General features: G+C 35.9%; 10 protein-coding genes, 1 long non-coding RNA gene and 4 pseudogenes across 15 annotated transcripts; 9 read left to right on the top strand and 6 right to left on the bottom strand.

Moving 5' to 3' along the window:
• The first annotated feature begins 8,123 nt into the window (after positions 1–8,123).
• Positions 8,124–55,842, top strand: LOC146164270 (molybdenum cofactor sulfurase-like). 2 transcript variants are annotated; one of them, XM_083381593.1, is made up of 16 exons: positions 8,124–8,647; positions 13,862–14,007; positions 25,342–25,459; positions 25,911–26,013; positions 29,268–29,375; positions 29,529–29,635; positions 32,293–32,430; positions 32,645–32,777; positions 32,846–32,968; positions 35,017–35,154; positions 40,036–40,171; positions 40,783–40,920; positions 40,991–41,164; positions 47,447–47,601; positions 54,578–54,682; positions 54,781–55,842. In XM_083381593.1, exons 1-16 carry the CDS (start codon positions 8,545–8,547, stop codon positions 55,403–55,405), a joined length of 2,550 nt encoding a protein of 849 aa, XP_083237719.1. In that variant the 5' UTR covers positions 8,124–8,544; the 3' UTR covers positions 55,406–55,842. The 2 variants fall into 2 exon arrangements, with proteins under 2 accessions (XP_083237719.1, XP_083237718.1); XM_083381592.1 differs by lacking the exon at positions 8,124–8,647 and adding an exon at positions 9,944–13,226.
• Positions 55,843–62,148: 6,306 nt separating this feature from the next.
• On the top strand, positions 62,149–63,680 carry LOC146164269 (uncharacterized; annotated as a pseudogene).
• Positions 63,681–74,837: 11,157 nt separating this feature from the next.
• Positions 74,838–91,256, top strand: LOC146164267 (serine/arginine-rich splicing factor 1B-like). The gene is made up of 4 exons (XM_083382434.1): positions 74,838–75,060; positions 78,352–78,548; positions 83,239–83,411; positions 90,401–91,256. Exons 1-4 carry the CDS (start codon positions 74,897–74,899, stop codon positions 90,560–90,562), a joined length of 696 nt encoding a protein of 231 aa, XP_083238560.1. The 5' UTR covers positions 74,838–74,896; the 3' UTR covers positions 90,563–91,256.
• LOC146164268 (uncharacterized) lies at positions 79,563–81,511 on the bottom strand (annotated as a pseudogene).
• Positions 91,257–91,795: 539 nt separating the features above from the next.
• Positions 91,796–104,302, top strand: LOC146164266 (uncharacterized). The gene is made up of 3 exons (XM_083380698.1): positions 91,796–92,529; positions 100,673–101,764; positions 101,930–104,302. The coding sequence occupies exons 1-3, from the start codon at positions 92,353–92,355 to the stop codon at positions 104,300–104,302; spliced, it is 3,642 nt and encodes a 1,213-aa protein (XP_083236824.1). The 5' UTR covers positions 91,796–92,352.
• A 656-nt stretch (positions 104,303–104,958) lies between these two features.
• LOC146164265 (uncharacterized) lies at positions 104,959–105,468 on the top strand. The gene has a single exon (XM_083380697.1). It carries the CDS (start codon positions 104,959–104,961, stop codon positions 105,466–105,468), a length of 510 nt encoding a protein of 169 aa, XP_083236823.1.
• Positions 105,469–107,277: 1,809 nt separating this feature from the next.
• Positions 107,278–108,703, bottom strand: LOC146164264 (uncharacterized; annotated as a pseudogene).
• Positions 108,704–114,466: 5,763 nt separating this feature from the next.
• LOC146164262 (mannosyl-oligosaccharide glucosidase-like) lies at positions 114,467–149,655 on the top strand. 3 transcript variants are annotated; one of them, XM_083380413.1, is made up of 14 exons: positions 114,467–114,610; positions 116,949–117,095; positions 121,287–121,414; positions 123,849–123,963; positions 134,102–134,262; positions 134,499–134,616; positions 139,557–139,804; positions 145,226–145,371; positions 145,495–145,706; positions 145,863–145,996; positions 147,481–147,630; positions 147,714–147,948; positions 148,664–148,977; positions 149,123–149,655. In XM_083380413.1, the coding sequence occupies exons 2-14, from the start codon at positions 116,957–116,959 to the stop codon at positions 149,492–149,494; spliced, it is 2,472 nt and encodes an 823-aa protein (XP_083236539.1). In that variant the 5' UTR covers positions 114,467–114,610; positions 116,949–116,956; the 3' UTR covers positions 149,495–149,655. The 3 variants fall into 3 exon arrangements, with proteins under 3 accessions (XP_083236539.1, XP_083236541.1, XP_083236540.1); XM_083380415.1 differs by lacking the exon at positions 114,467–114,610 and having other exon boundaries at positions 116,955–117,147; XM_083380414.1 differs by lacking the exon at positions 114,467–114,610 and having other exon boundaries at positions 116,955–117,147; positions 121,079–121,414.
• LOC146164263 (uncharacterized) lies at positions 135,432–136,290 on the bottom strand (annotated as a pseudogene).
• Positions 149,656–152,908: 3,253 nt separating the features above from the next.
• Positions 152,909–163,363, top strand: LOC146164261 (protein SLC31A2-like). The gene is made up of 5 exons (XM_083380696.1): positions 152,909–153,026; positions 154,618–154,727; positions 160,849–160,959; positions 161,097–161,270; positions 163,253–163,363. Exons 1-5 carry the CDS (start codon positions 152,930–152,932, stop codon positions 163,361–163,363), a joined length of 603 nt encoding a protein of 200 aa, XP_083236822.1. The 5' UTR covers positions 152,909–152,929.
• A 153-nt stretch (positions 163,364–163,516) lies between these two features.
• On the bottom strand, positions 163,517–177,467 carry LOC146164260 (cilia- and flagella-associated protein 58-like). Its single transcript, XM_083381758.1, has 17 exons — positions 177,306–177,467; positions 174,896–175,049; positions 173,969–174,141; positions 172,844–173,000; positions 170,798–170,992; positions 170,398–170,535; positions 170,074–170,233; positions 169,755–169,849; positions 169,340–169,519; positions 167,024–167,185; positions 166,692–166,838; positions 166,464–166,604; positions 165,802–166,025; positions 165,356–165,509; positions 164,979–165,161; positions 164,763–164,896; positions 163,517–163,749 (listed from the first exon to the last, which is right to left on the bottom strand). The coding sequence occupies exons 1-17, from the start codon at positions 177,404–177,406 to the stop codon at positions 163,629–163,631; spliced, it is 2,619 nt and encodes an 872-aa protein (XP_083237884.1). The 5' UTR covers positions 177,407–177,467; the 3' UTR covers positions 163,517–163,628.
• A 5,054-nt stretch (positions 177,468–182,521) lies between these two features.
• On the top strand, positions 182,522–195,976 carry LOC146164259 (suppressor of fused homolog). Of its 2 annotated transcripts, none has more exons than XM_083381191.1 (12): positions 182,522–183,224; positions 183,558–183,797; positions 184,066–184,200; positions 184,298–184,434; positions 184,696–184,838; positions 186,526–186,611; positions 186,785–186,857; positions 187,161–187,302; positions 188,404–188,494; positions 190,374–190,567; positions 192,754–192,884; positions 195,227–195,976. In XM_083381191.1, the coding sequence occupies exons 2-12, from the start codon at positions 183,628–183,630 to the stop codon at positions 195,329–195,331; spliced, it is 1,407 nt and encodes a 468-aa protein (XP_083237317.1). In that variant the 5' UTR covers positions 182,522–183,224; positions 183,558–183,627; the 3' UTR covers positions 195,332–195,976. The 2 variants fall into 2 exon arrangements, with proteins under 2 accessions (XP_083237317.1, XP_083237318.1); XM_083381192.1 differs by lacking the exon at positions 182,522–183,224 and adding an exon at positions 183,291–183,380.
• A 7,365-nt stretch (positions 195,977–203,341) lies between these two features.
• LOC146164258 (uncharacterized) lies at positions 203,342–214,170 on the top strand. Its single transcript, XR_014494574.1, has 4 exons — positions 203,342–203,494; positions 208,093–208,308; positions 209,291–209,351; positions 213,622–214,170. It is a non-coding gene; the product is annotated as an uncharacterized LOC146164258 (long non-coding RNA).
• Positions 214,171–226,648: 12,478 nt separating this feature from the next.
• LOC146164257 (chondroitin sulfate synthase 1-like) lies at positions 226,649–235,331 on the bottom strand. Its single transcript, XM_083382022.1, has 8 exons — positions 235,168–235,331; positions 232,469–232,617; positions 231,395–231,653; positions 230,495–230,657; positions 229,533–229,767; positions 229,212–229,363; positions 227,211–228,239; positions 226,649–226,969 (listed from the first exon to the last, which is right to left on the bottom strand). The coding sequence occupies exons 1-8, from the start codon at positions 235,245–235,247 to the stop codon at positions 226,766–226,768; spliced, it is 2,271 nt and encodes a 756-aa protein (XP_083238148.1). The 5' UTR covers positions 235,248–235,331; the 3' UTR covers positions 226,649–226,765.
• A 15,847-nt stretch (positions 235,332–251,178) lies between these two features.
• LOC146164256 (TAR DNA-binding protein 43-like) lies at positions 251,179–277,914 on the bottom strand. The gene is made up of 6 exons (XM_083381339.1): positions 277,788–277,914; positions 274,132–274,278; positions 260,102–260,262; positions 252,322–252,459; positions 252,011–252,170; positions 251,179–251,899 (listed from the first exon to the last, which is right to left on the bottom strand). The coding sequence occupies exons 1-6, from the start codon at positions 277,882–277,884 to the stop codon at positions 251,406–251,408; spliced, it is 1,197 nt and encodes a 398-aa protein (XP_083237465.1). The 5' UTR covers positions 277,885–277,914; the 3' UTR covers positions 251,179–251,405.
• Positions 277,915–279,000: the final 1,086 nt, after the last annotated feature.

The following is a 279,000-nucleotide window of genomic DNA, read 5'->3' as shown; positions in this document are numbered from 1 at the left end:
GAGTTCAATAGCAATATAAGGGGGAGCCAAACGTTTTAGCTGTTGAAGGCCACTTGACCGTCTTTATTGATCTCACGGCAGCCAGTAATTTTTTTAGAGATGACGTCAGAAAGTTAAGTCATAACGTGACGTCATAGAACAATTATTGTTAAAGATATGCTTGTTGTTCTCTATTCATCTCGTGCAAAAATATAGAATTGAAATATAGTTTAATCGCGCGAAGAAAAAAATGCGTTTATTGGGTTTTTCAATGGGACACGTGACGCAGCTGAGCGTCTGATCGTCAAATGCAGTTCCAGGGTGGTACCAAGTTCGTTGACCGTGGTGTGGTTTATGATTTAATCTTTTCAGGGGTTTGGCCTATTAACTAAATATAGGTTGTTTTGTATTTGGACATTTAATCCTCAATGTATTTTCTCTCCATTTGTTCAATAACAGTCTAAGAAACACTCGCACAATTTCATTCGTTTAAACAAAGCTTTCACAGCTTTAGTATAAGTCCACGCACAACTCGCATAAAACATGCCTGCTCAGCCGTTAACTATGTATCATCAATTCTTATTTTATATTTATGTGACATCACCATTCAGATTGTAACACATCTTCTACACCAGTGCTTCTTAACCATTTTTCTATGCCTTACGCCCCCTCACCGCCTACAAATAGCAATTCGGCATTTTTCAATAAAATATTATAGCAGCCACTTCGTTAATTGTTGTTTTGCTACAGAGAATTTTTGTTTTAATCGCTGTGTCGTAACGGAAAGTTTTCGGTAAAATTCCGTTGCCTAGATTTATTGCACCCGCATTACAATGTTTCCGTTATTTTTGCAGCCAATGTGCAAATGAAACATTGTTGACACCAATTTTATGCGTCAGATCAGTTTTGAAGTAACGTTACATCCGTTTCGTAGAAATAACATGTGTTTTTAAAGCGCCGTCGTGCAAGTAAAGTTTATGTTTCCACAGCTCGTGAGTTATATATTGTTGTTGTTTGTGCGAATCGAGAAATGATTTTGCAATCTATTTTGACGTAAAAATTGTACGTTTCGCGTCAAAAATAAGTGTAAAAAAGGTTTTGAGGGAACCGCCCTTGTCACGTGACCTTTTGTTAGATATTGTAAGAATTAATGACGTAAATCCTTTTTTTGTTCACAGAAATTTTGTTAACTGATTCTCGTCTATAAATCGCTTGTTCAACTGAAAGATTGCGCTTACGGCGGCATTTGGCGTACAAAGGGCTATATGCTACACGCCCCCTAATGGACAAAATCGGTAAGCTAGCAACCGACAAACCCCATCAGACGGTGTTCCAGTACCCAACTGCGAATTACGCCTCTACTTCGATCGACCACTTAGAAACGTACAAACCTAATCGAATTTTACGTTTCAAGATAAAAGGAACATTTTATCTTTACCTAAACTATACATCGAACGATGTGACGCAACTTTCACCAACACTAATGCCAATCAATGTATCCCATATAGCCAATGATTTTGCCATAACTTCCATGGAATTAGGCTATGACTCAAATCAAGCAAATGACGCAACTCTCCGCACTTCAAGCCTTCAGGCAGAACGCCTGAAATATTTTATAGAGGGCCAGGAAACCAATGATTCATCCTACGCCGCCTAGAACCCTTTACATGGCAGCCCAGAGAAACTACTGAGAAATAGTTTCTTAATGTCAATATCCACGGTAACGAACCCTATCGCTAATGCACTGATCTCGACCTTAACAATAATAACTATATTGTGGGGGCTAATCCTAACAATTTCAACGATAAGAAACTGTCTTATCCGCTTACGGCCTATAGTGAACCCACAGTTACAAAATGTTAGGAGATATATTCAACAACGTTTCCCCTTTTTAAATGCGAATCCGCAAGTCATAGAAATGCCAAACGAAAATTAAATTCCATTTGAACCTGAGGAGGACGAAGAATAAAAATTAATAATTAAAAAAAAAAACCTGAATGTTGCGTGAACACTGAATAACAGACGTTGACTCAACAAAATGATGTGAATATGTATTGTATTAATTTGAATAACAAATGTAACCTAATGAATCGTATTTATAATCTCTGCTGTATGTAAGTAATTGTATCGCCAATGTAATAGAGTGAAATCTTGTAGAAACTGTACGAATCAAACATCGTAAAAATTGAATGATTGTTTATTGCAATAGATTGATCGATGATTTCTTTATACTGTAGCGTCATAAGTAATAATTAGTGGATAATTTGGAATTTATTGTATTGTGTATTTATCAAATATGTTACGATTTATGATTTGTCACTTTTTCACGCCTTTTACCAAACACTCGCTGTCATTCTGAGAACAAAGCATTCGGCTGTTTCACACACGATAAATGTTATATCGTGACACATACTTCCTTAACAGATAAAAGTATTTCACTTGTGTGAACGCGTTATTGTTAAAGTTCCCGGCTGCCAAAAAGGCTCCGGGTTATAAATCATTTCCGCTTTTTGGTGTTGCCTTTCCTCTTTTATGCAAACTTTCAACTTATATATGCGAAAGCTTATATCAATATAACCAGTCTTGTCTAGTTAATACAGTAAGCGGTTGTGTTGCTTGCCGGCTTCTGGCTGGCCAGCTCAACACCAGCCAACAAAAACTGTGTGGATTTGTAATCAGACTACAGCAAATACCTTGAAGTAATAGTGTGGTTGATTGGTCGAGGCAAATTAGTTTAATGAGACTTGCAATTAAACTACGCTGCTTCACATTGTTGCCACGCGAGTGAGGAAGAAAGAACTCTATTTCTTATGGCCAAGAAAAGTCGTCGAACGAAGCTCAAAGAAAAGATGTGCCTTAATCTGTACGGACCACCTACAAACGACTGCCTAAAAACTATTATGCTTGAAACCTGCAAGAAGCTAGCTGTTGGAAAAATTGATTTCGTCGAAAGATACGTGAAGAGACGCTCCGTAGCGTCAGCCAAGCATTTGCTTGCAATTCGAAATACTAAATACAAACAAGCGTTGCCGATAAAGACATCACCACCGTTTGGAATCATGGAAAACGCAATTGCACATGGATTTCACTATAACTGGGATTCTGCCTAGTTTATCAGGTGAAAAATCTATTATACTTTTAAAACAAAAACAAAATTATTATATTATATTATATATATATATGGAGCACTTCCGACAATTTAACGGGGAGTGCTAGAACACCTGCACGACTTCCTTTCTTCGCGTATTTCAACGAGTTTGACCGAGCGAACGGTTGATATGAATGACGCAACAGAAATAGAAATAAATACTCCAGCAATTCATACAAATTTGAACACCTAAAAATGTGCAATGTGTACTATACTTAAGCAAGTAATATATATTGTGTGATAACCATCTCTTTTATACAACTTTTTCTTTGCCAGATGTTGACAGGTGAGTCAGTGCCTCACAAAACAAAGCTTGGCAAAAAAGCTTGGGAAACACCGGGGGACCCTTAAAGATGTTGCATTGAACTTATGTATGACTACGCTTTGTTTAGAGGTAGTCCGAGGTTAAAAGCGATATGTAAATCAATGTGAAAAGTTGTTGCATGTTCAAACCCAACCATTACCTTTCCTAGTTGACGACTAATCCCCTGTTTTAATGCCCATAGTGACCAATCGGGATTTGGATAGTTAAAATGTCTTTACCTGTGAGCTGTAACGTCAACTTCGTGCTATGACGCATTTGTTATTTCACGGTGTTTCGTTCTATGGCATTTTTTTGTCTTTTCACTTTTGGTTCTAATTCGCACTATTAACATCACCCTTGTTCAACATTTTAACACCTTTTATTTTGACTTTTAATTACTGGTCGGGCTTGAATTTCGATAGAGTACCCATTGGACTCACAAGAGTTACCAATTGGACTCAAAGAGTCTTTGAAAGAGATTCACAAATCAGTCTCTTAATGGGGCTCACAATAAACCTTCTTTATAATCGACTCACGTACGGCTAAACTGCGCTGATATATTTTTTGAGTAGCATCGTCTATATCAGGGGTCGTCAACCTTCTCCTGTCGCTGGTCAAAACCAAACCCAGAAAGGTCTTTGCGGGCCGCACAAAATTTTAACTAACAATTGTGTTATTGAAATGTTAGAACAACTGTGAATCAGGCGGGCCTCGGATTACATTTAAGGAGGCAGTAAAGTGTTAGCGCAAAGCGCGAAAAAGAGCGTTTGTTTGGTTGAAAATTCAAGTCCACACGTCGTCATCCATACAACTATAGGCCTACTATAATGTAATAAAACTACTTTGAAGAAATGCGATCAATTCAATAGTTAATCTAGTTCAGTGTTTGTTAACCTTTTTAAGTCAGGGCACACCTGGCGAGCGAAGCGAGTGCGATTTTTTCGCTATATACCGGCATTTCTTTTAAGTGACTTGCAAGTTTTTATTACATTGCCGAAAATAAAAAAATGTGAAAAAATATAGGTATGTCCAATAATTTTGAATACGTTTTCCGATTGTCCGCGACGCGCTTGGCAACCTTCCATGAGGGCAACGGTTAAGAAGCGCTGATCTAGTTCAAAAAAACAGCATCAAAACGTAAAGAAACCGAACGTAGAAAGATCTTTCGCGCAAAGCACGAAAAGTTTTTGCGGGCCGTTTCTATAGTTTTGTAACTGATCGTTCTTTTTCAATTAATACAATCCCGAACCGGAGCTGAACCGGAACTTTTAAATTGCTCGAAACCGGAACTGAACCGGATTCTGAAAAAATCGTTGAACCCGAAGTCCGAACCAAACCTGAACCGGAAGAGTCAAACGGTTCGACTCCCCCTGTATAATATACTATCATCTAGCAGTAGAGTAGCAGCTGTATATTTCAACAGGTGAGACATGACCACCGTGCTATCTGACTCCACTAAATCGAAACTAAAACAAACTGCCATTGTAATTTAAGGAGCATACTGTCAGGTCGCTTATAGATTTATTGTACATTCACATAATTCAGCATAGTTCGCAAACACGTCTCACAAGTAAGGCATGCATCTGTTGACTGTCTTGTTTAATCCAACAGCAGCGTGACACTATATAGCGCAAGAGCGACTGCGATGGAGATTAGCTGATTCGAATGTCGGCTAGATTTGCCAGAACGGCCACAAAGGAAATGAGTATCTAGGTGAAATATTTAACACTTTACCAGGCGAACACGCTATAATTGCAAGCACAAACAGACATGCGTCGTTTCTCTACATCATTTCCTTCCTCCCTGGAAAACGAAAAAGGTCTCGAGCAGTTCGTTGGGTCGCGCTTCTTTAAAATCCTCCCAGAATCCGATTACGAATCGACCAGCAACCGCAGAACATCGGACATTTGTGCAATATCGATCCAGCACGTATTGGGAATCGCGGTGTTCAATAGAGCGAAAAATGTTCATGAATTCCTTGTCTTGGCGGCAAACGGACAATTCCAGGGGTAGCTGATCGTACGACACGATGCAAGTCTGAAATGGTACTTAAAAGGCACAATAAACAACAATGTAAAACACATTTGAATAGCCTATAATGCAGAAAATTATCGTCTTAAAACGCAGTTCGAATTTCAAATTGCAAAACTGAAGTTAGTTGCTTAGAGTCTTTTGCTCTAGAATACCAATTAAAAGGGGGTAAGGTGCTAATCTCAAAAACGCGAAAACAAATTACATCGCCTAGTCCACATTAGATGGGTTCCCTAAAGCAGACATAATAACCTTGGCGCAAAAGGTTATTCTAGAAAGTTACTCTCTGCATGCTAGTAACTTCATGTGGGCTATATGACGGTTATCTCACACCGTCTGAAAGGTAAATGAGTCATCAAAGGCCTTAAAAATCATGGGCTTATAATACCCAGAGCATGCTCGCTTGCAGTCACAAATGAGATAAAACTTGCGTTATGTTGGGAATTGGCAACAAGGTTTGGCCTTCTGCTCTGTTTTCCTTCTTATAAATCATAACGGTTAAGTGACGCAGGAATTTCAGACAAAGTGATCAGGTTATTTTGGGTGAGATATAAAACATCAATCACCATAACACGTGACCAGAGACAATAGCCGCAGTGGCTTTGACACTTTAGAAGTAACGACTTCTGTAAGTGCTGGTTGAGATAGAATCTATCCGTTTATTGGTTTTGAGATTAGATATCACGAGAGGTGTTCGCAGTCAACCTCGATCGTAATGTTTTCACCTTGAAGACTTTACCAAAACGGGCCATAATTTTGCAACAATAACTATAACAGTTTTGCGTAACTAATAATTTAAAAGCGTCAATCGATTTTTCTCTGCATTACATCTAATCAAACATCAAATTACAAGCAATAACGCTGGCATAATCTTGGTAACAAACGTTTCAACAAATCATAACTGATAGGCGTAGCTTAAAAGTACTTACAAACGAGAAAAGCGCTAACAAACCAAAATAATTCATACTTTCTATGCAACCTGACAGTATGCATAAAATTTCATTCAGAAGGATTTATTTGCATGTTCATATCTCAGTCGGTGTCTCCAATGTATATTTCTACAGGTGAGACATGACCACCGTGCTATCTGACTCCACTAAATCGAAACTAAACAAACTGTCATAGCATTTCAAAGTGCATACTGTCAGGTCGCTTATAGATTTATTGTACATTCACATAATTTAGCAGAGCTCGCTTTCAATAAAAGAGCTTACAGCGCAGTAAAAACGGGTCTCGCAAGTAAGGCATGCATCAGTTGACTGAAGTGTTTAATCCAACAGCAGCGTGACACTATATAGCGCAAGAGCGACTGCGATGGAGATTAGCTGATTCGAATGTCGGCTAGATTTGCCAGAACGGCCACAAAGGAAATAAGTATCTAGGTGAAATATTTAACACTTTACCAGGCGAACACGCTATAATTGCAAGCACAAACAGACATGCGTCGTTTCTCTACACAGCTATCCACCATAAAGGGGAGCTTTAAATCCGGCTGGATTATCCACCGTAAAAGGTATCTTTAATTCGGCTGGCCATTCGAAATAGTCGGTACATGTGAAATTTTGACCATTCTAAAGAAATATTTTCAAATAGCCCAAAGTAATTTTTATTGAAGGGGAATTCCCTAAATTTGTTCAAGAGTTTTGCTGTAAAAAGTTAAAGATAACACTGGTCACTGGCCAACAGCAAAAAAAACGGATATGTGATAGATTGATTCATTTTTTAATGTGTTTTCGGCGCTGATTCTGAAAATTCCCTTCTTTTTTTCTAGCACATTAGGTTTTTGAAATCTTCGCATTTTATTTTTTTCGATGTTTTGCTGTATTATTAATATAGGCACATTCCGCACTGTGACCTTATCCAACTATAATTTGACTCACGCACCATTCTATCTGCTTTTTACTAATATTTCTAATAAACAGTATAGGAAAGATCTTTTATTAACGTTTTTTGTAGTTAAGTAGTTAATTTCCAGTTGTAAAATCACTTCCTGAGCTGACGATAAATGTGGTTTAAACAACTTCTCGTAGCACTGCAGCAGAACAAAAACAAAACGAATAAACGTTCGGTAATAACAGATTTTAACCAGTAATGTTGTTGCTTATCCTTATTAAGTTTGTGTGACCAAAGAAGAGCAATAATTCACTTTTGATATAAGTTGGACAATTGTATTTAAGCTGTTAGATTTAGCAAAAAGACCTGTACCACCAGTGGCGTATCCAGGGGGGGTTGGGGTTCGGACCCCCCCTTTTTCATAAGTGACATTATCGTTTTTTGTTCGTTTTTGTCGGAGTTTTACTCACCGTCCGAAGCTGCGCGTTTTTAAATGTAATTGGGTCACGCGTCTTGAGCTAATGCGAAACCAAAATCAAAAGCAAAACTCCGTTTTTCGTCTTTTGTTTGGTTGACCGTAAACGATAGATAGTTTTTCTCTTTCGCCGTTCCTTATTCGTTCGGGTTGGCTAATCAGCATGTGTGTGTTCGACAATTAATAATATAAATCAAGCGGTTTTTCCGCTTTTTTCTCTCTGAAAAATTCGTAACCTCCCCCATTTTTGAATTTCTGGATACGCCCCTGTGTAAGCACAAGCAATAACACTTCAGATATAAGTTGGACAATTGTACTTAAGCTGTTAGATTTAGCAATAAGACCTGTACCACACAATGCCCCAATGCAAATTTCACTTTCTCCACATGGAAGTCTTGAACTGTCCCTGATAAAGTTTAAGATGTTGGTGAATGGAACTAATAAGAACAAAACATAAGTTCAAACCCAATTATGTTTTCCAGACAGATTTAAACAGCCTTACTATAGATGAATGTTTTAAAAATAAAAGTCATAACTGCTTGTATTAGGATTAAAACACAACTTGCTTGAAATTGATGTAGTAATGAGACAACTGAAATGAAACTTAGACAACCTACAGTAGATGGCCCTTTTTTGTTTAACAGCCGTGCTACCAATGGCATCACTAAGAGACTATAAGCCTATAAGGAACTGTAAGTGGCTTATATAACAAGCGTTACACCCCTAAAAAAATATATATATATTTTTGCTATAGGAATAGAAAAGTGGGTTTCTATGTTTAGCATTTCTCAACAAAAAGTTTTCACTACTAAGCTAAGCAAAACGATTGGAATCTTAATGGAACAAAATATCAGAAAAGTTCCAAAGGATGCACAATGTAAAAAGGTGGAATTACGCACTTGGCTGCTATTTAGTGACTGTGTGCTAACTTTTTAGAAACTGCAAATTGCATTATTTTCCGTTCGGTGTTGATGATCTGCTTAGCTTAGCATTTATATGGTTTATGCATGCCACCCAAAATGTGTTTTTCGTACACTTAGTTGAACTTATTTCCAGAAAAGCTGGGTTCAATTAGTGACGAACAAAAATGAAATTTTAAGCTATAAAACCCCGTCACCAAGGATTTTATCAAAAGGAATAGTTAAAAATGCCATCGTAGAAGTACTTACTATTGTGGTGAATCAAGTTATGTGTATAAAAAAATTATATGTCAGACGTTTTTAAGGCCATGTATCAAAGCTGTGCATTGTTTTTAAAGCGCTTCTTATTGGCGATATCTTAAAAATGTGATGTGCTAGATATAAACTAAAGGTATATTCGGAATCAGCATGAAAAATACATCTAAAATGAAATACTCACATTCTCGGTTAGAAAAAAAGTAAAAATTTGTTGACCATTGTAATAATTAAGATCGATTGAGCACCAAAAGCTAATGTTTCTCAAACTTCAGTTTGGTACACCTTTCGCAATGATTATTGGACTACTGCTGACGCACAAAGCTATAAAACTTTACTAATTTCACTAAAATTTTACACCACCAGCAATTTATACATTTGTTTCTTTCAAAAAATTTGGTGCATTTTAATCACCTGCTGTAGTAGTAGGCCAACTGTGTAAAACAGTCGTGCACCCTTATTTATCCCATCGGCATAGGTTTACAGTGCAATGTATGCAATACAGAGTGCATCAGAAAATCATAAACTGCACCTGGAAATTTTAAAGTGCACTAGAGTTGCACTTTTTGACATTTTTAACACCAGGTCACCCCCAGTTTTTCACCCCCGGCTGTTTACCCGTGAGAACTTGTCAAGATCTGCCTTACTTTTTAGACTGGTCAGTAGGAAGACGCTATTTGACAGGCTTCCTGGTATCGAACTTCAAACCATTCAAACCAAACCATCCATTTTCCAAATCTGTTAGAAGGAGATGGAACAGTTCGATACATTAAAGCAGTGTTTCTCAGCCTTTTATGGCTAACGGCACCCCTCAGAAATATTTAATAGATTGCAGCACCCTTACACGATTTTTCTGTAGGTAATTCACTAAAATAACAAACCATAAATGGAACTGAAACAACACACATCAACTCTACACAACGTACAAAGTTATAATTGGATTTATTTCACTCTAATCTTACACAAAAAGTTATAAGAGTTAAGCATAAATCAGATTCTCAAATATCTCTCGGCACCCTTGAGCATCAGACAAGGCACCTCAGGGTGCCGCGGCACCCCGGTTGACAACCACTGCATAATTATAGTTGGCAATTTAGTATTACTATTTCACTTTTCTCCTGAGTTAACAAAAATTGGCGCTGGTCTAGAATCCTACCAAGCGTTTAAATATTAACGCATATTATTCGGGTTAGGGTGTAGGTTGAAGTTTGGGTCTTGTGGGTCAAGTATTGTTATATTTAATCTCCCAGTTTGCAGTTTTAATTTTGAAACTGGTTTCGTTACTATTCCTAAAGATAAAAAGTGCATTCTAGACCAGCGCCAAAAAAATGTATCATTCTATAAGTAAAACTAGAGACGAATGTTCTAGAACAGAGGTGTCCAACTCAAACATGCCGGTGTGCCAATTTTTATCTTATAACTTCTTCCCGTGCCAAAGTTTCGTTACCGAACCAATTCTTTTTAATCATAAAAGCGCTTTTTTACCAAAAATAAGAACGTTTATTTAAACTTGATAAAAAACTGTCTAGTACAGCGGTTCTTAACTGGGGGGGCGCCAAGCAATTCTAAGGGGGGCGCGAGCTCGACTTCAATATTTTAACTTTTTGCAGTGATTTTAATGGTTTCGTTTGGGTTAGGCATAATTCCTTCATACAAACTCTGTTTTTTGCCAACTTTAACATTAAAACTGCAAAAAATTTTCAGGCTGCGCGCGAATCTTCTAATTCCCTTTTAGAAAATCCACGGTATCACCGCCCTATATTAAATTAACTTATAGATAAACGATAAAAGCAATCGCCCTTTCGGACTATTTTTCATCCATATTTTATATATGATAACAGGCTATAGCAACAGGGGGAGTCAAACTTTTTTTGCGCGAAACTATATTGTTTTTGCAATATTGCAGTTGTATTGTGTGTCATTACATCTTTTGAAACACGATAACGCAATGTTTAATATTTGCGCTGGACATTTTTTGCGCTCGACATCATACAACTCTTACAACTGTGGAGTCAAGCTGAAAAAAGGTTAAGAACCACTGGTCTAGTAGAAATGCGCATCACTACATCAAAGTGTCTCTTGGGAGCTGACTTTTGTTTCTTCACACCAAGCTATATAATATTATGTGAATGCTAGCCTCCACATAGTATAATGTTACCATATCAAAAGTAATTGATGGATGTTGTGATTGCCGCGATTGTTTTATATTGTGAACAAACAATTGCAATTGGCTGTATAACAAACTTAGTATTTTCTGACAATTGGCTGAATAACAAATTGAGCTTTTTTGGCAATTTGTTAAATAACAATTTTAGTATTTTTTGGGGAGGGCTTGCGTGCCATTTTTTATTAGGTCTCGTGCCACATTTGGCATGCGTGCCGCTTGTTGGACACCCCTGTTCTAGAACGTAAATCAAAGTTACGGATTAGTTCCAGTCGTGCTCTGATCTTATATATAGGCAGGGAGTCGATACTATCACAAATCTGAGTTTTATAAACTGTGTTTTGTCTAGTTTTATTTGAACCACATGCTAATCTGAACTGGTTTCAAAACAAATTATTGAGTCTATCCGAAAATTTGTTTTGCCACCAGTACATCCTTTAAGTAATAATGGTTTACTTGGTTTTTGAAAGGGTAAAAAACATGACATGGTAAGATGAACATAGAAGAAAACTTACTGTATTATGCTACACAAACTTTAAATCCACCAATATCTCCAAAACTTGCAAATCATGATAAATGCCGCATCATAACAGTGGTCTTCAACTTTTTTAACAATGGACCCCAATTTGAATAAAATGAAAATTTTAGTCAACATATAAATTTGAATTTAACAAACGAACAAACACAAAAATTTCAATTTGTTTTAACTGTTAATTGCATTAGGTGCGATGGTTGTGCCTCACAGTATCCACTAGTTTTTTTTCAAACGCGGCTCCACTTCGCATAAGCATAACTGCATGTCATGCTTTACTTCCAAGCGTTTACCATGTTTCGTATATGCTCATTGCGCTGATCCCCCTTCACAAGGCCATATGGTTGAACATGGAATGAGTATTTCATTAACATAATTAAACAGAGTGGGGTACGTTGATTGCATCACAGTGGTTTGACAGATCTTAGAAGCTAGCAAGCAATTTATGTAGAAGAAACGAAAGCTTGTCTCACCTATGCACCCAGTCATGTTTATTAGTGTGACGTCATCGTAAAAAAATAAAATACGTAATTCAAACTAAATTAGTTAGGAATATGATGAATTATGGCGACCCCACAACATTTTTAGGCGACCCCACTAGGGGTCGCGACCCACCGGTTGGAGAGAGAATAAAACAAAAAATATATTGATTAAAAAAACATATATATTGATTTAAAATTTTTAATGTTTCACATTTTGCAAAGTAACTGCTTCTTTTTGATTTTCTATACTTTTTGGTTTGCTTTATATTAAACATGGGTTTACAATAATTCATGAATAGAGTTTATGGTAAAGGCTATCAGTTTTTAGTTTAATGTAAGATATTTACATTGAACCTGAAGTGAAACTTATATACCTGTTTTGAAAATTACTTAAATGGTCTAACAGGAACTGAATTAGACTTTTCATTTTCTTCAAACCGGAACTGAACTTTAAAAACTCTTAAACCTGAACGGAATAAGTCAAGCTGTTTAACTCCCTGTTTATAACTTTAGCCAATTCCCAAACAGAGATAAAATAGTTGTCCTATATGCATTCTTTACATGAATTAAAAGTGACTTTTACTGCTGTTATTTTTTTGGAAATTAAAATCAATCTTAAGCTAAAAGTTTTCCGTCAAACTGTTTACATGTTGTCCATGAAAAAAAAAATTTTTCACAAAATATTTAACTTAACTTGTTTTTTTAATTTTAATGTTTTACATAGTATTTCTTATATGGTGTAGTACCTTAAAAACATTCTAAAACAACTTTATTAAAATACAAAATACTGCAGTTATACCAAAATCATCTGAGACAGCAGTCATGCTAAACCTATTAAAATAGGTTCATGAATGTGTAAACTAGAATCTTATCATTTAGAGGACATAAGATAAGTTATTGAATAAACTAATTGTGTTATAGTAACAGTTATGACGAGACAGCAGCAGAATGCATTTTCTAAATCCAACAAATTATGATCTTTTTTACATATTTAATTTATTTAACTAGGAAAATACTCAGAAATGCAATGCAAGAAGGCAATTTTAATAAATATCCTTCTAGTTTGGAAACGGTAAAGGCTCAAGAATTTCAGCGAATAAAAGGTTTTAAATTAGATAATTTGTATACTTCTCAAAAAACTAAAGTGGCTTGACTGCAGTTGGTTTGTTATCAAGCACTACCCCAGGCATAAAAACTGTTTGACCCTAGTATTTTCTGTGTATGCAAGCAATATGAATTCTTATCTGCTGTTTATATTGGGTAAATGCAACTGATATTAAATGTATTTGTGAACGATATGTGGCTGTTTTACTAGTCTGAAGCTTCGATTTGCAATACAATTTGTCTTTGCAACTTAGTCATTTAATTTACTGTTTTTTTTATCAAAATGACTAACCGATTGAAGTAGTATTTATGCCTAAGGTGGTTGGTACTTATATATATAAAATAGGTTAATAGTGCAATTACTTATTTGTGTAATAGTTACATTTTTTAACCTAATAAATAAGTAAATGGTGGCAGTTTGCAAATAAACTCCCATTATATTAGTTTGAATGATATGCAAGCTTTTTACTGGTAGTTTTTTGGGAGAAAAATATCTTTGTCATTGAATGGCTTTTTTGTCTTTAACAATTTTTTTATGTTTTGATTTAATTGTTTGCAATCCAATTAAGTTATGCAATCAAAACAGTTAGTTTTTGTTATTTGTATGTAGTAATAATCATTTTTTGTTCTTTAGATGCTATATACTTGGATCATGGTGGCAGCACACTATATAGTTCAATACAAGTTCAAAATGCTTGCAAAAATTTGCAAGATACCTTGTATGGAAATCCACACAGTGCCAACCCAAGTAGTGATTTGACAACCGATATTATACATCAGGTGTGATTAATTGCTATAGGTAGCTGATATATTGGTGATTAAACTGATAATACCGCCTTTTTTAGTTTTATTTATATAACAAAATCTGTATGCAGTACAGTAGTTTGCCAATACTTCACTTTATGATGAGTTACTTTAGAAACAATTTTTTTAATTTTTGAACTAAATAGTTTGTCATCTACTGTTATTTTTAATTTCAATTACTTTATGTTAAGTCGGTATAGGTATTATAGGTAAAGATAAAAACAATACAAAGAATGTTATAAGATTTATTTTAAAAACATAAGCGATTTATGGCTTATTGGGTATTTGGCATAATATAAAGTTGATATACAAAACAGAATAACTCTTGCAAAAAAAAAAGAAAAAAGGTAAGTACTACAGTAAAGGTCCCCACAGATCAAGCAGAACCACTGCTCATTTTAGGAAATTCTTTTAAATTACCATTTGGATATCTTATATGTATTTTAAAAGGCATTTGTTCTATGGCAAGAGAGCGAGAGACGGAGCAATGTTACGCACGTTGATCTATCTCAAGCGAAAGTCATTGTGATACTCTTAAATAGAAAGACTGACTTTTTTAAGAAATTTTCTTTTCCATCCATAACATACATTAACTAGACGGGGGTGCGGTTGTTGTATATTTTGTCAGGGGGTATATTTTCAGGGCTTGGTGTTTTTTTTTCAATTTTTTTTAGTTTTTATTATTTGATAGTTTGTAATTTGTATTGTATATTTTATATCATATATTTTATATTTTTTTTCCTTAACTTGTTTCTGCAAGCAAAAACAGATATGGGCCGAAAACTTCCCCACTTAACTTCTGGCTTTGATAGGAAAGTGGTTCTAATATGACGTCTAGTATTTGGGAAATGATTGAAACATATTTGATAAATAGAATTTACGTAGATAATGCGTACAAGCATCTTATTACACTTTGGCCAGCTAACATGTTTAAAAAGCAAATTATCATTCTCTTAAAATGGTTTAACGTCTATGGTTTGCTATACTTTTGCCAACTTTTACTGGGTAAATTTTTACCATTGCTTTGTCCGAGCAAACATAGTTATAACTGACTTTAAATCTGTAGTTTTGAGCAATATATAAAACAAGTTTATGTGCCTAATAAACCACCTTTTAGATTGAAAGTTTTGCCAATTGAAATCCAATAAACGCTGTGTTCTTAATATTTATTTCAGTATGACGCCATGTTATAATGTAGCTTTGTAACGTCCTCCCTAATAATGCATTTAACTTTATGTTTTGCTTGCTGCGCCCTTGTACATTAATTTGTTTAGGCCTGGTGTTGATATGTTTGATTGGAGTAACATGCGCAATAGGTGCAAATAGAGAGGCGTACACTGCCACCAGATTTTTTGCATTTATATTTGCGACGCTAAATATGTTGTTTCGTAGGAGCGATAAGTTATTTTACTAAGCGAAGCCTCTTTTCAAAAGGCTAGTCACATGCGTCTACTTTTACTAGACAAGCAACTTCGCACAATAAGTCTCACTCCTGGTGTTGATATGTTTGGATGTCAGAGCAACAATTACAACAGGTGCTAACAGAGATGTGTACACTGCCTCCAGGATTCGCATTTGAATTTGCGGTGGTAAAATATTTTGTGTTGTAAGAGCAATAGGTTTTTTTACTTAGAGAGGCCTCTTGATAAAAGGCAAGTCACATGCGCCTAGTTTTACTAGGCAAGCCACTTTGAACAAAAATGTTGCACGCGCAGGACAATAAGGCACAGCAGGGATGCCAGCAGCCGCTTCATCGTGATGCGAGCTGAATAAAGCAACTGATATGAAAGCATTCTGTATTGAAGTTTTTCTGCCGCTAGATAGGAGTAGATAGCTGTTATGAACTATAACGATGACGTAACGGTTTTGTTTTTTGTCCCCCAATTGGAGGTGCCTAGGGGTGCAGCCTCATAAACCTCTACATAGTACCTTCATACCACTCTACACCATGTCTGAAAATTTGAAAGTTCTCTGATGTACACTTTTTCTATAATGCTCTGGACCAAAATCGGTCTGAAACATACCAAGCAAACCATAAAAACCAAAAGAGAAACTAGACGGGGGTGCGGTTGTTGTATATTTTGTCAGGGGGTATATTTTCTGGGCTTAGTGTTTATTTTGTTTTAATTTTTTTTTAAATTGATTTTATTTATTTATTTTTTTTTTTTCAATTTTTTTTTCATATTCATTTTTTAATTTTTATTTTTTATTTTTTATTTTATACTTTTCATTTTTTAATATTTTGTATCTTGTATTGTGTATTTTATATTATATATTTCATATTTTGTTTTTCATTTTCCTTAACTTGTTTCTGCAAGCAAAAACAGATATGGGCCGAAAACTTCCCCACTTAGATGCGAAAGGGGTTCAAATATGGCGTAGAATTTGGGAAATGATCGAAACATATATTTGATAAATAGAATTTACGTAGATAATGCTTACGGCCATTTTATTACATTTTGGCCAGTGTTTGAAAAGCAAATATTATCATTCTCTTAAAGACTAAAAATGGTTTAACGCCTATGGTTTGCTATACTTTTGCAAACTTTCACTAGGTAATTTTAAACCATAGCTTGGTCCGAGCAATCACTGTTAAAACAGGCTTTAAATCTGTCGTTTCAAACAATATGAAAAACACTATTACGTGCCTAATACGCAAACTATTAAATCGAAAGTTTTGCTAGATAAGTTTAGGCCTGATGTTGGTATGCTGGTTGGAGCAAGATGCACAACAGGTGCTAACAGAGAGGCGTAGACTGCCTTAAGATTTCGCATTTAAACTTGCGGCGGTAAATACACCCTATTGACTTGATTATTAGGCGAAGCTTATCGCGAAGTAATTGGTCGCCCCAAAAAATGCTGATGCCGCATTGAAAGCAAGCATTATAAATGTGTCGCCGATATTCTGCCTTGAACATCCCTACTCGAAATGCTTCCCTCCGTTAATTGTACGGTGGGTGAAACTTTATTCACGGCCTTACCTCTTTGTGTATTACCGCGACAATACGATGAAATACGATTTGAAGAATATTGGAAATATCGTATTTGGAGAATATTTGCTATTTGCACCTGTTCTGTATGTTACTCCAATCCAACATATCTACACACAATTATAAGTTGTGTATAATAATATAATAACTTATGGCTTTGAAGCGAAGGGGGTTCAAATATGGCGTAGATTTTGGCAAATGATCGAAACATACATTTGATCAATAAAAATTTACGTAGATAATGCTTACGGCCATGTTATTACATTTTGGTCAGCTAGCATGTTTAAAAAGTCAATATTTTCATTCTCTCTAAATGATTTAACGTCTATGGTTTGCTATACTTTTTCCAACTTTTACTGTGTAAATTTTTACCATGCCTTGGTCTGAGCAATCACTGTTGAAACAGAGTTTAAATCTGTAGTTTTGAGCAATATGCAAACACGTTTATGTGCCTAATAAGCCACGTTTTATATTGAAAGTTTTGCCAATTTAAATCCAATAAACGCAAGATTTATTTATTTATGACGCCATGTTATGACGTAGCTTTGTAACGTCGTCGTTAAGAATGCGTTAAACTTAAGCTTTTTGTTGTTGCGGCCCTTGTATAATTATATTTGCTTAGACCTGGTGTTGATATGTTTGAATGGTGCAACAATTACAACATGTGCTAACAGAGATGTGTACACTGCCTGTAGGATTCGCATTTCAATTTGCGGTGGTAAAATATTTTGTGTTGTAAGAGCAATAGGTTTTTTTACTTAGAGAGGCCTCTTTATGAAAGGCAAGTCGCATGTGCATAGTTTTACTAGGCAAGCCACTTCCAACACAAATGTTGCACGCGCGGGACAATAGGGCGCAGCAGGGATGCCAGCAGCCGCCTCGTCGCGACGCGAGCTGGACAAAGCAAGCGAATATGAACGAATTCTGTATGAAAGTTTTTCTGCTGCTAGATGGCTGTCGTTAGCTACAAAGTGCTAAAACGCAATATTTCAGGTTTTTACCCCCCAAGCAAAGGCCCCTGGGAGTGCAGCCTCATAAACTTTTACAAAGCACCTACATACCACTCTACGCCATGTCTGAAAATTTGAAGATTCTACGATGTCTACTTTTTCTATAAAGCTTCGGACAAAACTCGGTCTGAAACATACCATAGGAAACCATAGGAAACCAAAAAAGAACTAGACGGGGGTGCGGTTGTTGTATATTTTGTCAGGGGGTGTATTGTCAGGGCTTAGTGTTTATTTTTATTTAGTTTTAATTTTTTTTTGAAATTGATTTTATTTATTTATTTATTTTTTTTCAATTTTATTTTTCATATTCATTTTTTAATTTTTATTTTTCATTTTTTTTGTGTGTTTTTTATTTTTATTTTTTTTTTTATTTAATATTTTTTTTATTTTACACTTTTTATTTTTTAATATTTTGTATTTTGTATTGTGTATTTTATATTATATATTTCATATTTTGTTTTTCATTTTCCTTAACTTGTTTCTGCAAGCAAAAACAGATATGGGCCGAAAACTTTCCCACTTTGATGCGAAAGGGGTTCAAATATGGCGTAGTATTTGGGGAATGATCGAAACATATATTTGATAAATAGAATTTGCGTAGATAATGTATATGGCCATTTTATTACATTTTGGCCAGAGCTTACGTGTTTGAAAACCAAATATTATCATTCTCCTCAAGACTTAAAATGGTTTAACGCCTATGGTTTGCAATACTTTTGCAAACTTTTACTCGGTAAATTTTTACCATGGCTTGGTCCGAGCAATCACTGTTAAAACAGACTTTAAATCTGTAGTTTTAAACAATATGAAACACACTATTATGTGCCTAATACGCAAACTATTAAATCGAAAGTTTTGCTAGTTGTTTAGGCCTGATATTGGTATGTTGGTTGGAGCAACATGCACAACAGGTGCTAACAGAGAGGCGTACACTGCCTTAAGATTTCGCATTTAAATTTGCGGCGGTAAATACACCCTATTGACACTTGATTATTAGGCGAAGCTTATCGCAAAGTAATTGGTTGCCCCAAAAAATGCTGACGCCGCATTTAAAGCAAGCATTATAAATGAGTCGCCGATATTCTGCTTTGAACATCTCTACTCGCAATGCTTCCCTCCGTTAATTGTACGGTGAGTGAAACTTTATTCACGGCCTTACCTCTTTGTGTATTACCGCAACAATACGATGAAATACGATTTGGAGAATATTGGAAAAATCGTATTTGGAGAATATTTGCTATTTGCACCTGTATAGTATGTTACTCCAATCCAACATATCAACACACAATTTTAAGTTGTGTAGGCCTGGTGTTGATATGTTGGATTAGAGTTGCCACCAGATTTCGCATTTAAATTTGCGGCGCCTTTGATGCGAAAGGGGTTCAAATATGGCGTAGAATTTGGGGAATGATCGAAACATATATTTGATAAATAGAATTTACTTAGATAATGCATATGGCTATTTTATTAAATTTTGACCAGCTTACGTGTTTTAAAATCAAATATTATCATTCTCTTAAAGACTAAAAATGGTTTAACGCCTATGGTTTGCTATACTTTTGCAAACTTTCACTAGGTAATTTTTTACCATAGCTTGGTCCGAGCAATCACTGTTAAAACAGGCTTTAAATCTGTCGTTTCAAACAATATGAAAAACACTATTACGTGCCTAATACGCAAACTATTAAATCGAAAGTTTTGCTAGATAAGTTTAGGCCTGATGTTGGTATGCTGGTTGGAGCAAGATGCACAACAGGTGCTAACAGAGAGGCGTAGACTGCCTTAAGATTTCGCATTTAAACTTGCGGCGGTAAATACACCCTATTGACACTTAATTATTAGGCGAAGCTTATCGCGAAGTAATTGGTCGCCCCAAAAAATGCTGACGCCGCATTTAAAGCAAGCATTATAAATGTGTCGCCGATATTCTGCCTTGAACATCCCTACTCGAAATGCTTCCCTCCGTTAATTGTACGTGGGTGAAACTTTATTCACGGCCTTACCTCTTTGTGTATTACCGCGACAATACGATGAAATACGATTTGGAGTATATTGGAAACATCGTATTTGGAGAATATTTGCTATTTGCACCTGTTCTGTATGTTACTCCAATCCAACATATCTACACACAATTATAAGTTGTGTATAATAATATAATAACTTATGGCTTTGAAGCGAAGGGGGTTCAAATATGGCGTAGATTTTGGCAAATGATCGAAACATACATTTGATCAATAAAAATTTACGTAGATAATGCTTACGGCCATGTTATCACATTTTGGTCAGCTAGCATGTTTAAAAAGTCAATATTTTCATTCTCTCTAAATGATTTAACGTCTATGGTTTGCTATACTTTTTCCAACTTTTACTGTGTAAATTTTTACCATGCCTTGGTCTGAGCAATCACTGTTGAAACAGAGTTTAAATCTGTAGTTTTGAGCAATATGCAAACACGTTTATGTGCCTAATAAGCCACGTTTTATATTGAAAGTTTTGCCAATTTAAATCCAATAAACGCAAGATTTATTTATTTATGATGCCATGTTATGACGTAGCTTTGTAACGTCGTCGTTAAGAATGCGTTAAACTTAAGCTTTTTGTTGTTGCGGCCCTTGTATAATTATATTTGCTTAGACCTGGTGTTGATATGTTTGAATGGTGCAACAATTACAACATGTGCTAACAGAGATGTGTACACTGCCTGTAGGATTCGCATTTAAATTTGCGGTGGTAAAATATTTTGTGTTGTAAGAGCAATAGGTTTTTTTACTTAGAGAGGCCTCTTTATGAAAGGCAAGTCGCATGTGCATAGTTTTACTAGGCAAGCCACTTCCAACACAAATGTTGCACGCGCGGGACAATAGGGCGCAGCAGGAATGCCAGCAGCCGCCTCGTCGCGACGCGAGCTGGACAAAGCAAGCGAATATGAACGAATTCTGTATGAAAGTTTTTCTGCTGCTAGATGGCTGTCGTTAGCTACAAAGTGCTAAAACGCAATATTTCAGGTTTTTACCCCCCAAGCAAAGGCCCCTGGGAGTGCAGCCTCATAAACTTTTACAAAGCACCTACATACCACTCTACGCCATGTCTGAAAATTTGAAGGTTCTACGATGTCTACTTTTTCTATAAAGCTTCGGACAAAAGTCGGTCTGAAACAAACCATAGGAAACCATAGGAAACCAAAAAAGAACTAGACGGGGGTGCGGTTGTTGTATATTTTGTCAGGGGATATATTTTCAGGGCTTAGTGTTTATTTTCAATTTTTACTTTATTTTTAATTTTTTTTTTTTTTAATTTTTTTTTTTATATTTTGTATTGTGTACTTTATATTATATATTTTGTTTTTCATTTTCCTTAACTTGTTTCTGCAAGCAAAAACAGATATGGGCCGAAAACTTCCCCACTTAAAATATGCCTTTGATGCGAAAGGGGTTCAAATATGGCGTAGAATTTGGGGAATGATCGAAACATATATTTGATAAATAGAATTTACTTAGATAATGCATATGGCTATTTTATTCAATTTTGACCAGCTTACGTGTTTGAAAATCAAATATTATCATTCTCTTAAAGACTAAAAATGGTTTAACGCCTATGGTTTGCTATACTTTTGCAAACTTTCACTAGGTAATTTTTTACCATAGCTTGGTCCGAGCAATCACTGTTAAAACAGGCTTTAAATCTGTCGTTTCAAACAATATGAAAAACACTATTACGTGCCTAATAAGCAAACTATTAAATCGAAAGTTTTGCTAGATAAGTTTAGGCCTGATGTTGGTATGCTGGTTGGAGCAAGATGCACAACAGGTGCTAACAGAGAGGCGTAGACTGCCTTAAGATTTCGCATTTAAACTTGCGGCGGTAAATACACCCTATTGACACTTAATTATTAGGCGAAGCTTATCGCGAAGTAATTGGTCGCCCCAAAAAATGCTGACGCCGCATTTAAAGCAAGCATTATAAATGTGTCGCCGATATTCTGCCTTGAACATCCCTACTCGAAATGCTTCCCTCCGTTAATTGTACGGTGGGTGAAACTTTATTCACGGCCTTACCTCTTTGTGTATTACCGCGACAATACGATGAAATACGATTTGGAGAATATTGAAAACATCGTATTTGGAGAATATTTGCTATTTGCACCTGTTCTGTATGTTACTCCAATCCAACATATCTACACACAATTATAAGTTGTGTATAATAATATAATAACTTATGGCTTTGAAGCGAAGGGGGTTCAAATATGGCGTAGATTTTGGCAAATGATCGAAACATACATTTGATCAATAAAAATTTACGTAGATAATGCTTACGGCCATGTTATTACATTTTGGTCAGCTAGCATGTTTAAAAAGTCAATATTTTCATTCTCTCTAAATGATTTAACGTCTATGGTTTGCTATACTCTTTCCAACTTTTACTGTGTAAATTTTTACCATGCCTTGGTCTGAGCAATCACTGTTGAAACAGAGTTTAAATCTGTAGTTTTGAGCAATATGCAAACACGTTTATGTGCCTAATAAGCCACGTTTTATATTGAAAGTTTTGCCAATTTAAATCCAATAAACGCAAGATTTATTTATTTATGATGCCATGTTATGACGTAGCTTTGTAACGTCGTCGTTAAGAATGCGTTAAACTTAAGCTTTTTGTTGTTGCGGCCCTTGTATAATTATATTTGCTTAGACCTGGTGTTGATATGTTTGAATGGTGCAACAATTACAACATGTGCTAACAGAGATGTGTACACTGCCTGTAGAATTCGCATTTAAATTTGCGGTGGTAAAATATTTTGTGTTGTAAGAGCAATAGGTTTTTTTACTTAGAGAGGCCTCTTTATGAAAGGCAAGTCGCGTGTGCATAGTTTTACTAGGCAAGGCACTTCCAACACAAATGTTGCACGCGCGGGACAATAGGGCGCAGCAGGGATGCCAGCAGCCGCCTCGTCGCGACGCGAGCTGGACAAAGCAAGCGAATATGAACGAATTCTGTATGAAAGTTTTTCTGCTGCTAGATGGCTGTCGTTAGCTAAAAAGTGCTAAAACGCAATATTTCAGGTTTTTACCCCCCAAGCAAAGGCCCCTGGGAGTGCAGCCTCATAAACTTTTACAAAGCACCTACATACCACTGTACGCCATGTCTGAAAATTTGAAGGTTCTACGATGTCTACTTTTTCTATAAAGCTTCGGACAAAACTCGGTCTGAAACAAACCATAGGAAACCATAGGAAACCATAGGAAACCATAGGAAACCATAGGAAACCAAAAAAGAATAACGGCAAAAACAAGATATGTCCCGAAAATAAATTTTCGGCCCATATAATAACGGCAAAAACAAGATATGTCCCGAAAATAAATTTTCGGCCCATATAATAACGGCAAAAACAAGATATGTCCCGAAAATAAATTTTCGGCCCATATGATAATGGCAAAAGCAAGATATGTCCATATAATTAGGCATTAGAAAACTTACACTGGTATAGTATAACAAACCTACCTGAGAATAATTTATAACTGATTTTAGGAATATTGCACAACGTGAATGTTTGCCAGTAAGCAATATTCACCTTCAAACGCGTTGTGAAATTTTCTTATGTTGGACACCATTTTTACCAGAATAACGTGTTTGCTTGAATATCACATAAGTCGAACAAATACTGTTACCACACAGGGGTATCCTCAACATACTTCGAGAAGGCATCAGAAAACTTATACAGTATCTTACAACAAACCTTTCCGAGAATGATTTGAATATTATTTGGGCCTAAATTTTATGGCTTCTTATGGTGTGTTCAATTGGCGCAAAATTTAAACAGAGTTCACAAAATATTGTGTTTATTGCGGGAGTTTAAAGGTTTGTGTGTCAGTCAGTCAGACAGACGGTTCGATTCTGGCTATATATGCTGGAGGCTGTTTGAAGTGCCTTTTTTATTAAAACTACCCAATGATGGCACCAGAATACATATCAAGCAAGTCAAACAATTACTGCTACCCAATGGGCTGTATCCTTTTAAATAAAATTTTTGAATAAATTTTGTTTAAAACAGGTTTTGTCTCACAGTGGAACAGTATGGTACCGGGGATACACATTTACTTGGATTGTTTGTTAATGATTCCTGATTAATATATGTCATAGGTTTTCGTAAAGTAAAAGATGTGTGACATGCTTAGCTAAAGGTTGTATATTTAGTTGTTCTATTTCAAAACAACATACCACATAGCAATTTGGTTTCATGATAAATGCCAAATTTTTTTTTTAATCATTAGCTATAACAGGGTGGTCCAATGTTGACAGCGTCGCAGGCTACAATATTTCTAGCGTATTCTGCGCAGGCCACATAAAGCAGGCTACATGCTTGCCAGGAGTGGATCAGCGATTTTTGTGGTTGGACCATGAAATGTTTAAAGATGACGCTACAAATCATCATTAAAACAAAACGTCGAAAACATATATGCTACAGAAAATTGCTGTTATTGTCGAACTTGTATGCATATAGAATTGATTGATGATGACATTGGTATAATGGTGCACTTGATGCGTGAAAAAATTGTGTATTTGATAAACCTTTTAATTTACAAAAAGATTCCATTTTGTAAGCGTAGAATGTTTTTTAACTAGATCAACTTGGCTGAAATTGCATCATGGAAAGGGTCAGGGCTTTAGCCTGTAGTCGCAGTGTAAACCTGCAAAACCTTGTTGTTTGCAAAACTGCCTTTTTAGGATGTTCTAGATGGGAAGCACTGCGACTGTAAAGAATCGTTAATTTAACAGCAATAGTATCAACCAGTGCCTTTGTGCACACGTTTAGGCATAATTAAAAATGTGATGCAATTTAAAAAAGGGTATTTTTGCATTATTTAGCCTTCTGACAAATATCTTACACTCTCCGTAACATTAGTTTTTGGTTACATGTCAGTTGCCATATTCATTTTTTTTTAATCATGGGCTATAACACAAAGCTAGCAAATTTACCCAGACATGTAACAACAGAATATGCACTAGTGATGAAGAGCCCACAGCATGATCGATTCTTTCATATTGTTTACCCACGCAAAATTCAGATAGACTTCCTAAATGATTGTGCGTATTACAGGTGTAATTAATTTACATAGCAGAATTGAAATCATAGATAATAGGCGATTTAACCTGGGAAATGCCAGGTATTTTATCTAGTATTAAATATAACAATTTTTTCTTTTGGCGTTATGTAAATTTTCCGAGTTTACCTAACTGGCTAGTTTTATAAAAGTACAGCTTAAAAATTATTAAATTTCTAAAATCTACATGGCTTGTTTTTACTTTTTGTGTAGGTCAGATGCACAATTTTGGCACACTTCAATGTTTCCATTAATGACTATGATGTTGTCTTCTGCTCTGGGGCAACAGAAGCCCTAAAAATTGTTGGAAATTGTTTTGTTTGGAAAAGAGGTAATTTTTCATACCAATATGTAAGAAAACACAATAAAAAAGTATTCATTGTTAAATCTTGGGGTACGAACAAGGGGGTAATACAACAGTTGTCTAACAGTCTCTATAATTACCACATGTATAGGTTATTCACCAATTTTTTTACCTTGGTGGACATGTACCTGTTAATCCATTAACATTTCGTTAATACCTATATTGATTAGGTCTAAGAGCCTTTCTGAAGGCACCCGGTATTTAGAACTAGGGTATCATAACTTGCAAGTGTAATCAACCGGAAAATGCAATTGTTTTCTGTATCTATAACACATTCCAGCATTATATATTTCTCTGAATTACTACATGCAATTTGGCCAAGCTTGTCACCTGCAAATATGCACTGTTGGTGACAACTACAGTTATATTTATATTTAACCACAGTTAAACTCAAAATTTAATAGGATATGTTTTGCAGGAAGTGTATATGTATATCTGAATGACAACCATACTTCAGTAGTTGGAATTCGTGAATTAGCAGAAGAGAAACTGGCTACTTCTTTTTGCCTTTCACCACCAAAGTAAGGTGTATTCTTTGTTTGTAAAGGACCCTAAGTAGCCTTTTATGTACATTTGTCTCTAGCACACCAGCAAGTTACCGTAAACAGAACCTTGTTAATATATTTAAATAAGTTTCATGGCCATTTACACTACAGCTGTGCTGAGCTGAGCTGGGCGTAAAAATCGCTCAAAAATCGTAACGTTTTTCTATAGCTCCACTGGGCTTGAGTTTAGCAAAGCGTGAAAATAGCTCCAAATCGTATTATTTTTCCAGCTGCAGAAAGCTTAAGTTTAGCAAAGCGTGAAAAGCACAAAACAATAGAATTCCAATGCAAATTACACTTTGTTCAGCTTAGTGCAGCTTTAGTGTAAACGGGCCTTGAAAGTGAGAAGTGACTGAGAGGGTTTCTTGACAACATGATTACATTTTTTGAGGGACCTACTAGTTCTAATTTTGTCCTCACCAAAACAGGAAACTCATTTTGCAAGAATTGTATTGCATAATTAAACATATGTATATACAAAAGTAGAATATTTGGTTACAAGGATTTAAATCCTGGGGGATTGAAATGCAATTATACTGTTTATTTTGTGTAACTTTAACCGCTATAACTTATTTCAAACTGCATAATTTTCCTGCATAAGGTTGTACATATAATACAGTACATAGGCGAGTTCAGGATTTGCATTGAGACAAAATTTGCATTAGGGTCTAAAAAAAAAATGTCTGCAAAGTTTTAGTTCCTGTTTTTCTACAAAATTAGGTCATTTTTTTACCAATGAATGTCTGTTTATTTCAGGGCATAAACACAGTTGTTAAGCAGCAAAGCATTCTTAAATGAAAAACTAAAATCACTTAAAAGCAATTAGCTCAAAAAAACAAGAATTGGCCCATATAACTGCAATCAGCACGCTTATCATACCCTGCCATGCTAATCTAATTATGGAAATAAAAAGGGGTAACTGATTGTGGGGAACACACAATATGACATGATTTAAAACACATCACATGATTTGAAATTTCTGTATAGTCATGCGCAGTGCAAACGTTTATGCATAAGTAAAATGTTATGCCATTTCAAAACATATGTTTGCATTATTTATACCTCTTAGGAAGATCATTACGCTATCAGTAACATTGCTTTTTGGGTATGCTGATTACCACAATAATCTTCCATAATCATGGGCTATAACATGAGGCTAGGAGTTTAACATGTTACAACATAATATGCAATAGTGATAAAGATCCCCCAGTATGATGGATTGTTTCATTTTGTTTAACCAGACAGAATTCAGGTATAGACTTTGTACATTATCAGGGTTATTTTAGGTGTAATTAATTTTAACCAGTTAGAATAACTGGTAAATATTCTATTTAACCTGGGCAACACCAGGTATTTCGTCTAGTTATAAATAATTCTCTCGCCAACTAAAAGTTAAATAAATAAAAACATGCTAATTTACAAAATCCTGGATTTGTTATTCTAGATTTGACACCTACTATTTGAAATCACCTTGGTATTGTACATTGGACATCCCTATTCACAACTAAATAATTAATGTTTTAAATACCTACTTCTCCAGACCTTGTTGACAGATAAGAAACCAACACTAAAACAGGCTGTGTTGACTAGGTTGTCAGGAAGTTACTAAAACATACCTAAATCGGCTAATATCAAGGAAATTGTTGATTATATCAAATATTTAGTATTTTATTGGATTTACCAAGAAAACCTGTTTATTGTGTTCAAAAGCTTGTCTTTTATTTTTCTGCATTATTTTTCTGCACCTTCTTTTGAAAAGAATCAGGCTCCATTAAGTTGATGCCTGTGGCTAAGGATGTTCAAAGTAGAATATCGAATCCTTGGAATCCAATCTGGATTCAAATCCAATTCTGCCGTTTATTTCGGGTAATTGGAACCGATATAATTTAATGTTTTACCGCCGATTGTTGCGCCTAATTGTACAAAAGCGTGTGGTATATTGGCCTGTCGCTGCGGCGACACATTTATAGTGCTTGCTTTAAATGTAACCTCGTAGTGCAGTGTCAGCGTTTTTTTCGGCGACCAATTACTTCGCGTCTCGCGATAACGTGCGTCTAATAATTAAGTGTCAATTAAGCGTTATTGGGTGAGCGACTAACGTGCAATTCAAGGTGCAGAGTTTGCAATCTCCCTAAATGCGTGAAGTTACTAAAGTAACATTACATTGTAAAGCGTGCTGGCCGTCCACAAAATGCGCTATAGGGTTACTTAAGGTCAACTTTAGACCAATATTCAGAGAGGTTATGCAGTTATGCACAGTGTAATTGTCAAGTATTCGTTATGTCAATAGTAACTTTATATTCTTTGCAGTACATTATTTGACTGCATAACAGATCATGTTAGTCAAAAAAGAAGCACTAAGACCCAACAATGCTTTAAAAACAGGACCGAATTGCTTAAGACTTTTGTGTGCAGTGTTCCATTGTACTCACTATAGGCAAAAATATTAGTTTTGGCAACAACCTGGACAGTTGAGTTTTTACAGTTTACATAACTGCTTCAAATGACAGTTGTTAGATTTTTTTTTATTATAATGTACACATGTTAGCAAATTGTTTGGGCGATTTATTGCTGTGATTGTGGGCCCTGTAGGGTAGTTTAAGATTAATCCCTTCCCCAAACAAAATTGAGGTTAAATAATTTAATAAAAATATACTAGGATTCGCTATTCTGGATTCGTTATTCTAGATTCGAAACCTATTATTCTAGAATACCTTGGTATTCTACTTTGAACATTCCTACCTGTGGCTCACTTCTGAGAACGTTCCTAGCTTATTTTAGAAAACACGAACCTGACTAAATTTATTCCCTGCGACATAAGTGATGATGATATGATAATAAGAACAATGTCCATATTTTCATTTATTGATTTTGTGCAAGTATTTAGTGGATATAATATTCTGCTTTGGCTTTACATGTTGAAAGACATTGTATACTTTGGACCCACTAATTACTTTAAATGTATCATGACTATTCAATCTATTACTTATTTTTTAAAAGCGCAAATTAAAAATCAGTGTATATTTGTGGAACTGATCTAGGGTCATGACTGTTATTATGAAGAAACAATATTCAGTTAAAAACTTAACAGTTTACTTTTTTAAAATGCTTTATCAGTACAGTTAAAAGAAAACACATGCCTAATATAGAAAAGGCTCTATTGTCAATTCAATACCAGCTAAAAACAAAAGCTATAACAACAAACAACAAGTTATTTATTTTTTGTTAAGAATTTCTACTACGCAAGGGCAGATGACAGCAGACTTGCTTTCAAACTACAAGATTCATCATGTTAAAAGTAATTTACCCAATGGAACTAACAATATGCATGAAAATGGGTTAGATTATGTTTTCATTCTTGCTATTTTTTACGATATTACAAATACATAATAAGTATTATTACGTAGTAAATTAAGAATTTTATTTTCCAAGCTAAATCAAATATATATAAAGGATATACTTTTCCAGGAAACATAAAGTTATTTTTATAGGACAGCATGTTTGTTTGCTTATCCTTTGCAAAGTAACTTTTCTGGGTACAGATACCCCATGTCATGGATTGAAGATGTTAAAAAAAATGGTATTATGCAACTTAAAGGTATTACAATAATACTATTTATTTGGTTTCCTTAATTTATTGTTTCAAGTATCACGGTTTAGATTTTGCAGTCACTCGCTTGGCAATGCAAGTGTAGTTTTACACCGGGTGAGTGCTGATTAACGCCATGAGTGCCCTATATTTGTAGTTATCGCACTAAAGTGATAGTCTTAAGTTCAGACTTTTTTTCTGTATCTATAACACCCCCCATTTTGTAAGTAATACTATTGTTTTTTGTTCGTTTTGGTCACAGTTTAACTCACTGTCCGAATCAGCATGTTTTCAATGTAATTGGGTCATGCGTCTTTAGCTAATGTGAAACCAAAATCAATTGCCATACCCTGTTTTTCGTCTCTTGTTTGGTCGACCGTAAAAGCAAGATAATTTTTCTCTTTTGCCTTTCGTTATTCGTTCAGGTTGACTGATTGGCAAGACTGTATTCAACAAATGACAACGCTAGGTCAATACTTTTCCGTTTTTAATTATCGCTATAACGTCAGGTAAGGCTAATGTTTCTCACTGTTTTAAGTTTTAACAGAAATTTGCAACTAACGCAGATTCTTTTAAAAGTCGTCTTTTTATGTAATGATAGTTACCGCAAAATTATTCTTAGTAAACATATCCTAAGGGCATGTGTTTAGTGTGTAATTGACACAACTTATTTTCTCTCAACAGCATCTTGCATTTTAGCTGACTTGGCATACAGCTCGGCAAATATGTTGCACTAATCATGGCATAATAACACCCAGGAAATTAATTATTAAAATAAGAAAAAAAATATCTTTGTTAGGAAAAACATAGGAAAAACGCTCTTTTAGTATAGCAGATGGCGAAAAGCAAGCTTGTAATTTAGCGTAGTCCTGAACATGGAGCTTAGGAAACTGTGCTGCTGGTAGTCTAAACATGATTCTACCAAAATCAATCACACATGTTCTACAGTCTTGATTTTCGCCTAATAAAGGTTTCGATACACGTGTTCACTTTGCAGTCTAAAGGTTTGCTTTTGCTGAACATTAACTGGCTGGCTGCCAGATTGGAAACTTTGGATATTGCGCGGGGGAGATGTTTTGCAGCTGAAAAAATGCGCGGAAATAAACCATCAGGCTACCGAAAGTTGTAAATTGCGAATTTATAATAAACTTACAGCGTTCATAGAATACTTGAATCACTGCGCAATTTTTGGTTGGTGTGCGGGCGCAGTGCGCAGGTAAATATTTAAAAAGTTGGATAGTATAGCATTTAATATGCAATATTACTCAAAATTGCCTAATTTGACGTCACTAAACACGTGACCGTTGTCCACTGATGCGTGACCAAATCGCCGAACTGTGCGTTTTTAGCGTTTCGCAAGTGATTCTTATATGATGCATTATATTATATACGTCTTATAAACTAGCGTTAAAAAATGTTATGCAACTTCAGTATGCGGCTGGCCAATTTTTTTTGTGCTTGTTAAGTTTCATACAGAAGTTTGCGCGGCTGAAGTTTTGCTCGTTTGCTCGAGTCAGATTTGCGCGGCTGAACAAATTTTCTACAAAATGCGCGGCTGTGACCGCGGCTGAAAGTGCTACTGCGTCGGGGCCGCGCAGGCCAAACTTTCCAACCTGGGCTGGCTGTGTCTTATTATTTTTTACGACGTCATTACAATCACTAATTGATTTTTTGGATATACCCTGATCGGATTACCAAAAATACCGGGTGATATTTTGCTTCAACCAATATATCGGTATCAGTAAATTTTGACCCATATCTTAGTCAATATTTTACTACAAAGTATGTTATGATTGTTCCGCAAAACTACCAAATTTTCAATTTTTTTGGCAAATACATGTTTGTTTACTGAAAAATTATTTGGATTTTGTTTTCAATTTATTTAAATATTGACCTGATTTAAGGTACATAAAAAATCTGTATCTCTATCAGATATCGATTGGCAAAAACAAAAAATAAATCAGTATAGGCCAGAAAAAGTAATCACCGTCAATCTCTGGTTTAGATGTGTAGGTGACATAACATAACATCATTTGATTATAAGTGCTTAATAGGGCTGACTAAAGTGGGTAAAAATAAAAAACCTCTGCCTTAAAACACATTTCTATGTCGAATCAGCAAACATGTTGTATGGCAAGATGCCGGTCTATAATTGTTCTTTATATTTGTTCATTTTAATTTTCTTTTTGACATATTAATCTGTGATTTGCTTGCAGTGTGGGGGCACCATCCCACAGGAATGACTGAAAATTTGCAATTTTTAGTGTATAGAATTATCACGGCTGCTCTTCAACTTAAACTATCACAAAAAAGTTAACCTAATTATACTTTAACCAGGTTGTTTGTACTTATCATCTATCGATAGCAAGGATTTATAAATTCTTCGAATTATTCTTGCTTAAATGATTTTTGGATTGAAATGTTAGTTAGGATTCACCTGATTTTATTTGTCTATTTAACTGTCAGATATAAGCATTTAAAACAAGGTAAGAACCAAAATAAAAAAGATTAAAATGACTAAGTAGGACTGAAACTTGCAAACTGGTTGCTATGTGAGTTTCAATTTCTAATATGTGTAGATGACATAAAAAAATATAGATTAATATAATAAAAAAAAATTCTTTAAATAGCAAACATTTTTTAGCTTTTTTGAATATTAATTACAGGAAAAAAACAGAGTTTTCATAAATGGCTTGTGCTTGTGGATGCTGCTGCATTTGTTTCTACATGTCCTCTTGATTTAAAACAACATAACGCTGACTTTGTATGTATATCATTTTACAAGATGTTTGGATTCCCAACAGGTAACATGATGACAAATGAGTTTTTTTTATCAAATAAAAATTTAGGTTTTTTAGTTAGAAATATAGGTTTTTTAGTAGAATGCAATATACAATACCTTCGCACAATACTATTTCTCAAACAAATAAAAAATCCACCTCACAGTATAGACTGTGTAGTAGCATCTGACTTAAATTATCCCAATGTGCATTAAACATGCAACAAGACTGTTTTAAGGTATCGGCGCCCTACTAGTTAAAAAATGTGCTGAACCATACTTGAATGGCAAAAAATACTTTGGTGGTGGAACAGCAAGTGGATATTTAGCAACAGATAATTACTACAAAAAAAGACCTATTCTTCATGAAAGGTTTTTCTTCATAAAAAGTGTTTTATTTTGTTTTGTGGGAAAAATAAAAGTGTCTGTTTTCATTTAAGGTTAGAAGATGGGACAGTTTCATTCTTAGATATAATCAATCTTAAATATGGATTTGACACCTTAAATCGCATTTGTGGCTCTGTTGCCAACATATGTGACCACACTTTTTCTTTAACACAAAGGTATGATAATTAGGTAAATAAACCATGTGTTTTTCGTTTATGAATTTATATTTTCCTTACAAACATAATAGTGTTAAATCTTATAACTTTCTATTATATTTTTGAAATTTTGTATTGTTATTATATAGTAAAAGTATTTCAAACTGGTGCAGAAATGCAGTGTTAGCATTTTAGTGTAATGTTATTTTATGATCAAATTGTTTTGTGCTAGTGTTTTTGTCCACGGAAACAATTATGTTGTGCACTTTTGTATGTGTGTTGCAACAATTTCTGTGTGTACGTATGATTGTATAATTTTTGCTTTGTTCTGAGTTTTGTGAGTTACTCTTTCTGCATCAATTTTATTTAAACCTAGCTTTATTAAAGCTTATGCACACCTCAAATTGATAAGCTATAAACGCCCTTAAGTTATATGAAAACTACATATTCACCATTCAGACTTGATAGTGAATTTAAAATAAATTTAGAACTCATCCAGACAAAGTAACACTTGCAAAGTATATTGGTCAATATTTGCAGATTTTCATCCTATCTAAATGTTTTCACCATGATTTAACCGCCTCTGTTTTATGGTGCATCTACATATTTCTTGTATGGCTCAGTTGTTTACCAGACTATCTATATGGACTTTTTACCATATGCAATACACTTGTTTCATTTGTTGCGGTACATGTATAACCATTTACACAATAATTAACATTCAATTTTTGGTGTTTAATATATAATTTGTCTCAGATAACAGCCAAATATTGCCTGAAAAGCCATTTGGGTAAGTGGATGCCAATCAGTACCTTGAGTGAATTGCACTAGCATTGGCTATAGTATTTTAAATAAATTAATTCATATGCTTATAAATTGTGTAGCTCCTATTAACTTTGTTTTGTCAAATTCTATTAATTTCCATTTGTAGTAACTAGCTTTTACATGGAATTGCAAAAATTAAGTAGTTTTCTTTGAATCATGCAAGGCTCTGGAAGGCTATTTCACTACCACACCCTAATGTTCCTGCTTGATCATTCTTTACTGTATTGCTTAACATTGGCCTTATTTTTTTAACCTATGTATTTTGTGCTCGACGGCACATTATGGGGTCTAATTATTTTATTCTTGTTTGTTTTATTAGAAATTTATCTTTTAGCTGCAAACTTTTTACTACATTGACAAATGTTGAATAAGAAATTTTGACAAATTTGTTCAGCAATTAGAAACTTCTATAACGATATCACCAACCACATAAATAAGGTTACAAGCTAGGTGTCTTGCAGGTAGTCAGTTATTATCTTATTAGGTAACCTTTATGTTTCACAACAGGTGATATAAAATTGACCATTTTTTTAATGTATATTTCTTTAAGGGTAATTCGTATTTAATAAACATTGACATAAATGACAACATGGTAATGCGAAAAAAGAACACATTGTATACCATTACAATGAAAAAAAAACATCAATGAACATATGCAAAGAACTTACTACCTTTGTAGCTCAAAACACTGGTTATTTGAAACTACACCTATCAGTTTGCTTTTTTAATACAAGGACCACCAGCATGTGTTATGTTGCTCAGGTGTTATATATATACACAGTGCAATGTTCAGGTGGATCAACATGTATTGGTCAAAGCAAGCATAATGTACAACTCTGTATGGATAATCACAACCCTTTGTTACATTCCACACAGGACACAAACATAGCCAGGCAGTTACACCTAAATCCTAGTCACATATAGTAGACTTCAAAAACCCCAAGATCCTTATGACAAGTGTATGTTGACGTTGACTATTAATAAAGGAAGCTATTAAAATACTACTAACAATCCATAAATCAATGCAGACCAAGTCTCTTTTTTTTAAAACCTTTTAAAAGTCACAAGGATGGGCCTTATGTGTAATCGGTGACCTACATTTTTTGCATGTAAATGGGCTTACTGGTTGAGAAATACTACATTATGCAATAATTTAACTGTGTATCACATTGTTTAATTGTTTACCAGTTTCACTTGATCATAGGTAATTTTATTTATTTTTTAAAGCATAAGTTGTATCTTAGACTCTACCACAGCTTGAGAAATCTTTCTCATTCGAATGGCAAACCTATGGTTGAACTATACATGCATGACCGGGAATGTGACTCTCCAATCACACAAGGACCTGCTATTGCATTTAACGTAAAGCGTAATGATGAAAGGTAATGTTTTTTTACAGAAAGCGCTAGAGGTAAATATTGTATTATACTGAATGTGTTAGTGTTATTCATACAAAAAGTATATTTGTGACTGTAGTTTTTCTTAGTACAGTGGTTTACAACCTGCAAAATTAAACATGTGATTTGCATTTTTATTGTGTCCAATGGAATCTAAAATTGTTTTTCTACCTAGCAGCCTAATCATAGTTTATTTAGTTTGGGAGTTCTAACAATCAATATTAAAAAAAATAAACTTTTGACAAACAGGTGGCATACAGTTAGTGCAACAAAACACTAGATCAGGGTTACTCAACTGTGACTATCTAACCCCTGGGGGGCTACAAGCATATGATAGTTTAAATACAATCCAGTAGGGATGTTCAGATTTAACTTTTTTTAAATGTATGTTTCCTGCTTGATTTCCTATTATGTGTCATATAAAAATCAGTTTCATAAGTTTTCCACGCAATCGGACCACATTTAGGGGATCTGTAGAGTGCAGACACTCGAAAGTTACCAGCTAAAATTTAATAAAATCTTTATATTAAACAATAGCAATAAAGCATCACTAATCTATTTTCCAGTTTTATTTAACCTAAAATGCATTCTTAAAGCCCCTAAAGCCCTACTCTACGCCATTTTTAGAGCTGTCATTTAATTTATCACATATATACAATAAAATATATTTTAACAAATTGTTTATTATGAAAAGCAAAGTATTTTAATCAACATTAGATAAAGAAGGAATATAACAAAAGTATAACAATGTCACAGTTGAATAAATGTTTTAAGGAAACGTCAATGAATAGCTTTTTCAATTTTAGCCAAGGTTTTTTTAAGAAAATCCGAGTATGATCGCCTGTGATCTTCAATGGTCTGCAGCAAGCTTGCACGTTTCTGAAGATTGTCAGTTAATATAGCAGCATAATCAGTGTTTAATTTTACTCTTTCTGTGGCATCATTCACAATTATATATCCTTGACAACTTCCAGAACTCTTTCTTTTACCCAGTCAATGAAAAAATTGTGTAAGGTTTTAAATTGCTTTGTTTGTTTTTTCTAGGTTTTTTATTGGTATTGAAATTTGTAAACACTATTTTCTGGGCCAGCCGTTTCTTTCCCGGAGATAATTTTCCAAACTGCACTAACCACCAGTTCATCAATGTGATAGCGGCATGCATTATAAACAATTTTTCTTCCATGCATTATAAACAAGTTTTCTTCCTACTTCTAATAATTTTGCAGCACCATTTTTCCATCCACTATTGCTTGCTGCAGTGTCAAACACCAATGATCGCACATGTTTAGTAAGTTTCCTTAGGATTATTATTTCAAAGGTGGCTTCTGCTTGACATCGGCGTATTGCACTTTGCAATTGTTGAACACTTAATAACTTTTCATTGGTGTAACCAGGTTGCCCAGAAGCAATTATTGCAAGAGCCTTGAACTTGTTTTCAAGGCAATCTTGAGTTAACTTCCCATCCCAATGAATTGCGACATGCTTTTGTGGATTTGCAGAAACTTTGTCCAAAATTATTTGTTATATTTTGAATTTGTTCGCAAACCTGAGCCTATGTGTTGTTGATCTAGATCTAGATAAAACAAAGTCATGTTGGTCGCCATAAAAGGCAATATCGTCGTTTTTTTTCTCAGCTAACAAAAACGACCAGATTGTATTAAAGCAATTGCATTTGGTGCAGCAATATCCCACAATATTATCAAAGATGGTTTTATATTTACTTCTCTTTTCACCTGGGTCATTTCTTGGCTAGCTTTCAGTGAAAACCAAAAATGCTAAGATTTTTTTATAATTGCATTGGTCTTTGTTATTGTTTTGATGCCTGCCATCTTCCAAAACACAATAACTACTTGATTTACATCTTGCGATATTTGTACTTTGTTTGATATTGAAGTAAAGCTTATTTTATTTATAGAAGGTAATGCATAACTTGTTGGAAGCGTTGGCAACTTACTTCAACTAGTAGATGGGTTGGAACAACCAACTGGAAAATAGCTAGCACCAGATCGAAGCCTTTTTTTAATAAGAACTTATTGTTTATTAATTGATAATTTCTAGAAAAATACACATAATTACATGTTACTAAAAATTGTAGACCAAACTTCGAATGCATAAAATGTTAAAATTCTAAACTGTTCTAGAAGCTAAGAACAGTCGACGTTGTAAAAAAATCTGAATTTAAACATTTTAAGATAACTCCACAGTACATATCGGAATTCTATAGTGACTTAACAATTATTTTTTTGTTATGACATCGCACAGTCACTACAACAGCCAGCAACAGTTTTGCCATCTAACAGCCTTTGTGTTTGTTCGTCAGAAGTGTGACCAAGTAGTTTAGTTATAATCGTATGGCCAACAACTGTTAGAGTAAAAGTTAATAGTAAAAAACATTGAACTAAGCGATAAAAGAATTACCAACGATGTTAAAAAATTATAACCACAAGGAAACTCTTTTCCATCTAAACAGATTATACCGGCTACCGAAAACTTGGTCATAAAGCATCTCTTGTTGACAATCGCAGAAAAAAAGAGTGATTAGGCCTGCCTAAAATGTTAACAAATTCTTCTACAAGATGTCAATGATATATTATTCTTGAAAATTCGTACTAAGAATGTCATCTTGCAAAATGATTAATTCATTAAAGAATGTTAAAAATGTCATGCCAACCCCTTGAAACTTTCATACAGACCCCAGCTTGGGTGCTGCAGTTATAGACGTTTTGTTAATTTAAATAAGATACCCCGTATTGACAACTGGGTAAATTATTTGCTGTTCTTGTGCTCATAGTATACTGTTTGTAAAGTTTTAGGACCCCTGTCAGTTTAAATAAAAGTGTACTGTCTATAGCAGCGGTCTGCAAATACTTTTAAGCGCGTCCCAAAATTACTAGTACCGAGGTCTCGCGACCCTAATTCTTCTCGAGATGTTTTTAATGCAATAGCTGTGCTGAAAAAACAAAGTAACTTATTTTGTTTTTATTTGTTAAGACAAAATCTGTGTTATGCGTTTTATTCATTTTTAAAGAGAAAGGGTTCTGTAACACAATTGAAAAGAAGCCTTGACTTTACTACTTGTGATGTCTCATTTGGATGACAAATATGATTTAGCAACCAATATGGGTTCCAGGGGTTGCAGCCTCACTATCTCCCCGCCATAACCCCTTAAACCAACTTTACTTAGTGCAATAGTTACTGGCAAGGTGTGTAATGATTTTTTGGCGCGACTCACTAAAAATGTCCGACGTCTCGCAATCGTTTTAGGAAACTCAACATTATAAGGCTTGACTCTAAGGATTTTTCAGGGGACAATATAAATTTTAAGACAGAGGTCGGCAACCTTTACCAAGTCACAGGCCAAACCAAACTCAGCAAGTTCTCGGCGGACCGTATTATATTTCTAAGTGTTTCTTTGGTTTAAATTGGCAAACCTTTAAATTTACCAGGAGGCATGAAGCATTTGCCACACACAAAATAAAATATAAACATATTTCTTATACTCTTTTTGCTCATGTTTATTATAAAAAAATAACATCAGCGAATTAATTTGGAAAAAATGAATTTTAGAGGGTTTCATGCTACGAAAAATTCCTACTTAGAGTTGTCATGCGCACGGCACCTTTGGTCTTAGAAGACTCCATCAAAACGCAAATATAATTCAAAGTCAAATTAGATACAAAAAATGGATTTTAGAGGGTTTCATGCTATGAAAAATTCCTACTTATAGTTGCAAAACGCAAATATAATTCAAGTCAAATTGGATATGCGCGAGGCGCGAAAATTTTGTGCATTTTTGTATAGCTAAAACAGTTAAAAATATTGCGCATGGCCTTGTGTACAGTTTGATAAGAGTTTTGATTAAGGAGGATGGCTGACGTTTGACCACACACAAAATATATTTTCCGCAAACATAAAGATTTTGCGTAAGTCGTCTTTTAACAGCTTGTTTATATTGTTAAAGTTCGTGAAAAAAATGCACAACCTGGTTAAGGTATGAAAAAATGCATAACCTGGTTAAGTTCCTGGTTTTGGATTTAAATTTGTGTATTTAAATTTTAAAAGAACAACATGCTCACGACGCTTTGGTTACAGAAACCAGATAAAAAGTTGTGAAAGAATGTTTTTAAAACACATACTAGAAAGCAAACCCAGATTGCGGTAGGCAGGTCAGTTTGGTGTGGTAATGGCCAAAATAGTGTTGGATTGCAAGCGCTCTTTCCCATCACCTGGATCGAACGAATGTCTCAAAACATTTTACTGGGCTTAATGTATATGTTTTGCGTGACATTTCTAGTCGCGCTCAAAGTAAGACGACTTTCTTGTATATAATTTAGTGTACTAATGGAAATATTTAAAAAACTTACCAAATAAAGGCAGCTATCAATAAGGCTTACGCTACCCAAACTGAATGGTCCCGTAACCCAAATTGGGGTCGCGACCCCCTATTTGCGGACCCCTGGTCTATAGGATAAAAACAAAAAAAGATGGGTTGTTTTAATGTATTTTTTTGGGTGGTCAACTTAAAAGAATCACACAAAATGCATGAAATTCTACACATTCGTTTGGGTACCCCGGTATGCAACATGTTGAGTTATATGTAAGTTATACTGTGTTACTTTGACTCAGATGCTACTCTGGAAAAACGATTTCCATATATTGCCTCCATTATGGACAACACAAAACTATGCCATATGATTTTTTCTACTGCAAGCACATAAACCTAAAATACTTTATACTAATTATAAATGAATTTGTGTATACAAGTTAAATTTTCATGCAATAAATAGTTTTGCTGTAAAATATTACTTATTTTAGTTGTTTAGTTTTAACACTTTCTCACATGTGAGTCTAATGTTCAAATTTTAGTTATGTTGGATTCAACCATGTAGTTCACCTTGCTGCATCTCGCAACATTCATTTACGATCTGGTTGCTTTTGTAATGTTGGAGCTTGCAGCTGGCATCTGAACCTTGAATCAGAACACCTCAAACAAGTATATGAGGTACACCAAAAATATCAAACCAAATATCTACAAATTTGTTGTATGTATCGCTTATGAACCTACTGAATCTAACCCTGAAGTATTTGTTATTTATTGCAATATACTGATTTGTGTTAAATGAGATATAATTTTTCAAAAAACTTATTGGTATTGGTAGTAGGATTTTTTCTTTTGTCCAGTGTTGCCAAGTTATTCTTAAAATATGCTATTGCCACATGTTTTCTGTCCAAAAAAGAATACAGGTTTAATAAGCATTGTGAAAAACTTTATATGGCAATCAAGAGCTGTGTTGTCAGATTGGAAAATAATATAAAGGGGAGATTATAAGTTCCACCCTTAAGTGTAAAGGTTTTCTTTGTCAAAATGCCAGTGTGCCACTATCTTCTGTGGGATGAGTTATGTTTTAGAGGTGGCAAACATAATTATTATAAATTAGTTTTGACCAATATATACAACCGCACCCTTATCAGGTTGTCTACATGTTGTTTTCCCCTTAATCACATGGACAGAACAGCAAAGCAATTAAATAATATACATATATATATATATATATATATATATATATATTCAAACAGGGACATTCAATTAAATTGTTTTTTTACATTTTGTAGAGTGGTCACTCATGTGGTGATTCACTTGATTTGCTTAATGGAAGGCCTGTTGGTGCACTGCGTGTTTCTCTTGGTTACATGTCAACAGTTCACGATGTCGATGCCTTTATAGGATTTTTGCAGAATTGCTTTTTTCAGGTTGGCATTTATAATAACTCGCGTTTTTTTTTATGGTCCTAAGTGTTTACATCTTCAAAACGTTTGGTAGAATGAAGACAAGAGTTCTTCTGTGGCCTCAACATGTATGTTAAACACTGAAAATGATGTCTATTATGATGCTATGTCAAATTTACAACCTGCACCTTCTGGAAACCATGATACAGTGGACATAAAGTTGGATAAGATCATACTTTATCCTGTCAAGTCATGTAGAGGGGTTGAGGTATGAATTTAAAAAAATCCTGTTTGTTTGTGCTTTATTTCTAAAAATACTAGAGTGATTTCATATCAAATCACCCAATTTTAATCACATTTCTGACCTCACCCTTGTTAAATTTAATGAAATTCACACTGCAGCTTAGAAATGACAAAATAATCATAAGTTTCAAATTTTATAAAAATTGGTCAAGTACTTTCTGAGATATCGCACTTTAAAATTGGCGTGATTTTGTCACTAGATGGCTATATTTTGTATATTTGTATTTTTGATATTTTGTATTTTTGCCAATATCTCAGTCATTTCTGGATAGATTTTTGCAATGTTGGGCTAATTTTTAAGATTGTAACAAGGCCTAATTGATTATTGCTGTAACTTGGGGAGTTAATTTAAAAATCTGTAATTACAACTAAATAAACAAATTTTTTGTTGTTATATTTTAAGGGTCCATAAGGCAAAACACCAACCTTAAAAAAAAATATTTTCGCACAAAATGTGGACTATATTTTAATGATGCATAAAACACAAAAACTGAAGAGGAGAAATTATGGAGTAAAATTTAAGAGCTTTTTTATTTTTGTAATATTATTTGGTTTGATAGCAATACACTACTATGTTGCTCCAATGTACTATATGATGCGATGACAAATTCTTATTTATTTCTGCCACAATATGTACAAATACAATAAAAAAAGGCAAATATGGCACTTGTATTTACAATAAGATAAACAAAATTATATCCTTAACTTTTGAGGGTTCATACCGTATAAAACACATCTTAAAAAATTGGCAAAATGTTGACTAAATCCTTATATTGCATGGCACGCAAAAATTTGAGTGGGGTAATAAAAGCTTAATAAAATAGAAGCAAATTTATAAATGCTATTTTTTCATATATTGTTCATACATTTAAGTTTCCTATTATACACATGTTATGTAAATGTGCATTGTGAGTAGTAAATGGGCTGTTCTAAAAAGTAAAATACAGCATTGTTTGTGCAGATTTCTGATAATAAGAGCAGTTATACCAGTTAGGTTTCTCATATTGAAAATGAGTTCTGACCGGTTGTGGAAGGGCACAGCATGAGACTGATGAGTGTTAACTGATTTAAAAGAAAAGAAGAGCCAGTTCACAGCATGATATCTGTGATAGCAAGTCAGACCATTGTAGCTCAATATAATCTTGCAGCACTAGCTTCATTCAGAATGAACAATTGGTATGAAGGACATCTATAATATAGAGTCATTTTAAATCCAGTTAAGTGAGTCTAATAGGTTGAAATATATGTGCAGCTCCACTTCAATAATTCATATTTCAACTGCTGAAGAAGTTGAGTTACTTCAGTACCGGATACCAACTTGCACTCTAATCAATTCGGTTTGTCCTGGACACAAAGAACAGTTTTTACAAAACTATACCTTTTATCAAAAGAAATGTTGTGATCCATTGAGTACACACAATAAAGGCAAGCCTGCAAAAATGGGTATTCGTACTATCTCCTTAGAATTTGCAAAAAAACATAAAAATCATAGACTAATTCCAGAAAAGAAAATTTGTTCAACGTGCCATGCGTTACTTTACCAGCAGGATCTTTCATCTACTAGCAGCAGCAGCGTTGAAACAGAGGAGTTTGAGTCACCAAGTGCAGTACTTGAAACACTAAATGAATCCATGGAAGTTCTGGGCGAGTCACCATACCGGTAAAAGATTCAGAAGTGCATGTCATGGTAAAGGAATATACCTTCTCTAGTAAATATCTGCAAAAACGAGTGTCGTCCCTACCTTGCTCAGAGAACATTTCTTGGAAAGATGTAGTGGGATATATTACAGTAGAGTATGATAACCAATGGTGGCTGGCAATTGTATTAAATTCCAACATTCAAACAGAAAACGTCAACGTCAAGTTTTTACATCCCGCTAGTCCATCAACTTCATTTGCATATCCATTAAAAGAAGATTCTTTAATTATTACAAAAGCAACCATTTTAACAAGTGTCAATCCAAAAACTGCAACTGGAAGAGTATACACCTTGACCGAGAAAGAACAACAAGGAGCAACAGAAACCCTTCAACTGAAGTTAAAAAAAAAATTATTATAGTTAGTTTTCTACTATTTCAAATTTTCAACGTGTTTTAAAGTGCCATATTTGCCATTTTTTTATTTGTGAACTGTATTTGTACATACTGTGGCAGAAATAAATAAGAATTTGTCATGGCATTATTACATTGGAGCAACATAGTAGTGTATAGCAATCATACCAAATAATATTACAAAAATAAAAAAGCTCTTAAATTTTACTCCATAATTTCTCCTCTTCAATTTTTGTGTTTTATGCATCATTAAAATATAGTTCATATTTTGTGCGAAATAATTTTTTTTAAGGTCGGTGTTTCGCGTTATGGACCCTTAAAATCTAACAAAAAAATTTGTTTATTTGGTTGTAATTCCCGATTTTAAAAATTAACTCCTTAAGTTACAGCAATAATTGATTGGGCCTTGTTCCAATCTTAAAAATAAGCCCAACATTGCAAAAATCCATCCAGAAACGACTGAGATATTGGCAAAAATACAAAATATCTATCGCCATCTAGTGGCAATTATGCGTTATCTTCAAAGTGTGTTATCTCGAAAAGTACTCGGACAATTTCAACAAAATTTAAAACAAAGAGCAAGTATTTAGTGCTTAGTAGGTGTACCACTTTTTGGCAAAATCTAAGAAGGTCATGCTTTGTGGGTTGGGTGATTTGATATGAAATCACTCACTAGCATAACCATCAGTAACCTTATCATTTAGCCTTTGATGATGTAAACCAGACCTAGGCAACATCCGGCCCGCGGGCCGCTAAGCGATTTAATCCGGCCCGCGGCTTATTTTCCTTAAAATACATAGGCTAAGCGAAAACAAGGAGGAGTTTTTACATGTTTGGTTGTATCGTAAACACCTACCCGGGAGGGATCTAGTCATGACCCCGCCAAACTATATGTTTAGACTGTTTTAAACACTATAACGAAAATTTGTTTTTCTGGTATGTTTCACGCAATTTTTTTTGGCATCTTTAAAGACAAATATCGTCCTATGCATTGTGGCACTCTCTCTAACGAAAGTTTAAAAACTTGATCTAAATTTTTTGCGCTTCGGTCGAAAGTATTCCGTCTTTAAAATAAGAACGAAATACCGACTGTGTCCTCTAAAATATACCGATTGACATTTTATCAACCTTATTTTATCGTCTTTGCAATATGGCCGTTGTACCGCTAGTAACACATCGGTAACTTAAAGCCTTAAAAAGCAAAAAAAAACATTTCACTTTTTTTATGCGAAATTTTTACATAATTTAATATTACCCTTTGGTTCAACGCTCCCCATAACGTATTGATAAACGCCAATTTATCAAGCAATGTATATTTTTATCTTTGCTCAAATCCTCATGCCCACTCTAAATCGAAATTAAAGTTGCATACTTTACAACCAATATAGTCGCAATTTTTTTTTGACTTTGATTGCACATTTTCGCACAACTACAAACGCAATAACGAGGTCGTGAGCTTATTTGTTTTATGCCGTGACGGTATTACCGTCAGAGTATTACTTTATATTGCGTGTATTTGAGGTCCTATTTTTGACCCGCCCGCCACAACATTTTAAGTTTCTCATGCGGCCCGCGGTTAAAAATAATTGCCCACCCTGGTGTAAACAGTAGTTTGCCTCTAACATTAAGGTCAGTGTTAGTTGCAAAAGTTAAAATATATTCAACTAGATGAAATATCCGGCGCTTTTCAGGTTAAATAGAATATTTACCAGTTATTTTAACATATTGGTTCTTAAACGTTTTGTGACACGCCCACTTTTACAATCTTAACAAAACTCGCGCCCACCTTGTTTTAAAAGCATAAATCAGAATAGCAATTTATTTCCAGGTAAGTTGCATTAGTGTGAAGGATGTAACTGTTTTTTAATACCAAATGTTTAATTCGAGGATTAGTAGCGGGGAAATCACTTCGCCTTTATGTTTAGTCATTCTGTTCATACAGAGTTTGTCAATTTCTCGCGCCCCCCAGTTTAAGAACCACTGTTCTAACTGGTAAAAAATAATGCTACCTACAATAACCAGGATAATGAACAAAGTCTACCTGAATTTTATCTGCTTAAACAAAATGAAACAATCCATCATACTCTGGGCTCTTAATACTATTGCACATTACGTTGTTACATGTTAAACTGCTAGACTCATGTTATAGCCCATGATTATGGAATGTAAATGTAGTTATCAACATTTACCCAAAAAGTAATGTTACGCAAAGCGTGTAATCTTTATTATAAAAGATGAATGTGGCAATCCACATGTAACTATTTGATGTGTGTGTTTCATTTCGCTATCTATTATTATAAATGGGAGAGTATGACCCTCGTTCGGCGGATGGCGGATGGCGGACGATGCCATATGTGCGCCCGGTGAGTCGCTACCATGTGATCTTAAACGAGCCAGACAGAGCAACGACATAGCGCCTAACAAAGTGACCGGCGACGTCACACTGCGCCCGAGTTAAGCGGTGACGTTACAGTGCGCTCGCTTCTCCACGGGCGCGCACAAACCTCTTAACATAACCGCGCAAAACTTTTTTTAAGCGCAATAAACTTTGAAGCGCAATAAAAAGCAAAATATCGCATTTATTAAGGCGGTTTTATTGGTAACCAATTTTCAGTTTCAGACGAGATTTTACTTACGTTGAACGCAGTAAGGTACCGGGATTACGTATTTGCTTAAATATCACGCAATGCGAACAATGGCTGGTACAACTATGGTTTTACATTTGTGAGTGCTTTCCCATCGATATATGTCACGGGTTTTCGTTGCGTAAAATATGTTTGACGTGCTTAGCCGTTGGGTATTTAGTCGGGTCAAAATAATATGTAATGGTGATTAACAGAAAACAGCTTGATGGCCATCCGAGAGCAATTTGGCATCAGGATTACATACAGTATTTGTTTTATATATGACGCTAATCGATTAATTGCCGCTTTCACACAGGGCGTTTCCATATAAGGTTTTACTGGTATTGTGGGAAAATATTTTTCATTTCACACACAATCAGCGGCTAAAAGCATAGGGACGACCAGCTGCCAGTTCCATTGCTGTTTTACTATAATAACCTATCCGATCATTGCGAAATATCAAAAAGTACATCATATGAAAATTTATTTTTCGGAACCTGTAGCTCCACGTAGTGCAACGATTAGGGAAATTAAAATGTTTTACCACTATCCGCACTATTTAGCACTCTAGCCAGGATATTGCGCTATCCGTAACATTACTCTTTAGTAACATGGTAAATTGTCTTTTTTAAATCATCGGCGATAACACGCGAAAAATCAGGTTGGTCTAATTTAGTAATTCTCAACCAGGGCTCCACAAATACACTTAAAATTAACATATTTTTTAAAAACAATTCCAAAATGTAAACTTTTGTTATCAACATTACATTATAGGTTTGCCATGACTTATAATGTAAGTCTAGTTTTGATTGCAAAAGGGGGCAAACAGCTTTAAACTTCGCCGTGTGATATCCCCGAAAGTAAAGAAAATATTTCGAATAAAAAGTTTTGACGTTGATGAATTTCCGAACGAATATTAATACCTCACTCCCGCATAAATGCCAATCGAGTCATTGGTCTTTTTTAATAGTAGATTCGTAGGTATCTTACCCTATGTGATCTTTGCACCCTTGGTTTTAAGGCCGAATATGGCCGACTGAAATATGAAATACAAAATGTGTATAATCTGTGATCGAGCTCTTCCGGAGTTGTACTGACCAACGATAATGACACACAAAGTACACCGGTCAAGCCTGGCCTTGCCCGGTATAGATCGATTGTTAAAGCCTTTCCAGGGGATCGATGTGCGAATATGATCGAATAATAATATTTAAAACGGTAATATTTACATAATACTTTTGAATAAAAGTCTGTTTGCAAATCATGCTGCTTGCTTTCCTTTGATATTTTAATGGGATCCATAAGTTAATAATTTTTTAAAAAAGATCCAAAACTAAAAAAGGTTTGAAACCAGTGGTCTGTTCATTAGACTCTAATCTAATGAATAATCCATAATTATACTTTAATAAATGTTAAATTATTGTTATAGTTAATCGAAAAAATAGTATTAACCTAATTATTGCTTAATTGTAAAGATTACACATCAAATTAGCTAAATCAATGAAACAAGTTACGCTAAAAATAATTATTAATTAATATAAAATTAAACAACACTAGCATTAACATTTAAAGGTTTCTAATTGGGAAATCAGCGAAACTGGGTTGAAGTATGACAGAAATTGGATGATAGTAAATGAACATGGATTGTGTTTAACGCTAAAGCGCTGCACTAAACTTGCTCTCATCGAACCCCATATCGACTTAGCAAAATCGTCTTTAACGCTAAGGTAAGCTTTTTTTTTAATTATTTATCGTATTATTGCACTCAGATGTCAATATGGTGCCGCTTTGGGTGAGCGTTATACTAGATGTTTTTATTTGAAATAAAGTATAAACAAGTTGAAATAACGTAAAAACAAACGAAATACTTGGCGTTGCCTAGGTTTAAAAAGGTATTTACCAGTTGAATACTATGTCGCCTTAAACTTGAAATAATAAAATAAAATGCCTGGATTACTGGCGTTGTCCCGGTGGTTAAACGAGATATTTGCTAAAAAGGGGTTTAGTTTAGTTTAGCCTATAGCAACGGTGTTCAACCTGCGGCCGTCGATGAATAATTATGCGGCCGTTAACACGCATTTTAATAAGCATGTTGGCGGCCGTGCCCGTGCTGGCATGGGTTGATGTTGATATGCTAAATGCAGATTGGAATTTTTTACGACTTTAGGGAGTGCAGTTAATTAGATCAATTTGCGCTAAAACAAGTTGATATCATTGATTGATTGATGCAAAAACAAATCAATATAGAAGATGTGTAACAATCTGAATTGTGATGTCACATAAAAATTATAAATTGTGATGTCACATAAAATAGGAATTGATGATACATAATCAACGGCTGAGCAGACATGCGCTTGTGCGAACATGCGTTATTCTTAAACTGTTATTGAGCAAATGGAGAGAGAATTAATTGAGGATTAAATAGCCAGACACAAAAAAATTCCGCATTTCGTTAATAACAAAAACCCGGGAGTCCCAGGGTTAACGAACTTGGTACCACCCTGGAACTGCATGCGCGCCGTTTGGACGACTAGCCGGTCAGCTGTGTGACGTGTCACAAATAAACCCAATAAACGAATTTTTTTCGCACTTCGCGCGTTTAGACTATATTTCAGTTTTATATTTTGGCACAAGATCATTAGAGAACAACAAGTATATGTCTAACAATAATTGTTCTATTACGTCACGTCATGACTTAACTTTCTGACGTCATCTCTAAAAAATTACTGGAAGCTGTGAGATCAACAAAGACGGTCAATGCGGCCGTCAACATTCAGGCAATTTGATAAAAAGATATATAAGAAAATATTTGAGAATAACCTTGTTACATCGGAAGCGTTCGGACGAAGTCCACACTTTCTGCGAACCTTTTACCAGTAAACGATAAATAAACCTGTGACAATGCGTGGCGGTGAATTTTGGTTTGCTGGCACTGTCAAACATACACACAGTCCAACATTTTGGAGTTCCAAATGAAACAAGTTCAGACCAATTTACGTGAAGCACGAATACCTGAAAGCGAAAAGTTTGATAATGCGCCTATATGGTAGAGCACTAGAGGTCTATAACCTTTGGACAAGTGGCATAAAATGGTATCACTAGATCCATAAAGGGACATTCCAAGTCTGGGGCTCGTGGAGTGCGGAGCAAAAAATGGCAAGCAGAGCAAGTTACGCTCAGGCAGTGAATAAAAATGCGGCCAGCTTTAAGAGGCCGAATTGCTTAAGTATGACAGTTAATTTATTGAAAAGAGACGAAATTCTGAATCTTATAAAAAGTATCGATTATCCGCTGAAGAAATTAGTTGGGATTGCAGAAATGCGAGGCCAAAACGTCGACATAACTTGCACCAATAGACAAAATGTTTTGGAACTTCACACAAAGCTATGCGCAGCAGAATCAGTAAAATTTGTTAAACTATACGAAAATGACAAGATTAACATCGCAGTTGGCTGGGTGCCTATCCCTTTCCCCAGTGAACTCATAGCAGAGGAAATATCGGCAAAATATGGAAAAATTGAAAAGGTGACACACAGGAAGGACAAGGTTGGGTTGCTAACCGGAATGAGAATCTTGACAATGAATTCAACGGACGTGGAAGAAAACCCTTTACCAAGTTATATTAGGATGGCGGACTGTGAATTTTACGTAACATATCATGGGCAAGTGTTTACTTGCAAGTATTGTGACGAGAAAGGTCACAAACAAGCAAACTGTCCCAAACGTCAAAAAGATTTTCCTCGGCTAGTAAAAAGACAAGAAGAGCACAAGCAAGCCAAAGCACACGGAGACACAAACGATAACGCAGATGCCCCCCAATCTAGCGCTGGCGTCAACAACGCTGATAACAATCCACACTCTACAACAGCCGTAAGCAGCATTCTAAACGATGCTGATAAGAACTCCCCGGACTTCAACTCTCAAAACAAAAAACAAACAACGCCAACATCAAGTCAAGCACACCGAAGCTTACCAACAACTGGTCAAGGAAAAGGCTGCAACGAAGCCCAGACGAGCTTCCTAACAGCAAATCTATTAGCCTATGTGCGACCAGAATTTCGCTGACATGCCCTGGCTGCCAAGCTGAAGCTGTGGTTTCGGCTCAGTCGAAAACTTTCGTTTGCTGGAGTTGTTCCAACAAGTATTCCGTAGTAAGTGCTGCACGGACGAGTTATTTCTGGTCGAAGAGGGTAACGAAACATGTCAATGTCCTTCATGCGAAGGGACATTGAGACGTATGCCGTGCTGCGATGAGCTCCAGCCAGAATACAAGACGAAGGAAGATGTGCTTGAGTGCATACAGTGCGAAAGATACTCTGTTGTCTGTAATTGTTTTACTGTTAACTCGCTACCTAAGGTTACCATGTGTAAAGCGTGTAGTAATACCCATTGCAAGTATAAGATAGTCAACTGTAGCTGCGGGAAAAAGCATTCCTGTCTTATGGGTCCCAATAAAGCGTTTATATGTGATTGTGGCATGGAGTACGAGTGGGACATTGATATTGGTGTCGAACGCGTTTAAATACTATTTTTATGTCTTTAAATATTATTTCACACAACGTTCGACGTTTAAACATTGCTATGAAAAGAAAATCGATTTTTAATTTTTTACGTCGTAAAAAGTGTCACGTTGCCCTTTTGCAGGAAACCCATGGTAGTGCTAAGCACGAAAAGTTATGGGGTATGGAATGGGGAGGGGAAGCGTTTTGGGCGCACGGCACCTCAAGCAATAGAGGGGTTGCAATACTAATCGACAAAAACTTATCCTATTCCGTCTCAGGCACAAGGGTAGACCAAGAAGGTCGATACTTAATGGTTGAAATTACAAATGCAACCCCAATAGTAATTGTAATGTTTACGCGCCGAATAAGGACGATCCAGAATTTTTCATCAATTTATTCGCCGTACTTTGACAGCTTTTCCGATGCCCCAATAATCATGGGAGGGGACTTTAATCTAGTTCTGGACAATGTCCTAGATCAAAATGGAAGTAAAAAACATCGTAACCGAAAAGCAAGAGAAAGTCTTTTGCAAGATATGACACATTACAAACTAACAGATATTTTTCGCCACAAATTTCCAACCGTACTACCAGCGGCATCATCGCGTTTAGATTTCTTTTTAATTGGCGGATTTCTCGTCGAAAACGTTAAAAATGTAGACATAGTCCCCGGTATAATGTCCGACCATAATATAGCAACTCTAGAGGCTGACATTAACCCAGCACCACGCGGTAGAGGCTACTGGAAATTTAATACATCACTATTAAATGACCAGCGTTACAAGGATAAAATAAGAAAGGTAATCACTTATTATAAATCAGAAAACCATATAGGCGAAACCGACCCACATGTAAGATGGGACGCCTTGAAAGCAGTTGTTTGGGGAGAAACTATTAGATATGCGGCCGAACTAAAACGAAGGCTAAATATTAAGCAAATCGATTTGGAAAAACTGATTGGCGAGACGCAAGACACTATTTTAAAGAACTCTGAAACAGAATTAGGCCCCTTGCACGAAAAATTGTCCAAACTTAAATCGGAACTCGACCAACTAATGCTGCGCCAAACTAAAAGCGCCAAACTAAAAGCGCCATAACGCGAAGTAGGGCTCGCTGGGCAAAGGAGGGCGAGAAAAATACAAAATACTTTATAAATTTGGAAAAAAGACATTGCGAAAAAAAGGGTATTAACAGACTTTTTGTATATGATAAAATAATAACTGACCAAAACAACATTTTGGACGGTCTAGTTAACTATTACAAGCAACTCTACAAACAAAACGGAGATCTATTGAACAAAACCTTAATCGCCTCAAAATTAAAAACGCTAAATCTCCCAAAAATTAAGGCAGAACAATCAAAACTATTAGAAGCGGAAACAACAGAAGCGGAATTCTTCACTGCTCTCTGCAACATGGATAAAAATAAATCCCCTGGGCTAGACGGTTTTCCAGCAGAGTTTTATATCACCTTTTGGGACAATATCAAATGCGTTTATATGGCAGCTTGGCGACATACAGTAAATACAGGTAGGCTATCAGCTTCTCAGTCAGAAGCAGTGGTAACTCTACTTCCAAAAGCTTATAAAGATCATCTTCAACCGGGAAATTTTAGACCGATAACGCTTTTGAATGTAGACTACAAAATTGCTTCAAAAGTAGTTAACACCAGGATCCGAGGGGTACTAAACGACATTATCTCGCCTGCGCAAAATGGTTTTATTCCAAAACGATACATAGGCACTAATATTCGTCTTTTGTTCGATATCATTGACTGCGCCGACTATTACGATATACCTGGCGCGATACTGCCTTTAGACATGTTCAAGGCCTTTGACACGGTAAACTGGGACTTCATATATACAGCCTTAGCTGCTTTCGGGTTCGGGGACAAGATTATTAAATTGATCGAATGTTTTTACCAAAATCCTTCGTGCGTAATTGTTAACAACAACTTTTTATCAAAATCGTTTAACGTTGAACGTGGCGTACGCCAGGGAGACCCTCTCTCCCCAACTTTATTTGTCCTGTGCATTGAATGCCTTGCCGCTTCGTTAAAACAGGGCCGCCAAAACGGCATCACAATAAATGGCAAAGAATTGAAAGTGTCCCTATTTGCTGACGACACTACAATATTTCTATCGGGTAGCGATCAGAATTTTACAGAAGTCTTTCGGATTATCGACGACTTCGGCGAAATGTCAGGCTGCAAGGTCAACATGTCCAAATCAAACGCCTTTTTTATCGGAACAATCGTGAAAACTGTCACAAACCCATGGAACAAAGTGGTCTTCTATGGCCATCAGGCACTATTAAATACTTAGGCGTTGAAATTCCCACTAGCTCGAGTAACGACGCCGATCTAATTGAAAAAATTGGAATGATCAATATAGATAATTACTTGTTAGCCTTACATACAAAATGGATCTCTAAACTACTTGACGAAAACGCGGAAGCTGACTGGAAACAAATCGAAGGCCCCTTTATCCAAGGTCACAGATTAGAAGCGCTTCTTAATGGGAACATAGGAACATCGTTCTCGGGTGGCCTTCAAGCTGTTCCCTGTTAAACTTCATCACTGTTGACCCATAACGTGCCAGTTTGCTCAAATCTCGCTTTATAACCGATAATTTTGTGGCAATTTCGCATGTTACCGGAAGCTGATGTTCTGTATTGTGTCTAAAATGGACATTTAATCCTTAATCTAATTTTAGAAACACTCCTACAATCTTATTCGTTCAAACAAGACTTTCTATACTTACCGCTCAACCTGCCTAACAGTTTTGCTATAATTCCACTCACAACTGCTCAGCCGATAATCATGTATCATCAATTCTTATTTTATCTTTATGTGATATCACCATTCACCTTGTTACACATCCTCTACATCAGTGGTTCAGCCGCGCCCCCCTTTGGTAATTTTCCTATTAGCTTTGCTGGCGTTGTTGGGTTTGCCGATAACGGGAGTTTATCTAATTTTCCTATGCCTTAATTGCGCCCCCCTACGAAAAGCAATCCCGCATTTTTTAATTAAATATCAGTAAGACAACATCATTCGCGCCGAGCGCGAATATTTTTTGCAGTTGCAATGTTAAAGGTGGCAAAAAAAACAGAGTTTGTATCTGTAGGGTGGTGCCCAACCAAAAATCAGAATATTGAGGTAAAGCTGATTTCTTTTTGCATCAGTCGTAAAAAATTCTAACCTACATTTAGCATATCAACCATTAACACATGTCAGCACGGACACGGCCGCCAACACATGCCTATTAAAATATGTGTTAACGACCGCATAACTATTTATCGACGGACGCATTTTGAACACCGTTGGACTAGACTAGAGGCTAAACATTATCGCTAATTGCTTTTTTATTTTGTTGTTGCTCGAGTTTTTTCTTGCATTTTTTCCTTTTGTGTGTTTTCGATATATTGTACAAGCGTTCGGTATAATTCACCCTGACGAAGGCGACTTGCGTAGGTTGCCGCAACGTCGGTAAAGGATTACAATTACCAGAAGAGCTGTTTTCTTTGATAATAATTAATTTTGAGTAACTTTTTAGACGAAACAAAATACGAAGCCGCTTACATTTTATAATTATATATGTGCTGTTATTTATTTGCAAAATGAGGCAAGCGAAGCTGGAAATTATTTAGTTATGTTTCAATGTGGGATTCATCAAAAAACTATACAAAAATCCGTGAAGATGAAATATTGAACTTCTGTTGTAACAAAAACTTTGGGGTGGGGGCATCAGGCCACGGGCACCTAAAAGCTATGTTTTTGCGAACTTTCGCGACAGTGTTTTTAATAGTTTTTTTCTGTTTTGGTTACATCGATCATCTCTTGCCTATTTTAAGCATATTTGTAACCAATGATATACTTTATTTTGATGACTTATTTTATAAATTCGCCCCCCCATTTTCGGCCTTTACTCAACAAACTTGAACGCCTTTGCTATATGTTTTCGACAAAGGACAAATTAAGAGCGTGGTTAAAGCACGGGCACCTGACAGGATATAGACTACAGAGCCCCTCGATTCATTTAAGCGGCGGTGCCTATCAACTCAACCATAAGTGAGCATCAGTCGATTGCAAGTCCAACGTATTTGGATAAATTCTAGTGCAGTACCTGAATATAATTTACACCGAGTTGTCCTAGGGTTTTTCCTTTTATCCTTTTATATATCATGCATTGTTTCTGGCAGTGCTGATGGATTCGGAAGCGTCACAGTCAAATTGCTTGAAAGCGACTCTGGAGACGAAAAAGGAATGCAGGGAAATTTGTGTCGTAGCAAAGTTTGCGGAGATAGGTAAGTCATCATATGTTAATATAATCACATTGCTTTAATCAATAGTAGTAACATGTTATTTTATATGTTTCTATACTTAAAAATGTTTCATCTTGTAGCGTTGGTGGTTTGTTTTGCGGAAATCAGTCAGCCATTTGGTTATCCAAAGTTTTAGGTGAAAGTGTTTCACTTCTTCGTTTGTATCCTGGTGACAAACGACATAGGAAAACCCATGGAACCAATCGATCTAACGAGGCTAGCTGTATAGGTAATGAACAATTGTCTTTGACAAACGTTGCTCAGTACCTCCTGTTGTCGCGCAGTAGCTTGGCTCACTTACATAGCTCGATGCTCCAGAGATGTGAATGTCCCGATTCCTTTGATGTTGATGCAATGACTCAGCGTTTTCGCGGTAATTTCATTGTATCCGGCGCAACTGCATTTGAAGAGGAATCTTGGTGTAGCATACACGTAGCGACTCGGGATGGATTTGCTGTTTTTGATTGTGCTGGTTTGTGCAGCCGATGTAGTATGGTGTGTATTGACCATATTACTGGTGAGAGAAGTGTCGAGCCCCTGCGGACCCTTGGAACCTTACCCCCATCACGTTTCCTCTCAAATGAAAATCATAAGTTATCATCTAAACGCCGAAACAATTTTGGTGTCTACCTATCTACTGTATTAACTAACACAACCATTGAAGCTGGTGCTGATGTTGTAGTTGAATTCAACCATGGTCCTTGATGATACTGTTCACAAGTGTAGGATCATACTTGACACTTTACGCAACGCAAAATATTATGAATTTTTTACCAATCAGATGGGTGATTAATTAATTTGCCTTGATTGATCGTGATGATGAGAGTAGTTTAAGCTGAATTCCTTACATCACTATATGCCTAATTCCATCTTTCCCTAGCAGAAAAGAATGCATATCATCGAAAACCCTTCCGCCGGTAACAATGTCATTTCCAGTCTTGTGCATGTGAAACATTCAGCCTGCTATGTTTTATTTTTAGTCGAGTTAATTGCTTATAATTGGAACACTTTACCAACTGACAAGGGTTTGTAGTTGACTTGTTCTAATTGTGACTTGAATTTGTTTGTCAGTTCAAAACTAAAATGCTCATATTGTAATTCTAATTTAATTAAAAAATAAATAAATAAATTTAGTCGTAGGCCCGAAACTGCGGGCGAGGTGAAAAAGGGTTGAGTGCCAAATGTACCTAGCTATCAATAAAATTGTGTCAACGGAACACATTAGAAGATTAGGAATAAAACAGGTGAAAGATGAGGTGCAGCTGACAAATTAAAGTTGGGTGAGTAGGAAAACAAACAACTTAAAGGATAACTACATGGAAAACTGGACAAACTTGACGAATATGGACGTAGAGAAAATATGAGAATATATGGGATCCCAGAAACTAAGAACAAAGAAGACGACGGAGAAATAAGGCTCTTTGCAGTTGCCAAATATTTGAAATATAACTCGAAAATAATATTGCAAAGATCTCCAACGTGAATATTAGATGCCCTTTGAAGACTTGGAAATCGAAATGTCGAACTTCGGGTATAATTTTTTAATCGAATAACAAAAGCATAGCCCGATTAATATTGACTACAGGCGATAGCTCTTCATGAGTATGCTTGTAGTTTATACCGTAATTTTTTGCTAAAAGTGTGTTTTGCTGGATTGCTGAAGCTGGATTTGCTACCTGAACTATTTCAAAACTACATGGCTCCCCTAGAAAATGTCCATTTATATGAAACAAAACTAAAAGAGAATCATTTTTTTCACAAATTGCGGACAAAAAACCTTGCATATTTGGAATCAAAACAATTGCAAAACCTAAAATTAGAACAATTCAAATGATTTGTAAAAAAGGTCAAAGAAATTTGCTTTCTAACATGTCACGTGGGTTAAATTATAAATGTAAACAAACACAATCGAAATAAACCCTGAGCAAATCAGCTTTCCAGCGAAAATAAGAGATACGTTTGTGTGACTGTAAATAAATAGCCTACCAAATATCAAAAGAGTGTCGCGGTATACATCAATTTGACACTATGGAAGGTGTTTAATACTAATACGTGTTTAAAAAGTTGTATATTTTTTCGACTTGTTCTATGTTGTCGTCTCATATAGAGTAAATATTTCGTGAATGATTTTCGCTTTAATCTAGTTAAACTTTTTGTATAAGCAATGGTAATATTAACTAGACGGGGGTGCGGTTGTTGTATATTTTGCCAGGGGGTATTTTTTCAGGGCTTAGTGTTTATTTTTATTTTGTTTTAATTTTTTTTTTAAATTGATTTTATTTATTTATTTTATTTTTTTCTATTTTTTTTTTCATATTCATTTTTTATTTTTTATTTTACTTAACTTGTTTCTGCAAGCAAAAACAGATATGGGACGAAAACTTCCCCACTTTTGATGCGAAAGGGGTTCAAATATGGCGTAGTATTTGGGGAATGATCGAAACATATATGTGATAAATATAATTTACGTAGATAATGTGTATGGCCCTTTTATTACATTTTGGCCAGCTTACGTGTTTGAAAAGCAAATATTATCATTCTCCTAAAGACTTAAAATGGTTTAACACCTATGGTTTGCAATACTTTTGCAAACTTTTACTCGGTAAATTTTTACCATGGCTTGGTCCGAGCAATCACTGTTAAAACAGACTTTAAATCTGTAGTTTCAAACAATATGAAACACACTATTATGTGCCTAATACGCAAACTATTAAATCGAAAGTTTTGCTAGTTGTTCAGGCCTGATATTGGTATGTTGGTTGCAGCAACAGGTGCTTACAGAGAGGCGTACACTGCCTTAAGATTTCGCATTTAAATTTGCGGCGGTAAATACACCCTATTGACACTTCATTATTAGGCGAAGCTTATCGCGAAGTAATTGGTCGCCCCCAAAAATGCTGACGCCGCATTTAAAGCAAGCATTATAAATGTGTCGCCGATATTCTGCCTTGAACATCCCTACTCGAAATGCTTCCCTGCGTTAATTGTACTGTGGGTGAAACTTTATTCACGGCCTTACCTCTTTTTGTATTACCGCGACAATACGATGAAATACGTTTTGAAGAATATTTGAAAAAATCGTATTTGGAGAATATTTGCTATTTGCACCTGTATAGTATGTTACTCCAATCCAACATATCAACACACAATTTTAAGTTGTGTAGGCCTGGTGTTGATATGTTGGATTGGAGTTGTCACCAGATTTCGCATTTAAATTTGCGGCGGTAAAATAAGTTGTTTCTTAAGACCATTGAGTAATTTTACTAAAGAGAAGCCTCTTTTTAAAATGCAAGTCGCACGAGCCCAGTTTTGGACGTGCCACTTCGTACAATGAAAGTCTCACGCGCGGGACAATAAAGCGCAGCAGGCGGTGAGTCGCTTCGTCACTTCACAAGATGGACAAAGCAAGCGAATATGAACGAATTCTGTATGAAAGTTTTTCTGCTGCTAGATGGCAGTCGTTAGCTACAAAGAGCTAAAACGCAATATTTCAGGTTTTTGCCCCCCAAGCAAAGGCCCCTGCGGGTGCAGCCTCATAAACTTCTACAAAGCACCTACATACCACTCTACGCCATGTCTGAAAGTTTGAAGGTTCTACGATGTATACTTTTTCTATAAAGCTTCTGACAAAAATCGGTCTGAAACATGCCATAGGAAACCAAAAAAGAACTAGACGGGGGTGCGGTTGTTGTATATTTTGTCAGGGGGTATATTTTCAGGGCTTAGTGTTTCTTTTTATTTTGTTTTAAATTGATTTTATTTTTTTTTCATATTCATTTTTTACTTTTTATTTTATACTTTTTAATGTTTAATATTTTGTATTTTGTATTGTGTATTTTATATTATATATTTAATATTTTGTTTTTCATTTTCCTTAACTTGTTTCTGCAAGCAAAAACAGATATGGGCCGAAAACTTCCCCACTTTGATGCGAAAGGGGTTCAAATATGGCGTAGTATTTGGGGAATGATCGAAACATATATTTGATAAATAGAATTTATGTAGATAATGTGGATGGCCATTTTATTACATTTTGGCCAGCTTACGTGTTTGAAAAGCAAATATCATCATTCTCCTAAAGACTTAAAATGGTTTAACGCCTATGGTTTGCAATACTGTTGCAAACTTTTACTCGGTAAATTTTTACCATGGCTTAGTCCGAGCAATCACTGTTAAAACAGACTTTAAATCTGTAGTTTCAAACAATATGAAACACACTATTATGTGCCTAATACGCAAACTATTAAATCGAAAGTTTTGCTAGTTGTTCAGGCCTGATATTGGTATGTTGGTTGGAGCAACATGCACGACAGGTGCTAACAGAGAGGCGTACACTGCCTTAAGATTTCGCATTTAAATTTGCGGTGGTAAATACACCCTATTGACACTTCATTATTAGGCGAAGCTTATCGCAAAATAATTGGTCGCCCCAAAAAATGCTGACGCCGCATTTAAAGCAAGCATTATAAATGTGTCGCCGATATTCTGCCTTGAACATCCCTACTCGAAATGCTCCCCTGCGTTAATTGTACTGTGGGTGAAGCTTTATTCACGGCCTTACCTCTTTGTGTATTACCGCGACAATACGATGAAATACGATTTGAAGAATATTTGAAAAAATCGTATTTGGAGAATATTTGCTATTTGCACCTGTATAGTATGTTACTCCAATCCAACATATCAACACACAATTTTAAGTTGTGTAGGCCTGCTGGTGTTGATATGTTGGATTGGAGTTGCCACCAGATTTCGCATTTAAATTTGCGGCGGTAAAATAAGTTGTTTCTTAAGACCATTAAGTAATTTTACTAAAGAGAAGCCTCTTTTTAAAATGCAAGTCGCACGAGCCCAGTTTTGGACGTGCCACTTCGCACAATGAAAGTCGCACGCGCGGGACAATAAAGCACAGCAGGCGGTGAGTCGCTTCGTCACTTCACAAGCTGGACAAAGCAAGCGAATATGAACGAATTCTGTATGAAAGTTTTTCTGCTGCTAGATGGCAGTCGTTAGCTACAAAGAGCTAAAACGCAATATTTCAGGTTTTTGCCCCCCAAGCAAAGGCTCCTGAGGGTGCAGCCTCATAAACTTCTACAAAGCACCTACATACCACTCTATGCCATGTCTGAAAATTTGAAGGTTCTACGAGGTATACTTTTTCTATAAAGCTTCGGACAAAAATCGGTCTGAAACATGCCATAGGAAACCAAAAAAGAACTAGACGGGGGTGCGGTTGTTGTATATTTTGTCAGGGGGTATATTTTCAGGGCTTAGTGTCTATTTTCAATTTTTACTTTATTTTTTTTATTATTTTTTTTTTAATATTTTGTATTGTGTACTTTATATTATATATTTTGTTTTTATTTTCCTTAACTTGTTTCTGCAAGCAAAAACAGATATGGGCCGAAAACATCCCCACTTAAAATATGCCTTTGATGCGAAAGGGGTTCAAATATGGCGTAGAATTTGGGGAATGATCGAAACATATATTTGAAATAGAATTTACGTAGATAATGCGTATGGCCATTTTATTACATTTTGGCCAGCTTACGTGTTTGAAAATCAAATATTATCATTCTCTTAAAGACTAAAAATGGTTTAACGTCTATGGTTTGCTATACTTTTGTAAACTTTTACTCGGTAAATTTTTACCATGACTTGGTCCGAGCAATCACTGTTAAAACAGGCTTTAAATCTGTAGTTTCAAACAATATGAAAATCACGATTATGTGCCTAATACGCAAACTATTAAATCGAAAGTTCTGCTAGTTGTTTAGGTCTGATGTTGGTATGTTGGTTGAAGCAACTTTCACAACAGGTGCTAACAGAGAGGCGTACACTGCCTTAAGATTTCGCATTTAAATTTGCGGTGGTAAATACACCCTATTGACACTTCATTATTAGGCGAAGCTTACCGCGAAGTAATTACTCCAATCCAGCATATCGACGCACTATTTTAAGTTGTGTAGGCCTGGTGTTGATATGTTGGATTGGAGTTGCCACCAGATTTCGCATTTAAATTTGCGGCGCTAAAATATGTTGTTTCTTAAGACCATTTAGTAATTTTACTAAAGAGAAGCCTCTTTTCAAAATGCAAGTCGCAGGAGCCCAGTTTTGGACGTGCCAATTCGCACAATGAAAGTCTCACGCGCGGGATAACAAAGCGCAGCAGGCGGTGAGTCGCTTCGTCACTTTACAAGCTGGACAAAGCAAGCGAATATGAACGAATTCTGTATGAAAGTTTTTCTGCTGCTAGATGGCAGTCGTTAGCTACAAAGAGCTAAAACGCAATATTTGAGGTTTTTGCCCCCCAAGCACAAAGCACCTACATACCACTCTACGCCATGTCTGAAAATTTGAAGGTTCTACGATGTATACTTTTTCTATAAAGCTTCGGACAAAAATCGGTCTGAAACATGCCATAGGAAACTAAAAAAGAATAGCGGCAAAAACAAGATATGTCCCGAAAATAAATTTTCGGCCCATATAATAACGGCAAAAACAAGATATGTCCCGAAAATAAATTTTCGGCCCATATAATGATAAGTTGCAAATGTATCACTGCATGGGCTCACGTTATTTCTTTGGCAATAAACGTGCGTTGTCGTTCATAATTTTTCGTTTCAGGGTGCAGTTGACTCGATGTACGTGATCTATCTACAATAGTATTCTCAAGTAAAGTTTTAATACTTTTTTTCTGACTTTTAAAATAAACATAAAATCAGCTCGGCTATTTGGTCACACGGCGGTCGAGCCAATACTCAATTCTTCTGATTTAAGACGAGATGCGATGTTTAATAGGATTTGTTTTAATTTAACCAAGCAAAATACTGCTTAATGCAACGGTAACCTCCTTACATTCCTTTGCAGCAGGGGTGGGCAACATACGACCTGCGAAGGGATTTTGAGCGGCCCGCAGACAGTTTCCGGTCTTACATGATCTGATAATGTGGCCCGCGTTCCCAGTCTGCCCCAACCCCCCGCACTACTTGCTTACTACGTCAAATAATAGTGACTGTTAGGTATTCTTTAGTTCTTTGTGTTTTTAGATTATTTGTCTTAAGTTAAAATTAGATTTAGAACTTACAAAAAATATTTTGCCTTAAAAAGTTGACAAGGAGTGTCCAAATTTATACTTTTCCAACCAATTAGGCAAACAATCAGTGTGTTTGCTGTGCAATGAAAGTGTAGCCGTGTTTAAAGAGTACCGTACAACAAAATACGATTTATTACTCGTATTGTTGGATAAATCCACGAGTAATGTATCGATTTAAGAATACGGCCCGCCAACTGGAGAAGTCGCACGCCCCTGCTTAACAGTAATTCTAGACAAAGAATACTGAAAATAACCCATCTATGGGTGGCGCCAGTAGGCTATCAGCCCAATTTTCGGCGATATATTTACATACACGCGGGATTCCACAACAGACACTCGAGGAGTGCACATCTAAATGGTAAAGGCGAGCACGAGCTATGAGCAAGCGGCAGTAAAAAGCGCAGGGAGTGCGCTGAAAAGGCCAAACTGTCTAAGTTTTAAATCTGAAAGAATGCTTGAACGAGACGAGTTATGGCAGTTATTGAAAGAGGCTGATTTTCCTACCAATAAAGTTCTTGGAATTGCAGAAATGAAAGGAATGCAGGTGGATGTGACCTGCACAAGTCGACAAAACGTCTTGGAATTACATAGTAAGCTGCCTGAAATATCCTACATTAAAATGTTCGACTTTATGAGAGTGACCTTATCAACGTAGGAATTGGCTGGGTTCCAATACCGTTTAAAAATGACGTAATAGCAAAAGCATTGAGTCAACGTTATGGAGAAGTTAAAAAAATGATACACAAAAAAGACAAGGTTGGATTGCTATCGGGAATGTGTAAAGCCACTATGAACAAGACAGATTAGTCGGAAAACCAAATTCCAAGCTACATACGAGTTAATAGCTTCGAATTTTACGTAACTTATTATGGACAACAATTTACATGCAAGTATTGTGGTAACGCTGGACACAAGCAAGCAGTTGCCAAGCAATGAAAGAGAAACGGGGAGAGATAAAACAAACAAGCAGGATACACCAAGCAACATTGAAATTACAGAAAACAACTCCGACAACGAAAATGCACTGTCCATATGGTTTTCACCGGGCCCTCCTAGCATTGAGAATACGAATAAACCAATCATATATAGTTCGAATCCTAAAAAGAGAGTGCGAGGAAGTCCCGAATGGGTACCAAACAGCAAATCACAAAGCATGTGTGAAACGCCGATCTCACTCGTATGCCCAGAATGCCACACCGAAAGTTTCCTGGCACCAGAAGCAACCCAATTCTATTGCTACAAGTGCAAACACGAGTTCAACATATCAAAAGCCTGCTGCGACGAAGAAACTACAATTTTGATTCCTACCCAGGAAAAGGCTATAGGTATAGGTACAATACTCGATGTACGGTCGTCACGAGGGCTCACCCTTCTAGGACGAATTTGTATTCTTAAAAGCTTGGTTATCCAATCACTAATTTATTAGGTCAGCGTCATCCCCATCAACCTTCTAGAAAACTTCCTGAGCAACTTAAAACAAAACTGTTTCAATTTATTTGGGGCTCTAAATGGGAGAGGATAAAACAAACAAAATTATGCGCTAGCGTTGGTCAAGGTGGCGCAAACATGATCGATGTGGATGCCTACATCCTCGCGCTGGGCATGAAATGGGTAGCAAAACTATTCGATGACAGTTATAAGGCGCCTTGGAAAAAACTGGAAATAAGCAGTAGGCTATAAGCAACAATGAAATAGAATGTTGGCTTTGCCTGTTTCCCCTCTCTCAAAAAGCCCGAAAACTGATTCCTCTACAAACTATCAGAAAAACAATTGCGGACTGCAAACATTTGATTAACATAATGTTTACAAATCTAAGGAACGGCAGACCGTTGTGGATTAACGACCAGGTTTGATACCGTAAACAAACCTTTTGAAGACTATGATTAATGCTGGCATTTTGGATTACGCGCATCTTATCAACAATACAGGTCATTATATGTCCTACGATAACCTCGCCTAATATTACAGTTTTTCCACCAACAATAAGGATTATTTAGATTTTAGAACATCTAAAACTAATTTCGGCTTTCCCTGCAGACTTGTACCAAATTTCTCTTAAAACTTGATACAGTCAAATAAATTTATTCACATATTAAAGATGCTGGCCTCGCCCTAACCCTGTTTATATGTTGTTTGGTATTGTGGCAGATCAATCTGAAACCCTAATTTACCGCTGTAAGTACGCCGAATTTCAATATGTTCCTAAGTATGGTTAAATCGGTTCAGAAATCGGAACATCTTATCGCCATTCCGAATTGTGAAATTAATGACTTTCTCTGCAAGTGGCAAGGGATATTTTAAAGCTCACTACAAGTTATCCCGAATCCCAACTGTATTTTAATGGGTATTACTAATTTACGGAATGATGAATGGTCGGAACGCTCACTAATTTAAGTGTTACCCCGTTAAAACAATTATTAAACCAACGCACAATATTTGAGTTATAACTCAAAACGCTATAGGGTGGTGGTTAGCGTTTGGGTGAAGGTGGGTCAAGTGTTATTATATTTATTAATAATACTGTGAGCGTTCCGACCATTCATTATTCCGTAAATTAGTGTTACCCATCTTAATGCCTCCCTGCTAATTCGTCGCTTTCTGACATGTGTTTTATCTCGCCTCTTTTCTTTTCCTTCGCACCTGCTTTGTTGTGTCGTTAATAAAATCGATAATTAAAAAAAGCGAAATAATTTTTGTTACATTTTAGAACTATTTTCAAGCCGTTTACCACAAAATTAAAAACAAAATTGATAGCGAGTTTATAAACGTTTATCAGAAAAACTATACACCACTATTTTATAACATAAGTATTCGACAGGGCGATTCGCTTATATTTTATTGTAGTTTGTATTGCTGATAAACAAAACAAAACTAAAACAAAAAAGTGTTACCTGCAGACAGACTTGGACAACTAGATTTATTTTAGCTTTTTAAAATTAGATTAGAATTAAAATTAGAGCATTTTAGTTTTTCTAAATTAGATTAGAATTAAAATTAGATTGTTTTGAGTTTTTTCAAATTAGATTAGAATTAGAATAACCGAATTGCTAAAAAAAGAAATTTCAACTAGGATTTGAAATAGAATCACATACAACCAATTTAATTTAATCGCAAAGTATTTAATTTAATCGCAAAGTATTCTTATGAATGTGAAATGGTAAATATGTGTGTGCTAATTTTGATGCCTTTTTATGCTTTTTAGACTATAAAAATTATATACAACTCGTTCCAACCAAAGAGATTATAACCATGAGGACAAACTGTGACGTAGCCCATTCTTCTACTTTCGACAGCGTTCCACTCTAGTGCATAATAGTAAAACGTAAACAACTGGGCTTCACTTGTATGTTGGTGAGCTAAAATTTTGGAGCAACCGGCTTATATATATTAAGGTTCGACATTTCTGACAGGTTAAAAGTTATGTTTGAATTAGGTGTCAAGCTTTCATTGCCGAGTTTCGTGTAAACACACTTAAAAATGTCTGTAGGGCATACAATATCAGTTAACCATAAGTACTATATAATATGGTTAACACACTCGTCGGCGCGCCAACGTCGTCCAGTTAATGACTGCGGAAGCGTACAACGCGTTTCTGTAGAGTAGACCAGTAGTTCCAAACCGGGGTGCCGGAGAGGAATTTACATTTTTTATTATTACTAGTAAGCCTTTTGGTACAACTTTTTGTGTTTGCTTTTATAGTACAATAAACAAAATATTACAATATTGCTTAAAGTTATTTTTATTGCCCCAGTTTCGTTTATTTTAGCATTACAGTAAAAAACTTAAAGAAAATTAGAGTAGGGATCTTGTAATATATTCAATTATTCTTTATTTTTGGTGTTAAGGAATATTAACATTACACATTTTGGTACTCGATAGGGTTCGGTGAACACAAACTTAGTGTGTAATATTGTTCATTGAAAAAGAAAAGCACCAGATTATGCAGCTTTGTAATCTGTTGAAATTAAATGTAATAATAACCTTTATTCTTTTACTACCAGTTATCCAATCTGACTCCAGCAAAACAAACCGACTCCTCGAGGCAGACTCCACAGTCTTGATTTCAAACCTGTACAATATGCTACCTAGTTCTGTGTGGAATTATTTATTTACTCTAAATTAAGCCACTATACTTTTACAGTCTATAATTTATTTCCTGAAATTTATTTAGAATAAGTAATAACTCAACAACTCTTTTGACGACAAAGTAAAAATTTATAAATATTTTATTCATATAAAACAAAACGTTTACTATGTAATACACACTTGGAAATATAAATATAATAAATCAGTGCAAAGAGAGATAATTTAATAAAATTAAAAAAAAAAAAACATTTGTAATATATTGGTCGATAAATTGTGTTCTTACAGACGCTGTTGACCAGGTACTACACAAAAGAGTACAATACTGAAATGGCCTCTGGATTCTAGTGTCAATCTAGAACTTTATTCATTCCTTAAATTGATTGATTCCTGCCATGTTTAACCAAATAAATTTTAAATAAACATTATTTTGTTTTGCTTGCCTGAGTTTGCATATTACCAAAGAAGTAGGAAAATAATGACACTTTTAACAAAAATTGATTACTTAAGACAGGGTGGTCCAAAACCCAGGCCCGACATCATTGTTTGTGGCCCGCGAAGCACTGTTGAATTATTGTAATGCGTACAGGGTTTATTTTAAAGAAATATAAGTGACCAACAATCAGTAAGCATACTGCAATGGTTTGGTTAGGGTTACATTTTTGCGATTACACTATTAAATAAACCAGTTTACTATAACTGGGCAAAAAAAGCCTAATTTTTTGTATGTGTCAGACAGGTTTGAAAGTCGCAGTGCGTCCTATATGGAACTTTCTAAAATGGCTGTTTTGCAATGCAAGTTATATTTGTGTTCACTTATAAATGCAGTCTTTTTCGAAATTAAGTGTTGTCAAATATGCAATTTTGCGTGTTTGGAGCGCACCATTCTGCCAGTCTGATTAGTATCGCTCGATTTTATTTGTGCACAATTTGGTGATAGCAGAAAGTTTGTGCAGTTTATATATCTTTTTGACAATCCTTTGTGCCGTCATCTGTAAACCCCTTCATGCTCCGACCTAACGAAAATCGTTTATCCGCTCCTGGCCTGCATGTAGCCTGCTTTGTGGCCCGTAAAGAATATGTAAGAAATATTGTGCAACCTTGGACCACCCTGACTTAAGAAATCCAAATCAAAAGCCCTAAACAATTGCCAGTAGGAATTTGTGTAAAGCAGTGTCATATGTTATCCACAAGAGAATAAAGTTTCACATTAATTAATAGGCTTCTTGCAGCACAACAAATGGTAAAAGGGTGGAAAATTTGAAGGAATTTATTGTGTTTCACTCTTTAATCTGCTCATTCTGTGACCAGAACTTTTTAAGTGGAGGTTCCCGATCAGTTTTCCAACCTGTATAATAGAAAAATAGTGTAATATACTAAAATAAAAAAAGATTTTAAATAAATAAATACCTAAAATATGCCAGTAAGTCACAAACAAAACATTGGTAAAAGTACTCGGAAGTTTTGAATAACTAGACCAGGGCTTTCCAAACTGGGGGTTGCTCATGGAGTTAAATTTTATACAAAGTGCTAAATTTATAAAATTGTTATTTTTTTTGTTTGGTATGTTAATGGCAAATTATGTAATGCACATTACTTCAATAAATACATGCCAAAGCAGACATCGAGAAATGTTATGTTTTAAAATGTTAAACCTAGTGGGTCAAAAAGTTTAATACAATAAAAGCAGTCACAGACTGAAAAGTTTGGGTAGCCCTAAACTAGATAGGCCTAAACTTTACCCATGGACAGATGGCAGTTTAAAGTTTTGTTTATAAGTAAAATAAATACTCTATAATGGTTTGCATTACACTATGATCTCATTGTCACAATAATCTTACCAGAGATTTGTTGTATCTTTGAGGAATAGACTGACTATTTTTTTATTTTCCCAGTGTACTGTTGATATGTCTTTAAGCAATGTCCAACATAATCCCAGAATGGCTGAATCACAGTTATAGACGAATATGTGTTCTTATTATAGTTTAACTAGTAAATACGAGCTAGTTCTATAAAAATGAACCAAGTGGAGAAGTTTAACACTAATATAACATACTCCAATACTGAGCAATCAAATATAATATAATTTGCAAAATTATTAACTGAATTCAGTGACATTTGGTAACTACTGATTTCGAATGTAACTACCTTTTTTAAATGTAACTACAAATGCTAATTGCTTGCTTCACTCGCACAAACAGCACACCACCAATAATATTTGCTAGTTAAATATTACACACAGCAAACTGAGGTGCAAAAACTTTTTGTTTGAACGATGTTTTCAAAGAATTTGGTATTAATTTTCAGTTTATGGTATCAATTTCAATGGGTCTTAATTTGTAACACTGGAAGTAGTATATAGAAGACTATTTACCAAGCAGAGCAATTTTTTTATTTAAATTAAATTGGTATACAACCAAATATTACTCCAACTTACTTTATGTAAGAAAAGCTGGAATTACCACCAAGGGGCAGACAAAATTTGCACTTCAAAAAATTGTTCGCAAGCTGCATAGCACTACTGCGCCCCACCGCTAAATTTGGGATCTTAAACAGTAGTATAGAAATAGATACATTTGTATTCCAATAGTAATGTAAGGCAGTGGTTCGCAAACTTTTTTTGCGACGCCCTCAAAAAAGAATTTTGATTTGCGGCACACTTATCAAATTTGGAATTCTACAATTTTTACTAAAATTTATACACTAAAGCCAATTCATTTATGGGTTTGGTTTACCAAAAGTTTCTTTTTCTGTAATAGGCTCTGTAGTGTACAGTGTACAATGCAAAATACCTATATCATTTACATTAAACATTAACGCCAACTCCTCACATAAATCTTAACGTAGAAAGTAACGCAAAAAACGGTCACTGATGTGCGTTGCGTTATGCGGCATTTGTAGACCGTTTTTTGCGTTACTTTCTACGCACCAAATGGAAAGAGCCCCGAAATCAACCTTGCCTGTCCTACCAAGTCAATTTTGTAAACAGAAAACGGTTTAAATTAGGACTAGGGGTCATTAAACAACAAATTACGCCAAAAGCGTTCATTTTTATAACAGGCTTAAATGGAAAAGATGATGTTTTTCTTATTGTGAATCAGACCGTGACGGCTGTCGAAAGTAGAATGCATTGCTTAAAGGCAAAAGAAAAAAGGCAAAAGTGAGAGTTTGTCCTCATGGTTATAATCTCTTTGTTCCAACCAAAGAGTTTTAATTGAAATTCTGTGTTTTGTAGCGTCATAAGTAATAATTAGAGGATAATTTGGAATTTATTGTATTGTATATTTATCAAATATGTTACGATTTATGATTTGTCACTTTTTCACGCCTTTTGCCAAACACTCGCTGTCATTCTGAGACAGAGCATTCGGCTGTTTCACACATGAATAATGTTATATCGTGACACATATTTCCGTTATAGATAAAATTATTTCACCTGTGTGAACGCGTTATTGTTGCAGTTCCCGACTGCCAAAAAGGCTTCGGGTTATGAATCATTTCCGCTTTCTCGTGTCGCCTTCTCTCTTTCATGCAAACTTTCAATTTGTATATGCGAAACTTATATCAATATATAACCCAGTCTTGTCTAGTTAATACAGTAAGCGGTTGTGTTGTTTGCCGGCTTCTGGCTGGCCAGCTTAACACCAGCCAACAAAAACTGTGTGGATTTGTAATCAGACTACAACAATACCTTGAAGTAATAGCGAGGTTGATTGGTTGAGGCAAATTAGTTTAATGAGACTTGTAATCAACCCGCCTGCTTCAGTTTCAACTGGGTAACTAAAAATGCCGTTGGACAAAGTAGCAGTTTTGGGAAAATCCGAATTAGATTAGAACTACAATTAGAGCAAACAAGCAATTCACAAATTAGATTAGAATTAGAATTAGTCGCATTTTGCTCTAATTCAATGAATTAGAAAACTAGAATTATCTAGTTGTCCAAGTCTGCCTGCAGAGAGCTGTATCTCACTTTCTGGACAATTATTGAAACAACTTAAATGTACTGTGGCCTTATATTTTATTTTTTCATGAAAGTTTGACATAGGGAATTAGCTTAGGGCTTTTAAAGACGTAACAATAGCAACAATGAATAAAGGAAACGAACAACGAGGCAGTGGTTTAAGAAGGTACATTCACACAAAGAAAAGGTTTTCAAACAAATGTTGTACAGAAACTGAAACAATGCCTGGTGAATTTTCTTGAAAATTTACTATGTGAAATTGAACATTTTACAATTTAATTATCATGCGATAGTCGACGCTTGACAGGCTATAACTTTATTCCCTTCCCACGATTTTCCTAAAAATTGCTGTAAAACTGTCTGCAACCACACTTAATCACAAAACGTTACATTTATGTTGTATCAATAAATGTTCAGAAAGTGAGATACAGTTCTCTGCTATCAGTACTTTTTTATTTTAGTTTGTTGTGTTTATTAGCAGTACAAACTGCAAAAAAATATAAGCGATTCGTCCTAAGTCGAATACTTATAAAATATTGGTGTATAGGTTATCGGATAAGCATTTATAAAACTCGCTATTAAATTTTCTTGAATTTATTTGTTTTAGTTCTTAGATTGGCGAAAAAGTATTTTGTGGTAAACAGGTTAAAAATGTTCTAAACCAAGGGTCTCAAACTCAAAATGCTCTGAGGGCCAAATGGGCACTTGTAAAATACCCAAGGGCCGCAATTCACGATGAAATGTCACAATAAAACGATAACACAAATATAAACACAATAAAAGATAAACACAAGTAGGTTGATGAATTAGGCTACTTGTTTTTTGTTCTGGCTACTTAACTGGCAGCGTTTTTCATGAACAAGGAACTCGATATTGGGCTTCAACTTGTCAGCAGAAACCAATCGCAGAGTTGCTTGCAGCTGCTCATCAGTGATACGTGACCTTAGCACAGTCTTGTTGATCTTCATCGATGAAAAAAATTGCTCACATACGTATGTGCTTCCAAACATTGCAATAATTCTTGCTGCAGCAGACACTAACTTCGGAAACCTTTCTCGTGAAAGAAATCTATAAAATTCGTAAATTTCTACCTCTGCATACTTTTGCTTCAGGATAGTATCACATTGAAGTTCCACCAACTCCATTTGCAACTCCTCGGCTACATTGTCAATTTCTATAGCAAATGGCGTTGAAAAAAGTCGAAACTGCGGCTCTAATACTTCAAATTCTGCAAAGCGCACGTCAAATTGCTGAATTAAATTAGACAAAAAATCTGTATATTCTCTCATGCATTCAGCCTCAACTTTTCCTAAAGACTTCAGAGTTGAGAAATGAGCCAAATTCTCCTCACCCAACTGCTTCAACCATAAACGTAGTTTGACTTTGAACGATTTCACATGGTCATACATCTGTGTAATAATTTGTTTTTTACCTTGAAGCTTCAAGTTTAATTCATTCAAATGATGTGTAATATCTGTTAGGAAAGCAAGATTGCATTGAAAAGTAGCATCAGCCAACATAGGAACTGCCATGTTTTTCATTTTCATAAATGAAGCGATTTCATTTCTGAGTGCAAAGAAACGCTTCAAAACATTTCCACGACTCAGCCACCTGACCTCAGTATAATAAAGTAGTTCACCGTACTCAGAGTCCATATCTGCAAGAAATGATTTAAACTGCCTGTGGTTCAACCCCCGAGATCGTATAAAGTTGACTGTTTTAACAACAACATCCATGACCTCCTTCATTTGTAGGCTTTTACTACAAAGGGCTTCTTGGTGTAAAATGCAGTGTACACTAGCGAAGCTGATTCTTTCGGTTTCAAGACTGTTTAGTTTGTTTTTCACAAATCCAACTACACCCACATTGCTAGAACGCATTGCCGGTGCACCGTCTGTGGCCAAACATACAAGCCTATCCCATGGCAAGCCATGTTTCTCGAAGCACTTTTCCAAGGCTTGAAATATATCTCGTCCAGTTGTAGTACCCTTCAATGGTATTAATTCCAGAAACTCTTCCGTCAGATTTAGAATGCAGTCTACACCCCTGATAAACACAGCACATTGTGCGGTGTCTGACACATCTGTGCTCTAATCAACGGCAATCGAAAATGCTTCGAAGTCCTTTGCGGTCGCAACTAATTGTTTCTCCACATTTGCAGCTAAATCTGTGACCCTACTTGCAACTGTATTTGGGGATAAGCTTATACCTTCAAACAGTTTTTTTTTACCTGGACATAAAATGTCACTTGCTTTCACAAAGCATTCTTTTATGAACAAACCCTCCGTAAAGGGCCGTGATGACTTTGCTATCATTTCACTGATAACAAAACTCGCTTTTACAGAATCTTCTTTGGACTGATTAATATTTGCAAAGAAACTTCTTTGTTTGCAAAATGCTGACTTCAGATGTTTAACTTTTTCTTCTCTTACTTTTCCCTCGTAAGCATCATATTTATCGCGGTGCATTGTATCGAAGTGCCGGCGCATATTATACTCCTTCATAACAGCTATCTTTTGCTGGCAAATAAGGCAATGACAAATATCTCTGACCGCGGTGACAAAATATAACTCCTCCCACTTATCTTGAAAAACTCTTCTTTCGTCTGTGATTTTTCTCTTTTTCGAAGCAGAAGACATGTCTAATTTGGCTTTTGAAACTATAGCAATTTATTCTGACAAGGCTAGCCTACACCTCGACAATCAAATTGAACGATGACCAATTCCACTAACACCTGACTGGTGCAATTTACAATGGTATTGTGACAACTGTTCAGATGTGAATAGGCAATGTGACGTAATAGTAGATATTTTACCGCATAAATGGTAGCGTTTAAAGGAGATGTGATAGTGAAGTTTAATGAGTTGTTTCAGGTTTTTAGAGCAATTTTAGAGTGAATTCTAACTTCTCAAATTTGAAAAAAAAGATATGTGACACTTAAATATTGTGAAGAACTTGGAAATCCAAAATTTCAACGCGGGCCGCACAAAATGTTCTCGCGGGCCGCATGCGGCCCGCGGGCCGCGTGTTTGAGACCCTTGTTCTAAACAGTACTAAAAATTTCGCAATGGTCTGGAAAGAATGATTTTTTTGCAGAGCGTGCGCGGGCGCGGTAGACCATATAAGAGGCTGTTGTTTGCCTCTGCCCCACAAGTGCCGGTATGGGGATTTGCTACGTAAATAAGCCAAAAATATACATAAAAAGGTACCGTCTACAAATTAAGCTTTGCGCGCAATATTTGGGTTAGGGTGCGGGTTATAGCGTTTGAGTGGCGCTGGTCTAGAATCCTACCACAACGTTGAAATGATTATTAAGCAATGCATAATATGTGGGTTAGGGTGTCGGTTAGTGTTTGGGTGTGGGTAGGTCAAGTAATATTGTTTAACACTATTACTGGACTCACCCAAACCCAAACGCTAACCGGCACCCTAACCCAAATAATGTTCGTTGTGGTAGGATTCTAGACGAGCGCCGTTTGAGTTTGGGTGGGTCAAGTATTATTTATATTTAATAATAAGAATGCTTGACCCACTCATACTCAAACGCTAACCCACACCCTAATTTTAACCGAAATAATGTGCATTGCGGTATTTGTAGATATTTTATTTATTTTTCTTTCTCTGTACCAAATTGATGGATCCCCTTTAATGTTTAATGGTCTTTAATGTTACTATTCAAATAGTAAATTTTGTAAAAAATAAGCGCTTTTCATACTTGTATTTTTAAAAACTTTGCGAAGACATGCAAGGGAGATTTATGAGCACACTTCAATTAGTAATTTCTTAGCCTAAATTCAAGAAAAAGGTTAAGCGGCGCTGGTCTAAAATCCTACCACAATTATTAAATCAATGCACAGTATTTGAGTTAGGATGCGAGTTAGCATTTGTGTGGGTAATAATAATACTTGACCCACCCTAACCCAAATAATGTGTGTTGTGGTAGGATTCTTGACCAGCGCCGGTTAAGCTTTGCAAGATTTTCAAGCTGCCTGTGTTCATGAAAGCTTAATTGCACACCTCAAAATTACTAGCACTAGATTTAGTAATTTACACACCTAAATTCCAGATAAGGGTTAGTTGTGCTAGATTCCATCTTAGGCGTGTTTAAAACTTGATTGCACAACTGACCTGCACACTTCAAAATTTGGGAAGAGGCTATTTGGTTGGCTAGCCTGTTTACCGAACCTTAAATTTGCACTACTGTAACCGGATCTGAAAAACTACAATACGTTTTATTGCTAAACCTGTCTGCACTAGGGGAAATTTTCGGCGCTCGTTTAGTTATGCACATGAAAAAAAGAAAATGGTTTGGTCTCCAAATTATGCTCACTTTAAGCAGATTTTGCAGATTTTGGTGCGTAAGACGCATGACCAATTACATTAGAAAACATTGCCACTTTTGACGTTGAGTTAAACCCTAACAAAAACGATAATATTACTACTTAAAAGAGGGAGTCCCAACCCCCTTTGATATGCCACTCGCTATAGTGCATCAGTGAGCAATGTTATCTCTTTATTACTCGCTTAGATGCATTTCATTGAAATACGATCGGGTTAAGAGCATATGCTTAACTGTCCCAATAAAACTGCTTTGCAGACCCCAGGCTGTGAAACCACTGTTCTAAAGCATTGATTGTCAAACTGTGTGCCGCATACCTTTTTGTTTTACCACAAATAGTTGTGCAATTCAACTGGGTTTGCGATAACAAAATGGTTGGAAACCACTGGTTTAGAGATTTGGTGAGCAAGCAGTGTGTAGTTTTTCATTTTAGAGTCTAAACTGGCAAAATCAACATAAATCGAATATTTGTACTAATAAAAGGGTTTTAATTTTTTGAAAAAGGATTATAAAAACCAACAATTTATAATTGAATGTAATATTTTTAGTTCGTAAATTAGCCAAAATCATTTTTTGCGATAAACGGGTTTAAAAAAAAGTTTGGAAGTAAAGTCAAACAGTTTTTTGCCAAAATGACAATGGTGTTTTACTTACAGTGATATTGTGTTGAGTTTTTGTCAACTTACAAAAGTTTAAAATTTATCAAAGGATAAACTAAAAATGGGTGATGGAGCAGATTGTCGTATTTATATTGGAAACTTGCCACCAGATGTACGTGAAAAAGAAATAGAAGATCTTTTTGATAAGTATGGAAAAATCAGAGGAATTACTCTAAAGAACCGAAATGGACCACCATTTGCTTTTGTAGAGTTTGATGATTCAAGGTTTGTTTCAAAAGATTAAGTTTACGTTGTTCAGCATTAATAGTTTTATTTATTTCTATACACCACTAACCAGTATGGCAGAATGCTGGAAACTTAGAAAACCATGGGTGCAAGCAACATTCTGCTGAGAATTCTGTAATGTATGTTACTATAGAAAGGGGTTTTCAATGAACAGTAGCAATTGTTTGCCGAGAAAAAACTCATCAAATCGCATTGCTAGGTAAACTCTTAGACAGATAAGGTCCGGATTCAACACTAAAAAGGTCCGCATTTGGACTGCAGTATGCCAGTTGAGTAGCCCTGTCATAGCCACTTTGTTATTTGTGGCTCTTAACAGTTAAGTATGTTAAAGAGGAAGCAACGCACTATGTTCCTTTCTAGTTGGCTACCCAGATATATAAGCTTAAAAGTACGTTTTTCATTATCTATTTATAGGCTAACAGGAGTGTTGTAAACTGATTTTTAGCATGATTTACAAAGTATAATTTGTTATACGCTCCCCAAATCAAGATTTTACAAAGTATAATTTGTTATACGCTCCCCAAATCCACCCACAGGGGGAAACACTGGTTTAAAGCTTCTCTGCATAATTATTACCACTTAGTGGCTAATCTATAGACATAATTCAGATTTTGTCTGACATTGATCCTGTTTTACTTTTGGTCATTTTGCTGGAGTTTCATAAGAGACTAGATATATCTAAAAATTTAGTGGCACTGTTTGAGGATGAATCGAATTATAACATGCTAAAATCACCAACTAAAGGCGGAAATAGTAAACATGTACCCAGCCTTAAATTTCTGTAGTGTCACCTACAGGGACTTTTTATGTAAAAAATTATGCAAATATTGCCGAGTTGTGATTTGAGTTTGTGGTACAAAATTTTATAGCATGGAACCATACACTTAGCTTACCGTTATGGTCTACTTAATGTGTGCAAGCCATGTGCAGCTGGATACATTTGATCACCTTTATTACATGCTTTTAATTTCCCTTACTTTGGTCTAATGAAATACAGCAATATTTGTTGTCAAAACAATGTCACTTGATTTTAAGATATTTCGAGCCTCTGGTTAACCTCACAAAAACACCGAAAATAAGGTAATATTAATTAGTCGTTTACATGCACCTATGCAGGCAGATTGGATTAAGGTGCAAGCAAGATTGAAATTTAATCCGTAACAGTATTGTAATTACATGGTGCTAAAACTAAACCGGATTACCTTCTTTACAACTGCACTGGCATTAAGGAAAAAAACAGTAGTTTAACAATCGGAGGAAACTAGACTTTTTACCTGTAAAACTAATTTTGCCTAAAAACCTGGCAAGTAGGCTTTTTAACTAAAAATCTGCCAATAGATATCCTTCTTTTCAACTGATACCTATAACCTATTTTTTATGGGTTTGGCAACCGATACCACATACTGATAAGCATTTTTTTATATAACAAGATAATAGTAATAACTTAATCGAATATAATGCAAATTTACATTCCATTTTTCTTCCTATTATATTATTCTTATTTTGAATATATTGTGCTGTACACAGCGGAGTGCCGACTGTGCTCTTGTGCACTTGCCCGTTGTTTCCAAACCTAATAAAAGTCTTAATTTATTTATCGTTTTGATCACTTTTGATACACTTTTGTACAACTACCAAATACATTGCGCAATGTAAAAAGCCCAATGCATTCAATAGTTTTGACAAACAAAAGATGAAAAACAGCGTTTTGTGTTTAATTTTGGTTTCGCATTGGCTTAAGACACGTGACCTAATTACTTTAAAAACATTGCCGCTGTGGTCAGTTTGTTAAACCCTGACAAAACCGAACAAAAAATAATAATATCACTTACGAAAAGTTTACGACCACCCCCCTGGATATGCCACTGCTTTAATTGTCTGTTTTCATCCATGTTTTTTTGAAATAATTTGCATGCAGTTATAGGGAGCAATTCTTATATTTTAGAGAAAATTATAAAACGACCCATAAAAAAAACATTTAAAAATCACCTTTTTAAACTTTTATGGTATTACAGTTAGCACTGTGACTTGAAACGCCATAGAAAAAACGAAACAGCATTCAGTCGTTCCTCAATTTGAATGAAAATCTAAAATTCGGTCGTAAGGATTTATAAATCTTTCAATTTATCGTTTATTTAGTCAACGTGTTTGCTTGTTGGCATGAGGATTTCTGCAGTGTTGTTTAAAAACTGTGTATCGTACCGAATAGTAAGGCAGGTTAAATAATAGAAAAACAATTTGGTAGGCGGAAATTTGCAGATGGAGTGGCAACATTTTTGGCTAGTGTTATTTTTTCCTGGGCGAGTACTGATTGGTAAGCACAACTGTTAAGTGAACATATTAATTCAAGATCAACCCTGTACAGTAAAGCAAACTCTATGTTAAATCAGTCTGCCATGAAAATGAAAGACAATGACTAATTCCAAAGTTTGAAAATGAGAGAATTGGTTAGTATTTAACGAAACGCTACATAATAAATTCATTGTCAAACATTGGTAGATATCAGCCATACCGATATATCTGTGGGAGTTAAATATGGGTAAACCAATTTTGGTCTTTCTCTCATTTTAACATTTTGATTTCACCTATTTTTCTTGTATGAGCATAATAATGATGTCATTTGGTATCAGATTTAATTGAGATAGTTTTTGTTTGAAATATATTAAGTATAAGTCAACCCTAGTCGGGCGTGAATATTTTATAATATTTTCCTTAATGGTAATTTTATTGCAAATCTTTTTGTGGGTTCAACTCAATGCAGTTTGTCTCCTTGAAACAGTTTATCTACTTTAATACACAAGTTATTTTTTGCCTGAATACTCAAGCACAACAGGCTTTCATATTTACTTGTTTTATGTTGCCAAACTATTACATAACTTTGGAGCATAATGGTTGGAGGTTGTAGTAAGATGTAATAAGAATATCAAAGCCCATACAGAAGTAGGTATCATTTTAAATGTTTCGAATAAGTCTATGTTGAAAATGAATAAAGACTTATTCGAAACGTTCAAAATGAAACCTACTTCTGTATGGGCTTTGATATTCTTATCACGTATTACAATAACTAATTACCTTATCTCTAAAAATTTTCATACTCCCTCCTAACAAAAATCATAGACTCTTGAAGATTTGTTATGCTGTTGTAGATTTGGCCATTATGGCTGTTCATGTTTTTCACTTTTTTCAGTTACAGTTTTAATTTTTTCAGATGTTTATTTGCACTGAAAAATCAAGTAGTATTTTTATAAGGTATGTTTTTATTAATTACAGAGATGCAGATGATGCTGTGAGTGGTAGAAATGGTTATAATTTTGATGGATACAGGCTCAGGGTTGAGCATCCCAAGGGTAATAGCAGTTTTTCATCAAGATCTTCTGATTCTTATTCTACTTCTCGACCTCGTACGTTTGGAAGAAGTGGAGGCAGTGGACCCTCCCAGAGATCAAAATACAGAGTATTTGTTACAGGTTTGTTTATGTTGGATTTGTAACATGGCTCACTGATGCACTATACCAGTGGTCGACAAACTTTTTTGTCACAGTCCAAAGTATTCTTTCAGAGCTATTGAAGGCCCACTATACCAAAACCATTACAAAAATAGTGGCGGATTCAGCATAATTGATTTTAAGGTGAAATATTACCTGGTGGGTTGATGCCCAAAAGATTGTAATGCCATAATGTAAAGCATACTATAAAACGAAGAATATATGCGCGGAACGCGAAAACAATTTTTGTTTACATAATTATAGTTAAAGTTGGCGAAAAATGTAGTTCGACAGGCTCTCAGGACCACATCTGGCATATGGGCCTTTCCAAGCTGGGCCAATTTGAAATTTCTAAGCCACACCAACTTTAAAAAAAGTGCAATGAATGTACGGCTATCATGCGGGTGCGTTGTTGTATATTTTGTCGTATGGTATATTTTCAGGGTTGGTGTTTTTTTATTTTAAGATTATAAATAGCGATGCTTACCAGGGTCACTTTCAAATATTATTAATTTCATTTTGGTTTGTGGTGTAATATATTCGTTGCATGTTCTCTGGTTTCCTTAGCCTTTGTTTTCTGCAAACTTTAGTATTTTGCTTGCTGCACCTTGTACAGTTAAAGTTGTGTAGTCCTGGTGTTGCTATGTTGGTTGTGCAACATGCACAACAGGTGCTAATCAGAGAGGTGTACACTGCATCCAGATTTCCCATTTAAATTTGCCGCGTTAAATATGTTGAGTTTTAAGAGCAATAAGTTTTTATACTAAGAGAAGCTTCTTTCTAAAAGGCAAGTCGCATGCGCGGCTTATTTCCCCAGTGACAATAAAGCATGCAGCATGGTGCCATAACGACAAAAACAAGATATTTTACGAAAATAAAGTTTCGGCCCATATAACAAGAATGTTTTGTATAAATCATTTTGAAATCTCCACAGAGCTGAAATTTGTACCTGGCACAGTTAATACTTTTAAGGAGAAACTTCACATTTTTGTGATATTATTTCAGTTGGTCAGAATTGCCCAGGGTATAGATGGATATTTGTTCCATTATTGATGAGGACACATCAAACTGCGAAGAACTGTCTATAAATAGACGCCACTTGTTTGGATTATATAAGCAGTTCCTATTTCTTATCAACATTGCTTCAGAAGCAAAGCAAGCTTGCCATTAGGGATGTTCAAAGTAGAATACCAAGGTATTCTAGAATAATAGGTTTCGAATCTAGAATAACGAATCCAGAATAGCGAATCCTAGTATATTTTTATTAAATTATTTAACCTTGATTTTGTTTGGGGAAGGGATTAATCTTAATCTACCCTACAGGGCCCACAATCACAGCAATAAATCGCCCAAACAATTTTCTAACATGTGTACATCATAATAAAAAAACTCTCTCATATGTTTAACATTCTTAACAACTGTCATCTGAAGCCGTTCTGTAAACTGTAATATGTCAATTGTCCAGTTTGTGTTCAAAACTTATATTTTTGCCAATAGTGAGAAAATGCAACACTGCACACTGAAGTCTTAAGCAATTCGGTCCTGATCGCGGCGACAGGCCAACTTACCACACGCGTTTGTACAATTAGGCGCAACAATCAGCGGTAAAACATTAAATTATATCGGTTCCAATTACCCGAAATAAACGGCAGAATTGGATTCGAATCCCATCTGGATTCGAATCCAAGGATTCGATATTCTACTTTGAGCATCCCTACTTGCCATACAAAAATACCTTGAAAATGTTTTGCATCCTTTTCTTGACAAAGAAGATTGACATGATGAATCTAATAAGGTACATTGTTTCAACCTTGAAGTCAAAAGTTCTGCACTTGAGTTGGCCGTATCTCTGAGTAAAGCATTCAGTTTCTTTCATGAAAAGTGTTTTTCTGAATTTATGTCTGTGTGACATATGTTGAAATAGTCATCAGTGTATTTTTCTATATCTTTAGTCCCTGCTAAATCATTTTGACCTTTTTTGCTTAGTGGTGGTATAGAAGGATATGCCATGTCACAATGGATTTTAGTTCTCAACTTGAAATATCAACCATACAGAAATAACAGTTATCTATATCAGTGCTCCGCAACCGGTGTGTGCCCTGCCACGAGAGACCATCTTAGGTCTGAAGCAACGTTCCTGGAAGATTTAATTGCGTTTTTTTAATTAAATCAAGGCAGGCATTTTACTTTATGCAATAAATTAATGTGTAACTTATAAATTTTCCTTAATGTTTAAAACTAAAACCTATGTTACGGTCAATCGCCAAAAGTTGATTTTAAAACAGCTTTTTAACTAAGTTAATAACAGGAGTATAAATATACAGCAAATGTTTTCTATTGATAGGAAATAAGGCCTTAATGGACAAAAACGGGACAGGTTAAGGCGTGATCGGGAGTCATTGGTCTGACATTGGATGTTTTGGTGTCAACGTTTTGGCGTTCTAGTTTAAAGGGCGATTGTGGTGCCGTTACTTTAACCTATCATTGGGCTGTTTACCCTGTTTGGGGTAGTGGTGGGTTTAAAGATTAAGTTGGCGTTGATGTTGTTCTAATCTTATGGCTGGAGTCCCTTTGGTCTTCTTAAAAAAATTTAGGAAGACTGTAAACAACAAAATCAGGAGATAAAAGATTATAAAACGTTAAATTTTTTTTATTGTAAATCGCACATTTATCTTTGGCCAGCCTGGGATATTGCTTTTGTTGCCTATTGTTAAACGCCATATATTTCGTAGGTGTGCCGCCCACTTTTTTAGCTTTTTTGGTTTGCCACAAGTAAAAAAAGTTTGCGGAGCACTGATCTAATGGTTCCTGGGTTTTCTCCTGATTCTTGGAAAAGCAAATGTCAATAAACTCTTGTCTCCCCTAAGCCAGCCATCTAAATTTGATCAGCATGTTCCGCAGATCACATGAGGCTCCCAGTTTTTATCTTGTTCTCTGTTTTTCATGCCAAAATATGTTCATAGGCAGGGTTACCATCTGTTCAGACCATGAAATAAGCACGCTACTAAAAAAAATAAGCACGCTACTGATGACCAGGGCAAGATCGAGGATTCCGGGGGTGGAATCCAAGCTTTTAGGAATAACGTCATAAAACAAAATAGAAACTAAAAAACACCTATTTTTGTTTGCGCAAAACGTTGAGTTTATTTGTTCGAAATTGGTAAAACCTTTTATTTAGGAGACCTGGCACCTTGGGTCCGGGGCAGTTTGCTTGTAATAAAAATTAGGCCAGGGTTATTTTGCTAAACAAAGTTTTGCTTGTAATAAAATTATCCCTCGAACGATTTGCTGTAATGCTTCCAGCCCAAACTTTTGTGTCTTTTCGTAACATTGTGGGCACTAATTGCTGTTTGTTCCATAGCCTCTATAGGTCAGTGTTCACAACGTGGGCGGTACTGCCCTCCTTTGGGCGTTAAAGAGTTTCTGGGGCGTTTTTTTATTTTATTGAGGCGTTGTCAAACCCACATTAAGGGCGTTTATGAAATTTTATCGTATCACTAATTATACTATGTAAACCACGCTATTTCTCCAGCGGTTTCCCAAATTTTGGACAACTTTTTGGTATTTAAATGAAACACTTACGGTCTCTTAAAACTACTTAGCGGTCACCCAAACCAAACCTTAAAAAAACTCTGGCTACAGCTACAGCTTTTTAGCTCACAAAACTCGATGTCTATAAATATGAATGTAAAATAAATTGTTTAAGCTTGTATATTGTGGTAGCCTACTAGAAAGACACTAAATGCGTGGTCTCCTCCTTAAAGTACTTTGTTAACTGTTAAGAGCCACACATAACAAATTGACAACGGCTTGGGCAAGTTGCACTGTGCGGTGACCACTATGGGCCTACATAAAAGGCAGCATGTGACTCGTGGCCTATGGTTATCTAAGCCTGTAGCTCTGCACATTATCGCTTTATGAGAGCGTAAAATTGCTTACTGCAGCTTACTACTTTCACAATACATTCATCATTATGCAATAATAATGCATTGTATCTGGGTCAAAGAACTTGGTAAATATAAATAAATGAAGTTTCTCACTACTCCGTCAAAAGTAAAATAATTAATAAAGAACACTTTTAGTAACTAAAATAAGACAAACTAAGCACACAACTGTAAAATAAGCACGTTTCTTTCTAAGACACTGTACCCAAAAATAAGCACAAATCTTAGAAATAATCACGGTATGGCAACCCTGTTCATAGGCATAACAAAACCTTGCTGTTACCTTTAATTTATATTTTACTTGCTTTGAACTGATATATAGAGCTATGATGGAAAAGCTCACATTTACGTGTTGACATTCTTTAATTTAGCATCAATCAGATTATATCTGTTAACAGAATACAGCAAAAAACTAATGATATTGGTTTTCTGTATGATTAACTTACTTAGGGTTGACAAGACAAAGGTCATTTTTACTATACAACTGACAATTATGAATTTAAAATGTATTCCACTGTTACATCACAGTTTATCAATGTTATAATGAATTTAGAATATGAGTTTAAATACCTTTACGTATAATCTGTTTTAGAAAACATTGAAAAATCTGTACAACTAATTTTTTTGTTACATGATGTAATCCTATACAAAAAAAAATAAGTTTGTGTTCACAAGTAGGAGATTTTCTTTAAATTCATGCACAATTTACATTTGTAATTTTTGGCTAGGTCTCCCACGCACTGGAAGTTGGCAAGACCTAAAAGACCACATGAGAGAGGCAGGTGATGTCAGCTATGCAGATGTCTATAAAGATGGAAGCGGAATTGTTGACTATGCTAATAAGGATGATATGAAGTTTGCAGTCCGACATTTGGATGATACAAAATTTAAATCTCACGAGGTAAATGTCCCCTATTTTATGTGATCATTAAAGTCTTTTTAATCCACCCCACCTGCACTTTCCCTACCACTAGGGATGCTCAAAGTACAATATCGAATCCTTGGATTCGAATCCAGATGGGATTCGAATCCAATTCTGCCATTTATTTCGGGTAATTGGAACCGATATAATTTAATGTTTTACCGCGGATTGTTGCGCCTAATTGTACAAACGCGTGTGGTAAGTTGGCCTGTCGCCGCGGCGACCAATTTACAGTGCTTGCTTTAAATGTAACCTTGTAGTGCACTGTCAGCGTTTTTTCGGGCGACCAATTACCGCGTCTCGCGATAACGTTCGTCTAATAATTAAGTGTCAATCAAGCGTTATTGGGCGAGCGGCTAACGTGTAATGTCTGGTGTGGAGTTTGCAATTTCCCTAAATGCGTTAAGTTGCAAAAGTAACATAGCGTTGCAAAACGTGCTGGCCGTCCACAAAATGCGCTATGGGGTTACTTAAGGTCAACTTTAGGCCAATATTCAGGGAAGTTATGCAGTTATGCACCACGTAATTGTCAAGAATTCGTTATGTCAATAATAACTTTGTATTCTTTGCAGTACATCATATGACTGCATAGCAGATCATGTTAGTCAAAAAAGAAGCAATAATACTTAATAATGCTTTCAAAATCAGGACCGAATTGCTTAAGACTTTTATGTGCAGTGTTGCATTTGCTCACTTTTGGCAAAAATATAAGTTTTGGACACAACCTGGGCAGTTAACATGTTACAGTTTACAGAACGGCTTAAGATGACAGAACTTTGTTAAGAATGTTAAACATATGAGAGAGTTTTTTTATTATAATGTTCACATGTTAGAAAATTGTTTGGGCTATTTTTTGCTGTGATTGTGGGCCCTGTAGGGTAGATTAAGATTAATCCTTTCCCCAAAATCGAGGATAAATAATTTAATAAAAATATACTAGGATTCGCTATTCTGGATTCGTTATTCTAGATTCAAAACCTATTATTCTAGAATACCTTGGGATTCTACTTTGAACATCCCTACCTACCACCTCTAAATTTGATGTGAATGTTCAGTTATTTTCATCATTAACTTCTACTGGCAATGTAAGCACAACAGTGATACCCTATTAAAACATAACTATACTACTAATGCTTAACTGGAAATGTTTTTGGGCCATTCCGTGTCAATTCACATAGTCAAGAAATTCAACCTCTCCGATTTTCCTTAAATTTTACACACCTTTTCACTATCCCATATAATGAACACCTGCAAAATTTGAGCGTAAATTGTCGACAAACGCCAGAGTTGCTTTTAGTTTGGGGAGGTTATATATATGTGGACAAAATTTCAGTGCAAATTTTCACTGGGGTCATGGGTAACCGGGATATTAAAAGGACCCCACTTTTTGCTTTTTTTTAACCCATGTTTCACAATAAATATCTCCCAACCCCTTTAATATTTTGTACTGAAATTTTTGCAGTTCTGAGAGAATCCTATAAACAACATTTCAACCCATTTTTAGCCAATTCCAATAAAAAATGGGGTCTTGGCGAGTTTTTAAATTAGGGAAAATTTTAGCAGAGTGCTCGAAAAGGCCAACTTTGGATGTTTATGACCTTTGACCTTTTAGAGCAGTGTTTCTTAACCTTTTTTACTTGGGGGCTTTTTTAGGTGTACCTCTATTTCTCTTAAATTGCTTGCAATTTTTTATTCTGTAGGTTTTATAGTTGCATATCTTAAAAGAGACTCTAGCCTTGAGACCAAAATAAGAACAACATCAACTTTGGAATAAATGACAGTTAGGAATAAGGCGTACACAAGACTAAAACCTAATAGTCGTAATAATGAAGAAATCGAAATCAGACCTAAATGGCCAAAATAAGGACTAATATAACCTTTTATCTAACCCCAAACACCATCCATAATTATCCCTAACTACCCGAATATTTTCAACCCTAACCCAATTCCTAGCACCACCAACATACCCGCCCATAACCCCAAACAGGGCAACAAATCCGGGGCCAAAATAGCGGTGCCCAAATGCCGACAGCAAACAGCCAATGCCAAACAGGTGTCCCCCAATCATTCCATACCCTTTCCCTACAGTCTTGGGCGTAGTTTTGTCTATTTAAGTCTTACTCCGATTAATTTTGGGCTTAATTTGACATTTTTTTTATTTTTATTGTTTAGCTCTTATCTAGACTATTTTAGATCTTATTCTGTCGTGGTAATTACTGCGAATTTGGCGTTATTATGTCGGTGGTCTTAGTACTATGGTATTAGGCTATAGATTATCTGATTTAGATGTTGTTGCTTTGTAGGTCTTATTGTGTTTTCTACTTGAAAGTACTGCGGAATCAATGAGCTAAGCTTGAAAGAAAAGTAAAAACACATGTTTTATATATCAAATTAGTTTTTCCATTTGCTTGCGGCGCACTGGTTGAGAAGCGCTGTTTTAGAGTGACAATGTAAACTATGTTGTTTTTTAATATTTGGTAGAAGTTCTATCACCTGTAAAAAAATTGGGTTGTTACCTTATTTAGTTTAGCAGTAATAGGGCGTCAAACATGGTTCAAAATAGAAAAATTGCGCCCCCTCGACAGACCCCCCAAACTAAAAGCTTCATAATTCTCGCATTTCTCAACAAATTACGCTCAAATTTTGCAGGTGTTCATTATATAGAATAGTGAAAATGTGTGTAAAATTTAAGGAAAATCGGAGAGGTTGAATTTCTTGACTGTGTGAATTGACACGGAATGGTCCTTTTTGAATATGAATTAATACTTTGTTTCAAATAATTTGTGTCATAGGTTTAGGTCAGTGTTTCTTAACCGTTTTATCGCAGGGTGTACTTGTAAACTTTAGAACTGCGGCGGTACACCTGCCAAGCAAAAACTATGTTTGGGTAGTAGCTTGTTATATTTGTTGATTGATTTTTGTTACATATGACTCCTAATTTTATTATCTAGAGAGTTTTGTATGCTCTATCTATGGGATAAACCTAAGGACCAGTTAAAGTTAGGTAAATTTTAATACTGGATCGCCGAGGCTTAGGTTTGGCTTTGACGCACTTCTAGAAAAAGGTTGCCAAACCCTGATGTAAGTCAAGTTTATAGGATGATAGAAATTATGTTGGAGTAAAATCTCTCTTGGTAAAACTGCATTAACCTATAAAGTAAAACTGAGCCTGAAATGGACAGAACTTTTAAAGTGTTTTCTCTAACTTTGATACACATTTTTACATACACTGCTTCATGTGACGTACCAATCCCTAAATTTTAAAACACGCTCTGACGCTCTGTCGCTCAATATTACAAGAAAACGTCCATTCAAAGCATAAGCTTCCAATGCAGATAAATATAAAACGTTGAGATCCACCCGATCTGTTCGAAATTAGTGCGTTTCTAAGCAAAAAGATTTGTGACAATTAGGGCATCCAAATGCAGAAAAAGTCTTACTTTTAAACCTTGAGGTCGTGGCAATGCACTAATTTTGACCTTTAGGAAAACTCCCAGCGTAGATAGATTGAAAATATTTGCTGAAAATTCACAAAAGATAACACAAAATGTCAGATAGAATAAATAACACTTGACCCACCTGAACCCAAATAATGTGCGTTAATTTAATAATTATTTGAACGCTGGGAAAAAGCCAAAACTCGGTTGGCATGGAATAGTTTCTCGTCCATGGTATATAATATTGTTAGGTCACATTGAGGTACTGGGACCTGAAGCGTTTATGTAATTATTAAATCAATGCACATTATTTGAGTTAAGGTGCTGGTTAGCGTTTGGGTGGGTCAAAGATTATTAAACTTAATCTTCTTATTAAGCACATTTGTTAAATCAAATTAGTGCATTGTCTAAGACCCCGAAGTCTAAAAGTCAGACTTTTTGATCCTTTGGATGCACTAATTGTTGTATACCTTTTTGCTCAGAACTGCACTAATTTCTGATGGTGTGCTAAGACGTTGGTGATTCAAATCAATAAATAACTAGACGGGGGTGCGGTTGTTGTATATTTTGTCAGGGGGTATATTTTCAGGGCTTAGTGTTTATTTTCACTTTTTATTTTTTATTATTTTTTTTATATTTTATTGATTTTTTTTTTAATTGATTTTATTTTATTTTTTTTTTTTATTTTTTTTTTTTATATTTTATTGATTTTTTTCATTTTTTTTTACTTTTTACTTTATATATATTTTTTTGTATTGTGTATTTTATATTTTGTTTTTCATTTTCCTTAATTTGTTTCTGCAAGCAAAAACAGATATGGGCCGAAAACTTCCCCACTTAATTTATGCCTTTGATGCGAAAGGGGTTCAAATATGGCGTAGATTTTGGGGAATGATCGAAACATATATTTGATAAATAGAATTTACGTAGAAAATGCGTACAAGCATGTTATTACATTTTGACCAGCTTACGTGTTTGAAAAGCAAATATTATCATTCTCTTAAAGACTTAAAATGGTTTAACGCCTATGGTTTGCTATACTTTTGCAAACTTTTACTCGGTAAATTTTTACCATGGCTTGGTCCGAGCAATAAAACAGGCTTTAAATCTGTAGTTTCAAACAATATGAAAAACACTATTATGTGCCTAATACGCTAACTATAAAATCGTAAGTTTTGCTAGTTGTTTAGGCCAGATGTTGGTATGTTATTTGGAGCAACATGCACAACATGTGCTAACAGAGAGGCGTGTACTGCCTCAAGATTTCGCATTTAAATTTGCGGCGGTAAATACACACTATTGACACTTGATTATTAGGCGAAGCTTATCGCAAATTAATTGGTCGCCCCCAAAAATGCTGACGCCGCATTTAAAGCAAGCATTATAAATGCGTCGCCGATATTCTGCCTTGAACACCCCTACTCGAAATGCTTCCCTGCGTTAATTGTACGGTAGGTGAAAGTTTATTCACGGCCTTACCTCTTTTTGTGTATTACCGCGACAATACGATAAAATACGATTTGAAGAATATTTGAAAAAATCGTATTTGGAGAATATTTGCTATTTGCACCTCTATAGTATGTTACTCCAATCCAACATATCAACACACAATTTTAAGTTGTGTAGGCCTGGTGTTGATATGTTGGATTGGAGTTGCCAACAGATTTGGCATTTAAATTTGCGGCGGTAAAATAAGTTGTTTCTTAAGACCATTAAGTAATATTACTAAAGAGAAGCCTCTTTTTTAAAATGCAAGTCGCACGAGCCCAGTTTTGGACGTGCCACTTCACACAATGAAAGTCTCACGAGCGGGACAATAAAGCGCAGCAGGCGGTGAGTCGCTTCGTCACTTTACAAGCTGGACAAAGCAAGTGAATATGAACGAATTGTGTATGAAAGTTTTTCTGCTGCTAGATGGCAGTCGTTAGCTACAAAGAGCTAAAACGCAATATTTCAGGTTTTTGCCCCCCAAGCAAAGGCCCCTGGGAATGCAGCCTCATAAACTTCTGCTAAGACGTTGGTGATTCAAATCAATAAATAATTATGTAATATTCCTAACCTAAGCACAAGCTTTCAAATGCCAACCACATATAAAAATACTTGTTTAGTACCGCCGAATCTCTCGCACTTGTTATCCGACTAAAATTGACTCCAAATTTTTTATCCTTAAAGCCCCCCAAAATTGCTTATATTTATTCAAAATATAATTACGTAAATATGCTTTTTTGTGAAAAAGCAACCAAAATTAACAACAGCACATATTTTTCTTGATGAGAATAGTAGAATTATTGTTATTTGTGTGGGTGCACCGTGTTGTTCCTCTGCAACTATTTGTGACACCACAAGTTGCATAATTACTGTACAGCAGTGGTTCTCAACCGGGGGTCCACGTTTTTAGGGGGGCCGCAAAAACTTCTAAATATACCTGAATTAAATTAATTACTGCTGGGAAAACATGCTTATCGCTTAATCACAACCTTGGTAATTGATAAAATCACATTGTAACATGTTGTAAATCGCATTGCGTGTGACGTGACACTTCCATTGTGATGTAACAAATATATTGTAAAATGGAAGGCAGCATTACAATAGTTCACATGTACTGCATTTTGGTTTATGCTATCTTAGAGCAAAAATTACGTGCGCTAGATATAATTGAGTATTACCAGTCTAGCATTGTTAAAAACAAACACGCATTTCAAGACTTGCTTCGGAGATAAAGCAACAGAAATCACATTAAAATAAACCGGTCAAAAGGTAAATTGGTGTTTTCTGTTACTTCACTCAACACAAGGGTGCACTAGGAGGATACACTGAATTATTAAAAAGAACTAACTGCAGATATTACGCCAGAAATATGTAAGGGGTCCGCGACTATCTCAAAGCATCAAAAAGGGGCCACGGGTACAAAAAGGTTGAGAACCACTGCAGTACAGTGACTTTATTAGATGCTTCACAACGCAGTTTTTTATTGATATATCATAAAAGATTTGGGTAACTTTGAACAAAGATTAGGAACCGCAGGTCTAGGCAAAACATCAAGGCAGCCTTGCAAATTTTATTATGCAATCAATACAACTATAAAAACAAATGTTACTAATGAATACTCTGTTGAACTTGGGAAACGCTACTTCTTAGCCTGGTAATCATGTATTTTGTGTAGTATCTGATGTTTCTATTTGGAATGGTAACAAATTAACGCTTTGTATCTGAATTTTTTATGGCCTCAGAAAAAAGGGTACTATTCAATTATTTTTTTCATTGTGACCATTATACAGCAGGTAACGGTGCCATGTTTGATTCCTAAATTCCCCCCACCCTAAATTACCCCCATATCTGAGTTAGCTATCGAAGACGCTAGGATGTTTAAGATTTTGAGTTTAAAAATAGCTACAGGCCAGTTTTTTTAAACACTTTAAATTCCTCCCTTTACTTAATTTCTTGAAGTTTAGCATTACAGGCCTGTACAACATTTAAAGAAGGACATTTATGGACATATTTTTGACTGAAATTTTGTTTACTCTTACATAGGGAGAAACTGCATATATAAGAGTGAAACTCGATGGAGGTTCACCTATCCGCCAAAGATCATACAGCCCAAGAAGATCCCCCTCATACTCACCACACAGGTCAAGGTCGCCAAAATACTCACCCGAACGGCGCGGCAGATCTCGTAGTAAATCACCTTACTGATTTCAGCAGACTGTTATAGAACATGGACTTGGGACTTGATATTGATTTATGGTTGGTCTGAAAAATGTTATCAACTTTGTATACATACAACATGTATGAAAATGGTGGTATAGATGTTACAATGGTTACCATTTTCTAATTAATTTTTTTAAACTATAGTTAGTCTTGGCTGTGGAGGGTTTTGCTCTACTACATTGGACTTCATTCAAAGGAGATCCGTGGTTCTTTGGGATCTATGGTTAGCATTAATAAACATTTAAATTAACTGAATTTTTGAGTTATGAAATCGCGCCTTGAAGAAGTATGAAAGTGAAATACCGCTATGAAATTTAAAAGTATCAAATTGTAAATCAACTGAATGAAAAATGGGGTGTGCTCTTTGCAAGTTTAATCGTGCATTTTGAATCACTAGTTATCCTATATTCAATGACTTGTATAATTTTATGCAATAGATAACTATGGATTGGGATCTGTACTAAGGATCTTCGCTTTACTTAACTAAGGATTGGATAGAGGATTGTTTTACATAGCATTTGATAGGTTGGACAATTGGATTAAACTTGCCTGGATCCGGATTAAACTTGATTGGATTAGGTAACAATATAACTGCAGTTTGTTATGCTTTCAATAATATTTTTTCGTAATACTAGCGAATAAAAGTTTGGTTGAATCCTATTAAGACTGTTTTATCTGGAAGATTTTTTAGTTAGGAGTTGAAAAATAACGCACACAAAATAAGTCATGTAAGGAGTTTAACTAAAACCAAAACGCCTTTGTGAAGCATGGTTTAAAGCAGTGGTCCCCAACCGGCGACCCAAAGTGATGTCCCCTGACATTTTCAATACAACGGCAATATTGCCAAGCAATTCTTAGGGGGGAAACAATTATACAATGATTCTATGGTTTCATTTTGGTTGTACACAACTCCTACAGCGCTGTACAATCTATTTTTTTTCCAACTTTAATATTGAAACTGCAAAAAATTTTCGTGCTCCGCGCAAATCTTCTGTTTTATACACGTTTGTTAACTTTTTTAGCACAAAGTCTCTTTGAGTGCCATTGCATGTTTTCATATCATCGAAGGTATAACGGCCATATTTAATTACAATTTTGCTAACATATAGATAAACGATAAAACTCATCCACCGTTTGAACTATTTTTTAACTATATTTTATATATGATAACAGACTAGCAACAGGGGGACTTAAACTTTTTTGGGATAATCGATAATGTTTTTGCAATATTGCCGTTGTATTGTGTGTCGTCACTCGCCACATATTTTGAAACACGATAACGCAATGTTTGTTTATTTTTGCGGTTGACATTTTTATTTGCACTCGACATCACATCCTTACAACTGTGGAGTAAATACCCTCACAACACGTTTGTCAAAATCAGCTCGTGCACGAGCAATTTGTTGTGTGCCCAATGCGAAAAGCCTCCTGAATTTACAGTTTAGCGCCAATTCAACCAATTAAACTTATTTTTTTTCGCGCTTTGCGCCACCGACATGTAACTTCACTATTTTCAAGTTTTCTCAGTAATGTTTACTTGAAAATGCCAAATTGCTTTTCATAGGGCGCGGTTGAAAAAGGTTAAGAACCACTGGTCTATAGAATACAGGTGGTTTTCAGCAGATGTTTTCATTTTCTTCATTATTCTTTAAATAGACAACCATAAAGAAAAAAAAGTTGTAAATTATAATACCGAAGAGAAAAACTCTGTTTACTGATGAACTACGCCAGAAGTATCCTTGTTTCAAAATGGGGCGTATTAATTTCGTAGCTGAATGCATTACTTGTGGATATGGCACGATTTCCTCAATCGTTGCAGGCAAAAAAATGTCCTCTTTTTGGGTGTTGAAAATATGGTAGCCCTAAACTACTATAAATCAATTAAATCGTTAATCATGGAGACTGGTCGCATAAATATAAGTTGGTGGCAATGTGCCGTAAAACCAGGGGAAGTACAATACTTTTATGTTGCGTCATAAGACAGGAAACCTGCCGTTGTCGGTCGAACCGAACAAAAAACAATTCGGTATTTATCGATTAGCCTACATAAAGTGGAATCTAGAACAACATCAACGTTGGAATATGGTCAAAATAGGACTAATCCTAATAGTTGTAATAAACGACTTATTCAAAATAGAACTTAAATAACCAGTACAAGGCCTAACCCCCTGCCAAATAACCCAATTCTAAACTACCCAATATCCTCTTCTAACCCCAAACAGGAGCAATCATCCGATGTCAAAACAACTGGTTTTAAAGCGTTCTTTTGTCCATTTCGACGATTTTTGATTTAACTCTGTCGTGGTTATTACTGCGAATTTGGGCTTTTTGTTGTTGGTCTTAATCGTGTGATATTATGATAGATTGTTCTGATTTAGATATTATTGCTTTGTAGGTTTTTTGTGTGTTTCCATAACAGTAAGACAATTAAACGAAAAAAACCTACGTGTATTTGGCTTAAATTTTCGTTAACTTTAATTTAGGAGACTTGACGCATTGGGCTTTTAAATTGCTCGTGCTCGATAAGGCTGGGCAGGGCTAAGCATAGAAACCACGTAGGCTAATATATTCGCCCAAGCACAAAAAATGTCCTAAGGGTTATCACATTACAATGGCCATATTCTTCGGCGCTAGCCTGTTGTCTCTTTGAAAAGATGTAAAAGAAATTCTTAGGGTAACTTCGATAATAGCCTATTAAAATTTGGCCTACTGTTTTTTCGTAAATCGTTTAAAGTTAATTTGGCAGAGGCGAAGCTGAAAAAGCGCAAACAAAACTTGCGTTAAAAAAAATCAAATTTGCTAAATATCAAATGTTATTTAACTTGCTGTTAACCACATAATGTAAGAGTGGTATAATTCATTTCACTTTGGGAGGTTTTGCGATGTAAGGCGAATATATTTAAAAGTTGTAAAATGCCTAAATTCCCGCGTATGTAAATGTATTTTTTAATTATTATTATTATTACGCTGAAACAACAAAATAGAAAGACGGACGATAATAAAAATAACACCTATCAAGAAGCGACAGGTTGGGCTAAAGGCCTGCATTAACTTTATGAATCGCAAAATTTTCAGAATTTAGGAGTGTTTTACAGACTTTATCATAAAAACAAACATAGAAATCGTCGGTAATGTCTTTGCATACTTACAGCGGTATATAACGAAGCGCGCACATAACAGTAAGCAATTCAACAAATCATTGTCAACACCAGTTCCAAACAGGAGAGTTACAGGGTCGTTTTGCAAGGAAATTAAACGTTTTGAAGAAATCCAAGATGTTATTGCTTCCCAATAGCTTTCAATATGAAGACAATTATAAAATATGTGCGAAATAGTTTCAGGGGCATTTCGACAGAAAACACATTGGTCGGAGTCAGTTTTCCCAAAGGAGTGTAATGTTTCGTTAGTTACAATGGCACGTAGGTTAAGTTTGGTTTGAAACGAGCGTAGCTTGGTTTCAATTGTTGAATTATTGGCATTACAATACAGTTTTTGCCAAGGAGTTGTGTTTGGAGAAAGGCATAAGTCCCTCCCAATTGTTTTGTAGTATTTCCGGGGTTACCGATGCATACTGCTTAATTTTATTGTAAAGTGCCTTTGTAGTGTGACATATTTGAATTAGCTCCGTACATTTGTTAACTGCCCCTACTTTAGTTTTCAAAAAGTCGTCAGTATGATCCTATTCGGGCGGTAATTAAGGCAGCAATCATTTTAATAAAGAATTTAAAGTCTTCGTTATTCGGTTTAAAGTCCTATTTTATTGCCAATTGGTCTTACTTAAGGTATTCTCCTTTATTGCCAATTGGTCATACTTAAGGGTATTCTCCCTCAAAATCGAGTAAGTCGGAGTGTTCGAGTATTCTCGCATCGATGAGAGGCTTCAAGTAAAATGTTTTGCTTTTAAAAATGACGCTCTTTGAAACCCATAGTGACCTGCTGTGCGTTTTACCAGGATGGACAATTTGGATTATGGCTCCGAGGTCTGCTATTATTTTTCGTATTGTTTGCAGGGGGACGATTTTTTCGCTTTTTTTAAGTTTATTCTCAGGTTGCCTCGAACCCAGCACTCTGTTGCATTATAGATAACTCATTTTTTTCAAAAAGTTTCCAAGGGGCTGTGTAGTTAACATCCAAAATTTTTGCTACCCATTTAAAGTTTAAATCTAAAATATAGGAATCGACATCTCAAATATTTGCACCTCCTATAGTTCAATGTTTGCAGTCAGTTTGTTTCTTTTAACTCTTTCCCAACTGGAGCCCCAGATAAATTAAAATAATTTGGTTTTTAATTGACGAACAAAGTATTCGGCAAGGTATAATTGGTAATACACTACATTTGTAAATTAACGTTGGTATTACAAGGCTTTTTAAAATATACAGATTAATAACACTAAATACCCGATCAAAATCAATTTGGTCCCCTCTTGAGAAATATTAACGTGTCATCAGCGAGGAGGGACACTTTAAATTCAGTGTGGTTAATAAGTTTTATTCCTTGAAAGGCATCATCGCGCAGTGCCTTTGCCAGACATTCAATGAATAGTAAAAACAATGTTGGTGATAGGGGATCACCCTGTCTGACGCCTCGTTCTGTTATAATCTCTTTCGATAAAAATTATATGGGCCGAAAATTTATTTTCGGGACATATCTTGTTTTTGCCGTTATTATATGGTCCGAAAATTTATTTTCGGGACATATCTTGTTTTTGCCCGAAAATGTTTCAGACCGATTATTGTCCGGAGCTTTATAGAAAAAATATACATCGTAGAACCTTCAAATTTTCAGACATGGCGTAGAGTGGTATGTAGGTGCTTTGTAGAAGTTTATGAGGCTGCACCCACAGGAGCCTTTGCTTGGGGGGCAAAAACCTTAAATATTGCGTTTTAGTTCCCGGTAGCTAACGACTGTCATCTAGCAGCAGAAAAACTTCCATACAGAATTCGTTCATATTCGCTTGCTTGCTGCGCTTTATTGTCCCGCGCGTGAGACTTTCATTGTGCAAAGTGGCACGTCCAAAACTGGGCTCGTGCGACTTGCATTTTAAAAAGAGGCATCTCTTTAGTAAAATTACTTAATGCTCTTAAGAAACAACTTATTTTACCGCTGCAAATTTAAATGCGAAATCTGGTGGCAACTCTAATCCAACATATCAACACCAGGCCTACACAACTTAAAATTGTGTGTTAATATGTTGGATTGGAGTAACATACTATACAGGTGCAAATAGCAAATATTCTCCAAATACGATTTTTTCAAATATTCTCCAAATCGTATTTCATCGTATTGTCGCGGTAATACAAAAAGAGGTAAGGCCGTGAATAAAGTTTCACCCACCGTACAATAAAAGCAGGGAAGCATTTCGAGTAGGGATGTTCAAGGCAGAATATCGGCGACACATTTATAATGCTTGCTTGAAATGCGGCGTCAGCATTTTTGGGGGCGACCAATTACTTTGCGATAAGCTTCGCCTAATAATGAAGTGTCAATAGGGTGTATTTACCGCCGCAAATTTAAATGCGAAATCTTAAGGCAGTGTACGCCTCTCTGTTAGCACCTGTTGTGCATGTTGCTCCAACCAACATACCAATATCAGGCCTAAACAACTAGCAAAACTTTCGATTTAATAGTTTGCGTATTAGGCACATAATAGTGTGTTTCATATTGTTTGAAACTACAGATTTAAAGTCAGTTTTAACAGTGATTGCTCGGACCAAGCCATGGTAAAAATTTACCGACTAAAAGTTTGCAAAAGTATTGCAAACCATAGGCGTTAAACCATTTTAAGTCTTTAGGAGAATGATAATATTTGCTTTTCAAACACGTAAGCTGGCCAAAATGTAATAAAATGGCCATACACATTATCTACGTAAATTCTATTTATCAAACATATGTTTCGATCATTCCCCAAGTACTACGCCATATTTGAACCCCTTTCGCATCAAAGTGGGGAAGTTTTCGGCCCATATCTGTTTTTGCTTGCAGAAACAAGTTAAGGAAAATGAAAAACAAAATATGAAATATATAATATAAAATACACAATACAAAATACAAAATATTAAAAAATAAAAAGTATAAAATAAAATATAAAAAATAAAAATTTAAAAATGAATATGAAAAAAAAATTGAAAAAAAAAAAATCACTTTAAAAAAAAAATAAAAAAAAATAAAAATAAACACTAAGCCCTGAAAATATACCCCCTGACAAAATCTACAACAACCGCACCCCCGTCTAGTTCTTTTTTGGTTTCCTATGGTATGTTTCAGACCGATTTTTGTCCGAAGCTTTATAGAAAAAGTAGACATCGTAGAACCTTCAAATTTTCAGACATGGCGTAGAGTGGTATGTAGGTGCTTTGTAAAAGTTTATGAGGCTGCACCCCTAGGGGCCTTTGCTTGGGGGGTAAAAACCTGAAATATTGCGTTTTAGCACATTGTAGCTAACGACTGCCATCTAGCAGCAGAAAAACTTTCATACAGAATTCGTTCATATTCGCTTGCTTTGTCCAGCTTGTGAAGTGACGAAGCGACTCACTGCCTGCTGCGCTTTATTGTCCCGCGCGTGAGACTTTCATTGTGCGAAGTGGCACGTCCTAAACTGGGTTCGTGCGACTTGCATTTTAAAACGAGGCTTGTCTTTAGTAAAATTACTTAATGCTGTTAAGAAACAACTTATTTTACCGCCGCAAATTTAAATGCGAAATCTGGTGGCAACTCTAATCCAACATATCAACACCAGGCCTACACAACTTAAAATTGAGTGTTGATATGTTGGATTGGAGTAACATACTCTATAGGTGCAAATAGCAAATATTCTCCAAATACGATTTTTCCAATATTCTCCAAATCGTACTTCATCGTATTGTTGCGGTAATACACAAAGAGGTAAGGCCGTGAATAAAGTTTCACCCACCGTACAATTAACGGAGGGAAGCATTGTGAGTAGAGATGTTCAAAGCAGAATATCGGCGACACATTTATAATGCTTGCTTTCAATGCGGCGTTAGTTTTTTTTTCGGGCAACCAATTACTTCGCGATAATCTTCGCCTAATAATTAAGTGTCAATAGGGTGTATTTACCGCCGCAAGTTTAAATGCGAAATCTTAAGGCAGTCTACGCCTCTCTGTTAGCACCTGTCGTGCATCTTGCTCCAACCAGCATACCAACATCAGGCCTAAACATCTAGCAAAACTTTCGATTTAAAAGTTTGCGTATTGAGAACATAATAGTGTTTTTCATATTGTTTGAAACTACAGATTTAAAGCTTGTTTTAACAGTGATTGCTCGGACCAAGCCATGGTAAAAATTTACCGAGTAAAAGTTTGCAAAAGTATAGCAAACCATAGGCGTTAAACCATTTTAAGTCTTTAGAAGAATGATAATATTTGCTTTTCAAACACGTAAGCTGGCCAAAATGTAATAAAATGGCCATACACATTATCTAAGTAAATTCTATTTATCAAATATATGTTTCGATCATTCCCCAAATACTACGCCATATTTGAACCCTTTTCGCATCAAAGTGGGGAAGTTTTCGGCCCATATCTGTTTTTGCTTGCAGAAACAAGTTAAGGAAAATGAAAAACAAAATATGAAATATATAATATAAAATACACAATACGAACTGCCATCTAGCAGCAGAAAAACTTTCATACAGAATTCGTTCATATTCGCTTGCTTTGTCCAGCTTGTGAAGTGACGAAGCGACTCACCGCCTGCTGCGCTTTATTGTCCCGCGCGTGAGACTTTCATTGTGCGAAGTGGCACGTCTAAAACTGGGCTCGTGCGACTTGCATTTTAAAAAGAGGCTTCTCTTTAGTAAAATTACTTAATGGTCTTAAGAAAAAACTTATTTTACCGCCGCAAATTTAAATGCGAAATCTGGTGGCAACTCCAATCCAACATATCAACACCAGGCCTACACAACTTAAAATTGTGTGTTGATATGTTGGATTGGAGTAACATACTATTAAGGTGCAAATAGCAAATATTCTCCAAATACGATTTTTTCAAATATTCTTCAAATCGTATTTCATCGTATTTTCGCGGTATTAAGGTCACGACCCCTTGTGACTGACTCTGGCTAAATTGACTGATATTTCTCAGTGTAGTCCCAAGCTTCGCAAAACAGAGATTGTATATATGGCCAAAATGTTTGGAAAAATTCAACAGGCAATCAGTCTAGGTGGCTTATTTCTAGGCATTGTGTTAATTGCAGACTTAATTTCGGCCGTTGAGATAGGCTCTTCGGTCCTTTCTAGTTGGGAAGCGTTTAGTTTCGGAAGGTTCAGGTTTGACAGGTTGAGGTCGATTTGTGATTGGACGCATTTCGTATTGCGTCTTTTGTATAGGTCTCCAAAAACTCGTGATAATTCTGTCAGTATATTGTTTGTTATTCAACAAGCACGTGTTGAACTTCCAGTATCCCTTACCGTGTTCATTTGGAGATAGCTTTAAAGTAAACGTTATGATTTTATGGTCAGACATAATACCTGTGACAATGTTGGCGTCTATAATGTTGGTCAATAATGATTTTGAGGTTAGAAAGAAGTCTATACGAGTCGCTGCCAATGGTTTGGTTTGAATTCTTGAGTACTTTCTTATTACCTTGTGCACATGGCGGAAAGCATCATGCAATTCAAGGGAATTCATGTGAGCCTGCACAATGTCCCGCGATCTTTTGTTTGCATGCGAGGGGCCCATAACTTTTGTCCAAACTCGCATTTAGGATGATATTAAAATCACCTCCTACAACCATGTCGCCGTCAGTGATTGTGGTAAGGTCTGCAAAACAGTTTGTTTCATCGCAAATCTACATTTTTGTAAACTGTTCCCCTTTCCGTGTAATTTAAATGGTTAAAAAACACCGCCTCATGCGGTCACGATGTCGCCTCGTTTTTTGTTGGAAACGTAGCCGTTTGGTTTGCTGAGTTTTGAAGCTGCTAATGTTTTATTGTTAATGCCTTTGCAGAAGTAATTTAAAACCTAAATTTGACCTAACTGTGTGAAGTTACATTTTCTGTGTATTTGAACGCAAGCTGATATTTTGGTAAGTGTTGTGTTGACTGTTGTAAGTGTACATGTAAACATAACTCAGTGTGTAGTAATTGTAAGAATTGTCATTATTGTTCATTGTTACGGCAATTGTTTTCATTGTGCCAACAATAACTAACCTAAATATCATGTTATTATTACAGTTTGGCTTCGTACCGACACATATTTAATTGAAGACCCAGGCACAAACGTTTCGGTGAGATTTGTTGTTTTGTGTTGAAATATGTATATATAATTTGCCTATTCGTTGATTTTTGAAAACAGCACACTCGCCTACATAATTGCTCGTCCTGCCATTTCAAGCCTTTAAAGCGTGTCAATAATAAAGTTTTGGTTAGATGCTTTTGTGGAGTCTTTGGGGGAGAGAACTGTGTAGGAGGTCGCGTTTTTGAATCGTCAAACCTGAAGTACCCGTTTGGGCGTCTGCGTAGGCCTGGACGCAGAAGTAGACGCTACATTCGAAGTTTTCGAAACGTTTTTTGTAAACGTTTTGCACCGAAGATTTTGAAACGTTTTTTGTGAACGTTTTGAACTGAAGAACAGGCCATATTGCCCACAATGCCCGGAAGTGAGAGTGGACATTCCTATAGATCTTCTCCTATGCATAGGAGAACAGTACAGCAAACTAAACATGCTGTACCTTCAATGCAGGAACTTAAGCATGATAAAGATCTGTAAAATGACTGGTGCAGAACGGCCGAAAAGGCAATGATGTATAAGAATCAGTTAGTAAACGTATTGAAGAAGTTTCAGTGCGTCTAATGAATAATTATTCAAAGTTATTGGACTGGTTACCACCTGGCGAAAAACGTGATGATTTCCAGCAGCAATTAGATGGAGTCATTCATGGCAAGATGGAAATGGAAAATAGAATTACGCAGTTTGAACAAAAGCTGATAGATAACATTGGACATGACCTTACTTCGAGTTCCTTGACATGTCTAACATCTCCTGTTGCTCAACGAACAATTTCAGCTGTGAAGCATTTACCTGTTGCAAGTGAAAGCTCACACTCTTTAAAGTCTACGCGTCGTTCTGGAAGTGTCGCAAAGACTCAAGTACCTCATTCAGTACAAAGAGACTGGAAGCTAAAGTTAGACTTGAGAAGGCACGCGTAAGATCATCACATGTTGCAAAGGAGCAGAAACTTGAAAACGAAAAGCTGAAACTTGAAGCTGAAAGTCGGAAACTAGCAGCGCAAAAGGAAGTTGAAGAAGCAGAAGCTGAAGTTAAAGTGTGGGAGACAGCGTCAAGGCTGTCTGTAGAAAATCATGTTGTAACACATGTTAATACTTGTGATCTTCCTGTTTTAGAACCACCTAATAAAATCGTTTCTGAAGAGGAAGTCCGTTCGCCATTTAAACTGGTTCTGCCTCAGTCTACCGTTACACAGGAGCACAAACATGATTATGATCCCCCAGCTAAGGAGGAAGTGACACAAAGGGAAAGTAATGCTGTAGTTCGTGGAATTATGACTGCAGTTGGAGAAGCAATGTACACCCCCAAAACGGATGCTGTAAAGTTTAATGGAGAACCAATGGAATATTGGCCATTCATCAGAAGTTTAGAAACAATGATAGAGAAGAAGGCACCATCTGCCCAGGTGAAATTAAATTATCTGTTGGGCCATTGTAAAGGAAAAGCATATTCTCTTATAGAGCATTGTACAGTTTTACCCCCAAGTGATGGATACAATGAGGCTCGATCCATATTATATGATAATTTTGGTAAACCTTATATTGTTTTGAGGGCGTTTGTTCGCCAACTTACCAGCGGACCTAACCTTAAACCTGATGATTCAGATGGCTTGCAGCATTTTGCTACTTCATTGCGAAAATGCCTTTTAATTTTGAAAGGTTTAGGAAATTTCAGTGACCTAAGTACTACTGATCGCCTAGTAGAGTTAGTACTCAAACTACCCTACAGTTCACAGAATCTGTGGAAGCGACGTGTGGCTACCATTCTCAGGGAGTCTGGTAAAGAAGCAAATTTCCAGCATCTGGTGGAATTTGTGGAAGAAGAATCCGAGGTTGCCAATACTGTTTTTGGAAAGCTGTTGGTTCCTCGCAAAGAGAAGAAAAGAAGCAGACAGAAAGACAAACGAAAAAGAGCTCTTCACACCGTTGTGACAAAGGTGAACAGAGCGCCAACCCAGCCCGTTTTTGTTAGGCCAGTACCAAGATGCTTGTTTTGCAGTCAAGGACATTTATTTGTGAATTGTCCATGTTTAAAGGCAAAGACAGTTGCGGAAAGAGCCGGCTGGCTACGTGAAAATAATTTGTGCTTTAATTGTTTACAGAGTGGGCACATTGCAAGACTCTGTAGAGAAGCTGTTACATGTACTGTTCAAGGCTGTGGAAGAAGGCATCATGCACTGCTGCATTTGCCTCCGAAAAGCATTCCTGTCTCAAGAAGTCCTGAAGCAAGAGAAAGGCACCCACCTGAAAATGATGTGCCTTCGACATCCAAAGTGAGTTGTAACAGAGTAAAGGACGGACACAGCGCCTATATGAGTGTTGTCCCTGTCAGGTTTCTCGCCAATGGCAAGGAAGTGGAGTCCTATGCTTTCCTTGATATTGGTTCAGATTCAACGTTTTGCCATACCAAACTGATAGAGACGCTTGGCTTATCTGGAAAACAAAAACGAGTACAAATGGATACACTTGGCAGAAGACCAAAAATACTAAAAGGAATTGGAGTTGATTTACAAGTTGTGTCCATGGACGGAAAGGAAGTCATTGATATAGAAGACGCAATGTCAGTGGACCATATTCCAGTTTGTCCATACACCTATCCTACTGAAGAGCAATTACAGCATTTACCTCATTTAAAGGGACTAGATATGCCAAGAGTTGATAGCCAGGAAATAATGTTGTTAATTGGCACCGATACGCCATATGCTCACCGAACCTTAGAAATTAGAACTGGAAGAAAGAAGGAGCCATTTGCAGCTCGAACACCTCTAGGTTGGTCTCTGATCGGTCCTTCTCCAGACAAGGGATGCATTAAAGCAAACCGAATTCAGACAGTGGAGCTTGATCACCAAATACAAAGATCGTGGTATCAAGATTTTCAAAAGGAACCTGGAGAACTAGAAATCCCAACTTCCAAGGAGGACAAAGAAGTTTTAAAGTTGATGAAGGAAGAAGTCCAGCATGTCAATAGACACTACTACCTTCCTCTACCATGGAGGCCAGGCATGAAGGAACTAGAGAGCAATTTTATTATGGCAGAAAGAAGACTGCAGTATTTAAAGAAGCGCCTGCAAAGAGACGAAGCGCTTCGCAATAACTATGTGGATAAAATCCAAGAGTACATTGAAAAGGGCTATGCCCGCGAAGTGCCGTCCCACGAGCCTGTCACAGGACAGGAGTGGTATCTTCCTCACCATCCAGTTTACCATCCACAGAAGCCGGGCAAAGTCAGAATTGTATTTGACTGCGCGGCGAAGTACAAGGGCCTGTCTTTAAACGATGCCCTCATGCAAGGCCCTGATCTCGTTAATAGTTTGATCAGTGTTTTGACCCGATTCCGCCAAAATCCGATTGCGATTGTCGGTGATGTGGAAGCGATGTTCCACCAAGTTCGAGTCAAAGAGAGCGATGCCAATTCGCTTAGGTTTTTATGGTGGCCAGAAGGCAACATGGAAAGAAGACCCACTGTTCACCAAATGTTAGTTCATATTTTCGGAGCCACATCGTCTCCATGCTGTGCCACATTTTGCATGAAGCACACAGCCGACATGTTCGGACACGAGTTCGACAAGCATGTGTCTGACATAGCGAAAAACAATTTCTACGTAGATGATTGTTTAGCATCTGCTTCCACAGAAAAGGAAGCCATAAGCACTATATCCCAACTGAGTCAGTTGTTACAAAAAGGTGAGTTCCATCTAACAAAGTGGATTTCAAACAGTCAAGCAGTTTTGGATGCTATACCTGAAACAGAAAGGGCAAAGTCAATGAAGGAAATATTTCCACAGGAGGGAATTCAAGAGCGTGTGCTTGGTGTGTTCTGGGATGTTTTTCGAGACACATTTGGATTTCGTACAAAGGAAACTAAAGAGGAAACTACGCTTACCAGAAGAAAAATGCTATCAGTCATCAATTCGCTGTATGACCCACTTGGTTTTGCAGTACCTGTTATTCTTGTCGCCAAGAAAATCCAGCAAGAGGTCATTCAGATGAAACTAGGCTGGGATGATGCAATCCCAACGCCTCTCTTAGTAAAGTGGAAGGAATGGTGTTGTCAACTTCCAGAGCTAAAACACCTGACATTGCCAAGGTGCTTTACTCCACCCAATTTCGGCAAAGTGATAAACCGTCAAATACATTACTTCTGCGACGCATCTGTTAACGGCTATGGTTTTGTTACTTATCTTCGTCAAGAAAATGATGCTCATGATGTTTATTGTTCATTTCTGTGTGGAAAAGCCAAGGTCACGCCACCAAAGAGTGAAAGCATTCCAAGGTTGGAACTTGTTGCAGCTGTTCTTGCAATCAAGGCTGACAAGTGGTTAAGAAACAATTTGGATGTCTCTGAGTGTGAATCTGTTTTCTGGACAGACTCAAACGCTGTTTTATTCAGCATTCGCAATGAGCGAAAGCGATTTTCAACTTTTGTGGCAAATCGGTTGTCAAAAATTCACCAGCAAACTACTCCATTTCAGTGAAGGCACGTGAGGACTAAGCTAAACCCTGCTGATGAAGCATCACGTGGGGTCACCGTGAAGTGGTTGCTAGGATCCAGTACATGGCTAAAAGGTCCAGCATATTTATGGAAAACCAAAGAGTTTTGGCCATGCACTTCTAGCTCAGAAGAAAAGATACCGGACGAATTCAAGCCCATAGAAGCAAAAACGTCAATGGCAACCTGCTGCGGTTCTATAACGCCATTGGAAACCTTTGTTCAAAGATATTCATCTCTGAATCGCCTAAAAAAAGAGTTGGAAATTGTGAAGTTTGTTCAACGCTCCGCTTTTCCCGCTGCATTCAAGGCACTATCAGAGTCAAATTCAAACGCTGATAGGCAGACTCGTCGTTGTCTTAAGAAGTGCGACCAAACGAAGTGTTTAAATAAACTGAATCCCCTACTAATGAATGGTGTCATAAGACTTGGAGGAAGATTGGACAATGCACCTATATCATTTGAGTCCAAGCATCCGATTATTCTGCCCAGCTACCATCACCTTACGAAGCTGATAATAACCTATTATCACAAAGAAGCAGGTCATTCCGGAACTGCGCACACCTGGACGTTAATTCGCCAAAAGTATTGGATTATTAAAGGCGGTGCCGCAGTTCGGAGCACTCTGGCCCATTGCATACTATGTCGCAAGAGCAATGCGCCGCGCGGCCAGCAACTGATGGCAGATCTACCCGTGGCTCGTTTGAAGAACAGCGAACCACCGTTCACACTGGAATTGATTATTTGGGCCCGTTTATTGTAAAACGTGGCCGCAGCGATGTGAAAAGATACGGCTGCATTTTCACTTGTATGACTATGCGCGCAGTGCACATTGAAATCGCTGAGGATTTATCAACTGACGCATTTATTAATGCCTTACGAAGATTCATTGCAATACGAGGAAAGCCAATTGAGATATACAGCGACAATGGAACCAATTTCGTTGGCGCTGAACGTGTTTTGCGCGAACTACTGGAACGAATAGATGAAAAGGGGCTGGAAACGCACCTTCAGCAACAAGGAATCAAGTGGTCGTTCAATCCGCCTGCAGCCAGCCATATGGGCGGAATATGGGAAAGGATGATCCGTTCAATTAAAAAGATTTTGAGCGAAAAGCACCTAGCATCAGCAAGGACACTCTTCATACGCTGATGATAGAAGTTGAGAATATCCTCAACTCGCGACCACTGACACCTGTCACGTTTACCCCCAGCAACGTAGAACCGCTGACACCAAATCACATTCTACTGCAAAGGCCCAGTCCTGTAATGTCACCTGGGCAGTTTGATGAAAAGGATAACTACAATCGACGTCGCTGGCGACAAGTTCAGTTTCTAGCAGACGAATTTTGGAGGAGGTGGACGAAAGAGTACCTGTCCACCATCGCTCTCCGACAGAAGTGGCCTGACAAAAGAAGAAACCTCGAAGAAGGAGATATCGGGTCGTGTGATCAAAACCTATCCGGACAAACATGGAGTTGTCCGACATGTGGATCTAAAAACACAATCGAGTGTCGTAAAGCGACCGATTGCAAAATTATGCCTCATCGTAGAGGCGCGCACCGGCGTGCATCCGACACGCTCCGACAACTAGTCGTCGATTACTAGATCGGAGTGTGGTGCACAAAAGAAGGATGATATGGAAACGAACGCTCTGCTGGTTCACGCTTGCTCAAATACAGGCGTGACTATCGCGATTGCGAATGTACATGCAGAGGCTTCGGTCTTTCGACCTTACGTTGATTTGCGCCGTTTTTTCGATGTCAATTGAAATGTACTGTCCTGTGTCGTACATTTAGGGGGGAAAATGTTACATCGCAAATCTACATTTTTGTAAACTGTTCCCCTTTCCGTGTAATTTAAATGGTTAAAAACACCGCCTCATGCGGTCACGATGTCGCCTCGTTTTTTGTTGGAAACGTAGCCGTTTGGTTTGCTGAGTTTTGAAGCTGCTAATGTTTTATTGTTAATGCCTTTGCAGAAGTAATTTAAAACCTAAATTTGACCTAACTGTGTGAAGTTACATTTTCTGTGTATTTGAACGCAAGCTGATATTTTGGTAAGTGTTGTGTTGACTGTTGTAAGTGTACATGTAAACATAACTCAGTGTGTAGCAATTGTAAGAATTGTCATTATTGTTCATTGTTACGGCAATTGTTTTCATTGTGCCAACAATAACTAACCTAAATATCATGTTATTATTACAGTTTGGCTTCGTACCGACACATATTTAATTGAAGACCCAAGCACAAACGTTTCGGTGAGATTTGTGCTATTTGTTGTTTTGTGTTGAAATATGTATATATAATTTGCCTATTCGTTGATTTTAGAAAACCGCTCACTCGCCTACATAATTGCTCGTCCTGCCATTTCAAGCCTTTAAAGCGTGTCAATAATAAAGTTTTGGTTAGATGCTTTTGTGGAGTCTTTGGGGGAGAGAACTGTGTAGGAGGGCGCGTTTTTGAATCGTCAAACCTTTTTGAATCGTCAAAAGTACCCGTTTGGGCGTCTGCGTAGGCCTGGACGCAGAAGTAGACGCTACACAGTTGTCAAAAAAGGCTAGTTTATTATTGTTTGGCCCGTAAATATTTGTTAATGTTATTTGCGTATCACCAAGTTTAATGGTTAATATGAGATACCTCCCGCTTGTGTCAGCTGTCGATTGATTAATAAAATACGTTAAGTTTTTGAAAAATAAAATGGTTACCCCCTTGCTGCGATTTGTACTATGTGACAATTTCTCCTCCCCATTCAATCTGCCAAAGTTTCTCATCCCCAAGGGTACAATATGTTTCCTGTATTAAGGTTATGTGGTATTTTTTTCTCTAATATACTTAAAGATAGATTTCCGTTTTGACGGATCACGGATTCCCGCAACGTTTACAATAGTAATAGACATTAGGCAAAAAAAGACAAAAAACAAAAGGAGATTCACAAAAATAATACAAATACAATCGGGCTTTCATTTCTGTTCCGCCCTAAGTTCTATGTCATCGTCATATTCGATTCCACATGGGCATCGAAACGGTTTACTTTGTTCGATACATTCGTTGGATTTTTTCCCGCAACTACAGTTGATTAATTTATAGTTACATGAGCTATTGGAGCACTCTTTGCTCATTGCGAGATTCGGAACTGAATTAAATGTATTACACACTCATGCAATTGAGTACCTGTTACATTGTACGCATTCAAATATGTTGTCCTTCATCACAAACTCCGGTTGAAATTGTTTGCAGCAGGGCATCCAACGCATCACCGCTGTGCATTTCGGGCAGCTGATAACCTTTTCCTGGGTAGGCACCAAAATTGTAGTTTCTTCGTCGCAGCATGCTTTGGATATGTTGAACTCATGTTTGCACTTGTAGCAATAGAATTGGGTTGCTTCTGGTGCCAGGCAACTTTCGGTGTGGCATTCTGGGCATACAAGCGAGATCGGCGTTTCACACATGCTTTGTGATTTGCTGTTAGTAGCAATTCGGGACTTCCTCGAACTCTGTTTTTAGGTTTCGGGCTATTTATGATTGGTTTACCAGAATGCTCAATGCTAGAACGGCCCGGTGAAAACCATGTGGACAGTGCATTTTCGTTGTCGGAGTTGTTTTCTGGGATTTCAATGTTGCTTGGGGTATCCTGGTTGTTTGTCTTATCTCTCCCCACTTCTCTTCTATTGCTTTGCAACTTCTTATCAGTAGTTGGTTGCTTAGTCTGGCGCGCCGCAGGTGATCTGGTTCTGATAAGCTTTGACCTGTTTTCATTTTCCACTCTTCCGCCATTGTTTCTTTGTAGTTCTGGAAAATCTTTTTTTCTTTTTGGGCAATTCGCTTGCTTATGTCCAGCGTCACCACAATACTTGCAAGTAAATTGTTGTCCATGATAAGTTACGAAAACTCAAAGCTATTAACTCTTATGTAGCTTGGAATCGGGTTTTCCGACAAGTCTGTCTTGTTCATAGTGGCTATACGCATTCCCGATAGCAATCCAACCTTGTCTTTTTTGTGTATCATTTTTACAACTTCTCCATAATGTTGACTCAATGTTTCTGCGATTATGTCATTTTGAAACGGTATTGGAACCCAGCCAATTCCCACGTTGATAAGGTCACTCTCATAAAGTCGAACATTTTTAATGTAGGATATTCCAGCCAGCTTACTTTGTAATTCAAAGACGTTTTGTCGACTTGTGCAGGTCACATCCACCTGCGTTCCTTTCATTTCTGCAATTCCAAGTACTTTACTGATAGGAAAATCAGTCTCTTTCAATAACTGCCATAACTCGTCTCATTTAAGCATTCTTTCAGATTTAAAACTTAGACAGTTTGGCCTTTTCAGCGCACTCCCTGAGTTTTTTGCTGCCGCTTGTGCATAGCTCGTACTCGCCTTCTCCATTTAGATGTGCACTCCTCGAGTGTCTATAGTGGAGCCCAGGACTGCTGATTTTGGCATAAATGAAAATCACTTAAATAACATGTTCCAGCTGGCGGTAACTAAATTTCGTGACAACACGATACAAAAATACAGGAAATTCTAAACAATTCACGAACACGAGAAGTATAGCAATATGTTGACAGTTTGAAGAATACACAAAGCAGGCTTGCGTGATGACGACACAATCAACCAGACTGTTTTAATTGAATGACCGGGGTTTCAACCCGGTAACAATATGGAGCAAGATGCTACAAAGTTGTGAATAATGCCGCCGAAAGAGGGGGAAAATTAAACACTGATTATGCTGCTGTATTAACCGAAAATGCTCAGCAACGTGCAACTTGCTGCAGGCGGTTGAGGTGTTAAGCTCATTTAGAATAAAATAGACTCGGATTACAAGGGGGTAAAATCAGATTTATTTCATGCAATATAATAGCGTTATAATATACAGTACTCACTTTGATTAACAGAGCTTCGCTCCAACAAGATCTCAGATATATCAGATAAAACGTAACACGTCTAACTTAAGACTCAGAAAATGGTAAAGTGTAGATAGATCATACTGAAAACACATCTTATAAAGACCAAACAAGAAAAATAGCAAGAGAAAGGCAGACCGGTTAACATAAAGAGAAAGGGAGTGGGAGGGGCGGAGCGAGTAGGAAAAACGCGGGGAAAGAGTCGATGAAAACATGCGGTCACAAAACGCGTGTTGAGTTGGTCCGGAAAATGGCTTAGGAAGCAATCATGGACGTGCAGTCAGGGGAGGCAGGTGAGGCAGCAACATCTGGCAAAGCAAAAGTTATATCAGTTATATCTCTACCGCAAATTTTAAGCGTCCTTTATTTTTTCTACTATTTCTGTTGCGTTGTTCATATCAAGCGTTCACGCGGTCAAAATCGTTGAAATACGCAAAGTGAGGCAGCGCCAAGCCGTGCCTCTCTTCAGATCACAAAAGTTCCATACACTGCATTATGCGTGCTTTTTTTTTCTAATTTTCTCGGAAAACATAATGAAGCCTCAATTGTGACGTTCCAGTTCTTGTAGTGTAAAGCTCTATAGTTGAAGTCATAAATAAAGGCAGACCTGTTGCAAATTTAAAAGTTTTGCATCAGACGACTGGACAAAAAAAATAACACACAACTTTCAAAGAGATTGATAAAAAAAAATAGTGACTGTGTAGATGTTGTAGATGTAGTTGATAATGAGTACTCATTTAATTGCCTTTTGTGCCTCGATGTATCAATCTTACGACTACAATGTAGATACTGCATTCATATAGAATTGTTCATTGTCTCTGCTTCTAACATACGAGCACTTCAATTGGTTCCTTGAGTAACAGACAACACTTTATTCGATACGGACCTTCATAATAATCATAATGTTAAAATGATTGTCAAATCATATAACGCTCAACCTTTAAGAAGTTTAAAAAGAGATGTGCATAAAGAAGGCAAGATGTACATACGCAATAAAATGGTTATTTGTTACATTATAATACGTAGGCGTCACGTGATTATTGGGCGGTTCCAGCTAAGCTTTTTCTCTCGACTCTCTTGTACACGGAAATAACATTTTTGTCCCAATATGGCTAAAAAAAAGCCCTTCGATCGACAAAGCCACGTAACAGGCCAAACGCATATTCGATTCTAAAAATACCGAATTGTTGACAATATTGCGAATTTCAAAACATGCGTTAACATTAAACGGATGTTGTATGAGCCGGCGAGCCCTGACTCAGTGAAAAATGGTGTTTAGAAAGCTTAGTTTGCAAAATCTTGCTAGATCGGCAATTGATGTTTTTTTTACAGTATTTTTCCATGATCAAACATTTTACAGTGAAACAGCGATACAAGTGAGGCATGCGTGTTTTAATTGCAAGTCTCATTAAACTAATTTGCCTCGGCAATCAACCTCGCTATTGCTTCAATAAGTTTTGCTGTTGTCTGATTACAAATCCACAAAGTTTGTGTTGGCTGGTGTTGAGCTGGCCAGCCAGAAGCCGGCAAGCAACACAACCACTCACTGTATTGTCTAAACAAGACTGGATTGGTTCAACAGCAGAACAACTTGTAAATTGATCCTGATTACTGGACATTTTTATTTTGTAAGCAATCCTTTTTATACACAAAACTTAGAAGAGAAATTTTCTGTGCGAGAAAAAGATTATGACGCAGCAATGACACCGCAAATTGTTACATTATCTAATAGTAATTTCGTCACACGGGTGTTGGCTTATCGCCTTTCTTTCTCATCATATCTCCTACAAGGAAGTTAGAATCTGTCCATATTAGTACACGAAAAACGGCTTCTCTAACTGTAAACACAGTTTCGAATCATTGTTTTGAGATGCGGCTAATGTGCCAATTCTCAAAGCGGCGATTTTAAGGTCGCACATTCTAGGACAATTTGAGGAAGGATATGTGTCAATTTTGCTATTCGTCATCTGTGAACAAGTGGCCGAACTGTTTCGCAAGGCACTGGCAATTTACCGGAAGTTTTCACTAAAAACGCACACAGTAGCAATTCGTAAACATTACATTTTCGAGTTTAGACACATAAAGCTCTTTGATAAATAGATATATTATTACAATTTTGATAAATATACAACAGGATGTTTTTGGTAAGGATGCGTTATGACAATTTTGATAAATAGACAAAAATAATAAAGGGGCGCATGTTTTTGTTATTCGTTAATTACTTAAAACGATTAATTAAACATGTAAAAAAGGCCACTGCCACCACACAAGAAATTCTCTGTGATAAATAACAATGTGATGACGTGTCGCTACAATGTCATGGTTGTAGCCAGGGGGGCCATGGGCCCCCAAATAATTTATAAATATTGTACACTTAATAATAATTTGGTTTGTAGCATTTATGAGCAGCAGCCTACCACGAACCTCCCAAATAAAAGCGGTTAACTCCAGCATGACGTCACAACTCTATTTTACAGAGTTAATCTATGCCATGGTCGAAATTTTAGGGAAAAAAATGAATACTGATTAAACAAAACCTTGTTTTTTATTATTTTCCAGATATTTTAATAACGAGCTGCTTGTTTACGTTACGTAACTCTACATTTATTGACCCACATTTTAATCTCATAGTGCATCCGAACCGGAACGTTATAAACCGGTTTGAAAATAAATTTAGGCGAACCGGAGCTGAACCGGATTCCGAAAAAAATCTTGAACCCGAACCGAACCTGAACCGGAAAAGTCAAAACGGTCATTTTCTTTTTGCTCTCTGAATGAGTATTGCGCTAAAACTCAGTCGGTTGCTTCTCGAAACGGTTTGCTAGCATATTTATTTGTGTTCGATACGCAGTTCATACAATGGCAAAATTTATTTTTATTTTTATTAGTACTACTACTATACCGTGTTTGTGTTGTGGTTGTTAAAGAAAAAAAAGAAAAAAATCTACATTTTATTGTAGCCTACATATGTTATAAATTAAATTACAGTTCCAAAAATGGGGTAGAGTAAAGCTTTAGGCGTTTTAAGAATGCATTTTAAGTTCAATAAAACTAGAAATTAGATTACTTACGCTTTATTGCCATTGTTTAGAATAAAAATTACAAGGTTTCTGTGTTTTTAAAGAAAACCCTACAGTATGGTATTAGGGGAAGTCCCAGATTTTAGCTGTGGTAATTTTGGGGTGTCTGCGGACCCCTAAATGTGGTCCGATTGGTTTGAAACCTTATGAAACCGATTTTTATGTAACACATAATCGAAAATCAAGCAGGAAACATAAACTTTCCAAAACAAGTTTCCCGCTCAGCCGCGGTCATAGCCGCAACAGGACTCAAAACCAAAACGTGCACATTGTGCGCACAATGTGCACTTGCGATATGTGCACGGTTCGGTGCACATTGTGCATTTGTGATATGTACGCAAACCGAAATGTGCACATTGTGCGCACAATATGCACTTGCGATATGTGACAATTAAGTGCACATTGTGCACTATCGCTCAATGTGCAACTTACAATGTATCAGTGAACGTTATACAGAAAAATAAATAACTTCATATTAAACGATTTTTCCGATGATGTTTTTGTATGGAAAAGATCAAGTAATACATGTTATCTTTCGTGCCATTCTTTTTATTATGATATATTTTTTATTTGAGTTCCACTTTTATGGATTTCCGATTATATGGAGTGGATTTATTATGCATGTTATTTTTCGATCTATTCTTTTTATAATTCTTTTTTTTTAATTGAGTCCCAATTGTATGGATTTTCGATTAGATGGGTTAAATTTACCAAACAAATAAGTTAACAACTGGAGGTAACTAAACCTGCAAATTTAGCCTTAAAACCCGTAAAAGTATTTTTAAACGTTCATAATTTTTAACTACTCTGCTTATGTGGGCATGGTTATGACGTCATTGGGTATCGGATTGTGATACTTTTTGTTCACGATATTGGTTATCGGAAAAAATGTCACGTTTTGGGCACCCCAAACCAATTGCATGTTAATAGGACATTTTAAACGTAAGGCAACACTTCTTGTATTTAAAGATCTATGTTTGACCATTTTTAATCTAATTCAACTGCACTATTGCATTTTAATTTTGTTAACTTAGAAAAAAATTGGTTAGAATTAGTTGAACATTGAATAGCGATACGTCTGCTTAGATTGTTTGTGTTTGTTTTTAAATGATCAATGAATTCTAAAAATTACTTTCGTAATTAGTGGCTCTATCGACCTCGTAATTAGTGGCTCTATCGAATTTAAAAAACTTCAACACAAAAGTTTATTTTATAAAACCAGAAAATTGAAGGCGTCACGGCACACATATAGAACAAAAGCAATTAGGGAACAAAACAATACTCACTTCAGGGCGAAATACCAATCGTAAGATATAAAGTTGGAAATGGTTGAATAGAAAAATTTTAAACGGAAAACTGCAGCAGCAATATTTGCGAAATACTTTAAGCAAGATTATAAACGAAATACTATCGATAGGTAGGTAATATGAAAATGCGACAGACACAAATTAAATATAACCTCAAATGACAAAGGAAAATGAAATTATAGTAAAGTAAATAAAAAATGAATAAAAAAGGAAAGGCTATCGAAATAAAAAAATTAAAAATCCATACACTAAAGAAAAGTTAAAGACGACCGTAAAAAAATGCTACAGAAACATAAAAAATATATAATGTTAGATTACAGAGAAAAATATAATTACTGAAAATAAAAAGTAAAGGCATAGGCCTACATTTATGCAACATCCAAAAAGGTAAAGAATGCTGAACTGTTACCGAATCACCGTTTTTTGTAAAATTTTAAGGACCAGAACCGGAACTGAACGGAATAATTTGAAAGAACATAAACCTTAACCGAACCCCAACCTGTAAACAAAAGCGGTTCACTCCAGCATGACGTCACAACTTGTATTTTACAGAGTAAAGTTAACGCCATGTTCGTAATTTTATGACAAAAATATGAATATTGATTAAATAAAACGTTGATTTTTCATTTTTTCCATATATTATCAATCAGTTGCTGTTTTTTTAATACGTCACGTAACTTAGCTTAAATGACTTCACAATTCAAAAATTATTCTTGCCTCTAACCAACGAAATTGCAAACCGTGCTCAAAATGCGTCCGATTCTCTCGGTATCAACCCGAGGAATGACAATGCAACACAACGCCATCCAAAACGCAACCGCACACAAAGTTGTCAGCAGCGCTAGAAAAACTGAGACTTCGAAATTCACACAAAGTCCTGTCCCTGAGGGAAAACCAAGTCGGTGGGTAGCTGACCCGAACGGCGATTCCCGCGGACAAACGCATTAGTCCGGAACAAAGGGTCTACAATAATTAAATTTGTGACAATCTGTCTATCTTCTGGTAAGTAAGAAAAGTACAAATCCTACATCTGCCTGTCTGTCTGTTTTTAAGTTCGATAATAATAATCGGCTGCCGGACAAATAGCGCCTTACCATCACACGCGGTGGATAAAGTGATCACGGAAAACAGAGTGTGCAACTTTTTAGCCACCTTTGCCGCACCGGCACATTAATAGCACATCAAATTCAAGTGAGGTGCACATTAGATGCAGATTTAGTGTACATTTGGCGCAAATATCGCAAGTGCACAATGTGCACCTTCAAATGTGCACTGAACCGTGCACATATCGCAAGTGCACATTGTGCGCACAATGTGCACCTTCGAATGCGGTGCACATTTTGGTTCGTGCACATATGACAAGTGCACATTGTGCGCACAATGTGCACCTTCGAATGCGGTGCACATTGTGCACATTTTGGTTTTGAGCCCGTCTCCATAGCCGCGCATTTTGTGCATCGTATCGTATGTGTAGCATTTACCCTTAACATATGTTTTATCCTAGTCTAGAATCCTACCACTGCATTCAAACAATTATTAAAGCAACACAATGTTTTAGTTAGGGTGTCGCATGTCAGTTAGTGTTTCGATGATGGTGGGCCAAGTATTATTATTTAATAATATGCTTAACCCAGTGGTTCTCAAAGGGAGCCACTTGGCTCACTTTGGGGGGAATTTAAAATTTTTGGGAGGAAATTTTTTCAAGGGAGGAATTGGGGAGGAAAAGTGGATGAAAATGGATCACTTTTTATTATTTGGTATTTAACTAAGTGCACAAAGTTTAAATGGGAACGTCTACTTAATGTATGGCTTAAAGTAGCCTAATGTGAAGACAATATGCTGCTTGAACTGTGTTAACCTTCGTCATAATAGACTCTGTGTGGTTTACAATATCGATTGTTTTGTTACAGTGAGCAAAGTTCACTAGCACCAGGTGTCTGTTTTATACTGTTTGTTTGTTTTAGCATGGTTATAAGTACGTAAAAGTAATAAAGAAAGGGTAAAACATAAGATTTTAAATTCTGCAAAATGCCCAAAGCCAATGCTCGAGAGCAACTTTAACCAATTCACTCATTTTAAAAACAGCTATTGTGGTTGAATCCACAAGTTTGTGCTAAGTATGCCAAATTAACGGTTGCAGAGCAAACACTTCTTCCATTTCCGACTTCATATTTAGTTGAATGTGGTTTTAGTGAAATTACAGATATTTTGACCAAAAAGAGGAACACTTAAGATTTACAAACGCGGATATTTTCAGGCAAAACTGACATGATTTTTTTTAAACATGAAGCTCATGGTTCACATTAACAATGAAAACACTTTGTAAATATGTTATGTAAATTTTGTTCGGTAAAATTGCTCTTTGCATTTTCCATTGCTTTATGATCGTACCCTACTTTTGTAATGTTCACTGTTATCTCTGAGATATATCATAAAAAAAACAAAAAAAAACGCATCTTGCACATCATATCCATATACTGTGAAATTTTGGCAATATTCCTTTTTTTGGGGAGGAATTAACAGTCTTTGAGTCTTTAAGGGAGGAATATGAAAAAAACTTCGAGAACCACTGGCTTAACCCATGCACCACAACACTAAAATGTACCCCAACCCAATTTCCCAAATATTGTGCATTGTGGTAGGATTCTTGACCAGCACCATTTGATCCTGCTGTTAGCTTTGTCTTTTTTAAGTAACAAAGCATAAATTGTTTTATTAAAACAAACTAACAGGACAGCTACACCTTGCAGTAGACTAAATTCAATTATGACCATTTGGTATGACCTAATGTGAAGTTAAATGTTAATTAATGATCATGTCGTGTTAGAAACAACAATATACCATATAATGCTTAAATAGACTTATAAACAAAGGCTGTTTTGTCCACAAAAACGATTCCGTGTACTGACCTTTTGTTACATGCTTTGATTAGGATCAGACTTGGGCAAACTACAGACCGCCAAGCAGTTTAATCATAATCACTACTTGTTTACTATAAACATTTTTAAGCAAATATTAGGTTATTTTCTTATTTTTGCAATTATCTGTATAAATGCCTTACAGTTGAATGACATCTTTATCAATTCCTATTGTTGTTAATTGGTCAAAACAAGAATATTAACAACGCCTATTCTTTAAAAGGAATCAGATATTATATTATGTGTATTTTAGATCCCCAGTTTTTATCTCCAAGACATCTATATTTCTCATGTACCACCCTGTTTTAGACCTATATTATATATATAATGTATATTATCGTACTATTGTCAAAAAACAGATTTGTCCAACTCAGTGCCAAAATGGGTTTCTGCTAATTGGAATTATAATATTTTGTCTTTAGGACTTGCTATGGCAGGGATGCGAAAACGCATTCCAACTACCAGATTGTCAGGTGGTCAACCTAGTTTTAACAACAAGTCATCAAACCTAGCCAAGAAAAAGAACAAAATTTATCCCCGCTACGTAATTCTTACATTAGTTGGACTAGGTATGATGCAATATGTTATTTTTTTAAATTTTGGCAAAGAATTTGCTTACAGGTAAGGTTGTTGTAATATTATTAAGTTGAATTAAAACTTTAACTAGCCTAACTGGCCCTACCAATCTTCAGTTGACCCAGACGACTAAAAAATATAGTTACAGCAGTCTGCTAAGTTTACCCTTATATAACTATTTTTTATCAATGATATAACCAGCTATTAAAAGCACAGGAAGTGTCATGTTTAAGATAATTTGTTGTATTTTAGAAAATATAGTCTAGTAGTTCTTTTTTTTTTGCTTTCGCTAGTCAGGCATTTGGGTGTGGGTGTTAATCAATACTTGTTTGAAATGAATTAAATGAAAAAAATTTACCCTTTTATTACAAACACACAATACTGCAAGCAAAGCCAAACTAAAAAAACAACGAGCTTTCATTAATGTTTAAATTTAGCCCATTGACCTGTTCTTAAGGCTAAGATCATGAGTTTGAACCTCCCGACAGGCTAGAAGTTTCTTTACGAGCCTGACCCTCCTTGCATCATTGATCTACTGCTTTGTATAGCAATTTAAATGCTACTTGCGTAATATGATATAAGCTGCAATTGTTGATCAAAAAACGACTTCAGTAGGACCAAATCACATTGGTGTACAATGTACATGTATGATTGTATGTGTATGTGTCATTCATTTAGTGTAATTTTATATATATATATATTTAACTAGACAAATTAGTTTTATCCCAGCTACGTACGGAACAAAAAGTGCCCAAATTTATTTTATGTTAGCTATATATGGACAAAAAGGTGTCCAAATTAGTTTTATCCAAGCTTTGTATGAAACAAACAGTGCCCAAATTTGTTTTATTTGAGCTATGTATGACCAAAAAATTGCCCAAATTAGTTTTGTTTGAGCTATGTTACAAGCAAAAAAGTGCCCAAATTACTTTTATCCAAGCTCCGTACAGAACAAAAGTGCCCAAATTCGCTTGATTTAATCTACGTACAGACAAAAAAAGGCCTAAATTTGTTTTATTTGAGCTACATACAGACAAAAAGGTGTCCAAATTAGTTTTATCCTAGCTATGTTACAGGCAAAACAGTTCCCAAATTGGTTTGAACAAGCTTCATACGGAACAAAATGTGCTCAAATTAGTTATATCCGGGCTATACATACAATTATAAAAGTGCCAAAATAGTTTTTCTTTTTGAGCCAGGTACGAACAAAAAAGTGCCTAAATTGATTTTATCCGAACTACGTACGAAAAAAAATACCAAAATTAGTTGTATTCAAGCTATGTATAACCAAAAAAGTGTCCTAATTAGTTTGCAACGTTGATTTAATGTACGTTGATTTAATAATTATTTCAACGCTGGGAAAATGCCCAAACTCGGCTGGGCATAATATAATTCATTGTTCAGGTTATATAGGATTGTTATGTCACACATTGATTTATTAGAGCCTAAAGTGTTTATAATTAATAAATCAAGGCACATTATTTGGGTTAGTGTGCTGGTTAGCATTTGGGTTGGGGTGAGTCAAGTATTATTAAATTTAATATTTTTATGCAGATTTGTTTATTTAAAATTAGTGCATTGTCCAAGACTTCAAAGTCTAAAAGTACGACTTTTCTATCCTTTGAATGCCCTAATTGTCGTAAAACGTTTTGCTTAGAACTGCACTAATTTCTGACGAATCAGGTGGTATTTTAGTAACTGCAAAATTTAGTTTGTGATTTGTAGATTGGCAAGTTTTTGAGCTACTAATTTTGATTAGTTCTTGGTGTCTATAGGCACATTTAACTCCTATTTGCATCTTTTACGACGGATTTAGGCTTAGTTTGTCTGAACAAGGTTACAGTTGACGGGATCTAAGTTGTGCATAGCCATAGAGGTTAGACACCAGGCCATGGTTATCAGTAACAGGATTTTTTTTTCGATACGCGCGAATCTTTCGTTTTACAACTTTCTTTTGTCCTAATTTGGAGATATATTTTAACTCAAAGTATCTGTGTTTATCGCTGTATGTTTTGTGTTGTAGGAAAGTACTTGCTTTATATATATCAAAAACCTTGCGTTGTAATAGCTTTAAGCTTTTTCAAAAAAAATTATTGTAATGATCTGCGATATGCTTTTGTTTGCAAAAAATAACTTTTCATGCTATTTTTTAACGATTATAAGCAGGAAAGGCGCGAGGGCCAAATCTGGTTTTAATCAAAGTTATCAACATGAGAAAAATGCGTAACCCGTTAAAAAGTTGAAAAAGCTTAGCCAGTTCTGCAATACGCGCAATAATTGCTTTGACCATTGGTCGGTTACACTGCTCTCCCCTTGACTAAGTCCACCACACAAACTACTTAGCTAAATCACATCACAAGCGAGTGCAATGTTGCAAATAAAGAGATTCATTTTTATGTCTGGGAGAAATTATTCAAGATTATTGCGACGCCTCGCGTGCTCTTTTGCGCATATTGCCCCGTTTCTCCACGGCAACGAAAACATCCATCCGATGGACAAAGTAAGCCAAAAATAATTCAAAGTATATTCAAGAGCTAATAAAAACGAAAGTTCCTAACTAATGATTATTATTGTTTATTTGTTTGTGTATCATAGGACTTGCAAGTTAGGTGAATTCAGTGATAAAGCGCGGATTTTAACAGACTAAAAAAGTGAAGGCCATAAAAAGGTCTTCCTCGTCCAATTTAGGCACTTTTTTATTGGAAATTTTGGGCACTTAGCACACTTATTTTCGGCTTGTGCGCAAAATGTTAGCACCGAAATAAATTGACATGCTTTTGAGAACATCATACTTACTATGCATTTTTGCATAAAATGTGAATAATAGGAATCTAAAATATATAATAAACAATGAATAAAAAAACAACCATGTGTATATTTACTTTTTATTTATATGGCATTTGTGCCATGAATTAAAATGGTATAGTCAACATTTTGTCAGATAATGCTTTTACATGAGCCCTTTAAAGATTAACAATGCAATTTTGTTGTAAACAGAATTCTATTAGCTAATCCTGGAAATGACATATATGATTGGTTAAGTCGTTACTTTCTAAATAAGTTATTTTTTTTAAAAACTATCCAAAATTATATAGATTTAATAAGAAATGGTTGGGATATTGGCAAGAAATCTCAATATATATTGCCAACTGGTGGCAAGTTCATGTCAATTTCAAAGTGTGATATCTTAAAAAGTTCCTGGCCAATTTTTTTGTGAAATTTGGAACACTTGAATATTTTATCATCTTAAAGCTGCTATGTAAATTTTGTTGAATTTCCAAAAGGTCAGGTCATTAATGTGATTTAAATTTGGTGATTTGATATGAAATCATTGATACATAGAGTTATTACTGAACTAAAATTTTACTTGCCAGTCTGGTTAAGTGTCAACTAATCAGCACTCGCCAAAACTATTTTGTAATTCGGTGCCGTTACATAGTTGTATGGCCGGCCTTACCAGGCTATTAAATGCGTAGGATTTTTTACCGTGTTCGATGAGCAATCTTTAATTGGATGTAAATTATATGTTTGCTGATTAAAACAATTGATGAATTTTTTCATGCTTTATAGTTGTATATATATTTACACAAACTGCTTTTGGTATGACTCATATCTGACAGGCCTTAAAACTCTGGACAATTACAAAAGAGGGCAAGAACCACTGATCAATTTTTTGTCAAAACCTAAAATTTGGTATATAACTTTATAATTGCCTCTTCCCCCTTCTCCCCCACCAAGATAAAATGAATATTCTTGTTTTAATATTATGGGTAGGAATTTTTTGAACATCACTTCTTATAACCTGGCTTGGTGCATTTAGTTACCTAGTTATGTTGCGCAATAAAATGTGCAACAAATATAACAACTTACATTAACTATAAAGATACTTTTATTGTTTTAATAAACTTAATACCCTCTCTCCCCAAGGCTGCATGGGTGAGGATATTTGTGGTAATTTATTGTTTTCCTGTTTTAGGTCAGGAAAGATTTTCCAAAGGAACACAGTTTGATTGTATTCCATTTAAAAAAGTGACCAAGGCAGTGGATTACTGATCCTTTTTATGTTCAATAGCTTAACCCTATATGCTTTATTAAAATTTCTTATTTGACCTCATTATTGAGTAAGCTTTGTTCAAGTACCCTATCTAATACCACTGTGCGATAAATTGTTTTCTGTTTTGCAGTAGTTGGATATGGTCTTATGTCTTCAATAAATTCCTTCTGGAATTCTCGCAGAGTGTTCACTCCTTTACTATTGGAATCAACTGAATCAAATGACATGACTAGATTTTGGGGAACATATCGTCCTCAGGTATATAATTACTAAATCTTTAACTTACAGGGGTTGTTAAAATTTTGGGCTGCGCCCCGTTGACTACTTTTTTTTAAAACTCATACCCCCTTTCTGAATGATATGTTTCATAGCCACAATCAGCATTATACAGAAATTTGTTTGAAATCTGTGGTTTTAGACAAACGTTACAATTGTGCCACCATCTATAGCAGTGGTTCTTAACCTTTTTCCTTGCTGCTTTAACGAATAAATGCACTTGCTTTCTAATAATTGAACAAATCATTCATTCTACTTTAAATTAACTTATAGTTAGTCATTGCAAAGCTTGGTTTTGTACTTCGCCAAGGTATTTTTTATTTGGCTATGTTTGCTATGTTTTGTCTGGATTTTGTTTAATTTCACGCCGGATCAGAAAGTACAGCTTCGCAAAGATAGTTACAGTTGCAAATTAAATGCACATTACGACGCATAGGCGCCGAACGTTGGCGTGCAGAGTGTTTTTTGTGGCTCTGGATTTCTTGCAGAATTTGCAGTTTCATGTGCAATTAGTGTGCAACTCCACTTCTGTGAACAATATAATAAAGCTAGCGCAATGTACACTGCTAGTAGCACAATTGTGGTTCACTAATGCGCGACTTTCCTGAATTACATGGAGAGAAGTAGGCCTACCATCTGCCAAAGTGTTCGTTCGCACCTATTAATAAACTGCAACGGTGAAAATACAAAATATCAGGCCACGCTAACAGAGGTCAAGCTTAAGCTGATGAGAAATTTGTGTTTAGAGAAAACTCTCCTGTGATAAACTATGCGCCAAGCCAATTACTGAAGCTGAAAAAGACTAATGTTAATCTATATCCTAACTTTTAAACGCCGTATAACACAGTGCTTCGTACCGTGTCACAATTCCTAATGTTTAATATGCTGAGACGTTTGGTCACTCAAATCGATAAATAAACGTAATATTCCGATTTTTTTTGTCTCTTGTTTGGTCGACCGTAAACGCAGGTTGTTTTTTTGCTTTACCTTTAGTTATTCGTTCAGATTGACTGACTAGAAAGGGTGTATTTGACAAATAATCATGCTAAGTCAAGCCTTATTTCTTTTTGTCTCGCTAAAACGTTGAGTTGGGTTAGCCTCATGCAGGCTGGTAGAATCTTGCCAGCCTTCGGGTGACAAGCATTTTTGGCCGAAATTCTTCGTTTTTGGTCGCGCCCCTAAACTTAAATGAGGAATGTATGAACCTTGCCATGTTTTGGTGATAAACAAGGCTATTAATAAGTAAATTAGACAACAAAACGTTGTGCTGAAGGCGCAAATTTATTTGTGACATTAAGTCATTAACAAATACATAAGGGGCATGTGAAGGTACAACCAGGGGTTTGGGGGTGCACATGTCTGCTTTTCTTACTCTAAAGCTGTTACATAGATAAGCTGTTTTTAGGCAAACTTGTGTGAAAACATGCAGCTCAAAACCAGATTGAAAAGCAGGAAAAAATTTTTCTTATAAATTAGGATAAATTTCCAATTTATATTGCTCGAAATATTGATATTTATAATAAAATTTAATAGAAATGGTCACGGTGCAACATGCCACATAGTATGCATATTTCCTTTGGGATAGATAGATAGATTTGTTGAAAATGAAGACACAAAAACCTAGCAAAACAAGACTGAAGTTTGCGCAACAATTTTTTGCATTTGCATAATTAAAACAACCAAAAATATACTTTAGGCCTTAGGTGGAGAAGCATAGCCCTTAACGAGCCTCTGTGATTCGTCTGTGTTTTATAACGTCTGACATTTTTACGTTGATCCTTGATTCTATTCTGGGCATGCAGTCAATAATAACAAATGTTTGTACTGCCACGACGCTGAATATTGGCCTAAAGTTGACCTTGAGTAGCCCTGTTTGCACGATTTACGATGGAATGTTTCTTTTTGCAACTTAATGCTTGAAAAAAAATTGCGAATATCTCTGCACCTGGCATTACATGTTAGTTGCTAGCCTAACAGCATATTATGGATCTTTAGTAATTAGGCGATGATTATTGGCAAGAAATTGTTTATTTGTTTCGCCACAGCGATAGGCAGCTTTAATCATGCAACTCGCGTAAGTACGACTAGGCATAACTTTCTGCGATATAAACAAACATATCATATCGGTTCCACTTTTCCGATATAAACAAGAGAATTGTATTTGATTCCAATTTGGATTCAAATTTTAGGATCCGATATTGAGTAATAATCACCAACAACGTGTAAGAAAAATGATGTAATATGTTATCGGTACAAGAAATTATTACAGTCATAATTAAAAAACACAAATTTAACTGGCAAATGGAAAATGATGACACTTGGTACAATACTACAACCCAGCTAGAGGGTTAAGCTTGTGGCCCACCGATGATCACTCTGTGCCACAAAAAAAAATTAGCAAATTTTGTTTTGTTAGGTATACATGGGAATGAAAACCAAGTCAGCACAATCTTTGGTAACTGGGCTGATGTGGCTTAAACAGAATGAAATCTATCAAAGTGGTCTTCCATTAAGACACACATGCGAACAAGGTATATTTTGCTGAAGTTGACGTTCAAGATTTTTTTATGTATTTTATGTTATTGAACTAACTTCCTTGCGTCTATGCAACCTTTCAAGGTTGGGGAACCCTAAATCGTCTCTAAACATATTTGGCTTTGTTTGTCCGGCAGTGACCGGCGTATGTTTTAACAAAGAAAGACTGAGCAATGTTGCACACTTGCTGCCTTTCACTTTTAAATGGTCTTTGGTTAAAGCCCACGCGTTATTTAATCTGAGTTCTAAAATATCACTTTTTTACTTTCAAAAGACAATTTTTTCTTCCGTTGGAAACCATTTTAAACTGGGATTTTGTGTTTGCTCGAACATCACACAAGTTTAACAATTACTGCTTTTCACGGACGGTATCCTTAAGGTTTAAGTTTGTTACGTAATTTCTGATCTATCTATGCATTATTGCGGGGTTTTGTTACGTTCGAGGCCATTTGTGTTAGCATCTATTTACTAAACCTACCTGAGAATGATTTGGCACCGGGTTTACATATTTGTTTTAAATCATGCTAATTGATATATTGCCACATTCTAACGGTTTTACTGTTATTGTAGGGCAGTACTTAATTGATACATTTTTTAACTATTCAGCGGCTCACAGCATAGGGCTGACCAGCTGCCAGTGACATTGTTCTTTTACATCATGTTTTCAGATCATTGCAAAATGCCAAAAAATCTCATAAACGGAAATTTATTTTTACCAAACGTGTAGCGCAACACAACTTGATTTTTGCCTATGTACTAAGTAAAATGCAGCACACAAAACTCTTTACAAATGCAGTTTGTTTCATGTAAAAAAAATCCTGTGTTTTATTTTTACTTCACTAGAAACATAATTCGTTAATAACGTGGTGAAATAATATGCTGCAAAGAATATAAAGTTATTATAGCCATTAATGCATTGCTATTTATTAACAATTGTAATGTGCATATCCTCACTAAATATCGGCCTAAAATTGACCTTGAGCAACCCCGTAGCCTATTTTGTCGCATTGTTCAATTGAATTTACTTTTGCAACTTAACATTTTTAAGGAAATGGCAATTTCTGCACCTGACTGGCTGGCGTTACTGGTTAGCCGCTTGCCCAATAACATTTGGTTGACACTTGATATTAAGCAAATGTTTTTCCGAAAATTCATCAAAGTTACACTTCTTGAAAGCACCAAAATATTTTGCCACAGTGACAGTAACTCTATGCTGTAGCGTAAACTCAATATTCTCCTAAAGTTGACTCTGAGTAACCCGTAGTGCAGGGGCGGACAACTTCTCCGGTCGGCGGGCCAGATATGGCCAAATGAAGTACTTGGCGGGCCAGATTAAGTTATGTCAAAGCTTTCATGTTTTGTCGCATAATAGAGACTAACTTTGTACTCGTTACACACGGCAACACTATTTTGCCGACTTAAAGAATAAACTAACTACAAAGTCAAAAACAATTAAAAATGCACATAAGTCGTTTACAAAATTAAAAAAAAACTATTATCAGCTTTTTTATAATTGACGTTATGTTAAATTGTTATTAAAGAAAGTTTTTTTTTTTTGAGTTATATTCAAAGACATTTTAACTGTGTTATATATACCCGAGCTTTCAGAATTAACAACCCTGTCCAAGTTTATCGCATTAGGCTCCGCTTTGTTTTTGAAATATACAGTTGTTTATTTCTGATTTGGATTAAACAGTATTTGCTGTCTTTTTTCTCTAGACAACAATTTCTAAAATAAACAGCGTCTTTGTTTTCTTCGGCAATTTATAGTTATTTGACTTTTTGAAATGACAAAAATATCAACTAAGGATTTCAATAATTTTGCATAAACCCGAAAAAATAGCTGACTTGTGTTTTTTATAGTCAGTAAAACATTAAAAAAGTGTTGTTGACGATGCCAAAACACGAATGCGGTTGTTTAAAATAATCAATGTATTTATAATGGGTCAAAATTTTGTCAAAAAAAGATATTTTTAGGTCAAAATTTCATTTTTCAGGTCAAAAAATATTCGCCCTACTGATGATGCTTTTATTAGCGAATTATATTTATCTCTTTAAAAAACATTCTTTATTATCATTAATGTGCAACCGGAATAATTTGTTTTTCAGCATTCAGATTTTGTTATTCAAAAGAAAACACTGATTCTTGCCGATTTGAGTGAAAAAGTACTTGGGCATTCAATCCTTGTTAAATTTGCGACACTCCTCCTCAAACTTACGTTTCTGGGCAAATCCATGGGAAAATATCTTTGTAAATTCTAAATATAATTTCAACCCAAAACAAAGCCTCTAAAAACACAAAAAAACAAAGAGTCAAAGAATAACTAACAATCTTTATAAATTGACGTAGTAAGCAAGTAGTGGGGTATTGTGGCAGAATGTGGCCGCGGGCCACATTATCATTTAAGACCAGAAACTGTCTGCGCGCCGCTTAAAATCTCGTCCGGGTCCGGCCCGCGGGCCGTGTGTTGCCCGCCCCTGCCATAGTGCATGTAGTATGTTTTTTGATAAGATGTTACTTTTGCAACTTAACGCTTTAAGGAAATTGTGCGATCTCTGCAACTGGCATTACATGTTAGCCACTCGCCTGCTAACATTTGATTGACACAAAATCAAGAAAGCGAAGGTTATCGGTAGGGATGTTCAAAGTAGAATCCCAAGGTATTCTAGAATAATAGGTTTCGAATCCAGAATAGCGAATCCAGAATAGCGAATCCTAGTATATTTTTATTAAATTATTTAACCTCGATTTTGTTTAGGGAAGGGATTAATCTTAATCCACCCTACAGGGCCCACAATCACAGCAATAAATCGCCCAAACAATTTGCTAACATGTGTACATTATAAAAAAAATCTCCCATATGTTTAGCATTCTTAACAACTGTCATATGAAGCCGTTCTGTAAACTGTAATATGTCAACTGTCCAGGTTGTGTCCAAAACTTATATTTTTGCCAATAGTGAGAAAATGCAACACTGCACACAGAAGTCTTAAGCAATTCGGTCCTGTTTTTGAAAGCATTGTTGAGTCTTAGTGCTTCTTTTGATTAACATGATCTGTTATGCAGTCAAATGATGTACTGCAAAGAATACAAAGTTATTATTGACAAAACGAATTCTTGACAATTACGTTGTGCATAACTGCATAACTTCACTGAATATTGGCCTGAAGTTGACCTTAAGTAACCCCATAGCGCATTTTGTGGACGGCCAAGCACGTTTTGCAACGCTATGTTACTTTTGCAACTTAACGCATTTAGGGAATTTGCGAACTCCACACCAGACATTACACGTTAGCCGCTCGCCCAATAACGCTTGATTGACACTTAATTATTAGATGAACGTTATCGCGAGACCTGGTAATTGGTCGCCCGAAAAAACGCTGACGCTGCACTAAGAGGTTAACTTTAAAGCAAGCACTATAAATTGGTCGCCGCGGCGACAGGCCAACTTACCACACGCGTTTGTGCAATTAGGCGCAACAATCGGCGGTAAAACATTAAATTATATCGGTTCCAATTACCCGAAATAAACGGCAGAATTGGATTCGAATCCAAGGATTCGATATTCTACTTTGAGCATCCCTAGTTATCGGCAAGTAATTGGTCTCCCGAAAAAACATTGAAGCCGCCTTACAAAGGTACATTTGAAGCAAGCACGGTAGTTCTTTCGGCCCACTGCTAAATTCCCTTAATCACACATGCAACTTGCGAATGTAAAATTAGGCGCAACCTTCAGCAGTGAAACAAATAAATTATATCGGTCCCAATTAACCGATTAACAGAAAAATTTGATTTGATCCTCTTATATCCCTATTGCATATTTCTTTGTAACTTCTTATTTTGGAAAATTACTTTTGGAACTGAAATTCCTAACACAAACATTAGATTAGTTTTTATGATTAAGCTTGTCGGATTGAAATTTTATTATACCAAGGGACACAATTCAAGTTTTTTATAGGAAACAGTCATATTTTGGAGTTGCGAGCTTGTTTTTTCTCACTCTTGAGCCATTTTTATTATTTTTTTGTTGGCAGAGCCGAAGCATAGAGCTAGAGCCGGAGCTATTTCTAAAATTTAAATTATGTGTTCTGGTGTCTTTGGAACCTTACAAATGTGTTTGGTCGCTTCAGACCTTAAGCCAGTGTTTCTCAACCTTTTTTACTTGGGGGCGCACCTAGAGACATATGAAAACGTGGCGGCGCACCTTGCGAGCGAAAAATTAAGTGCTGTGCATCTTTTATCTCTCGTGCGATAGTTAGGAATAAGGCGTAAATAGGACTAATACCTAATAGTCGTAAAAATGACGAAATTAAAATCAGACCTAAATGGCCCAAATAAGGCCTATACAACCTTTGGTGTAATCCCAAATCCAGCCCATAAATATTACTGACTATCCTAATATTTTCAGCCCTAACCAAATTGCTAACATCACCCATGAGCCAAAACAGGTGCAAACAATCCGTGGCTAAAATAGCTGCGCCCAAATGTCGACAGCGAACAGCCAATGCCAGACAGGTGTCCCCCAATCATCCTATACCCTTACTCTACAGCAGTGTTTCTCAACCTTTTTCACCCCAGGGCGCACTTGTAAACCTTTCAAAACCTGGCGGCGCACCTGACGAGCGAGAACTTTGTTTGGGTATTTTGTTTTTTGCTGGCAGTTTTTATTACATCAGGCTCCTAATTTTATTATCTATAAAGAAGCCTGCGGAGTCGGTTAAAAATAACCCGACTCCAACTCCCGAGTCCGACTCCGGACAAATGTGCGATTTCGTCAAATTCTGAGTCCGGCTGCCACTCTACAGCCTTTATTTCACCCATGTACGCAGCTAAATTAAGGTAGATTTTCAACTATCTCCTCATAGGGGTGTCATATATATATCATCACCCACAAAAGCCCCGCTAGATACATGTTGCAATAGTTTCTCTTTCTTTGTTAGCGAAGAGCCAACATCAAACATTGGGTCTTCAATAAGGGCTACGAGTCCACCAGTCCTATTGCTCAGTGTTTATTCAGAAAATAGTAACTAGAGTTTAGTTACAGACATAGTCCTTTATTAAAAAAAATAAATCTGAATGGTCATTTTTGTCATCTCCAAACAGCCTAATTTAACTTTCCCTCTCCTATGTTTTAAGAAAAGCTTTAATTTTATCTGTGGATGAGTGTTTCCAATTTGATTCCGAATTGACAATTTTAAACTATTCAAATGTTGGAATATGTCATTTAAATTTTTAACTTTGAATTCCAAAATTGACCGACGCCATAATAAAACCCAATACATTTTTGGTATAAGACCTAAGTGGCCTAAATAACATCTTGATCTTTAGGAAATTGGTATAAGACGATTTGGCGCCGCCACCGCCTTATAATGGTCATGTTTTTTAAACGGCGGCGTTTGTATACGCTGTTTTGAAACTGGACTGTTGGGTCCGATAGGGGTTTGGGTTTGTTATCTATTGGCCCTCTTTCGATCTTATTCCGAACTGTGTTATATTCCGACGTTGATGTTATTCCTAATTTTGGTCTTATTGCTGGAATCCACTATCAGTCGCAAATTCTACTATCAGTCGCAAATTCTCTGATTTTCTCGCGGCGCACCGGTTGAGAAACGCGATTACTGAGCACCTGTAATCAGAGGCGCCCGCAGAAATTTTTCCAGGGCGGGGCAATCAGGGGCGTATCCAAAAAATAAAAAAGGAGGGTCTTAAATTTTCAACTTAGAGAATTCCCTTATTTTCCGTCTGACGACGTCATAAAACAGTGACAGTATGACGTCATAGAATGGTGATTGCAAGACGTCGTAAAAAAACTAATCAGAAACAGACAAATAACGTCCAGCAAAAGGGAATCTTTAGACGCAACGCGAACACGTGCGGTCGACAATCCTGTCAGGCGCCAGCTGCAAAACCACAGTGTGCAATGATTAACCTCAGACGAAAAAATAAACCAAGACCATGAAATATGTGTGATAAATTGTGGTAGCAGAATCATACATAATTCGACTATTAGCAGCTAGGGATGTTCAAAGTAGAATATCGAATCCTCCCCCCTTCCTATCTGGATTCGAATCCAATTCTGCCGTTTATTTCGGGTAATTGGAACCGATATAATTTAATGTTTTACTGCTGATTGTTGCGCCTAATTGTACAAATGCGTGTGGTAAGTTGGCCTGTCGCCGCGGCGACCAATTTATAGTGCTTGCTTTAAATGTAACCTCGTAGTGCAGGGTCAGCGTTTTTTCGGGCGACCAATTACCGCGTCTCGCGATAACGTTCATCTAATAATTAAGTGTCAATCAAGCGTTATTGGGCGAGCGGCTAACGTGTAATGTCTGGTGTGGAATTCGCAGTTTCCCTAAATGCGTTAAGTTGCAAAAGTAACATAGCGTTGCAAAACGTGCTTGGCCGTCCACAAAATGCGCTATGGGGTTACTTAAGGTCAACTTTAGGCCAATATTCAGCGAAGTTATGCAGTTATGCACAACGTAATTGTCAAGAACTCGTTATGTCAATAATAACTAAAGTTGTATTCTTTGCAGTCCATTATTTGACTGCATAACAGATCATGTTAGTAAAAAAAAGCACTAAGACCCAACAATGCTTTAAAAACAGGACCGAATTGCTAAAGAGTTCTGTGTTCAGTGTTACATTGTACTCACTATTGGCAAAAATATAAGTTTTGCCAACAACCTGGACAGTGGACATATTACAGTTTACACAACTGCTTCAAATGACAGTTGTTAAGAATGTTAAACATATGGGAGATTTTTCTTATTATAATGTACACATGTTAGCAAAAAATCCCTTCCCCAAACAAAATCGAGGTTAAATAATTTAATAAAATTATACTAGGATTCGATATTCTGGATTCGAAACCTATTATTCTAGAATACCTTGGTATTCTACTTTGAACATCTCTAGTTGCCGTAAATCAAATTAGGGGAATTCCCTAAGTTGAAATTTCGGGACTCCCCTTTTTAAACACTGCTTCAAAAAACGCCCTGGGATTTCGAAAGTTCGGCGCCTATGAGTGTGACGTAACACTTCCATTGTGATTCAACACAAATAGATTAAAAAACGAAGGCAGCATTACAACAGCTCATAAGTGTTGCATTTTAGTCATTGCTATCGTTCTCAAAGATGGCATGCGTCTATTAAAAACACAACCACGCATTTCAAGACTTACTTTGGCACCAAGAGCTAGCCAACCTACAAAATCTCGCCCTATCTCATCCTACAATTTCAAAGGCAAAATAAACATATTTATTCAGCATCTAGAAAAAAATATATTTTACAACCACACTAATACAGGTCTATATTTTAGGAATATCAAAAATAAAAACTTTAAATTAAAAAAAATATTAATATTGAATATTAATATTCGCCGAATATTAAAATATAAAAACATTTTTAGAGTCACACAGTGAAATGCAACATGCCATAGTATGAATAATACCTCTTGGTTGAATATATATGCTTCAGAGACACAACCATAGCTAAACAAGGCCGAAGTTCATAGCTAAATGAGGCCGAAGTAGATAATTTTTTGTATTTATGTAATTAAAACAGCCAAAACTATAGTTTAAGCCTTAGCATGGCCACTGGATGGCTTAGTTCAGGTGTCGGCAACCTTTTGTATGCCGTGTGCCAGTTTATGAATAATTTCAAAACATCAACAACTCGCGTGCCAAACATTCTTTATGTTTAAAATTTTTTTTTCACAATTACGTAGTTATAATCAGTGCTGGGCAGCCACCGTAAAATAGCATTAGCTCCGGCTCCAGCTCTGGAGCCATCAGGCAATTATTAAATGGCTCCGGCTCCAGCTCCGGAGTCGGAAAACTCAATCCTTTGGCTCCGGCTCCGGCTCCAGCTCCGGAGTAGTAAAACTCATATCCTTTGACTCCGGCTCCAGCTCCAGAGCCATCAAACACACACACAATGACTCCGGCTCCAACTCCGGTGCCACCAGTCACCAGTTTTAAAAATTGCTTTTGGCTAAATAACGTTGGAGATGGAACAAAATATAATTTCTTAGCTTTAGCACCACAAATTGAAAAATGGCCCCAGCTCCACAATAATAATAAAAAGGGCTCCGGCTCCAGCTCCACAAAAATAATAAAAATGGCTCCGGCTCCGGCTCCGGCTCCGGCTCCGGCTCCAGCTCCACAAAAATAATAACAATGGCTCCAGCTCCGGCTCCGTCTCCCCAGCCCTGGTTATAATAGTCAAAGTATGTGAAATAGACTCGTGTCAAAGAGGTCAAATTGTCAAACGGGTGGTGGGCCGAATGAATTACATCGGTGGGCCGGATCCGGGCCGTAGGTTGTCGACCCTGCTCTACAGCCTGTATTTCACCGATTTACTTAACTAAAATAAGTATGGCAATCCACTCATGAGGTTAATGGAAAATATGCCAACATTTGCTATTCCACCTTTTACAAATGATCTGACATTTAATTTACGCATCTTGGGGGACGCAAATTAACCTAATTTCATAAGTTAAATTGTATAAAAACACCCTAAACCTGCTGAAAGACAACGAACTGTCACTAACACAATACTGTGCCCGCTATTTTGGAATATGCTTTGACGCTTTTCAGCCGATACCTAGAAGTGTTAACTATCAGTTTAGATTTTATTTTGGTTTCTTAGTCGCACAAAAACACACATGCTTTCTTTTAATGTCGAATGCCCAGCTTTAACGCAGTAAACATCATGCCAATTTTAGGCCTTTGTGGCGTAATACGAACGGTTAGTCGTTACCAAAGAGAGGTTATAATCTCTTTGGTTGTTACCAACAAGTTTAACGCCTGCCAAAAACAATGTTAAATACAACAGTTAAGACACTAAATTGTGACACGAACTGGAAATGTGTGCAAACATGCACGTTACATCATTTGGCGTGCCCGGAAAAATCATTTCGGCATGCATGCCCGGCACTTTTGGCACGCATGCCAGGGGTTGCCGACCCCTGGCCTAGTACATCCTTGTTATGCTCATGCGAATGTCATACCTGTCTATTTAACAGGAATGACGTCTATCATGATTGCTGTTTTAACCTAATAAAGAAGTACTTGCCAAATCAAGTAAAACTGCAAATACACAACAGTTCAATCAAAATTTAGTTCATTTTAAACTAATAAACAATCTATATGTCAAACACTGGCTTTTCCCTGCTAAACAACAGGCTTAGTACTTTTTTCAAAATAGCACAGAAACATATTTCCTGCCAATTTTAATGCATAATGTTCCTATATATTCAGCATTTCAAAAATAAATTGGATTAAATCAGGGGCGTATCCAGAAATCCAACAAGGGGGGGTCCCAAATTTCAACTTCGGGAATTCGCAGTTTTTCCGTCTGACGTTAATGACGTCATAAAATAGTGACAGATATGACGTCATAAAACAGCGATTGTAATGAAGTCATAAATTATAAAAAAATCTTTAGAAACAGCCAATTAATATCCAGCAAAAGCAAACTTTTAGATGCAAAACACACATGTGCGTCGCCGAAAATCCTGGCACCAGCTGCGAAACCGCTTAGTGTGCAATCGTTAACTTCAGGAGAAATATATGTGATCGATTTTGGTAAATACATTTACGGGACTACGCTAAATTAAAAGCACGTTTTTCGCCGATGAAATACAGAGACCGCTTGATTGACTGTTATTAATTGTCGAACACACACTTGTTGATCAGCCAACCCGAAAGAATAACGAAAGGCGAAAGAGAAAAAATATCCTGCGTTTACGGTTGACCAAACAAGAAACGAAAAAGGTGTTGTGCGTTTGATTTGGTTTCGCATTAGCAAGACGTGTGACCCAATTACACTGAAAAGAAAAACACGCAGCTTTGGACGGTGAGGAAAACCCTGACAAAAACGAACAAAAAACGTTAATGTCACTTCCGAAAAGGGTGGGGTCCGAACCCCCAAACCCCCCTGGATACGCCACTGGATTAAATATGTGCAGAACAACACACGTTTTGGTGGCAAATCGATCTTTCAAAAAATTCCAAAAATTAACAATTGATTTTTCGGTTTTCTGTCTAATTCTTCGGCCGACATAGTTGCCAAGTCGCCAGCTTTCTGGCATACTTTTGTACACCAAACAGAAATATATGTTTTAGGTGATAAACTTGTTCGGTATGGTTGGATAGCACATGATGGCTCACATTTTGGTATTCAAGATATTGTTGATCATGAATTCATCCTAAAAACACAATTTGTCAAACGCCTAGGTGGATCTCATGGTGGTGATTGGACATGGAGAATTTCTGCCACTCCCCAAGTATTCAGTGATTTTGTTATGGTGTTAATTTCTCTCACTACTTTTTGTTGTTTTTATTGGTCTATTTACCTGGAACAAAACTCAATATTTATCACTATTGCTATGATTAGTTTGTGTTTCCCCTGAATTAATTTTACATTGGCATTTTTCTTTGTAGTTAGATTTCCTTGCATTCATGTATTTTTTTGCTGCCCTAGTGCATAGATAAAATTTAATAAAATTTTGTAAATGTCTAGACTGGATTTGATCCTGTAACACTGTCTATCTTTTTCTACACTGCCACTGATAGTCAAGGAGAGCTTCAACCAGTAATTATAGAGGAAAATGGGAAAAAAAGAATAAAAGAGATTCATGGTATTGTGATCTTTTTTATTATATTGTACTAGTTAATACATTTATGAATTTGTTCATTTAACAAGAAAAAAATAGCGTTTTTCTTAAAATATCAACATGACAGTACTAAAAAATCAAAATGCGTAACTCACATTTTTAATTCAAATCAGTTGGATCCAGTTATATTACTTCTGAATGGTTACCTGTGTACTTGATTTGTTAATCTATATTCGAAACCTAAATCTCTAGAATCCCCTGGGATTCTACTTTAAACATCATCCCTAGCAGTAAGTGTAATATATCTTTTATATTTGTGGAAACTATCTATAATAAGCAATCCGTGATTGGTTATGAATGTTAACATTGTTTTTTGCCGAATTAAATCCATACTTTCCAATCAATTTATAACAAGCAAGACATGGTGGAAAGGCGTGACCGATGCCTATGCAATGTTTTGGTTTTCATTCGGAGTCAAACTAAACCTTTCAAAATCAACATGTGAAAGTTTTGTTTTATTCTGATTTCACTGGCCAACAAAAAAAAGTTGGCATGGAAAATGCCCTAGTTAATCGTTATTTCATCTGACTCTCTAAACATATTGCAATTTGTGAGACTAAGCCTCTTATGCCACATCAAAACTTGCTAATTTGATAATAACAAACCAAGTATACACAGGAAAGACTACAATTAGTAAAAACAGATCAATAGAACAAGTAAACTTTTTTTTATTTATCAAACTTTCGAAGCAAAATTTTTAATTTTAAAGCAAAGCACAAAAAAAATATATCCATCTCAGGATGTGCATCAGTAAAGTTCTAAGATGTAACTTTAGTTATTTACTCAAAATAGCTTGAAGTCATATGCAGAATAGCCCTCTTTCAAGACTTTCGCCTCTAGTATTGTTGTGGACAGCTTCGCATTAGGCACCAGCAGTAATCTGCCATCATATGAGTATCTCATCTACCTTGGTATCTCTCTTCCATTAATTTGATATCTTGGTGAAACCTACATCTTGTTCCTCACTTATATTTCCAAGGTTTTTAGGGAAGCAATCCGAGTGACTGAATAGATCAGGGATGTCCAACCTGCGGCCCGCGGGCCACATTGCGGCCCGTCTGAAATTTTTGTGCGGCCCGCTAGTCATTTTTACTCCCTAGAAGTATTTTAAACCTTCAATATTAGCCTAATTAAAATGTACCAGTCAGCTTTTAGGGGCGCACTAATAGTATAGTATGGGTAAATATATATATATATAACTCTCAAGGCCCGTTATAACTCTTTAGAGCAATACTTAATCTTGAAACTTAAAAGGTTCTGCGGCCCATTAAATTATTTCAAGTGTCAATGCGGCCCACTATAATAAAATGTTGGACATCCCTGGAATAGATAGTGAACCTTTATCCTGGTCCTTGATCCAAGAGCTTGAAAGTTCGTAAGCCTCACTTCTATGAAATCCACATAGTTTCTTGCTTTTGTTTTTCTAAGGAATCCTCTTACATCTGCAACGAAAAAGTGTCAGTCTGCCTTCTCAACGTCTGTCATATGCGATGGAAAAACATGGTCTTCATTAATTTTATATTTGTGGACATCAAAAATTCCTGATTTCAGCTTTTTAAAACTAAGACCAGGAATTACTTTGCACAGGTAATCAAAACAAGCACCATTGTTATTTAGGGCCTTGACAAATTGTTCCATCAAACCAAATTGATGTGCAATGGGGGTAAATCAATGCGATCATGACTGACCAAAAGTTCATGTACAATGTTTTTATCTACGTTCACAGGTTGTTCACATATGGGCCATTACTTTTTTATCCAGTGTTGATCAGTGGTGTAGCTGCCTTGTTGTCGTAAGAGAAAGTTGACCATTTTCAAATCAACGTATATCTTACAGTTATGCTCATTATAAGAAAGTTTCTTCAGGACCATCTTTACACTTTGAAAGTGTTCCTTTAAAACAGAATTGCATTCTGTCGCAGTAAAACGTTATATTTGTTGCTGAATCAAGAACATCAGCCTAATTGTGAGCAAAAGAAAGAAAGCCAAACTCAGGCTCGACATATACGCGATTAGTTGTTTATTTACTATTTGTATGCTTTGAGTTAAATAGGGCATTGTGATGTCATAGTATTGCGTTGTGCTAATAAGAATTATGCTTTTACAGTTTGCTACACTGCCACTGTGGGCTATTACGATCACGGTTTTAAAGCTGTTTGTGATTGCTTAACATAAATAAAGTGATTTGTTAAAGGTTGCACATTTTCCGTGGAGATTTAGACGAAGATCGTTCTTATACCTTAAAAGCTGAGGCAGCTTGTGACGCAGTTTGCACCCGTGCCATTGATACCATTAAAAACAATGTTTATTTTGTATTTATTTGTGTATATTTTTATGAAGACCGTGAGCAATTAAGGATTTTTAAAAAAGAACCACTGCTTTAGATAAACCTACATCTTGAGTAAAAGGCTTTGGTTTACTCTGCATTTGTGAAGATGTTCAGGAGTCGGCATCATTGTAGGTGCTACAGCTTCTACTATTGCTATCTTCCACTACATACAACATTGCAGCTTCATCCAAAATCAGATCTGGCAGGGACGTAAAAACTAGAACAGGAATTACAGGGCAGTGTGCAACTGGCCGTAAAGCAGAATCAATGTTGGGGTATTGTTTCGGTTGTAACCTTACATGTCATTCATGCAAAAATAACAATCATCATGGTGATTCCTAGGTTGCACCAAACCATGGGGATTCCAAATCACATAGATCATAGTTTCAGTGCAATGCTTGCAGACCATGTGAGGTGCTCAGCATTTATCTTGATCTCCTAACTTCATGCCAAAGTACGCTTTATAAGCTCTCTAAAAAAGTGGCTTTTTTAGCCACTTTTAACGGTCAATTTACATTGAGGTTTAGATAAAGTGAACGCTGTCCGCTGTTCGCGCCAGAGTTTGTTCTTATTCGTGCTGTGGTTTTATGAGTACAAGCAAAGAGACAAAAAAAGATTATTGCCAAGATGGTGTATTTAGAGATGTACGTAGACATAATTTAGAGATGTACGTAGACATAAAAGAGACGATTTATTTGGAAACTGAAAGAAAGAGACGGCGGTTGGTAACTACAAAATGTAATATCCTCTTTTTCCTATTAAAGATGATTTTGCAAAAGCGGAATGCTGTCAAAGTTTCAGATGCACCAAGCATTTTTGCAATTTGTTATATTTTACATATTATTTGTTAACATGAACGAGAACCCCAGATCCTCCAGATTTTATAGAGATATATCTATTACTTGCTATTATACCTCAAGGTACAGGTTCAACAGAGCATACTTTGGTGAGAAAACATCATCTGTCAATATCTTTCTTGCAATTATGCAATAATAACAAGTTATCGATTTTGATATTTGTAAATGTTTATTCAAAATAAAAAGTCAAGAGTGCATAGAAAATGTGAGTAATAAAAATGATATAGCAAGGTAATGAATTAAAAAACACATTAACAGTGCATTTACAAATAGAATGACAAAAAACGAATAGGAAAAACATTTCTTTAATATGTTGACATACAGTGGTTTTAAAATGTATTACCAAATTTAGTCTAAGCTACCAAATTATGGGAAGGTATTTATTTTAGAGGGCATCAATAATGTTTTTGGTTTCCCCCAAAATAGCATTGATCATCCTTTTATTTTCTTGAAATTTTTTCTTGAAAATCTTTGCCCTCCTTTTCACCCTCATCAGCAATTAATTTTATCATTTCATCCAAAGACTTTTCTGATTCATTTTCTATACAACATAAAAACAATGATTTAAAGTTCAATAGTGAGTAATTTTTTAGTTTCGAACAAAACTAAGAGTTTTACTAAATATAATCAAAATAAAAACGGAATAATTCTTGGCCTTTTTGACACATTAAAAATCCTCAGTATACACACATTTATATTATTCAAATAATGTTATTTTTAAAGATTTATAAAGTAAAAAATCGGCTAAACCAGGGATGTCCAACATTTTATTATAGTGGGCCGCATTGACACTTGAAATAATTTAATGGGCCGCAGAACCTATTAGGTTTCAAGATTAAGTATTGGCCTTTAGAGTTATAACGGGCCTTCAGAGTTATATATATATTTATTTACCCATATTGTACTATTAGTGCGCCCCTAAAAGCTGACAGGTACATTTTCATTGGGCTGATATTGAAGGTTTAAAATACTACTTGGGAGTGAAAATGACTAGCGGGCCGCACAAAAATTTCAGACGGGCCGCAGGTTGGACATCCCTGGGCTAAACTATGGTATTTTATCATTTGTGCCTCCGCTTTATACATTCTGATTGCGCTGAAAAAATATCATTAATGTTTAAGCAAACTAACAACCGGACATTTTTCCAACAAATTGTTGTATTGAATACAAATTATAAGATAACAGGTTGCTTTTTTCTAACCATTTTGCCTAGAATCCATGGCAAGTTAATAAAGAGAATTAAAGTTAAGAAATAAATAACTTTTATTTTATAATAAGATAATTACATATATAGAACAGTTGCTAAAACAACATTTAAAAAAATAATGTTTGTAATTGTTAAAAAAATACGATATCACTCACTTACCGGAGTGATTTAGAAAATGTACAATACTCAAAACAACGAGGGGCATCGTTGGAAAAGCTTTATTCCTGTGCTACCCCAAAAATTATAGTTTAAACTTTGGATGAAAAATGTGATTTTTATGGCGAATATTAATATTTTTTTCTGTTATTTTTTTTTTCAAAATTTCAAAAATATAGACAGGTCTTACGACGGTGGTATACTTTTTTTTTGAAAAAAATGTGCGTAAATATGTTTATTTTGGCATTAAAATTTATATTACAGTTTTTTTTTGCTTTTTGTTTCTATTTTACACTGTGTTCATAATGTTATTACATTGAAAAAACGTTTTGATTGTTTTTTTTGCTACTGTTTAGGTGAGACATCGGAGCTTGGCAAATTTAAAATAAAGTTTCCAAATGAATTAGGTGGCCAAAAAATGCAATATCATTTTGTTGAAACTGAAGCCGAGGGTTTGCATAAAATTACTGACGCTGCAATACGGAAGATGCAGGTTACAAGAGAAAAACGGTCAAATCGTGAAAACGCATTCTATTTTCTTGGTGACACTCCAAACCGAAATGATGTTCCTAGTGACAAGAAGACAAAAGTTATTTTTCACCAGGTTTGATTGCATGGATTGGAAAACGTTTTGTGCAATGTGTAAAAAGCATAAGAGTTTTCTAGGTTTTAATGTTGTAAATGGTCTGCAAATATTATATTTTTGATGCAAAAGTATGTGCAAAAACTAAATGGTGTTAAAAAAAACAATACACTTTTTTATATTGGTATTCATATATTATTTGGTTTTATTTGTAAATTCAGGTAAATAATAGAATTAATTATAAAGGGGTTCTTCTGACAAATGTGTATTTAGTGCCAACGTTTCGAATACCTATACTGGTAATCTTCTTCAGGGCAATAAACTTTTAACTTTACAGAAGGGTATATATAAAGTGATTTATAAGACAAAAAACAAGGTGGCAAAACGAGGCGAAAAAGGGAAACAGGCGCGAATAACGGGAGAACGCGAAAACCGGCTGCAGCCTATAAACATCTGTTCTTGCGGTAATTGTATGCAAACAAGCAACTGCGGCTAAAACAAATCTGATCACATAAAGTGCGAAAAAAATTGCATTCACTTTTGATTTGAATTGCGAAAGCTTTTACTTTAGAAAGAGACTTGGCCCATTGGGCACATAACAAATTTGCATGGCTCCATAATGTCTTTCACAACAGTTTTGGAAACTAAATATTAGGGTAATTGGCTTTACAGCTGTAAGGCAGCACAGAAAACGGATTGTATTAAGTGCATAAGTTTCTTTAGTTAAGTTGACAAAAAAAATCTTTTATTGTATATTCTGTTTATAGGTTGGCGACAAACACTGTATCTTCCAAGCGAAATAGAAAAAAGTCAGTCCATCACTCAGTAAAACCGTGTTCCCCATGACACAGAAAATACCTCCGGGCTGGGTTGGGAAGCCTTTGCACTAGATAACTAGAATATTTAAGGTCAATAGGCAAACACACAAGTCATTGAAGAGGTAATTAGGTATTTTATGCAGGCTGCACAATATGTTTTAATGGGCTGTGTGTTTAAAATTCCAGCTTTATAAAATTTTCTAGTTACTTTACAGGGTTGTTCCTAAGCAAAAATTTACACTCGCCAACTGGGAAAGCGGCTATCAATCAACAGTCAACACTCGCCCAGACGAAATAACACTCGCCAAATTTGTTGGCACACTGTCTGCAAATTTACGTCCTAGCGCGATCATTTCTTGGGTTATCCTTAACCTGTCTTATGGTTTCTATAACATTAGTTTTCATAAAATTCTGGTTGTTTATTTCCATGCATGGATGAACAAATTAATGACCCATAAAGCAGTTTACACCTAAAACAATGTTGTTTAGCCGAAATATTTTTTACAATCTTCAGTGAAAAGCATTACACTGACAATTTAGGAGCCACGGCCTGCCTGTTTTTTTAATTTTTCTAAAAATCCTTGCTCTCTTTTTTCGTATTCTGGTTTTTCTGTGCTTAAAGGACGTTTCACCGCAGGTTTCTTCGCGCCATAAACAAAACGCCACATTTTGCCTAACACTACAGTCAGGGTTGCCATCGAGATGGACCCGAAAATAAGGACAACCGAATAATTAGATTAGCATTTAAAAAACGATTTTGGATGTGGACCATTATAAATAGTTATTTATCAGGGTTTGCTTTCAAATATTATTATTGGGGTTTGTGGTTTAGTATAAACGTTGCCTGATCTTTTATTTCCTTAACTTGTTTCTGCAAGCAAAAACAGATATGTGCCGAAAATCACCCGCCTTAACTTATGTCTCAGATACGAAAGGGGTAGTTGCCAGGGTTTAAAATACGTTAGTTTGGTAAAAACTCTGCAAAATTAATTTTAGAATCGTTTTGCAATCAAAATATTTTATTCATTTATTATTATTTTTTTATTTTTGGCACTTCAAAACAAAAATTCTATTTTCAGAGACTGTGACAAACTGGCACTTGACGCCTGAAAGCTTTACCTTCAAGAAAATTTTCAGGCTTTTTTAACTTATGATTCAATCTGGCGACATAGTTCACGAACGTCAAATAAATGTCAATGCCTCCCTGCTTTACGATGGGTGAAACTTCATTTTGACGCCTGAAAGCTTTACCTTCAAGAAAATTTTCAGGCTTTTTTAACTTATGATTCAATCTGGCGACATAGTTCACGAACGTCAAATAAATGTCAATGCCTCCCTGCTTTACGATGGGTGAAACTTCATTTTATACTGGCCGTGCCTCTTCATGTAATACTGCGATAATAAATTAAAATACAGCAAGGTATTTGGGAAATGATCAAGAAATATATTTGATAAATAGAATTTTTCATTCTCTCTAAATGATTTAATGTCTATGGTTTGCTATACTTTTTCCAACTTTTACTGTATAAATTTTTACCATGCCTTGGTCTGAGCAATCACTGTTGAAACAGAGTTTAAATATGTAGTTTTGAGCAATATGCAAACAGGTTTATGAGCCTAATAAGCCACCTTTTATATTGAAAGTTTTGCCAATTTAAATCCAATAAACGCAATATTTATTTATTTATGACGCCATGTTATGATGTAGCTTTGTAACGTCGTCGCTAAGAATGCGTTAAACTTGAGCTTTTTGTTGTTGCGGCCCTTTGTGTTGTTTAGGCCTGGTGTTGATATGTTTGAATGGTTCAACAATTACAACAGGTGCTAACAAAGATGTGTACACTGCCTCCAGGATTCGCATTTAAATTTGCGGTGGTAAAATATTTTGTGTTGTAAGAGCAATAGGTTTTTTTACTTAGAGAGGCCTCTTTATAAAAGGCAAGTCGCATGCGCCTAGTTTTACTAGGCAAGCCACTTCGAACAAAAACATTGAACGCACAGGACAATTAAGGCACAGCAGGGATGCCAGCAGCCGCCTTGTCGCGATGCGAGCTGAATAAAGCAAGTGATATGAAAGCATTCTGTATTGAAGTTTTTCTGCTGCTAGATAGGAGTAGATTGCTGTTATGAACTAAAACGATGACGTAACACTTTTGTTTTTTGTACCCCAATTGAAGGTGCCTAGGGGTGCAGCCTCATAAACCTCTACATAGCACCTTCATACCACTCTACGCCATGTCTGAAAATTTGAAAGTTCTACGATGTATACTTTTTCTATAATGCTCTGGACAAAAATCGGTCTGAAACATGCCAAGCAAACCATAAAAACCAAAAAAGAATAGCGGCAAAAACAAGATATGTCCCGAAAACAAATTTTCGGCCCATATATTAACGGCAAAAACAAGATATGTCCCGAAAATAAATTTTCTGTCCATATAAATAGTGGCAAAAACAGGATATGTCCCGAAAATAAATTTTCGGCCATATAATACTGGCAAAAACAAGTTATTTCCCGAAAATAAATTTTCGGCTCATATAATAAGGACGCAAGTCGAAAATAAGGACATTTAGGTTTTCTAAGACCTGGCCCTTCAAAATAAGTACAAATCTTAGAAATTAGGATGGTATGGCAACCCTGACTATAGTTGAACAGCAAATAATGAAAAAATAATGGTAAATTTAAACTAACCATTCTTGTGCAAAGTTAACAACCATATGCACCAGATGTTCTGTGCTGCGCGACGACCTATAGTGAGTCGTTTCATATTTCCAAAGGCGTCCGCAATGGTTTGATTCATATCGAAACATAATTGCGATATAAAATATTTACAGACAGTTAATGTTTAAGCTTTGGCTTGGTTGGCCGCTATGAACTTTAAGTAATCGCAACATCACACTTTCGTAAACTAATTGCTAATCTCAGCTGTAGTTACACAAGTAGGCAATATTTTAAATTACTGTAGTGTTCAGTGGACCGTTTTGGTCCCTCAAAACATCTTAGAAAAACACTTCGTACAAATAAGACATTTGCATTCGAACTTATTGTTACCACAAACTACAGCAATTACTCAAAATTTTGTTTATAAAAACAAATTAATAAATACACAAAAGTAAAATTCTTATGGCTGGGTAGATCGTCCGATAAACTTTTCCAAAGGCCTCAACGACCGTGTTAAAGATGAAAAAAATAACAATGCTGAAGTTAAACAATAAACGTCAAACTATTTACCACTGCAGCAATGACGTCTTTGCTTGTTTACCGGTAAACGACTCTTTAAAACGGGATATATAGTCTTTGTTTCGATCGTACAACGGGACAAAGAATCTTTATTACAAGCCTCAAACAAGACTTCAATTAATGTTATTATTTGTGGAGTGTTGAATGTATTTGCGCCTTAGTGTTTCAGCAAATATCTGGCGCTAAGTCATATTTTGCTTAGCAGTGATGCATAACACAAGTTGTCCTACACCAACTAGCTAAATTTCTCGCCGATGCCACTTGCCCAACTGGCGTGTCAATCAGCACTCCAGTGGCAAGCGGGTGAGTGCTGAATCCCAACCCTTCTTAAACAATTGTTTAGTGAGCAACAACATATCAAACAGAATGAATGTATTCATGGTAGATTGCAGATAATAATCTTCACAAATTGACTGTTAACTTGTCTTATTTATAGGAGGCCATAAAACTACTCAATAGAGTAAATTTAGGAAACAAAATCTGATTAAATCACTCTGAAGATACAAAAGTGTGTTAACACTATTATACTGAAACTTTTCTTCAACACATAAAATATGGGTTAAAACATTTCATAGCAAGAATGATATTTCTATAACAAACTACAAAATTGTTCGCATTTACAGCCTAGATCGGCATGCCTAAAAGTAAAACTTCAAATTAGTTTATCGACTAGCAGAATGATGATGAATACAAGTTAAACTTAAGCAGTTCGGTATGGCATATTTTGTGCAACGCAACTGGCCATTTATATGATAGAAGTAATGTTTAGATTTTTTTAAAATAAGACTGGATTTCTGTCATTTATGTTGTCCTATTCAGCTGCTACGCTATTTTATCAAACAAATGAATCGCCCTTTCATTAGCCAACTGTTTTTTTTATCTGTCCTGACCAAAATGTCTCTAACTGTAAAAAAGCTTACAGAAGATCACCAAGCTCATCCATCTCAATAAAAACACGATTTACTGTGAATAGTGTACTTGTTTAATGTAGGGGTGGGCTGCGATGACGATATATAGATTTTTGTAAGGTGGTGATAGTGCATATAACTTTGGGAATCACTACTTTATATCATACTGCAAGCTAATCTGGTTGCATGGTATTTTTTTCAACTGCAAGACTACACTCGAAAATAGAAACAGATTTGTCACTTGGGTTTTTTAAATATGTTTAAAAAAATTACCAAATAAACGTTTATTCCAAACAACAGTATTTGACCATTTATAAAGTACTAAATACCAACTGTTTTAAACAATGCAACCCTTCTAATATGTCTTTAATGACAATTAATATTACTTTGCAAAGGTAAAACTGTGACATATAATAAAGACAACTGAACTTGGATTTTATAGATGATTTTTGAAAACAGTTTATGTATTTATTTTTAGATGACATTAAAAATTCCGTTTGATATTGACATTGTTTACGAAAGTGGGAGTTTTGATAAAAAACGAGTTGGCACCTTAACTGGATTAGACTTTACCAAATCATTAAATTTGTTAAAGAAACAATTTGACGATAAATTTGAAAAAATGTAAGTTCATAATAGTTACTTTTAATTTTGATAATACTATCCCCCTATTAGTTGTTTTGATAAAATAACATATGTTATATATAATTTTTTTCCTGCTTTAAATATTTTTTTGTATTTTATTAGTTTTCCTCTAAAGGATAAAGGATATAGCATTGAGGAGGAACAGTTTGCTAAAGCAGCACTAAGTAACATGTTAGGAGGTATTGGGCACTTTTATGGACACTCTTTGGTACAGTCTGAAGATCATAAGACACCTGTGCAGTACTGGGATGCCCATTTACTAACAGCTGTTCCCTCAAGATCTTTTTTTCCTAGAGGTTTTCTATGGGACGAAGGTAAATTCTTAAATAACAATATAATTTTATACTCCTGTTTTTCATTTGCATATAACATAGGAAAATTGTCCAATAAATCTTTTTACTTCAATAAGACTTGAGTGAATAAAAAATACAGTTAATTTAAGTTGATTAGAACCAAACTTATGCTTTAAGGTTTTCATGAGTTGCTAATAAGCAAATGGGATAGAAATTTAAGTGAAGAAATCATTCAAAGTTGGTTGGGGCTTATCAATGTGGATGGATGGATACCTCGTGAACAGATTTTGGGAAATGAGGCACGCAGCAAGGTTAGCCTTAAAACACAGTTTAGTGCAGTTGTTTCTGTTTGTAGCTAGTTGTTTATTTTATAGATTCCTGAAAAACACCAGATCAAACAATTTTTGAAATTCTTATTTGGAAAAAAAGTTATAAAATACAAAAACTTTAAAACACAGCCCTAATTAGGTAGATGTTGGATTTTTTTTCTAAACCAGAAAAGTTGTGTATGGTGGGTTATGGATACATTTTCAAAATGTCATTTAAAAGGGATGATTTTTTTTATACTACTGGCGGTCTCCTGAACTAAATAAGCTAAAAAGTCTTACGATCCGGATTTTATTTGCTCAGTGATTCTTAACCTTTGTAGTGTTTATACCCTAAAATAATTTTTTTTTAATCGCACCCTTGAAGACGTTTCGATACAAGTTTTATCTTCATGTAATGTGACCGAGAAGCAATTCAAGCATCTTTTATGTAAGGTTGGACGCAATTGTTAGTATTCTAAATTTATATAGTTGGAAGCATTATTTAGCACATCAGGTGTTAAACAGGTACAGTGGTGCTGATAAGGTGTTCTATTTTGGGCTCTCTGCAGTCTTGGATAGATAACGACTTAGCAATCTAAAAATATCTTAGGCCCCTCCGAGCACTTGGGGGTTTGTAAAAATTAACCTTATGTTCTGAATGCTGCAGAAGATGTCTGTAAACCTCTAATTTTTATCTACTCTGTGTTCTTTGACCCTCGTTAAAAGATTTCGTAGGTTTGGCCAATGTAGGCAACATTACATGAAGAAGTTAATTTGTAAACGACACTAGATCGCTGCAAATTATTCTGAGTAAGAAAAGTTTTCTAAACAGTTTTAAGAGGTCGGTGTTAGTATAAGTGCACAACACCTGAAAAAGTTAAAATCGTACGTTAGGTACGTTGCGACGAACCCCTTGTCATTCACAATCTGTCTGGCAAAAAGCTTTCACCTGCAAAGATCAACCTTTAGAACAGGGGTTCTTACATTTTTTTGGCTTTGCGTGGACCACAGAAGGCAAGAAATTAAAAAAAAATGACGTAATAATATGACGTCACAATACAAATAGACTTCCAACAAATGTAAACACGGACTCCCAAGGGATCCATGTACCCCAGTTTAAGAACCCCTGCTTTAGAACAAAGGTCTGGACTACGCCTTCTTGCCAACGAAAATCAACATCAATGCTGTCAGAGCTGAATTCAACCAAATTAACAAAGGATTAGGCTACTTTTTGTCATTCAGTGGTCAAAGGTAGCTCTTTACTCTTGTGTTTTCAACTGAGGTTATTACTCACAGAATATAAACAACTACACTAGATTTATTAATACAACAAACCCAATTATGTAGTTAGATGTACCCTTAGTTGTTCTTAAGAACGTCGTTTTGCATGTTAAAAGTGTTGAGGGGATTTCAGCTCTTCTGAAATATGAAACCCCTAAGTCGGCAGATGACATTGGGTATTGTTTTTATGCGCTGTTGACAAACAGGTTCCAAAGGAGTTTGTAGTTCAGCACAACACTAACGCCAACCCGCCGACTCTATTTCTGGCAATTGAATCTCTTATGGAGGACTTTCATAAAGATAAAATTACGAAGCACGATCAGGAATTTCTGCACAAGATCTATCCAAGACTTAAAGTACAGTTTTAAAATGCATGTTTTATATCATTTTTGCTTTTTGCTCCAATTTGTGGTACTAACTTGTTCCTAATGATTCTCAGGCTTGGTTTAACTGGTTCAACACAACACAATCAGGTCCGGTCCCGTTTAGTTACAGATGGAGGGGTCGCCCAAAAGACAAAGATAATGAGCTAAATCCGAAGACCCTTACATCTGGCTTGGATGACTTTCCACGTGCCTCTCATCCCTCCGAAGATGAGCGTCACGTTGACCTTCATTGTTGGATGGCATTTGCATCTAACACAATGGCAAAGATAGCTCAGGTTGTTTATCCTGGTAAGATGTTTGCAATACCTGCATTTTTAAACGCGTTTGGTTCAATATAGGTAAAATTTTAAAAATAAATCAAACATCAACTGTAGCTTTATACCTTAATTAGAAAAGGAATACGCTTTTGTATTGATTACTAATATTGTTTTATCAAATTCAAATAGTTAGACGTTTTGAAGAGCTACTTACAATGCATTCGCTATACTTCTTTTAACGCTTAAACTCCATTGAAGGCGTCCGTGGTGTGCTAAAATATATTTTTTTTAATTTGTTTTTTTTTTAGTTAAAGCGCTCAGGATTACACAAAACGAGGTTGATGCACAGCAAATGCCTCGGGACCCGGCTCATTTGTCGTTCCTTGGCACAAAACTATTCAAATTTGTTTTTTTCTATCAAAGTTTCAATTGACGTTATTTTCTTGCTAATTTTTTTAAAACTGTCTGCGGCGATGCTAACGGATTACTTCACTAAATTCACTTTTAGGTCAGGGTGTGGCTAAATCCTACCCCGTGTGATTGTGGGGTAGTTACATGTGTCTTGCCTTGTATTAAGGACTATTGCCAAGATATCATATGTTTTTTTCTAGCAAAGCGTACCACGATTATTTTTTGTGTGCCACTAGGTAAAAAACACTGTTTTAAGGGTTTGTTAAGCGTCCCTCAATATTCTAATATTTCTAAACTCATTTTATCTGTGTTTAACTTCGCACGTTGTTATTTAGATAACCACGAGGAATCCCTGCCTTACGCCAAAACTCATCAAGCGTTAACCGATAGTAAAGTACTAAACAAGTTGCATTGGTCCGACTCGTTGGGCGTCTTTTCTGACTACGGAAATCATACAGATCGAGTGCACCTAACAAGAAAAACATTCCAGTCGCAACAACCTAATCAACCACCAATCACAAAATTTGTAAGAGTTGAACTCCAGAAACCTAAGCTCCAATTTGTTAACACCTTCGGTTACGTGAGTTTGTTTCCCTTTCTATTACAACTGCTCGACCCCCGATCGCCTCAGCTCAATCAATTGCTTCAGGTACGTGTAACTGTAGAGTGTAGTTGCATTCAACTTTGGAGCATACGCAGTCCGCGCTTGTTTATACGAAATGTTCGTAAAATCAATTGAAGTGCATATTCTTCGTCTATACCTTTTTTGCATTGTATATATATTTTAAATATAGGATATAAAGGGCGAAGAAGAACTGTGGACCCCGTATGGCCTTCGTTCCTTATCAAAGCGTGACCCCCTTTACATGAGGCGCAACACAGAACATGACCCACCGTACTGGCGTGGCCAGATATGGATAAACATTAACTTTCTTGCAGTGCGCGCTCTTAAACACTACGCCTCTGTTGATGGCCCTTACTCAAGCAAATCCTCCCAACTTTACGAAGAACTTCGGACAAATCTTGTTCGAAACTTATTTAAGCAATACAAACGGACTGGCTACTTGTGGGAGAACTACAACGACATGAACGGCCAGGGCCAGGGCACTCACCCCTTTACTGGCTGGTCGGCACTGATCGTGTTAATCATGTCCGAGCACTACTGACATATGTAATACCTTATATTTAGAAATGCAGGTTCATGTTCCTCCAATTAAAAAAAAAACGTGCATTTCTATCGGAATGCTCATGTAGGGAATGCAGAGAAATTGTAGTAAAAAAGTCCAAAATGTTTTCATTATTAAATAAAGAAATATCCAAGATCGTTTATCAGTTTGTTATTTATGGAAACGAAACAGGAAGGAAATTAGATAAAATATCTTATTTAAACCTGGTAAATTGGAACTTTTCATAATGCAAGGTTTAAAACGGTTGCCTTATTTTAAAAAAAAGTTGCTGAAGGGTAGGCATAGCAAATGGGCGACGATATCACTGAAATAAACAATAATTTAGTGACTCATCCAGCAAGTTTAAAATAGACCCTTAACTCTAGGTTACGTCACAATGCTGCAAATTACGGGGAACTGGCAAAGTTCTAAAATTGATTGATTTTAATTGCGTTTTTCAATTGTTTGTTCTTCCAAGCTGTTTTATGTAGGCCTACCATGTGTCCTCTTTTTGGAGGGTTTGTCCTCTTTTCTCAAAAACAGTGAATAGTCCTCCGAGGATGCTAAAAATGTCCAAATGTCCTCTTTTTTTCGCATTTTGAGTTAGTTACTTTTAACAATACATTTAGGCGAGACGTTGTATTTATTTCCAAAAAAATGCTGTAGCCATAAAACATGCTGAATTGCTGGTTTAAAAAAGGTTTTCCCAACAAATTTTCCTACCAGGCCCTACCTTTTGATTGTTATTGCAAACATTGTGCCAAAAAATTGCAACAGAAACTCACATGTAAAAAGGTCCATTAATAAAGCAAAGGTGTGTGATTATTCACTTTAAAACATAGGACATTAAATGGTCACTAATAACTCTCTTCGTAAACGCCAACAGCAAAATTCGCAACAAATAGATCAATATTTGCGCTCGAGTCGGCCAGTAGCACCAAATTTTGCTATCGAAAAATAACCAGTGAATGCCTAAACGTTAATTTTTTTGCATTGAGGGACAAAGAGTTTTGGCGCAACACATTTTTGTGCAGAAAAATTCCTAAAAAAACTTGCTCTATCTGCTAAAGCAAAATAGAAAGCACTAAAATAGACATTTACATGTATTAAAAGAAGTACCGGTATCCAGAAAAACAGTTTGTTTCTGCATTAATTTATAGTATACAAATAAGTTCACAAATATAGTTTAACATTTAAAAGATCATTAACAAATAAGTTAATCATTTGCCTTGCGTTTACAAATGGCTTGTGACTAAACCGTGTTTCTGTGGGGAAGGTTAAACAAATAAGCGGAAGTTTTTATTAAAGTAGCGCCACACAAACTATAGCAACGCTACCATTGTGAATGGCAAATAAGGTTGAAACTTTTGTTTTAAGTAATAAGAGCCATATTATTTAGAACTACAGTTTTCCAATAATACTAGTCAGTGTGAATCGCAAGACACTTTAGTTGTTACAGTGACGATCTGTTTTATTTTACAGTGTAGCTAGACCTAAGCGTGACACAAACTTGACTGAACATGGTAGACCGAAGTAGGTAATTAAATACATAAAAAGTTTGACAGTTTAGGGTAGTCCAGGTCAGGTGCGGATCTAGAAATTTTGTTTTGGGTTGACATTTTTCAGAGATGACGGCACAAAGTTTCGTCATAACGTGACGTCACATTCACATACTTACGTCATACTGTGACGTCAGAAGGTTATGTCAAAATGTTACGTCGCAAAGTTTCAACGTGACGTCCTAATAGGTATAACCTTCTGAACACAATACAGTTCGTTTATTTGGTTAAAGTTTTAGATGGGACTACTAAATAAATGAAATATAAGGTACATATTTTTTGATTTAATCCTTTACACCTTCGAGGATGCTCAAAAAGCCCAAATGTCCTCTTTTTTCGCATTTCGAGTTAGTTGCTTATACTTTCAGCAATACTTTTAGGCGAGATGTATTTATTTCCAAAAAATTACTGTAGGCTAGCCATGAAATATGCTGAATTGCTGGTTTGAAAAGGTTTTACAACAAATCGCCCTACCAGCCCTACCTTCTTGATCAAGCCTGGGCAACAAACGGCCCGCCAAGCTATTTAATCCGGCCCGTGGCTTATTTTTCTTAAAATACATATTTTAAGCCTGTTTTAAATACTAAAACGGAAACTGTTTTCGCGATTTGCGCGAATCGCTTCTGTCTTTCTCGAATGTTCCACGCCATTTTCGGCAAATAGCGTCTTATGCACTGTGACACTATCTCCAACGAAGTTTAACAAACTTAGCCTAATATTTATATATCTTTTGCGCTTCTGTCGAAAGTATTCCGTCTTTAAAATATAAACGAAATACCGACCGTTTTCTAAACTCTGAAACATAATACCGATTTACACTTTTTCGACCTATGCCATGTTGTGTGTTTCTCCCCATTTATATCGTCTTTGCAATATGGTCGTTGTACCGCAAGTATAATAAAGCCTTGAGAACAAAAAAAATCTTATAAGTTTTTTTTTGTACGAAATTTTTACGTAGGCTATTTTAATCTTAAATTTTGGGTAAACGCGCCCAACAACTTGATAAACGCCAGTATATCAAGCAATGTATTTTTATTTGAGCCAAATGCGTCATACCCCCCTCTAACTCCAAATTGAACTTTATTTTAAAACCAATATAGTCGCTATTTTTTTCGCGCTTAGCGCGGCGCCTTGTGGCTTTCTTTAATTTTGACTTAAATTGTTCATTTACGCACAACTCCAAACGTAATAACAAGTCCTTTAGCTTATGTTTTTCATAGCGTCAAAGTATGGCTTTTAAATCGTCACTTATAACTCTCTTCGTAGACGCCAAGAGCAAAATTCGCAACAAATAGATCAATATTTGTTACCCTATATAATAGTTACTTGTTCGGTTGTGGTAAAAATTAAAGAAATTAAAATAAGAAGAAAAACATATCGATCAAATATTTTTCACTGTTTTTACGGCAGAAAAAAGAAAATACAAAGGTAAAGCAAGCCAGCATTCAGCCTAAAACAAACTAAGTGTTAAAATATACTCATTCCGTAGTTGTAACAATTGTAGTGATTGTGCGTTAGCTTTATTGGCCTAACGGAATTTTTGTTGTATTGCTTTAATCTTCAATCCTTCTTGTGCTCTCTTGCATACCTTGTCTTTACTCTCAGCGAGAGAGACCACAGTCGTTTCTGGTCTCTTCAGTCGTTTCTGGTCGCTTCCTTCCCCGTTACTCTGCGACCTTCTGATACGGAACAAACCAAGCTAACGATACAAACAGTACCTAGCAAACACCCTGTTGCCCTACACAACCACTTGTAAGCTCACTGACTTGTTTGAGATTCTTTCGCTGTTTCTTGACAAATAGGCCTACTGTTGAATCACCAATTAATTTCCAGTAAATGTTATCGAAGGTACCAATATAGATATAGGCTAATAGATATGGAGAACTGTTCAATGGACATGATGGCAATGAAATTTAACTTTGAGTTTCCTGGAAGTCTACTTTTTAATGGCTGGAAAGTATGTTCGGAAGGAGGTAAGCGAAAAACATTTGGTGTATCTTCATTTGATGAATGTTTTAACAAATAGGTTAAAGGTTAATAAACCGTGCTATATATGATAAACAAACTGTTTCGAAAATTTAATAGGCATTTAGCCAAATATTTTAATCGTAAAAAATAGCTTTACGTTAAACAAATACAGCTCGCAGCGCGGAAAAAATGTGTTTGTTTTTTTTGGAAAAAATAATGTTGATATTTCATAGAGGAAGCCTGTGGATCGCGAACTCAAGTGGGGTCGCCTAAATTTTTTGTGGGGTCGCCATTACTCACCAAATTCCTGCTGTTTTAGTACGATTTATGTATTTCGTTTTCTTTACAACGAAGTCACATTAACAAATGTGACTGAGTGCATCTTCTACATAAAAGTGCTGTTTTTAGCTGTTAAGAGCTGCTAAATCAGCAAACGTGACATTTCACAAATTAGGTTTCTTTGATTTAGCGCAGCGAAAGTCGAAAAGACAGCGAAAGACTTTTGCAAATTATTTCTTTGCGATATTCTTTCAATAAAAAAGGGCTGTTTTTTTTTGTGTTTTTTTTTTTTTTTTCAAGTCAACTTTTTATTACTTAACTTGGGCAACGTTGTTTGCAGATATAAGAAGTAGGCTTTGTATTCTTAATTATGACAGCCGATGCACCAAACCGCTTTTCTGCCTAATTATGTTATTAAACTGCAAAACTTTCTAAAAGCAATCATTTTGGTTTACATGTTTAGATACAGTTCTCTGAAATTGTGTATAATTTACGCATTTCGCACATGTTACTTTGTCCCGCATTATTTGAAACATTTTATCCGTATTTGAAAACAAACGGGGTCGCAATGTAAATTCTGATTTCATTTTATTTAAATTGGGGTCACATATTAAAAAGGTTGGATACCTCTGAAAAAGGCAAAAAGGGATACCAATAAAACACCACCTTACGTACACTACAAAAAAGGGAATGGTAGAGAAAGCATTTCCAGAATAAATGGTTACAATGCCTTCTTAGGAATAGGGACGTGCCCCTGTTTTAAGTGCCTGTTAGGTGTTGGTCTAAGGCTGTGGTGCGGAATATTACGTGATGCATGGTTTATTGCTTTTATAAGTAACTCACGACGCGTATTTGTATAACAATGTAATCGTATTTCTAGAACAGGGGTCAATTTTAAGAAAGTTCTAAAAATATATTAGAGGCGAAAAAAATTTAAAAGTACAAGAGTATTTTAAATCTAAACACGTTGTTTATTTGATGGTTAGTAAATATAGGCCTACCTATATGGTACGGTAGTCAAATTTTTGAAGAAGCGAAGCAATGCAAATTGCAAAAGTAACTGCTTTCGTTATTTCGAATGGCAAGTTATTATTATTACGGGCAAAACTAAACAAGTCTAGTATTTAGGTCAATGGTTCTCAAATTTGTCCTCGTTACGACTATATAAAGAAATTATAACATCTGTAAGAATTTTATTACTGTAAATGAGTTACGAACCAGAATCAATGTGCACGAAAAGTTGAAACATTATAGCACCAGGGCGTGGCCAAGCACAGCTTAAGATCATCTAAATTAGGTGATCCACTTATTTTACAGAGTTAATTGGATCATGTGTTGCTGTTTGTTTAATCGCCATTGGTTATGAAGCATTAAAAAACCTGCGAATTTACTGGGCCAATAAATGTAACCAACAATCTAATTCACATGTGAGTATGGAAATATAATAAAATATTAATAAATATAAGAAAATAGTATTCAAACTTTATAGATAGCTTTATAAAATTATCGTATAGTTTAAAATTTCGGCAAAATTTAGCTTAGTTTTACCCTTTGACAAAGCAAAAACATTTCGGTTAATAAAGCGTTAATAAAACAATGTAACAAAAAAATTGTTTCTGGGTTTCAACAATATTTTTTGATGGATTATGACCAGATGAAATAAAAAATAAACATTTTGCGCAAGCATCCATTAGCATGTGTGACTAAATCTGTTTTTTGAAAAAAATATTCTCATTTTTACAAAATAAAAGTATGCAAAATGTTCACACGAGTCTTCCGTAGTATGTAGACCAGGGGTGACCAACCAGTAAAATACCACGATCCGCATTTGTTACTTGGGTAACCTCAAAGAGTCACAAATTACACACGGGTAATACATCACCCTGTTTCTTCCTTACCACTTTGCGAATAGCTAGATTTATTATGAATGTTAGACAAATAGAAAAAGGATCTGAGCAGAGATGGATGCCATAATTTTGTTTAAGCGTCATGGTAAAAATGTAAAGTCATAAAAAAAGTCTCGCTTGGAAATATGCAACGAAAAATACACCGTTTTTATTCAACAAGGAGTTTTTAAAGTTACAAAGACATATTGGAAAGTTAAACGAGTTGGGCGCGAAAATTTTGTTTCACTAAATATTGAGCCGCATGAAAATGGTTGAAGTGGTTCGCGAGCTGCGTTTTGGCCACCCCTGTTCCACACCTACCCGTCCAGGAAATGACACTTAAAAGCTGGGAACAAAAATGTGTGACTCAGTAACGCAGATCATTGGGAAATCTGCCGCTTGCCGAAATAATTTAACCGGCGGGCCGGACCTGGCCCGCGGGTCGTAGTTTGGTGAACCCTGCTCCAAACGAACATATAGGAGTACAGAGTGACAAACTAAAACAATATAAGATAAGTGTTACCGCTCACTTGTCGAACCCTCTCCGCAAAGCTGTGCTGACCATTATTTTCTACTTTGCATTGTTACAGAGTTGGCCAACCAGTCACAGACCAATAACCACGCTAACCGCAGACACCTTAAATAAGATATATTAAAACAAGAAATGCGCGAAACATTTGCATTTAGCTAGTTAATATGGACGAAAAAAAATTAACGAAAGAGAAATTACACTGGAAATCCTTAATAAACTTCAGTACAACCGTAAGAGCCGTGGTTTGGCCACCCAATACCACCCATGCATTACTGACTATAAATTTTAGGCTAGTGAATCTCGGTGAAAAAATGCTAAACCACAAACTAATCTCCACGCAAGATGTTCTGTTGAATTATAACGGAAGAGGACAAACAAGGAAATCCAAAATTGTACCTCAAAGTTAGTTGTCTAAGCCTCTAAGGCAGGGGTGCCCAACCTTTTAGCTCTTGACGGCCGCCAGTTGAATTTTTTGGGGGTTGACTCAGAAAGCTGTCAAATCGTGACGTCATAAAAATATGATCTTAAAAAGACGTTTTGTAGTCTAACGCAGGGGTCGGCAATTACTTTGTGGCGCGACCCCTAATTACAAGTACCGAAGTCTCGCGACCCAAATTCTTCGAGTTGGTTTTAACAAAATAGCTTTGCTGTTGTGTTTCTAATTTGTGTTTCTATTTATTAAGACAAATCTATGTTATGCGTTTTGTTAATTTTAAAAGAGAATGGGTTCTGTAACACAACTGAAAAGATGCCTCGAGTTTTACTACTTGTGATGTCTCATTCGGATGACAAATATGAATTAGCAACCAATATGTGTTCTTGGTGTAGGAGCCCCACCAACTCAAACCCCTTCAACTCCCGCCCGCTACTTAGTTTAGTGCAATAGTTACTGGCAAGGCGTGTAATGATTTTTTGGTGCTGCAGGGCTAAACTGGGTGCAACTCATCAAAAATGCCCGACGTCTCCCAATCGTTTTAGGAACCTCAACATTATAAGGCGCGGATCTAAGGATTTTTTAGGGGACAATATAAATTTTAAGACAGAAATTGGCAACCTTTACCAAGTCGCGGGCCAAACCAAACTCAGCAAGTTCTTGGCGTTTTATATTTCCACTAACACTTTTGGTATAAAAACGTTTGGCCTTTAAGCAATTTAATATAATAACTCTTATTCAGTGATATGTTTTGTTTGGTTTAAATTGGCAAACCCTATAATAATAAGGAGACGTGACGTATTTGGCACACACAAAATAAAAAATGAACACATTTCTTATACTCTTTTTGTTAATGTTTATCACAAAAAGAATACAACAGCGAATTTATTTGGAGAAAATTTGGATTTTAGATTTTATGCTACAAAAAATTTCCTACCCCCTACGCGCTAAAAGTTTGTGCATAGTCGTGCAGTTGAAACAATTCTTAATATGGGGCATTGCCTTGTGTACAGTTTGTAAAAGAGTTTGTGGGTCGGATGATTTTCACTGCAGGGCCGGATCTGTATTAAAACATGGTGTAACAAAATTAAACCAAAATGCGACATGTTAACACAAGGTCGTTAAACAACCCTGCCTTTTGCCCAGACCTTTTAACTCAATGCGCCAAGCGCAACCAGATTGCCCGCACCTGGTTTCAGTTACCAAAATTTTTCATGTTATAAAGATGGACGACCCTTGACCACACGAAAAATATATTTCCACAAACAAAGATTCGCATAAAGCGTTTTATAATAGCTTGTTTATATCGCTAAAGTTCGTGAAAAACTGCATCCCGGTAACATGGTTAAGCAGTTTATGTTAGCAAAAATTTAAATATTCGTAAAGACATTAATTCTCATTACATACCGCGTTTAGGCTAACAAAATAAAATTACTTATCTGATTGAAGTTTTGCATATTTTAATTTTTAGAGAACAACATGCTCACGACGCTTTGGTTGCAGAAAACCGGCTAGAGTTTTATTTAAAAAACACATAATAGGAAGTAAACCCAGATTCCGGCTCAGCAGATCAGTTGGTGTGGTAATGGCCATCAGTGTTGGATTGCGAGCGCTCTTTCCCATAGCCTGGATCGAACGAAGGTCTCACAACTTTTTACGGGTCTTGGTGGTGTATATATTTCGCTTGACAAATTCTAGTCGCGCTCAAAGTAAGACGGCTCTCCATGAAAACAATTAAAAAAAACTTACCAAATATAGGCCTCTTTCAAAAAATATATTAAGGCTTTCGCGACCCAAACTTAATGGTGCCGTGACCCAAATTTGGGTCGCGACCCCGTATTTGCGGACCCCTGGTCTAACGAACTCGTGGGAAAATATGGAAATGAAATGCGGTCTAATCACGCGGAGCGCAAAAAAAATGCGTTTGTCAAGTTTAAATTTGGCAAACTTTTAATTTAATAGAAGTGGGTTTGGGCACATGAAAAATTCGCATATGGTTAAAAACACAGGAATTTATGGGTGTTGATCTAGAATTCTATCACATCTTCGGAGTTTTTATATTGCTAACATCATTTTGGTTAGGGTGCGAGTTAGCGTTTGGGGTGCAGGTGGGTCAAGTATTATTATATATAAGAATGCTTAACCCACCCAAAACCCAAACACTAACCCGCACCCTTACCCAAATAATATGCGTTGTGGTAGGTATCTAGACCACCGCCCATTTATGTTCTATAATCTAATTAAACAAAAAAAATTGATTTTGTTAGTCATGCGGCGCAACATGCTTTAACACACATATCACCTTTGATATTAACGGATTTACTTAAAAGGGACAAAAACACAATAAAGACAGATATAACCTCGCGCGATAAAATTGTATTTACATAGAAATTTGCGAAAAAAATATTTTTTATGCGGCATGGTCAGGTGCCCCCTCTGGGTCCATTCCTGCTTACAATGCTCTTAGCCAATCTGATGACAAGCGATAAGACGGATGTCTGGCTGCCCTATAACATACAAAAACCGTCTAATTTTAGACCTATCTCAAAGTTCCAACATCAGCATTGTGCCATTACCGTACGTAAAACGCAAGTTTGTTTCAATGTATGGCCACTAGCCACTATCTGTGGTTTATGATTTAATCTTTTATGTTGTTTGGTATTAACAATATAGAGAAATTTTTGTGGTCTGCTATCTCCATTTGCTCAATAACAGTTTAAGATACATTAGACAATCTGGTTCGTTCAACCGTTGGTTTAACCAAGGCTTACTATAACTACCGCTCAACCTGTCCCACAGTTTTGCCATAATTCCACTCACAATTCGCATAACTCATGCCTGCTTAGCCGTTATTTATGTATCATCAATTCCTTTTTTAGCCTTATGTGACATCACCATTCAGTTTGTTACACATCTCCGACACTGATTTCCTACATCAATCAATCAATAAAATCGTGCATCAATCAGTCAATAAAATCAACTTATTTTAACGCACATGAGAAATCTGTTCATTAGACTGCACTGTCTAAAGTCGTAAACGCATGTCACGTATTAACTCATAAGTTTAATGTCACGTATTAACTCATACCAGCTCGGGCACGGCCGCCAACACATGCTTATGACAATACGTGTTAGCGGCCAATAATAATTCATCGACGGCCGCAGGTTGGACACCGTTGCTTTAAGGCAGTGGTTCTCTGGGTTCCGCGAGACAAGTTTCTGGGACCGCGAAGCACCTAATAAAAATCAACACGAAGCTCCTAAAAAAGAAATTTTTTTTGGTAATAAAAATTTCAGGCAACTTACTTTTCCAAACCAAACTTAACAAACACAACAATAACAACCATGTCTTACATAGGCCTAAAAGCTAAGATTAGTTGTTCATAGACGTAATTCCATTGAATTGTGCGTTGTGACGTCATAGTGTTGCATTGTGCTAATGATGGCCTTGAAAGTACTAATTCCACTCCAAACAAACTGTATTTTTGGCACTACTTTCCATCGAGCCAGAAGCTAGAAACCGGTTGGATGCCATTCACGATATGAGGATTGCGTTGTCCAAAACGGAACCAAACACAGCCGAGCTGATAGCAAAGAAGCAAATGTCCCTTTAATCCAGGGGTGTTCAACAAGCGGCACGCGACCTAATAAAAAATGGCACGCAAGCCCTCCCCAAAAATTACTAAAATTGTTATTTAGCCAATTGCCAAAAAAGCTCAATTTATTATTCAGCCAATTGTCAGAAAATACTAAATTTGTTATACAGCCAATTGCCATTGTTTGTTCACAATATACCTTTGTTTGTTCACAATATAAAACAATCGCGGCAATCACGACAACCAACAATTACTTTTGATATAGTAACATTTTACTGTGTGGAGGCTAGCATTCACATGATATTATATAGCTTGGTGTGAAGAAACAAAAGTCAGCTCACCGAGAGACACTTTGATGTAGTGATGCGCATTTCTACTACACAGTTTTTTTTTCAAGTTTAAATAAACGTTCTTATTTTTGGTAAAAAAAGCGTTTTTTGATTAAAAAGAACTAGTTTGGTTAGGAAACTTTGGCACGGGAAGAAGTTATAAGATAAAAATTGGCACGCCGGCATGTTTGAGTTGGACACCCCTGCTTTAATCCTATTAAAAACAACTTGTTATTTTGGTTTATTTGTGTATATTTTTAAAGGGACCGTGAGAAATTTAAAAAGTTGCTAGGGGACCGTTGCGCAATTTATTTAAAAAAAAAGTTTGACAACCACCGCTCAAAGACGTCATAATGACGTTATCCATATTCGTTATCTGGGCTACAGAATTTCAAAAGCGATCTAGCTTGGTCTTCAGCTTTTCCCGGTGGTAGTCAACTTTGTTGTACACAATTTCCGCTAATGTGTCAGTTTCTGACATGCATCTCAAAAATGCATGACAACCATGCGTCAAATATGATCAAATAGGAATCAGAAATCATCCCAAGACTATAATTGCACGTATGCACACTAGTTTATCCGAGAACCTTAGGTTTCATGATTATTGGAGTTATGACGTCGCATTATTACAACTCTGTGGCGTCACCTCTCAAAACTTTCATACCCTTACTCATATTTCGCCCGTCAGTTAAATAGTTTCACACCCCCTGTTTTACGTGATAAACTAACAAAAATTGTCGCGATTCTCGTTGCTACGTCATCATTCATTCAGGGCGAGTATTCAAAAGCGGAAAGCGTCACTCTTTCGGATCAATCCTCGCGCATTTCATTGCCGACATATTGGATTATCAACTTTGGCCAAAGTGCATTGCATATGTTGCAGGTTTGTCCAATGTCAATGAATGCTTCGTTGGGTAAAATACAAAAAACATATGATTGAGTTTAAATAAAGTTAGCCTATAATTTGTCAAAAGTATAGTTTTAAATAGGTTTAACTAGGGTTCAGCATTTTCGATGCAGATATTTACGGCTTATATGCTAATGTTGGTAACTATGACATTCAACGTTTGGTTGGTGATTTCAATTATTTTTGGAGCTGGACTCGGTCATTTACTAGCTGGAGGAATAAACAAAAAATCAAAACCAGAAGGATCCCCTGAAGTTATCAAGACACGAGTTTTGTCCACGGACTTAGTAAGTTTTACTTTACAAATGCCTATAAGTCCACTGGTTCTAATTGAGATAACCATGCTATCCATATTGTTGAATAGTACAAATGCTAGGAGTCAGCAACGGATAGCTCATGGTTCAGATGGACCCACAACTTCTTTACAATTGTACCAATCTTATAATAGCTGCTAAACAAAACATTTGGTGACCTTACATTATGAAAATCTTAGGCAAGTAAATCTTAGAAGGGGTTTGTAAACTGAGGTGCTCTCCCCTGGAGGGGCGTGAGGGCCTCGCAAGGGGGGCGCGAAGGACTCACAGAGACGAAAATTTTTTAATATAAGTATATTTATTATCAAATTTTGAGAACACGATTATAACTAATGTGACTGGGACATATTACCAATGTTGTAAACATGTCATTTTTAAAATAACTTAAGTCCAAGTCAAGTCTTTGCAAAATTAAGTCAAGTCCCAGTCTAAGTGTTTATCGCAGTAACAGCCTCGGAACCGCTGGCACTTTTGGTCGTGTATTAGATTTCATAAAACCGTGGAGATAACGTAGAAAGATAAACATTATGCCGAATCAATCTAAAAGTAAAAATAAGGGTACATCTTGCTGGGACTCAAAATATTAGAGGCCAACTGGCAAAATTTGGACTAGGTTGATGATTTTGTTTATTACATTTTAAATAGTTTAAACCAGTGAGTCGAACCGTTTGACTTTTCCGGTTCAGGTTCGTTTCGGGTTCAAGGATTTTTTTACATGAAAAATAAAAATAAACGTTTTATTTAATTAACATATTTTTTTCATAAAATTTCGAACATGGCGTAACTTGACTCTGTGAAATACAAGTTGTGACGTCATACTGGAATGAACCGCTTTTGTTTACAGGTTCAGGTTCGGTTAAGGTTTATATTTATTCAAATTATTCGGTTCAGTTCCGGTTCGGCTCCTTAAAATCTTGCAAAAAACGGTTCTGGTGCGGAAAAAATTGACCCAAAACTGGTTTATAAAGTTCCAGTTCAGTTCTGGTTCGACTCTTTGGACATCATGTCTTGTATTATCAAGTTACAATCTAATGCAGTGATTCTCAACCTTTTAAGGCCTACGGCACCTCTAAAAAATAATAAATAGATTTTCGGCAGCCCTACTGGAATTTTCGTTGAATATTTTCCGGAAGCAGGGCTGCGGATTCGGTTAAAAATAACCCGAGTCCGACTCCCGAGTCCGACAGCTGAATCCGACTCCGACTCCGACTCCGCAGCCCTGCTGAAATGTTACTATAATTGTAATGGAACAACACAATTAACTTAAAACAAGTAGGAAAATATTATTCGACATAATGATCTCTAATTGTATCGTACACAGTACACAATTAGTTGTATCAAGAAACTTACCAAATAAGCAAAAATCAGATTCTTAAAAATTTTAAAATACCCATCGGCACACTTAAGCATAAAAAATGGCACATTAGAGCACTGCGGCACCCCGGTTGAGAAGCGCTTATAGAGTTTAGCTTACATATGTGGTGACTGCCTACGCAAATTGTAATCGCAATTCATTTTATCTTATACGGTTTATAGACCAGCGGCTTGAATAACCGCGTTCTTCTAATATTTGTGAACATATAGGCCTACTTAACGAGCAAGAAGTTAAAGTCAGTTATTTTAGCGGCTTGTTCTTTGAAGTCAGATACCTACACGGAACGTGTAAGAGAATTAGGCGCCGTCGGCTTTCGCTTCAAGAGCCAGCGCCATCCGAGACTCGTAGCAACGATAGCTCGGAAACGCTAAAGTAGCCCATAACAAATATAAATGACGTCTTTAAGACATCATAGACACGATATATTTCCGGAGAGTTGTTTGGGAGTTAGCCTACTGGCACCTCCTCGACATGATCATTTCAACAACCTCTACATTAGTAACTAGATAGATAAGCATTAGGCTGTAAAAATGTTGTACTTATTTCTACACGCTTCAAAATTATTATGTAAATATTTCAGAAATCGCCCGATACAGATGCAGAAAACGAAAGCTACACGCAATCTTCAATGTCAAGCTCTTCCATCGAAAATGCTGTTTATGACAACGATGCTAATTTTAAACAGGAATAATGCGGCTAAAAAATTTACTTATAAACTTTTTTTTGTTTTAAAATAATTTAATTTTTAACTATTGTTATCATTTAACGCTGAATAATAACCGATTTTAATATTTTAGCTATGAAATAGATCGCTTGGCAATAAAAAGATCACTACAAATTTTAATTCAAGTACAAAAGTTTATTAAATTAAACGCCAGAAATTACAGAAATGACCTCAAATGTTACAGTGTGCTATAAAAACTAAAATTGACCAAAAAACAAAGCAAATGGACATGTTAAGCGGCCGCTTTCGGTGGGGATTTAAGATTAAATCCTCCGCCTGTAAAGCGTTGTCCATCTGATCTTTGTGGCTGAATCGAAGATGCTCCGGCCTGTGCTAAACTTCGTTCGCGTTCTCTGTTTAACGAAATACATACCGTTGTGTAAAACTCTGCTTATAAGTACAACAAAAAAGGCATATTGATGCAACTCGTTAATGTAAAAGAAAACATGCTGTCATTAAGGTCAGTGTTCCCTCTAAGGTGCGCAACTGCGCAGTCACACCAGACAATTTGCGTAGTAAAATTTGCCTTTTGCGCACCTACATCATTCTTAACTAAAAAACTAAAAAATCTTTACATCTTTTTCCACAACACTTTTGAGCATTTCGCATTGGCCATTTTTTGGTCGATGTTTGTAGCTAAAAAGCATGTAAACAAATCAAATCCGTATTGACGATTATGACGTAATACATGGTTTTACTTTCTCCAATCGGTTTTCAGTATCCATGCTGTTTCTATCTAACGTAGTATTAAATGTCCACACAGAAAAACCCAGCTTAAAAAAAATAAGTTGAGAAGAGTGCTGAACACATCAGTTAAGTGCTTGGCAATAATTCAGGGTCACGAAACGAAATATATTTTGGGGGACGTATATTTTTAACATAAACGCAATTTTTAGGTGAGTTCGGTGCAGATACAGCTGTGGGCTCAATGGCCCTTACAAATTGACAAAATCATCTTGTTAATAGAAAATGAATTCTTGATTGTGCGCTAAAGGCATCACATATCCTTTCTTGCTAAATTGGACGGTTTTTTTTCAATTTAACCCAAATTATGGAATATTTTTTCGCGCAACCGCTTTGTTGCCATATCCTTGAACGTGTCTAAACCCAAAATACACTGCCAACTTATCCTTAAAATATTCTTGCGTACTACAAAAAATATTTGCGCAGTAGAACATTTTCTTAAAAGGAACACTGATTAAGGTTATAAACAAGTTGCATATAACGGTTTGATGTGTCAATTATTATACAAATGTTTACTTTGTAATTTCTGAGTATATGAAATGCAAGTTGATTTTATCTTAATGATACACTGGAGAAGTCTGTGGAATTGCAAGACAGTAAATATGTTATTGCAAACTATTACTTTTGTTGCTGTTCCTTTTTCTTGTGTAGAAAATATTTTTTCTTGACATCTTGAAGTTCGCGAGCAAGTCTTTCAATCTCATATTTGTACTCGGAGGATTGTGATTCGTACATATTCAGTTCAGAAGCTAGTCGCTGGTGTAACAAATACAGGAAAAACATCATCCATTATGCTTTTCAGGAAAATAATAGGACATTGTTAATAACTTCGTATTACCTTCATTTGTTTAGTTTTCCCTCTTAAAGTTTCCTGATAAATGCGCAACTGCTCCGCAACTTCAGGTCCTGGTTGCCTAGCCAGGATGTGTTTCAGTTCCATGTAGAGTTTCTCTTTCTCCTGGATGAGAAGCTCTTTCTCAACGACCTCCTCTGTCTTTTGAATTAACCTCTTTTGGAGAGCCTAAAATGATACATGTTTATACTGTATATATATTTCTTTTGACCTAACAACACAAACAGGTCGCAGCAACACGTAGAAGTCGGGTGTAAACCCTCAGGTATAACAATACCTGTAATAATAATTTATTTTACAAAGGCCAAGAGGAAAATAACAATTAGGAGTTAAAAATTAAACATCCGCAAATAAACTGTTACTTGGACTTTTTGAATCATCTCATAAGCGCTAGGATCCGATCCTTCGAGCTTTCTCCATCTGTGAATGTTCATGGGATTCTCCAGTTCTTCTTCCAATGCTTTGCACCTCGTTCTTTCGCGAAGTAGTTCACGTTGAGTGTGATATACTTCTCGACTGTCGTAAACATTTTTTGAAAATGCATTTTTAGCAAGCTTTAAAAATGGGTGATGTGACTAATTTAATATTTTTTCCTATGATGTAACGTAAGGCTTTCATCTGTTACTGGTGGACGAACTGTTATGATTAAAACCGGGGTGAACTATAGTTATTTTTTTTTTTAGTGATCGACCGTCTTTCCTGCATTAAGTATTTATAAGAAAATAATATTTTCTGTAAAGATTACTACCATCGTACTTTTTGTTAAAAAGTAACTTTTATCTATAAATGACTTGTACTGAACACTAACCGCAAGTCCTCCAAACTTGCAACGCTTTTAGACAGAGTTGTCTTCTCTCTTCTCAGTTTTCGAATCTCCAGTTTGAGAATTCGTATATCTTCCAGCCTTTGTCTATATTGGATCTCTCCCTTATTTAGTGTGGATTGCTGAATTTTGATTTTCTCATACAGCAAAGCCAGCTCGTCATTGCGTCTTACCAGTTGAGTGCCTAATATATCCCTTTCACTTATAACCTGTGAGCAAAGAAAGGTAAAGAGAAAAAATAATGTAGTGGCCAGCAAAATAGATTGGTTACAAAGTCTGGGCAAAAGACAAAAAATCAGTCGAATAACACCTAAACCCGTCAGGTTATTATTCCCATAGCATTACGTATACATTTATTTAGGTCGAAGTAAGAATTGAATCCCTTTAAAAGAGAGGTTCTTTAAAAAACCTCAATTTTTTTAACTATTAAATGAAGGGTAGCATAGCGCTTTGTTTATAATGGGGGTAGGTTTTAATATACGTTTGGGCCAAGATTCGTTTGATTAAGCCTACAATTTTTTCTACTTCTACTATGACTTGTCGCTCTTGTGGGATATATTATTTCGGTGAACCATAATTAGACTCACAAAAAAGGTTAAACTATTTTACCTAAGCTAGCGAAGCGAAATCGAAATTTTTTTCCATACCTGATCTAGTTCTTTCATTTGTCTTTTTCTTTCAGCGTCCGACTCACGAATTACTTGCTGAAGCTTAGCAACCTCTTTCTCCATTTGTTCCAATTGAGTCTTGCTTTCGGCTGCCTGTTGCTTCATTCTCTGAAGCTCAGCCTAGAAAACCAACTTTTCTTTAACGTCTATTTTGTCGTTACTTCTTATTATTTTGTAAAAACTTAGAAACCTAATATCGCAACTGACCTTTAGTGCTTCCTTTTCCTTTTCAACTCTGGTGTGGTCAAGATTTACTTTGACAAGAGCAGCCTCTTTGGTAGTAATTTCTTCCTTTAGTTGATCGATTTGATGGTTCATAATTTTCAGCTTACGCTTCATCTCCGTAATTTCATCCTTAGTGAAAATAAATGAAAACCGGGGCAATTGTTACTAAACAACCAAATATTGGGAGTTTGACGCTAAAGGTATTGACAATAAACAGTTGCTGTACATTACAACGTCCAACAGAAATATGGTTATAATACTGATATGAATGACTTATTTACGAATGGTGAGTAGAAAAAAATGACAGTGCAAACCTGGGCCTCGATAAGATTCTTGCTGTAGAGATTGCGGTCCGACCTTACTGCTTCGTATAAGTTTTGTTGCTGTTTCAATTTAGTTTCGGCCTCCGCAATTTTCTTTTTATAGTCGAAAATTTGCATCTCACGCACTTTCACGTCTTCCATATGTTGCAGCACCTTAAAAGTATTTTCTTAGTGCTATGTCACTCCGTTCATAAATAAAAAGCAGCGGAAAGCAGACGATATAAAGTAATACGGGCATTGGCTTTGGGGGGGGGGACTTGCCCTCCTCTAGAATATCTTCAAAATGCGATTATTATTTTGGAGCATAATGGCTGGAGGTTGTAGTAAGACGTAATAAGAATATTAAAGCCCATACAGAAGTAGGTATCATTTGAACGTTATTGATTTGTACATAAATTTCTAGATATAAAATCGTATGTACATATTGATAACATAGGTACCGGTACTAAAGTTAAATTATGTGTATGTATTCATATTGCCCCCCGCCTCTGGGGCCTGTGTGAAAGCGGCATCTAATCTGGTAGCGTGGTACAAAAGTTTGCTGAAGCCGCATGTTACAGTCGATGGTTTAAAAAAATTGTGACGATTTAACATGCAATCAAAGTGCAATGTTGTGTGTTGTTTCTGTAATGGTAAAAACCCACGACATTTATTACTAACAAACGTAAAACTTTAAGATGTTACGGTATTTATTTAGACTTTCGTAATATTCCAGCAAATAAGCCCGGCACCAAACTGCGTCATACGTGTAAAAAGACCTGCTACGTTGCTCTGTCTGTCTATTTGTTTTATGTCAGCGACCGAGCTGCGAACGTGTGTGGTCGACCGACCGGCCGACAAACCTTCTCATTTCAAACGGGATTTTTTTCGTTTGATGCAGTATGGTACCTACCGGGATTACGTATTTGCTTGAATTTCGCACAATTTAAACAATTGCTGCTACTACTTTACGTTTGTTAGTGATTTTCGAGCGATATATGTCACGGGTTTTCGTTACGTAAAATATGCGGGACGTGTTTAGCCAAGGTTGTGTGTTTAATAGCTCCATTTAAGAAAAAACACACGACGTTGCAGTTTGGTTTGATGTTAAATACCCCAAATATTTTTTTACTTATCGGATATAACATGCAGCTTCAGCAAGGTTTTAGAATGCTGGTAATACGTGAAATAGTGATTAAATGGTCACAGCGCGTTCACGCATTGGTTTAGTGACCTATTTCATACACAAAACTGCATTTTAGGTTATACGTCAATTTTTCATGTTTACACTGTTTTAACAAAATGAAAAAATACTGGGAACTTACAACGTCAAACAATTATATCTTTAGAACCACGTAGATAAGTCACATAATTAAACACGCCATTCCGCTTTCACATTAATGTCGCCTTCCCACAGGCTGTGGGGTGTTACTCTGATTGTGGGAAGCATTAGGTTAACCGATTTTAGACACACAATATGACATGATTTGAAACACATCACATGATTTGACATTTCTTTTTAGTGACACGCAGTACAAACGTTTAGGCGTGAGCAAATTTTTTTTATTTATTTTTGCCTCTTACGAAGATCTTACGCTTCCACAACATTACTTTGCTTCCCACAATGCTCGCAACAACAGATTTAAAGTATGTTTTAACAGTGATTGTATGCATTATTTACATAAAGTCTATTTATCAAATATATTTTTCGATCATTCCACAAATACCTCGCCGTATTTGAATTTATTGTCGCAGTAATACATTAAGAGGCCATGTAATAAAGCTTCACTCATCTTAGAACGCAGGGAAGCATTGCGCGAAGCTTATGACGTTCGTGAATGTGCCGCCAGATTAAACCATAAGCAAAAACAAAACGCAAAGTTTTTCTTGAAAAAGCTTTAGTTTAGGCGTTCCTTTTTGTCACTGACTCGGGGAATAGTATTTTTGTTTTGAAGCGGAAAAGTAAAAATAAATAAATAAAATATTTTGATGGCAAAACGATTCTAAAATTAATTTTGCATAGTCTTTATAAAACTAACGTATAAGAAGATGAATCCCTGGCAACTACCCCTTTCGCATCTAAGCCATATGTTAAGGCGGTAAATTTTCGGCCCATATCTGTTTTTGCTTGCAGAAACAAGTTTAGGAAACTATAGAACGGGGGAGTCCAACACGCGGCACGCGTGCTAAATGTGGCATGCAACCTAATAAAAAATGGCAAGCAAGCCTCCCCAAAATACTCAATTTGTTATACAACAACCGCACGCAGGCTAGTTTATTCTATTTTTCGAATATAACGCCATTGTCGGAATTTCGTCCGGCACTTACCTTTTGTGTGAGATCAGATGCCTCGTTAATATAACGATCTCGTTCCTTTTCCAGTTGGTAAATGATCTTTCTTTGCTTTTGCGCTTCATCCTTGTAGTTTTGGATTTCCTGTTCAAGGTTTTTTTTGCTCTGCTCGTGCAACCTTACCAAATTCAACTGTTTTTGAGTTGCATTGGCCGCCTTGACAAAAAGCAAAATATTTCTTCCCAAACTTAAAATAAGTGCAAGGTAGAAAAAATGTAACTATTGTTTAACCGAGTGATTGATTTCTTGGTTATAACTGCAAAATGATATAAATTATTCATTGTAGGCTGTTATCGAATAACATTTGAGTTTGGCATAATACTGCCATTGTAAATGAGCTTACTCCAAGTATGTTGTATTCGTAGTATGTGTGTCGTTCGATCTTACTTACTTTCAAACAGTTTTTATTTAAAATATCACGCTCTCGGACAAGCTCATCCGTTGTTTTTCGGTCGATTTCAGCTTGCTTTTTCATTGCATCAAGCTCTGTAACAATACGCCAATCGGTAAAAACTTTTCAGACAAAAAAATAAATAAGTTAATACAAACACGGACCCTTTACTGATTGATTGCTCGTATTTACAAGTATTAGCTGCAAATAACCCAAGTATTTTAGCAATTCGAATTAAACCAAAGTATACAACTATCTGAAAAAAGTACAACTTAAAAATGACTTTGTGTTTATTTAAACTTTTTTTACTACCAACTACCTCTTTCAAGACCACTAATCTGGCCTCTAAGAGTTTCCTTTTGTCCTTCAACTTCTAATTTGCTTTCCTCGACCAATTGTAGTCTTCTTTGAATTGTTTCGCGGAGCTTTGTGAGTCGAGTAGTTTCTTGCCTCATCTGATTAATTTCATCCTCTCTTGCCTGAATCAAGCATATCACTATAATTTTTAATCAGTGTTATTTCAAATTACAGTATTATTTACATAGAATCTACATAAAAAAAAACTAAACATTTATCAAAAAGCATGTATTAAGTCAATCATGGTGTCTTCCAGACAAAGAATAAAGTTTTCATTCATGTTTACCTTTAATTCAGCTGCCTTGTTCTGGTTATCAGTAGCAAGAGAGTCTGCAGCATCAATTTGATTTTGATAATCTTGCTGGAGTTTAGTTAACCTTGAATTTAGCAAGTCCATATCACGAACTGCCTTCTCATGAAGTATCTAAAACCGAAATTCATGGACTGCTTTCTTATAAACAGAAAACAGACACTAGACGGGCACTTGGGCAGTAAATATTACAAAATACGTCAGATGTTGCATAAAAAAGCCATTACATGGTTGTTTCAGTGCATGGATTACAATTTACAAACCATTGTTTAATTGTGTTACACTTTTAACAGCTCTTATAGTAGCAAAAAAAGGGATACTGGTTTTTATCCTGACACATATTGAACAGTTAAGTGCAAGTTTAAGACATTATTACCCTCTGTTCCTTTAATTGTTGTTCTAGTCTTGTGTTGTCATCCTTGTTTCGTTGGAGCTGACTTTGTAAAGATTTTATCTCTCCTGCTCTTGCTTCAAGTTCCTTCTTTTCAGAGGATAGTTCTTTTTCCATCTTTTCCCGTTTTCGTGTTTCACGTTGTACTTCATTCTGTTTCATCTGGATATCTTGTTGTAACTAAAAGAGTAAAACCAAATTGTATGAAAAAAATGGTAAAAAAAGTATTCCATTTCAAACTTTGTCATAGAAAACGGCATGTCTTAATTAATTTATTATAATATCTAATAATGCCAACAATCATGCTGATAAAATTTATAAAAAAAATTTTTAAATGTTCATTTAAAAATACTAAAATGTTTTTTTATTTTTATTTTTAAATATTTTTTGTTAACCCCTAAAGTTTAATTGGTTTGAAATTTACTTGCACCACTTTATATACTATTCATATGTAATACTAGAAAAGTATCTCCTCAGCAGAAAGTACACATTATTTGTAAGTCAGACAATTTGAAGTTCTGGTTCAAATTTAATCCAGACAAAACAAGTTTGTAGTGTTCCAGTTCCCCATAGAAATATATTAACTAATAAAAACATAAAATAAAAAGATAATTCGTAAACGAACATGATATATTGTTAGTATTTAATATTTGACATATTACCTTATGTATTTTCCTAGTTAATAAAAAAACTGTACATAAGGCATGTAACACATAGAGGCCTTGTAGCACACAAGTGTGCTGCGGCACACCGTTTGTAGAGCACTGGTATAGGAAAGTGAGACAAACCTGCACATATTTTCTACACGGTTTACGTTGTTTCAAAAATTTCCAATGTCTTACATTAAAAACCTACACTAAGTTTAACTAACAGCTTGGTTCAATAAGTTTCATTGTATGGGTGATAAGTAAAATTTCAATTTTTGCATTGTGGGTTACAAAAATAGGTAGCTAGGACAATGAATATGGGCCTGCTTTTTGACAAAAAATCTGGATGTTATGAAAATATAAAGTCAGACCTCCTTATTTGACAACAATTTAGTGTCAATTCCTTATCACTGTACAATATATGAGTACCACAAAAATAATGCCACAGGAATCATAGGTCTGTGCCCCTACATTAATAACATGTTAAAGTAAAAAAACTGTGAGTATACACTAACACAGCGGTTCTTAACCGGGGGGCCGCCAAGCAATTCTAAGGGGGGCGCGAGCTCGACTTCAATATTTTAACTTTTTGCAGTGATTTTAATGGTTTCATTTGGGTTAGGCATAATTCCTACATACAAACTCTGTTTTTTTGCCAACTTTAACATTAAAACTGCACAAATTTTTCGCGATGCGCGCGAATCTTTTAATTCCTTTTTAAAAAATCCACGGTATCACCGCCCTATTAAATTAACTTATAGATAACCGATAAAAGCTATCGCCCTTTCGGACTATTTTTCATCCATATTTTATATATGATAACAGGCTATGGCAACAGGGGGAGTCGAACTTTTTTTGCACGAAACTATATTGTTTTTGTAATATTGCCGTTGTATTGTGTGCCGTTACATCTTTTGAAACACGATAACGCAATGTTTAATATTTACGATTGACATTTTTTGCGCTCGACATCATACAACTCTTACAACTGTGGAGTAAATGCCCTCGCAACACGTTTGTCAAAATCAGCTCGATAAAATCAATGTGTCGAGCTTGCGCAATTTGTTGTCTGCCCAATGTGAAACGCCTCTTCGGTTGCAGTTTAGCCAATTCGACGAAATAAAACTCAAAATTTTTCGCGCTTCACGCAACCAATAACGCCCTTCACTATTTTCCTGTTTTCTTAGTGATATTTGATTGCAAATGTCGCAATATTTTCATAGGGGGGCGCAAGGCATGAGAAAATTACCAAAGGGGGTCACGGCTGAAAAAAGGTTAAGAACCACTGCACTAACATAAGGTATAGTAAGCAATGCAGTGAAACAACATTGTAATTCCCTAAAAAGTTTCTAAAAGGTTCTTTTTATATTTAAATTAAATTTACCTCTGCAATTTTAACCTCAGCATGTTCTCTATCTCCTTCAGCCTTAAGTTGAGCAGCTGAAGCAGATGTCAGCTTATCACGCATGTTTGCAATGTCACTTAGCAAATCATCCCTTTCCTTTGTAACTTCTTCTTTGATTTTTATGAGCTCGTTAACACTAAACAAACGTTTCACAGCAATATATCAAAAATGTAAAAAACACTTTTTTAATTTTTGCAAGATATGGTTAAATATCATTATCAAAGTGGGTTAATTAAACTGTATTTATACAGAATGTGGACTTTAGTGTGAATTTGTTACTCGTACTATGTTCAATCCCTTTTTCGACCTGTTTATTTTACTCGTCATTCTACTAAAATACCTGCAATTATTTTATGTTTTTTTTAATATTGACAGAACACTAATGATCTCATTAAAAAGACAATTTTGTAAACCTAAGTTACTTTTTTTGCTCAGAAGAAAACTATGAAGTATTGTAAGTAACATTACATTGCCTGAAAATAGTTTTGTTGGCTTTATTATTTTTGTGCTTTTAGTAAAATAGTTTTTTGTATGCAAGAGAAAGGGTGTAAATAAATTAACCTAGTGGCAAAAAAGACACATTAGTGGCACAAAATATTTTTCTTTATGATTACTGAGTTATGAAGTAAAATTGTATGGGAGCACTATTCTTTAAACCACTGTTTTTTTAATTTATTAGCCTTTGGCATACTAAGTAATTAAAAAAAATTGTGGCACACTTATTACAAATACATACAATTATAATTTACAATTACCTTTACTACCTGAAGGTAGTATCTAAAAACCATAATATTAATTCATACCAAATGATAGTATCATTGAAGCCTTGCATGCCTAAATGTATGTATATATGTAATACAGGAATACCTATTTGTAATACATCTTCAATAATAACAATACAAATTGCGGGACAAACTTTAGAATCTATGGAGGTACACTGGTTTGCCAGAGCACAAAGTTTAAGAATCACTGCTGTAAACAACAAATCCCCATGCGCTGACAGTTTGGGAGAAAATACTGAGGTAATAGCAACACTATAGGTTATTGCTTTTCTATAAACTTTAAAAGCCGCTGTACTAAAGCACTACGACATATATATTATACCTGTGTTCTTGTCCCATTGAAAGTCCAGCACCTTGCTCTACTAACTTAGTAAGATTTGCAATTTCAAGCTTCAGGCTCTGAATGGTTTCCCTTGCTCTTGTCTCCCTCTCTGTAGCAGCATCGACCATTTTCCAGGCTTTCTCCAACTCTTGCTTAAGTTGTTGTATTGTGGCCTATTGTTAGGAGTTACTATTAACTCTTTGTTAGATTTTTTTTTTTATTTTAAAATGTAATTATTTTTGTTTATACGTAATGTGCACTTTTAATCCTGGGATTAACACTGGGCAGTGAAATTTAAAATCGATTTTGTCAAATAGGCCGAACAAAAATAAATCAGGCTTTTATTTGCAGTAATTATTTATAATAAAATATAAATTTATGTTTGGACAATATTAAGGCAGTGTGTAAAAAAATAAAAAAAACATAGAAATGTGTTAAGATAACATTAAAAAGTGAAACATTAGGTTTCAAAAAAGGGGGCACAAGTAGGGTCAAAAGGGGGCACAGGTAGGGTAAGGGTTACTTTTATTAAAATTGCACCTTTCTGATTGTCAATTGGTCATCTTTCAAGACTAACACAAAAAACATTTTCTAACTGAAGCATTGGCAAACACATGCTGAAGCAAACAACAAAATGTTCTGTATATCACTGTCAAACCTAAGTAGTGATGAAAAGTGATAATATTAAAATGGGTTGCAAAAAAAAGTTAGAAAGTCCTGTTTTAAAACAATTGGTACATTTATAAATCTTTTTAATGTGAAAAGCTCATTAAAAAGAATTGTAAAAGTAAGATATGGTAAATGTGTAATAACAATTAGAAAACGCAGAACTCTAGTGTTTCAGTTATTTATTGCATTCGCGAAGGGCAACTTGCATCTCCTTGTGTTGCATGTACGGCGAGTCAAACAAAATGTAAATGATATTACCTGGTCATCTTGTGACAATCTAAGTGCTTGTGAAACTTTAGATGAATTTGTTACAATTTCAGCATTTAGGTCCCTGCACTTGTTCATAAGACGCTTTTCACTCTCATGAGATTTTTTAAGGGCCTTGTGGAGTTTTTCATATTCAACACGAAACCTAAGGAAAACAAGAATCCATGATGTTCATATTATTATTGAGGATAACCAAAATAATTTGTTCTTACAAGAAACAAACAAATTTAGTGTAAAATAACAGACTTACAAATCATAATCTTAAGTTATAAGGCTTGTGTAATAAAAAATAACTTAAAAGTTAATTTCCAAAACAGTAAACGTTGGTGAACAGACTAAATGTGGTTCAAAACTAATTGTAAATGTATTGTCTTTTTGAGCTTAACCTAATAATGTGGCTACAGGCATTCTATTAAAAAAATTCATGTCACACATTAATATCTCATATTGAATAAACTGACAAACAACATTTCGGTTCCAATTTTTATCCAGCAATTTTATAAAGCAAAAAGTACACAAAACAAGGCAAATTTAAAACATGGTGTTTGTCACTCTCTGATGTCTCCGTTTGTTTGTACATCAAAGAAAAAGAGGCAACAATATACAGCAAGGCTTCTTAAAAAGGGGTATGCCCCCTAGCAGGGGGGGGGGAGTGTTAAGAGTTAGCAAAAGGTGCTAATGACTCAGTGAGAGGAAAAAATATTTATTTAATACAAAGTTTCGCTTACATGTATTTTAGTTGCATGTAATAAAAAAAAATTCATAAATTTTAATCAAGAAGATTTAACACATGGTCACATATTTCTTACTGAAAGCGTGAAGGTAAAATATATTTTACAGAATGACATGCCTGACACACAAACGTTTAGCATGGTTAAATATCGGGAATATGTACCTGTCACCATTTTAAGTATTTAACTTGACATATAATCTGTTCAGTGATATATTAATGACAAGATTGTTGGAATCCTAAATTGAGGATCACTGCAGCGTTGGTCTACAAACCTGCCACATTTTTGTCTGACGTTTATATTTCTAACAATATTATTCAGGTTATGGTCGGACTCCATTCCATACCTTGTGTCCGCCATTAGTGCCAATTTTGTTTTGGCTGAAAACCTATACCAAAAATAGGTGATATATATATACACAGAAATGGCTAGGTTACTTGGCCGGCGATATTTTACTCCTAATGACGTTACTGGCATGGTTTTTGGCAAGCATTCAACGCCAAAGATCTCGGCATAAAGGCACTGGAATGCAATCAGGGGTTATGGTGCAAGTAAGTGTTTAGGTTGGGATGGTTCAAGTATTAATATTATATTTATAGTCCTATATTTATTTCTTCCTTGCAATTTCAATAATGACAGATCGTTTTGTTACTGTAACAAAAAAGTGTGCCCACAATGTGCACATTTTGATTTTGAGCCCGTCTCAGGATTCTAGATCAGCACCATGACGGCTGAAAGAATAAAATGTATGAACATGAATTTGGGTAATTATTGTAAGTTATTAACATTTATTAAACCCCCTAGAAATGCCAGTGCTCAATCGATTTGGTATGAAAAAAGTAACGCAAAATAAAAGCAGTTGGTTCGCGTTTGGGTGTTATGCATTATTTGTAGACCATTTTTTTGCGTTACTTACTACATACCAAATAGAAAGTGCCCCGAACTAGGGCTCCGGGCATGTTTCGACGGGAAATTCCCGGGATTTCCCGCACATAACGATCCTGAATCCTGGGAAATTTTTTTTATAATCCCGGTGATTCGGCAACATAGCAAAACTTAAAAAATTGTCATTTTTGACTAATATAAAGACAAAAAAATATTACCAACCTATTAAAGTCGTTGCCTGATTTGCTTTATTTGCGCTTACCAGCGGAAAACACGTAATTGAATTTATTTTACCTATAAAAATGCTCCCAATAAATACGGGTGCAGCGTTTGATACAAGAACGTCTTGTAAGATTGCAGAGGCAATACTACAGAACATAAATGAGCTTAATTAAATGTTTGGAGCTAATATAAAGTAATTTTAAACATCATAATGGCGTAATTTGGACACAAAAATTTTGTCAGGATTCCCGGGAAATATCATTTTTCAATCCCGTTTCCCGGGAGTGAAAAACTCCGGGAAAAAGAGGTACCCTACCCCGGGTAATACTAATTTACGGAATGATGAATGGTCGGAACGCTCACTAATTTAAGTGTTACCCCGTTAAAACAATTATTAAACCAACGCACAATATTTGGGTTAGGGTGGGGGTTAGCGTTTGGGTGAAGGTGGGTCAAGTGTTATTATATTTAATAAAAATACTGTGAGCGTTCCGACCATTCCGACCATTCATCATTCCGTAAATTAGTGTTACCCCCTACCCCGAACTGCCTTAAAAGCTAACCTTTCGAGAGTCTTGTCACCCATAAGTTCGCTGACGACATCTTGAAAATCTTTTTCCAATGCTTGAAACGCATCTTCTTCAAATGCTGGCTTATCTGACATAATACTATTCTAATTTTTGTAAGCGATGGTTTAAATATGCGAGGGCAACGCAAAATCTTAGTAAACGCTTTTTTATCACCCAGATAGATAGGCTGTCATATTGGTTGTCATTGGTTACTAGACTGTCCCCAGCGTCGGTTTATTATTATTTTATTTAAATTTTCTTTAGTTTTAAAAATAAAATTTAAACTTAAAAAGCGAAAGGCGACTATTTTACTATAAAAAAAAATAATGGGCTATTACAAAATTGCATTCAATAATATCCGTTGTATCTCCTAGAAAAAATTACCAAGTGCAACTTTTTTTGCTTTATGCATTTTCCTGCTTGCCTTTTTAACAGAATTATTATTATGTGACTGTACGGTGCTGACGGATCAGTTCCCTATTAGCGTAAGTGTTCGCGGACTCGATAGGCTAATAGGAGTAATAAATCAGTTGTCCCGACACTATAGCAGTAATTTAAAATTAAAAAGCTCTTTATTTATGGACACACTTGTAATTTATTTTAGGTTTAAACTCATCAATAAGCTTACCTATACTTTACATACAATATCGCGAGAGGCCTTATTTAAAGGCAAATCCCGTTATATTGAACGTGACTTTTTACGAGTCAAAGTGCGACCAACGAGGGCGCGCTGGGGAAAGGCCTCTTGGAATAGCAACTTAACCTTGCTTTTGTTTAATAGAGGGGAATTACAAATCAGACCGACTAATTCATCTGTGCTGCCATCTAGCGACAAATTTATTTTGCAATAGGGCCCGGTAAATCATCCACCAGTGTCGCTATCAACTCGGCTTTGTCACGGTTGCATTGCAAACGAATCCTTCTTTACAACAATGTAAAGCTTAGCAACTTATGAGCAACACAGAATACACCCTTGTTCGAAAAATATGAGCGACTTTACCACATTGATAACACTTTTTTTGTGTCTCGCCTTCTTTTTCAGGCTATCCTCACACCATTGTGTTGGTCAATGCCCCGAAATTTCGGAAGAATTCCAGAACTACTGAAAGACGCGCGGTATAGTTCACCTGACAGAAGCCCAATATCATCTTGCAAAGAATGGAGCTGCTGAGTGCCTGGTACAAAACTGTAAACAGGATTTTGTGCAAGTCAACTCCCAAACAATCGGCAGATACGCACGAAAATAGACACGTTACTCCCTTCTGGCCCAGGGCAAACAAATCAGAGAGTCTACTAAATCGCAAGTGGAGAAAAAGGATAAAGTTGCACCCATTTAACAGGTGGGGGGTCCTTGTTACGCTCTAGAGTCTAGACTTTGAACACATTGTTATAAAAAGGCGCGGGGTCAGCGTGCGAGTGGGACCAAGGGAACCGTATGGCGACGCCATGTGGAGCAATCACGACCACGCTATGTCATGTTTGAAGATAAAGACCCCGGCGCCCAACGGCAGTTTCTGATTCCTTGTTATCGTCGACCGAAGTTGAAGTCCCTGAGAACATTGGTTCCGCGCCGACCAGATACACGCCCGCGCTCATACCCCAACTCGAACCCAAGAGAGCGGTCTTGAACGAGTTCGAGTATGGTACCACAAATCCGAGACGATCAAAGAGAGCTCGTAAATCGCCGGTACCCTTTGATTGCCAAACCCGTTAACCAAAACATTTGTCTTTCAGGCTTATTGGGGAGGTGTCATCGAGCTTGACCATTTTACTTATATCGTATCAGGTGTTTTGTTGTAGCACTTTATGAGTCTACTGCCCCTGCAGCATACTCGTACACGCGTTGCTCGCGTTTGTATTTCGCTAGCGTCCCTAAGGCGTAGTAATTATGTTTACGTTGGAATGGTGATTGCATTCTGCGCCCTATATCACTATTTCGACGCCTATCTCGTATAGTAAATGGTAAAGTTTGTCCACCGGTCGGTCGCTGGCAAGTGATTGTAATGAGACACTTATACTGCTCCCTCTTAAGCGAGAAGCCGGGCAATAGGGTAAAATAGAACGAAAGTCATGTGCCAAGTTGCAATTTGGTTTGATGTTATAACGACAATTTTTTTTTAAATCATCGGCTGTAACATGCGGACTCAGCAAACGCAAGGCACGTGCATATTAGTGGTTAAATGGTCACAACGCGTTCGCGTCTTTCCTTTAGTAATCTATTGCAGACACAAAACACAAATGTTTTTAGGTTATATGTTAATTTTTCATTTTTTACACTGTTTTAACCAAATGCAAAAATTAATGAAAATTTACGATGACAAAGAATTATATATTTAGAACCACGTAGATAATTTAGCTAATTAAACACGCCATTCCATTAATGTCGCTTTCACACAGGCTAGAAGGTGTTTCTCTGATTGTGGGAAAGCCTTAGGTTAAACAATATCAAACACACATACCGTCAAACAGAATATGAACGACCAGCGCCTTTGTTTTTTACAATGTATGCTAGATTGCTAGTGGTCGGCAAACTTTTTTTATCGTGGCCCAAAATACTCTTTTCAGAGCTACTGAAGGTCCACTACGTAAAATCCCTACGAAAACAGTGGCGGATCTAGAATATATTTTTTAAGTTGGAAGCATTAGAATGACGTCTTAAAGTTACGTTATAACTGTTCGAACGAAAAGCTCAATGCCAGTTTTATTACGCTTATCGCGAAAAAAATGGGTTTATTGGTTTAAATTAGCAAAACTTAAAAGGATACGTGACGCATATGGCACATAAAAGAATTCAAATGTTGCTCGTATATAACGGAATTTAGTAGTATAATTTAGCAGAAATTGGACTGCACCGTTGAGTCACACGACGCAAGAAATCATACAATATCGCTTTTGGGCTGAATAGATTTAAATATAAAACCTGTAAAAGAACGCAAAATATAAAGAAATAGACGCGCGAAGCACCTAAAATTTTGCGTTTACATATAATTAAAGTGGCGAAAAATATTGTTTGACAGTCACTCTCAGGGCCACATTTGACATGCGGGCCTGAACCACGCTAAGACAAAATAATTCTTAGCCACATCACATTGTAAAATACAGTGCAATAAATGTATACGGCTATCACGCGGCCCACAACTACATGATGACACTAAACTATTCAAAAGTAACTCGCAGCACACTAAAAATGGCTCTGCGGCCCACAGTTTGCCGACCACTGGTGTAGGCCTAACGCCTTTTAATTACCGCGTGAAGCATAAAAACTCATCACATGGTTTAAAACTTCTATTTAGTGACACGTAGTGCAAACGTTTATACATATTAAGTAAAATGTTATGCCATTTGAAAAAAATATTTTTTGCATTATATTTGCTTCTGGCGAACATCTTACGCTATCCGTAAAATAACTTTTTGGTTATGTGCTGATTACCGCATTTATTTTTAATAATCATAGGCTATATTATAACATGAGGCTAGCAGTTTGACATATTACAGCATAATATGCAATAATGATAAAGAACACAGCATGATGGATTGTTTCATTTTGTTTGACCAGAAAAAATGCCGGTATAGACATTATCGTTGTTATTTTTCGTGTAATTAATTGCTTTTAGAATTAAACTGGTAAATATATTTCTATTTAACCTGTGCAACGCCGGATAGACCTATTTCATCTCTACTTAGAATCCAAATTCACTTTTAATTGAAATTAATACACATGAATCATTATCCAAATGGAACTGCTGAGGATGACAAGTTAGTCAGGCCCAGCATATTGATACAATCAAATCTATTGCTTATTTTATTTGTTTCTTACAAGTCCGTTTCGTTTGGCAAAGTGGCATGCAAAACTTCATATTTGTTTCAAACATGCCGGGCATAGTTTTTTCCTGACGAAATGTATTTTCCTACCTAAGTTTTAGAACATACAATCAATCATGCTTATTTCGTTGTTAGGAAGCCATGCTTGAAAGAGCTAACTCAACTCATGTCTGTAACTCTGTCGCAACGAGCATTCACTTTACACTGGGTGGCGCCACACGCACAAATAGACCACAATGTCGTCACTTACTTCCGGTCTGACGTAATAGAGGATGATTTTTTGAGAAAAAAGTAACTGCCTGGATCTCGGCAAAGTTCGGATAAATGTAGTCCGAAATTCCGTTCAATTCGCTGTATTTCAATGCCACCCTGACCAATCTTCGTTATCTGACTAATAATTTTATTTATCTAGCCCAGTGGTTCTCAAAGGGAGCCACTTAGATCCCTTCGGGGGGGATTTTAAATTTTTGGGAGGAAATTTGTTCCAGGGAGGAATTGGGGAGGAAAGGTGGATGAAAATGGCCAACATTTTATTATTTGATATTTAACACATACAACTAATTGCACAAAGTTTAAATGGGAGCGTCTAATCTACTTACTATAAGACTTAAAGTAGTCTATATATATGTGAAGACGATAATGCTGTTTTGACTGTGTTAACCTACATCATAATATATTCTGTTTGATTTACAATATCTATTGTTTCGTCACAGTGTAAGTAAAGTTCACTAGCACCAGGTGTCTTTTTTATACAGTTTGTTAGTTTTAGCATGGGTATAATTTTATAAATACGTAAAAGTAAAGGGGAACACACAATAAGACCTAAAAAGCAACAATACTTAAAGCAGAAAAATGTGTAACATTATAGTTAATAAAACCAACGACATAATACAGCCAAATACGCAGTAATATCCAGTACAGCATAAGATCAAAATCGTCTGAATAAGACCTAAATTCATCGGAATAGGGCCTAAATGGCCAAAATAACGCAATCTTTTTAAGTTGAACAGAAAATTTAGCAAAACCGGACAGTACCGATTTGGACTAATGTTTTATTTTGGTAGGCTAATCCTTCTAATCACCAAATATATACCTATTGCATATAAGTTTGTCGCACCTTGCATATTTTACATCCATATAATGTGAAATTTTGGCAGTATTTCTTTTTTGGATTTTTTTGGGAGGAATTAAGAGTGTTTGACTCTGGGAGAAATATGAAAAAAACTTTGAGAAACACGGATCTAGCCTTTTTCTATCGCGTTCGTTTCTTCGTTTCGTTGTGTCTGTTTAAGTGGTCCCCCAAAACACCTTAAAAAAAAACTGGACTCTCACTGTTCACCTCTGGAGTCAGATCGCGTACGTTACGGAGGTAAATTATTGTACGTATATTGCAAGTAACTGTAAATACTGTTTGTCGTTTGTTGATTTGCAATAAATACTCTTTTATTGTGGTCAATACCCACATTATCTTGATTTTGCAGAGATAGGCCCAGAACATGACCTTCTCGGAAATTACCACATTCTCGTGATATTTGGCGCTGATGCCAAACTAACTATGCTACGTCGCTTAGGCTAGGGATTCTTGATAAGGCAGTCCAAAGGCGTCACAGTACTTTATTGTAAAACAACATTAAAAAATTATTTTAAACTATGTTTTAGGTCAAACACTTCAAGTGTCGTTCCTCGAAGAACTTTACTGCATGTGATTATTTGCTTGGAAGTCTTTAGTGTAACATTTAGGCGATAGACATAATATTAAGTATTTTTGCCAATCGGCGTAGGCCTACGGTTTTTCTCATCTGCATTTTGACAAAACGAATGGAGCGTGAAGTCCGCGAGACTGGTTTATGTGTTACTCGCGTTGAGCTGGCTGCCAAAAGTAAACAAACTTGTCAGCGCGCCGCTCGATCCTCGCTTTGGTTTATTTGTAACTGAGCCCACGTTTCGTGCGAATCGACGCATAACAAGAGTCTTTCTTCTGCGGTCCACGCATCATGGGTGGTCCTCTGGCTTACTACATGCTGAGCGGACTCAGCGGTGTTTAGCTTGAAGCGGGTGGCAGCAAACAGCTCTACATCGTTTGTTTCCAAGGTGCATTTTAAAAATGAAAATAATTTTTTAGCGGTAAACTTCTGTAGTTGCCAATTAAAAAAATCAACAGATGTTGGTGTACTCTAATAGTTTGTCGCATTTATAATTTTAATTGTTATATGTAGTTTATCCAAAGCTAATAAGTAAAATAAAATGGTGAGTCCCTTATTAGTTTTATCCTTACTAGTTTTTTAGTACTCAGTAATTCAAACATGTGGAAAAATCAAATGTTTTATTCGTTTAAAAATATTATAACTATTTACAGTTTGAATTTATTTCTGAAAGGTTAACTGATATTCTGATAATAATATTTGCTTTGTTCATCTCTTTCAGATATTTGTTCAATATGCTAAACAAATTGATCAATAGAGTACTACAACATTCAAGTTGTTGTACTTAACATATGGCAGAAATATTGGCCTCAAGGAGTTCCAAGCCACCAAGACTCTCAAATACTTTGTCAAACATGGTACCAAATCCTCCACCTGGTTTAAGTGCTATTTATCAAGCATGTCGAAAGATTTACCCAAACCAACAAAACCCTCTTCAAGTCACAGCAGTGATTAAATATTGGTAATCAACATATTTTTAATTAATTTTGTTTAATTCAAATTACATTTTAAATAAGAAGGTTTATGGGGACTGTGCAAGGTGTTATACTGTATACTTATTTTATTTTATTTAAGTATATGTTTTTTGTATTTTCTTTAAACTTGTTTTTCATTTTTGATGTGTGTGTTGTTATCGCTTTCAATCCTAAATGGTTAGAAAGTTTTAGTACATGTGATGCTATGCTATTAAAAGTAAATAAAAAGATATTAAAGCCAGGGTTCAATTTCAGGCTTGGTGGCCCTGATCCCCTGGATTATGTTTCAATGTATAGAAATAAAGGCAATGCAGAGTTGGGCATTCCTGAACATTGGCACTATATTACTTTTGGATTTTCTGATCTTCATGGAGATGGAAGGGTTCATCCGTGAGTAATTAATTTTGTTTCAAAGTTATTTAAACAGTTTGTAGTATATGTGTTTTCATTCCTTTTAAATGATTAGACCATACTGCATTTAATTTAGGACAGCAAACAGTGACTGTCCAAGTGGATTTGGGTTTGAGTTAACTATGAGGCTTAAGAAGGAACCTGAAGAAATTGGACCACCAACCTGGCCAGCTGAATTGCTTCAGGCACTAGCACGCTATGTTTTTCAGTCAGGTCACTTAAATTACCAGTACAAATAAAAGCTTTTAATTTGTCTAGTTTTGCAATTGTAAAGTAAACCTATTTAAACATTTGTATAAGTAAATAAAGGTTGAATTTTTTTCTTAGTATACGCTATACACAAAATAAACTTTTTAAATTTTTTACATTTGTTTGAATTTCATATTACTTCACTGCAATTTATAAGTTTACTTGACTTACTTTTTTACAACTTTGTTAAAATAATTTAACCGTATTAACAATATATTTTTGTAGAAAATGCACTGTACAGTGGGGACCATGTATCCTGGCATGCACCCCTTGATAACAGTGACTCACGGTTGCAGCATATGCTAATGACTGATGATCCACAACTTCCAATGATCACCACGCCATCTGGTTTTGTTTCTTTTATTCAGGTTTGTATTGCTTAGCTATGCAACTTTGTTTTTAAAGTAACTTGTAGACCAGTCACAAAAATAAATATTATAAAATGTTATAAAAAACAATTTTATTTTTTAAAATACCATTTGTTTTGCAAATTGTTGTGATAAATGCCAGAATATGAGTGATGTAAAGTGTGACACCCCAGATATGTAATTAAATCTACCTTCTGCTTAAACCTATAATAAATTATAGTTTAGACTAGGATAGGAGGCAAAGGAAGGGTGGGATGTATTTTGTCCAATTTGAATTTTTAATTATGACAATATGTGCCCAGGCTGGCAGAATCTTGCCAAAACATTTGTGACCCTTTGGGTTTTTTTTGCGATCCTCAAGAGGTATATAAACCTTGTCAAGTTTAGGTTAAACAAAGGAATAATTTAGCAATAATCATCTATGAATTAAAATATTTTATTAATTAACTTGGAAAATATTTATTTAAGAGTTCCGCCAAGGGCGCAAATGTTTTGTCATTAAGCGGAAAAACTTTTTACATTTACGTAGTAAAAATCGACAAAAAATATTTAAGGTGGAGGAGCATGGCCTGTTGTCCTTAAATCCGCTACGGTCAATGTCATACTTGTATTTTGTCTATTTAACTACAATTGTGTCTATTGCATATGTTTTTTTAGGTCAAATAGGAGTACTTAAGCGCTCCCAGTTTACTTGCCAGGCTGGCAGAATCTTAGCAGCCTTCTGGTGACAAGCATTTTGTCAAATTCTTTATATTTTTGGTCTCTTTCCCCAAGTTAAATGCTGTATTCATCTATCAAATGTTTACACCTTGCAGTGTTTAGGCAATTCACAAGGAATATAGTGATGCAAGAGTTGCGCCAAAGCTGCAAAATTTTGTGACACTAACAAATACATTAGGGTGTTACGAAAGTACATCATGTGGGTGCACATGTCTGCTTTTCTTACACACAGCGCAACAAGCCATAGTATGCATAGCGCCTTGGCTGAATAGATTTGCCTAACACAAGACACAAACATATTACAACTGGATTAAATTTTGCTTTAGGCATGACAATATTTCGCATTGCCGTAATTAAAACAGACAAAAAATATAGTTTAGGTTTAAGATTAATTTAAATTAAGGTTATACAACTTGATTAAACTTATCCTGACAATGCCTTCATATGAAACTATTTTGAAAAGTATATAACATGATCTAAAAGAAATGAAAACCTCCATGAAAACATTTTTTTTAAACTAAAAATCCAAACTAGGTTTAATAGGCATAGTTGACCCTTTAAAAAGTTCTGTTAAAACAGATATATCTCCAAAACAACCTTTATTGTATCTCCTGATAACAAATCAATGTTATATGACTGAAGGTCTATATAAAATAAAGATAAAACACAGCTTTCTACATAAAACACAGTTTTCTACATTTTTACATGTTTGTTTTTTGTACAGAAACTGATGATGCCTTATAGGCGTAATATGTATATTTCTGTAAGATTTTAAGAAATGATTTTATGTTTTATCTGTTTTAATAAATAAACAGTTTTAAGATCTTTCTACATACAAACAAAGCTATTTACCTAAATATGATCAAACTTTAATAATAGTTTTACGCATTTCATTTTTATATTTACTTTTTTATCATGTACTATTGGTTTTATAATATTGTTAGTTTATATTATCAATTTGTGCTAGGTGGTTGGTGTCTGCACTGAAGAATTAAAAGCAGCCCAACAATGGAATGGACCTGGTGTAATAGAACTACTAAAAATTTTGCCAGTGTATGTTTTGTTGTTGTTTGTTTTAGTATAGTTTATACAAAATTAGGGTAATAGTACCATGTATGACTGTACTTTTGTAGTTACAATGACACAATAATTATTACACCGTTTAATATTTTGTACTTATACAGGTTATTATCTCCTTAAATCTTTTGTAACATTTTTACACACAGATCTGGGGGACCATGGCTGGTTACAGACATGCGCAGAGGGGAAACAATATTTGATCTTGATCCTTCTCTTCAGGTGTGTATTGTATTTTACAGGGTATTACAGTTAAATATAATTTTTTAGGCTTCTAAACATCTACCTTGTTATGTGATTCTACTTAAATTAAAAAGAAGTGCAAACCATTAACAATTGAATTAGAAAAAAACAACCAGTGTCTCTGGATATAAGGGATGAGCTTTAATATTCCGTAGTTTAGGAATCAACCAACATCAAAATACAGACGAATATTAAATTACCAGTACAAATCAAACAGCATTTCATGTAGTATTGAGGTTAAGGATTTGTGTTTCATTATAAAAAATATTCTTTACGTAACAGGAAAGGGTTGAAATAGGAATTCAGACAAGTGGCTCGAACTTGAGTGGTGTTAGTGCTAAATGCACATGGGAAGATTCAACTAATTCCCCATTATACAATGCATTTAATGAATCACACCAACCACCAGTTTTATCTGAAGAAGGTTTGTTGTGTAAAAAGGTTTATAAATATTTGTGTGATTACCAATTATAATTAAAATTGTTGTTTTGGTGTCTCAAGAAAATTTCTGTAAAGCAATTTTGCCTCACTTTTTACAATTGTTTTGCTTGATTGTCATCCACCCCAAAAAATTAGTCCCGATTGAGGTATGAAATATGAAATGTGTTGTATGACTTTGTAAATGTATGAAATGTTTTGTATATTAGTGATATACACTAGTTGCTTAAGGTGTACCTTGGTAATTTGGAGAATTTTGTTATGTTTTGTGCCTTGGATTAGTTTTTAGTCATTGTCACCCAATTTTTTTTATTGGCACCCGCAGACATGTAACACCCCCCCCCCCTCCCCCATGCCCCACTTGTTACAGCACACCAATGGATGGATTTCATGCTTTTGTTTGGGGTGTGACATATCAACTTTAAAATATAGAAAATAACATTTTTATACAACTAACTTAAATTAAATTTAAATACATAGCTAATTTGTGTCAAAGGCGCATACAAAATTGCATGTAAAAAAAAATACATTTGTGTAATTTAAATTGACAAACATTTTAACTTTTAGGCAAACAAGGTTTGCACCAAGGCAATCGCTTTTCAGAATTAGTCTAAATTAGCAGAATGATCAGAAAGCATGGCCTGTAATTTAGTGTTGATTGTGATTATGGGATATTAAAAAAAGGGGGTCAAAAATTGGAAGGAAATAAAGACTAATCCTAGAGCTATTTAAGTATACCTAAGTCGAATCTTTTTAAATAATGTTTGCATATGTTTTTTTTGTTGAAATGCAAAAGTGCATTAAAATATGTAATTCACCTTTGTAATTAAGTATCTTAATATACACAGTTGTTCGTTTTAACTATTTTATGGTCAGATCTTTCGTTTTAGGCACAATAAGACTAAATTTTACTGATTTTTTGTAACCACGTGTCTAACTTTTCACTCCTGCGCACAAACGAACTGCAGTAAGCAATTTTACACGTTTATAAAGAGATATATTTTCGTGTTCACAGAAAAACGTTAGTGAGCAATTGTGATTAAATACATTAATAAATCGCCCTTATTGATGTTGCTTTTTTTTACAGTTTCGAAACAAATAAAGGATGCCTTTCTACAGGGCTTAGGACGTTCCAAATGTCAGGTCCTACCTTCCTTATGTTCTGATGATTCTTCAATGTAAGCATATTTACACATAGTAGGGAGTATATATTTTGAATTTTTTTTTTGTGCGTTGTCCTTATCTGCTCGTCGAAATAGTGAGTGGGAGCAAGCCTAAATTGAGAAAAATCGTTGCGCTTGTCGCTTATGGGTTTAAAGAGAATAGTTGGTCATTTATACACTAAGGAAAATCGTTTCGAAGAAGTTAAAAACGAAAGAAAATGGTGACCACACTGACCAATATATGTCGTTTCAGAAAGAAATGCATTCTCCATTGCGCAACCTGTCACACACCTCTTTGTTCAGGCCTGCACTGTTTAAAATTGTACAAGGGCCGCGTCATAAAATAGTGATAATAATGACGTCTTACATAGGAAAAAAAACTAATCAAAAGGAGCCAATTAACGTCCAGCGTAAGCGAGCCTTTGAACGCTAAGCGAACACGTGCGTCGTCGACACTCCTGCGAAACCGCTTAGTGTACAATCGTTAACTTTAGGCGAAAAACTGAACTAAAACCGTGAAATATATGTGATTCATTTTAATAGAATCATATTTTTACTTTTTTCCATGTACGGAACTAGTCGCTAAATTACAAGCACGTCTCTCGCCACCTGCAATACTAAACGAAGATGAGTGAAAATCATTTGCGTCAATTACATACTAAACACGTGGTCTTAGAATATGCTTATAAATATAATTTTGCGATAACTATCACAACATATAAATGGCGACTTTGAAACCCGCACGACAGCCACAGTTAGACCAGCTTAAGTCTTAGAGAATGTGCTTCAGTTAAAAAAATGCCTTTGCATCGGATATTTGCGCAGACAGTGAACAGCGAGGAACATTTTGCTGCACCTAACTCGACCCCCCCAAAAAATATTATTCTATTTCCATTAGTAACTTAGTACAACTGAGTTACTAAATATGAAGTAATATAATTATAAACAATAATGATAATCGCATTTTGAAATTCCAGAGTGGGGCAAGTGCCCCATAAAGCGAAAAAAAAATTGTAAACAATGTTATAATAGTATATCTGATTAGTTACATTATGTGACGCTTCGCGTTTGGTAAAGTAAGAAATATATTATCCGTTCTGTTTTGCCTTTCGCGGTCATTGGAAAACATCATTGAAAAAAACATCGTCCCTATAATGCTGTTAGCCGTGGGCCCGTTGCCTCCTATAATCCAATATTGTTGGCTGGGTCAGGAGTATATAAAAATAGTGTTTTTGGCGTTATGTTATAATTTATTATTTTTATATCGTTTTTGTTTGTACTAAATATATTTCTCAATTGCGACTTAATTTAAAAATAGTTTTAAGGCTTACATTACGTCAAAACTTCAGACCTTTTAAACGCAAAGCCCAACTGTTAGAAAAAATATAAGTCGTCGGTTATGATCAAAAGGCATAACATTTTTTGTAATGACGTAGCCCTCACTGCCTAATACTGGATGAGATGCGAAATATATAGCATTTTTATCTATTTTGCTTTCTAAAGTAATTTAGGATAAGAGTTTTGCAAACTATTACAAGCTTGGCCCGGTCGTCCTCTGACAATATGGATTTTATCTAGTAAGATGACAATTACATTGCGGGGTTGCTTTTTACATTAACCCAGTAGAAAGAAACCCACTTAGAGAAAGACCAGCGCCTTCGCTAATGGACAATATGCACGTTCTTTGCTTTGTACCGCGCATCGAATTCTCCTTTCCCAGAGAAAACCTTTCCCAGAGAAAAACACGAAAAATACTTTATATGGCCATTGGCTATGAGCAGGCTACTCTGCAATATTTATTATTTCAAGTTTTATGCAATAATATAATGTCTAAAAACTAGTCAATATCCTATTTAGTCTAGGCAACGATTAACCGACGCTTACATCGCTTAAGATCGGGAAACAAGAACGAAGCCGACGGCGGGAACGACGTTGTGTACACTAGAAACCTGAATGCGGTTCACTTGAAGTTTAACCCTGAAGCGGGGTCTTTGTTGTCGCTCGCATGTAAGGGAAGGGTGCTTCACGGTCGTCACTTTACCTTTAAAAGCGTGAGCGGTGATACAGCTATCACTCTTGTTGCAACAGGTAGAAGGATGTTTTACATGTTGGTTGTTAAAATGTTTTCCTCTACGTTGAAACACAGAATATTTTGATTTGAAATATTTTGATTAAAAAAACAGCTTCTCTGGTAGTTATATTTCTTATTCAACGTTTCGGCGACCTCTTTAAGCCGCATTCTTCAGAGTGAATGACGTCGAACGCTCGTAGTATTGCAAACCATGAAGGGCCTAAAAAAAAGAAAAAACGCGCGCAACAACCCGACTAAAACACTGTACCCTCTAGTCCTTGAACAGGTTCCTGTAGCACGCTGAGAGCATCACGTCTGTTTTGATGTCCATGTTGTTACCCTTGTAGTGAATATTCCACAAATAATATTTTCCTGTTGTGAGGCTCGTGCTATTATCCCTTTGGTGTGCTTTTCAGCGATTCTTAAATAACCTTTCAGTCTAACTCTACCCGATATACACAAACTGACAATCGGCACAGGGGATTGAATACACAACGCCTCGTTGGTCACCCAACCGCTCAAACGAAGTTCCCAACATACACCGTAAGGTCCGTAACACATCGGTTTGTTTCAGGATAAGGTAGCATAACAAAACCATCTTTTTTCAAAAACCTGACCTGCTTAGAACAAGGTCCATTGTAGAGCATCCAATTGGGGTAACCGTTGATCCAGTTAGTGTAACCGTTGGACTTCAATGCTTGTTTACCTTTGCTAGTCCCCCTCGCGCTTCAACGCTGTTAGAACATAAGCGTCCGCCTAGTCTTCAAGTGGACGCACGATATCTCTCTTTTGGTAAATGGAGTGATGAAAGTTTGATTTCCCTTAGATGCCGGTATAGTTGTTTTCTTGTTGTAAACTTACGAGCACAAAGCACCGTCATTGGTCCTTGTGACTTGAATATCTAAGAATGAAAGGCAGTTTGCCTGTTGAATTCCAGGGAAAGTCAAATATATCGCTGCGCGTCTTTCAAATGTTGCAGGAATAGCTACACCTGTATTTTAGCAATGACGATCAACATTACGCCGCCAGAATCTTGGGTGGGAAAATGTTGTTAGGGCTTTTTCCTTCACAGCTTTCATTGCTATGTCCGCTACCACCACAGAGACTGGGGAACCATCGATGTACCATGAGTTTAGTGGTATTGTTTCCCCTAAAGCAGGGGTTCCCAACCTTTTTACACCGTGGCCCCTTTGAAAATTTTAAAAAAATCAATGGCCCCCCTATTTTTTTAACCTTTTGAATATACAGTAACCGACAGTTAAAATGATAAAATTATATAAATACAACACACAATAAACATGATAGTGAATTAAATAGTTATTACATATTCAGTTAATGTGATGCTTGTTTTTGGCTCTGACAATGCTTGTTTTGGCTCTGACAAATGCAGAAGTAACATTGTTGAAAACCCACAATCACAACGATATGTTGATAGGAAAGGCAACAACAATGACATGACCATTCCATTAAGCTTATAGGGTATGAATGGTTTTGTTTTGCCAAAAATGTGGTCAAACTATCTTTCCCAAAGCTCAATCGGGTTGCCGTCTCTTCTTGCAGCTTCAAGAGTTCATTAAATTTTATTTTTTTTGTTATAGTGGAGTAGATAATAATCTAAAAAAAATATTATTTTTCAATTTTTTTCATGGCCCCCTTGAAAAAGTCTCATGGCCCCCTAGGGGGCCCTGGTCCACAGGTTGGGAACCCCTGCCCTAAAGGTTTAAAAGAACTGTTCTAAACAATCTCGAAGCCAGCCAAAACATAACCGGGGACCGTGGCATCCTTGTTGAGGCTGTAGTCGGCCAAAATTCTAGATGACGCGATCGCCAATTCCACTTGTCTAGTAAAACGTGGCACGACATCGATACCATCATCTTTTTTTAACTGTATCATCACTTGAACAAAATTTGGTGAGTTTGGAACAGTCCACTTACCAGCGGACTTGAGTTTTGTGAGGTACTCAAATCATAGCTGCAGACAAATATAATTACCTGAGGAACTGTTTTTTCATTAATATTCTACCTGGTAGCAACAGTTTATGTAATTTGTTTGTTTAATAACTGTTACTAAATGTGTTTACTGAAATTTAGTGTTGAAAACTTTGGTCTTAGAAACTTTGCCACTTTTTGATTAAATAGTTTTGCTTAGTGTTATCTTGCATTACGCAATGCCGCAATTTTAATTGATAAATATATACTGACAGGCGTCGATGGTGCATTCGTAAGTGAGCGCAATCCGTATGCGGCGCGAGGTTCCTGGTTACAGGTTCTAATTACGGAGGAATTGGCTAGAAAAATCATACAAGAATTGGACGAGATATCGACAAATGACATGGTGAGATTGATTGTTTTAATAAATTATAATGCACACAAAGGTTACTTTTCGTCCGCGTATTTTAAGTTTTATTATAAGGCACATATGACACAAGTACTGTGACGTAGGGTTTAACTTTAACCTAAAATTAAAGAACAAATATTTAAAAAACAAATTTGCATGAACCCTTATATGGACGATAGTTTGCTTTTGAGTTAGATATTTTGCTACCTTAGTTAGTAGTTATTATGTTACATTTCGGAATCAATTATTATTATCAGTGTGTTTGGGTGTTGCTGCTTTCAATCGTCTAAATCAGGGGTGTTCAACCTTGACTCTCAGAGCGAATATCTGTGGCCTGCGACAGACTTCAGTTTTGTAACGGCGACAGAAATACTCCGTCGAGCAGTTTTATAATCCATTCAAGTGAAGTGTTTTAATCGCACAGTCAATTTGTCAAGCTTTTTACCTGCAAATATACCACGAATAACAGCAATAATTTTGTTTTATATGTTTCGAAATTTCTTGAATATCTTACCCTAGCAACTGCCGTGCCTGTGAAATGAGCATTTCCTTGACGTAAGTGGGTGAGCTTTTTTGAAACTACACGGTACACGAAATCCCCTCATTGGTCAATACTTACTAATGAACACTTAAATAATTAATTTGTTTATAAGTACTCTCTCGTCGACGAGAATGCGTTTGGCCGTGCAGTCTAATCCGAATACACATATTTGGGCCCCACAGCTTATAGGTTGCGCAATGTTCAATATAAACTAGACCCTGATGATTTTATAAAATTGCTGTGTTAACTGTTTAGTTGCAATATAAGGTAAAAAATGGAAACAAAATAGCATAAACCTAGCATATTATCAAAATATGGAATGGGATAATTGCAAATCACCACCGAAAAAATGCGTAATAAATATTGTTCAAAACATTTTTCCAAATTGGAGATAAACAACTATCTGAAGCAAAACGAGTTCGAGCTTATCCTAACGCAATGCTTCGCAGCTTTCTTTCAATTGCGACACACCAACAGAGCTTAAAAAATTCGGCGGTCGACAAATAGACAAAAAAACAAATATGCTATAGGTTGCCCAGAGAAAAAATTTGACGTTTTGCAATATTTTATATTCCTATTTCGCAGTTCTACGGTCTTCAGTCATAAGAACGAAATTAAAACAACATTAACGTCGGAATAAAACACAGTTCGAAATAAGACTAAATAGGGCTAATACCTAATAGTCGTAATAACATCTAAATCGGAATAAGTCTAAACCGTTAATAAGAAGACCTATACAACCTTTTACCTAACCCCAACCCCCCACCCCTAAATCCCCTATTATTCCAACCCCAAATTAATTTCTAACCCACACATTACCCAACACTAACCCCAAACAGGGGCAAACAACCCAATGCCAAAACAACGGCGTCCAATTTAGAGCGCCTAAACGTCGACACCAAAACATCCGATGGCAGACCGATGACCCCCGATCGTCCCATACACTCTCCTTACAGTTTCAGGCGTTATTTTGCTATTAAATGGTACTGTAGATATTGTGCTTTAGATATGTTGCTTTGTATGTCCTATTGTGTGTTCCCGACCAAAGTCCTGGAAATTATTTTCGAAAACCATATTCGAAAAATGACCAGACAATTGTGTAGTTTTTTGGCTAATTTTTATTCGGAGCAGCAGCCAATTTTAATTTTAGCAAACGAAAAATGCTAATATACATATAGTCTCCCTTTCCACCTTGGTTTAGAATGTAGAGTTTAAAAATGATTGCAGTATATTTATACTCCTGCCGCCTCCGGGAACGTCGCGGTTGCGGAGCACTGTCGTAGCGAAATAAACCAGCTCTGTGCGGTTACTTCTGCCGTCTCGCGAATATTGCCCTAAAGAAGATATAATACGGTTAAAACTTCATTGAATGTAAATCAAAACTTAATCTATTTAAAATTTTATGGTTTATGACAATTTAAAAATCTCAAAACGGTTTTTGTAAATGTACATACGTGAGTCGCAAGTTTGGATCAAGGCCTGTAGCGGTGGCAAAACAATACAGTGAGCCACCACTAAAAAATAGAAGGCAAACACTTATAATTTTTAGGATTCGATATTTTAGATTTGTTATTCTAGACACGAAACCTAATATTCTAGATTACCTGTTGATTCTACAAAATTCGGTAAGAAACGAAAAAGTTAGCTTTTTCGCCAGAATCGAATTTTTTTCGAATATATACCCTTCGCAGACCCTTTATCAGCTATATACTGGTGCTTTGATCTGATATACACTTGGGCATGTGACTATAGTATACTTAAAGGTATGAAAATTATCGAAACCTCATTTTCCTTTCAGGCGCAATTACCAAAGGTTTACAGCTGGTTAGACGACAAACTAGAGATATCAGTTCACGCCGATCACGTGTTTGACGCAATGTTGCCTCTGCATTTTCCTCCGTGAAATATGAAAAGGAAATATTGTTTTTTATTCTTGTGAATTGAAATTGTTTTATTTCTTTCTCCGCATAACAGTTCTGTTAGATGTCGATTATTCGGGATTCGATTTTTAATCTAACCAATCACAATGTCAAAATGTTCGCTTTCTGATGACTTCCCATAGCTCTTTGTTAATTTACTTGAGTGGTAGCTAAAACTTAAAGTTTTGCATTACGCTTCAAGTGAATTTTCTATTTTGTGTGTACTTTTTGTTATTCTCCTGCTTATTCACTGTTGTTCATGTTTACGTAATTCGTGTAGCTTATAGATGTTATAAGATAAAACTTTCCTTCAGAAAATACTTTTAAGCGTGGTTAACAAATCACACATAACAACGTCTTTTGTAGTGGTCAAGTTACCTTACAAAACAACATTTTAAAGAAATGCTTTATGGATTAGTTACATAGAAATGTTACAAAGGTGCGCCTTTTTGTAACTTCTTAGCATATCTTTTTGTAACTTCTTAGCATATTGAAATTATTCAGAAAACAAGTCTGTAGGTACTCTACGTCCTGCCAACTAAAATGGTGACACTTTTGCCGAATAGTGACACCGTTATGTCCAAAATTGTATCCCCACTAAACAGAAGTTCTCTGCTAGGCCTCGTAAAGACTATGCTTAATCAGAAGAAATAATAAAACTACTATAACGTTCGTTGTATGCGGCCGATCTATGCGCAGAACGTTATGAGGCTAAATTCGTGTTGCGAAACGCGTCCAAACGCCTACAAAAGCGATTTAAGCTTAATATCGGACGTGTGTGCGTATGCGTCTACGTTACTGATGCATTACGCGCTGGCAGCCTTCCACGACGCGGTGGCGTTGCTACTTTGATGGACTGGGGATCGTCCACATGAGCTGGCTTGAGTCGTTCTACAGAGATGCATTCCTCTCTACCTCCAAGCTTTATCGTATATGTTTTGTTCCCTCGTTCTAACACTACAACGGGCCTGTGTATGGTGTAGTAAGGGGAGTGATGCGTCTCCTTTAAGAATAAATACGTAATCGGCATTTAGTAATGTTGCAGGCACGGATGCCCGTTGAACCGTATTTCGTGACATGGTTGTTAGCTTGAAGTGACGTACTGCCTCTAAATAAGTGCAAGGCGCTGAGTTTGGGGCAGATTTTACACCCAGTAAATCTCCCAGAACAGTGAGTGGGGTGCCATATACCATGTTCTGCCGAAGACGTGTGTAGGTCCTCCTTTGGTGCTGTCCGTATGCCCAGTAACGCTCATGGAAGTTGGTCTACCAAGTTGAGTCCGTTAAAAAACGAGCAGAGCATTAGAGAGAGCGACAGAGCGAGCGTGTTCGGCTGCGGAAAATGCTGATTGAACTGCAACTGTCCAAACGAGTGTTTTGGGTTTTCCAACCAGAGCTTCATAAATTGGTGTCATAACTTTGGCTGCAGAGGGTATAAAGCGATGATAAAACTGGATCATTTCAGCAAATTTTTGCAGTCCTTTGATGGTAGATGGTACAGGAAATTGCTTGATGATTTCTACCTTTTGGGAAGTGGTGCTGCTTCACGCTTGCTGATGTAATTCCCTAGATTTATAGAGGAACATGGTAGGCTCAGCGCCTTTTGGCTTTAACGTTTTTTCTCAATTCGGATAAACATATAAATAGTTATAGCCTACTAGGTTCGGGTATAGGCTAGCGTTTGTCAGCTATATAGCTATCTTTAATCTGGCATACACTTTGGCATATAGTGTAGCCTGTTAAAGAGCACTGGTCTAATGTATCTAATCAAGAAGCATAGGCAGGGGCGCCCGCAGAAAATTTTCCAGGGGGGGGCAAAATATGCCTTTGATGCGAATGGGGTTCAAATTGGCGTAGAATTTGGGGAATGATCGAAACATATATTTGATAAATAGAATTTACTTAGATAATGCATATGGCCATTTTATTACATTTTGACCAGCTTACGTGCTTGAAAATCAAATATTATTCTCTTAAAGACTAAAAATGGTTTAACGCCTATGGTTTGCTATCCTTTTGCAAACTTTCACTAGGTAATTTTTTACCATGGCTTGGTCCGAGCAATCACTGTTAAAACAGGCTTTAAATCTGTCGTTTCAAACAATATGAAAAACACTATTATGTGCTCAATACGCAAACTATTAAATCGAAAGTTTTACTAGATGTTTAGGCCTGATGTTGGTATGCTGGTTGGAGCAAGATGCACAACAGGTGCTGACAGAGAGGCGTAGACTGCTTCAAGATTTCGCATTTAAATTTGCGGCGGTAAATACACCCTATTGACACTTGATTATTAGGCGAAGCTTATCGCGAAGTAATTGGTCGCCCGAAAAAACGCTGACGCCGCATTTAAAGCAAGCATTATAAATGTGTCGCCGATATTCTGCTTTGAACATCTCTACTCGCAATGCTTCCCTGCGTTAATTGTACGGTGGGTGAAACTTTATTCACGGCCTTACCTCTTTGTATATTACCGCGACAATACGATGAAATACGATTTGGAGAATATTTGAAAAAATCGTATTTGGAGAATATTTGCTATTTGCACCTGTATGGTATTTTACTCCAATCCAACATATCAACACACAATTTCAAGTTGTTTAGGCCTGGTGTTGATATGTTGGATTAGAGTTGCCAACAGATTTCGCATTTAAATTTGCGGCGGTAAAATAAGTTGTTTCTTAAGAGCATTAAGTAATTTTACTAAAGAGAAGCCTCTTTTTAAAATGCAAGTCGCACGAGCCCAGTTTTGGACGTGCCACCACCATAGGAAACCATAAAAGAATAGCGGCAAAAACAAGATATGTCCCGAAAATAAATTTTCGGCCCATATAACTAGACGGGGGTGCGGTTGTTGTATATTTTGTCAGGGGGTGTATTTTCAGGGCTTGGTGTTTTTTTGTTTTTTTTTTGATATTTTTTATTTTGTATTGTATATTTTATATTATATGTTTTATATTTTTTTCCTTAACTTGTTTCTGCAAGCAAAAACAGATATGGCCGAAAATTTCCCCACTTAACTTCTGGGAAAGGGGTTCAAATATGATGCGAAAAGGGGTTCAAATATGGCGTCGTAGTATTTGGGAAATAATCGAAACATATATTTGATAAATAGAATTTGCGTAGATAATGCGTACAAGCATGTTATTACACTTTGGCCTGCTAACATGTTTAAAAAACAAATATTATCATTCTCTTAAAAAGGTTTAACGTACATTTGCTATACTTTTGCCAACTTTTACTGGGTAAATTTTTACCATGGCTTGGTCCGAGCAATCATAGTTATAACAGACTTTAAATCTGTAGTTTCGAGCTATATATAAAACAAGTTTACGTTCCTAATAAACCACCTTTTAAATTGAAAGTTTTGCCAATTGAAATCCAATAAACGCAGTGTTCTTAATATTTATTTTAGTATGACGCCATGTTATAAAGTAGCTTTGTAACGTGCTCCCTAATAATGCGTTCAGCTTTATGTTTTGCTTGCTGCGCCCTTGAACAATTTTAATTTGTTAAGGCCTGGTGTTGATATGTTTGATTGGAGTAACATGCGCAACAGTGGCAAATAGAGAGGCGTTCACTGCCACCAGATTTCGCATTTAAATTTGCGACGCTAAATATGTTGTTTCGTAGGAACGATAAGTTATTTTACTAAGTGAAGCCACCTTTCAAAAGGCTAGTCGCATACGTCCACTTTTGCTAGACAAGCCACTTTGCACAATAAGTCTCACGCCATAGGTTTTTTTACTTAGAGAGGCCTCTTTATGAAAGGCAAGTCGCATGCGCCTAGTTTTACTAGGCAAGCCACTTCGAACAAAAACGTTGCACGCGCAGGACAATAAAAAAACCTATAATATCTAATGATTCCAATAAAAAAGCTTATAATATCTAATGATTCTAATACATTGATGTCAAAAAGAAAGTAAGATCTGAGTGAAGACTGCTTATCATCTAAAACGAAAGCAACAATCTTGCTTTTACATATTATTTTCTGCGGGAGATTCCTTATTCCGAAAGTGTTTCAACTGAGTGAAGACCTTCGAAATTCGTTGACTTAAGAAAATTGACGACTTAACACACTTCAAAAACAGACAAAATACAACATAAACGTAGGACCATGTACTACTAGACTTTTTAAACTTTTTAAATTAAACTAGAGCTTTTCGGTGACCCTAAATTATATTAAAATAACAGTTACCGCAACTGCCAAAAATTAAAAAATAAACTAAAATATAAACTAGAATTCGGCAGATCAGCTGGGTAATACTAATTTACGGAATGATGAATGGTCGGAATGGTCGGAACGCTCACAGTATTATTATTAAATATAATAACACTTGACCCACCTTCACCCAAACGCTAAGCCCCACCCTAACCCAAATATTGTGCGTTGGTCTAATAATTGTTTTAACGGGGTAACACTTAAGTTAGTGAGCGTTCCGACCATTCCGACCATTCATCATTCCGTAAATTATGCTTACCCGATCAGCTTACACAAAATTTCATTTTTTGGAAATTTTTGATTGACATTTTTAGGCTGTGCAATACATTTCACAAGCTGGCTGAAAACTTGTTTGAACAGACAAGTTGAAAAGTGGGCTACGTTGCCCGGATTACTGTAACGATCAGGGCCGGATTAAGGGTACTGTAGGCCTAAGGCTATTTACCCGGGAAGGGCCTAATTTTGCAAGCGAAGCTACAAAAAATAACACAAACATAATATAAACATGAATATACTGCTGCTGCCAGGCATTGTATTAATTATAAAGAAGGTTCTTCCGACAATTATTTATTCTGTACCGACGTTTCGATAACCTATCCAGGTAATCTTCATCAGGGCATATAAACTTGTAACCTTGCAGAGGTATATATATAGTGAAGAAAAACGACGAAAAAACAATGTGGCAAAACGAGGCGAAAAAGAAAAAAAAAACAAGGCGCGAATAACGTGAAAACGTGGAAACCGGCTGCAGCCTTCTAATGGCCGCTACTGCACAAAAAGCGATAGGAAGGTGCAAGAAATTTATCTTGCTTAACGTTCATGGTGTTAGAATGAGTGTGAATCGCCCAGGATTCTAAGAAGACACGGCGGTGGTAATCTCCTTCTCTAGTTACAATCGAAGCACCTCCAAAGTCGATGTCATGACTTTGAACATCCCTACGAGTAAAGAAGGTGTCAGCAAAATGAGTTAAAATACGTTACAAGAAAGGTCATAATTAAAATCACAAATTTAAGTTAACAGGCAAATTTTATAAATAGAGACACTTGTGTAGTTGGGTTTTACAAACTACGATCTAGCTAGAGCAGTGATTCTCAACCTTTTTTAGAGCCAGAGCCGCATTTCAAACCTATAAAGTTTGCAAGGAGCCGCATAAAAAACAACAGTAGGAATATAATTAAAAAAAATTAAGAAAGAAACAAGAAAACAACAAAAATACCTTATGCTAGCCTAGGCTAACTGATTAACACTGTTGAACAGCTATTTCTTATTGCCATAGATTGTCGATCAAGACTAAATATATTATGACGTCACAAACCACAAAGTTATTTTAAAGAGCCGGACGGAAGTAGCCCGGGAACATTAGTACTTCGTACTCGGGATCCTTGCTGATCAAATTCATTCACTTTTAATTTATTTTACTCCCTTTGTTGCAATTCTGCTACTGCTAACTAATTTTTCACTCCGTTAGTGAGAGCCGCAAAATGTACAGTTGAGAGCCGCGGTTGAGAATCACTGAGCTAGAGAGTTATGCCCGTTGCCCTCCAATGACATCTCCGTTGCCCCCCAAAGGGGCTGAGGGCCACGGTTGAGAAAGCCTGTTCTAGATTCTATTAGATGACATAATTTTACTTTTTTGCCTGGAAAATCGTTTTATTTTTGTCAAATCTTCAAATACTTTTTTAAACGAAATGAGGAAAAAGCTCCTGAGTTACTGGTCCCATATCTCCCCTATTATAATGTAGCCTATATTTAAAATTACATTTTCCTTGCCATACGTATACGTTTTTGGTTCACACTAGACGCGTTTTGCTTTTAACGTTGGCGTCTGGCGTTCAACGCTAGCGTCGTCCAGTTCACACATAACACGTTACCAGCGTTAACGGCAAATTTCTTCGCTCCTAAAAGAAAGCGTCAAAGTTGACTGTTTCAACTTCCGCAACCGAAAGCGTTTTCTTTAAACGTTTTACGTCAACGCCAGACGCGTCTAGTGTGAAACAACCTTATGAATGATGTCATCGACATTCAAACCTCCAACAACATCACTATCTATGCTTAAAAGGGACTCCAGCCATAAGACCGAAATAAGAACAACATCAACGTCGCAATAAACACACTTATGAATAAGACCAAAATAGGGGCCCAATACCTAATAATCGTAGTACCGTTTAAATTGAAATAAGTCCAAAACCCGTCAGAATAAAACCAAAATAGCCAGAATCAGGCCTGAACAACACTTTACCTAACCTCAAACCTTACCCTTAAGTACATCATTAACTTCCCTAATAATTTTAACCCCTTCCCATTTTCTAACCCCGCCCATTAAAAGCCAAAAATCCAATGCAAAAACAGCGGCGCGCTAATGGCGCCGGTCAAACTAGGGCGTCCAACGTCGACACCAAAACGGCCCATGCTAGACCTAACACAGCGCCCGATCGACCCATACCCTCTCCCTACAGTTTCAGGCGTTATTTTGGCCATTTAGGAAATATTACGATGAATTTAGGACGTATTTGCACAGATTTAGGTCTTATTCGAACGATTTTGGTCTTATTATGTCCTTGGTCTTACGCCAAATAGGCCTATATGAGTTTATAGATTTTTCTGCTTGAGGTATTGATTGCTGCTTCTTAGGTTTTATTGTATGTTGCCCTTAATAGTAATAACACAGAACATAGATAGTTCTTAACTCGTTTGCAGCATAAATAGAACGATTTATTTATCTACTTACACACAAGGCACATATTGACTCGACTCAGTCATTCGTTCCGGTACTGTATCTGTATCACTATCAGCCTTACAAAAATTTAATCTTAAAAAATTGAGGACCGAATTTTTCCAGGGCCTAAGGCTATAGCCATATTAGCCTATTGGTTAATCCGGCCCTGGTAACGATTAAAGATAGCGGACTGGATAAACGATTTGATGTAGTAGCCTACTTATTTTACTCGAAAATTAATAAACGAAAAAATATTGAAAAATATTTTTCAAAGTATAAAATGAACTTTATGAAATCGCCGAAATTAGCTTGGATTTGCCCCCGATAAACTTTGCGGTTAATAAACTGTTAATCACCGTATGTTGGGATTACTAAGAAAATATGTCGCGGGCCGAGTTAATTAAACTGGCGGGCGGATTTGGCCCGCAGGCCGTAGTTTGATGCCCTTAGTTATAGCAATGTGCGGATTATTTTTGCTTGGAGGAAATTATATTGGTTTATCCAAATGTTTTTAATTTTTTCCCGCTTCATGCGAACTCTTTGTCAACAGCTATGTAATTGACCCCCTAGATGTGACACATTCAAGAAAGCGCTCATGAAGTTACATTTGGTTTGCATCAGGCCTAAATTATTTTACCAGATATATCAATACAACCAGCTAAATTATGTTTTTTGGCATTACGTTATTGCCAAACGTTTATAAACTTAGATATTTTGTAAACGCACAAAGACTTTAAATGTTGACAAACGCTTATAAACTTAGGCCTTGTTGTTCAAGCCAAGATGGTTTGTCTATAATGTGTCGTGCGGATTACTTATCTGTTCATCTATTGCCCAAGGCCAAAGTAGTATTGCTTCACTACGCAGTCTAAACAGTCTTACTGTCAGGGTGATTTTCGAAACGCCTTCAACTTTAGGTAGCAAATAGCTTCTATAGGCTATAAACAGAATCGCACGTCTAACTTATAATTAGGCATTACAACTATGCAGATTTCAGCAAATAAATTACCAGATTTAATTTGGCCAGCTCTAATCAGATATTTAAATTTATGTTTTCGCATTATTAGAAATTAGGAATTACGATGAATCGAAGTGTTGCTTCTGTTGTTTTATTATTCTTGGTTGGTGGATTACTGTTAGCGTTTCTTGAACATGGGTACAATTTAAATAGTTTAACAGACAAAATACGACGTAATACTCCCCAGCAAGGTAAGATTATCTCTGAAGAAGTGTTATGATTTTATTTATAAAACAGTAGGTAAGTTGCCTGACTTTGGCGGAAAAGAAAGAAAATAAAGACTTATATACAGCAACAACGTCGTGTATTTCAAACTCCACTATGTTTTTTGCTTCAAAAAACATAACTTAATTTCTTTGAGATATAGTTGCACTAGCGTTTAAGAGTGCCGTAGTAAACATAATTGGTATTTGTTATATTTTGTGGGGAAGCTTTTTATATTATAACCTAATACTGCCGTACAATATTGATAGTTCGTTGGGAAGTTTAACCGTGATTTGTTTTCAAAAGTTAAGCGTTCATAGTTTTTTAGAAACGGTGTTTCGGCTTAAACTTAAAATGTCCGATTAAGTTCCGTTTCGAAAATAAATAACGTCTAAATCGGAAAAAAATAACGTCTAAATCGGAATAAGTCCTAAACGCGTCGGAATAAGATCTAAATGACCAGAATACGGCCTATGTGTAATTTCTGTGAAAATAGATTACGAATGCGAGCAATATACGACTTTTTTTATGTTCCTCGTGCGTCACGTATCATAAAACAAAACTTTTTTATTTACTACAAAACCTATACTTTGAGTTTGCTGCAAATTGCCTGGTTTGTTTAATTCACACTTCGATTGCTAACTATCGCTCAAAACCCGTGTATATTCGAAATGATATTCCGCGGTGACGGTGCCATGGTACTCCGATTGGGAACCACTGACGTAGACCGATGCAGAACACGTGTTAAACATCGAAGGTTCATACTTTTTCTATTTGAAATACGAAGAAGAAACTTTTGCCAATGTAATATGTTTGGGGGCATTTAACCTTTAGCTCCTTAACTGACATTAGACCCTAAAATGTGTGAGCAAAGCGTATATCGACGTTTTCCCCAAGGCAGTTTCCCTCTTTGTACTCTTTCATCATTCTGTCTGCATTCGGACACTATTAAGTCGTGGGAAACGTTGTAAGTAATCGGCCAAACAATCAGAAAACGAATGAAAAACAATTCTAAAAGCGATCTTCGAATTTCGGTGATCAAAATAGACCAAACAACAGTCACGAGAGGCTCACTTATCAGGACCGGATTTAGGTTTCCATAAACCTGGGGCTGTGTAGCAGTTAGAAGCCTATTAGTTGTTTCATTCTGCTTACTGTTGAAACTGGAATTTACATGAAATAGCATTGTTTTATTCACAGGGTTACCATCTGCTCAGAACAAAAAATAAGCACGCTAGACCAAAAAAAGCACGCTACTCCAAAAAATATGCACGCTACTTAAAGATCAGGAGCAGATCCAGGATTTGGGGGTGAAATCCAAGCTTTCAGGAATAACGTCATAAAATAAAAACTTGCGCAAAAACGTAGCTTAATTGAAAAAATTACGTTTGTTTGGTTGGAATTGGCAAAACCATTTATATTAGAGGAGACTTTACGCCTTAGGCCAGGGGAACTAAACTTTTTTATAAAGGGCCAGATAATTGTAAGTGCTAACCATCGGGGGCCAAGTTACTTAATTTGTTTAATACATTTCAGCAAACGAAAAATATAAGAAACTATGGAATAAAAACTGTAGTTAAACTTAAGAAATTGTCGTGCAGTCTAAAATGTTATCAAATGTTAGTTTTAAATTGCATACGAAAAAATATCGACGGTACTTAACCCGAATCTTGGCGGCGGGCCGTAATTTGGTGACCCCTAGCCTAGGCCAGTGATTCTTAAATAGTGTGCCGCGGTACGATAGTGTGCCTCTGGATATTCTTTAAGTGTGCCGCGAAAATTTTTTGTAATATTAGACATTATAGTTTTGGTTTGCAGATAGACATACATACTGGCATCTGTCAAGACCAAAAAATAAGCACGCTGTTCTGTGATGACGTAGTAGATTACCAATCTTAAAACGTGGTGCATGGCAGCATGAAACGCCTGTAGATGCCCCTGCCTGGTAGTCAAGTTTAAATTACTTGTCGGAGTTTCGCTTGTGATATCCTCATGTCAAGCCGAAAGTTAACTTGATTACTAAAGGCAAACTACTACACTTATATAGGTTACAATGTACTTTTACGAAAAAAAACAATCATAATCCACTGTCATTATGTAATATATTACAGTGCTTGTCAACCCTTTTCGGAGTGGTACACCCTTTTTAAGCTTACTCAAAACTTATATACCCTAGTCCACACAATACACCGAGTCTGTAGTAATCCAAATCGGAATAAGGATAACCAGGGCTGCAAGTATAGGAAATCCGTAGCATATCTTTACACAAATACAAAATTTCAGTCATTTAATGCGAGCGTTGCTGATGTTGAATTTTTTCAGTTAGTTGTGTGAACCGAGGCAGTAGCCTCGTTTCGAGTGCTCCTATCATAAGCGTATAAACATCTTCAATATAATTTTTTTTTGGTTTTAGTTTCAACAAGAGCAGATGTCCTTGCTCTCAAAGGTATGTAATGAGCATGCAAACAATGATGGAAATCGTTTTTTCACTGAGATTTTGGTATTTAAGAATGTTGAGAAGCGATACCTAAAATTCAGAAGGCCTCTAGTTTTTAAACTGTTTCAGCTGTGCCTTTTGAACCAATCATGATCGTAGTTCAATAAATACCCTAGTTAAGTAGCCCAAGTTACTCTTCCAAATGCGGCCCGCGGAACCAAAATATGTGGCCTGCGGTGTGCTTTGGTTTTTGACCCGCATTCAGTTGCAGGCTTGCGAAATTGCTTGAGGGCCCTATTGCAACCATATTCTGCTCTAACTAATGTTTCACAAACTTTTAATTCAGATATCTCTAAGTCACTACTTTGTGCTGGCAAACCTTAAACGTGTAGGCCTACAGCAAAAACTGCAGATGCTTAATTTAACATCGTTTAAGCCGAATAGCCACAAGTCACGTCAATACAACAGGTTACTACAGGTCAAACTGATCGCACGATAATATAATATAATAGGAATATTACCTCACAATATAGTCAGTGAGAGACGCCATAGTAATGCAACTGCTAGAATCATCATTCAAAGACACATTTTTAATACAACATATACGTTACGAAACGCCCACATGAATTCTTTTTCGCTAATGCTAATCATTTGAGCTTCTTTGCTACTTTCGGCGTTGGAATGGTGCCCTTTCTAGCAGTGCAGAATAATTATTCCTCTTTTTAGGCAGTGATTCTTTCAGATCATCTGGGAAATAGTCAAGCAAGGTTTCAACATTCCCTTTAATATTCAGTTAGACGTGCGGTATCTAGTTCCACCAGAAACGAAAATACTTGTTGAACACGATCGTAGGCTGCAATTCGGGATTTCATACATATATAACTTGGTCAATATCGGACCAATTACACTTTTCGTTCCTTCTTTCTTGAAATTTTGATTTTTGAATAGACAATGTAGGAGATTTTCAAAAGGTTCATGCCTTGGCAAGTCGTGTGATGCATGCTTTTAATCGCCGTAACCAACTGATACAAGTCTGCTTTTGTCAGAATCAAATACAAAAGGTTTTCACATGGAGCACTAAAGTTCTTTTGATGATGGTGAATTACACAACCAATCGCGATTCTTCTGCCCTTTTTTAGATTTTTGCTCTTGTCTATATTTAAAAAAAATCAGTTCGACCCTAATACTTACATCACCTTGACATGTTTTTTCTACTCTGGATAAATATTTCTTTGATCGTAGCCCATATTAAGTTGTTAGCGGTTGGACTATTTTTTTGGTAGGCCTGGGGCTGCAGCCCCTCAGCCCCCGCCTTAATCCGCCCCTGTCACCTATGACCAGCATACTACAAAAAGTTTAATGCCATAAACCCCATACCTAATTGTGATCGGTATTTCGTTATTTGTTTTAATAATCAAAATTGTTCTAATTTTAACAACTTTAAAACGGCTAGTTTAAAAAAGTATGTATGTTAGCTTTTTCGCAGTCATTCTTTAAATCAGGGAGTCGAACCGTGTGACTTTTCCTGTTCAGTTTCGGTTTGGGTTCAAGGATTGTTTCGGAAATCGGTTCAGTTCCGGTTTCGGTTTCGAGCATTTTAAAAGTTCCGGTTCAGCTCCGGTTTGACTAAATTTATTTTCAAAATCTGCTTATAAAGTTCCGGTTGTGATGCAATATGAGATGAAAACGTGGGTCAATAAATGTAAAAAAAAGTTACGTGACGTAAACAAGCAATTCGTTATTTAACAATCTGAAAAATAAAAGATCAATGTTTTATTTAATCAGTATTCATTTTTTATCATAAAATTTCGAACATGGCATAACTTGACTCTGTAAAATAGATCTTGTGACGTCATGCTTGAGTGAACCGCTTATTTGATAGATTCGGGTTCGGTTAAGGTTCAGATTCTTTCAAAATATTCGGTCCAGTTCCGGTTCGGCTCCTTACAATCTTACATAAAACGGTTCAGGTTCGCTTAAGGTTCGGAAAAATTTGGACCAAACCGGTCATAACGTTCCGGTTCGGTTCCGGTTCCACTCCCTGCTTTAAATATTTCTTTTAAGGTCGAAATGCCGAAGAAAATATGTACTTAATTAAATAACATTATTTATGTACATATGTAGATCGATAAATACCATTTTTTGTAGGTTGTAAAGGCGTAAAGCAAGGATCAAGATGCATTGAGATAGCTATACAGCAGCTTCTTAACTCTTCAAATCAATTAACTAAAGCGGACAATCGTGTGCACTTTTATAATGCTCGCAAACTCTGCAACCTTGCGTCTGATGGGTACGTCGCCGGTTTAGATGAAGTTAATTACTTCAGTGTGCTTGAATATGTATGGAGGACTGCACTTGATACAGGTGTGTAAAACATTTTAAACGTTGTGAATTAATAACATCGAAATGTGGAAACAGGTGTTACGAAACCATAGACATTTTTGATTTCCGTAAATTTAGATAGAAAGAAAACTCCCGTATTTTTATAAATGCTTGTGTTGTTATAGTATTCTGCATTCTGCAATATGGAGAACTGAATACGAGAAACGTAAAATAAGGAATAATTTCACTTAAGGGAATATATTAAGTGATTAGAATAAAATAATGTGTGTTGGTCAATGGTCACAACTAAAAAGTAGTTAAAAAGAGATATTTGTGACTCGTGTTAGCGAACCTTGTTTTCTTTTCTCTGTTGTATGACTTCCAAAAAAGGTTCAAGCAGTTGTAAACAAACACGAAGTCGTGTGTGTTTGAACTTCAGTAAAAGGCTGTATTTGGTTACTCCAATAAGATTGCATTGAGAGGGGAACACACAATAAAATATATATATAAGTAGTATTAGGAAAGTGAAGTGCGGTGTGCAATTAAGGAAAAAGAAAGGTTACGTAAAAATGTTGCATAGGCCTTATTCTAGCCATTAAGGTCGTATTTCGACGAGTTTAGGACTTATTCCGATTTAGACGTTATTACGACTAGCATTCTATTAGTCGTATTTTAACTTTATTTTAATATGTGTTATATTTCAACGTTGATGTTGTCCTAGTTTCGGTATCATGGCTAAAGTCCCGCCAAATTGTTTTAGCTCTGTTGGTGTACCGCAAGTAAAAAAGGAGGCGGACCCCTGTCCTAGACAACCCTTCACAGCCCCTAAGGGGTGCGCTCCCTAGTTTAGGAACCCTATCCATAGCTATTATCAAAAAAGAAGTTGCTGTTAGACAAGTGGTATTTAATTGTAAATAACATTATGCCTAAAATGATTGTTTAACAAATATTTTACTTCAGGATTTTTTTTACAGTTGTTGAACTTTGTTCGAAAAATTAAAACAAACTTTTATAAAAATCACAGAAACGGAGTCTATGACGTTATGGTTAAACATGTCAACATCTTATGTAAAGCACAAACAAAGGTAAATATACATATATATTATATATATGAAACACAAAAAGGTATATATATATATATATATATTATATATAGGGTTGCTTCATATCTGTAATAAAATATTTCTCTTAGTTTGTAAACCAGACTTCAAACGCCGGAAGGCATGTTTGCAAAGAAAAGGCGGGTAAACTAAACAACCGGCGTAATGCGAGTTCAGATTACCGCAGTTTAATGGCTCCAACGGTATGCTTAACCACGAAAATATTATGCAGAGTAGCAAAATATCGCGTTTATTGCAGCGGTTTTAGCAGTAAGCAATTTTTACTTTCAACTGGTAATAGAGCTTTCTTACGTCACAAAAAACAAAAACACTTTCTTACGTCACAAAAAAACAAAAACAGACAAAAAACAAAAACACGTCATAGCGTGATGTCACAAACCATCGAACTAAGGATGCCTTTTGATACCGCAGTCAAATTCGAGCAAATGTGCAATTAAAAATAGAAATAAACATATACCGATTGTTTACGACTAATTAACAAGTTAAATAATTCATGCGAGAAAAATCGCTTTAACTAATTTTACTTTTTTGACACTTTACCATCAAAAACTAACGCAGTCGGCAACCCAAGCAAATTTAACGACGACCCAATTTTGAGTCGTGGCCCATGTGTTGAGAAACACTGACTTAAGGCAACTGACAAAATACGTCATAAAGGCAACAACAATAGCGCGAACGATCGCAGCAAACCAATGACCATACAATAAAAAAACGGCACATTTATAATGTTTAGCGTTTATATTAGGTAACTGCCCCTTTTTAATTTTACCACCTAAAAAGTAAGATTTACCACAAAATGAATTTAAGGTAAACACTTTTAGTTAGGGAGAGTATTTTTTACACGTTAGGTCAAAATTTGTTAATTCACGTTACAATCGTTTGCAAAATGCTCAAACATCGTTTACAAAATTGACAAATCAATAGTGAGCTTATTTGAAATTACCGGTTCAGTTAAAATTTAAAATTTAGTTTTGAATTACATCCAACAATATTTGATATCATATCTCATTGAAGCAGTATACGTTGTGAGCTAGCCGACAAATTTAGTCACCCATAAGCCATGACTGGTTTATCTCTCTGTATTAGGTTCAAGCTCGAACGATTTTGCTTTAACTGTAGATAGTTGTGATCTCAAATTTGGCCAAATATACTGAGCAGTATTTGCTGTCTATTTTATCTCATTTCATATTTCGACAATATGATGCTAGGTCAGAGTGGTCCAACTTCTTTTCATCACGGGCCAAAAACAAGGTTTATTTTATCTTGCGGGCCAATGTTTTCAAATTGCGATTCTTAGGCTTATTGCTGGCAAATTATACATAGTCTATGGCATATATACTAACTTTATGGAATGTATACCTTTGTTCAATTACCGTAGTTATGAAATAATTTCAACACCAAAAAATGAAAAAAAAAAAATTGAAGTGATATTGCCAGATTGAATCAAAGCTGACTATCAGTTTCGCGGGCCAAAAAAGCTGAACTCGCGTTGTACTTGTACAGCAGAATTTGACGAAAATGGTATATCAAAGCAAGGCATTTTAAGCTTATGCAATAATAAATCAAAGTGTAACTTTCCCTAATATTTAAAACTAAAACCTGTGTTACGTTCAATCGCCGGAAGTCAAATTTTAAAATAGGTCCTTAACTAACTTAATGACAGAATTATAACAACCACGATAGAATAAGGTCTAAAATCGTCTAAAAATACCTAAAACTGTCAGAATAAGACCTAAAGTTGTTAGGAATAAGGTATAAATCAGTGGCTCTTTAACCTTTTTTCAGTCGCGCGCCTCCCTTTGGTAATTTGCCTATGCTTTGCGCTCCCCTACGAAAAGCAATTCGGCATTTTTCAATTAGTTAATTTGTTTGAATTGCTAAACTCTAATTCAGGAGGCTTTTCGCATTGGGCACACGACAAATTGCTCGTGCTTGACACGAGCTGATTTTGACAAACGTGTGGCGGGGGGCATTAACTCCACAGTTGTAAGGCTTTGGTGTCGAGCGCAAAACCATTAAAATCACTGCAAAAAATTTAAATATTGAAGTAGAGCCCCCTAGGGGGGCGCGCCTACCCGGTTAAGAAGCGCCGGTCTAAATGGACCAAAATAATGCCTAAAATGTAAGAAGAGGGTATGGGATGATCGGGGTCATCGATCTGACATTGGATGTTTTGGTGTCGACGTTTCGGCGTTCTAGTTTGAACGGCGATTAACGGCGCCGATAAGGCACCGCTATTTTAGCATGTGGTTGTTTATCCTGTTTGGGGTTAGTGGTTGGAAATGGGTGGGGTTAAAGATTAAGTTTCAATAATTAGAGGAGTTAGTGATGGATTTAGGGGTGGGGTTTGAGGTTAGGTAAAATGTTGTAGGCCTTATTCTCGCAAAGGCCTATTTCTTGATCTTATTCCGACAGGTTAGGACGATTTGGACGGTTATCATACGACTGAAAGGTATTTGTTTTATATTGGTCTTATTCCGAACTGTGTTTCATTCCAACGTTAATGTTGTTTTTATTTCGATCTCATGACTGAAGTCCCTTTGGTCGTTTTAAGATACTTTAGATAAAAGAATGTAAAAGAATGTAAAACGTCAAATTATCGGCGCCTTCAACCGTAAATTGCACGTTTTCTCTGGGCAGCTTGTGATATTGCTTTTGTTGTCTATTGTCAATCGTCATGTATTTCGTAATGTGTCGCCAAATATTTTTACCTCTGTAGGTGTGCCGCAAGTGAATAAAGGTTGCCGAGGACTGCTTTAACTCAGGTGTCGGCAACCTTTTTTGCACTGCGGACCGGTTTAAAACTAAAATTTTGTCGCGGACCGGCTTTAAAAAACAAATGTTCAGGAAAGGAAATTTATCGCAACTTTCAGTGCGAACTTTATGCTTGTTTATACGTATCATTAAACTTACTGAAACCCGCGGGCGGCATCCGGCCAGCCAAACAATTTAATTTAACCCAGCCCGCGGCTCAATTTAATAAAACTTTTAGGGCTTTACGTGTTTCGTTAAATTACACTTGTATACCAATATTACCAATTCCTATATTCTTACCAGCTTGTCAAATAAGGATATTTAAAGAATTCTTTTAAAAGAAGTCACACTTTTGTATAACATATAATAATGTATGATCCTATTTTTGACCAGGCCCTACACGACACTTTTAATAGTTAGCCTAAAACGACCAAAAAAATAATGGCAATATGAAAAAGTACGAACCACAGACCGACACTTGAAAAGTATAGGATAGACATACGTACAAGGCTTACCAGAATGGCTTTTTTGACAACAAAAATAATTTTTTTAACGTAAAAAAAATTTGTCATTTTTATAGTGTCTAAAACTATAGAATAGAGGCTAACTAATTAACACACATAGGCTTTTTGGAAACCTTTCCATGCCTAAATATCAAAATAATAAATTATTTTATCGATATAAATAAATATTTTTTTCATAGTTTATAAACATTGTTTGCATAAAATTCTACTGCACTTTAAGGCCACGACAAACTAGTTGTTTTGAACCTCACGAGAGCTTATACTAATTGTGTTTTTTTATCATGCGAATCAACCATGGAGTATATAAGTAGGCTATAATTATTTTTGACTTTCTATTACGTTTTTACGTACTGTTCGTGTTTAAACAAAATTTTAATTTGACAACCCTGCTACGGACCGGTAACCAACTCCTCGCGGACCGGTACTGGTCCGCGGACCGGCGTTTGCCGACCACTGCTTTAACTAACCTGGCAAATATAACATAAAAAACGATTGTCGTTCTAACTACAGATATTAGTCAACGTCGTAAAAGGAAAATAGGAATAACAATAATTCAATGATGATGCAACAATTTGCCAGGTTGCCAAACCTAATTCGCAGAAATTGCTTAATAATGGTGACATCAGACGCCACTGTATTGAATTCCAACTATTGAATACCAAAAAAAACTAACTTAGGGCCGAATTTTTGCAGGACCTAAGGCTATAGCCTTATTAGCCTAGCCCTATTGGTTAATCCGGCCCTGCCTGTGGTAAGTAAAAATTTAGCAAAAAAAATGTAAACTTTGGAAGATCCGCTATAGTTAAAAACAACGTACAAATTATCTTATACTTTCATACTGATAACATTTGTTGAGGTGACTTATTTATATGTAGTTCACTATTCAAATAGCTTAATACCTGCTACATATATGCATTACTATCGGATTAAATATAGTTCTAAATTTTTTTATACAGATTTGGAATATGGTGCAAAGACGTGCAACTCACTAGGATCCCTGAGACAATGCAAAACCGATGTGTAGTGCTTCGCGTTAGTTTAGCATCACTTAAAAACGATGCAAAAATCAGTATAAATAAACCCATTCATCCGCTTGTGAATGGAATCGACCATTGTTTTTTTACAACACCTTGCAACAGCTTTTGGAAATTCACTCCTTTATGTTCTCATTTATAAAGAAAGCTTAGCATTTGGTAACTGCTTAGGATCTTTAGTACAAATAACTAACTATTGGTAATATTATAGCTAACTTGGCGAAACAAATTATTTAAGTAAATTATGTTGGGTTCTTTGAAATTTACAACACATTGTTAAACATGTATATTCCTCATCTTAATTTAGAAAATCATTGTATCATAATCGTTCTAAAGCAGTGGTTCTTAACCTTTTTTCAGCCGCGCCCCCCTTTGGCAATTTTCTTATGCCTTGCGGCCCCCTATGAAAATATTTCGACATTTTGCAATTAAATATCACTAAGAAAACAGGAAAATAGTGAAGGGTGTTGTTGGTCGAAAAACTTTGAGTTTTATTCGGTCGAATTGGCTAAACTGCAACCGAAGAGGCGTTTCGCATTGGGCAGACAACAAATTGCGCGAGCTCGACACATTGATTTTATCGAGCTGATTTTCACGAACGTGTTGCGACGGCATCTACTCCACAGTTGTAAGAGTTATCATGTCGAGCGCAAAAAATGTAAAGCGCAAATATTAAACATTGCGTTATCGTGTTTCAAAAGATGTAACGACACACAATACAACGGCAATATTGCAAAAACAATTCAGTTTCGCGCAAAAAAAGTTCGACTCCCCCTGTTGCTATAGCCTGTTATCCTATATAAAATATGGATTAAAAATAGTCCGAAAGGGCGATAGCTTTTATCGTTTATCTATAAGTTAATTTAATAGGGCGGTGATACCGTGGATTTTGTAAAAAGGAACTAGATGATTCGCGCTGCAAAAATTTTTGCAGTTTTAATGTTAAAGTTGGCAAAAAACAGAGTTTGTATGTAGGAATTATGCCTAACCCAAACGAAACCATTAAAATCACTGCAAAAAGTTAAAATATTGAAGTCGAGCTCGCGCCCCTTTGGCGTATGGCTGTTTCACGACTCGTTCTTCTCTGAGCCTGTGTAGCTCAGTTGGTAGAGCGACGGTCGCGGGTTGACCTGAGGTTGGGAGTTCGAACCTCACTACAGGCTAGTTGTTTAGCCTGCCCTGCTTGCATCACAGATCAACAGATTCGGTGAGTCTGCGATGGCTTTTGGTGTACTAATTATACGTAAGCCGTAATCTTTGTCAAAAAGCAGCTTCAGAAGGGCTATATTGTTAACACACTGTGTGTGAATGTTTCATTGAGCGACTCGAAATGCGATAAAAGAGGACCTTTGGGCATTTTTACGCGTCCTCGGAGGACTATTCACTTTTCTTCAAAAAAGAGGACAAATCCTCCCAAAAGAGGCATATGGTAGGCCTACTCTATTAAACTTTGGCAACGCCGGGTATTTGGTCTAGTTCGCGGGTAACAGACAACCGTCCACATTCCTTTTTTGATTAACCGCAAAGAACCACACCCTACACTTGGGAAGAAATGAATATCAACCCCGTTTCTTCCTTAATCACAAACATACTTTAGCCAGACTTATTATAGCCTCGAAGGAAAAAGTTGCCAACCAATGCCATAGAAAATGTCCTTAGCAGAACTTCTACGGAGTTCTGTGCTAGCATCCGCAGCGACTGGTCGACTAAATGACATATAATGCTAATCTATAATTAATTTGTTCTAATTAGGGCCTGATTAACCAATAGGCTAATAAGGCCTTAGGCCCTGGAAAAATTCGGACCTCAATTCTTTAAGGTTAATTTTTTTTTGAGTCGAGTCAATATGTGCCTTGTGTGTGAGTAGATAAATTAATCGTTTCATTTATGCTGCAATCTGCAAACAAGTTCAGAACTATCCACGTTCTGTGCTATCACTTTTAAGGGGAACACACCATAAAAACCTAAAAAGCAAAAATACCTTAAGCAGAAAAATCTATAAACTCATAGTATTAAGACCAAGGACATAATACAGCCAAATACACAGATTACTGCCCAGTACAGAATAAGATCAAAATCGTCTGAATAAGACCTAAATCTGTCAACATACGGTACGTCTTAAATTCATCGCAATATTGCCTAAATGTCCAAAATAACGCCTGAAACTGTAGGGAGAGGGTATGGCTGCGGTATGCGCACGTGTTAGGTCTGGCATGGGTCATTTTGGTGTCGACGTTTGGACGCCCTAGTTTGACCTTTTTGATTATTTAGGTGCCCTAATTGCCGTAGACCAGTGGTTCTTAACCTTTCATGCCTCGTGGCCCTCTTCGAAAGACTTTTAATCCTCGTGGCCCCCTCGATTATAAAAAAAATCTAAAATTGTGTCTAACGTGTTTTCACTTATTTTATTTCACCACATTAATAAAAACACTTCGATTGAACGAAAGACAATGAAAAAATACACTTAAAATCCAAAATAAGGTAACGTCGCTTCCTGGTCGAATCGCATTCTTTTGGCAGAAATAACATTGGTATCGTCATTCTTTCTTCGGGGTTGCTTTTTTAGTTTTGAGGGTAGTAATGACGCATTTGACATCACAACCGAGCAGTGCAGCAGACACTTCGCACAATTATGGCCGTCTCGTCTAACTTTTGTGAAGCCAAAAGAGACGTAACTCTCGAACCATTTGCGAGTTTTCGACATTTGATAAAACAAAACCTTGTTTAAGCTTCGTGTAAAAACGTATTTTGAATAGTAAACTTCTTTGAAAGTATGTTCAAATCATATATCCTTCGCTCTGTAAAGCTTGCTTTGACTACTTAACACAATTAATTTTACCACAAAATTTAATCAATGGAACAACAACAACTATTTTGTGAAAAAAATGTTCAACTGCTTGTATTAGTTTTACTCTTATTCCAACTTGCGGTTTACAAACTAATAAAATGCTGATTAAACGTTCCAAAGAAAAACTGAGGAAACAGGAAAAACACAAATTTTGGTTGTATGTGACGTAACAATCATTGGCAATTAGGCGAGCAGATAAAGAATTGCAAGCTCGACGTCGAGTGTTGCAAAACTTTTTACGAATAGCAGTAGTAACGAACGTTTAATTCAGATATTTTTAAGTTACTTTTTTGTGCTGGCAACCCTTTTAAAACGTGTACAGCAAAAACTGCAGATATACTTACTTTAACATCATGTCGAATAGCCATAAAGTCACGTCAAAACAACAGGCTACTGCAGGTAAAACTGGTCGCACAGTAATATAAGATAATAGGAATATTACCTCACAATTGTCAGTAAGAGGCTGCAAAGCAACGCAACTCCTATCAGATATAGCGAGTCATTGGCCTATTGTCATGCGTTATCTGGTACACCCCTATACACCCCCATCAAAGTGGTACACCCTTTAAAAATTATGGTACACCCTGGGGTGTACGATACACCCGGTTGAAAAGCACTGGTCTAGGACACTTAATTACATGTTTTTATAGTATGTTTGTGTTATTTTGCAGTAAATAATTTAAATTTTTAATGTATTTGTTTTTACTACTTTTTGTAGCTTCGTTTGCAAAATTAGGCCCTTCCCTGGTAAATAGCCTTAGGCCTACAGTACCCTTAATCCGGCCCTGGTTCTAATAAATAGTAACTATAGGAATGAGTTTGCTTTTAAAGTCACATATTCCTGACCAATCATAAATTTACGAGTAACAACTGCTTGTTTATGTTGCACAGTTGTTCCCAACCTAGGTACGCGCCCCGCTATAATATAAATAGGAACGGTATAAATACTCGATCGCTTAAAACGCCTATTACAACCCCTATAACTGTATAGCCTATTGCCCTATACCATTATTTATTATAGCAATTTTAAGGTACTTCTTGATCTTGAGTTAACTTTCTTTGTTTTACGTTTAGATTCATTAATATTAATATTTTAAAATTTGCGCAATGGCCACCACTGCTAAAATAAGAAAGTATGATAAAAGTTATCTGTGTGGTAGTTATATCATTTCATCATTCTAACTACCGGTTATCTTTAAAAAACATGTTTTAATTAAAATGACGTTTCTTTAAAAACGTTGAAATAATTGGGGGGGGGCATTGATTTCTCAAAATTTTCAAAGGGGGCCACGGTGTAAAAAAGGTTATGAATCCCTGATTTATACACAGTTCTATTCTTTATACAACGTTTTAACTTCTTAAAGAATTCAGAGAAAAAGAGATCAAATATTTAAACAAAAAAATGTCTATAATAACCTTTTTATAACATATATTAATATTATATATCTTATTAAAAAAAAAAAAAAAGTCGTTACGACACAAGTAAACCTTAAACTGCAACTATAGTTTCTTGTGAATGCTTTGGGCATATTGGGGACGTTCTTGCCAAATTTAGAAACGTCTAGAAATGTGACGATTTTCTCAAATTGATGATTATAATCTAGTTTAGGTGTAATAAACCAAAATTAGGAGTTCGCGGTATGCTTTTGAAAAATAAAAAAGGGTGTCGCGACATAAGCGTAGCCAGGGGGGCTCACGGGCTATGGCCCCCACCAAAAAAAATTTGTAAATATTTTACTCTTATATAATTTGTTTTTTAGCTTTTATGAGGAGTTCCACAACAGTCGATCACAGACATGCCACACCTTTAACTGCCATGCACTGTTACGTCACAAACGATGTAGTTGTAGCGATCACACCAACGCCCAGGGTTGCCAGATTGGCCTTTTTTAAAGTCTGTTGGCCTTAGAAATTATACATTTGGCCCTTTTCTAGATATGGCCTTAAATTTGGCTTTTTTTAATTTACTCTTCAAAATATATAATAGATTATATTAACCGAACCGGCGTTGGTCTAAAATCCTACCACAGCGTTGAAACAATTATTAAATCACGCATCATATTGAGTTAGGACGCGAGTTAGAGTTTGGGTGTGGGTGGGTCAAGTATTTATATATTCTTTATTTAATAATATTGCTTAACCCACCCTAACCCAAATAATTGCGTTGTGGTAAAATTCGAGACAAGCGCCATTTATTCTTGTGGTTATCCAAGTTGACTGCAAGTATTTACTGTAACTGCAGCTGGTGTCAATGTGTTTTAGATTCATACTTTTATCCTTTTACAATGCCTAAGTGGAAGAATAGTTATGAAGGTGGACGAAAATACAATAAAGCTTGGGAAAAACCTTACACGTGGTTAAAATGTGCAGATGACGGGCAAAGTGGATACTGTGTAATGTGCAAAGTGAATATACTGCCAAAGCTTAGCAACATTTCTACACATGAAAAAAACAAGAAACACCTAAATAAAATACCAAACTCCTCCCGAAGTTCTCTTACAAAAGTTTTCCATAAAGCCTCTGATTCAGAAAAAATAGCAGAAATTGATTTAAGTTTAACAATAGCGTGTCATACATCTATTAGTTTAGTTGATCAGATTGGTGAAGTATCATGGTGAAAAAAGTATTCTTGGAAATATAAACCTGCATTGAACCAAATGCACTGCAATCATCAAAAATATTACGGTATTTCAAAATCACTTAACACAGAACTTAAAAATTACCTGCTAGGAAAAAAGTATGTTTTGCTTGTGGATGAGTCTACAGATATAGCAGTGCAAAAGCACCTTTGCATAGTTGTGCGATATTACTGCGAAAAACAGGCAAGAATCCAAACAGCTTTTATGTCTCTTGTTCCTGTTGTCGACACAACGGCGCAATGTTTGTTTAAAAAAATAGTAGAGGAAATAACATTGTTTGGTCAAACTCTAAAAAATTGTATAGGGTTTGCAAGTGATTGTTACGTCACGCTTACGTCGTGACGCACATAATACTGGTCACATGCGGGTCGGCTACTGTATTATACTAAGGCAGGGGTTCCCAACCTTTTTGCCAACTCGTACCACTTGGATGCTCTGTACGGTCACGTGTACCACTTCTTGCAGAACAACTGACTTGATCGAATCATATTTTTATCTTTTTTTAGCTTACAACTCGCATTATTCAACGCTATTTGTAGCTTAAGCTATAAAACAGTAGATGATATCTATCAAGAGCAATGATTTGACATAATTAACGCCCACTGTCCCACAGCGTTGTACGGCTTTACATAACAACTGCTCTCCTTGTCGACGTTTGGCATAGCCTGTATTTTAAAGATCGCACGGTTTCGAAACAACAGGAATAGTTACATAACAATAAGAAAAGGCTTTAGGGGAATTTTTTTTATGTAAACAAAATCAGATAAACATATTAACAAAATACGAATTGTGAAAAAAACGGAAGCTACTCGCGTACCACCTGAAAAACTAGTGGTACGCGTACCACAGGTTGGGAATCCCTGTACTAAGGGTTTAGATAAGTGCTTGCGTCCTTACAAACTCCAGCATCCAGAAGTTTCGTCACATCTTAATCGGTATTGCAGTTGCTTGCCGGCTGTTAGTGAACAGCTAGCGATTAACTGCTGTCGCGAATTATAAGCATATGGCGCTCTATTTTAGTATGTCAGGCTCATCAAGCCATTTGCTGTCGCATGCTTATATGGATTTGATTGAGTGCTTAGTAGCCTACATGTGCCTGCCGTCTATAAAACATTTCGTGCTATAATATGTATTCGCCAGTCGTAAGTCAACGTTGGTCAGTTGCTTGTTGTCGAAGTGCCGTCGGTTAAGTATACTACTTGTATTAGCATGTCGTGTTGTGTGTAGGTTAAATTTATAACAAAATAACTATGTAAAATAACGTTTATGCATGTAATATATTTAAGTAGAGTTGAGTGGCTTGTGTTTTATTAAGAGCTTTGAGAAGATTAGTTACGAAGAACAACACGAACTCGGCGGTTCATGTCCTTAAATAAATAGGCAGAATTAGCTAGTTAAGTTTTCTATTAGAATTAAATAATTTAGGACATAAGGTTTAAGGCCGCAACAGTGATGGAGCTGCGACCATGGTTGGAGTCAACAATTCAGTTTGGAGCAGGATCAAGAATGAATCACCAAACTGTGTTCCAATGAAATGTATATGCCATTCCTTAAGTCTCTGCATTGAACATGCATTTTAGGTTTGCATGCCAAGTATAAATGTAGATTATTAAAAGAAATGTTTGCAGATAGAATGAATTATATGGGCCGAAAATTTATTTTCGGGACATATCTTGTTTTTGCCGTTATTATATGGGCCGAAAATTTATTTATAATAAAATAAAGTAAAAATTGAAAATAAACACTAAGTCCTGAAAATATACCCCCTGACAAAATATACAACAACCGCACCCCCGTCTAGTTTGTGTTTGTTACGGCAGTTGATACAATGCCAAAAGCTAAACAAAAAAGTTTTGCCCTCCCAAAATTTTCGGCTGGCTACGCTACTGTGTCGCGACAACAAAAATGTTGGGAAAAATGTATAAACACTGTAGCTAAAGGCACCTAAATTAGAAAAAGCGCATTGAGATCGGCACTCGTTAAACTCTGTTTTAGCTGTAGTTATTTAGCAGTAAATCATGTACATTGTTTACTATCAAAAAAGCTTAATATTGTGTATATTTTATTCTCTGCTACTAAGGTAATGTCCACCAAAGTCCATAGAAATAATACAAGTTGTGCAACTCAGATTCATGCGCGCTCAAATGTTTCCCAAATTGCCTAAATTTATAATGGGCTCTTATGGGAGCAAAATTAAAAATCGTTGTTTTTAATTTTTTTGGGCAATTTTGTAAATTGTAACGACGCAATATACAAACGTATATGTATAGTGCACCGATTTAAGTTAAAATATGTTAGATTTGTGTGTTATATCGCATTAATTTGGTTAGATTGGCATTGAAACGAAAAAATAGCAACTATAGGTTTAGGCATTTTAGTTAGGTAAGACGCTATTTACCCGGATTACTAAGTAGGTAAATGCATAATGGGGCATTGGTCTGGAATCCTACCACAAGAAACGTTCTTTGGATTAGGGTGGGTCAGGTATTATAATTAAATAAATAATATTTGACCCACCTACACCCAAACTCACATCTTAACCCAAATTGCGTTTAATTGCATAACTGTGGTAGGATTATAGTGTATGCCTACTGCAGTGTGCCAGGCTAATAGCCAATATGTACAGTTTTGGTTATTTACCCGGCTAAGAAATTACTTAAATGAGTTGGAAAATTAATCATGAAAATAATGCAATCATCGGAAAATTAAAGTGGTCAATTATTTTTGTAGTTTTCCTATGAATCGCTAACAAAATGTTTGAATATGTTTAAAATAAAACTTAGCACATTGTCTTACAGCAGATGTACGCCTGTTTTTAACAAAATAGTAAAAATATTTAAAATCCTGCTGTTACTGGACTCCCTGCTCTAAGATTTGCAAGATAACTTTACTGCATCAAGAGGATGTTTTAAAGGAAATTATAATTTAACAAAAAATTGTTCAACATTGTTTTTAAGCTACACTGTAAACATGAAAAGTAAACTTCCTTAAGTTTGATTTTTGGTGTTTATTTACATTCTTGAAAATTCATTTTTAATAAAAGTGTGTGTTTATGTGAAATTATAACAAATGTTTGCAATTATTGTGATTTTGTAATTTATTTTAGTTGAAGATTAAAACTTGCCAATATAAAAGCACTTACCAAAGACTGTTAAAAAGAAAAAACAATTTATTTGGTTTATTTTACTATAAATTCTATTCTTTCACAAATAGTAAAAACAAACAAACTAAAGAAGGGGAAACCAAATGACTACAGAACTGGTGTGGGATAAAATTGGTTGTAATAGACTTTGTTGACAACAAGCATAGTTGGCAAGGTAAACCCACAATATATAACTTCAGCTTGGCCACACCCTCTGTAATTTAGGAGTGTTGTGCTGTGCAAATTCCACTCTGTTTACACTTTGAAGCAAGCTTATGCCAATAACTAAATAAGTCTTGTTAGACAGAAAAATATGCTGCAAAGGTTGACTAGAAACAGAAGACACTGTGCGATTAACCTTCAGAGATATGTCGTCCATAAATTCAGTTTTCAAAATTGTTTCATTTTTAGAGAAATTTCATAAAAAATATTGTTTCTATCACACTATTATCAAGTTGTAAATCCATTGACTTTTTAATTCCGCTGTAAAAAGATGGAAAATAAAAGTTTGCTTACAACACACACAAAGCTCTTATCCCTCAACCAACCAATAATTAAATCTATTCCAATGGACAGCACTGCCTTTTAATGTATTAGGTCTCCTTAATGCAGGCTTTAAATAGGAACAGTTACTTAAAAATTTAAGTTTTTGTTCAACCTATCAAACATTTTCTTTATTTTCATTACACTTTACATTAGTTTCTCATATTTTCGTGTGCATGGTTAACCAAAGTATTGAGGACGACAAATCATGATCCTGACACGACACGCTAATATCGAGTATATTTAGGCCTTTTTTAGGCAAATTATATTTATTTTGATTTAAAATGTTTAGTTTGACTAGTATTAATTATTGCCACTCATCCAAATGTTTTTAATTGGTCAAAATCGTTAATAAATTGCGATTTTTTGCTTTTCTGCCATAAGCGTCTATTGTTATTTGGGAAACAAGATGGCGTCCATGTCGCCATAACTAAGAGCGAGTTAGCTGCGCAACTTGTGATTTCTATAGAGACTTTGATGTCCACAATAGGCTACTTATTGTTGTCGTTTATTTGTTTGTTTCTTTGTAAACTAGGATTTGGGTTAAAGTGGCTACTGATCCGTTGTTCAAATAAAAAATATATCTTTATAATTTTAAAGTTTATCACAGTTTTTGTGACTCATCAAAACTTAATCTTGGTCAAAGTTTACACGTAAGGTTAAAATTGTTCAAAACAGTTTACAAAATGCACTAGACTAGTGCAGCCTTTTATAACCTGGGGTAAATTTTCTCGTTTTAGGGAGTAAATGAGATATCAATTAAAATAACATCAGTTTACGGGTATTGTTAGCCTACTTTCCTATGTTTCAGATCAGGGCTGCGGAGTCGGACTCGCGACTCGAGGAGTCGGTTTGTTTTGCTGGAATCGGACTCGGGAATCGAGTAAGACCACGTAAAACTACCAGAGTCCTGAGTCCGACATGCGCATGCGCAGTAACAAATTTTACAACTGATATGGCACCCGATCCGTTAGAAATTAGTGCATTTCTAAGCAAAAAGGTCTACTAAATGCACTAATTTGACTTAACAATGTGCTTCAAAAGATTAAGTTTAGTAATACTTGACCAACTTAAACCCAAACGCTAACCAGCACCCTAACCACAATAATGTGCATTGAATCAATAATTACACAAAAGCTTTAGGCTCCAATACCTCAATTTGTGACGTAACACTCCTATGGTACCATAGACGAGAAACTATCTTATGCCCACCTGAGTTTGGGCTTTTTCACGAGCATTCAAATAATTATTACATTAACGCACATTATTTGGGTTCGGGTTCGGGTTAGCGTTTGGGTTGGGGTGGGTCAAGTGTTATTAATGCCATCTCACACTTTTTGTAATCTTTTGTGAATGTTCAACGAATATTTTTAATTTATTCACGCCGGGAGTTTACCTAAAGGTCCAAATTAGTGCATTGCCAGGACCTCAAGGTCTAAAAGTCTAGACTTTTCTGCCATTGGTAGCCCTAATTGTCGTAGACCTTTTTGCTTAGAAATGCACTAATTTCTAACGGATCGGGTGGATATGGCCGCAGACTGGAAATTGTAAAGGTGGAATAGCGCATGGTGGAACATTTTCAACCATGTATTGCGAGTAAATGAATTATACGACACCCCTATAAGTGTATTGCTCAATATTCATGTTATTTTAGTTACCGTACCTAAATTGGCGGAATACAGGCTGTAGAGCAGAGGTGGGCAACTTTTTCTAGTCGCGGGCCAAGACCAAACTCAGAAAGGTCTCTGCGGGCCGTTAAATTTAAACTGCGTAAACTTTATGCATTTTTTTATAACAACCGCAACGACTGTTGATCAGGGATAACGCTATAGGGTATGCTATTTTGTTGCTGGAAAGGGGTTTAAACCAGGGAGTCGAACCGGAACCGAACCGGAACTTTATGAACCGGTTTTGGGTCAATTTTGTACGAACCGTAACCGAACCTGAACCGGGTTTTGTAAGATTTTAAGGAGCCGAACCGGAACTGAACCGAATATTTTGAAAGTACATGAACCTTAACCGAACCCGAACCTGTAAACAAAAGCGGTTCGCTCCAGCATGACGTCACAATTACTATTTTACAGAGTCAAGTTACGCCATGTTCGAAGTTTTATGAAAAATATATGAATATTGAATAAATAAAACGTATATTTTTTATTTTTAGATATTTCAATAATGAGTTGCTGTTTTTTTTTAATACGTCTCGTAACTAAGATTAAATGACTCACAATTCAAAGATTAATCTCTACATTTATCGACCAACATTTTGAAATTTAACGCGAATTATATTGTATCCGAACCGGAAAGTTATGAACCGGTTTTGAAATAACGATGGTCGAACCGGAGCTGAACCGGAACTTTTAAATTGCTCAAAACCGAAACCGGAACTAAACCGGATTCCGAAAAAATCTTTGAACCCGAACCGAACCTGAACCGGAAAAGTCAAACGGTTCGACTCCCTGGTTTAAACTACATGTTACGTTCGATGTAGGAACAAGATTTGCACAAAGCGCCAAACAATTTTGCTTTTACTTAGTTGAAAGCCAAAAAATATAAGGAATGGCCTCGTGCTCAGTTTGTTAAATAGGTCGAGGGCCCGTGGGCCGTATGTTGCCCACCCCTGCGGTAGAGTCGTTTCTGTGCAGGAAGGCCTAGAAAGTTCAACGATAGCGGGTTGTAGGTACCCGTACTTTATTAATTTGTAGCGATAACTGTTTAGTGTAAGGCTTAGAGTACACCTTTTGAAATGACAGTGCTGGCTATACATGTCATTACCTACTATTTGTCACTGGATACGACCTAATTAACTGGCCCTGTTAGTTTATTGTTGATCTTTTTAGCCCAGTGAATAAGGCGTTTTAGTGGAAAAAAATTCTTTTACCGATTAATATATTCTGTAAAAGTAAGTTTAATGAATGAGCGCCATTTTATATATTGGGTGTAAATCTGATATTTATCTTTGTTAATAGGGTAAAACATACAAAAAAGGGTAAGAACCCCTGCACTAGAGGTTGCGCTGTCGCGAAACTTTGTTCCTGATATTTATTTCGTTTGAACTTTTAGATGATTTCAGTGCAGACATTGAGTTGTGAAGTCGATAATGCTTATCTTTAAATGTGTCCAATGCGCCACTACTCTGTTGAGAAACGTTTTGCCTTATTAAAACTAAGTAAAAGTATTTTTTCAATCGCGTGTCAAACATGTGGCCCGCGGGTCCACCTGGTGCGGTCCGCAAGACCTTTTACCTAACTTTTATCTAACTTTTATTTCGGCTATAGCTCAAATTGTTTTGCACGTTCTGTGTAAATAAAGCTGACTTAGCTTTAGGCTCGTACGGCAAAAATCCCGTGTCAACACAGCAATAAGAATTTGACACGCCTAAGTCGTCGCGAATTTGCTTGTGTATGTGGTTTTGCTCATAAAGTTAAATTAAGGTATGCAACTTGATCTCTGATTGGTTGGCCACCACTGGTCAATACAAGCTTAAACAGTAAACTTTATCATTTTTGTGAACAATCTAGTTGAACTGTAGCTTAATCATTTTTACATTATTTAATTTGTAATATAATGAAAATTTAACAACGCACGCTTATGTGGATTTTCCACACTTTTGCGTAATCGCCCTAGAATAGATAAATAATAATAAGTTGTAATTACTGTATAGTATCCAATAATTATACGCCACTGTATTCAATATGCTCGTTTCTGCGTTTATAATGAAAGCTGGTTAAAACTATCCTCCTCGTTCTTCCTCTGCATGGAAAGTGTTCATTTGATCAGGAAACATAATGTATTTCGAATACGAAGAATAACAACCATAAACAAAAACAGATATACATGAAAACATTGTACCCTATATTATGAACAGATCGTTTCTTTATATCTTACGTTTTCCTAATTTGATCTTAAAACCTTGTTTTTCCACACTTGGTATAAAAGAGTGTTTGGGCCGAAGTGTGATGCCCGTGAGTTACGACAATCTTTAAATTGTTGATCAGGCAAAGATGTGCTACAGAATTTGTCATGATACACGTGAACTTCGGCCGGTTCAGGACTTTTAAAGATTTGTAGGTTGCTTTTGTGTAAAATCTGGTCGGCCTGTAAACAATACGAAGAAGTTATAACGTTGTTTAAAGTCTTTTAATATTTTAACTAAATGCGTTCGGTCTCAAAACATCTTCCTGTAAAATACCAAGGTTCCTTTTCTTGTAATTATAACTCTCGAGAAAAATGATTAACGAAGCGGTACAAACCAGGTAAAAACACGTGCATTTTTAGAAAGAAATAGACTTAAATATTGCAAGTTCAAGATATTATAATGTTTTATAGTCGCACTTACCAGATGTAAATCTTCTAAGCCCCATCCGACTATTGACAAATCGAACCCGTTGATCTTCATGAAGTCGCTGTTAAACATAGATAGCATTCCATAACTGAAATGTCTCCAAAATCCATCTCTTTCCGCAAAACTGAAGTGTGATTTTGGTTTCATTCCATTTTGATAAACTTTACCAGGGTCATATTGACTAAAAAATGTGGGATAATACACCTGTGTTCCTTGTATAGTATTTTCACGTATCCTTTTTAAAATTTCGTACGAAAACACCAAATCAACGTCACAAAAGAATAATATTTCATTCATATTCGTCACGTAAGATGCACTTTTCTGTAAACCCATACCACGAGAAAAAGATTTTTGCGTCATGCGAATTACCTTTATTATTGATTTTGGGTACAATATTTGTAAGGTTTGTAATATGTTAGTAACACGGTTAACAGTAAGTTTTTCTGAACCCGATGTTGCTAAATCCGGAAAGTAAGCAATATAGAGATTCACATTTTCATCACGTGATAAAAAAACACTTTCAAAGTTGTGTAAGAACCTTTTCAGTGAAGTTGGTCGCCCACTTAAAGCCATTACGAAGTTGACTCGTGGCTTGTGTGGCAGAACTAAACCGCCCAACCTAAGCATACTTGAAACGTTTTGTTCTGAGAGTAAGGAAGTTTCATCCATAAAAACACAGTTTCTGGTAAATTGTTGTTTTACAACCAAGAATTGTTTGAGTTTTTTGTTGACTTTTTTCTTCGTCGTTGTTTTTAGTTTTATTTGTAACAAATTATGAACGTAATAGAAAATACTTCCATTAGGGTCAATTGTCATGTAAGCTTGGATAAGAGAGGCACCAACCAGTTTAAGATTCCTCTTGACAACTTCTGACTTAAAAAGAGAAATCCCCTTGTTTTTGGCCTCAGTCAACAATATCTTATCGGCTTGATGCATTTCTCGAACCAAATTTCTCTTTTCTGACTTAAAAATAACCGTGTCTACCATGGAATTCCAAGACAAAACTTCAGATGGTTCAGTTGCCTGAAAACAAGACATTTAAGTTGTCATTAGTGACAAGTAACAGCCAACAGGCAGATTGGAGGCCTTGTCGTATTTTAAACCTTTTAATACCGGTAGACTGCAACTACATTTTTTGCGATATGCGCGAATGATTATTGCTTTTAAATATAAACACAGCATCAAAAGTATAACTGCTCTACTCAAATAGCATTTTTTTAGCAGCTTTAACAATTACTATGTGACCATGGGATAGCGGTTTGTTTAGTCAAATTTCTAGAAATATTATAAACCAATGTTGCACATTTGCGCATTAGTTCGATCGAAAATAGGAAGTTTACGCGGGCATATGAAATATGTCGTCACGTTATGGAAAATTTAAACAAAAAAAAAAAATCACAGAAATATTTGCCATTTACATTCATATGGGAATAAATTGCGTTTTAAATTAAATTAATTGTGAATAATTAGATAAATTTCTAGTTTAAATTCTAGTTTATATTCTGATTTAAAAAAAATCACTAATTCTAATTATGATATAATTCGAGAAAACGTAAATGATCTAATTCTAATTTAAATCTAATTTGGAAAAACTGAAATGCTTTAATTTTATTTCCAATCTAATTTTTAAAATGTAAAACAAAATCTAGTTGTCCAATGTTTGAGAAGGCTACATGTGTTTTTCGCAAGGAGAAAAAACTTATGACTTGGGTGTATATGTTCTAATTATTTCGTCACAAGGTAGCTACTATTTGTTCTCTCTTTGTTATTAATATAGCGAATCAAAAGCTTATATTTTAAATGTGAAACGTTTTTTTTATCGACATATATGTATAGGTATATTTCCAGCTGCTAATTTTCTAAGGGGGGGAGTTAAGTTTTAAATAGCGGTTAATTGAAGGGTCCACGGGGAGAAAAAGGTTGAGAAACGCTGGTCTAGTCCAAATGATTTACGGTTGCTCACATTTACCAATCTTCGATTAAATTAGGCAATACCTTTGTCCATCCAAACTTTTTCTCGTCCAATGAGTTCCTTTCCAATTTGGCAATTTTATGAATTAACCACGACATTTTACGCTTAAGGATCGTAATGTGAAACCTTATTTGATATTGTGGTTCCTTGTTGGCGTGGAAAATTATTCCAGAGTCTGTAATTGATTTATATTACGTTTATCACTTCATTTATTTTAAAATAATAAGCAAATTAAAACCATGAATGATTGCAGGGCTGTAGGCGATGATAGGAAATAATATAATCAAGTAAAATTGTCCAATATATTGGATTTTTAAGACGGCGAACAAAAAGATTGCATTTACCGATTGTATTAGAAGAAATTTCGTGTATATTTTGAGCGTAGGTTAGGTGTTGATAGTTCTGGTAAAATATTCTTGTTGATTGCCACGCTTCACTACACTTGACGCCGGCGATCCTTGCAACGCATCTTCCTAACTCCACGTCTTCGTGGGATGTATATAACATACCAAAACATTTTGACAAATTTGGTCCAATTTTTCGTAGTAGGCCACGGGACATCACCACACCAGAGCCACCCTTAAGTGAAGTGGATGAAGTTAATGCTTACATTCTTGGACATATTATCGTGTTTTGCTGTTCCATAGCTAAGTCGCATCAAGCAGAACATAATATAATATACAGACACATCATATGACCATGACGGCCATTTTGAAAATCCAAACTGGCGGCTTTACCCAGGTCAGATGACCAATTATTTATCAGTTGAGAAACGCTTGTTTCTAGTATTTTTCCAGGTATAGTATTTTAAGGATATGGCCCATGGTGTAGCAGTTATTATTCGACTTGCGTGATATTGAAGCAAACACGTAACCCTGGTAAATCTTTGGCGGCGACAATTTATGGAATGCAATGTGGCCATCAGTCGGCTAGCTTGGTATCTCAAGCAACAGAAAAATGTTGTTTTATTGCCTTAGAAATGCACTACGTGGCGCACGTTCGGTAAATAGGTATAGTAATTTCATAACTTCATAAACATTATGTGTTTTTTGCATTTGGCGCAGTTAAAAACGCATCTAGCCTACATTAAAAAGTTTTTTTAAAAAAAACAAATCGCTGGTCGACCCTATGCTGTTTCCGCTAATGGTGTCTGAAATGAGTTAACTAAATGCTTACTCACAATAAGGGTAACATCTTATAACGATACGACTGCTAAAAATCAAATTAAATTCTTAGTCATCGTAAATTTAAATTCTCATGATCCTTAGAAAAATATATAAAAACTCTTAATTTGTATTTACGTTACCATGCAATAGTTTTCTCCATGTAAAATAAAGTCTTGTTTTTCCTTTCCATACCCGGCATTTCCAATATACCACATCGCAGACGAATTTACTCCAGCCAACAATCCAACAAGTTTGTGTACGTCTATGTAAGCATCATCATCCAATCGAACGAACCAGTCAAATCTTCAACAACAAACTCCAAGCATCGTAGCTTATTTAAAATATGCTAAACGTAAACAGCTAGCATAAAGTATGGGTTCCTTCGGGATTTGGCCTTATTTAAAGAAAAACATTTTATAAGTCCGTTTAACATTTTATTTTCGTGGTTAACAGCTCGAAAAAAACGATTCAACTCTGTGGTACTGATTAATATAATTTAATGCTAAACTAGTGGTTCCCAACCTTTTTGTTCTCCTGACCCCTTAACTTGCGCGACCCCCCAATTAAAGCGTATTATCCATAAACCAGTAAAAAAAAAAGAGTAAAAAAAAACATTTCAAAATCGGCCAAATTCAAATTGGGAAAATATCTAGACGGTTTGTATCAAAATTTGGCTGTAATGTCCGTATTTGGGTATGCACAACAAGCTAAAGTTACTGTTTTAGTGTCCATTCTTTTTCATTAAACATTGTTTGACTAAAGATACGCTTGATTCATCAATTAAAAAGTTTAACTGTGGTGCCATAAACACTACTGGTTCACTGCAGCGAAAGTCACATAAACATCAAATACTACTAGAGTTGAAGGTTGCATTTGCTCTTTCTATACTGCTTAACTTTTAGTTAATATTGCTTATTTCTTATGAAGTTTTTCTTTATCAAATACAACCCCCAGGTTGCGAACCATTGTACTAAACAAAAATTTGGTATTAAAATCGATGAATAAGCGATTATGATAGATTCTTCAACTAAACTACCTACTTGTTTAGCTTAACGTCATGCATGTACTTCAGCATTGAGAAACTTTTTTTTTGTGATGGATACACATCGTCTTTTACGCCAGGGAGTTGAATAATTTTTACTTTTTTATTGAGTTTTTCTATAAATAAATCCCTTCGTGGGTCATTTTCGTCTTCAGTTTCCGCAAAAATTTCAATATCTGCACCTTTAATACGTTTTGCCCATGTTAGTAAAGACGCCAAGGCTCGGTTTCGTAGTTGTTGTTTGGTGGACATCATACCTTTTGTAAACACATTTAAAACACATTATTTTATTATTCACTGCCTGTTTTTGTGTCAACAAACACATGAAATTTACTTGTTTATTCAAAGGCTGTAGTATTTCTAAACAGCGCCAAATTGGAACTACTGAAGGACCTGACGACCAGAAAAGATTTTCAGTTAAGTTTATGAGTGGTAAAAAGTTCATATTTTCTTTGAGTTCACAGCCTAGCGCTGTGTAGAATCCTACAAAATGCATTTCTCCTGACAAAATGCATTTTCTAGCAATTATTAAGTATTCTACTTAATGTTATTTTTTTCTGATGCGCAAATCTATAAAGTTTTTTCAATCTGACCATTGTATCGTAAGTAACATCCATTTTATGTCGGTAGTTATTGCAATATTTAGCTGCTTACCTAAATCTATAACGTCTTTGTAATCTGACCATTGTTTCGTGATGACACCTCTATCTGGCTTTTAATAAGATAAACGCAATGCACACTTCTTTTTTTACGTAATTTTGGTGCAGCCATTTCGCTGTGAACCCAATAATATTACTCTTTTGGTGTGCCCAATCCGTCAAGTTCTCTTCTATAGGTTAATTTATATATATATTTTTTGACATTATGATTTTATTTTCTTCCAAGAAAACCCATGCATCCGATCCTGCGCCAAGAATAATAATAATAAAAGAGTTAGGGTTAAAACGGTGTTGCCAGTTTACAGGTTGCCCAATGTGTTCGATAAAAAGTATATTCCCTTTATCATGAATTGATTTTGTATGTTTAAATCTACATGTATCCGTTTTTTCTGAAAACGAAGTCTTTGACTTACCTATGAATATCAGCTTTTTTTGGTCTTGTAGAGTTGTTGTACTTCCGTCGCGGCACACCCGAGCAGTTTTTGGTTTGGGCCACTTTGAGTCAGTGAGGTCCAGGGCGAAATAGCCAACAATGATTCCCATCATAAAACCTAAAACAAACCTAATAAAAATCGACATATATTATTCTTAAATCGCAATTTTTTTTATAATTTCACATGGGGTTAAGTTTTTGAACAATTAAGCAGACTTGACTTAAATCGTTCAGTCAAATGAATTAGTTTTAGATAGGATGTGCAATTTCCCCTACCTTGTACTCGTAAAACAGCTTCTCATCTTTATATTCATTATTTCTATATTTGCTTTTATAAATATGGCCTGAAAAAAAAAGTTAAAAAAAAAATCGTTTCCAAACATAATTACTGAGACCTGCAAAACTCTAAAAAAATCATGACGTCGCCATCTTTAGGTTTGAAACCACTGCTTTACAAAAATAAATTCAGTTTTAGGCATAATGGTTGGCGCTGTTAGAATTTATATACGTACTAAGAAATACAAACTCTTTGCCTAACTCTTTTGCCAAAGGATACACATTTTACAGGAAAATATGTTTATTTGACATCACATCTTGTGCATGGACAGTAAATGTACACGACAAGTAATAGAACTACGTTTACATAAAATAGGATTATAAACGTTTCCCAACTCGCGAATTCGACTTTCGAGAAGCAACGACAAAAAATCGAAAGGCTCTGGCGAGGAGTAGAACATTTTGGAAGACTTGGGTTGGCGTTTCGTGGCCACAGAAACAGCGGAATTTGACAGTTGACTTAAAAAAAAAACTTTACTTTCAAGAAAAAAGCAAGAATAACAAATCGTGGGCATTCGCTACGTTTACGACTTTTGTATCTAAAAGAGATTTCTATGTTTCGCTGTGATACTAGATTTAACTGGGAAAGGTTTGACAAACCAATTATTGGTATATAGACTTTTTATGGTGGACATTCATTTTACCGTGGCCCAGTCCGAGACAAATGTGTACATTCTGTTTACGTGCATTGTGCAACACATAAGGGATCTGTGTCTTGACAGAGATTCAAATGTACCACCAATATATGTGGCACTAGCATATAGCTTTAGTCAAAACCCCATCTCTAATAAAAACAGAAACCATTTTTTAACTCCCCAAAACCCGTTTTGCGACAAATCTTAAAACTCTCTGAAACAACAATCCTATAAGTTCCAAGATAATTAAATGAAAAAAGGTATAGTATTAATACAAATAAAAAATTAACGCTTTAAAATATATTTTTAAGACCACTTTAGTTTTACACTTATTATAGATTAATCCGTTATGTTTTTAGTTCAAGTTACTTTACGAAAGTCCAATTTGAATGTGTTTCTGATTGACTCGGGCACCAAAATCAGGGGGGTCGCGCAAGTTTTCCAAAATTTAAAAGGGGTAGCGAGAGATAAAAATGTTGGGAATCACTGGTTTAAACAACGTTTGGGAGGTTTGTAGCTGCGGATATAGTTTGTCGCTTTCTTTAAAGAACAAATAATAAAGTAGAAGTTGAGCTTTTATGATGGAAACGCCACTTGAGACAAAGAAGTCAAATAAACAGATAGATGTGTTAAAAGCAGCAAGTGAACTGCAGACACGTCCTTGCATTTTTAGCCTACAAATAAAATTGCAACTTTTACAGTCGCAATCGCATCTACTTATCGTTTATTCAGTACACTAAAATACATCAAAAAATACCTGCGAATGACCTGGTCTCTTTTAAATATTCGCCTCTACATTAAATTCAGTTAGGACGACGTAATTGTGAAATTTTCGCAGAAAATAGCGTATGAACGCCATGTAGATGGTGTATATTTCATTTTTCCTTTATATGGTTTCCTTCCATCAAATCGTGGCCCCACTCTACAAACGATCTAGGTACGCCACGGAACGTTGCGCTAACCGACAAACGTTTTTTATTCCATGACGGTTGTTGGACAGTGTTATATCTGAGAGTATGGCGGAAATATTTTTTTCTCTGTAGCACGACTAGTGGAGAATTAACCGTTTCTACATCCGAATAACAATTCCAGTTATATATTTTACATTGGAAATCTATGTTTTCGAGTTTTGTAACGAGCCAAAGGGCTGGTAAAATGTAATCGCCGTCGCTTTGAACCTATGAGAAATGCAACACCTTTATATAAAGCTGCAACAATTTAAAAAAATAAACTTATGTTTTGAGTCTTTTAAATGTTATAGTGTGATTATGTGTATATAATGACTCTCGTGTCACAGCTGAAGAAAGACAGCGTTTTTTACAATAATAATTAACGGTTTGACTAAATAAACAAGATCCTATAATCTTTATTATTTCGGAAGTACAAGAAGAATCGACAACATTAAAAATAGTACAAAGCGCTACATAGCCGAAAATGACATTTACTTTGATTTGGTCGATTTTCAATCAAAAACACAAAATAATGGCTAGAATGATTTATAGGAGCGTCATGTATTTAAAACTAATTACATATCGTTAAATAAATTACATAAGAATAAAAGTAAGGCAAACAGAGAGAAAACCCCTTTTTTACTGTTTTAAATCACGTTTTATTTAACTGAGGTGTCGGCATACTTGATATCTAGCCTAATTAATCCCGGATCAAAAATGTGTTTATAAAGCCGGGTCAGAAACGATTTAAAACTAACCTGTAAACGGCTGTTTTTAAACTTTCATCTCGACTTGATCGTCTCTTTAGAATTTTTACCCTTTGGTATCTAAGCTCCATTGCTTTTCAAAAGGACGTTATAAATACCGATTATCCTTTCATGTACATTACCAGGAAGCTGTAAAACTAGTCTACAAACGACGAGCACTAGTGTGACATAATGACAGAGTTTCAGCGTTCATGAGTTGTCAAACCTTATACTACATAAATAAGGGCCGGAGGCAGTTGTCGACGGCTTTAGGAATCATGCAAGCATAACGTCAATCGCAAGTGTTAATTAAATGTTATATTTTACTATATTTTTAAGTATTCCAGCCATAAGACCGAAATACGAACAACATCAACATTGGAATAAAAAAAGTTAGGAATAAGACCAAAAATATAACTAATACCAAATAGTCGTCGGAATAACGTCTGAATCGGAATAAGGCGTAAATCGTCAGAAGAAGAACTAAATGGACATAATCAGGTCTATACAACGTTTTACCTAACCCCATCCCTAAGTGCATCACTAACTCCCCTAATATTTTAACCTTAACCCTACTATTGACCACTAATAACCCAAAATAGGGGCAACAATGTGGTGCCGAAACTGTGGCGTCCTACCGGCGCCGGTCAAACTAGGGCGTCCAAACGTCGACACCAAAACGGCCGGTGTCAGAAAGCCGGCCCCAGATTGTCCTATTCAGGTTCCCTACAGTTTCAGGCGTTATTTTGACCTTTTAGGGCCTAAATTTGACCATTTGGTCTAAAATTTAGGCCTTATTACGATGAATTTAGGACCTATTCCGATAGGTTTAGGTATATTAATTAGAGTTAGACGATTTAGAATAGATCTTAATCTGTCGTGGATATTATTATGTATTTAGCTTTATCATGACGTTGATCTTAATTCTATGGTATTAGAGATTACTCTGCTTTAGATATTGTTGTCTTGTAGGTTTTATTGTGTGTTCCAATTTTTTAGTTTGCGAGACATTTTCACGCAAAAAGTATGTCTCTTGAAAAATATTTTTCCGATTTTTCAAGCGAAATTTAAGGAACCTGTTGTCAATTAATAGAGTTATTTAAGTTGTTAAAAACTCCCCTTTGTATAACTCTTATAGTGGCATACTGCACCCAAGAGCTATGTAAAGAGTCCATTCGGCTATACTACGTTGACTCCGATAAAGGGTGAAAACAATAAAATGGTCAACAACGACACTTTGTCTCAATAATATCGTGTTTGTTTACTTAATTAGTAAAAAACTATGGTTTGCGGCTAACTCTTGTATAGCTTATTTATTTGTGAGTATTTGTAAAGTTCTAACTACACGCGAACGATTTGGAACCGTTAAACACGTATTTGATCTAATTACGCCAGTCGATTATTGCATCTTCCACACAATTCGTATCTTTCCACACAATTCGACCCCGCGTGTTCTATTGAAAGGTTTCCTTCCGCCAAAACTGCTTATAATGCAACAGTTAAGTAGTAGACCTGTAGCCAGTGGTGGGATTCAAATTTTTTGTCAGTCGGTTCTATTACAAAAGTCATATATTTTAGCCGGTTATGTTACAAAAAGTCATATTTTCCGGGAAATAATTAAATTATAGTTACAAGAACAACATGCAACCCCAGGTTCCAGAGAATGTTGCGAACTGCGAACCGGCTGAATCCCATTACTGCTAACAGCTACTCTAAAACAATGCTTGTCAACCTTTTTCGGAATGGTACGGCCTTTTTACGTTTACTTGAAACTTATACACCCCAGCGAACGCAATACACCGAATCTGTAGTAATCCTAATCGGAATAAGGATAAGCAGGGCTGCAAGTATAAAAATCCGTAGCATATCTTTATACAAATACAAAATTTCATCAGTCATACGCATCGTGATATTCTTCATGATTTTGTTCAGTCATTCTGTTGTAAGCTGTTCCAGTTAAATTCGTTTAGTTATTTTGCTTGTTGTTGACTGGTGAATGTACTTAAAGGTGTTTAAGTAAAGTAAACCATCAGATAAGTTTATTAAAGTAACTGTATTTGTATACTGCAGATGTATGTAAATTGTGGCTGTAATTGCAGTGAACTGTAATGCCTGAAACTGTCGATAACTCGGTAAGATATGTTGCTTTTTTACTAATTCTTCGTTACCACGTAAGTGACTTTATTAAACTGAATTCGTGATTTATTTCCAGTTTGGAGTATTGTTAACCAAACCCTTGATACTGTTTCGTTGTTTTCCTTCCACGTTTTGGTGAGTTGAATCATGTGTTGTGACATCATAGTGCTGCGTTGTGCTAATGACAATTGTGTTGCTTGCTGCGCTGCCACTGTGGGCTATACGGTCACGGTTTTAAAACTGTCGTGATTGGTTCACCCAAAATAAAGTAATTCGTTAGAGGTTTTACATTTTCTGTGGATACTTCGATCACGATCGGTGTTACACCTTGAAAGCAGAGGCAGCGTGTGACGTAGCTAGGAACCTAGCCACTTCCCAAACAGGCCGCGTTACACCTATCATAAGCGTATAAACATCCTTGATAGAATTTCTTTTTTGTTTCATATTCGGTTCAATTTATCTATGCCGAGAGTTTACCTAAAGGTCCAATTAGTGCATTGCCACAACCTCAAGGACCCTAATTGCCGTAGACCTTTTTGCTTAGAACTGCACTAATTTCTAACGGATCGGGTGAAAATTCAGTATAGTTTTTAAACTATTTAAACTCTGCCTTTTGAACCGAATATGATCGTAGTTTAATACGTTTACTTGTTAAGTAGCTCAAGTTACTTTTCCAAATGCGGCCCACGGAAGCAAAATATGTGGCCCGCGGTGTGCTTCATTGTTTTTGACCCGTACCACAAACATTCAGTTGCAAGCTTTTAAAATTGCTTCAGGGCATCGTTGCAACCAGATTTTGCTCTGTCACAGACCTTTAATTCAGATATCCTTAAGTTACTTTTTTGTGCTGGCAAACCTTAAACGTGTTCAGCAAAAACTGCTGATACTTACTTTAGTATCGTTTACGTCGTTTATGAGTCTAAAAAGCAACAGTCGTCGCATGACTTGCATTTATGACGCAACAATTAAATTTTCAAACAAACAATCACAAAAGGAAAATTACTACAATTACAAAAAAATTACGCAATGTATAACTGTTACTTGCGAACTTGACCATTGTACATTTTGAAAAAACAAACACGTGAGCTACTTGGATCTCCAAAATCAATGCATGGAAGATGCAAAAATGCATTGACAGTAACCAGTAATGCTAACCGGTTCGCTGATCTCACAAAATTCCGCGAGAAGGGACTACATTAGAAGATCCGCACAAAACGCTGAAAGATCCGGAACCGGATCGCGATCCGCCATTTAAACATGACTGGTATATATGATCGCCTTCTTGTTGTGTCCGCTGTCTTCGATAGAGACCGACTCTGTCTCTCGTCAAGGCCAGACCTAACTTCTCTGGTCATCCTTTCTTCCCCATACTCGACCTTTGTGATTTAATAAACCACACAAGCTCGCAGTAAGCCAGTAGTCAGCAATTTACATTATGAAATGCCCCACATTAAGATAGGCCTGATAAATCACTACAGCAAATATAAGTGAATGCGTATAATGCAATAATTCAGCCAACGTTGGAATGAAACCAACTTCAATGGAAGGCTTGTTTTCGGCAGATTTGAATCGTCACTGCGCAAACAATTTTTTTACCCTTGGCAACCCATGTTTGGGTCGCGACCCATAGCCTACCACTGTTTTATGAAATACTGCATTAGTGTCTTTCCGGAAACACACAATAAGACCTAAAGAGCAACAATACCTAAAGCAGAAAAATCTATTAAACTATTGTTTTAAGACCAACGACATACAGCCAAATACGCAGTAATATATCCAGTACAACATAAGATCAGAATCGTCTGAATAGGACCTAAATTATTCATCGAAATAAGGCCTAAATTCATCGGAATAAGCTGGAACACTTTAGGTAGTAAGGAATAAGACAATAAAATGTAAAATAAAGATTCTTGGTTTCGTATCAGATAATCTTAAACTGTTTATAAAAACAGGTAAAACATAAAATCATTTCTTAAATTTTAACAGAAATATATATTTCGCCTATAAGGCATCATCAGTTTCTGTACAAAAAGCAAACATGTAAAAAATGCCAATTATAGAAGTTAACAAAGTAAAAATATAAAATTTAAAAACATAAGATTATGTGTGAAATCATAAAACACCTGCAGATGTCAGATGGAAAAACAACCTACCAGTGTTGTAAACAAGTCATTTTGAAATAACTTAAGTCCCAGTCAAGTCATTCGTAAAATAACTTAAGTCCAAGTCAAGTCTTTTTGAATAAATAACAAGTCAAGTCCCAGTCCAAGTCATCGGTTTCCCAAGTCAAGACCCAGTCAAGTCACAATTAGAGCACGCCAACTTCAAGTCCAGCTCTTGTCAAAAAAATAAAACTTTAAAATATGAAAACCGGCAAACTCCTCCGATTATTATGATCAACTCAAGTAAAAAATAACATAAAAGCAGCATATTACAAGCAAATTCTTTTATGTGCAAAGATTGGGATAAATAACGCTTTCATAAATAATTGCTTAATTAAAACAATTTATTTTAACCCAAGTCATTTGTCCAAATGACTTAAGTCAAGTCAAATCATTTGCCCAAAAGACTTAAGTCAAGTCAAGTTATTTTGCCCAAAAGACTTAAGTCAAGTCATTCATTGACTTAAGTCATTACAACACTGCAACCTACCCTATGTCCTCTTTTAGGAGGATTTGTCCTCTTTCTTTAGAAAAGTGAATGGTCCTCCGAGGACGCTCAAAAATGCCCAAATGTCCTCTTTTTTCTCATTTCGAGTTAGTTGCTTATACTTTCAACAAAACTTTCAGGCGAGACGTTGCATTTATTTCCAAAAAAATACTGTCTTGGCGGTTGTATATAATTTTAATGATATTTTGTGTAAACAACTTCACGATCTCGTTAAAAATGATCATTCCTTATTGGCAAAAGTTAAGAGAACCGCAAAGTATTCATGGGCTTAATCTGAAAAAAAAAATGATTTGTTGTTTTTGTGTCTGTTTAACTTTTGCCTGCAACTACGTAGGAAATGTAAAATATCATCAAACTCAAACGTAACAATTCTACTTTTGTTTTATTTGTCGGCAAAAAATTGTCCTCTTTTTCGGTGCTGAAAATATGGCAGCCCTACATATGTACGAATCTACATAATCTGTGCTCAATGCGTCAAGTCATCCTCTAAATCAGCGTTTCTCAACCGGTGCGCCGCGGAAGGTTGCCAGGTGCGCCGCGAGACAATGGGAAAAAATGTTACAAAAATTCTGTATTATTTTAGAATTTGCAACTAAAAGTGGATTTCAGCAATAAGACCAAAATTAAAATAACATCAACATCGGAATAAAGGACAGTTCGGAATAAGATCGATAAAGGACCAATAGATAACATACCCAAACCCCTATCGGACCAACAATCCAGTTTTAAAACAGCGTCTACAAACACCGCCGTTTAAAAAAACATGGCCCTTATAAGGCGGGGTTTTATATTCATTTCCTGCGGATGAGGATGTTATTTAGGCCACTTGGATCTTATACCGAAAATGTATTGGGTTTTATTATGGCGTTGGTCAATTCTGGAATTTAAAGTTAAAAATTTAAATGACATATTCCAACATTTGAATAGTTTAAAATTGTCAATGCAGAATCAAATTGAAAACACTCATCCACAGATAAAATTAAAGCTTTTTTTAAAAAAATAGGGATTTGGAGAAGGAGTTAAATTAGGCTATTTGGAGATGATTCTTTAATAAAAGATGACCATTCAGGTTTATCTTTTTTAATAAAGGATTATGTTTGTAAATAACTCTAATCACTATTTTCTGTGAATAAACACTAAGCAATTTGACTGGATTTGTAACCCCTACCGGTATTGAAGTTCCAATGGTTAATGTTGGCTTTTCGCTAACAAAGAAAGAGGAACTATTGCAACATGTATCTAGCGGGGCTTTCGCCATAAGAGAGCAATTGAAACAACATCAACTTCGGTATAAAAAACAGTTCGGAATAAAACCAAAATAGGACTAAAACCTAATACTTGTAATAACGTTTAAATCAAAATAAGACCTAAATTCGTCCGATTAAGGCCTAAATTGCAAGAATAAGGCCTTTAAAACCTTTTACTTAACCCCAAACTCCACCCATAACTTCAACACTAACTCCTCTAATAATTTGAACCGTAAACCAAATTCTTATTCTACCCATTACTCGCACCTAACCCCAAACAGAGGCAACCAATGCAGTGCCAAAACAGCGGGGCCCTAACGGCATTTTAAACTACGGCACCCAAACGTCGACACCAAAACGGCCGATGCCAAGAAGATGTCCCTTAACCGTCTCAGGCCACACCCTGATTATACTGTTTTGGGCGTTATTTTGTCTATTTAGGTCTTATTCCGTTAAATTTTGGATTTATTCCGAGTTAGTTGTTGTTGCTTTCGGGCCTTATTCTATGTTTCCATCGAACTCTAACTAACATACCATGTGTTTTTATAATTTACAACATAAAGGGTCTATTTTATTTTTTTATTTTTTATTTAGGCCTGTCTTATTAAGCACATCGTATTTTAAAGCAGGGCTGTGGAGTCGGAGTTAGATTTGGGACTCGTACCGTAGTCGATTTGTTTTGCTAAAGTCGGACTGCCTGAGTCCCGAGTCGCGAGTCCGACGTGCGCAGTAACAATTTTAAAACTGATAACGCCGCCAACTGCAAATTGAAAAGGCGGAATAGCATATGGTGGATATTTTCCAGCAATGGTTTGTGAGTGGATGAGATATATGACACCCCTATGAGGGGATAGTTGAAAATCCACTTTAATTTAGTTGCGTACATGGGTGAAATAAAGGCTGTAGAGTGGCAGCCGGACTCAGAATTTGACGAAATTGCACATTTGGTCCGAGTCAAACTCGAAAGTTGGAGTCGAGTTATTTTTAACCGACTCCGCAGGCTTCTTTATAGATAATAAAATTAGGAGCCTGATGTAATAACAATTGTCAGCAAAAAACAAAATATCCAAACAAAGTTAGCAGTCGACTCGCTCGTCAGGTGCGCCGCCGCGTTTTGAAAGGTTTACGAGTGCGCCCTAGGGTGAAAAAGGTTGAGAAACACTGCTCTAAATCTAAATTAAAGTATATGTGTATTTAATCAATAGTCGCGATTTCCAGGCGCTCCGTGCGATGCCAATTGTTACTATCAAATCGACTTCACCTGTACATTTGCGTGAATTTGAGATCCTATTTTTGACCTGGCCCGCCACAACATTTTATGTTTCTCATGCGGCCCGCGGTTAAAAAATAATTCTCCACCCCTGCCTTAAGGGATAAATGCTATTTTCCCAGTTTAACAAAATAGTTTTTGATCAGTACGTTAGCTACCAAAAGGTCTTGTTACATCTATTCCAAACAAAAAAACACTGAAAAAAGAACACCTTCTGAATAAATAACCTTTTTTGCCGTTTTTTTAGTGGGCAAAACGGACCCAACCAATAAAAGATAATTACGTGTCGTCATAATTCAAGTAATGGTATACATGGCGCCATTTAAGTTAAAAATATTTTATAAAAGTAGGACAAAACATACAAGATAACCAAAATAGGACTATGCGTATTAGCATTGTTGCATCAATACTAAAGCTAAATGGTTATAAATAGGTCGTACGTAAACTGCCTTACCGGTATATTTCTCTCATGCCATACCAACTTAAGTATTAAAATAATTATCAATCTACCTTTTCACAACATATTTTGTTAAAATTTCTGATTGTTTGCATAAAAACCTCATTTCTTTTTAAAATCTCTATAGTTAAAAAGTCCAATTGTCTCGGATTAACAACATACCCTTATCTGCAAATTATTTAGCAAAAAAGTAACTTGACCTTTACTTGAAATTTAGTTGCAAACACATAATTTAACTGTACTATCATTATATAAACATCCCCCAAACACATTTTCTCCCCTCACTGGTTTGTTTAAAATCGAACCAGCCTGATTTTTGTCCACAAACGATTTTTCGACGATATAGTCACTGTTCAGTTAACTATTTTCGATTCTAGCAATTTTCGTTCACGAGAAAAGTGAGGGAACCGTTTTGCCCCGCCTTCCCTATATATTTATATTCCGCCCCTGGCAAATTTTCTGCGGACGCCCCTGGCTGTAGTCTGTCTTTTCGTTGGCAGTCACTTGTTTTTGATGTTTCACCGACGGCCGTGGGAACACAAATCAGCTATTTTTTCAGGTTTATGCAAAACTATTTTAGGCTTAGTTAATATTTTTGTCATAACAAAAAAACAAACAACTATGAAGATGCTAAACTTAAAAGCAAGACGCGGGTTATTTAAGAAAACTGTTAAGTAAACAGTTATATTGCCCCTTGTTTGGTTTTCTTCGTCAATATATTAGGTGTAAAAACAAAAATGGAAAACACGGTAGGCCTACTCTTTAATGTGAAATTGGGCGTACAGCGTTAAAACTTGTGATGTTTATCAAAACTACCTTGTAATTGTTTTCAAACTTCTTTTTGTGGAACATGTTGCACCACGTCTCCGATTTCTTTATCCACTTTTTTAAATCTGGAGTCTTGCTGCTTTGTGGACTTGCCTCTGAAATAAAATAGATCATTTAAATTTCAACAAAAGCAGTACTTTAAGTTTAAGGTGTCACAACAAACTTACTTAATATTGCCTTGGGTCTTGCAAAAAACTTTTCTTTTTGACTGTTGTAACTGAACTTGGATCACAAGCTGTTGGTGCCGATGACCTTTAGCATTTTTCTTACTATGTCTCCCATCAAACAGCCTCCCAGGGGCTTGCTAAACAGTAGGCATATATCTAAACTTAAAATTCCAGAGTGACTTGTAACTGTAAGTAGTAAAATAATACCGAATTCGGTTTATCAGTTACAAACACTACAGAGTAGCGGTATTTACTAGTATTTTCACAGTACATATAATGCGTGATGTAGCAACAGGAGAGCAAAGAAATACTAACAGTTAACAGAAATCTTTGAAACCTACATTCTTCAAGCTGAGGAGTTTCTTAAATTCTTACAGGTTTTATTATCACATTAACAACGAAAGGCCTATCAATTGTAAAATTGGTCTTCTGGCAAAATTTTGTTAAAGTACCAACGTTTCGACCACCTATTCAGGCAATCTTCTTCAGGGCAATATAATTACACGGCACAGATATAATGACTATATAGGGCGATTATTTTTTGACAAAAAAAGTCCAAATTTTGTCAAAATTTAAGCGTTAGGTAAAAATTTGTCAAAATTATTTCAAGTCAAAATCAATTAAAAATGCACATAAATCATTTACAAGATTTAAAAAACAGCCCCAACTTCGTTTTTGCTTTACATAGCTGTGTATTTCTGATTTGGACAAATGTATTGCACAGTATAGTTGCTGCCATTTTTCGCATGTGATTTGCAATTATCCCATTTCCTAATTAGATAACATGGTATTTTGTTAATCTTCTGCAATTATTTTTACCTTATATTTTTACTGTTTACACCAGGGGTCGGCAACCTTTTTGGCACTGCGGATCGGTTTAAAACTAAAATTTTGTCGCGGACCGGCCTTAAAAAAAAACAAATGTTTAGGAAAGGAAATTTAACAACTATCAATGCGAAATTTATGCTTGTTTTGCCGCAAAGAGATGTTCCCATCTAGAAATTATTGAACTTACTGAAACCCGCAGGCAGCATCCGGTCAGTCAAACAATTCAATTGAACCCAGCCCACGGCTCATTTTAATAAAACCTTTAGGCCTTTACGTTTTTTCTTTAAGTTACACTTGTACCACTATTACCAGTTCCTATATTTTTTCCAGCTTGTCAAAATAAGAATATTTAAAGCATTCTTTCAAAAGAAGTCACACTTTTGTATAACATATAATAATGTATGATTCCATTTCTGACAAGGCCTAAACGCCACTTTCAATAGTTAGACCACGTAGGCCTAATATACAAACGAAAAAAACGGCTATGTGAAAAAGTAGAATGGCTTTCTTGACAACAAAAATCATTTTTTACCGTTGTTGATGTCAGAAAAATCATTAGGCTTTTTGGCTTTTTCGTCATTTCTATAGAGTCCAAAACTATAGAGGCTGAAACTAATTAATAAACATACGTTTTTTAGAAACCTTTCCTGCCTAAATATCAAAATAGTAAATTATTTCATTAAGGGACATAGGCTAGTTTATAAACATGGCTTGCATGAAGTTCTATTGTACTTTAAGGTGAGTACGCTTAAAATTAAAACACATGACATTTCAGCTAATTTTTGATATATTGTAATTAAGTACTAGAAGTTATATATTGTAACAAAAATATGCATTTTGGATTTAATTATTTTTTTACTTTTTATCAGGTTTTTACGCACAGTTCGTGTTTAAACAAAATTTTAATCTGACAACCCTGCTACGGACCAGTAACCAACTTCTCGCGGACCGGTGCCGGTCCGCGGACCGGCGTTTGCCGACCACTGGTTTACACTACATTTTTCTAAAATAACCAACGTTTCGTTCTTCTTTGTCATTTTTATAGTTGTCTGTCTTTTTGAAATGGCAAAAATATAAAGTAGGAATTTGGTTTTGTTTTGCATAAACCCGAAAAAATCAGGGAGTCGAACCGTTTGACTTTTCTGGTTCAGGTTCGGTTCGGGTTCAAGGATTCGGTTTCGAGCATTTTAAGTGCTCGAAAACCGAAATCCTTTCGGTTTCGAGCATTTTAAAAGTTCCGGTTCAGCTCCGGTTCGACTAAATTTATTTTCAAAACCGGTTTATAAAGTTCCGGTACGGATGCAATATGAGATGAAAATGTGGGTCAATAAATGTAGAGCTACGCGGCGTAAACAAGCTGTCCGTTATTAAAATATCTCAAAAATAAAAATGACTATTCATTATATTTCATAAAATTTTGAACATGGCATAGATTAACTCTGTAAAATAGAGGTTGCAACCTCGTGCTGGAGTGAACCGCTTTATTGACAGGTTCGGGTTCGGTTAAAGTTCAGGTTTATTCAAAATATTGGGTTCAGTTCCGGTTCGGCTCCTCAGAATCTTACATAAAACGGTTCAGGTTCGGGAAAAATTGGACCGAAACCGGTTCATAAAGTTCCGGTTCGGTTCCGGTTCAACTCCCTGGAAAAAATAACTGATTTGCGTTCAAACAGTAGTCAGTAAAACATCAAAAACATATCAGTGACAAAGCCAAAACACTAATACAGGGGTTCTTAAACTTTTTTTGCCGCGGACCCCTAAAATATTTTTTTACTTGGTGTGGACCACGGTAGGCGAGAAATTCTCAAAAGCGTCGTCATAAATTGACGTCACAATACAAATAGACCTCAGAAATCTGTAGTTTTCGGTCCGCATTCAGTGCAAATAGTTTGATTTTTAGTTAAACCCCTTACTTTGAAAAACTGATTACTTCTTAAAAGGCACTGATATTTCGACTGGCCCTTCATGGACCCCTTAAAATTAGTTCATGTACCCCCAAGGGGTCCATAGACCCCAGTTTAATAACCCCTGCACTAATGCAATACTTCAAACAACAATTATGCTGTTCAAATTTAAATCAATGTTTTTCTAATGGGTCAAAATTTTGTCAAAATTAAAAAAAAAAATAAAGATAAAAATATATATACTTAGGTACTTAAAAAAATATTTTTTAGGTCAAATTTTGTCAAAATTTTAAATTTTTAGGTCAAAATTTTTCATTTTTAGGTCAAAAAATAATCGCCCCAATAATGACACTTATTTTTGACTCAGGACAACTACCATTTTCGGATGCCAAACTTACCTACGACTTCCTTTAATTCGTGGAATGAATAGCTCACGTTGACCTGTTTTTTGCCACAATTACGCATATTTTAATTGCACCTGGTAGAATACGTTCTTTCACCAATGCTGTAAGGTTTCCAACGATGCCCTTGTATACTTCCCTTTATTTATAAATTCGCTTTCAAAAGACTGTTTTGTGTTTTCGATGTTTCTCAATAAATCGATGTGTGATTTCGTTTTAACTTGACAGTCTTAAAAGTCTTACCAACACTTTATTGCAAATCAAAGAAAGTTGACGGTGTTAATTGTTTTTTCCATATAAAAGTGAAACCAAACGGCACGACAAAACACTTTCGCTATACATTTTCGTTTGGGTGTTACTAGCCTCGTTTTTCTCATTGTTCTTGCGGCTTTTTACTGTACAAGTTGTATCTACATCTACCGCTGCTTCTAAATAATCTACAGCAGGCTATAACTACCTTTATCGTTCGATTTCTTTATCCAGCTATCAATTGATTTGATTAGTTTTACTTATTTAACATTTAGCTACTAGCATCGTTCTTAGCGGTGTCTCTTAATTATCCAGCCTTGTAGTAGCCTACGCCCTACGGCAGTGGTCGGCGAACTTTTTTCGTCGCGGCCCGAAGTAGCCTACTCTTTTCGGAGCTATTGAAGGCCCACTACGTAAAATCATAACGAAAATACTGTCAGGATTTTAACGAAGTCCCATCTTATGCAAACCGGTTCGCTGATCTCATAAAATTGTGTGTGACGGTTCTATAGAACCGGTGCGAACCGGCTGAATACCACCACTGTTCAGCTCGGATAAAATATGACATGAGTTACACCTAAAAATGCGACTCAATAAGTGCAGAAAATAATTATTGAATTGTAACTCGTATTTAATCTCAGTTTCCCGACGTTTAAAAAAAAAACATTTTGAGCATGGCATAATTTTACTGTAGCTAAAATACAAGTTGTGAGATTGTAAGTACCAAGTCACGTATAAGATGGGACGGGACTCCTAAGTACAATCTCAAGGCGATATATTCTTCAACGTGGTTCTGTCGTCTGTCTTACAAAGATGTTTTCTTCAGAGTTGTTGAGCCTCAAAGCGTGGATAGTTGATATACATAAATTGTCTATTAAACTGATATGATGAAATTATTCTGCTCTCGCGGTTTCGAAGTAATCGAAAGTCGTTCTTACAACTCGTGCTTCAAATGATCCATTTTGCAGTCCTTTTTGCTGAATGCGCTGATGAATCTTCTGACGAAGGGCTAACAGCTGCCCTATCGTCTAACTGTTCGTCTTCTATTGAACTTTGTGGACTGTAACCTGACCTAGGTTTAACAGCAGAACAACTTATAAATTGATCCTGATAACTGGACATTTTTATTTAGTATGCAATCTGTTTTATACACAAAATTCAGAAGAGAAATTTCTGTTCGAGAAAAAGATTATGACACAGCAATGACACGGCAAATTGTTATTATATTCAATAATAATTACGTCACACGGGTGTTGGCTTTCTCGCCTTTTTTTCTCAACATCTCTCCTACAAGGAAGCTAGAATTTATCCACATAAGTACACAAAAACAGCTTCTCTAACAGTAAACACAATTTTAAATCATAGTTTTGAAATATGGCTATCGTGCTAGTTCTCAAAACGGCGATTTAGGGCACGCATTTGAGGACAATAGAGGGCGAAAATATGTGTCATTTTTGCTATTCGTCATCTGTGAACAAGAGGCGACGCTATTTCGCAAGGCATTCGCAATACAGGAAGTTTCACTAAAACGCACACAGTAACGATTCGTCAAACATTACATTTTCGAGTTTAGACACAGAATGCTCTTTGATAAATAGATACATTATTACATTTTTGATAAATATACAACAGGATGTTTTTGGTAAGGATGCATTATGACAATTTTGATAAATAGACAACGGAATAAGGAGGGTTTGATAAATAGACAACGGAATAAGAAGGGGCGCACGTTTTTGTTATTCGTTAATTACTTAAAACGATTAATTAAACATCTAAAAATGACCACTGTCGTTACAACATCATCCCGGAGTGAACCGCTTTCTCGACAGTATCGGTTAAGGTTCAGGCTCTTTCAAAATATTCGGTTATAGCTCCTTAAAATCTAACAAAATGGCCCAAAACCATAAAGTTCCGGTCGACTCCCTGCCTATTTCTCAGTTAGGAATAACGTTTTTCGCAATTCCATCAAAGAACTTCGTTGCGAAATTAACGTGTGAGAGGTTCAATGGTATAAAATAATACACCCAATCCGTTAGAAATTAGTGCAGTTCTAAGCAAAAAAGTCTACGACAATTAGGGCATCCAAAAGATCAAAAAGTCTGACTTGTAGACTTAGAGGTCTTAAACAATGCACATATTTGACTTAACAAATCTGCATAAGAAGATTAAATTTAATAATACCCACCCGAACGCAAACGCTAACCAGCACCCTAACTCAAATATTGTGCGTTGATTCAATAAATACATAAACGCTTTAGGTCAAAATATATCAATGTGTGAAGTAACAATCCTATGTGCCCTAGACGAGAAAATTATTATATTAACGCACACTATTTGGTTAGGGTTCAGGTAGGTCAAGTATTATTAATTTTATCTCATGTTTTTTTAACTTTTGCGAACTTTTTTTTTGGGGGGGGGGGTTCTAACCCCTTATTGTAAGTGATATTATCTTTGTTTTTGGTCGTTTTGTCACGGTTTAACAAACTGTTCGAAGCGGCGTGCTTTTTAAGTAATTGGATCACGCGTCTTAAGCTAATGCGAAACCAAAATCAAACGCAAAACGCCGTTTTTCGTCTTTTGTTTGGTCGACCGTAAACGCTAGATAGTTTTTCTCTTTCGCCTTTCGTTATTCGTCCGGGATTGGCTAAACAGCAAGTGTGTGTTCGACAATTAATAATATAAATCAAGCGGTTTCCGCTTTTTTCTCTCTGAAAACGTCGAGTTAGAGTTAGACGGTGCTGATGTTTCTCGCTGTTTGTTGTCTGCGTTAATATCAGATCTTGGTGTAAGACTGGGGTCGGCAACCTACTGTAATTCATCGGCCCGTCGCCTCTTTGACAAACTATACACGAGTTCATTTCAAATACTTTTTGACTATTTTAACTACGTAAGTGCGAAAAATTTTTGCGATTCGCTCGAATGATCTTACTACCTCCGATTTGTTAACGTTTTGATGCTGTATTTTAAACTAGATCAGCGCTTCTTTACCGTTGCGCCGTGGAAAGCTAAAAAAAAAAAAGTGCGTCGCGGACAAATCGAAAACGTATTCAAAAATATTTGACATATATTTTTTAACATTTTTTATTTTCAGCAATGTAATAAAAACTTGCAAAAAAATTGAAAAGAAAAAAAAAAAAAAAAGGAAAATAAAGGACTGTCCTTTGTAATAAAGGACGGTTGGCAACCCTAGGTGTACCCCAATTATCTCATACCCTTACCCTAAATTTTTGGCCGTAATTTTGTCCATTTAAGTTTTATTCCAATTAATTTTGGTCCTAATTCGACATGTTTAGGTCTTATCTAGACTATTTTAGATCTTATTCTGTCGTGGTCATTACTGCAAAATTGGCTTATTGTCGGTGGTCTTAGTACTATGGTATCATAGATTATCAGATTTAGATATTGTTGTTTTGTAGGTCTTATTGTGTTTTCTACTTGAAAGTACTGTGTAATCAATGAGCTAAGCTTAATAGGAAAGTAAAAATACATGTTTTATATGTTAAATTATTTTTTCTATTGCTCGCGGCGCACCTGGCAGCCTTCCATGGCTCACCAGTGCGCCGCGGCGCACCGGTTGAGAAGCGCTGATCTAAAGGTTCGCTTTTGCTGAACGTTATTTGACTGTTTCTGATTAATTTTTGTTATGACGTCTTGCAATCACCATTCTATGATGTCATACCGTCACTGTTTTATGACGTCAGACGGAAAATAGAGGAATTCCCTAAGTTGAAAATTCAGGACCTCCCTTTTAGATTTTCTGGATACGCCGCTACTTTATTTTGCAGATCATTTCACAACAGTGGACGAAAAGGGCTTCGTGACTTAGCACATGTTATTCGTCAAGGGGGTGGCGTGTTTCGATGAAGACGTTTTTTGTTTTTTTTCAAACATTTTTTTAGTGTTGAAAGTAAGTTTAGGCCTATGTCTTATGCTGTTAAATACTGTTGGTAGTTACTAAGCAGAATAAAAATACCACACGTAGTACGATTTTCTCTTAAATGATTACGCTCAAACATCATCAAACAATTTGTACATGCTGTACAACACATGTGAAAAACGCATAGTAGAAACGTAGAAAATACAAAACATAATTTCAGGGCCACTTTCCATCTTGCTTGTCTGACCAACCAGAACTATCTTTAGGATCACTTGGCCACCCGGGCCTGCTGTTGCTAGCACCTGGCCCAGAACGCTTCATGGATTGTGCCATTTGCTCACCAAACATCCCATTTAACATGGAGTTCCACGATCCCAGTGCAGCTGCTAACACTGCCGGATTCATCATGTTGAAACCAGGGCTGAAGTTAGCCGGAGGTTGGCTGGCTGGAGACGCCATACCAAGTACCGAACTGTATGGGTTTGGACTTGGCATATCACCGGAGTATTGACCTTGAGGTAAAGGACTGGCTCCGTTTCCATAGTAGCGACCTTCTTGTATTCCAGTCCGTGAACTGCTTTGCGAATAGGAAAACGACAAGTTGTCACCACCCCCTTTCGTCTCCTTATTTACCTTAGGATCAGCTGTATTAATGTAGACGCTTACACCATTGATAACATGGTCTTCTCCAATTAAACGACTTGCCACAGCTGTTAGAAACAAAATCTATCTATGAAATGTGTTTTCATTTTTTTTTCTAACGCAGTTTTATCAAAGATGGTACTCGCTTGGCTATTATTAAGATGTATGCATTCATTTACCATTATCTCGAAATGTAACAAAGGCAAAAGCACGGAAAGGCGTTGGAATATAAACGTCATCAACTTCACCAAACTGTTTGAAGTATGTCTTTAATTCTTCCTTGGTCATCGCTTCTGTTATTCGCCCAATGAACACCTTATTGCTAGATTGACTTTGATCCTTAAATAAACAAATAAATACATTTTTATATTTCAATAGTATCACACGCAAACATATGTAATGTATGCTTGGATAAAAGCCACACTTTAATAAACCCCTCCTGATACACGCGGCAGGCACTATCAACTTTTATCCAATGTTTCTAACTTACCTTGGAGTGTGGAATTTTGACATCACACCATCGTCCATCAATTTGATGTCTTTTACTGATTACGTTCTCCTGGACCTCATAGTTGGCAAATCGAATAAACCCATAGCCTTTTGATTTACCAGATGGATCTCTTTTTATCTACAAATTATCCAAGTTGAAACTTACAATACCATGCAACTTTTCTACAGAAGTAAAATTAGACGCCAGCTTGTGATATCAATTAGCAAAACCATTTTTAACAGGACAGTTGACAGAGAATCGAACAACGCCATGTTCAAAAAGCATGATAATAGGAAATAAATACTGCAGTTTTAAAATTTTAAAATTCCATTGTCTTTGATTCCTATAGCTTTTTCAAGGTTTTTTTGGTCGGTCTGTTATTGTTCCAAAAATCACGACTTTGGACTAACTTTCCACTTTTGTAGTTGCTTTTGGTAAACTGCACCTAAAAAATAAAAAAAATACCAATTGCTGTGAGCCAAATAATAATCACAGTTGCCAAAAATTGAGAATATTTGATTAATGAGACAATCAAATTTTTGTTTTTACATACACATAAACCAGCGCTCCATGTTCGACATTTGGCATTTTTTGTACAATAGTAGAAAATATTGTTATACACATATATATCTGTCATGAAGGTGTTGGAGTACAACAGAAATCATGTCAAAGGTACAAATAGGCCCAAAACCTGAAAAGGCAAACGTCCACTATAATATTGTGTAATATCGTTGATGGATGGCGTGTATAATGCATATAAAATTAAGTAGAAGTGCAACTATTGTATCTGTTAAATGAATTATAAGATCATTCTTTGGACAGCAGACAAACTCAATATTGTAACTACACTTTTCACACAGGCACTGGAAGGCACTAGAACAGGGATTCCCAAGCTTTTTACGATCTTTTACGACTTGGACGCTCTGTATTGCCAAGCGTTCCACTTCTTGCAGAACAACTAATTTCATTGAATTATATTTATTATCTATGTTTAGCTTACAACCAGCATTATTCAGCGCTATTTGTAGCTTAAGCTATAAAACAGTAGATTATATCTATCAAGAGCAATGATTTGACATAGCTAACGCCCACTGTCCCACAGCGTTGTACTGGCTTTACAAAGCAACTGTGCTCCTTGTCGACAATAATTTACATGGCCTGTAACGCATTGTTTCGAAACAACAGGAATAGTTACATAACAATAAGAATGGGCTTCAGGGAGGAATTTTTTATGTAAACAAAACCAGAACAAACAAAATATAAAGTTGTGAATCCAGGGTTTAGTGAACAAAACAGGAGCTACTTGCGTACTACCTGAAAAACCTTTGTACCACAGGTTGGGTACCCCTGCACTAGAAGAAACATATAATTATAAAGTTATATCTTCTAAAAATCGGTATTTTGAAGTTTAAAAGCTCTGCCTATTTTAAACAAATGTATCATACCAGTTTGGTAGCAAATATAGAAAATAATTTCACCATTCATTGCATGGAGAATATTGGCACACATCACATTTGAATGGTACAATCTTAGCCAAAAAACAGACTACTAAATTGCAACAGACTAATACAAAAAACTTGAAAGATATACAATCTCCCATATAGCAAAGATATATTTACTGGTACCATTCATAATCTGTTTCGAGTTTGTTTCCAAGAAGATAATTGTTTTTATAAGGGGTACAGATAACTAGGGATGTTCAAAGTAGAATCCCAGGCGATTCTAAAACTTTAGGTTTCGAATCCACGAATCCAGAGTATTAAATCGTAGTATATTTTTATTAAATTATTTAACCTCGATTTTGTTTGGGGGAGGGATAATTTTTAATATACCATACAGGGCCCACAGTCATAGCAATAAATCTCAAATAAATTTGCTAAAATGTGTATATTTGAATAAAAATATATCCTCCCAAACATTTAACATACTTAACAAGTTTCATTTGAAGCAGTTGTGTATACGAATCCGATTTGGATTTGAATCTAACGATTCAATGTTCTACTTTGAACATCCCTACATATAACTACTTTGAACATCCCTACATATAACTACTTTGAACATCCCAACAGTATTATGTCTAAACCCTTAAAAAGGGAAACATGGCTTTTATTTTTAACTTTAAGATTAGTGTGACCGTAAGTTTAAGATCAGTAAGAACTGTAGAAATGACTATTTTATCTGAGATTTATTTGTTTCTAGGATGTGCTTCTTTAGCAGTACTTCCTTGTTTTGAACAAACAATAGATGCAATGCACTAAAAGTGTCCTAATTATTATTATAAGCTCGGCATTTATAATTTGCATTGCTTGATCATTAGAAAACATAGTTCAATTACCAAAAAAGGCACTGCTAATAATGTTTGTTAAGTAACATGAGGATATCAAAAATCCTTTGGCAAACATCAACATTTTTTTAAGAGCAAAGTTATTAATATATATATATATATATACAAAATACAGTTCTTTACATGGGTTACTGTTTTATTGAAACAAGTTGATACAGATTTTAATAAAATGGACATTTTTTACTTTGTTAGACCTTATACAGCCTGTTCAATCTCTTTTTTATTTAATATATAAAATATAATGTAGTGCAAACAACTAGGATTAAGATAACTTTTTAGCTTGAATATTGAGGTTCAACAATATGAAATACATACCCACTCTTGAACACAACAGCCACACTGGAGATTCATTTCATCAGCATACTTCAGTGGTGAGCAAATACACACCAAACAATGATATCCAACACAGCACAACATAGTCAGGAATGAGAATATAAGTGTATAAATCAAAATACAGGTATTAACAGTCAACTATTAAAAAAAAAGCATATGCAGTAAGTTAAAGAACTTTGTATGTTTCACTATCACATGAAAAGTGAAGCAGAAGACATATTGCATTGTAGACATCATACTTCATACACAGAACTAAAGAACAAGCAAAAGGACATCACTCGCATAGGATAATATTAAACAAATACTCGCCGTCGCAGCAACAAACAACAGCTTAAGTATATCACATATCAATTTTAATGTACATTTAATATTAAAAACAACAAAAATACTAATCACAAAAATTGACAATAATTTTAATACCTTAATATAAAGATGCATGCTTTTTATTGAACTACCTAGTAGCATTATTATTTTATTGCCTATGCAAGGTCAATGTTTAAAACATAATTACATTCCCTGCCTGGTAAGATCAAATTAGTATTGTACCACTTTTACCATTTTTTTTAGCTAAGTACACATTTTTTTAAACACACAAACACACACACATACAAGGTAAACATAAAACACTGTACTGTCAGATTTATGGCCAAATCTTGATATTTATCTACATGATACTTAGTGTAGCAATATAAACGAAAAGCATTATCTTACACACACACATATATATAAATATACATAATATAACATATCCAATATATAGCAATCGTTAATAAAGTATACAAAATTTACTTAATGTTAAATCAATTCAACATTTGTGAACCAGGCTGAAATAGTGCATGAAAAACATGATTGGTGTTATTTGGGTCAGTTCATTTAAGTTGAAATACATTTTAACTTTAGTACAGTTTGTTATTAGTTGGAATTTATACCCTCTAACCTAAGCACTCCTATTTTAAACAGTGCCAAATGTATTTATTAAAATCAACAAAAGGTCTATTCTTAATATTATAATTTTTAGTAAAACGTTTCAGTGTTACTGCTATGTGATTTTCTCGCATTAGCGCAAAATTTTAGGAGCATTGACCTTTTTTGCTTGTGCACTTTTTTCATAGAAATTATTTTTTTTACAAATTTTGACCTCCAGTAATCTTGTGAAGTCTAGACAATCACTATTTTGCAAGGATTATTAAATGTAATAGTAAATTAAGTGCTGTAATTAGTTTTATTCGAGCTAGGTATGACCAAACTGTGACCAAATTAGTTTTACTATAGCTATGTACAAGCAAAAAAGTAAAAATATTTATTATTCAAGCATTTTTGTTTTTTTGTATGTGTTTTATGTTATATATATATCTTTTTATATATTTTTAGTTTTGTTAATCAGCATGTATGTTTTTGTGCGCAAGAAATTGACAGGAGCAGGGGAGAAAATATTTGTGTACAGCTGGATGGCTTTTTAGACTGTGCAAACTTAAGTCTTTGTAATGTGTGTGTTAAATGCCAACTATTTGGTATTAACTTTGCAAAAATCAATCGATTGCAGACATAACATAATAGTTTTTTAATCTACACTGATTTAAAAAAACAGTGCAAAAAAAAGTGCTTGCTTATCCGTTTGACAAGACTTTGCGAACATACAACTCTTAGGCTAACGTGTTTTGTTAAAACTGAAAGCAATGTTTCTTCTGAAATAAACCTTTTTTCTTTATGTTATTAATCGAATCAGCTTGATAGGACTCCAACAAATCTTTTTCCCCCCTACTTTTGTTAGTTTATTTGTCTACAGCCGTATTTCGCCGGTTAAATGTCGCTTTCTAGCATTTAACGGAGACCTATTGTTGCCGAGATACAATTGTTACTAGCGCAGTGGCTCCCAACCTTGCATGACCCCCCAATTCTATTGTATGATACATAAACCAAAGTAAAACAAAACACATTTGAAAATTAACAAAATTTGAATTGGCAAAAAATCTAGACAGATTGTATCTAAATTGGGATCAAATGTCTGGATTATGCACAACAAGCTAAGTTTAGGTTTGAGCATCCATTCATTTTTATTGGACATTATCGATTCATTAATTGAAAAGTATAATGGTGATGGCATAAACACGAGTGGTTCACTGCAACAAAAGCCCCCTAAACAAAAATTGTGAGACTGGCGGTTGCTTTTGCTCCTTCTATTCTGCTAAACCTGTAGTTTATATTGCTTATTTTTATGAATTTTTTTTATCAAATATGGCGACCACGCCCCCAGACGACCCCTTGCAACCTCTTTGGGGGTCGTAACCACCAGGTTGGGAACCACTGACTTAGCGGAAGTCTAACACTAATCAAAATGTTAATATGTTTTATATATATATATATATAGTTATTGATTTTTATATAAATAGATATCCATGACAGTTTACACAACTGCTTTAAATGGAAGTTGAATAGAAAGTTAAACATTTAGGAGTTATTTTAAGTGTTTTAAGATAAATTTTGGTCACTGTTGGCCCTGTAGGGTGTTTTGAATAATCCTTCATTCCTCAAACAAAACAGAAGTAAAATAAATATAAATATGCTAGGATTTAATATGCGGGATGCGGTATTCTAGATTTGTAACCTAATATTCTAGAATCCCCTGGGATTCTACTTTAAACATCCCTACAAATGTTATGTCTAAACCAGGGTTGTCCAACAAGCGCACTCGTGCCAAATGTGGCACGCGACATAATAAAAAATGGCACACAAGCCCTCCCCCAAAAATACTAAAATTGTTATTTAGCCAATTGCCAAAAAAGCTCAATTTGTTATTCAGCCAATTGTCAGAAAATACTAAGTTTGTTATACAGCCAATTGCCGTTGCTTGTTCACAATATAAAACAATCGCGGCAATCACAACAACCAACAATTACTTTTGAAATAGAAACATTATACTGTGTGAAGGCCTAGCATTCACATAGTATTATATAGATTGGTGTGAAGAAACAAAAGTCAGCTCAACGAGAGACACTTTGATGTAGTGATGCGCATTTCTACTAGACATTTTTTTTTCAAGTTTAAATAAACGTTCTTATTTTTGGCAAAAAAGCTTTTATGATTAAAAAGAATTGGTTCGGTTACGAAACTTTGGCATGGCAAGAAGTTATAAGATAAAAATTGGCACGCTGGCATGTTTGAGTTGGACACCCCTGGTCTAAACAGTTAAGGATTACTTAAAAGCAGTAGTGCATGTGAGCAGACAGACTAAAAAGGTCTTCCTTTTTCCCATGCCTCCCCTCTCTACGAAAATCACTTCGGCATTTTTAATTAAATATCACTGAGACAAATTGAAAATAGTGAAGTCTGCCGTAGGTCACGCAAAGCGCGAAAAAAATTGGGTTTAATTGGCGCTAAACTGTAAATTCAGGAGGATTTTAGCATTGGACACACAATAAATTGCTTGTGCATGAGTTGATTTTGACAAACGTGTCATGAGGGAATTCACTCCACAGTTGTAAGGCTGTGATGTCAGCGCAAATAAAAATGTAAGCGCAAAAATTAAACTTTGCGTGATCGTGTTTCAAAAGATGTGATAACACACAACAACAGCAGCAATATTGCAAAAACATTATCAATTCGCGCGAAAAAGTTTGAGTCCCCTGTTGCTAGCCTGTTATCCAATTAAATAAAACATGGATAAAAATAGTTCAAACGGTGGATGAATTTTATCGTTTATCTATAAGTTAGCAAAATTTTAAATAAGGCCGTTATACCTTCAATGATATAAAAACATGCAATGGCACTCAAAGAGATTTTGTGCTAAAAAAGTTAACATATAAGTAGAAAAGATTCGCGAAAAAAATTGTTTGCCGTTTTAATGTTAAAGTTGGCAAAAACACAGTTTGTACAGTGCTGTAGGAGTGGTGTACAACACAGTGAAACCATTGGAATCATTGCAAAAATTAAATATTAATTTAGAGCTAGCGCAAAAAATTAAGTATGAGCAACTAACTCGAAATGCGAAAAAAGAGGACCTTTGGACATTTTTAAGCGTACTCGGAGGGCCATTCAGTTTTCTTGAGAAAAGAGGACAAATCCTCCCAAAAGAGGACATATGGTAGGCCTACTGTAGAGTCAGAGCTGGACTCGGGACTCGACAAAATCTTACATTTGGCCGGAGTCAGACTCTGGACTCTGGACTCAGGAGTCGGACTCGGATTTGCTTTTTTGGCCGAAGACGGACTCGTTTTTTTTTAACCGACTCCGCAGCCCTGGTCAGTATGTATCTGAAGTAATGTGCATCAGCTCATGCACCAAACAAATGGCATATTGGTTGTGTTGTACTTTAATTGTAGGTTGAGTGTTTTCCTGCCATCTGAAAATAAACTAATTGTTCTAGACCCTGAGGATAAGAGCTCCGGTGAATTCTACAATAGTAGGTTACAAATCTAGAAAAACCCTAATCTAAGTATGTTTTAATTTATAAATTTAGTGGGCAATCAACCATATTAATACCCTTTTGTGATAAAGCTTAGTATGTTGTTGAACAATAGAATAGTGCTCCCAGAACAAGGGATGTTCAAAGTAGAATATTGGATTCTTATATTAAAAAATTAAAATGGATTCGCTATTTATTAATTTGTTTGAATGAAAAAGGTTGCACCTAATAGTAGATTTATGAGTGGCAGTTTTGGTTAAGGGCATGTTGCATGGCCAAACAATATTGTGCCTGGTTTAAATGTAGCCATTAAGCATTTTTAGGGCGACCAATTACCTGTGGATAACCTTCACCTAAACATCAAGTGTTATTTAAAAGGTTTTGTGCGGGTGGCTAACATGGGATGACAGGTACGCAATAAGGCATTAAGTGGCAAAAATAAAGTTCCATTGTATATATAATGCACAAAGCATGCTGTTGCGTTACCTAAGGTTAACTTTAGGCCAGTAATCTGCAAGTTTAGCCACAACGTAATTGTCGACTAATAGTACTGCATTACAGATGGAAGTAACTTTAAAAGAAAAATTTGTATAAAAACATTTTTTCAGACTGTTAAAAATGTACAAATATATGTGACATAGTTTATAATAATTGGCTTTGAATAAAAACAGTATAGTAGTGTTTAGCACAGCCAGACTTACCAATGTCATGACAAGTTCACCAAATTGGGAAAAAAAATCTTCTAGGTCTTTTTCAGACACCTTCCAGGGAAGTCCTAGGACGATTAGATCTGAACATTTTTGGGCTGGCCTTTTACTACGAATTCCTTGACTATCCTCATCTTCCATTTTTCTCTTGTTATCTGTAATAATATAAATAGCTGATGTGTTTTGCCAAGTGCATGGTGGCTATTTAATGACCATCAGCCCAATTTTCCACTTACGCACTGTGTTAATTGAAAAGATACAAACCATACAAAAGGTAGAAACAATCACTACCTTGTTTCTCCTTACACACATTACTTTGCTCAGTTTTATTTATTGTTAATATCACAACTACTTGGTCTGACTACTGTGCAGTTGAAAGTTAGGAACCAGCGCCGACAAGGTTCTGCATGGAATTTCTAGATATGACATAATCATAAAAGCAGTAATCTTTAGAAACATATTGTTTTCGGTCAAACCAATGTGAAACAGAAAGGAGAAGCCACAAAAGGTTTTTTTTCATTTAAACCCTTATATAGGTTTTGCATTTCTAAATATACACCATGATTTTAATTAGGCCTTCATGGACCCCTAAAAGTAGTCAACATACCCCCCCATAGACCCCAGTTTAAGAACCCCTGCGCTAAAGGTAAACAGGGTTGAAATTTCTACCCCTATCTTAAAGTAATTTGATATAAGCTGGAATGGTTAAATATAACAACTTGAAGAGTTGAAGTAGAATTTTTAACATCTTGATTAAATAAATTGCAAGGTGATGAATACAAAACAAATGCGCACAAGACAGGGCACTTGACAGAGTCTGTTGAACCAATTTTGTTTAAAAAATGTTAGTGGTTTGTAAGGTTATTCAAATTGAACATGACCCAATTCAGATCCAATTTCAGAATGTCAACAGCCATTGGAGGTTAAAGGTCTCATATTAAAACTAGGGCAATGGAAGCTTAAAAGTGTGGTTGATGTTTTGAAAATAAAAAATAACACCAACCCGCACTTATTGTGTCAGGTTTTATGTTTTTTTCTTATTTTTGTCATGCCTGTCTAGTGTCTATTGCCGGTTCTGATGTAATCTTGTGTTCCAGTGGCCCAAAAAGATATTCTGAAGACTGTAATCATAACCCCATTTGGTTGCATTCATTCTAATGCCTCAAGCGTGCTTAAGAGTGGTGCAACTGCTATGGTGTTTTCTCAACTTTTAATATTAACACTTTTTTTCTTGGTCATTGTTAGTTGTATTATGCTTGCTTTACGAAGGAAGGAGTTTGGTATTTTTAGAAGGGTTATTTTTGTATGCAAGTAACTCGACTTGAAAACTACTTGAATTAAGCTATTTTGCTGATTACTTAACTTCTACTTAGGTTAACTGAGTTATTTCTAATGTTGTTTACAATACTGAATTCTTTAAATATACTGTTAAAGCCAGGCATTTTATCAATTGTAAAATTTTTCTTCCGGCAAATAATTTTTTACTAAATGTGCTGGCATTTCGAAAACCTAAACAGGAAATGTTTACCTGGAAACTGATACTGCAGATGTGTAAAAATACATATAGCAGTCAAGCAATGAAGAAAAATCAGATTGGATAACAGTTTACAAGGCGAGAAAACAAGATGAACCCCATAACCATGGTTAAACTCACTGCCCCCCGGGACTGTTTTTAATGTAATTTGGTCAGTCGTCTTAAGCTCATGCGAAACCAAAATTAAACACAAAACACCGTTATTGTCTCTTGTTTGGTGGACTGTAAACACAGGATATTTTTACTCTTTCGGTATTCGTTCCGGTTGGCTGATTAGCAAGGGGGTATTTCACAAATGACAACGCTAAGTCAAGCCTTCTTCCATTTTTTTCTTGCTAAAAATGTCGAGTTAGGCTAATGTTTCTTGTGGTTTGCTGTCTGCACTAATATCTGATGTTGTGCAAGAACTGCATTTTTTTTAACTAAAGCAGATTCTGTAAAAAAAATGGTCTAACTGTGACTGACAGGGAGTACCAGCTGGAATTAAAACGGTTGGAACTTCAACTGGCAGAAGTTAGTGGTGCTCAGCGCGAGAAAGCAATCACAAGCAAGGCAAAAGCGCCTAAACTGCCTACGTTTGGCAGTTTTAGGCTGTAACCTGCAAGTGGGATAAGGCAGAGTGGGCGACTACGCTAAGTGCCCTTCTGACAGGTCGAGCATTGGATGAATATTCAAGAATTTCGGACGCTGACGCAGTGGATTACGATCAGCTCAAGCAAGCTTTGCTGAACCATTACAATTTGAACGAGGAAGGATACCCCAGTAAGCTTTGCAGTTCAAAACCCAAAAAGGGTGAGAGTCCTTCTCAGTTTGCGGTGCGTCTGCAAAATTACCTGCAGAAGTGGGTAAAGTTATCAGGCGCAACTTTCGACTGGGTCGCTGTGAGTGAGGGCCCCCCCCTCCACCTTTTAGTAAGTGACATTATCGTTTTTTGTTCGGTTTGGTTTAATTTACCGTCCCAAGCTGCGTGTTTTTTTAGCGCCGTGGGCGTCGGCGGACAAACGGAAAATGTATTTAAAATAATTGGACATATATTTTTTAACATTTTTTATTTTCGGCAATACATTGATGTAAGTAAACCTTGCAAGAAATTCAAAAGAAATACTGTTATACCAAAAAAAAGACGTTAATTGGCTGTTTGTCAGACGGAAAATTCCCTAAGTTGAAAATTTGGCCCCCCCCCCTTCTTTTAGAATTTCTGGATACGCCCCTGCCCTGAGTTGAAAATTCCACCTCCCTTTTTTAAGTTTCTGGACACGCCTCTTCTTTGCAGCATGGTGTTAGATTGTTTAAAAGATCAAGTTTGTAGTAAAGTAGAACTAAAACACAACAATGCTTTATAATAGAGTGAATTGCTGAACGGATTATTGTGTTGCATTTAGGGATGTAAGTAGAGTCCCAAGTTGGTTATACAATAATAGGTTTCGAATCTAGAATAACGAATCCAGAATAGCGAATCCTAGTATATTTTCATTAAATTATTTAACCTCCATTTTGTTTGGGGAAGGGATTACAGGGCCCACAATCACAGCAATATATCGCCACAACTTATAATTTTGCCATTAGTGAGTACAATGCAACACTGCACACAGAACTCTTTAGCAATTCGGTCCCGTTTTTTAAAGCATTGTTTGGTATTAGTGCTTCTTTTTTGACTAACATGATCTGTTATGTAGTGAACTAATGTAGTGCAAAGAATACAAAGTTACTATTGACATAACGAATACTTGACAATTACCTCTGCATAACTGCATAACCTCGCTGAATATTGGCCTTAAGTTGACCTTAAGTAACCCTATATGCAGCAAATCACCAAAGCGTGTTCCATCTTTGATTGTTCACAAATCAATATATACGCTGCAGCAGGTAATCAAGTAACTATTTTATAAAAGATTAAAGCAATAGACAGATACTCTGAAATGTTGTAATTCTAAATCTAGGACAAAAAGGGTGGTTAGTCTCAGGATTAAACAGCTAACTTTGCTGCCCCTTTCAATGGTGTTGTAAAATTTCCAAATAAAGGTCTTTGGCTTACCCATAACTTTAGCAATGACAAATTCTGCACAGATAAAACAAATAATAATGCTCAGCATAATTAATAAGTTGCAAGCATATTTTCTGTTAAAATTTACTCCTAAGCTACTGACAACTGCAATGCAAAGCTGAGTTTAAATCAAATCTGAACTGCAAAACCAATTATTCTATTACTTCCCTTCCATTCCTTTTATGACAAACAGAATTCAGCATATACCATTGTGGTGCCACAGTAAAAGAAAGCCAGTGAGTTTATACTGTGTGGTGCAACTCATAAAGTAGAAAACAGACTGGGAGACTCAAAAACGATTAAATGCATTTATTCTAAACTAACAAAATAAATCTACTTTTGATATTACAAACACTTAGCTATTACTAGGGATGCTCAAAGTAGAATATCGAATCCTTGGATTCGAATCCAGATGGGATTCGAATCCAATTCTGCCGTTTATTTCGGGTAATTGGAACCGATATAATTTAATGTTTTACCGCCGATTGTTGCGCCTAATTGCACAAACGCGTGTGGTAAGTTGGCCTGTCGCCGCGGCGACCAATTTATAGTGCTTGCTTTAAATGCAACCTCGTAGTGCAGTGTCAGCGTTTTTTCGGGCGACCAATTACCGCGTCTCGCGTTAACGTTAGTCTAATAATCAAGTGTCAATCAAGCGTTATTGGGTGAGCGGCTAACGTGTAATGTCTGGTGTGGAGTTTGCAATTTCCCTAAATGGGTTAAGTTGCAAAAGTAACATAGCGTTGCAAAACGCGCAGGCCGTCCACAAAATGCGCTATGGGGTTACTTAAGGTCAACTTTAGGCCAATATTCAGGAAAGTTATGCAGTTATGAAAAACGTAATTGTCAAGATTTTGTTATGTCAATAATAACTTTGTATTCTTTGCAGTACATCATTTGACTGCATAACAGATCATGTTAGTCAAAAAAGAAGCAATAAGACTTAACAATGCTTTCAAAATCAGGACCGAATTGCTTAAGACTTCTGTGTGCAGTGTTACAGTTTCTCACTATTGGCAAAAATATAAGTTTTGGACACAACCTGGACAGTTGACATATTACAGTTTACAGAACGGCTTCAGATGACAGTTGTTAAGGATGTTAAACATATGAGAGAGTTTTTTTATTATAATGTACACATGCTGGCGATTTATTGCTGTGATTGTGGGCCCTGTAGGGTAGATTAAGATTAATCCCTTCCCCAAACAAAATCTAGGTTAAATAATTTAATAAAAATATACTAGGATTCGCTATTCTGGATTCGTTATTCTAGATTCGAAACCTATTATTCTAGAATACCTTGGGATTCTACTTTGAACATCCCTAGCTATTACCACAGCACAAATGTTTTAAACACTACCATATCATATTTGAATTCTGTAAAAAAGTTACACTTTAAGATTATCAAAAACTTAAATCATAAAACAACCGCCTATCAAATTTACAACATTTGCTTGCAAAATGAGTATTTGACCAGTTAAATAAAGTGTTGTCAATTTACCGTATTCAAAAAAGGTCAATTGACAGGCTCGCCAACCCTAGCTATAACAATGTTGGCCAAAATAAAAGTTTTAGAAGAAATATTTTGTCCAGCAGAATTATGTTGCTTAAACAAATGGAAGTTATCTTAAGGTCTCCTAGAGAGCCACATTGAGTTAATTCTTTCTAAAAAATCATACAAAATATACAAAGAAGGTAAAAGCTTTTATAAGTAAAAGCGCAGACAATACATTTATTAGGAGAATTGTAACCAAAATAGTATGTGTTTCATTTTGGGTATAAAACTTTTTTCTAACAAGTCTAAAGATTCATTTTAGGCTTATTTGACAGATCTTGCTATAAAGGATAAACGGATAAAATATTGTGTTTCTAAATATTTGCAGTCTTCCACCATTTCGCTCGGAACATTGACATTTTTTTTCTTTTAAAGTGCCCCTTAAGGCCTCTAAACCTTATAGTCAGGTCAATATATGGTTTGACTTCAAAAAAATTTCTACAAAAGGTTTTTCAACAGTTTTGTGTAGTATTTAACATCAATAATAACATATTAAAAATCTAGGAGGATCGGAGCACCGGAAAGTTGTTATTTTTAAGATGGCTGCCAAAACAGTATAATGACAATAATTCACATAATTTTCATGCTATAGCTCTAATTTTGACATCTGTTTCTAGGTTTTAGATGATAAGGAGGCATTCATTAAAACAATTCAAAATAAAATTAACTTGTTAGTTTAATGGAAAGAACTATTTCAAACAAAAATAATAGTGAAATATTATCAGTTAAATAATCACACACCACTTATTAAGTTATTTGCATTCAGTTGTTAATAAATCCTGGTCATCATCTTCATCCAGTAAGGACTGATTGTCTGTATTGTCACAGGCATCAAGTTGGCACTGTCCACATGCTGAGCTACAAGGTAGATTATTCTGCCTACAGCTACACCTGGCAGTGTCACAGGCATCAAGTTGGCACTGCCCACATGCTGAGCTACAAGGTAGATTATTCTGCCTACAGCTACACCTGGCAGTGCTACAGGCAGTTGTGCAGTTGCAGTAGATGATTTTCAAGAGGGAATCTGGGGCCGCATTCATGTCCGACTCTGTTGGCACAAACATACTACCTTCCAGTTTCCATATCACTCTCCTGTCCTAGCCAGACCATTATTTGGTAGTTAACCCTTAGACAGTGAAATTTTGTTGATGACCCAGTAGGTGGTAGGCGTTCTGGTGTCACAAATGATTGGGAAGAGACTACTTTTTTTCTTAGTACTCTATAGCGCAATGACGAGAGGGAATCCGTCCGGGTGCCCCCAAAAATCGCAGCCATTGCTTGACAACCTTTGTTTGCAATGGATGCTGCTGTCTGCTTTGGAAGAAGGAAGTAATTGGCACAATCTTTCAGAGTAGCATCCCCCTTCACCAGCTTGTTAAAGACAAATTTTCTTACCCACACCAAAGATCCTTGATGTGGTGTCACATCCACTGTAGGCATGTAGAAAAAGTAACTGGGAACATATTTCTTCACCCAACACCATTTTCAGTTCGTCATTTGCCTTGTCAGAATGGAAACATAGATCTTTGTTTGCCTGTTGCGCATAATGAAGAAGAAGGACCAACAGATCTGTGTCTTCTCCAATCAACGTTGTCGCATGTGACACTGCACTAAGAACAGCAGCCTTCACAATCAGAACATCAGCATCCCCCGGGGCATTGATCATTTGGCAGCCTTTACCCCGAAGTGTTTCACCGATCAGGTCGATCATTTTCTGTTTGTTCATGTCCCTTGAGAGAAACTCATCCTTCTTTCCATCAAACACTGTCTCTTTCGTAAAGCTGATGACTGCATGCACATTCTTCCCACGCCTTTGGTGTGCGTTGTCCTTGATTGTCGGCCTCCTAGGTATCCGTCAAAAACAACCGTTGCCCTTTGATAATGCCGAGACGTGAATTCAGCATATGATTGTGCAATGGCGCCGTAGGTTTCTCCCCTCTTCCATGGTAGCCGCTGTAGTAGTAAACCTTCATCTATGACGTAGTGTTGCGTTTTTGTTTGGGTGTTTTCTATGGATTCCCGAATTTCCCAAACTTCCTTGATTGCATAGTCTGTGATAGCATTAGCAAGTTGAGGCATATCAGGCTTCCGGAGTACTTTCCTTGATTCAAAAAGTGCTGGATGGAACGAGCTCAGTTCATACTTAGATATCTTCGAGAGATAAGACCCCTAGTTTTGAAACAACTAAGAAACGTTGAAAAAGCAAACCTGGGTCACTCGTTCTTTCAGTTGTCACCTTTACTGATGAGATGTTTCCAAATGTCTTCGCTTTATCCTTCCGCCTAAAAGATATTGAGAAAACAGACTGTCCAATCATTTTGTTCATAATGCTCCTTCCGACTGATTCAAACACATGTACATTAACGTCATCCTCGGCCACAACACCATTCACAATGTTCCTCAGGGTTTGATCCTGAGAAAAAGGTACATAACCAGCCAGTGATGTCTTCAATTTTGCAAGATCAGAACTGTCTCTCTGAACCCTAACCTGCATTGCTTCCTTGTGTTGTTCACTTGTTGTGTAGGAGAATGTATTGAATTCCTGCATGGCATAGTTGCAATCAGACGTGATCGGAGTCGACATTGTCCACAAGGATCGTTGTTTTTCTGTCATGTCGGTTCCACTCGTTAAACCTCCCGACGTCTTCAGCGATCTCATCAGGCTCTGTTCAATAACTAGGTCTGAGCTGAGACCTGCCCAAAACTGGTTCGAGCGACGGATAACATGGTACCCTTATTGAAACCTTTGCTGTTGTCTCAAACATTTTTTATTCACTTGCTTTATTTTGCAACTCATAATTTGAAAAATTGTGACAAAATTAGGATGCTTAGTTTCAAAATAAGGTTTCATATTGTAACCTTTAAATACAGCCACGCTTTTATGATAAATCAAACATATTGCTTTACCACCAACATCAGTAAAGAAATACTATTCTGTCCACTCTTTGTTGAATGCACGACATTCATCTTTAACTTTTCGCTTTTGTTTTGAGCAGCTTATTATGGGTTAGTTTTACCTAACCACACATATAGTGAACAAATCCACACAGCACACGCACAAAATAGTTTTAAACTAAGAACATCACTCATAAATTAACAACTTGCTAAACAACTAGCTGCTAATCTAAGATAATACTTGTAATGCGACAGCCCGAACTTAGAAATTTCCAATCTAAAGCCTGGTGCGCACCTGTATCGTACGGCAGCTACAACACTGCGGGCGAGAAATTGAAAATTGTTTTACTTGACCGCGAAGCCGGCAGGGCTGTAATGAATGTAATTAAACAATTTAGGCAATTTTTTTAAATTATTGCTTCAGATTTCCGCGGGACGCACAGAAAATTGTCGCCGCCGCAAGCGATATGTTATTGTTGATCATAAATACTAGCCAAAACCGTTGAAAAACCTTTTGTAGGAATTTTTGTTCAGGCTATATATTTCATATTTTGACCCGCCTATTACCCAAACACAATTCTGACTTCAAAAATGGATTCCTTGACCCGAAAAATGGTAGTAAACATACTTTTGCTTCCATTTTTACTTAAATTATAGCGTTTAAATATACATTTGCGTTTTTCGGGTATCCGAAAACCCCCTCTAGTGGTCAAATTTCAAAATGCCGTAACTTCCTAATGGATCGGAATTTTTGCATTTTTTATTTGCAAACCCATTTTTTTGGTCCAATATTTGTACAATGTAAATATCACAAAAATCCTAGACGGGTGGTTACAAGGGCTTGATGATTTGACATGGAATACCCCTATAGCGTATATTTTATGGACCGCCAGCATGTTTTACAATGTAATGTTACTTTTGCAACTCAACACATTTAGGGAACGACGCACCTGACATTACACATTAGTCGCTCGCCCAATAACGATTGATTGACACTTAATTATTAGACGAACGTTATTGCAAGACGCGAAGTAATTGGTCGCCCGAAAAAACGCTGACACTGCACTACCATACGCGTTTGTACAATTAAGCGCATCAATCGTCGGTAAAACATTAAATGATATCGGTTCAAATTACCCGAAATAAACGGCAGAATTAGATTCGAATCCCATCTGGATTCGAATCCAAGGATTCAATATTCTACTTTGGACATCCCTAGTTGCATTGCACTCAATATATGTAAATGGCAGTTGTTGAAAATGTTAACCATTGGAAAGATTGTTTTTTTATTTAGTGTGTTAACCACAAAGAGACACACCTTACAAATGGGAGAAATGACTATAATAAAACACTGTTTCTTTCTGACTTACTGACATGCATAGATAAAGTATCTTTACCCAATACTATTACTTTTAAAATATTAAAGCACCAATAAGAAAATCAATTAATTGGTATTTAGTGTCATGTGTAATACACATTGTGTATCCACAGTACCTAGGGACTTTTACATATATTCTTGTATTAGACAATTCTGTTTAAATCTGGCTGGCATTTTCAGCGACTTATCAGAATCAGACTTGGACAACTAGATAATTCTAGTTTTCTAATTCATTGAAATAGAGCAAAATGCAGATAATTCTAATTTTAATCTAATTTGTGAATTACTTGTTTCCTCTAATTCTAGTTCTAATCTAATTCGGATTTTACCAAAAATGCTACTTTGTCCAACGGCATTTTTAGTCTCCCAGTTAAAGCACAGAATTTTAATTAAAACTCTTTGGTTTGAACGACCTGAATGTAATTTTTACAGTCTAAAAAGCATAAAAAGGGATAAGAATTAGCACACGCATATTTACCATTCATGACCTTATAACAGGGGTTCCCAACCTGTGGTACGCATACCACTAGTGGTACGCAAAGGTTTTTCAGGTGGTAGGCGATTATCTTCCGTTTTTTTGACAAAATCCTGGATTCACAACTTTATATTTCGTTTATGTGGTTTTACATAAAATAAGTCCCCCCCCCCCCGTAGCCAATTCTTATTGTTATGTAACTATTCTTGTTGTTTCAAAACAATCTGATCTTCAAAACAAGGCCACATGAATTGTCGACAAAAAGCACAGTTGCTTTGCAAAGCGTACAACGCTGTTGGACAGTGGGCGTTAATTATGTGAAATGATTGCTCTTGATAGATATAATCTATTGTTTTATAGCTAAGCTGCAAGGCTAAAAATATGATCAAATTAGTTGTGTTCTGCAATGCGTGGTACATGTCACACTACAGAGCGTCCAAGTGGTACGAGATAAGGTTGGGAATCCCTGCCTTATAAGAATTAATTGCGATTATTAATTAATTGAATGCCCTTCATATGAGACTCAAGATGCTATACAGAAATCCAAAATTTGGGTTCTGAATTTTCATCTTAAAAAATTACCCCATGATATCATCAAATCGGGAAAGACTCTCATTAGAAACAGTAAACTACTATCCAGCAAAAGTATACCCTTAGACGCCAAGCAATATGGTCCATACTGCCGGGCGCCAACTGCTAAACCACTAAGTGTGCAATCATTCCGTTCTGTTGTAAACGTACACAACAGCGCAATACGATTGATTTTGAGGTATTTACAATTCTAGTATCAGGAGCACAGTTTCCTAAGTTCCATATCAGGTACTACACTGTTTTTTTGTGTGTATTTGTAAATTTGGCTTCCTGTTTAGCCGACCAAAGCTAGAGGATAAAGGTTAATAGTTTTGGCTATAAAACCACTTTGCAACTAGAAAAACGAAATTGTAATATGTAAAAACATGCCAGGGCGGATATTGAATAAAAAATTTCATACTTGTTATATGGGCCGAAAATTTATTTTCGGGACATATCTTGTTTTTGCCGTTATTCTTTTTTGGTTTCCTATGGTTTCCTATGGTTTCCTATGGTTTCCTATGGTTTCCTATGGTTTGTTTCAGACCGAGTTTTGTCCGAAGCTTTATAGAAAAAGTAGACATCGTAGAACCTTCAAATTTTCAGACATGGCGTAGAGTGGTATGTAGGTGCTTTGTAAAAGTTTATGAGGCTGCACTCCCAGGGGCCTTTGCTTGGGGGGTAAAAACCTGAAATATTGCGTTTTAGCACTTTGTAGCTAACGACAGCCATCTAGCAGCAGAAAAACTTTCATACAGAATTCGTTCATATTCGCTTGCTTTGTCCAGCTCGCGTCGCGACGAGGCGGCTGCTGTCATCCCTGCTGCGCCCTATTGTCCCGCGCGTGCAACATTTGTGTTGGAAGTGGCTTGCCTAGTAAAACTATGCACATGCGACTTGCCTTTCATAAAGAGGCCTCTCTAAGTAAAAAAACCTATTGCTCTTACAACACAAAATATTTTACCACCGCAAATTTAAATGCGAATCCTACAGGCAGTGTACACATCTCTGTTAGCACATGTTGTAATTGTTGCACCATTCAAACATATCAACACCAGGTCTAAGCAAATATAATTATACAAGGGCCGCAACAACAAAAAGCTTAAGTTTAACGCATTCTTAACGACGACGTTACAAAGCTACGTCATAACATGGCGTCATAAATAAATAAATCTTGCGTTTATTGGATTTAAATTGGCAAAACTTTCAATATAAAACGTGGCTTATTAGGCACATAAACGTGTTTGCATATTGCTCAAAACTACAGATTTAAACTCTGTTTCAACAGTGATTGCTCAGACCAAGGCATGGTAAAAATTTACACAGTAAAAGTTGGAAAAAGTATAGCAAACCATAGACGTTAAATCATTTAGAGAGAATGAAAATATTGACTTTTTAAACATGCTAGCTGACCAAAATGTAATAACATGGCCGTAAGCATTATCTACGTAAATTTTTATTGATCAAATGTATGTTTCGATCATTTGCCAAAATCTACGCCATATTTGAACCCCCTTCGCTTCAAAGCCATAAGTTATTATATTATTATACACAACTTATAATTGTGTGTAGATATGTTGGATTGGAGTAACATACAGAACAGGTGCAAATAGCAAATATTCTCCAAATACGATGTTTCCAATATTCTCCAAATCGTATTTCATCGTATTGTCGCGGTAATACACAAAGAGGTAAGGCCGTGAATAAAGTTTCACCCACCGTACAATTAACGGAGGGAAGCATTTCGAGTAGGGATGTTCAAGGCAGAATATCGGCGACACATTTATAATGCTTGCTTTAAATGCGGCGTCAGCATTTTTTGGGGCGACCAATTATTTCGCGATAAGCTTCGCCTAATAATTAAGTGTCAATAGGGTGTATTTACCGCCGCAAGTTTAAATGCGAAATCTTAAGGCAGTCTACGCCTCTCTGTTAGCACCTGTTGTGCATCTTGCTCCAACCAGCATACCAACATCAGGCCTAAACTTATCTAGCAAAACTTTCGATTTAATAGTTTGCGTATTAGGCACGTAATAGTGTTTTTCATATTGTTTGAAACGACAGATTTAAAGCCTGTTTTAACAGTGATTGCTCGGACCAAGCCATGGTAAAAAATTACCTAGTGAAAGTTTGCAAAAGTATAGCAAACCATAGGCGTTAACCCATTTTTAGTCTTTAAGAGAATGATAATATTTGATTTTCAAACACGTAAGCTGGTCAAAATTTAATAAAATAGCCATATGCATTATCTAAGTAAATTCTATTTATCAAATATATGTTTCGATCATTCCCCAAATTCTACGCCATATTTGAACCCCTTTCGCATCAAAGGCATATTTTAAGTGGGGAAGTTTTCGGCCCATATCTGTTTTTGCTTGCAGAAACAAGTTAAGGAAAATTAAAAACAAAATATATAATATAAAGTACACAATACAAAATATTAAAAAAAAAATTTAAAAAAAAAAAAAATTAAAATAAAGTAAAAATTGAAAATAAACACTAAGCCCTGAAAATATATCCCCTGACAAAATATACAACAACCGCACCCCCGTCTAGTTTTTTATTGCTTTTACCCTGCTTTTTTATTTGTAGGCATAGTTTCTAAACAGAAAATCTGAGTGTTTGTTTACATCATTAAATGAATCATTTGACAAAACTAACATTTTTTTGAGAAATTCTCATAGGTAAACATGTTGACTAAATAAACAGTATGGTACTTTGAACTATTTATTAATACTTGTAACTGACTTTTTATAGTTATCAGTGACGTCCTGTACAATTTAATAAGATTTATTTTTTTCTGCAACATTGATTCGTAGAGTTGAATGATAACTAGGGCAATTTTTTATGACTTAAAAATAAAAAATATGATTCTATATTTTTGAAATACACGACAATACATGTTTTTTAAGCATTAAATTAATAGTAATATCTGTAATTAAATACAAGTTTTAAATAGTTAAATAACAAGCGAAACACTTGTTTTACTTTAAAATCGCTACAAAAATTCATCATATGTTGTCTCTAATCAATAAGCATTTTGACGAACAAATTCATGTTTTGTTGAACCATGCTGTAAGACTGGTTTTTGGACCATTTTGTAAAGACCGTTTAGGCCAAGGGTTCTTACACTTTTGGGGTCACGTCCCACCTAAACTAATTTTTTGTAGCCGAGGTTATGAGTCACATAGAACAATATGCCATCGCACAGAGATTTTGACCTAAATAGATATGCTAAGCACAGAGACGCAACAGACAAAAATATAAGTTTGGAGCGAAGAGCATGGTAACCCCTTTGAATGTCAAACTTGTCGTTTGTCTATTTAACTGGAATTGCTACAATTTGTTATTTGCTTTTTGAGTTTTTGCAAAATGTTTTGCTTGCAAATGTACAAAGAATACAAGCATTAAATTATGTTTGATATTTTGTCGCATGTAAGATATTTTGATATTTTGTCGCTTGTAACTTAACATTGCTTAGGTAACTGGCCCAATTAGCAACTCTGTGGCTGTAAAATTTTACCTAAACAAAATACACATACACAAAACCTAAATTTTAACAAGCCAACCTACCTTTTGGGTACACAGTAATGTAAAGGTAATCCTTCCAAAAGTCCTCTTGATCTGGAGGGTAGAGTATGCCATCAACCAGTTTAATTCCACGGAGTGTTTGGGTTTCTGGATTTCTGTACTTTAATCCACATGCACCAGGAAATTGAGCTAGATGTAAAATTTAAAAAACAAAATAAATCTGGCAATATTAACAATGATCTAATTATAATCATTTTAAAAAGTACATATCGTCTCCCGTCCATTTGCTATCAAGCAGTACAAATTTAAAATAGGTTTTAAAAGTTTTATGGAAGTATGGCAAAATGAATCTGCAAGAAAACCAAAAAAACTAAGGCAAGTTTTTCACTTACACATATAGATTTGTTAAAAGGGTTATCATTTTTTGAAAGATTACTACTATACCTTACATCTTACAAGTTAAAAAAGCTTGTGGTCGTTTTTAAATATAACAGGGTTGAGATTTTGCACTAGCCTGTTCGCCAATAGAAGTGCAAGTTACTCTGTAGCTGATGTTGATTGACACTGAACCACCTGACGGGCAATTGCCCTTGTGCAACCATTAGTTGTGGTTATCAGATGACCTGGCAGTCTATATAATCAGAGACAAATTCACAAATGAGGGCCTATTAATGGGTAACAAAAGACCAGAATACATGCTCACAAAATATAATAAACTTTCTTCAAAAAGTACAACAGGAATTATAGCAATACTTTTATTAATGTCATAGTTAAATGTGCATATATTAGTCATCTTCTTTAAACAACCACGTGTCATCATGTCATATCTATTATAAGGGGTGGATTTAGAAATGAACAACGCCCAAACTATACTTTTTGCCAATTTAACTAACACAAAAATTACTAAGTTTTGCATAAACTTTTACTTGCTGGTGTGTTTTATTCTGTTTTGGAAGAACTTTTATAGCCAATAGCACGTTGTGTCTTAAGAAGCTGTGCAAAACAACAGTTAGAAAAGGCAATTTTCATGGCTCGCCCCATGTACCAAACTTGCACTCATGTACAGTGGCGTATACACCGGGGAAGGGGTGGGGGTTTGGACTGCCTCCGTTCGTATGTGATATTATTCTTTTTGTCATGGTTTTACTCATCGTCCGGTAATTGGGTTACACATATAAAGCTAATGCGAAATCAAAATGAAACGCAAACGCCGTTTTTCGTCTCTTATTTGGTCGACCGTAAAGGCAGGATATTTTTTTTTGCCTTTCGTTATTCGTTTAATATTGGCTGATTAGCCAGGGTGCATTTGACAAATGACAACACTAAGTCAAGCCTCCTTTTTCTTTTCGCTAAAAACATCAAGTTAGGCGAATGTTTCTAGCTGTTTACTGTTTGCTGTTTGTGCTGACATCCGATGTTGGTGTCAATCACACATATTTTATTGTCTTGGTTTAGTTTTTCGCCTGAAGTTAAAGATTGTACACTAAGGGGTTTTGATGCATTCGCTTTGCATCTTAAAGGTTCGATTTTGCTGGATGTTAATTGGTTGGGTCTGATTATTTTTCATGAGGCATTACAATTAATATATTTAATGAAGCCATTTTATGACATCATTAACGTCAGACGCAAAATAGGGGAATTCCCTAAGTTGGCATCCTCGTTATGCCCATGCCAATGTCATACCTATATATATATGACAATCTCGATTTTGTCAAATCAAAGTAAAACTGATACCACACAAAAATTCTACAATCAAAATTAAGTACTTTTTAAAAAAAAATAAACAATCTATATTCTATATGCTTAACACTGGCTTTTCCTCACTGAACAACGTGCTTCACCCTTCCGTAATTTTTTCAGAATTGCACAACAAAATTAATTTCTGTCAATTGTATTGCAAAATATTCCTACATATTCTGTATTTTAAAAATAGATGTGATTAAGTATGTGTAGAAACAACAAGATTTAAAAAAAAACAGTGTTTTTTATTACCCCAATGTAATTTTTTTTTACCCCATTATTATATTTTAAAAAAAAGTTAACTAAATATGCCTAGCCAATATGTACCAATACCAAAGCTACATAATGAGGCTTATTTGTAGACCAAGTGCTAAAAACACTAAGGTAGACAACTAACAGGCATGTACTTTGGGTAAAATAACCAAACTTTTTAGTTTTATTCAGAAAATTTAAAGCTATACACCAAAATGAATGAATACCAGGTAACATTAGTGCCAAAAGAAAGTGAAACATTTGAAGAAATTAATCAGTCATGAATAGGGACTTGAAATTTTATTCTGATACCGATACCCGATATTTTCAACAAAGTGTATTGCGATCCAATTCAATAACATATGAAGGTATTATTATGCTCAAACAGGCAAAATAGATTAAATCGAAACTTCTAGGGTTATTCTCTTCAGGTTAATTGATCAAAATTTGCCTTAACAGTAGGAAAGTAATTAGCTTGAGATGTTAAACTTCTATAAATTTACCTTAGTAGAAAAAGCAGAAAATTTATTTTTAGTAAACATAACAAGTGGCCCAGAACCTACTGGAGCAATTATTTTAGACTTGTCCCATAACATAGGGGAAAAATATGAATGTTTTTGTAATGATGAGGATAGGGATGCTCAAAGTAGAATATCGAATCCTTGATCCCATCTGGATTCGAATCCAATTCTGCCGTTTATTTCGGGTAATTGGAACCGATATAATTTAATGTTTTACCGCCGACCGTCGCGCCTAAATGTACAAACACGTGTGGTAAGTTGGCCTGTCGCCGCGGCGACCAATTTATAGTGCTTGCTTTAAATGTAACCTGGTAGTACAGTGTCAGCGGTTATTTCGGGCGACCAATTACCGCGTCTCGCGATAACGTTCGTCTAATAATTAAGTGTCAATCAAGCGTTATTGGGCGAGCGACCAACGTGTCATGTCTGGTGTGGAATTCGCAATTTCCCTAAATGCGTTAAGTTGCAAAAGTAACATTACGTTGTGAAACATGCTGGCCGTCCACAAAATGCGCTATAGGGTTACTTAAGGTCAACTTTAGGCCAATATTTAGCGAGGTTATGCCGGTATGCGCAATGTAATTGTCAAGTAAGTCAATAGTAACTTTGTATTCTTTGCAGTACATTATTTGACTGCATAACAAATCACGCTAGTAAAAAAATAAGCCCTAAGACCCATCAATGCTTGAAAAAACAGGACCGAAAAAAAAGACTTCTGTGTGCAGTGTTGCATTGCACTCACATGTAGGGTAGATTAAGATTAATCCCTTCCCCAAACAAAATCGAGGTTAATTAATAAATAAAAATATACTAGGATTCGCTATTCTGGATTCGTTATTCTAGATTCGAAACCTAGAATACCTTGGGATTCTACTTTGAACATCCCTAGTTATAACAGCCGCGCAAATATTAGTAAAAATACTATTACAGCTGCGCATTTTTTGGCTTGCAAAATCTTCTCCCCCGGGCAATATCTAAAGTTTCGAAATGGTGTTTTGGCCGTGTTATTAAAATCAGGTCACAAGGCGCAAATCTGTCAAGACGAAAACAACCACTATGTTTTGCAAATTAGCAGCGATAGAACAATTTTTAGTTTAGTTCTGCACAGTCACTAAAAACATGCAAATTGTTCAAAATAAAGGGAATTAACTCACAAAAGAACATTACCACACTCACATTACTCACCACAAATAGATGATAAAAAAATGGTTCCATTATTTTCGCTGGGAATTTCAATGGCCTCCTCTCCACTTTCTTCATCTGCGATTCTCACAAAGCTCATTATTAAATTTAAGACAATTGAAATTAAATTAAACCTGAAAATTATATTTAAAGGTAATTCTGTTTGAGCGCTGGTCTAGAACGCTAACACTTCCTTAATAAAACGAGTGTCAAAAATGAATTGCAAGAAAGGAATAAATATGGAAAAATCAATATAAAATGTGCACTAACGATATGTGCACCTAACAGTTCACATTTGAAGGTGCACCATGGCAAAATATGCACACTAGAGCACAGAAGTATATTTTGGAAAAGGCTATTTGCCCGGCAACCGGTTACTGAATTTAGAAGTGCGGTAACCGATCCGTTTGTTATATATGTAACAATGAGCCCGTCCCAGAAGTTCTAGTTTGCAACTAAAAAGTACCTCTCTGTGGTACGCCTTAGCTTACTTACAGCGTTAAAGCAACACACAATGTTTTTTTTTATTAAAGCAACGCACAATGTCTGGGTTAGGGTGTCGGTTAGCGTTTGGGTGAGGCCAGTATTATTATATTTTTTATATATTAATATTGCTTAACCTACTCAAACGCTAACCCGCACCGTAACCCAAATAATGTTCATTGTGGTAGGATTCTAGACCACCTGCAAGTTCAAATGCACATTAGGTGCACATTTCGCAGATGCACATTTGTTGCACAACATTTTTTTACGCCGCCTCAGGGCGCTGGTCTAGAATCCTACCACATTTATTTTAACAATAACAAAACAAGTTGCCAAAGTTGAAATTGCAAGAAAAGGCATAAATATGTTAAAATTATTATAATAACACTTGACCCACTCAAACCCATGGCGACTATGGGGCGCTGTTCTAGAATCCTACCACATTTCCGTCCGGAGGTTTATATGGCTAGCATTATTTGGGTTAGGGTGAGAGTTAGCGTTTGGGTTCGAGTGGGTCATGTGTTATTGTTATAATAATTCTAACATATTTATGCCTTTCCTTGCAATTTCAACTTTGACAACTCGTTTTGTTACTGTTAAAATAAATGTGGTAGGATCCTAAACCAGGGCCCCGAACGGCACCGAATGGTAACTAATGGAACCACATGGAATCGAATGTTAACAAATGCTAAAAAAAATTAAACGTCTGTTTTGGTGTTTTACTCCTAAATCC

This window comes from Ascidiella aspersa, chromosome 2 (assembly GCF_963924565.1).
Source record: "Ascidiella aspersa chromosome 2, kaAscAspe10.2, whole genome shotgun sequence".
Lineage (NCBI taxonomy): Eukaryota > Metazoa > Chordata > Ascidiacea > Phlebobranchia > Ascidiidae > Ascidiella > Ascidiella aspersa.
Note: the sequence above shows the minus strand (reverse complement) of the source record. Positions and strands in the feature narration are given on the sequence as shown.

What these genes read in the sequence shown, in the direction of transcription:
- LOC146164270 (XM_083381592.1), top strand. Translation starts at nt 13,097, where the DNA reads ATGATCTTTTTTACATATTTAATTTATTTAACTAGGAAAATACTCAGA. An exon ending in TTTTGCCTTTCACCACCAAA is followed by an intron (nt 26,014 to 29,267) that starts GTAAGGTGTATT and finishes TTTTTTGTTAAG; the next exon opens with AATTTCTACTACGCAAGGGC. An exon ending in AACAATATGCATGAAAATGG is followed by an intron (nt 29,376 to 29,528) that starts GTTAGATTATGT and finishes TTATTTTTATAG; the next exon opens with GACAGCATGTTTGTTTGCTT.
- LOC146164267 (XM_083382434.1), top strand. Translation starts at nt 74,897, where the DNA reads ATGGGTGATGGAGCAGATTGTCGTATTTATATTGGAAACTTGCCACCA. An exon ending in GTAGAGTTTGATGATTCAAG is followed by an intron (nt 75,061 to 78,351) that starts GTTTGTTTCAAA and finishes TATTAATTACAG; the next exon opens with AGATGCAGATGATGCTGTGA. An exon ending in ATACAGAGTATTTGTTACAG is followed by an intron (nt 78,549 to 83,238) that starts GTTTGTTTATGT and finishes ATTTTTGGCTAG; the next exon opens with GTCTCCCACGCACTGGAAGT.
- LOC146164266 (XM_083380698.1), top strand. Translation starts at nt 92,353, where the DNA reads ATGCATTACTTGTGGATATGGCACGATTTCCTCAATCGTTGCAGGCAA. An exon ending in GTGCCGTAAAACCAGGGGAA is followed by an intron (nt 92,530 to 100,672) that starts GTACAATACTTT and finishes TCGTTCTGGAAG; the next exon opens with TGTCGCAAAGACTCAAGTAC. An exon ending in TTCACACCGTTGTGACAAAG is followed by an intron (nt 101,765 to 101,929) that starts GTGAACAGAGCG and finishes AATTGTTTACAG; the next exon opens with AGTGGGCACATTGCAAGACT.
- LOC146164265 (XM_083380697.1), top strand. Translation starts at nt 104,959, where the DNA reads ATGTCGCAAGAGCAATGCGCCGCGCGGCCAGCAACTGATGGCAGATCT.
- LOC146164262 (XM_083380413.1), top strand. Translation starts at nt 116,957, where the DNA reads ATGGCAGGGATGCGAAAACGCATTCCAACTACCAGATTGTCAGGTGGT. An exon ending in AGCTCAGGTTGTTTATCCTG is followed by an intron (nt 147,949 to 148,663) that starts GTAAGATGTTTG and finishes GTTGTTATTTAG; the next exon opens with ATAACCACGAGGAATCCCTG. An exon ending in AGCTCAATCAATTGCTTCAG is followed by an intron (nt 148,978 to 149,122) that starts GTACGTGTAACT and finishes TTTTAAATATAG; the next exon opens with GATATAAAGGGCGAAGAAGA.
- LOC146164261 (XM_083380696.1), top strand. Translation starts at nt 152,930, where the DNA reads ATGGAGAACTGTTCAATGGACATGATGGCAATGAAATTTAACTTTGAG. An exon ending in GAAAGTATGTTCGGAAGGAG is followed by an intron (nt 153,027 to 154,617) that starts GTAAGCGAAAAA and finishes CTTATTTTACAG; the next exon opens with AGTTAATTGGATCATGTGTT. An exon ending in ACCAACAATCTAATTCACAT is followed by an intron (nt 154,728 to 160,848) that starts GTGAGTATGGAA and finishes TCATTCATTCAG; the next exon opens with GGCGAGTATTCAAAAGCGGA.
- LOC146164260 (XM_083381758.1), bottom strand. Translation starts at nt 177,406, where the DNA reads ATGTCAGATAAGCCAGCATTTGAAGAAGATGCGTTTCAAGCATTGGAA. An exon ending in TCAATGGGACAAGAACACAG is followed by an intron (nt 173,001 to 173,968) that starts GTATAATATATA and finishes ACGTTTGTTTAG; the next exon opens with TGTTAACGAGCTCATAAAAA. An exon ending in GGAAAACTAAACAAATGAAG is followed by an intron (nt 164,897 to 164,978) that starts GTAATACGAAGT and finishes TTGTTACACCAG; the next exon opens with CGACTAGCTTCTGAACTGAA.
- LOC146164259 (XM_083381191.1), top strand. Translation starts at nt 183,628, where the DNA reads ATGGCAGAAATATTGGCCTCAAGGAGTTCCAAGCCACCAAGACTCTCA. An exon ending in ACAGCAGTGATTAAATATTG is followed by an intron (nt 183,798 to 184,065) that starts GTAATCAACATA and finishes GTTCAATTTCAG; the next exon opens with GCTTGGTGGCCCTGATCCCC. An exon ending in ACCAGTTTTATCTGAAGAAG is followed by an intron (nt 187,303 to 188,403) that starts GTTTGTTGTGTA and finishes TTTTTTTTACAG; the next exon opens with TTTCGAAACAAATAAAGGAT.
- LOC146164257 (XM_083382022.1), bottom strand. Translation starts at nt 235,247, where the DNA reads ATGGAGCTTAGATACCAAAGGGTAAAAATTCTAAAGAGACGATCAAGT. An exon ending in CATGACGTTAAGCTAAACAA is followed by an intron (nt 230,658 to 231,394) that starts GTAGGTAGTTTA and finishes TTGTTGTTGAAG; the next exon opens with ATTTGACTGGTTCGTTCGAT. An exon ending in ATGGAGAAAACTATTGCATG is followed by an intron (nt 229,768 to 230,494) that starts GTAACGTAAATA and finishes ACTTCACTTAAG; the next exon opens with GGTGGCTCTGGTGTGGTGAT.
- LOC146164256 (XM_083381339.1), bottom strand. Translation starts at nt 277,884, where the DNA reads ATGAGCTTTGTGAGAATCGCAGATGAAGAAAGTGGAGAGGAGGCCATT. An exon ending in CATTACTGTGTACCCAAAAG is followed by an intron (nt 260,263 to 274,131) that starts GTAGGTTGGCTT and finishes ATATTATTACAG; the next exon opens with ATAACAAGAGAAAAATGGAA. An exon ending in GTGAACTTGTCATGACATTG is followed by an intron (nt 252,460 to 260,101) that starts GTAAGTCTGGCT and finishes GATAATTTGTAG; the next exon opens with ATAAAAAGAGATCCATCTGG.